General features: G+C 44.3%; 4 protein-coding genes and 1 non-coding gene across 5 annotated transcripts; 3 read left to right on the forward strand and 2 right to left on the reverse strand.

Annotated features, from left to right (window-relative positions):
• Positions 1–17023: 17023 nt before the first annotated feature.
• On the reverse strand, positions 17024–62568 carry hhipl1 (HHIP-like 1). Its single transcript, XM_041214229.1, has 9 exons — positions 62500–62568; positions 46323–46969; positions 42203–42346; positions 35756–36084; positions 28456–28582; positions 26445–26590; positions 22876–22957; positions 21472–21554; positions 17024–20052 (listed from the first exon to the last, which is right to left on the reverse strand). The coding sequence occupies exons 1-9, from the start codon at positions 62566–62568 to the stop codon at positions 19460–19462; spliced, it is 2220 nt and encodes a 739-aa protein (XP_041070163.1). The 3' UTR covers positions 17024–19459.
• Positions 62036–203368, forward strand: LOC121292845. The gene is made up of 10 exons (XM_041215316.1): positions 62036–62607; positions 65537–65748; positions 95011–95059; positions 127569–127651; positions 129218–129326; positions 150866–151015; positions 158447–158529; positions 161752–161860; positions 199723–199940; positions 203239–203368. The coding sequence occupies exons 2-9, from the start codon at positions 65674–65676 to the stop codon at positions 199905–199907; spliced, it is 843 nt and encodes a 280-aa protein (XP_041071250.1). The 5' UTR covers positions 62036–62607; positions 65537–65673; the 3' UTR covers positions 199908–199940; positions 203239–203368.
• Positions 203369–214003: 10635 nt separating this feature from the next.
• LOC121292381 (kinectin-like) lies at positions 214004–254830 on the forward strand. Its single transcript, XM_041214230.1, has 8 exons — positions 214004–214188; positions 217857–218093; positions 223881–224138; positions 226827–226902; positions 230510–230620; positions 254212–254292; positions 254413–254597; positions 254704–254830. The coding sequence occupies exons 1-8, from the start codon at positions 214004–214006 to the stop codon at positions 254828–254830; spliced, it is 1260 nt and encodes a 419-aa protein (XP_041070164.1).
• On the reverse strand, positions 226447–226550 carry LOC121292873. The gene has a single exon (XR_005946364.1). It is a non-coding gene; the product is annotated as a U6 spliceosomal RNA (small nuclear RNA).
• On the forward strand, positions 254618–266793 carry LOC121292795 (transcription factor SPT20 homolog). Its single transcript, XM_041215187.1, has 3 exons — positions 254618–255706; positions 258542–258713; positions 266610–266793. Exons 1-3 carry the CDS (start codon positions 254884–254886, stop codon positions 266614–266616), a joined length of 1002 nt encoding a protein of 333 aa, XP_041071121.1. The 5' UTR covers positions 254618–254883; the 3' UTR covers positions 266617–266793.
• The last annotated feature ends 21565 nt before the right edge of the window (positions 266794–288358 follow it).

Raw genomic sequence — 288358 nt, forward strand, 5'->3', positions numbered from 1 at the left:
TTGCCACCTGAAAGTGCAGAAAACATTAAAAAAAGTCAACTTGGTAGTATAGAACTTGAATATTGCTGAAAAAAGAAATATACTATTGAAACTTTTCATTGTGCACTCATTAGGGCACTTCTCAAGAATACCAGCTTTCAAAGTGAACAACAATTCATACTGCATGAGGCAAGGTGCTAAGAAAACATTTACTGATTTACATTCTTTTACTTTTTTCTAATATAGAAACTTTCTACAAAGTTTTCGCAGTGCCACCATCCCTCCTAACAGCAGGCAGTGTCAGGTAAGTGGAAAGGACTAGCTCATGAAAGTGTGAGGTCATGCACTTTGGTAGGAAAAATGAAAAGACAGACAATTATTTAAATGGAGAAAGACTCCAAAAAAGTGCAGCACTGAGGGATCTGGGTGTTCTTGTGCATGAAACACAAAAGTTAGCATGCAGGTGCAGCAAGTAAAATGGAATTTTACTTACAATACAGGCAAATGGAATTTTGGCCTGTATTGCTAGGGGGTTGGAATTTAAAAATAGGGAAGTCTTTTACAACTGTACAGGGTGTTGGTGAGGCTGCACCTGGAGTACTGTGTACAGTTTTGGTCCCCGTATTTAAGAAAGGATATACTGGCTTTGGAGGCAGTTCAAAAGAGATTCATTAGGCTGATTCTTGGGATGAAGGGGTTGACTTATCAAGAACAGTTAAACAGGTTTGGCCTTTATTCATTAGAGTTTGAAGAGTGAAGGGTGATCTTATTGAAACGTACAAGATCCTGAGGGGGCCTGACAGGGTAGATATTGAGAAGATGTTTCCACTAGTGGGGGAATCTCAAACTAGGGGACATAGTTACAGGATAAGGGGACACTCATTTAAAACTGAGATGCAAAGGAATTTCTTCTCTCAGAGGGTAGTGAATGTCTGGAATTTTTGACCTAAGATAGTTGTGGAGGCTAGATCACTGAAAGTATTTAAAGAGGAGGTAGATGGATGTTTGAAATATCGGGGAATTGAAGAGTATGAGGAGCTGGCACGAAAGAGGCATTGAGGCTGGGGCAGATCAGCCAAGATCTTATTGAATGGTGGGGCAGGCTTGAGGGGCCAAACGACCTGCTCCTGCTCCTATTTCTTATGCTCTTATGTTCCTAAAATTTCATTTGCTGGTGTGATTTTGATAGTTGCAGAAACTTCAGTACAGAAAGTGGCTCTATTGTGCCTATACCACATCAGAATCATTTTTTTTCCTTTCTCCATTTCATATTTTCTTCAACTGTTTAAGTAATTCCCTTTTAAACGTTTTGACTGAGTCAAAACTGAATTGAAATTCTCAAGGTATAGATTTAAATTCACATTCTCTGAATCCAGTAACATAACCAGTCACTGCATTACCATACCCCTGTGATCATGATCTTAAATCCTGGAGTTGAGCTTCAACCACCAACCCTCATGATTCAAAGATTTACAGTACAACCAACTGAGCCAAGCTGACTCTGTTTTTTATATATTAAGAATATAAGAAATGGGAGCAGGAGTTGACCATTCAGTCCTTTGAGACCGCTCCACCATTCAATGAGATCATGGCTGATCTGCTCACTCAACACCTTTTATCTGCACTATCCCCATATCCATTGATGTTTTTTATACGTAAAAACTCCATCAATCTCAGTCTTGTACATACTCAACAACTGAGCCTTCACAGCCCCCGGGGGCAGAGAATTCCAAAGATTCAACATCCTTGGCGGGGAGGAAGTGGTGGGGGGGTTACCATTAACCAGAAACTGAACTGGACCAGCCGTATAAATACTGTGGCGACAAGAGCAGGTCAGAGGCTAGGAATCCTGCGATGGGTAACTCACCTCCTGACTCCCCAAAGCCTGTCCACCAACTACAAGGCACAAGTCAGGGGTGTGATGGAATACTCTTCACTTGCCTGGATGAGTGCAGCTTCAACAACACTCTAGGAAGCTTGGCAAATACCTGAAAAAGCAGCCCCGCTTGATTGGCACCACATCCACAAACATTCACTTGCTCCTCCACCGATGCACAGTAACAGCAGTATGTACCATCTACAAGATGCACTGCAGGAACTCACCAAGACTCCTTAGACAGCACCTTCCAAACTCACGACTGCTACCTTCTAAAAGGACAAGGGCAGCAGACACATGGGAACATCACCACTTGGAAATTCTTCTCCAAGCCACTCACCATTCTGACTTGGAAATATATCACTATTTCTTGACTGTCGCTGCGTCAAAATCCTGGAACTCCCTCCATAACACCATTGTGGGTGTACCTACACCACATGGACTGCAGTGGTTCAAGAAGGCCGCTCACTACCACCTTCTCAAGGGCAACTAGGAATGTGCAATAAATGCTGGCTTAGCCAGCAACACCCACATTCCATGAATTAATAAAAAAAAAATTCACCGCCTTCTGAGTGAAGAAATTCCTCCTCATCTCAGTCCTAAATGGCTTGCCCCTCATTCTGAGACTGTATTGTCCCCTGGTTCTAAACAGCAACCCCCAGCCAGGGGGAACATCCATCCTGCATCTACCCTGTCGAGCCCCATAAGAATTTTATATTTTTGAATGAGTCAGATTTTGAATGACTCATTCTTCTAAACTCCAGAGAATAAAGGCCCAGTCTACTTAATCTTTCCTCATTGGACAATCCCTCTATCCCAGTAATTAGTGTGGTGAACCTTTGTTCACCCTGTACAGCAAATATATTTTTCCACATGCAAGGAGACCAAAACTATACACAACACTCCAGGTGTGGTCTCACCAAGGCTGTATACAATTGCAGCAAGACATCTTTACTCCAATACTCAAATCCTCTTGTCATAAAATTTGTCTTCTTAATTGCTTGCTGTACCTGCATGTTAGCTTCACTTACTCATGAACAAGAACATCCAAGTTCCTTTGAAGTTCATTGTGATTATTCATACAGGAGAATGAATTATATATACAACTTACAGTACAGAAATAGGCCATTCAGCACAATTGGTCTGTGCAGTTGTGAGCCTCCTCCCACTCTATTTACTTCATCCACCATTCTCCTATTCCTTTCTCTCCTGTATTTTCCCAGCATCCCCTTAAACTGTATCACGTTTCACAATTTTACAAATAACTATGCCCCCATCCAAGAAAATTTGTGCATTGATGTTGTTATAAAGATTACAAATCCTGGTCATGGTGTTAATTGTTAAAAGGTGTTTTTAATGTGTTTGTGTGCAATATCTCACAGCAGTGAAAACCCCTCAACAACAGCTGATTGCCAGTCTGCACTAGATTCAGCTCAGGTGGAGCAGGCACATTCACATGATGCGGATCCTAATAATCAAGAGGAGGTGTGTTTAGTTGAAAACCCGTACACAGTCCTAACTGGTTTGGCCAGTAGCAGATTAGGAAATGGGGGCAGAAGCTATCGGCCTTGCTCTGGAAAACAAGGTAATGTCTTTTCTAGGCTAGTGCTTGTTTTTTTTTCCCCTTAGGAATGTTCCTTATGCTGGTGTACACTTTTTAAGAGGCGGATTGAGAAATTTAATTTTGATTCATTAATATTAATGAATAAGAGTATTATAACATTGGTGAATTATTTATTAATTTAGGCAAATGGTGGGCATTAACTGTACTCCTGTAAATACACACAGACTGCAACTGTGGTTGTTGGGTTCGGGAGTGCTTTTTTGTAATCTGTAAATTTGTCAATAAATCTTTGTAAAATTGGTTCCATGTCCATCCTTCACCAACTAGCAAATAACATGGTGGTAGAGAATGGCTGCTTAAAGGTGAAGTTTGGAATCTAAGAAAAATTCAGACAGAAAACTTGAATCCAAGTAGCCATTGTGGAAAATATTAGAAAGTAAGTGTAAATTGTTGGGGCATGATTATCATCTGCTGTTCTTGGAGTATGAATTACATGACCAGTGGAAGTATGAAGTGGATATGTGACATGGATAATGTCCCTATTAAAGAGGAAACAGGAATGGTCTTGTTGTTGTCAATCTTACATGAAGTAAAATTATAAAGTATTTTGTGACTTAGATGCCCATCAGTTGGATAGTGAACCAGGTTTGGACCCTTGTTAAGAGTCCCTGGATAAAATTTACAGGAAAGATGATCTGTTAAATGCCTATGAGGCATTGTTAGACTTGGCCAGATTTCAGAAAACATTCCATGGAGATATATATCATGAACTTTAACAGATTACACAAGAGAATTGACAAAATTAAATTTGGGGATCTCTGGATCAGTACTAGCATTTAGATTTCTGGATTGTGCTAGGGTGTCTCACTTGGACAGGCTACTGGTTCTAACAGGTGTTCGGTTCTTGGCAAGGGAGATTCTGTTGAATTAGATGTCTGTTGCCTTGAACAAATCCTGAGTAAAGTAACTTCCTACATCCTTCATGGAATAAATGGGACATTACATATTGGCACAAAGAATAGAGGACTCTATGATTGCTAGATTTCAAAATGGTCCAGATTCTGAATGCAGGTGGCAGCACAGTGAGGATAAAAGCATCTTTAACAGATTTGGCTGTTACAGCAGAAGATAGAATTGGAATGGCAATAATTGGTAAATGAATTCCAGGAATGCTGAAGAAACTGTTAATAGATGCTCCAGGTGTGACTCCAAGTATCATTTTATGATGAACTGCCCAAAACAGAGAGGCTGGATCCTCAAAATGTCACACAATGAAGACATTTCTGAGGAAGAGGATGAAGATAATGATGAATCTGAATGAAATATCATTGGTCATAAGGAATTTTAATCCTGTGATGAACGTGTTGGTTGTTTTTGTGCTGTGCTCGATTCACTAAGTAGTGAGAGTTGATGCAAGGTTAAGCACATAAAAGTGTGACTTGTTTTAGGTTTAGTGATGACAACACATTGAGGTCACTAAAGGTAATTGTAATTCCATGTGAAATAACTGGAGCAAGCCATTTTATAATTTGATACAAAAGCAAAATACTGCAGATGCTGGCAATCTGAAATAAAAACAAAGTGCTGGAAAACCCAGGTCAGGCAGCATTTATGGAGAAAGAGTTAACATTTCAGGTCAAAGACATTTGATCAGAACTGAGGAAAGATAGAACTGTAATAAATTTGAAGTGAAAGGGAGGAAGGAGGGAGGTGAGGAAGAATGAAAGGGAAGGTCCGTAATTGGGTAGCAGGCAGAAGAGATTAAATGTCAAAAGGTTTCATGATACAAAAGCCAAAGGAAATGGTATTGGATAAAGTAAAGAAACAAAAGATGTGTCCAGATGAGGTGTGAATAGCTAGACAGCAGCTGTCCGAATGCAAATTAAAGGACAAAGAGGAAATAAGATAAAACTAACATGCAGGTACAGCATGAAACAAAATGGAGGCAAAGGTTATAATCTAAAATTGTTGAACTCAATGTTGAGTCCAGAAGGGTTTAGTGTGCTGAGCTGAAAGATGAGGTACTGTTCCTTGAGAGTATGCATGGAGCTTTATTGGAATACTATAGCAGGCCAAGGACAGGAAGGTCAGACTGCGATTAAGGTGGAGAAATGAAATGACAAGTGAAAAGAATATCAGGATGATGCTTGTGGACTGAACAGAGATATTCCGCAAGGGGACCACCCATTCTGTGTTGTGCCCAATGGAGAGTCAACCCCCATGGTACTCCAGCACCCCACCGAGTGTTTGCCCCTCTGTCCACTATCTCGAACCCAATTCTCCACCACTCTCACCGGGGCCTCCCAAACTGGCCCCAACAGAAAACACCATTTACCTTCTAATCCTGCTCCATCGACAATTGTTGTTATCAACTGCCTACAGTCCCAGCAATGGCCACTGAGTGAGTGGGACTAGAGAGCTGCTGGCTATCTGATTGGGGGACTTAAGGCAACCTGGTCCTGCGGAGGTGGGTTCACCCATGACTTTTCAGGTGGGGAATGGGGCCACACCCCTGCATAAAATTCCAGCCATATGCACTTTCTAGCAGTAATCACAAAACATTAGAAACAAGCTATTTGGTACAAGCTTGAGCTAATGTTATTCTGGGAAATTCTTGGAAACAGTGGGGACCTGACATAACCGGATGTCTGCTGTTGGAGTTTCAGCAAGAGACCAGCAAACATCCCAACACCCTTTTAGGAATTTTAGGGACTAAGTGACTGCATCAGGCAGTATCAGGACCAGAATGACATGGTGAGAAGCAAGTTAAAACTCCCATTACAGTACCCTATCAGTATGTTTCAGTGTAGAGCAAAGCATTCCCTGCTGTGTGTTCGGTGTCAAGTGAGGATGAGATTGGACTCAGCAGTGATAGCTCCCATATATGAATAGTCTGCTGACTTTTAGCTGCCTAGGTTCAAACATTAGACTCAACAGACACATTACATTGAGTCACTCTGGCTTTCAATTTCAATTTTTGTAACATTTTTTCTCTCCTTTCTCAGTTTTCAGTGAGGAGAAGGTGAATACCTCTGATGATGCAAATAAGATGTTGGCAATCACAGAGGAAGGAATAGAGAACCAGGCTGGATCAGATCAAAGGACTGCATTTACACAAATGTGGTGGGGTGTGCCTTCACACAGCAGTCTGTCTGCAAGTAATCAGCTGTCAGGGGTTGTCTCCCGCACCTTGTCAGCAAATTCCACCAGGGGTAACTTGCCAATGACACCAAAATACAGACCAGAATTAAGGACCAGCAAAGAGTCAATCACTCAAAACAGGTGAGGGAAAGATCTGGGCAGTTTCACTGATTGTCCTCGCTTATTTAACCTCTGTGATATGTGTGTACCCATTCCTAACAGTTATCCCAGGTCTTGTGTGCACAGCTAGCCACCCATTCAATCTTCACATAGGCCTTACCTGGAAATCAACATTCGCCAGTCTCCTTGCCTAGTGTAGTCCAATAGTATCAGCACATGTGGCTAATTGGGAACCCGAATATTGTGAGTATGAATACTGAATAAAAAAAACAAATCTTTTTTTGCTGAAATTGGGCATGTGATTTCAATTTGCATGACATAGGCTTCTTCCATTTTACCTTTTTGTGTGTTTGTTGGTAAAATGGTGAGATGAAGAACAGTGTATAAATGTTTTATTTATCATTGTGATTGTTTCATTTCCTAAGTTACTAAATAGTGGCAGATATTTGTTAATAAAATACCTGAAATATATTTACCTGTATTTTATGTTGGACATTTCCTACTAAAATTAATGTATGTGGTTGAAGTGTTTTTGCCATAACCACACCTGGTGCTCAATTAGCAATTTCTACTGGACAGCGCTGTCCTAGTCAGTATGTAAGCCTGAGTTTTACCTTCCCACCACTGAGGGCCATGCCTTCAGCTGCCTAGGTCCTAAACTCCAGAGTTCCTTCTCTAACCTCTCAACATTTCTCTTTCTTCCTTTTAGACATTCCTAAAACCTAACTCTTTTGACCAACTTTGATCACCTGTCCTAATATATTCTCATGCAGCTCAATGTCAATTTTCATATAATAACGCTTCTGTGAAGTACTTTACGGCATTTTACTATGTTAAAGATGCTATATAAATGCAGTTTATTATTGATAATGCATGCATAACATTAGCTGCCCAACCTTGCGTGCACCCCACTTACTGCCCTCTTCACTTGGTACACATCTTCCCTAACCTTCCTCTAACTCATGTACATATCTCTATGCATAACAAACTGGGATTATAACCACTGGAATATAACAGTTGGTGCTCTGAAGTATGGGATTATGGCTCGGCAATGGATTTTGAAAGTACTGATTGGAAGATACAGGGGTCAATGTCCTGATTGTTGATTTGTAATGGGGTTCTGCTGAATTCTAACTTAAGCTTGGAGACAGTTATTTAGAATTGAACTGAAAAAAGTGAAAGATACATCTCTTCTTCAAAGATAGCCAAGTCAGAATGAAGGTTAATGCCATGGGGCAACATGTTCCCCCGTCGGGGGGGATGTGCGGGAATGGGTGCAGGCAAGCGGGTTCCCGATCGGCACCCCCAGTTGGGGGAGTGCTGCCATTTTACGTGGGAGGGCCAATTAAGGCCTGCCCAGCGCGACGTCTGCCAGGAAGCTCCCTGCGCAGGCAGGAGGGGGTTTCCTGAGCCACGCACGCACATGAAAGAGCGCACAGATCTCCCTGAGGTAAAGGGAGATCGGCTCAGATTTGAAACATTAAATAAAAATGAGAAAAAAATTTTGCTGCCATGTCCCTTCATGTGACACTGTCACATGAGCTGGGACATGTCCATAATTTTTATTTTAAAATATTCTGAAATTTTTAAATCCCCCATGAAACGTTTTTTTCAGAAGCCCGCTGGGGCTCCCGGCCTGCCCACCAACCTTAAGGTTGGACGGGCAGGTCCATTAATGGTTTCAATTACTTTTTTAATGGCCTTAATAGGCTGTTGACAGGTTGGCGGGCACGCAGCCAACTCGACTGCACGCCCACCCACCTGAAAATGTAAGTGACACGGGGTGGACATCTGGACACCGGCCCGACGTCACCCAGCATTATTTTATGTGTTGGTGACCTCGCCGACTGGAAGATGCAGCCCCATGATGCGTAAGCTACCTGTCCTTCAATAAGATAAAAGCAAAATACTGCGGATGCTGGAAATTTGAAAAAAAAACAAAAATTGCTGGAAAAACTCAGCAGGTCTGACAGCATCTCTGGAGAGGAAGACAGAGTTAATGTTTCGAGTCCATATGACTCTTCATTAAAACAAAAGAGAAATAGAAATGTGGTAAAATATAAGCTGTTTAAGGAGAGGTGGGACAGGTGGAGCTGGGTAGTGGGCCAGTGATAGGTGGAGGCAAAGGAGAGATTGCCAAAGATGTCATAAACAAAAGGTCAAAGGGGTGTTGACAGTGGTGATATTAGCTAAAGGATGTGCTAATGGTGACATTAAGGGTAGAAAGCAGGAGGAGCAAGTGATAGATGGCCCTAGTGGGGGTGGGGAAGGGATCGAAATAGGCTAAAAGGTGGAGATAAAACAATGGATGGAAATTAATTTTAAAAATAATAATGGAAATAGGTAGGAAAAGGAAAAAAAAATATATATAAAAAAATAATTATTAGAAAAAAGGGGATCAAAAAGGGGGTGAGGATGGAGGAGAGAGTTCATGATCTGGAGTTGTTGAACTCAATGTTAAGTCCGGAAGGCTGTAAAGTGCCTAGTCGGAAGATGAGGTGCTGTTCCTCCAGTTTGCGTTGAGCTTCACTGGAACATTGCCGCAGGTCAAGGACGGACATGTGGGCATGAGAACAGGGTGGTGTGTTGAAATGGCAAGCAACAGGAAGGTCTGGGTCATGCTTGCGGACAGACCGAAGGAGTTCCACAAAGCAGACACCCAGTTTGCGTTTGGTCTCTCCAATGTAGAGGAAACCGCATTGGGAGCAACGAATGCAGTAGACTAAATTGAGGGAATTGCAAGTGAAATGCTGCTTCACTTGAAAGGAGTGTTTGGGCCCTTGGACGGTGAGGAGTGGGGAAGTAAAGGGGCAGGTGTTGCACCTTCTGCGGTTGCATGGGAAGGTGCTGTGGGAGGGGGTTGAGGTGTAGGGGGTGATGGGGGAGTGGACCAGGGTGTCCTGGAGGGAACGGTACCTACGGAATGCTGACAGGAGGGTGAAGGGAAGATGCGTTTGGTGGTGGCATCATGCTGGAATTAGCGGAAATGGCAGAGGATGATCCTTTGAATGTGGAGGCTGGTGGGGTGATAAGTGAGGACAAGGGGAACCCTATCATGGTTCTGGGAGGGAGAGGAAGTGAGGGCGGATGCGCGGGAGATGGGGTGGACACAGGTGAGGGCCCTGTCAACCACCGTGGGTGGAAAACCTCGGTTAAGGAAGAAGGAAGACATGTCAGAAGAACTGTTTTGGAATGTGGCATCATTGGAACAGATGCGACGGAATTGAGAATATGGGATGGAGTCCTTACAGGAAGCAGGGTGTGAGGAGCTGTAGTTGAGGTAGCTGTGGGAGTCAGTGAACTTGTAATGAATATTGGTGGATAGTCTATCACCAGAAATTGAGACAGAGAGGTCAAGGAAGGGAAGGGAAGTGTCAGTGATGGACCATGTGAAAATGATGGAGGGGTGGAAATTGGAAGCAAAGTTAATACATTTTTCCAGGTCCTTCAATGGTTTGGATCTCCTAGGCTATCTTTCTTTATCCCGTGTGTGAAATCCAGAACTAAGCTTTGTGCTGGGTTTGTGGCAAAAAGGAGAACTGGCTGTAAGTAGAAATGATTGCAACCTACCTTGACCCACTGCTCAGCTTGTTGGATCAGGCAATTGGTATTTATCCAGCCAGGTGTGACGCACTGGACTTCACTGCCTAGAACACTAATACCTTGATCACATTGCAAGCTGTCCTTGTAAATGTCTTTCCGCCACACTGAAACCAAACTGTAAGGTTGATGAAGAAATTCTACATTCTGCTTGTTGGCATTAACTGGCAGGAGAATGCACAGCTAAATATCCTGGGTTCAGTGTGATCATGAATGAGCTGCAGACAGGCAAGTAGCTGCTGAAGTTTTGCAGCATCTAGTGGAACCACTGCTGAGTGGCTACATGTGTGTCTGTGTTGTTGTCAGGATGATGATAATTATTTATCTGCGCATTTCTTGTAGCTGGGCTGCTCCCTTTGTCACTCGTAACAAGATCCTGGAACCTGTTGTTCGCTAGCACGGACTTGGACCTTCGCTTATTTGTTGTCCAATGGCTAACTGATGACCTCCTTCAAGAAAGGCAAGAGGGGTCTCCTTGGGGCTTAGGTGGGTTCAAGGTATAGCCAATGATGAAATATTGGAGCTGAGTCAGATTTCTGTAGTAGACTTGATATGGTGTTGAGGATGATATATTAATAAGGATGGAGGATTGACTAACTAATAAGAAACAGGGACAGGGTAAATGGGTCATTTTCAAGTTGGCAAACACTAACCAATGAAATGCCATAGGGATCACTGGGGCCTCAATATTTACAATCTATATTAATGACTTATATGAAGGGACCGACTGTACTGTAGGCAAATTTGCTGATGATACAAAGATAAGTAGGAAAATAAGTTGTGAGGAGCATACAAAGAGCCTACAAAGGGATATAGATATTTTGAGTGTGGGCAAAAATTCGGCAGAGTATAATGTGGAAAAATGTGAGGTTGTTTACTTTTACTTTATGAAGAATAGAAAAGCAGAATATTATTTCAATGGAGAGAGACCACAGAATGCTGTGGTACTAGGATCTAGGTGTCCTTGTACGTGAATCACAAAAAGTTAGCAAGCAGGTACAGCAAGCAATTAGGAAGGCAAATAGAATGTTGGCCTTTATTGCAAGAGGACTGGAGAATAAAAGTAAGGAAGTCTTGCTGCAACTGCATATTGGTGAGACCACACCTGGAGTGTACAGTTTTGGTCTCCTTACTTAAGGAGGAATGTACTTGCATTAGAAACAGTTCAGAGAAGGCTGATGCTCAGGATGAAGGAACTGTCTTATGAGAAAAGGTTGGGCTTATACTCATTGGAGTTTAGAAGAATGAGAGGTGATCTTATTGAAATGTATAAGATTCTGAGGGGACCTGACAGGGTAGATGCTGACAGAATGTTTCCCTTCATGGGGGAATCTAGAACTAGGGGTCACAGTTTAAAAATAGTCTCCCATTTAAGACTGAGATGAGAAGAGTTTCTTCTCTCAGAGGGTCGATAGACTTTGGAATTTTCTTCCCCAGAGACCAGTGGAGGCTGGATATATTCAAGGCTGAGTTGGATAGATTTTTGATCTACAAGGGAGTTAAGGGTTATAGGAAGTCAGCAAGAAAGTACAGTTAAGGCCACAATTGAATTAGCCACAATCTCACTAAATGGAAGAGCAGGCTCGAGGAGCCAAATGGCCTACTCCTGTTCCTATTTCTTATGATTTTCGAACCAGGAAGGCCTGCAATACTTAGAGGCTTTGTTAATAACTGGAAAGCCCAGGTGACTCATTAACAGAACTTGAAGGGATGGAGTTGTCACGACAGTATAGGATTCTTCCCAATTGGCTCCTGATAGCCATGCAAGCCACTGACCTAACAGGCTTGTTGGTTCTAACCAGACAAGCAGTTGCCAAGCTCACCAACATTCTGTGCTGGTAATTGGTTTGGCTTTAGCTGGTTCAATTGCAGCAATACCAATGTGTACTTTGCTAATGTGCATGAGATTGGTCCCTTTTGAGGGACCATCTGCACCCCACAGTAGGCATATAAGCACCATACTTGTATAGATTTCTCAGTAGTTTAGAGATTGGTACTGGTTTCTATGCCAGTCAGACACCCAGCCAACCAAAATTAAATAGACACAGAAGCCATCACCTAAACTCACACTAAAATGATTTCCCTGCATTCAAAGCATAAACTTCATGTAGATACACAAACTTTGCATAACACATAGTATGCATTCCACCACATCATTGTGGCCCAAGGATTGAACTTACTATGAATCTTTTTGTAGTTCTTAGCCAGTATGTAAGCTCTTTTCTTGTTATTTATAATGCAGTAAAGCTGTTATAAAGACTTATACTAAATGCAATATTGAATTCACAGAACATCATCAGCTGCCTCCAAGCCTATAATGTACAATTGTTTAGCCTTTTTGGATATCTCACGTGGGAACCAAGAGGAAACTGCAGGAAAGGGAGGTTCGCTCCTGCCTCAGCACTGGGTCACATGCCTGATGAATAAACAACAAGAACCCACAAGTTACTCTCTGCAGAATGGGAATGATGCACAGCAGCAGAGGAAAAATCTGAAAATGGGTATTAAGGAAAGTCAACATAGATTCCACATGAAGACAGAGAGTTTCTCATTGAGCCAGAAGAAGTTGAGAGTGTGGGCAGATAGGACTCCATTGCATCAAGATACTAGGATTCTGAATTACAGTGTTGAGCAAAGTCATAGTGAAGCCAACACTCTCTCAAGTATCTGCACTGAGGAAGTGGCAGTATCACCAAAATCCAATTTATCGAAATCCCTGAAATGGGGCTTAGTACGATCTCCTTACAGCACTTCAGCTGTCTTGATGGATAGGGTTGGGACCTGAGAACTTCTATCTCAAGTACTTCTCTACTGACTGGTTACTCTGACGAACCAGGCTGCAGTTCCCTAGTCAGGGAGAGGGGATTTGTATCTTAGGCTCACATCAATAAATAGTTTAGTTTAAACAATTGATTATTTAGGATCAGATTTCTTCACATACATAAATCTCACTTCAGGTGCCTTAGTTCAGTGAAAGACAGGTGTGTTAACAGAACAGCTTCATGTACACAACAGCAACATAACCAAAAAATGTAAACTCAATCAATCTGTTGTCAGCCAAGCAGGCAAGTATAGATCAACTACTACTTAGATTTATCTTGTATTGAGTTCCCAGTAAAGTAGGACAGTTTCATTGTCTGTTAGATTCTGGCTGTTAGATCTTAAATTGATTGCTTAAATGGACAGTTAACAAAAAACATTTAGAAAGAGGAAAATGGGACTGCTTTCATTCTCAACGGAGCACCGTCCCCAAGAACATCATGACCCCCATCAGAGGAAATTTTGCTTTCTGGGAGAGATTGCACTGCTCGAGATAAATAGTCTGAGGAAGAACAATCAGAAGATTCTGCTTGGTAATGAAATGAAAAGGGGAATGCCAACTTCTGAATCCAAAGTGATCTGGAATTCCATATGTGGAATAAGATTCATTAGTGAACTGGTACCAGACAACAACCATCTCAACAGGAAGTCAAAGGATTTTCATTTTAAAAGATTCATCAATGTATTTTAATTTGTTTTCAGCAATAAATGTCAACTAAAAGAAAGAAAATTACACTTTGAAAAACTGGATTGTGAGATTCATCCCTCTGTCCTCTTCCCTTGCTTTTCATAATTTATTCATATTTGTGTGGGTGTATGTGTATGTCTGTGAGACAGGTCCATTCTGGGTACCAACACATTTCTGGATCTTTCTCCCCCTTCACTTTCCAGACTCCATCCCTTCTTGTAATCTCAGCCCTTGCCATTTATTCATGATACCCTCCGACCCTCCTCTCTCTCTCTGACCCTGAACAATCTTTCCTTAGCACAGGCCTCAGCTTCATCTTCTTATGCCCCTACCAAAATGAATTTCAAGGTCAGCATGATGCTGAGCTCTTCCTCTGTGCCTTTGACTCGACGCCCTCCTCTTTGGCCAGGAGTTTTTCCCCTGTACAGCGGACCATTTTACATGTGTTCAAAATTCTTCATCCAATTGGAACTCTCCTTCTTTACACTTTCCTTTTCTATATCTTTTTTTGAGAACTGCCAGCATGACATCAGCCACCTCAATTTCTCTGCCTTCCTCATTCTCTCTAGCCTATCTCCCTATGACCTTGCAGCACTCCTTTCATTTATGGTCCAATCCAATCATCGTCATAAAAGCTGCTGACAATGGTAGTGCATTGTTGTTTGGTGTTTCTACCTCTACCTAGCAGAGGCTGAAAGCCAACTTTCATACTTCCTCCTGACTCCCCATTGATAATGACCCTGACCACTGAACATTAAACCATTGTTTCCAAGACTGTCACTGATCTCATCTCCCCTGGAGAACCTCCCTCCACGGCCTCCAATCTGATAGTTCCCCAAACCTGAGAAAACTGCCTTTATATTCTTCCCAAAATCCACAAGCAGGACTGCCCTGATATATTCATTGTTTCAGCCTGTTCCTGTCCCACTATTTTGACTCTATTTTTTACCCCCTTATCCAGTCCTTTCCCACCTATATCTGTGTCCTCTGTCATTTCATCATTTTCCAGCTTCCTGGTTCGAACTGCCTCCTTTTTTATCATGGATGTCCAATTTCCCTACACCTTCGTTCCCACAATCAGGACAGTCTATGGGTTCTCCGCTTCCTCCTTGAATGAAGCCCAACTAGTCCACATCAGTCACCACCCTCTTCCACCTACTGAACTTGTTCTCACATTAACAACTTCACCCATAACTCCACTCACTTTCTCCAGATAGATGTTGCTATGGAAACCGGCATGAAATCTAGCTATTCCTGCCTTTTTGTGGGCTATGTCAAACAGTCTTTGTTCCAGTCCTACTCAGACCCTCTTCTTCACCTCTTTTTTCAAATACACTGATGACTGTATTTCCTGTGCTTTTGCCCTGAAACTTTCATCAACTTTTTGCTTCCAATTTTAATCCTTTCCTTGTCTTCACATGGTTCATCTCCAACTCTTCCCTTCCCTTCTTCGACTTGTCTGTCTCCATTTCTTGGGATAAGCTATCAACTGATATTCACTATTAGTCCATTGACTCCTACAGCTACCTTGACTACATTTCCTCTGTTTCATCTAATGACTCTATTCCATTCTCCCAGTTTCTCTGTTTGCATTGCATCTGTTCTGATCATGCAATTTTCCATGATAACATTTTCAATATGTTTTCCTTTTTCCCAACTGAGGATTCCCCTGACATTGTGGCAGAGCCCTTGACCATGTCCATTCCATTTCCTGCACTTCTGCTCTGACCCTTTTCCTTCCCTCCCAGACCATGATAGGGATCCTCTTGTGCTCACCTTCCACCGCACCAGCCTCCATATTCAACAGATCATCCTCCGCCATTTCCACCACCTCCAATGTGATGCCACCACCAAACACATATTCCCCTCCCCTCCTCTTTCAGCATTTTGAAGTGAACATTCCATCCTCAAAACCTTGGTCTACTCCTTAATCACACCAAAAACAGCTTGCCTTCTTCCCACTATGACTTTCCATGCAAACACAGGAAATGCAAAACTCTTCAGGTGAAACAGCGATTTATTTGTACTTATTTTAATTTAGTATGCTGTGTTCACTGCTCATGATGCAGTCTTCTCTACACTGGGGTGACCAAATGCAGATTGGATGACTGTTTTGCAGAAAATCTCTGTTCAGTCCACAACTTCTGATGGGTAATTAGGGTTGGGCAATAAATGCTGGCCTTGTCAGCAAGGCCCACATCCCATGAATAAATAGAAAAAAATTATTTTACTGAAATTGCTTAATGCAATGGTTTTCCCTTTTATTTAACAAATTAGATTTCTGCATTCCATCTTTTGTCACTTGCATTTTTAGAGCAGTATATAATGGAAATGACGGGGCTCTCGCCCACCGGCTAGAGAGATGGTGATAACCCTTTTTCACCTCTTTTAGGGAAGGTCCCACCACATTAAGTCCCGCTCAGGTTGACCTTCCCCAGGATCAAGAGCCCTGAAGATGGAAGTCCCGCTTATCGAGAGCTGCCGGCTGGCAGTTCTCGGTGCTCATCAGCTCCAAGGAGGTGTAGTGGCTGCTGGTGGCACTGCCTCAGAAAGGCCTTGGATCAGCACCAGATCCCATGGGTCCCAGGCCATCAGGAGAGTGGGGCAGCAATGGGGTATGTGGGGAGGGGGATCCTGGTTGGTGGGGGGGGGAGGGTTTACAGCAAGGGCGATGGGGTGGTGCTCCACAGACCCATCCCCTTCCTGATGTCTGGTTCCTCAATCAGGCACTGAGTGCTTGACAAAGAGGTTCACCCCTCTTCCCCCAGTGTCTGAAAGCAAACTGCATTAATTGCCCACTTAAGGGCCTTAAGTGATGGCTGGTTGGGAAGGGTCAGGAAGGCTGTCCGTGAGTCTTTTGCACTGGATTTAATTTTGGTTAGGAGGGAAGGTGGTGGTGCCAACCCGCCATCTCCCTTCCGATTAAATGCCCTCCCTGCAATACACTTGCCATGGAGTAGGGTTTTAAGTTCCCCCTTAGTGTGATTAATGCAGTTTCTGAAGAAAATGCACACTTATTAATCGAAGTCAGCTGGGATGGACATGATTGGCCAACACATTTTGTGCTTATAGCCATGCTGGGGCAGTTTATTTCAGTGGTGAATCGACATTAACAGATCTAGCACCTTTTACAGCCACTGAGACCTGCCTTTTCAATGTTGCTCATGTTTCTGAGATCAACTGATAAATAAAAAAAATAATTTTATACAAGTAGGTGCCACACGCATAAGCCAGATTTTATGGGTGGCAGGGTTTCCCACCCATCATCCAAAGAGACGATGGAGGCTGGAGGTGGCGTTTTCGCCCCTCACTTGGGACGAAATTCTGCTCAGAGAGTTGCCGGCTAATTGGCCACCAGCTTTGTAGTCCCAGGAGTTCCATGGGAGCAGTGACCAGTGCTGACAATTCAAGCAGTCCCCAGATTTCTAAGTCCTGGAAGTATTTGTGCAGGCATTGTGGCAGGGACAGCAGGTGAGGTCTAGGGCTGGTGGGGACTGCAGGTTGGTGGTTGTGATGATCCAGGGGTGGGGCTGGGGGGGGATACCAATGGGGGAAGTGCCCAATCATGAAAGGGGGTTAGTATTGGAGGTCCATCCCCCCAAATTTCCTGCCCAAGGCTCAAGCAGAATGACTCATCCCTGATCCTACTCCTGCTGGCCATAAAATTGTGGTAGGGTGGCAAGTGGCCCCTCAATTGGGCTGAGGGTAGGCAGGCCAGCCTAAGCCTTGTCAGCCCCAACAAAAAGTCAGAGATGGGTGGGAAGACAACCCATGGAATCTTACAGACACCCTGCCATCAGCAAATCAGCCAACATTCTGCCCAAAGAGTTGCCAACTCTGGTTGGACATATTTCAGGAGGTTTTATCACAGGATCTCCTGCTTCCAATCATCCTGTCCAGTTAAACTGTGTTCCTAATTTAAAATATTTTAATAAATTATAAGCAAAAATGAAAACCAACACACAGTTTATTTTTAATGCTCCCCATGATTTTTGTCCTGGGATGCTCAAGGCAGTGTATAGAAGGTTAACCTTTACTTTTAGAGACCCTAGCGCAAACCTGGGCAGTTCACAACCCTACCAATACACACTACAGTGGCACATAAAATAAAACCTACTAGCCATCTTTGTTCTTCTGATGGTGATGAGGGCCCAGTTTCTCCTGAAACTCCAGATTGTGCGTCTATACATCCTTCACTGGGCATTAAAATGTGCTGAGATGGGCCAGTGTGCTAATATCATGAACCATATTGCATTGTGACACATGGAGGCTGGATTCACCTGATTAAAGGAGCAGGTGTACAGAATGGCATGGTATAGGAATCATACTTTTTCAAACTTGTGATGTCCTTCTCTTCATCTTGGTCATCCCTAATAACTGTTGTCCACATTTGCCTAGAGCACACAAGGACAGATTAACAATACACTATGTTGAAAAGAGAGACATGTTGTGGACGCTCTTCATCTTGCACTCATCAGGACAAATGCAAGAATGCCAAATTTCAAACGATCACAACAACTTATACTACAGGAAAAAAGGTTGGCGAGTCGACTCTGTTTGGCCGAGGTGTGCTATGGAGAGAGTAATGGGGAACTATAGACTCCCCAGGCTCCCGGGTAGTTCAAAAAAGGTGCAAGGTTTGAATATATTCCTTTTGTTGCAGAGAACAGGACCCTGCGTATGAATATATGTTGCTTCTAGCAAGCTTGAATAAGTCACTTTATGTGCTCTTAAATTGGCTGTTAGTGTAGCTATTAGTGCACTCAGGATTGTTGAGCAAGTGCTGCCCAATCACAGAGTCCCATCTAACACCTCGGCCAATCAGAGTCGACTTGCCAACAAATCAGCACCCTTTCCTCCTGTAGTACAAGTTGTGACCGCTTGAAATTTGGCATTGGGGTGATGGTGGTGTGGCAATAATTTCACTGGGCTAATAATCCAGAGGCCAGGCTAATATCCTAGGGACACAGGTTCAAGTCCTACTATGGCAGCTGGTAGAATTTAAATTCAGTCAATAAAATCTGGAACTGATAGCTAGTATTAGTAATGGTGATGATAAAACTATCATCGATTATCATAAAAATCCATTTGGTTCACTAATGTCCTTTATGGAAGGAAAGCTTCCATCCTTACCTGGTCTGGCCTACATGTGACTCCAGACCCATTGCAGTGTGGTTGACTTAACTGCCCTCTGAAATGGCCTAGCAAGTCACTCAGTTCAAGGGTAATTCTACCCTTCAAGGGATGGGCAAAAAAAAATGGCCTAGCCAGTGTTGCTCACTTGCCACGAAAGAATCAATTAACAAAAATTTTTGTTTGTTCTGATCAGTGCAAGACGAAAAGCTTCGGCAACACGTCTCTTTTCAACAATAAAAACACACCGTTCGATAGTTACAATGTGTTTAAAATGTATTATTCTGAAAATGATATACAGCTTCAAAAAGAATAATTTTGCTGCAATTATTTATAAGCGCCTTATGCCAATAGTTGCAATAACCTTCAGTGAGAGCTGCTGCTAGCTGCAGTAGGCACTCTTCTGCGCCAACCACCTTCCACTCACACCCAGGAAATGGGCATCTGTTTTGGAAAAATCATTCTTGATTCTTGATTATGGTTTCACAGATGGATTGCATTGCAATGTTCGCTGTGCACTAGGAGTATCCAGAGCTGCTTAAGGTTCTGTGTGTCCACACATAACGCCTGCATCTTCTTGGTGCGAACAGTTGGTTTCCCCGATTCCTGAGTGGCGACAGTGCAAAAGGTTGCTTTCATTCCCTTCACATTCCAGATCATCCAGAAGGATTGGCCCACTTCCTTGTCCAAACTCTGCTCTCTGATATGCCTTAATGGCATATGGGAATCCAAGTTGGCGACACACAACGGCAGCTGACTGGCTGTTCCACAAGTCATCGCACACTGTCCCCCATACCCCATTGATGTAAATCTCCACCCTCCCACGGTCTGTCCTGGCATGCTCATCCACTAGACGCACTGCTCCATTTGAAGGAGTATTTTGTGGTCTCCTGTTTGCTGGGTCATGACTACTCTGCTTCCTGCCAGTATTTGTATGCGCTTTAGCAGGGCTTGGTGCTGCAGTAGTTGCTGGCTGATCAGGAGCAGTATCCCATTCTGTTTGCAACATTTCCAAGGTCTTGAGGAGCTCCTGGAACCAGTCTGGGGTATTTCCGTCTTGCTGTACACTGGGTCTTTGCCTTCCTTTGGATTTGTTCTTTGTAGGCCTACTCCTAGGACGTTGTGTCAGCTCTGTATGCACAAAGAACACTTATATATAAGGATAGAATTATATTTAAAGAGCACCTTCCCAAGACTATTAGAAACATTTAAAATAATAGGTATGTGGAGTCTTTTGTTAATGTGTCATTTGGCTTACTCCAATCTCTTATAATGCAACACTCCATTCACACATCAAAAGAGGGTAAACCTAGATTGTGTGCTTAAGTCCTAGTAAGAAATCCTCAGAAGTAAAAATGATACCAAGTGACAGAGGTGATTTTAGAAAAGTATAATACATAACAGCAAATGGGACAAACACTTTTCAATGTAGGCAAATGTGAAGTCAGCCACTTAGAGCCTAAAATGAATAGAACAGGTAGTTTTTAATGGCAAAAAACTAGAAAAAGTAGCGATCCAAAGAAACTTGGGGATCAAAGTATATGGCTCATTAAACGTAGTGAACACATACAGAAAGCATACAAAAATGCTAATGGAATGCTGGCCCTGACATCTAGAAGACTATAATAAAAGAGGGTAGAAGTCGTGCTTCAGCCATACAAAGCCCTAGTTAGATCACATTTGGACTACATAAGCAGTTCTGGGCACCACATTTTTGGAAGGATATATTTGCCTTGGAGGGAGTGCGGTCTATATTTACCAAAGTGATAGCTGGACTCAAAGGGTTACATTACATGGATAAATTACACAAACTGGGGTTATATTCCCTGTAATTTGATAAAAGTTTTCAAGCTATTAAAGAGAACAGAGAGGGTAGATAGAGAGAAACAATTTCCATTGGTTGAGGAGTCTAGGACTAGAGGACATAGTTCCATAAAACAGTCACAGATCAGATACAATATTAGTTAGACACAGAGTTAATCTCCCCATTCACGGTCTTGTCAAACATTCCTAGGTCAGGTATTACTATAAAGATACAATAAAACCTTTTCTAAACTGTCTTATGAAGCAACCAAAGTCAGAAACAGCACAGATCTGATGCAGAGTACAACATCCTCCACAATCCCATCAAGTTGTCCTAGGTGAGGCACAATAGAGAGATTCAGATCAAGACATCCTACATCATACTCTATCAAATATCCCTAGATGAAAAATAGCATGGGATAAATCAAAAGTAAAGCTCTCTCTACGCAGTTGCCTATTTTAAATCAACCATTAGAGGCAACACTGGTTGCCCCAGAGTCACTGCTAGAAAACAAACTGCACAAACTGAGGAAGTACCAAAATTTATTTCAAGTGTGTTAGTTACAATATAAGGTCACTACAATAGGTAGCAACTGTATTTTCTGTTTTTGTTACAGTCTATAGTTCTTTATCTGCAAACAGCAGTCATCAGCCTGTTACAGTCAAAAGCAAATCCCATTGATGACCATAATGCATAAATTGCATTGTACTTAAGAAGAAAAACCCTGCCAAGAGTAGCACACTTACTTGGTTTAGGTACAAAATTGATGAGCTGGCTTTTCACTTTAACTGGTAAGGGTTTGTAATGACATGTTCGGGGTGGTGCTCTCCTGTGGGGGTGAGGTGCAGAACAAGAATTAGGATTTAATGGTTTCAACCTCCAAGAAAGCATCTGAAGTTTCCTTTCACTTTTAAAAATCTGAGACCAGGTTCAAAACTTGAACAAAACACCTTTATTAAACAAACACATTATCTACTTGAAACAAATATGTACCAAGACTTCAAATACAATCTTTTCCCAGGACTAAGAATCATTGATTGACTTTTATATTCAAAGGCTGGAGCTCTACCAAATGACACAATGAGTAAATGAGCCAAACAATGTGATGTGATAGGCCAATATGGCCAAAGATTCGATTCCTTGTAGGTTAGCGATGTCAACTGAAAGGACAGTAATGTTAGGCAGTAAAAAATATCAGCCAGGGTTCCCACTCCTGATTGCTATCCAGTGATTCTTGCTGGTAAGTGCACCTGTGTATATGTCACTTGTGAAGACAGAGTCAGAATTGGCTGTGATGGTTCAGGAGCTAAATATTCCATTGACACTCACTGTCTAGGTTTAACCATGAAGGATGAATAACTCAGATGAGGAATTCCACAAAGGGTCAGCACTTTCAGGAGTAAAGGGGAGAAAATTAGAAAAGAAACTGCTTTGGCTTTACTGACATCTGATTGAATTGTAACTTTGAGAGAGGTACTTGCTTATGTTTAGGTTGTAAAGAAAATTTCTGGTGGCATGCCCCATATACAGACCTTCATTTGGCATGAGCATGTATCAGGAAATCATGCACATCCCATGATTTTCTGTTCGTTAAAATAGATGGAGAATCACTTATGCAAGTGCACAGTAAATACTCCCAGCGATTGAGACTCTGCACTGGGAGCATATAATCACATATTCCCAAATGCTCATTTGGCTGTAGGATTTTCTTCAATTCATGTCCTAATTGTTTTTCCTATTGAGGTGCTTTCACATTACAGGAATGAGACTGAAGGCAATTTTTGCCTCCAAATATAGGCTCTGCAAATAGAAAGGGTGACTGACCCACAAAAAATGTACATATCAATGTTCTGTCAGATTAAGAGAGTCATTTCCTGTGGTGAGCTGGTACATGTATTTCCATTTTGGGTCATTGTGTCACACTGTTACAGATCTACAAAGGTTAGTTCCCAACACATGGACTAAGGACAGGAGAGAGGTTCGAAGATTTTGTTCTCCTGTAAAAGAGCCATGAAGCAAGCACTTTAAATTATAATGTCCTGGGTATGCAAATTATGAGTCAGGTACATTTATCTACAAGATGCACAACAATTGTTAAGGCACTCCACTTCTACTTATTTTTATCGTATGAATTTGTTACTGTGCCTTACCGTGAAGGGTCAACTATTTTGTAAACCATTCCCGTAGTCGATGTGGCTGTAGGAACCCGTGTAGACAGGAAATATAATTCTCCTGGAGAGAAAAATGTTTTGAAAGAGACAGCTGTGGATACATTCCGACTTCATTACTATATACAGATTCAGAAGTTACTGTTCATCTTGAGAAGACCAAAGTGGATTTCCACTTCATTTGTATTTCTATAGCCCAAGCTGTGTCACATTTAATGAATTATCAAAGAGCAACCATTGCTGTTATGTCGGCAAAAAGAACAGTCAATGTGCACACAAAGATCTGAAATGAAAAGCCAGTTAAACTCTTTGATGTCAAGGCACCAAGAGAAACTCCCTGCTCGTCTTCAAATAATGTCATGGGGTCAGACAGCTAAGACCTCAGTTTAACATCTCATGCAAAAGATGGCACTCCCAGCAATGGAGAGCTCCCTCTACAATCTTAAAATTAGAGCTAGGCCATTCAGCAATAAACTTAGGAAGTACATTTCCACATAATGGGTATATGGAACTTGCCCTTCAAAAGGCTTTGCGTGCTGTTCCCATTGAAATTTTCAAGACAGATCAATAGATTTTTGTTGAGTGAGGGTACCATGGGATATGGGGCAAGCAAATGGAATTGAATTACAGATCAGCCATGATCTGATTGTAGCAGGCTCAAGGGGCTTAATGATCTAGTCCTGATCCTAGGTGTCAGCCTTGGCTCTGTGACAACACTCACATGAGCATCTATCTCTAAGAGGACAGCACTCCCTCCATACTGCAGAGAAATGTCAGCCTGGATTATGTGGTCAAATCTCTAGAGTGGGATTGGACCTTCTGACTCAGGGGCAAAAGGAATATGACTGAGTCAAAGCTGACACAATCTGGGTTAGGTTTTAGAAGGCTATAGAATGTACGAGGCTGGCAACACTGACGGAGACAAACTTCAGCAGTTTTGAGGCCCTGAGGAAGATTAAGTTAAAATAGGATTTAACGTGGCCAGTCTTGATTTCAGTAATTATGTAGATGGGAGCATAGGAATCTACAATAACCTGCTTTCAAATAGCACTTTCAACAGAGTAATATGACCCAAGGAACTTCGCAGGACCTTTATCAAGAAAGATTTGTTGGTGAAGTCAGCCAGGAGAACATTGAAATAGTCAAGTCTAAAGGTAACAAAAACATGGATGGCGGCTTTAGCAGCAGATGTGCTGGGGCAGGGTGGAGACGGTAATGTTATAGAGACAAAAGTATATGGTCTTGATGATGTGGATTTGTAGTCAGAAAAGCATATCAGAGTCAAAAACACCAAGGCCTGAATCTTCACGTAAAATGACGCACGATGATATCAGGCGTGCATCCCGCGTCACCCCGCGTCATTCAGATCTTGAATTCGGTGGGCGCACACTGGAGTTGGCTGCATGCCCACTGAACTGTCATAGGCCAATTAAGGCCATTTAAATAGCAATTAAAATAATTAACAGGGCTTCCCGTCCAATCTTAAGGTTGGCGGGCAAGCGAAGAGCCCAGGAGCCCTTTGCATTTTTCATGGAACCTCATCCACAGACGGGCTGAGGTTTCATGAAGGGTTTTTAAATGTAATAAAAATTTTTATTAAAATTCATTGACATGTCCCACCTTTGCGTGCCCGCCCGCTCCCGCTCAACACCCCCGATGGGAAGAAAACTCCCCCCCCAAGACTGAAGTTTCAACTTCAGACAGTAGCCAGGGAGACGGATGGAGACCATAACTAAGAAAATGAGTTTGTGGCAGAGACTGCAAACAATAGTTTCAGTCTTCCAATATTCATTTGAAGGAAGTTTCTGCTCAATCAGGACTGGATGTTGGACAAGCAGAGTGATAAATCAGGCAGTGGAGGAATTGAGAGAGGTGGTGGTGAGGCTGAACTGGGAATCGTCAGCATATTATGGAACCTGACACTGTTTTCAGGTGATGACCGGGATTTTCTGTGCACACCAGCGTTGAACGTGTTCGGTGGTGTGAGCGGACATTATGGCACCATCGGTTTCATGATGGAGTGAAACCAGTTTGTGATTGTCTGCTCAGCCCGCCAATGGAGAGCCACGTTTCCCACGTTTGTTTGCCTACCTTGCGTTGGCTGGCACTCGCTGTCATCAGCTCCAGGCTTCCCAGACAGCACCACACCACTTTAAGGGAGGCTCACGGGTTAAGTCTCTATCTACCAGATTAGCCATATGTGGGTGGACTTTCAATGGCTTAGGATTGAGGCTTGCTTGACAAACGGGGAGAAGTGGCCTCAGGCAAGGGAAGAGGCTGCAGGATGAGGGCTGTACTGGGGAAGGAGGGTAACCCAGGGTATGTGTGGGGCCACATGTTGATCTGTGCAAGTGGCCTCAAGATGTGAGGGATGAGGAGGTAGTCTCCTGAGGAGATGAGGTGAGATGGACATGTGAGGGTATGTATGTGAGAATGGGTGGTGATGTCCCTTGAGCTGGCAGTGAGTGAGGTGGCAGTGAATGTGTGATGGTCTTCTGTGTATCAGTTTAGAGTGATGAGATGCTTGCCATACCCTGGCTGCACGGATGAGATCCTTCATCCTCTATCTGCATTGGATGGCCAGCCTCTTCTGTGCAGCATTTACACTGATCACTACTGCCATCGCCTCCTAAACCTGGCTGGTCGCACCACTGCCCATTCTGTGGCCAGAGCGGGGTGGAGGACATTGCGGCACACCTCCAAGGCGTGCAAAAGGCGTTCCAGTGACATGTCACTAAACCTGGGGGCTGCAGTCTTTTTGCCTTGTGTGGACATCTTCCCTGCAGTAGTTGTGGGCTGGTAGCACTGAGATGTGTGCGCGTGTCTGGACTTTAAATATGGCGCCCGGCATGATGGAGTGGCGAATAAAAGCCCACCCTCCATCGAAACAGCGTGTTTCTTGGGAATGCATAAATAATACGGCAGGTGAAAACCCGTCTTTGTCGCCGACGTCATTTTATCCACCTGCTACTGCACTTAGTGCAAATCTGGGACGATTCCGTCTGATGTTGCCGATGGGATGAAAAATAGGAAGAGGCCAAGGGTAGATCCTTGGGGGACTCCAGAGGTTAAAATGCAGGAGTGGGAAAAAAAGCCATTGCAGGTGATTCTCTAGCTACAACAGGACAGATAAGATTAGAACCCAATTCCACCCAGTTTGATGATAGAGGAGAAATGTTGAAGGATGATGATGTGGTCATCTGTGTAAAATGCTGCAGACAGATCAAAAAGAATGGTGAAGAATAGTTTACCATGGTCACAGTCAAATAGGATGTAATTTGTCACTTTAACAAGAGCTTTTTCATTGCTGTGGTGGGGAAGAAACTTCACTGGAGGGGTTCAAACATGATAGTTCTGGAAAGATGGGCATGGAAGGCAGAAAAGACATCTGAAAACATATGCTACATCTGGCTGATCTCAGAATCTAGAAGATATCACAAATATGGTTGAGGAGAAGTGTGTAGGATGGTCAACTCAGAATTAAATATTTAAGCTGATATTAAAAATATAATGGGTGCAAATCACAGTATATGTTGGACAGGTGAAAATACCTGCTTCATCCTCAGCAAAGGAGATGATGTACCGATAATACTTATTCATGAGTCCTGGGAAAAGACATGTCTGACCCTTTCCCATACAGATCTTATAATCATGCCACCTTCCTGTTGTAGAATCCTCAGCCAGTGCCATTAGACGTCTGTTTAGGGAGAAGAGCAATGAGTTAACAAGCGGATGAAATAACATGATTGTTACTGAAGAGCATACTTTTGCATGGAAATTTTAGGCTCAGCTAAGTGAAGGTTATGGTGAGGAAATGGAACACTTTATGTTCAACATCCAGTGTCAGTACCAAGTACTCCCATGTAATAAAGTTAAGATACTCTTCCTCAACTCTAAACCAGACAGTTATGTTTCATTGGCCCATAACTCAATTTCATTATGGATAACACAATCCCTTCTCAAAACCTATGTTATCACATTCTCCATGACTATCTAGTTGGCTGTTTCAACTTCTGCCATCTGACGGCCCTTAAATTTATACAATTTCTCTTTTTTTTCAATTTACAGCTTCTCTGGGGCCCACTGCTTGTGCTCTTAATCGCCATTTAGCTCCCAACTACCTAAATCCCTTTAACTGACATTGTTGGTCTATATGATATCCATGGTTGAGATGTTTGTTTTCACTTTTATTACATTGCTGTCCTCTGCCCTATCTCACCCTACTACTGGTTAAACTCTGAATCATGACTTTGTCACCTTCAGGCTCAACCTCTTCAATGCTTTTCTCATTGGTTCTACTTTATATAACTAACCCCACCCTAACTCCAACTGGTCCAAACCCTACTGCTTGCATCCTGTTCATACTGAGTTTGGCTCCACAATCCTCACCAGCCACCAGTTTCCAACTTTCCCAAAGTATTGAATTCAAAATCCTAGCCCTCATTTATAAATCTCTTAATAGGCTCATGCGCCTCTAACTTGGAGCTTCTTCCAGTGCTATGTCCCAATTTATTCACTTTGTAACTCTGACTCTGCATTCTCTATCCCTCCATTCCACCATAATAAGTGCAATCATATCCAATTTCTTTGCCGTCTGTTGGAATGAATACATTGTTGTTGATTTGACAACCTCACACTCCCATTAAGAATTTACATGTACGGTAGGAGAGCCAGTGAGGAGAAAAACTGAGGTAAGTTATTGTGAATGAAGGATATGCTTCTATTTAAAACAGCTGAGGAATATTGGGCATGCAGTTTCCTGGTAGCGTCCTCACCATATTCTCTGAATATACACAAGGTCTTTTACTATGGGTTGGAGTTAAGGCCTTTTTAAAATGCCATACTTTTGACTCCATCTCCACCTCTTTCTTTGTTTCTCAGCTTGAATGAGACAGTTCACAATCACATTTGAGTACAAAGTGAGCTTAAAACCCCATGTCCTATGCATCAACAGAGCTGCTTAATTCAACCCTGCAACACTGTCCTTACCTTACCACAGTCATGACTGACATCCTAACCCAGACCTGACTCCTCTAACATCTTCCTTAAAAGCTTCCTGAACACCACATAAACTGTAACTCATTAAAACTTGTTGCCTGTACCCTGTCCTGAATTAAGTCTCACTCATCACCAATCTTCTTTCGCTTCATGTTCCCAACATATTAATATTGATGATGTTAAATAAAATTAAATCAAATGAAATCCAATTCTAATACCTCATCCTCCTTCACAAATTCTTCAACGGTGTCACTCCACTCTATTTCTGAAACCTCCTCCAGCTCTATGTTCTAACCTGCCCCAAGACTCTGGCCTCCTATGCATTGACTCTCCTCTTATTCCAGCATCAGTGTCAGAGCCTTCAACCACCTTGACCTTCAGAAACTCCATCCTTGTTGCCTCTTCCCCTTCTCCATTAAAAACCTCTGCAAAACCAGAACCTAGAATATAGTTTGGGTTATGTTCTAACATTTCCACCAATGCTTGACATCAATTTCTCCTCTGTGAAGTCCATGGATTGTTTATTATGTCAATATAAATAGAAGTCGGTTGTTAATGACTTACCCACTCATAAAATCTCCGAATATGTAGAGTCCATTAAGGTTGGGAGATTCACATCCTCTGTAAATATAACCCCCAGTGACAGACTTTCCAACGCTATGTGCATAAGCAAATATAGGCAAAACATCATCTGTGAAAGACCAAAACAGTCAAAGTGTTAATGTCTCAGTCAGCCAGTGAGGAGAAAAACTGAGGTAAGTTATTGTGAATAAAGGATATGCTTCTATTTAAGACAGCTGAGGAATACTGGGCATGCAGTTTCCTGGTACCATCCTCACCATATTCTCTGAATATACACAAGGTCTTTTATTATTATAATCACATCGGCCAGTTTCTTAGATTGACCTTCAGAAACTCCATCCTTGTTGCCTCTTCCCCTTCTCGATTAAAAACCTCTGGTGGAGCTTGTGGGGAACTGGAACCTATTAGTTAGTGGAGCTTATTCTCTATAATGTGCACAAGAGCTGATGTTCTCTACGAGTGCTATTCCACTTTAAGACATTGCCCTTGAAATCAGTGGACACTGAAGTGTCCAATATGGTGGGTGGTGTGTGCACACATTCTATGCAGGATGCATGCCATCCCACTGGTAAAGGCACCTGCATAAACATCCAGCACCAGAGGTAGAAACAAGTGTTAGCCCTTTTGCATCTAAAAACAGAGGGCCTAATGTCTATTTCAGGGATTTTTACAATGTTTGTTAGCAGCTGAGTAAGTTGTGCTAATAGCAGTCAGTCTTCTCAGGTGATTGGTAGGATACTTTTTTCTACTAATCTTATTGTGGAGTCAGGAAGAGCAGAAGTGCTCCTCGAGGCTCATCAGCAATATTGTCCCCCCCTCTCTCCCCACTTGAGGAGCGTACTTGCAACAGGCAAGTTACTGCAGAAGGTCTACTTCCAACCCAAGTCTGCCCTTATTCAAAGACCTTCTCAACCTACCAGCAGTACATCTTACAGGGTTAAATCCACCATGCCGAGGAGTAACAGCTGAGGACATATGGCAGGAGGATGGGCAGGAGAAAACATCCACCAGAATCCACTCTCTCATCATGGACCCCACTGCTTGTCCGCCCCAGCTTTGATCTCCCATGGTGACAATGGGCCCTTTTAAACCGTTTCCAGACTGGCCAAGGCCTTTGTGCAGCCACCCAACATCAGTGAGATCGTCAAGATTATCAAGGCTGTGATGCAGTACAAACAATGACTCACATTGTCAAGGAATTTCCACTGACTAAACTTGAAGGTGGGCTTAAAGAACCCCATCTAGCCACTGACAAGGCTATTGCTTAGCTCTGTGATTTTGCACATGCTAAATAGATAAATCAGTAAATTCATGATCCATGAATGGCTACCACTCATACCAGGTCTTGAGTGGCAACCTTCCACCCCCAGACACTGGTTACCACCTTAGTTGGCATATGAGCCAACTGTTCTTCATGAACTAACAAGCACCCTCCAGGGCCCCAACTGACACCCAGAACTTGCTCAAATGAACCCACCTGAATAATTTCCCATGGTCTAGTCATTGGTCTCATTTGGTACATGCAGTGTGTGCTGATCCAATTTCTATGCCACCTTGTTTGTTATTCCCTAAGAAATAAATAGTGCCTGCTATTTCCTTCTTCAAATAAGGAACTTTTATTCCCTGTAATATCTATTGAGGTGCTATTATTTTAATAGATGCAACAGGAGAGATTTTACAGCCTGAAATATCAGAAAACTAGGTGGTTGAAGTGCACACCAGCAAAGAAATTTGCATGACTTCTCTTCCATTGAAGCTAATGGCATTAAATTTGGGTGGATTATTTTACAGGGCTACACTTCAACCTGCAAATTTACCAATGTTAATTGGACTCAGACATTCCAGCCTTTTGCGTGCAGGAAATTCATCATTCGGATTATTTAGCGCCTATACTAACCAAAGGATCTGCTACTTTCCCATATTATAAATGGGATTTTTAAAAAATTTATTCTTTCATGGAATGTGGGAATCACTGGCAAGGCCAACATTTGTTGCCCATCTCTTCTTGCCCTTGAACTGAGTGGCTTGCCACACCATTTCAGAGGGCCGTTAAGAGTCACCCACATTGCTGTGGGTCTGTAGGCCAGACCAGGTAAGGGCGGAAAATTTCCTTCCCTGAAGGACATTATTGAACCAGATAGGTTTTTATGACAATTGACAATGGTTTCATGGTCACCACTGAGAGGGGCTTTCCAATTTCACATCATAAATTAAATTTCAATTTCACCAGCTGCCGTGGTGGGATTTGCAACCCTCTCCCCAGAACATTAGCCTGGACCTCCGGATTACCAGTCCAGTGACAGAACCACTGTGCAACCGTCCAACCCCATATGGCATTCATTATACTGAACACAGGTCTGCCATTGATCTACCATTCCTTATGAGCCTGACATTTCATATGGGTCTGCCATTTCTTAAGGAGTTTAGCATTCATTATAATGCACGGAATATATCATTCCTATAATAAACATTTATAATAATTATGTGGTTGATAGTGAAGAAAATGCTGTAGACTGCAAGAAAATATCAACGGACCAATCAGATGTGCAGAAAAGTGGCAAATGGTGTGTAATCTTAAGAAACGTGAGTTAGTACATTTGGGTAGAGCAAACAAGGCCAAGGGTTACACAATGAATGGTAGGATACCGAGAAATATAGGGCTGAATTTTACGTGCCCCCAGTGGGTGTGTTTCCCACAGGGGAGAGCATAAAACGGAGTGGGCACCCATCCCACAATCTTCCCATCCACCCCTGAGCTCACCCCCATAATGGGGGGGTGGGGGGGGGAGGTGGTGGCTAGGCACCAAAATCAGCAGCCCACCCACCATATTAAAATGACCAATTAAAGGGTCAACGGTTAAAGGGCAGGAAGGAAGCAGGGGATGTCACTGTTTGGGGACTGCCCTTTGCCGATTGTGGGGTGGCCCCCCTTGCACTTAAACCCCCTTCCTTCCTACCCACTCCCTCTCTTAAACTACCCTCTCCCCCCTACGCTCTCCCTAATGCTCCCAAACCCTCCAGCCCCAAGACCCAGACTTACCTGCTCTAGGGATCCTAGGCCTTGGGGTTCTCCCTTCACCTGCAATCCCAGCAGCTACCATTGGTGCTTTCCTCGCACTGCTGGGACTGATGGAGCTGCTGGCCAATCGGATTGGCTGGCAGCTCCAGAAGGCGGGACGTCCGCCCCAATGAGGGGTGGGACTCCCACTCAGCCCTCGTTAATAAGTCCCGCAGCACTTTATTACTGCAGGGCTGTTGAGTGTGGAGCTGGTCGGCAACACGGCAATGTGGTTTCCAAGGGGGCATGCCGTCCATGCCCCTCCCCCTTCACCGCCTGTATTGTCTGCCCATAAAATAACAGGTGGATGTAAGGTGCATGTCCATAGATCCCTGAATGTCTCAGGACAGAAGGATTAGGTGGCATACAGGTTCCTTTCCTTGACTAGCCAAGGCATAGAATCTAAAATATGCTACAATGTTATAAAACACTAGTTAGGCCACAGCTGGATTTCTGCATATAGTTGTGGTCACTGCATTACATGAAGGATATGAACACACTTAAGACAGAGAAGATTAACAAAGATAAGGCAGAAATGGAGATTTTTAGCTATGGGAAAAGTTTGGGATTATTTTCTTTGAAACAGAGGAGGTCTGAACGGAGTTTTAATTCAGGTATACAAAATTGAGGAGTCTAGATGGAGGGATAGGAAGGACCTGTTTCCCTTAGCAGAGGGGTCAATTACCAGCAAACATAAATTTAGAATAATTAGCAGAAGAATTATTCAGGCATATAAGAGAATGTAGGGATCTGAAACCTCTTGTCTGAAACAGTGGTATGGATAGAAACCCTCTTTGCATCTAAAAATACTTAGCTATGCACTTGAAGTGCTGTAACCTACAAGACTATGGACCAAGAGCTGGAAAGTGGGATTAAGCTGGATAGCTCATTTTTTGGCTGGCAGAGACATAATGGGCCAAATGGTCTCCTCCTTTGCCATAAATCTTTACGTTTCTATGTTTGTCTTTAGATACAGAGGTGGCGCTAAAGTACCAGAAAATTGCAAATATTCCACTCGTTAAAGAAAGGAAGAAGGATAAACCTGGAAGTTCCAGACTAGTCAATTGGTGATTAGAAACAACTTTAGAAACAATAATTTGAGAGAAAATTAATAGCCACTTGGACAAGCATACATTAATAAAGGAAAGCCAGCATGAGGGAGGTGAAGAGTAAACCATGTTTAACTAACTTCATTAAATTTTTGATGCAGTAACAGAGAAGGTGGATGAGGACAATGCAAATAATGTTGTGTATGTGGACTTTCAGAATGCATTTGAAGAGTATCATAAATTAGGCTTGTTAGCAAAATTGAAGCCCACAAGATAAAAGGCTCAGTAGCAGCATGGATACAAAATACAAAACCGAAAGTCGTGAATGGTTGTTTTTCAAAGTGGAGGGGGGTATAGTGGATCTCCCAAAGTTTCAGTGTTAGGACCACTACTAACTTTGTTACATATGAATGACTTGGACTCCTAAGGGGTACAAGGCACAAATTGCAAATAAAATGAAACTGGTAAGTGTGGTGAACACTGAGGAAGATAGTAATAGTCATCAAGAAGATATAGACAGGCTGGTGAAATAGGTGTTCATATGGCAGATGAAATTCAATGAAGAAAGTATGAGGGGATACATTTAGGTAGGAAGAATGAGGAGAGACAACACATACTAAATGATACAATTCTAAAGGGAGTGTAATAAGAGAGAGACCTGGACTTGTTTGTGTATAACTGAGAGTGGCAGGACAGGTTAACAAGGCTAAGAGGAGATTTGATAGGTTTTTTAAATGATGAATGGTTTTGATCGAATAAATAAAGAAAACTGTTTCTCATGTCTGAAGTGTCAATAATGAGAGGGCACAGATTTAAGGTGACTGGCAAAAAAACCAGAGATGGATGAGAGGAATTTTCTTTTTTACTCAACAAGTGGTTAAGGTTTAATTGCACTGCCTGATAGGATCATAGATACAGATTCATTAGTAGTCTTCAAAAGGGAATTTGATAGGAACAGGAGTAAGTCATTCGACCCTTTGTTCCTGCTCTGCCATTCAATAGGATCATGGCTGATCTGATTGTGGCTTTAACCTTACTTTCCTGCCTGCCACCATTATCCTTAACTCCCTTGTAAATCAAACTCAGCCTTGAGTATATTCAATGATCTTAGCATCAACTGCTCTCTGGGGAAGAGAATTAATGACCCTCTGAAAGAAAAAAATCCTCCTCACCTCCATCTTAAATAGGAGACCCTTTATTTTGAAACTGTGGCCCCTAGTTCTAGATTTCCCCATGAGGAGAAACATCCTCTCAGCATCTAACCCTGTCAAGCCCGCTAAGAATCTTATAGGCAGAATATTATGCTCGGCATGCGGGAGCGTGCCCGACACACCCGAGCTTAAGATGGAGCACGATGACGTTGGGCGTGCGTCCTGATGTCATCGCGCACTCGCACGATATTTAGTTCAGTGGGCACGCGCTGGAGTCGGCTGTGCGCCCGCTGATAATTAAAAGGCCTATTAAGGCCATTAATGATCCAATTAAATTCAAATCTACATTGCTCGTCCAACCTAACGGTTGGCAGGCAGGCAAAAAGGCCAAGCGGCCTTCACATTTTTTAGGAAACCTCATCCATGGGTGGGGTTGGGGTTGCCTAAAGAAAATAAACATTAATGGAAATGTTACTTTGGAATTAAAAACATATCCCATCTCATGTGACAAAGTCACATGAGGGGACATTTTTTATTAAGCTTTTACTGTCTTTATTAATTTTTTAAATAGCGCTTCAATCTCCCTGAGGTAGCTCCGTGCCGCTGGGAGATTGAAGCGTTCTTTCTCGTGCATGCGAGAACTGCGTGCGAGGCCCGCTCGCCCTCCTGCCCTCGCCCACATAGGCAGCGCTCAGCGTCCGCGATCCACGCAGGGCAGGACTTAATTGGCCCGCCCACATGAAATCGCGGTGTGGAGCCGATCGCGGACAGATGTCGGCTTCCCAACCACCCCCGCCTGCTGCCGCCAAGCACCCCTGCCAAGAGCAAAATCCTGCCCTATATGTCACAATAAGATCATCTCTCACTCTTCTAAGCTCCAACGCGTATTGGCCCAACTTGCTCAATCAAGAAAACAACATTAAGAACACCACTTTTCAGCCTTCAGGCCTATAAATTCGAAACAGAAATAAACTAATTAATAAGGGAGAACTTGTATTTATGTAGCACCTTTCAGGACCTCAGAACATCCTAGAGCACTTCACAGCCAATGAAGGACCTTGGAAGTGCCATCATTGGTCTAATGTAGGGAAATATGGTACTAAATCTGTGTATGCAAAATCCCACAGCATCAGTGAGGTAAATGCCAATTAAAAGGTTGTCCCTCTATAATATATTCACGATAATTTCCTCCTGTGAAATGTAGTAGAAGGGTCTGATGTACACAGAGATGTGAGACTGAGAACAGTGCTGTTCACACGGTCATGTAAGAAGGCACATGATCTAGACCTGGAGTCAGTGTGGTGTTGGCCAGAGATGTGTTAAGACCTAAGATGGTGATAGCTCCATGCCTGTACCCTTTACTATATTACTGTGTAGTTGTATATAGTTACAAGTAGTTAATAAAGACTTGCAGTTAACATACAGAAGACTATGAAGACTTCTTTAACAGGCAAGTTCTGTAACCATCAACATCCCAACATGAAACACCTTAGTACATTCTTCTCTGTCAAAGATGCTAACTAAATGTACATTGTCCTTAGACACAGAATCCATGATTCTTTATAAATGGCCACAAAATTTGACAATTCATTATTTACTATAGAATTGTTTTCATAAATTTGCTTTTCCAATCGCTCCATCTGATAAGGTACTTAAATACCAGGCAGAAGAAGTTAGAAAGGAGGTAAGTCAAGCAAAAAGTTTTCACCCAAAGCGTAATGAAGTTATGGAATGAATCATCAACAAAGGGCAGTGAAGGAATACATTGGGAAAAGTGTTGAGATGGTGAAATCAAAACAGAAATTGCTAAAAATATAAAGCAGGTCAATCAGCGTCCTTAAAGAGAAAGGACAGTTAAACATTGGGGTTGTAGAACATTCCAGAGAACTGAAAGGACAGTAGAAATTGGATCACAAAGATTTGGATGAAGGTGTTCAGAGATCTGTCTGAAAATATACTGATGATGATAAGATTTATGTGGGTTTAAGGACCATAGATGAGCATTAAAAAAAATGGTTTCTCACTCAGGGAGGAATTTGCACAGAGCTTCTTGTCGTAGCATGAAAACCCCTCTCTCGCTTTCCAGCCATAGTTTTTTCCTTTCTCAATAATATCTACTTCCTCAAATTTGTTCTGTCCGACATCCCCACAGAAGATCCTTCCTTTTCCATCCTTTGTTTGAGGGTCACCACGATCCACAGAGCATCGCCACATATTCCGTACACCATAGGCATAAACCTCCGGCCGTGCATCTGGATCCAGGATGAATGGATTGTCTGGTGGAATCTTATAAAGGGGACCACGATTATTATTGTTGACGTCAATCCGAAGCACTTTGCCCAGTAAGGCTGACCTGGAGAGGTGTGGAGACATAGATTAAATTGCAATGATGACATTTAACTTCAGTATTTGAAACTTTACATGCTGGTTCCTTGTGTAATATTTCCTTTATGGTTGAGAAGGTTGAATCTTTTATCTATGTGCATCTATGTTCATCTAAGAGATAAAGGAAAAACAGAGAAAAAGGGTAATTTAAAGGAGAAAAATCTGGAAGTACTAAACCATTATTCAAGCAAGGAAGAAAGATTTAGACAAAAAAAAACTTGAATAAAGATGCGGTATGTCAGATTTCCTGAAATATTTTCAGTCATAGAGTTATTATAGCACAGAAGGAGGCCATTCAGCCTATTAGATCCATGCCAGCTCTCTATAAAATTCCACTCAGTCCCATTTCCACATTCTATCCCCTGAAAGTTTCTTTCCCTTAGGCTCCTATCCAATTTCCTTCTGAAATATTTCATCAACTCCACTCCTCAACCTCATACAGAGTGGGTTCATTACCAATCACTGTGTAAAGGAATTCTTCCTCACATCTCCCCCCAAATTTCTTGACAAGACCTGAAATCTGTGACCTGAATTTTTAGGATGGTGGCATCTTGTTTCCCGCCATCCGAAGATTCGGCCCCTCACTCAGGAGGAAGACATGCATTAGAGAACTGCTCACCAATCTGGTTGGCCAGCAACTCTCCAGTCCCTGCAGTGACAGCGCTGCAGGGGGTAGAAGAGGAAGTTCGAGAAGACACTAGAGACTAAGTCTGGAAACTGGATGCCCAGGTAAGTTCAAGAGGTCCTAGGGCATCGAGGATAGGGAAGGCCTGGCGGGAGGGTGGCAAGAAGGAGGTGCATGAGTGGTCTTGAGGAGAGGCTGGGGGGAGGGAGGTCCAGAGGCCACCAGACATTAAGGGGGAGGGAGCCTGACTTCAGAAGGGGGCTTCTGACGGAGGCGCCCATCCCCCACCCTGGATATAACTTTGATGTGTTTCAGGCTTCCCCAACGGCGGCTCAATCTTCCCACCAGCCTGAAAATTGAGGCTGGGTGGAAAAAGGCCCTTAAGTGGCCATTATTTGGCCAATTAAGGGCCTCAATTGGGGCAAGGGTGGGCTTCCCATCTGAGGCCTTGCCCACCCCAACATAAAATCGCTGTGTGGTCAGGGTGGGCGGAATCCCAGAGGAAATCCCGTCCCTTCAATATCACACTCTCGCCACCCCTCCTAAAATCCTGCCAATGGGGAGCGTAAACTTCAGGCCTATGTCCCCTATTCCTTTTGCATCAGCTAATGGGAGCAGCTTTTCTTTGTCAATGCTGTCTAAACCTGTCAGAATTTTGTAAACCTCTATCAAATTTCTCAATCGCCTTTGCTCTAAGTAGCACAACCCCAGAAATGTCTTCCCTCTTTGTAACATAACATCATTTTAGATGGGTCAAGGGGAATTAGGAAGAATCTGCATGTGTGGTAACCAAAGCAGCACAATGTTTAACATTTATACAGCTTAATTTGTGATCTGTGCTGAAATAACTGATCTCAAATGTGGTGTCAGTAAAGATGCCACAGTTAATTGCTCCCTATGGAGCAATGCCAAAGGAGGAATACGAGTTTGAGCTGCAGAGATGCTTTTTACATTTTGATAGTTTACAGACACTCGTAAAAGAACATTGGGGTGAAATTCAACTTTCATGGGAGTTTCAACATAACAATTTCAACAATTGCTATTTATTTGTGCGTCAACCATGACTAATAGCTGGTAGCACTCCTGCCTGAGTCACAAAGCTCTAGGTTCAAATACCACTCCAGGGCTTAAGAACAAAAATCAAAGCTGCCACTTCAGTGCAGTGCTGAGGGATTGCTGCAATGTGAGATATTAAATGTGAGTGCTGCAATGAGATATTAAATCAAGGCCCCATTTGTCTGTTCAGGAGAATGTAAAAGATCCAAAGGCACTGTTCTGGAGGACAGCAGGGGAGTGAGTCCCTTATGTCCTATCCAACATTTATCCTTCAATCAACAGCACAAAAAACAGATTATCTGATCATTATCATATTGCTGCCTGTGGGAGTTTGCTGCGCACAAATTGGCTGCTGTGTTCCCTTCATTACAACAGTATTTCATTGCCTGCAAAGTGCTTTGAAACGTCTGGTGGTCATGAAAAGTGCTATATAAAACACAAGGCTTTCTATTTTTAATTTCAAGTTCTTACTTCTCTTTCACTCACTGCACCAGTTGCATTTGCAAGGTCACTCTACTGGTTGAAAAGCTGAAGCCACGAAGTATGTACATCAAAACATTCCTCTATGACAGATGCTGGCAGAATTGCCATATATATCCAGCATTTTCCACGTCCTATTTCAGATTTCAAAGCACTTACAGCTTTTAAAAAAAACTTTTTAACCCTTGCCTGCTAAATTACCTGCATTATGAGAGTTCTGACGATGGAACTTTTCTGTGAAAATTAAATCAAGAAAGTTGGGAAAAAAGGAACTATTGGTTTCAATGACATGCAAAAACAATGTTTCATGACAAAAGGTGGTTAGATATCTGTCACCTGACTTCTACTTTACAAATGAACAAATAAACACCCAAAGATTTGCAACCTAGGTGTTATATCACTTAAATAATCAGAAGCTGTAAACTGTTAAATTATTATAAATTATAAGCTTTTATAAGTTGTTGTTTAAACTGTTAAGTTAAGCATTGGTGCCTGTATTATCCATCATGACAAATGACCCTCAAATTGAGCCACGTCCAGTGTAAGGAAATAAGTGTTTCAATTAAGAAAAAGTTAAATGTTTTTAAAATTTTTCAACAGGAACATTGTCTTTATGCCAATGTTTAAGCCTTTAAACTCACACCAAGCAAACGCTGAAATTAATATCATCATTATTAGTCACAGATGTCCAATAGAGCCAGAGCATTTAATGGAAGAGGGAAAGAAAACAAAATACGAGTTAAGTCTGGCTATGATTTTTTAAACTCCCTTTATTAATATGACCTTTGATCTACTGAGTACATTTCATGAACTGATCTTTCAGTCTGTACTCATACCAAACTAGATGCACATCAGCAGCTCTGGCAATTGAGGTCATAGCTATTAGGAAAGCTTTGACAGCCTGGGGCTCTTTTCATAGAATCATAGAATGTTTGGAGCACAAAAGGAAGTCATTTAGCTCTCACTAAGAGCTACTCAGCTAGTCCCACTCCCCTGCCTCTTCCCTGCAGCCGCACAACTTTTTTTCATCAATTATCCAATTCCCTTTTGAAAGCCATGGTTGAATCTTCCTTGACCACAGTGCCTTCCAAATCCTAACCAGTCACAGTGTAAAAAAGGTTTTCCTCATATTACCATTGCCTCTTTTGCCAATCAAATCTACTCTCAACCTTCTCTCCTCTAAAGAGATCTGACTTAGCTTCTCCAATCTATCTACATAACTGAAGTCCCTCATCCCTGGAACCATTCTTGTAAATCTGTTCTGCACCCTCTCTTGGCTTGCACATCCTTTCAAAAGTGCGATGCCCAGAATTGAACACAATACTCCAGTTGAGTCCAAACTAGTGTTTTATAAAGATTCATCATAACGTCCCAGCTTTTGTACTGTATCCTTCTATTTATAAAGCCTAAGATCCCATATGCTGTAATAACTGTTGTAAAAGTTGTTTGGTGTATCACCAAGAGGTCTGGAGGCTTGAATGGTTGAACATAAACCACTCATTGTTAACCAATAACTATTTACAAATCCAAAGTGCTGCCATGCATGGGTGCTGTTTCCATACTGGCTCTTTCCAGGTTCTACTCCAGTCTCCAATCATGTGACTCTCTACATCATATCATGGATGGTACTGTTCTCCAGCCCCACACCTTCGCCGGGATTTTCTGCACCCGCCCACCGGCGTGATCTTCCAGTCCCGCCGCAAGTCAATGGAGGCTGATGAGCCTCCTTGCCCGTGGCGGGTCCCGCCTGTGAAAGGGCCAGAAAATCCCAGCCTTTTATACTGTAATGGCATGCTGCTGCCTCATAAAGGCATATTACATCATTAACCACTTTCTCAACCATACCACCTTCAATGATTTCTGTATCTATTTCCCAGGTCCCTCAGCTCTTGCACGTCCTTTAGAATTGTACGTAAACTGTATTAGACAGTCTCTTCTTAAAAGGCAGCCCATTCAATTTGTTTTTTTGCTACTCTTTGATTCCAGTTTGCCTGGGCCAGATCCATTCTCACCCCATTGAAATTGGCTCTCCTTCAATTAATTATTGTTACTTTGGTTTGTTCTTTGCCCTTTTCCTAGCTAATCTAAAACTTATGATACTATGATCACTATCGCCTAATTGTTCCCCACTGACACTTAATCCATTTGTGCCACTTCATTCCCTAAAATCGGATCCAGCAATGCCTCCTTCCTCATTGAACTGGGAACAAGTTAATGTAGAAAATTCTCCTGACTACACTTTGGTAATTTGCTCTCTGTCCTTTACACTATTACTATCTCGCTGATATTAGGATAACTAAAGTCCCTCATTGTAACTATAGTTTAGGTACCTCTCTGTAATTTCCTTGCTAATGTTTTCATCTATATCCTTCCCACAAGGCGGAGGTCTATAGAATGCACACAGTGTGTAATGGTACCTATATTGTTTATTAGCTCTAAGTAAATAGATTCTGTACTTGACACTTCTGGGACATCATCCATCCCTCTCTCTCTACCTCTTCAGCATAATATCTTAATCAACATAATTTTACTCTTAATCAATACTGCCACCCTCCTCCTTTCTTTCCTTCCCTATCTTTCCTGAAGACCTACTATCCAGGAATTTTCCTTATTTTCCTTGGTGCAGGGGAGATTGAGGGGGGACATGATTGAGATGTATAAAATTATGAGGGGCATAGATAGAATAGACAGGAAGGTACTTTTCCCCTTGGTGGACGGATCAATAACCAGGGGGCATAGATTTAAGTAAGGGGCAGGAGGCTTAGAGGGGATGTGAGGAAGAATTTTTTCACCCGGGGGTGGTGGGAATCTGGAACTCACTGCCTGAAAGGATGGTAGAAGCAGAAGCCCTCATAACATTTAATTAGTATTTGGATGTGCACCTGTGATGCCATGGCATACAAGGCTATGGGCCTAGTGCTGGAAAATGGGATTAGAACAGTTAGGTATTTGTTTGACCTGTGCAGACTAGATGGGCTGAAGGGCCTTTTTCTGTGCTGTAGACCTCTATGACTCTAACATTTAGTACCTAGTTCTGCCCTTTTCTGATAAAGGCAAAATATTGCGGATGCTGGAAATCTGAAACAAAAACAAAAAATGCTGGAAAAACTCAGCAGGTCTGACAGTATGTGTGGAGAGAGAGAGAGCGAGAGACAGAGTTATCATTTCGAGTCCGTATGACTCTTCTTCGGATCCGTTTCTTGAGCTTGGTCTCCATTATTACCACAACATCTAACTCCTATGTGGCTACCCACAGCTCACCAACCTTATTTACAATACTCTGTGCTTTTCACATACATGCACTGAAAATGTACTTTAGACCTTATTGCATTATTTCTTACTCTGGCACAATCTAATAGCAATACCTTACCGTTTCATGCTCTACTATCTTTCTCTCCCGATTCTTTGTGCATCTTGTTTATCCTCTCTGACGTTAGCTCCTGGTTCCCATGCCCCTGCCAGATATTTCTACTTGTGGGAAGTACAAAATTAGAGTCATATATTTAGCATGCTCAATAATAAAGATATTATGGAATTGAGGATAAAATTCTTTTTCCAGCAAGTGGAACTATCCAATACATGGAGCAGTTGAGGCGAAGCCTTTAAGGGCAAGCTGGATAAATACGTGAGGGAGAAAGGAATAAAAGGATATGTTGTTGGATGAGAGGAAGCAGGGTTGAAGGAGCCTATTGTGGAACACAAACATCAGCACAGACCAATTGGACTGAAAGGCCTGATTCTGTGCTGTAACTTGTATGTATGTATGAAAATCATATCAGGGTATATAACAAATGGCTGACCCACTAGAATCTATTCTATGCTTCTGCCATATTCAACTAAATGTTTCATAAAATAATCCTGTCACGTGGCTCCTTTTAGAAAAATATTGCTGAAACTATAATGAATGCAAGAAATAATACATTACTTGTTTTGTGCATTTCCGTACTTCCCAAACGGATCACCAGCCATTCCACCATCTCCAGTGAAAATGTAGAGATAGCCATCATCCCCAAAAAGGAGTTGGCCTCCATTATGGTTTGATGCTGGTTCATCTACTTCTAAAATGATCCTGTAAAATTAGAACATTTGGTGAAAGTTGGCAATAACTTAGAAAATAATCAATTCTTTAGAAACAAAAGTTAGGCTCTTTATTGGTTTTGTTTGTGGCATTGCATAATAGGAACCACATCATGAGTTGTGAATACAGTATAATAAATTAAAAAGAGTACACCTAAGTCACTGTTTCACCTGGAAAGAGCGTTTGGGGCCCATGGACAGTGAGGCGACAGTAAGTAAAATATCAGGTATTGCATCTTCTACATTTGTATGGGAAGGGGAGGGGTTATTGGGGATGATTGAGGAAAGGACGAACGTGTTGTGGAAGGAATGGTCCCTTTGGAATGCAGAAAGGGGAAGGGAGGCAAAGGTGTGCTTGGTGATGGCATCATGCTAGAGATGGCGGAAATGGCAGAAGATAATCCATTGATATGGAGGATGGTGGGGTGGAACATGTGGACCAGGAAACCCTATCATGGTCTGGAATGAAAGGGAAGGACTGAGAATAAAATTGCAGGAAATAGGATGGATATGGTCAAGGCCTCTGCCAACTGCAGATGGGGGGAATCTTTGATTGAGGAAAAAGACATAACAACATAAGAAATAGGAGCAGGAGTAGACCACATGGCCCGGCAAGCTTCTTCTGCCATTAAATACGAATATGGCTGATCTTCAGCTTCAACTCCACTTCCCTGCCCACTCCCACATCACTTGAGAGACCAAAAATCTGTGTATTTCAGCCTTATATATATTTAACGATGGAGCATCCACAAATCTCTGGGACAGAGAATTCCAAAGATTCACAGACCTTTGAGTGAAGGAATTTCCCCTCATCTCAGTCCTAAACGACCAGCCTCTTATCTTCCGACTGTGTTTTAGGTTCCCCAGCCAGGGTGAAACAACCTCTCAGAGTTGACCCTGTCAAACCCCTTCAGAAGCTTGTATGTTTCAACAAAATCACCTCTCATTCTTCTAACCTCCAGAGAATATAGACCCAATTTACTAAGCCTCTCTTCATAGGACAATCCCTTACTCCAGGGACCAACCTAATTAAATTTCACTGTACCACCTCCAAATCAAGTATATCCTTCCTTAAATATGGAGGCCAAAACTACATTCAGTGTTCCAGGTGTGGTCTCATCAGAGACCTGTACAATTGTGTTTCAATCAGGTTTCCCTCATTCTATGAGTGACTTGTGATAGTTAATATATAGTTTTTTGAGAAACTATTCAGTCATACTATTTACAAGACTTCATAATAAGTACATGGTCCCATGGACACAATCTATCCTGTGTCTTGTTCTCTCAAAGCCTCATGATCATCTGACTCTTGATGTCATGCTTACATCATCACCAATATCATTGTCTCATTAACATAACTATTAACCCTTTACTCTATATCTCCCCAAATATAATATCAAAACTGTTTAATTCTTTTGTAAAACTATTTATATTACATAGCCACTGTCTGTAAACCTCGTGTGCTGCTTCCAGTTTCCATCCAACTCCTAGCTCCTCCCCTCTAAGTCACTGTCACCAAAGGCGTCAATATCCAACAGTGTTTTCGGCTCTCTTGGAGGATCTGTTGGACATACGTGTTCCACTATCTTCTCCATGGAAGACAAACACATTAATGGAGTGGGATAGCAGCTTCTCATGGGATAGCTGGTTCCTGGGCTTGACTCTTACAGCAACCTGACTGCAAAGGCTGTGAAAACCAATTAAGGGAAAACTGATTCAAGAGAAATCTTCAGGACTCGGATGATCACAACCCTTTGAAAAAGACAACAAACTGACATTCTTTCTGAATCAAATTCCTTTGCATTACACACTGGAGAAAAGTGAAAGCATTGGCTTGAGAAAATGAAGTATTTTCAATTTCTATGAAGAACTTCACAGCTGTATCATTCACTGCAGCTGTGAGATGAGAGGAGTATTCAAAACCTGAGACATGACTGAATTGGGTGGAAAAAAAGAAAAATGAAGAATATCCTGAAGACATTGCAGAATACCAAAAAAATAGTTCCCTACTACCTTAGAGTAGGATTTCTACTTTCTGTAGGTAGTGGTATCATTTCCACACTTGCTTCAGTGTGAGACTGCTCCTCTGCAGAAAATGGGATTGCAAGATTAGCATGAGAAAGTAGAACTGCACAATCATCAACAATGGAATAAACCCCAAGACAAGGATCCAAATGGAGTTCCTGCGTAGTATTCTTCAGCTGTGGGAGTTCTGTAGTTTGGGCCTCTGCTTCTTTATTGAACGAAGATTTGAATGTATAATAACTTTCTGGTGGGGCTCAAGTGTGAGCTGCAGCTTACATTTGCACAAATTAATAAGCTCTGAATTTTTTTTATTGGTTTGAGTTAAGGTGTTCATTCTCCCTGGATAGCTTTTTGTTGGCTCCAAGTAATTGTTTTTGCATGTCATTGGTGGATTCAGTGGAGTAAGTAGACAAATTCACCTCTTTATTACCTTCTTCAACAGAAGGATGATTCTCCTCGAGAAAGACAACAGAGACTTCAGGGGCATTGGCAGTGAAGTCAAAGAGTGCAGCAAGATCTAGGACCTCTTCTTCCAACAGATCATCTGCTTCTGCAAAAGCCTCATTCTCCTGAACGCTGTTCAGAAAAAGCTAACCAAGGTCTAGAAGATCCTCTAGCAGATGGTCATTGTCTTTTTCAGCACCTCCTATATCCACCTCTTCGAGCCTGTCTGCAAAGAAGAGGAAGTGCTGTCTATATACCCTGGGCCTAGTGAGGTGCCCACGAATGACAGCCCTCGGTGGATCTTCCTCTACGTGTGGACAAGGCCCTGCTGCCCCTTCATCTTGAAGGTTGTGTTTCTCCCTTTGCCGAGGCAGGTGCCTCCATCGCATTCTTCTCCTTCTTCTATCCTGCCTATAAACAATGAGGCAGATAGTGAGAGCACCAGGCTCCATGTTCCTGGTGGTTTCCTCACTGCAGTATCAAAGAGAGAGATGTGAGGGTCAGTATGTATCTCCTAAGGACCTCTTTTGGTTAAGTCTCTGGCTCTGGCTGTATCTTAAGGCCCCTTCACGAATGGCAGAGAATCCTAGCCACCACTTGGATCACCAGTGCTTAGTTCGCTTGATGCCTGACCAAAGCCCCACACCACATGACCGAGTGGCGATAGCTTCGGCTATTCAACTACATCCTGTGCTCTCAGCTCAGGTGCAGGGTATTATCCTAACCTGCACTCCAAGGCTGCATGGTTAGCTTGAACCATGAGGGTTACTGCTCAAAGCCTGAATAACTACAAAGCAAGGGATTTTGAGCATCTCCCTCAGTAACTCTACCATGCCCACCTCTCGCATGGCGATCTTCTAACTTGTCCAGTCACCCAACTGTTATGCAGCCCCATGAAACTTAGATTATTTTGCAGTCTGCGTCTGAGGGGTTAAAAGGAGCAATCAGTGGCACTATCAGGAATTTGTGATGCTTGAGTGGGCATAATTGTTTAAGAAGCCAGACTCCAAGCGTGTCAATGGACCTGATGCTGAGTGGTCTCGGCAGCAGAAGAATGCTCAACCTTGAAATGCTTTTCTAAATGGCTGGTCAATTTCTTACCCCCTCCTCCCTCAACCCCGGAATATGCTTGTGTACTTCCTTCGGTCTAGGTCTTGCAGATATATATGGACTCTAGGTAGAATGCTTTGGGTTGATTGAATTTTCCCAAGCACCATCGCTGCCTCCTGCCTCCTGCTGCTGGTCCAAAGGATTGTACACAATCACAGTGTGGGAAGGATTCTTTTTCTTTATTCTTTCATGGGATGTGGGCGTCTCTGACAAAGCCTGTATTTATTGCCCACCCGTAATTGTCCTTGAACTGAACATTTCAGAGGACAGTTCAGGGTCAACCACATTGCTGTGGGTCTGGAGTCAAATGTATGCCAGTGTAGACCTTTTTTTGTTTTGGATTTTATAATGTTTGCATATACAGTTTAACTGTAATTATTTGCACCTACCTCTCAGAACCATGATCCAACATATTCATGTCATTGGAAGAAATTCTAAACTCACTGATTCTGATCTTCTCTTCAAAATTCACCTCAACTGAGTAATATACGTAGACCTTTCCTGTGAATTTGAATTTAGGGTGAAATACCAGACCCAGAAAACCTCGCTCATCCCCTTCCCAGGGAGAGGTTAAGACCGCCTGAGTAATGTTCAAAAATGGCTTCTCAAGTCTGGCCCGGTTGTGCAGGTATGCCCATACAATGCCAATTTGTTCTGCAATAAAAAAACGATGAGTTCCATCATTCGCATGTACCATAGCAACAGGATTCCGCAGACCATTTGCAATTTCCTCCAGGCACAGCTGGAGACAACCATCAGAACCAGCCACCACCGCCCCAAGGTTTTTCGTCAGATTGCTGTTGGACAGCACACGGGGGTAGCAATAATCTGGGTCCTGTAGTTGTAAGACTTCACAGAATTTGTTTCTGTTGGGTACAAGGTCCAGGAGCTTTCTGTCTTCCACTAAGGAACCCACAGTTGTCTTGCATTTATTCCAGAAATCAATGCAGTATTCTCCACAAAGACCAAGCAACTGCCTCACTGGGGTTGTTGGATCTTCTGCATCATATAAATGAGCAGCATATGGAGAGCATTCCTGCAAAGGAAAACAGATCACAGTCAAGTAAATACCATGTCAGCAACAATAAATTACATTCATAAATATATTTCATGGCAGCAGTCTCCCTAGGTGCTTTGCAAAGGCAAGAAGGCATTGAGCAAGTTGGAGAAATGTTAGGAAATGTGACAGAAGACATTGTCAAAGAGGTCCATTGTAAAGAGGTTTTTTCAACTTGGGTGAAGTACAGGAAAATGATGGCTGAAGTCCTAGAATGAAGAGAATGGAGCACAATGTATATGACAAGTAGAATGTTCCCCCTTATTATATAGCATTGGAGAATATGCAGAAGTAAATTGGAGCTAGCCTATGGAGAAATTTGAAAATTTGGACAAAGAATTTTAATTCGATGCACTGGGGAATGGCAAGTCAAAAGAGGATGAGTGGGTCAAGCAATAGGTGCATGAAACATAATGCAGGATATAACACCAGTGGCAGAGACCTGATGAGTTGGGAGTTAAGAGGGTGAAGCTACATACTTGTTTCCCCCTCTTTCTAGGTTGGTGCTGGCACTGTCATGTTCTTCCCCTGGATCTCAGCTCGTGCCTTCTTCTCCTTCTTCATCCCAAATTCATACTGTTATCCATCTCTCCCTTAACCCAGAATTCATAAAGCCACACTTTTCCCAAGTACCACTGCTGTCTCCTGCCTCCTGCTGCTGGTCCAAAGGATTGAGCACAGTTACAGCGTGGGAACGAATTCCTGATCCTGTGAAGTATTCCAGCCACAGTATGGAGCGATTTTCACTCACAACATCAGAAGGTGTCCTGAGCAGTGCTGAGTGAAGGGATTTGCTGAGTGGCATTAAGCAACTATGAAGTGAGTAAACTAAAGTATGATATGTATGGGATTGTCTATTGAGTGGGTAACCACAATATAATGCATAAGGGATTATGTAGAGTGATTTACTTACAGTATGTGTATGAAATTGTGTACAGTGAGTTACCTATAATGTACTGTGTGTGGGACAGTAGCCGGATTTTACCATAAGCATAACGATCAGGCTAACAGTGCTCACCATTATAGAATCTATAGAATGGTTACAGCACAGGAGGCCATTCTGCCCATCATGTCTCTGCGAAAGCAACTTAGCTAGTCGCCCTCTTGCCTTTTCCCATAGCCCTGCAGGTTTTTCTCTTCAACAATCATCCAATTCCTTTTGAAAGCCATGATTCATTGTGCCTCCTCAAACTCTCAGGCAGTGCATTATGGATCCTAACCACTCATTGTGTAAAAAAATTATCCCTCATGTTGCCTCTGGTTCTTTTGCCAATCACTTTAAACCGGTGTCATCTGCTTATCAACCCTGCTGAAAATATGAACAGTTTCTCCCTACCTGCTTTGCCAAGAGCACTAAGGATATTGAACAGCCTGAAGTCATAGAGTAATTGCGACAGAAAAAGAGGCTATTCAGCCCATTGAGTCTAGGGCAGCTCATTGTAGAATACAGCAGTCAGTTCCATCCCCTCACTCCATCCCTGTAGCCTTCCTTCAGTGTTGGAGACTTTTTAGCAAATTTTTAAAAACTTTTTCTTCCCTATTAATCCCATCTGTATTTCCTAATTGTTAGTTTCCTTTCTGTACATGTTTTAAATCTAATTTATATTTTCTGCTTTATACTTCCTGGTTTAGTCCCTGCGTGAGGATTTTTCAATCTGATTTGTTGAAGAGTTTTGCTGTTTTGTGCCTTACAGATGTCACAGATTCTCTATCAAGGCCCTGCATTGGATCAGATGCTGGATTAAAGTAAATTCTGCTCTGAAGCTTGTGAAAACATGTTGGGTAGCTGTTAGCAAGGTTAACAGTCAGCACCATAACTGCAAAATCTGGCCAGTGAGTTACTGAGATTATTTTTTGGGATTGTGTAAAGAATACCTCACCAAAAGTATGATGTGTGTTGTAATATGGGTTCTTTAGATGTCTCAGTGAGATGCTGCAGAGTTGAATGTTTAAACATGAGGCCTTTATTGGTTGTCTTTAACTATTTACATTTCTTAGGCTACCATCTTGCAAGGAGCAGCTCACCATGCAGACTGGCTTACTTACAGAGCTTTGCTCATAGACTGTTCTCTGAGAGTATACCGTATGACCAAACAACATATCATGGGTGGTGCTATTCTCCAGTCCCACATTAACCCTTACTATGCTGAACACGTTTACATTACAATTCAAGCAGGCACAATATCACAACAATGCGCATGGGATTGTGTACAACTGGAGTTACACACAGTGTGATGTGTATGAGATTGTGCACAACTGAAGTTACACACAGTGTGATGTGTATGGGATTGTGCACAGCTGGAGTTACACACATTGTGGTGTGTATGGGATTGTGCACAGCTGGAGTTACACACATTTTGATGTGTATGGGATTGTGCACAGCTGGAGTTACACACATTGTGATGTGTATGGGATTGTGCACAGCTGGAGTTACACACAGTGTGATGTGTATGGGATTGTGCACAGCTGGAGTTACACACATTTTGATGTGCATGGGATTGTGCACAGCTGGAGTTACACACATTGTGATGTGTATGGGATTGTGCACAGCTGGAGTTACACACAGTGTGATGTGTATGGGATTGTGCACAGCTGGATGTGTATGGGATTGTGTGTGGGTACACAGTGAGACATCTACATACTCATGTGCAGTTGTTAATAAGTTACCTACAGCACTTTGTGTGTTGTAACATCTGCGTGGTAAATAAACTGCAGGCTGCCTTGAATGTTTGTTTCATCAAGACCTGGCAGAACATTTAGTTAAACGTCAACATTAAAATGGTGACTGTTAATAGGCATGACATTTATTAAGATGTAATTACAAAGGGGCAAGGTCAGTGGCAAATTAATTCATCCATCTTGAGAGGTCCAACATTTCCCCCATTGCAGATTGTAATGACTCTAAAGGGTGAATTTTACAGGATGGCGTGGGGGAGTGTATTCTTCGCCCCCTTGCCCAGTAGAAAAGTTGGGGACTTTAAAACGAGCTACCCCACAGTGATAATATGCTGGGGGAAGCCTTAACAAGCTTCAGCCCCTCAGGCAGAGGAAGCTCTGTCCTTGAAGTAGTTCCAGTAGTGTCAGAACACAGTAATGGCCGCTGCAGGTATTACAATGGAGTCTCGAGAATAGAATGCAGATTTAAAGCTAAGTCCAGGGATTTTGGTCAAGGAGGGATCAAGGACTCTAGTGAGATGGGGGAGGGGATACAGAGTTGGGTTTTAAGGGCTGGTGGGGGAGGCACAAAGTGGGGGAGTACCATCTTTGAGGATTACCCCCAATGGGCACAGGGAATCCCCCGGAAGGAGGTACCAGTCCTTCCTTCCGGCCTTAGCATGAGTTGCAAAAGTAGTGGACAGGCCTCCTTTATTCAGGCTTTCCAAGCCGCACAGATTAATTCTATTTTAGAAGTAACTTGTAACTCTTTCGAGTACAAACACGTTTCCATCTGTTCCTATTCAGATGAAGTTACATTGTTTCATAGTTTGCCATTGTGAGATTTGAACCCTTGATACTCTTTTTTTTTGAGTAAACCTGTTTCCATCTGTTTCAGATGAAGTTACATTGTTTCATAGTTTGCCATTGTGAGATTTGAACCCTTGATACTCTTTTGAGTAAACCTGTTTCCATCTGTTTCAGATGAAGTTACATTGTTTCATAGTTTGCCATTGTGAGATTTGAACCCTTGATCTTGGGTTTACAAACCCAGTACCATAACCACTTGGCTATTTAGGCCAAGCCCGCACATATTAATGTGGCAGAGGCAGAATGAGGCCCTTAATTGGTCATTAATTGGCCAGGTACGTGTCAGTAGGACTGCCTGAAGCCTTACTCACCAACGTAATATGGTGGACACAGGGGTGGGTGGGAATGCTGTGGGCTGGGCACCCATTTTATTTTATGTGCTTCCTGCCGCGGGGAGGGGGTGCACAGAAGGCCATAAAATTTCCACTACTCTATCCATTATAGGGTCAATTTTATTATTCCCCACTGCCAATGTGTGTAATAAATCATGGACTACATTCCATTATCTTATCAAAATTGTGGATTTTGTCCTTTAAATGTGCAATCTGCGAGTGGTAGTCGTGCACAACCTCCACACACAGAAATGATTGATCCAAATTGCACGTGCTGCTTAATATTTAATTATTCTATCAACAAACCACATTCCACCTCTATGGGGAGGTGCCTTTAATGAGCCTGTTGGGAGTTTGCCAATCAGGGTTTTCTGGGAATGGCTTGTCTCATGTCGTTAAGATTTGCAAGGACTTGTTCTGGAGCAGGATTTTTAAGTTTTTACTCTAACCTCAAGTTCAAAAATGTAAATGTTGTTTGTACTGCACATGGAATAACAAGCAAAATTATTTAACTGCATTTCTAAAAACCTTCAAAATGAAACTGCAGTTTCTTTCCCATTGTTTTTTCAGAAAAGATATTTTTATGAGATCTGCTGAGTACTTCCAGCATTTTCTGTTTTTATTTGAGCCAAATTCCTATGTCTGATGGGAGTATGTTAATTCATTGTTCTATTAGACATTTTATCTCTGGAAACTGGGTTAAAATCCAGCCCAGTCAGAAATAAATGAAGGCCTCATCCTCTGAGAGGCAAAGGTGGTTCCGTGCCTCCACCTCTGACACCTAGGTTCATAATGCAAACCAGACTGCTCGGGAAAAGGTATTGGAAAGTAACTAAATAACATTTAAATATCAATATAAAATCTGATTCCTACACTGACTTTAGGGTTTAATATTGAATCCTATGTAACCGCCTAGTGTGACTACCTTTTTCTGTCACACGAGGCATATGAGAAATCGTGAAGGAGAGAAACAGGGCACTCTACCTTACTCAGTTAATCTACCTTGAACTCAAGAATGGGAATTTCAAATCTGAGCATTGTTGCAGACTATGAGCCAGCGAGGATAGGGGTAAAAAGGAAGCACGGGGGTGAAAAGTTATCAAGGGTAGGTGGGAATGTAGAGCTGAAGTTGCAATCAGATCGGCAATGATCTTAATGAATGGTGGAGCAGGCTCAAGGGGCCAAGTGGCCTACTCCTGCTCCTAATTTGTACCTTGTATATATGTATGTTTGTAATAGATAAGTGCATCTTGTTACAAGTTAGGAGATGGGCAGTAAAGTTTTGGAAGAGCTCAAGTTTATGGAGGGTGGAGGATGGGAGATTGCTTGTGAGAAACTGGAGTAGTTGAGTCTGGAGGAGGCAAAATTATAGATTAGTAACATCCAATTAAAGTCACTTACCCCGCACAGAATATCCTGGATGTATACAGCACACGTGGCATACAGAGAGTAGTCAAAATTATCAACAATTCTGTAGAAACGATTCATGATTTCCCTATCTTTGGTGGAGTCACAACAACCAAACTGACTGTACATGGCACAGAATGACAGACCATTCACTGGTCGGAAGGGGGGCTTGAAATCTAAGCACTGGGGGTGACTTTTCACTAGCAGTGCAGGAAATATAATGGGAATAAGGAGGGCAAGGACTTGCCACCCCCAGTCATGCCTGTGATTACCACATGCCATACTTGCCTTTGGTTCTAGCTTAAGTAAAAGAAAACAACCAGTGACACACAGGCACGTTCAGAGCCTGAACACAGCAAACTGGACCTGTGAAAATAAAGATTCTATAACGAAGATCTTGACTGCGTACTTTGTTCTGCTCATTGGATGACCTCAGCCTCTCACAGCAGCACTAGATATTGTCAGGTCAGATAAGCTTTAAACTTTTTTTTATCAGCCAACATGTGTTGTACAAAGCAAATAGAACTCTGCAACAACAAAAACAGTGCTGAGTTCCTAACAGTTAAAATATAACTACCCTTAATTGCAGATGTCCAATAAAACACTCAGCAATGTTTGGCTCGCCTTAGTAATTCCTGTTTTGCCATTCCAGCAGTCAATCATAATCTTGTTTACTTTTACCCTTTTTTTGGACACTAGAAACATTTGAAAATTGCTATTTGTACAAGTTTAGGGATTGTTTGGACTATATTAGAAATATGTTGGATTTTTATGTTCCTGAGGTGGGATGAGGAACAGATTAATATATATGGATACTCGGCTGGGTGGATAGCACCAAAGAACCTTTTTTGCATTAGAACAGAAGTACAGGCAAAAGAGACAGAAATAAAGGGGGAAAAGCACAACAAAGATAAGCAAAAGACAGTCCGTTTATTCAAGTCATTTATATAAATTGTAAAAAGTTGAGGCCCCAGCACTGATCCCTGTGGCACATCACTTGTCACACCCTGTCAACCATAAAAATACCCATTTATGTCAACTCTCTGCTTCCTGTTAGCTAGCCAATCTTCTATCCATGCCAATATGTTACCACCGCACCATGAACCTTTATTTTTCACATTAATTTGACACTTTATCAAATGCCTTCTGGAAATCTAAGTACAGTACATCCACTGGTTCCCCTCTATCCACAGCTCATGTGACTCCTTCAAAGAACTCCAATAAATTGGTTAAACATGATTTCCCTTTTATAAAACCATGTTGACTCTGCCTGATTGCCCTGAATTTTACTAAGTGCCCTGCCATAACATCTTTAATAATAGCTTCCAACATTTTCCCTATGACAGATATTAGGCTAACTGGTCTGTAGTTTCAGTGCTTTCTGTGTCATTCCCTTTTTGAATAAAGGAGTTACATTTGCTATTGTCCAATCTAATGGAAGCTTCCCCGAATTTAGGGAATTTTGGAAAATTAAAACCAAAACTATCTCAATAGCCACTTCTTTCAAGACCTTAGGGTGAAGTCCATCTGGACCTGGGGATTTGTCAGCCCAAACCCCAACAATTTGCTTAATACCACTTTCCTGGTGATTGTAATTTTCCCAAATTCCTCCCTCCCTTCCATTTCCTGATTTACAGCTATTTACAGGATGTTACTTGTGTCCTTTATAGTGAAGACTGAAGCAAAATACCTGTTTAATTCATCTGCCATCTCCCTACTTTCCATTATTAATTCCCTAAACACACTTTCCAAAGGACCAATGCTCACTTTAACTCTTTTCTTATTTAAATATCCATAAAACCTCTTACTCTCTTTTTTTACTAGCTAGCTTTCTCTCATGCTGTAATATTTCTCTCCTTATTAATCTTTTTGTCATTCTTTGCTGTTTTTTATATTTTTTACAATCTTCTGACCTGCCTCCCGTCTTTGTGTAATTATATGCTTTTTCTTTAAGTTTGATACTGTCTTTCGCTTTTTTAGTTAACCACAGATGATGGACCCTCCCCTTGGAATTTAACTTTCTCAACGGAACATATCTATCCTGTGTTTTCTGAAATATCCCTTTAAATATCTGCCACTGAACCTCTGGCGACCTACCCCTTAACCTCATTTGCCAGTTCACTTCAGCTAGTGCCGCTTTCATGCCCTTATAATTGCCCTTATTTAAGTTTAAAATACTCGTCTTGGACGCACCAAAATTCAGTCATATTTTGATTGCTGCTACCTTGGGGTGCCTTCACTAAGAGGTTATGAAGTAATCCTATCTCGTTGCTCAATACCAGGTCTAGTGTAGCCTGCTCTCTGGTTGACTCCAGAATGTACTATTCTAAGAAACCATCCTGAAAACATTCTATGAACTCCTTATCTATGCTACCTTTGCCCATCTGATTTTTCAAATTTATATGTAGATTAAAATCCCCCATGGTTATTGATGTACCTTTCTGGCAAGCTCCCATTATCTCTTCCTTTATATCCTGTCCTACAGTGTAGTTACAAGTAGGGGACCTATAAACCACTCCCACAAGTGACTTCTTGCCTTTCTCATTCCTCATCTCTATCCAAGCCACTTCTACATCCTGGTCACCTGAACTTCGGTCATTCCTCTCTAATGTGCTAATACCATCATTAATTAACAGAGCCACCCGTCCACCTTTTCCTAACTTCCTAAATGTCATGTACCCTTCAATATTCAGGTCCCAAGCTATGTCATCCTGCAGCACGTCTCCGTAATGGCTATCAGGTTGTACTTATTTATTTCTATTTGCGCTATCAATTCATCTTTTTTTTATATTCATTCACAGGCTGTGGGCTTCTCAGGCTTGGCCAGCATTTATTGCCCATCCCTAGTTGCCTTTGAGAAGATGATGGTGAGCTGCTGTCTTGAACTGCTGCAGTCCACAGTGCTGTTAGGAAGGAAGTTCCAAGATTTTGACTCAGCGACAGTGAAGGAACGGCAATATATTTCCAAGTCAGGAGTCTGAGTGACTTGGAAGGGAACCTCCAGGTGGTGGTGTGCCATCTATCTGCTGCCCTTGTCCCTCTAGATGGTAGTGGTCATGGGTTTGGAAGGTACTGTCTAAGGAGTCTTGGTGAATTCCTGCAGTGCATCTCATAGATGGTACACACTGCCGTTACTGTGAATCGGTGGTGGAGGGAGCGAATGTTTGTAAATGTGGTGCCAATCAAGTGGACTACTTTGCCCTGGATGGTGTCGAGCATCTTGGGTGTTGTGGGAGCTGCACTCATCCAGGCAAGTGGGGAGTATTCCATTACACTCCTGACTTGTGCCTTGTAGATACGCTTTGGGGAGTCAGGAGGTGAGTTACCTGTCACAGGATTCCTAGCCTCTGACCTGCTCTTGTAGCCACAATATTTACATAGCTAGTCCAGTTCAGGTTCTGGTCAATGGTAACCCACAGGACGTTGATAGTGGGGGATTCAGTGATGGTAATACCATTGAAATTCAAGGGGTGATGGTTAGGTTCTCTCTTGTTGGAAATGGTTATTGCCTGGCACTTGTGTGGTGTGAATGTTACTTGTCACTTGTTAGCCCAAGCTTGGATATTGTTCAGGTCTTGCTGCATTTGGACATGGGCTACTTCAGTATCTGAGGATTTGCAAATGGTGCTGAACATTGTGCAGTCATTAGCGAATCTGTTTTGTTTTGAATGCTATGTGCGTTTAGATACAGAGTCTTTAGTTTTGTCCTTTTATTATTTTTGTAGCATCTAGCCTTATCTGCTGATTTACTCTTAGAATTGTACCCTCTGTTCCTTCCTGTCACAGTCTGTTTATCATTTTCCATATTAATACTTTCCTCTCTTGCCTTGTCTCTACTCTTTGGTTTATCACATCTTCCCAAATTTGATCCCTTGCCCCCACTATTCAGTTTAAAACCCTCTCTACTTCCCTAGTTATGTGTCTCGTGAGGACACCAGCTCCAGCACTGTTAAGGTGTAGACCGTCCCAATGGTACAGATTCCAATTTCCCCAATACTGGTGCCAGTGATCCATGCACTGGAATACACTTATCCAAACACCAGTCTTTGAGCCACGCATTCATTTCTCTAACCTTATTTGTCCTATGCCAATTTGCACATGGCTCAGCTAATAATCCAGAAATAATCAATCTAGAGGTGACACCAAATCATATAAGAAGATAATTTAGACAGATGACTAAAAGCTTGTTCAAAGGACTAGGTTTAAGGAATAAGTAAAAGGAAGAAAGAGATAGAAAGGTGGAGAGACTTGGGGAGGGAGCCCTAGTCCCAAGACATCTTAAGGTACAGCCGTCAATGATGGAGCAATTAAAATTGAGTATATGCAAGAGGCCAGAATTGGAGGACACCTCCGCCTCAGAACCAGTCTTCAGGCAATTTGATTCATCCCACATGGCATCAAGGAATGACTGAAGGCACTGGATACTGCAAAGGCTTTGAGCTCTGACAACATTCCAGCAATAGTACTGAAGGTGTGTGCTCCAGAAATAGCTGTGCTCTTAGCCAAGCAGTTCCAGTACAGCTCCAACACTGGCATCTACCTGGCTATGTGGAAAATTGCCCAAGTATGTCCTGTACAAATAAATCAGTACAAATCCAACCCGGCCATTTACCACCCTGTCAGTCTGTTCTTGATCATTAGCAAAGTGATGGAAAATGGTGTCAACGGTGCGATCAAGCGGCACTTACTCAGCAGTAGCTTACTCAGTTCAGTTTGGGTTCCGCCATGGGCCACTCAGCTCCTGACCTCATTACAGCCTTAGTTCAAACATGGACAAAACAGCTGAACTCAAGAGATGAGGTGAGAGTGATTGCCATTGATATCAAGGCAGCATTTGACCAAGCATGACATCAAGGAGCCCTAGCAATGTTGCAGTCAATGGGAATCAGGGGGAAAACTCTCCACTGGTTGGAGTCATACCCAACACAAAAGAAGATGGTTGTGGTTGTTGGAGGTCAATCATCTCAGTCCCAGAACATCACTGCAGGAGTTCCTGAGGCTAGTTTCATAGGCTCAAACATCTTCAATTGCTTCATCAATGACCTTCTTTCCATCATAAAGTAAGAAGTGGGGATGTTTGCTGATAATTGCACAATGTTCAGTACCATTCACAACTCCCCAGATACTGAAGCTGTCCATGAACATGAGGTTACAGATTGTGTTTGTCTACAATTCCGCTGCTGCTGATGGCCCACAGCGCCTCATGGATGCCCAGTCTTGAGTTTCCTTGTCTGTTCAAAATCTATTCCATTTAGCATGGTGGTAGTGCCACACAACATGAATGGAGGGTATCTTCAATGTGAAGGTGGTACTTCGTTTCCACAACCACTGTGCTTGGTAAAGCCCTTGAAGTACCTCGCTGATTATACATTCCAGAGAAATTCTATTTGCTCATGTTATTGTTTTACAACAGATAATTAAATTTTGAGGTCTTACCTCAGAAACAGTTAAAAAGTCCCAGGGCAGTGTGAAACAGCAGGGGATAGGGTCTTTCATGCTCCTCAGGGGGTTGAGTGCCTATCTTCAACCACTTGGTGGAATGCAAAATTCAGTGTATTGCAGCATTCTGAGCAGTTTTCCCATTGTCTGTATAGGGTGTGATGAAACTCGAACGCTCAGACATTGGAACTCCATCACCCTTCTGTGCATGCAGAAGTGGCCTCACATGCGCAGTTGGTGTCTTTTACCATCTTTAGGCTGGGAACTCGGATCTTCTGTACAAGCGCCAGCTGGGAACTGGCTGCACATGTGCAGTGCATTTGTTTTTGTGTCTTCAGGCTGGGAACCAAACCTGCGCACCTGCACAGAAAGAAAAGACAAAAGGAAGTGAAATGGTGCAACTCTGCAGGTCAGGTGACCTGGAACCACGTGCCATTAGAGAAAAGGTGTCCCAGGGAGCAGGACATGGGGAGGGTGACAGAGAGAAGATCCCGAACCAAGAAGAGGGTTCCAAACCAGGGAATGGGACAGAAAGAGGTCCCAGAAGAAAGTCCCAGGCAGGTCCAAAGACAAGTATCAGAAATAGATAAATGACAGGATCAGAGAAAAAGGTTCCAAGTTAAAGAAAGAGATGCGAGGAGCAAACTTGAAGTGAAGCAGACTTGAGAGAAGCCCTGAAGATCCAAGGAGGAAGCTGAAGGTTGGTGACTCCTTGCTGTGGCCTATTTTGTAACAGTGGTGTTCTGCTTGGCACGGATGTGCTCAGAAGGTGATGCTTGACTGTATTCAGAGATCCAGGGGAAAGGAATCTTGAAAGGTGAGATTGAAACCCTGGAGGTGGATCCTTGTTGAAGCCGCCCAAGTAGGAGCAATGTTTGAAGAAAATTTCAAGGCAACTTCTTCAAATGTGGAGATTGGAAACCCTCATAAGAAAGATAGAGTTTCAGTGAGACTGCTTGGCTCACAATGTGACAAATATCTGAGTGGGTTGTTGAGAAATCCATGGAATCTGCTCTGGTTGCATGTCATCTACTTTAGAGTGTGGTTTGTCTGACCCCAATTCACCTGTTAATTCACATGTACCTCATACTTACCCTGAATATTGGAGTATAAGATAGATATTGTAAATTGTTCTACCTTTCTGACTTTGTATGCGCCTGTAGAGATATTGCTTGGGTCAAGGAATAGTGAATATTTAAATCATCCTCTTGTGTTTGTATTGAGAGTTTTTCGAATCATTTTGTCTGGTGTCATATAGTTCATTTTTCTTGTTTAATAAATATCTTATTTTTTGTGTTAAAAGTTCATCAGCAGACTCCTGTGAATTTGTACAGCAAAATTCTTCCACGATTTCTAAAAAAAAAGTTAGGATCTATCAAGCCAGGTTTCACTCTGGAATCTGGCTTGTCCAGTATTAACATCAGTTGGGATTGTAACAAAATCCTGGTGTTTTAAAATCCAGCTACGAAAAGAAAAATTAGAAATGTTATCTTCAGAAAGCACATCCTCATGGCAAAATATGCTACAGTGGTGTGAGAAACTAATGAGGGGATTTGCAAAGTATTGGCAATTATCCTGAAGGGGTCAATGGGAACCTGGTAGTATTAATAGATTGGAAACAAACTAATGTGGATCTTAAGAAAGCCTTTGATAAGCTACCACATAAAAGGCTGGTTAACAAAACCGAGGGTCATGGAATAGGAGTGTCAATGTCAACTTGGACAAAGTATTGGCTTAAGTACAGAAAACAGCAAATTGTGGTAAATGGTTGTGTCATGGACAGGGTCGGGAGAGAACTGAAACTCTTGTACCCTTTCCCTTACTGTTCTGTAATTGGTGTAGTTTTTGGAGAGGAAGATATGCGTGCCGCAGAACGTGTGGTCAAGTATAATAACAGCAACAAGCCGTTGTGGGTTTAAATAAAGAGGATTATTTCTTCAAACATTCAACCCGAAAGTCTAAATGCTATGTCCCTTACACCCACCCACACACACATTAAATATACACTAAAGAGAATAATATAATCTTAGGAGTTGTAAACAAAAGAATGGTTGATAGTTCACATGTCTGGCTCATTTAGAAGAATAGCTGTTGCAGGCCCTGTTAGGGAAGGAGTCTTTTCCATTCTCAAATTGTAATTTAGATGAGTTCAAATAGCTGGAATCAGACATCAGGATTATTGCAGAATTCCCTCAAAGAGATGAAAGTTCAACAGGTCACAAAGTTAGGCACTTGTGGTTTTTTTTACCAGGAGGTCACATTTCTTTGCATGTGGACTTGGATTTAGGAATCAGGCTGGGAGGATTTTTTAGGTGTTGCAACCTCCAAGTTTAAAAAGAATTCGGTATTACTGCCTTGGTCTGTAGCTGATATTTTGCAATGATCTTCTTTGCAGACTGCCCAAATCTCTTTTGGTCTTTGGGTAATAAAGGATTAGTATCAGAAGCCAGTTTTGGCCACATAGTCAACTGCTATTATCAACCCCGAATGGCTTAAAACTAATGGCCATCGCTATACAATGGAGATAGATGATGGCTCTTCACACTCACTTATGGATTAATGGTTTTCTGCAGTTCTCTTTTTGTTGAATTGCAAACTTGGAGACATATAGTCCAAAATTCCATTGATTCGGAGTATAGAGTAAACTACAAACAATGGCTGGCGTGAATTTCACAGAAGAATGCTGTCTGGGCATGTCCATTCAAGGGGGACTCCGCCACCCAGGGTGATTCAATTAGGAATTTTCCAGCTGATTGATGTAGTGTGTGTTGAATTTTCAAGTCACCTTACCCTTGGCAGCCATCTTAGCCACTTTGTCAGTGCCCAGAAGCTTCCATACAAACACAATCCATGTTTAAAGTGATGACTAGGACAAGGCGTTACTTGGCATGACAGTTGTTTTTCAGACTAGAAGATGGTAGACAGTTATGTTTCCCAGACTTCAGTGTTAGTTATATATAAATAACTTGTATATTGGAATATAGAGTAAAGTTACAAAATTTTCCGATGATACAAAACTTGGAGAAGTGGCAAACAGCAAGGATAATACTAACAGACTGCAACAGGACATAGATAGGATAGCAGAATGGGCAGACAAGTAGTAGATGGTATTTAATAGAGAAGTGTGAGGTGATCTGCTTTGGCAGAAGAGAATGGGCAGAAGCAACATAAACTAAATTACATAGCTCTAAAAATTATATAGGGACAGAGGGACCTAGGCAGAGGGGGTTAGTGGTTGGGGCGCATGCACATAAATCTTTGAAGGTAGCAAGACAGAAAAAAAACCCATGTGCTGGAAATGTGAAACCTGCTGACATAAATCTGTCTGAACCGTCACACACTAATGGGGATGAGAACTGGAGTGCACTTTCTGCAATGAAGAGATGGCAAAAGCAGTTTCATAGTAACTTTCAAAAAGGTACTTCAAAAAGAAAAAAAATACAGGGCTCTGGGGAAAGAGTGGGCTAACTAGACTGCTCTTTCAAAGATCAGGCACAGGCACGATGGGCCGAACGACCTCCTTCTGTGCAGTAGGGTTCTATAACTATGGGCAGGATCTTCCGGTTGGCAAGCGGGGGTCAGGGCCCACTCACCGATGCATAAAATGACGCGAGATGACCTCGGGTGGAACACCCGACACCACTCCACGTCATTTCTATTTCCAGGTCGGCGGTGGGGGTGGGGGCGCAGCCGAATCAGCTGTGCGCCCACCCACCTGTCAACGAGGCCATTGAAAAAGTAATTAACATCATTAATGGATCTGCCCGTCCAGCCTTAAGGTTGGCGGGCAGGCCGGGAGCCCTGGCGAGCTTAAGAGAAAGCATGAAACCTCATGCACGGACGGGATGAGGTTTCATGCGGGTTTTTAAGTATTTAATGAAGGTTTCAATAAAAGTTATGGACACGTCCCAGCTCATGTGACAGTGTCACGAGAGGGGACGACAGGTCAGGGAAATCTTGCTGTCATTTTGTTTTACAATTTTTAATTTGGAGCCTATCTCCCCGAGGCAGCACTTAGCCTCAGGGAGATCAGTGCTCCAGGCTGAAGGAATCCCCCTTCCCACCCCACCCCACCCCACCCCACCGCCCGCACAGTGAACGCATAAGCGTTTCCTGGCGGACGTCACGCCGGGCGCGCCTTAATTAGCCTGCCCACGTAAAATGGCGGCGCGCCCCTGATCAGGGGCACCGATTGGAGGCGTCTTTGCGCCCCCCCCACCCCCCCCACCCCACCCCACCCCACAATAGTGGCGGGTGGGGGAATTTTCCCCTACGAATGAAGCTTTGAAGAGACCCGAGGAAACCACAGAGTTTCGTTAAACCTCTACGGCGGTTTGCGAAAGTGGGCCGAGCCAGGGATGGGTAATAAATGCCAGCTTCACCGAGTACCACAAAAACCAAACAGAAAAAAAAAAACCAAATAATCGGAACGACCATTTTTCATAAAATGGTACTTTCGTCTTGACAGTTACAGTTTAACCAGGGGGTCCTGGGTGGGGTGCAGTCCAGGGACAGCAGCCCACTGAATCGGTAACAATGATGCTCGTATGTGCGTAAAACATTTTTTTTTGAAGAAAACAGGAGGAAAGGATCAACCTGGGCGTTGGGACAAAGCTGCGGGTGTCAACAGCGTGTGACAGGGCGGAAGGTGAGCGAAAGCTTCGCTTTTAAGGTGAAGAAATGCTTCAATGGCTTGCCTCTCAACGGAATTTTAACAGGGAGTACTAAGATTTAAAACGCTGAAGTGAGGTCGACCCCCAGGTTGCCGGGACCGACCAATACAACCAGAGCTAACGAACAACTCACGTAGCGGCGTCCGACCGCAGCAGAGAAAGCGGACGACTGAGCGGTGCCCGCCAACGTCCCTGTGCGCATGCGGGGACCCGGCACTGTGCGTGCTTCCGCCGCCCGCAGGTACGCACGCGCCAGCGCGCGCTGCAGGTTGAGCGGGCTTTTTGCTGTGGGGCGCGCTGCAGGGCGCGTGCCGAGTGGGCGCGAGCTCCGTTTGAATTATAACGGCCGCAGCAGCTGGAAGGCAGGCCTGACTGGGAGGGCAGCCGTGGAGGGTGGAGGGTGGAGGGGGGAGGGGAGGGGAGTGGAGGGGGGGGGGGAGGGGGGGGGGGAGAGGGGGGGGGGGGGAGGGGAGGGGGGGGAGGGGGGGGGGAGGGGTGGTGGGGACAAGATCGCTTTACACCTTCGTGGCACAGGGAGCAGGCAGGGGACCCCCCCCTCTCTCCATCCTACCCCCCCTCTCTCCATCCTACCCCCCCTCTCTCCATCCTACCCCCCCCTCTCTCCATCCTACCCCCCCTCTCCCCATCCTACCCCCCTCTCCCCATCCTACCCCCTCTCCCATCCTACCCCCCTCTCCCATCCTACCCCCCTCTCTCCATCCTACCCCCCCTCTCTCCATCCTACCCCCCTCTCCCCATCCTACCCCCCTCTCCCCATCCTACCCCCCTCTCCCCATCCTACCCCCCTCTCTCCATCCTACCCCCCTCTCCCATCCTACCCCCCCTCTCTCCATCCTACCCCCCTCTCCCTATCCTACCCCCTCTCCCTCTCTCCATCCTACCCCCCTCTCCCTATCCTACCCCCCTCTCTCCATCCTACCCCCCTCTCTCCATCCTACCCCCCTCTCTCCATCCTACCCCCCTCTCTCCATCCTACCCCCCTCTCTCCATCCTACCCCCCTCTCTCCATCCTACCCCCCTCTCTCCATCCTACCCCCCTCTCCCTATCCTACCTCCCTCTCGTACCCCCTCTCCCCATCCTACCCCCCTCTCCCCATCCTACCCCCCTCTCCCCATCCTACCCCCCCTCTCCCCATCCTACCCCCCCTCTCCCCATCCTACCCCCCCTCTCCCCATCCTACCCCCCCCTCTCCCCATCCTACCCCCCCTCTCCCCTTCCTACCCCCCCCCTCCCCATCCTACCCCCCTCTCCCCATCCTACCCCCCCCCTCCCCATCCTACCCCCCTCTCCCCATGTTAGCCACGTCCATGCCCTGGCATGTTTCCCTCTCTCATTTGGACACTACCTGCACCAAACCCCCCCCCCCACTTTGGCCATGTTGGGAGTGGCATCAAGAACTTGGGTGGCGCCAGTTGAGGGAAGCTGGCAAGGGGCAAAAACTTTGAATGTGTGCCCGGGAGGCATATTCTTGCTTAAAAACATCTGCCCATAACTCCCCAGCGTAAGATTGGGGGGGGGGGGGGGGGTTACCCCCAAGATGCACTGGGGAATCCCTCTCGGAGGTTCCCCAGGTAAGGGTTTTGCACGGCAATTGCCCAGAAGTGCACAGACTTCCTCTGGGCAATTGTGCTGCTCTGGCAACCACCCGAAAATGTGGTTTAAATTGCAAACTGCAGATGGTTTCTCCAGGGCTACACCAATAGTTACTCAGAAAAAGCTAGAAGTAAAACCTCTTCTAACTTTGGAGTAACTGTAATAAAGACCCAGACTGACCCCATGGTGCTCCCCTCACACCCCAACACCCCCCCATGGGACTCCACCACCCCCCGACCTCCAACACCTGAATTCCCCCTGAACTCCAAACCCCCACCCCCTGCCCTCCGATACTTCCCACCCTGACCTAGGACCCCCCCCTCATACAATCCCCCAACCCCTGGCCAACATCCTGGCCTCTGACCCCCCACTCCCTCTCCTCTGATCTCCCACTCCCCCGACCTCTGACAACCCCACCCCCCCCAACCTCCGGCCTCACCTCCCCAAGACCTTGGACCCCACCCATGGACAATCCCCTGTCAACCCCATATCCCCGTATCTTTGACTGACCTCCACCCCCAACCTCGGCCCCCCACACCGGACCTCGGAACCCCCACCCCATGACCCCCCCCCCCCGGAACTCCGACCTCCCAAACAACCCTCCCCGAACCTCTGACCAAAATCTATCCCCAAACTCGGCCCACCCCACCCCACCCCTTACCTTAGACCCTCTACCATGGACTTCTGACCCCCACCCCCACCCTATCTCTGACTGACCCCCCCGGATCTCCATCTGACCCCTCCCACAACCCCCCAGATCTCCGACCCATCTCCCCCTCCCCACCACCCCCAGCACTGTTCCCCGACACCTCCACCCCCCCCCCAAATGCTATCCACTTACCTTAGACACTCAGCTTCCCTCTGGCCTGTCAATTTCCCTGGCCCTTTAAACTTACCTGCTTCACAGCGGCAAGTGCCACCAAAAAGGGGAGGGTGGCCTCCTTGAATCCACAGGAGCTACTCTTTGCTGGGTCCTGTGAAGACGCATGAAACAGCTCTGGCAAATGGAAGCGTCAGTGTGGTTTTCAAGACCAGGTAAGTTTGCATTTATTTCTTCCAATTCCTGCAGGCCAGCACTTTCCGATGGTAGTCGGAAATTACGGCCCATTTTCTTTGGCCGTTTTGTTTCTCTCTTTGAGCACGCCCTTTTAAAAGTGGCTAATTAAACCGCTCAGTCAGTTTGATGGCAGAGATAGTAGAATTTCAGACAAATGTCAGGCTCTTTTTTTAAAGTAATCCAAGGGTGAGATGTTACACCATCTGTCCTCTCAGGTAGACATTAAAGACCCCATGGCCACTATTTCAAAGTAGAGCAGGGGAGTTACACCCAGTGTGCTGGCCAATATTTATCCTGCAACCAAAACAGAATGCCTTGGCCATGATTACATTGCTGTTTGTGGGACCTTGATTTGCACACCTTTTTTGCCATTGTCCCACATTACAGCAATGACTGCATTTCAAAAGTACTTCATTAATTGTGATGCGCTTTGGGACACCCTGTGGTTGTGAAAGGCTTGATGGAAATGCAAGTCTTTCTTTTCTCTATCCAATACAGGGCAGAGTGCCTGTAATTCAGGTGCACGTAGGGCGTGGGATGTCGCTTCCGAAATTGGTTCAACCCACTCCCATTTTCCAGCTGGAAAAGAAACATAAGGAGGACCTAGTTGCTGTGCCATTTTTGCTCTGTTTGATATGTTAATGTGGAAATGCATTTTAATCGAACATGCAAAATTCTTGTCAACAATAAAGAAGGAATGGTCCCAGTTGGTGAGTACTCTACACAAGGGCTGGGTTAAATGGTTGTTATCTTGTGTTTTTGCACTAAAGTGGGATGGTTGAAGCAATAATGAGGTCTGAACTGTAGGTGGCATTGTCTGCCTTTCTATGAAGGGATGCTGATGTACAGTTAACAAATTGAGTAGTCACTTGGAAACCTGAGAAACATTAACACAGGATGACAGCTTACCAAGTGCCCTATCAGAAGACCCCTGCCATTCCTCATAGACAGTCAGAGGTTTTATAAGAATTGGGGTGCAAGATCAAGTAGTATTACCATGGAAACTGCCTTACTTATCAGCATGGAGCTGTTCCTGGGGGTATAGGAATAGTATGAAAGAGGCCAAGGATCTAACATTACTGGATTGGGGGTCGTGGGGTCATGCTGTATTCCAACAGCTTTTTTCCCAGAGTCTGGGGACATTGGGAGAGGCTCTCAGTGATCCTGTAACACAGATCCTGGAACACTTGGTTCAAATCTAAGATCACTAAGAGAAGTTACTGCATCCTGGAAAATTTTGGGAGGGAGGCTTCATGATCTGGAAACATTGGGAACTAATTTCTGCATCAGAGATGCCTGGGAATGTGGCCAAATCATTTGTGAAAAAGGAGATATTTGGCAATGGGGAGTCTTGGGATTGGCATAAGTCTAGCAGAAATGGGCAGAGATGTTTGGAGCGTTGAGAAAGCCAGAGTCTACTTGGGCAGGAGAGGGGTGTGGTGGTCTTATGAAGCAGTTGGAACCAGGAGAATGGACCCCAAACCATGCTAGACTCAAACCATCCTAGAATAAAAGCAAAATACTGTGGATGCTGGAAATCTGAAATAAAAACAGAGAATGCTGGAAAACCTCAGCAGGTCTGGCAGCATCTCTAGAGAGAGAAACAGTGTTAACATTTTGAGTCCATATGACTCTTCTTCAGAGATGAAGAAAGGTAGAAATATAATGGATTTTATAGTGTTGAAGAGAGGAGCTGGAGCAGATGGTGCAAAATAGAAGATCGGGGATAGTTGGGAGCTCAGGAGAGGTTTGACAATGATGTCATTGACACAGACAAAGGGAGTGTAATGATAGTGTTAAAGACTAAGGCAGGTGCTAATAGTGGCATAAAGGTCAGATAGCAGAATGTGTTATTAGCAGAACAAGTGTCAACGATCTCTGAAAGCAAAACATAAGAACAAGTTACACACTGGCCCTGTGCGGGGAGAGGATTGGGAAAAAAATCAAAATGGAGGAAAGAGTTCATGGTCCGAAGTTGTTGAATTCATTATTAAGCCCAGGAGGCTGTAAAGTGCCTAATCGGAAGTTGAGGTGCTGCTCTTCCAGTTTGCGTTGGGCCTCATTGGAAAATTGTAGCAGGCCAAGGACAGAAATTTATGTATGAGAGCAAAATGGTGAATTGAAATGTTATTCGGCTTCAACTCCAATATCAAACTGCTCGGAAGAAAAAGCAAGAATCAAACCAGCTGGACCACTAGAACTCTGTTTTTGTTTGAATTGGGCATCATGGATTGGATGCTTGTATCGTCAGCAGGAGTTCTCTGATGTATGGTTGGTGAAATGGCATCAATGGCTAAAAACAAACTTTTAACATTGTAATTTCTTTCGGGTTACCATTGCAATTCTGATAATGTAGTGCTAAGGAATTTCTCACCCACTGTCTTCTGTGTCTGACTCTCACCTGATGTTTTGCAGTGGTCACCAAGTTGAGTTAAGCAGAACATTCACGTGATTTGCATTTCTGGATATTTAAATAATGTTTTCCATTCAAAGGCCCAAAATCCATGGGACTGATATGCAGTGCTGGCATGAGACATGCAGTCTTCACCCTGACAAAATATGCAGGGTTGGAGGCTGACAGATCAACTAAATGTTGCCATTGGTCACCCATATCACTGAGAGAATTATTTGAGTGTCTGCCAGGAGAAGTAGAGTGGTAGGAAATATGGAACTCCACAGGTGCTTATCGCTCCATCAGCACCCTGGCCTTTGTAAGAGGGTGGATGGCGAGCTGCAAATGTTTTTAAAATCTGCTAGCCTAGCTCTGAGGAAACTATCAGCCTAGGAATTCCCTTCCAAAAAGCACACTGATGCGGGAGACCACATGGGTGTTCAACCACAAGCAGAACCCTACAGAATTTCTAGATGGTATTTGGCATGTCTGGGTTCCATCATATTTTGAGGGCATTTAGTTGCACTCTCACTTCAGACTGACTTATGACAGGAAAGTGCTAGCAGGGCCACCTATTTGGGGGTCTAAGTCCTTTAGAGAAGTGATTCTGAGTTGGAAAGTATTGTTATAGCTGTCCCTTTTGTGGGCTATACCAAAGTAAAGTAAAAATGTAGAGCTTTGGTTTCAGTTTAAGGTGAATTGGAGGTTGTTTACTTTCAGTTTGATTTAGTCTACCTGTGTGGATTTGCAAATCCTTCTTTGACTTTTGACCCAGCCGAGGAGCTTTTAGAAGCAAGAAAGCCCTTAGGTTGCTATGGAGAAAATTGCTGGGGGTGGAGCTATGCTCGAAAGTAAAACAGGTAGGATTTTTGTTTAGAAAATAAGTAAGTGCAAGAGAAGCTGACATGGAGACTGAAGACATCCAGTCTGTTGTGTTTAACTAGAAAATTCAGTTCTGTATGTTTAGAGAACAAGAGATGGCGCTGTAGAGAATTGGGTAAGATCAAATAGCCCTGTAAAGAGAGGGGAAGTCCAGCTACGGAATAGATGCCAAGGGAGTGTTTGTGTATGTCTGGTTGGTCATCGTGTGTGACTGTCAGTGCTGCTTACACTTGGGCCAGGAGGTGGTATTGGTCCAAATATACCATAGGCCTGACAATTCTTACATCACAGGAATTAACCTAGTGAAACCTTCTCTAAACTGGTTCTAATACATATATATCCCTCGTTAAGTAAGGAGACCAAAACAACACAGCATACTGTAGATTCGGTCTCACCAATGCAGTTGTAGCAAGCCTTTCCTACTCTTATACTCCATCCAATTTGCAATAGAGGCCAACATTCCATTTGGCTTTCTAATTACTTGCTGTACCTGCATAATAATTTTTTGTGATTCATGTACAAGGACATTCAGATCCCTCTGTACCAAAACATTCTGCAGTCTCTCTCCATTTAAATAATATTCTGCTTTTCTATTCTTCCTGTCAAAGTGGACAAACTGACATTTTCTCACACTCCAAATTTTTGATTTCCCTTCCTAAAAGTTCCAATTTATCGACGCTGCTTGTTACAGCCATAAAAATGCTAATGAATTTGTCAAACATGATTTCTTTTGCATAAAATTTTTTAAATGATTTTCCAAATGTCCTACATTAACAATAGATTTTAGCATTTTCCCAACAACAGATGTTAGTGTTAAAGTTACACTGAGTAGAGAACAAATCTGGAGCCAATCTTTTCTGTAACATAGGTTTATTCATAAGAGCACAGCACAGACTCCCGTTTTCCTCCCCTACACTAGTATAAACCAGTTATTTTATATACTTAAGAATAATTCCCTAAACATTCACCAATTAGTAACAGCTCTTCTCAATACAAACTAAAGCATGCACTTCATTGTAACAGGATTGCAATATTAACCGTTAGCCTAACTAGCCTTTAGTTTCCTGCTTTTTGTCTTCCTTTTTTTTTGATCAGAGGTGTTACATTTGCACTTTCCAGTTGGTTGGGACCTTCCTGAACCTAAACAAATTTGGAAGATTATAATCAATGCATCCACTCCCTTTGCAGCCACTCCTGTTAAGACCTTGGGATTCAAGATTTGTCTATCTTTAGACTCATTAGTTTGCTGGTACATTTTCCTCTGGTGATAGTTTTAAGTTCCTCCATCCCCTTTGCCAATTGATTTTCTACTATTCTTTGGGATGCCTTCTGTGCCTTTTTTTTATTCGTTCATGGGATGTGGGAATCGCTGGCTAGGCCAGTATTTATTGCCCTTGTTCAGAGAGCATTTAAGAACCACGTTGCTGTGGGTCTGGAGTCACATATAGGCCAGACTGGGTAAGGATAGCAGATTTCCTTCCCTAAAGGGAATTAGTGAACCAGATGGGTTTTTACCACAATTGGCAATGGTTTATTGTCATCACCAGACTTTTAATTCCAGATTTTTATTGAATTCAAATTTTACCATCTGTCATGGTGGGATTTGAACCCAGGCCCCCCAGAGCATTACCCTGGTTCTCTGGATTACCAGTCCAGATACTTTGAAAGAAAGGTACAAAATACTCTACCCCTCTGCATTTCCTTGTTTCCATTATTACATGCTCAGCCTCATCCCCCAATTGACCAATGCTTACTTTAGCTATTCTCTTCCTTTTGTACACCTGTAGAAGCTTTTATTGTTTGATTTTATATTTTTTGCTAGTTTCCTCTCACATTTCTAAAATGTTCGCAATCTTTTGGCCTACCCCAATTTTTGCAACATTTTACACCTTTTCTTTCAATTTGATACCTTCCTTAACTTCCTTGATTAGCAACAGATGATGCATCTGTTGTGGGGTGAAATTGACAAACACCATGGGGCAAAATTTTCCCACCATCGGGGGAGGGGAACATGTGGGGGTGGGCATGGACGGACAGCCCTCCAATCGGCACCCCCAATCGGGGGGCAGGGGGCACCGCCATATGTAGTGGTCAGGTCAATTAAGGCCTGCCCAGTGTGACGTCCATAGGGAAGCCCTATGCGCTTCCTGTGCGGGGCGGGGGAAGGGATTCCTAAAATCGGAAGTGCGCTCCTTCTCCCGCAGACTAAGTGCTGCTTCAGGGAGATCGGTTCCCAAGGTAAATAAGTTACTGCAGTGAAAATTTGATTCACCATCCATGCCCCCTCATGTGACATTGTCACAGGAGTTGAGACATGGACATAATGTTAATTAAAAGCATCTGTTAATTTTTTGATTCAGCAATGAAACCCCATCCCACCCGTGGATGAGGTTTCATACTTTTTCAGGTGGCCGCCAGCTCTCCCGACCTGCCCATCACCTTAAGGTCGCATGGGCAAGTCCACTAATGAGCTTAGTTGATTTTTGAATCTCAATAGGCCGTTGACAGGCCAGTGGGCGCACAGCTGACTCGGCTGTGCCCCCCGCCTACCTGAAAATATAAATGAAGCAGAATGACGTCAGGAATTCTGCACGATGTCATTATGTGTCATTTTACGCGTCGGTGAGCGGGCCCCGCCCCCGCTTGCCGACAGGAACTTTCTTACCTTGGAGACTCAGGTGTGGCTTTTGATCGTTTATTTAAGCGAAAGCAGGGAGAACCTGTCTTCATTAACCCAATCTAAGTCAGTACTTTGCCCTCTGAATTGTTACATTGTCTTTTATACATTTTGACCCTGTGCTTTCACGAGTGAAGATGTGACCTTGGTCATATAGACTCACAAGCTATCACATTAGGTGCAGTGTTTCTTGTTTTCTGTATACCTTAGCAATCCAGTGACTAACACCTAGTTATCTGTAATCACTGGGTTCATACCTGCTATGGGCTAGCCTGGGCTAGTTTATGCTGTGTCCTTTGTCTAAGCTAACATATGTCAAGTATCCCTGCAGCCTTTGCTTTACAGGCTCCTTCCTGATACCTTTTCATGGCTAAAATTACTACTGCTGTCATGCTATGCTACTGCAACTCTAGGTTACCTTTGCTAATAAATGACAAACACCTTGTACACTCTAACACACCCTTCTCGTAGAGATTTTCTTTCTCAATGGAATATATTTTAATTGAGAGTTAGGAAATATCTCTTTAAATATCTGCCACTGTGTCTCTTCCTTCTAACTTTTTAAACTATTTTCCCAGACCACTTTAGCCAACTCCGCATTTATACCCTTGTGCCTTTATTTAAGTTCAATACATTAGTTTCATGCCCAGATTTCTCACCCTCGTATGAATGTGTAACTCTATCACATTATGATCACTCTTGCCTGGAGGATCCTTTACTATGAGGTCATTAATTAATCTGGTCTCATTACATGTTACTAGGTCTAAAATCGCCTGTCCCCTGGATGGTTCCAGAACTTATTGTTCTGAGAAGCTGCCAAGAATACACTTTATGAATTCATCCTTCAGGATAGTTTTGCCAATTTGATTTGTCCAATCTATATGAAGATTAAATTTGCCCACATTATTGCAGTACCTTTCTTACAAGTTCCCATTAATTCTTGATTAATTCTCTGTCCTACAATGTAGCTACTGTTAGGGAGCTTATAAACTACTCCCACCAGTGTCTTCTTTACTCTGCTATTTCTCTTCTCCACCCAAACTGATTCTACAGCTTGATTTTCTGAACCAAGATTATTTCTCACTACTGCACTGATCTCATCCTTTATTAACAGAGCTACCACACCTCAATTTCCTCCTCCTTGCCCTTCCAAAATGGCAAATATCCTTGTCTATTCAGTTCCCAACCTTGGCCACCTTGCAATCACATTTCTGCAATGGCTGTCATCTAGCACACTGCTTAATTTCCTTTGCCTGGCAGTAATGCGGTGTTAGTGGTTAAAGTGGATTCCTAATCTGATACTACCTATCCTGGGTTTTTGGGTAAGTATCCCAGGCAGCAGCTTCATTAGTCTACAAAAAACTGGTCCAATGACTTATATAGAATCCCAAAGCAATTTTGTGGGTCTGTTGGTCATATCACTGGGCATGGACACTTTGCTTAATTAAACGTAGTGTTCAGGAGGACAAGAACACAAAAGATTAATTTAAACTTTCTTTTGTGTGTCATAATTTTGACACTCTCCTGCCTGCCCAACAGAAATGGGGTCGCTGTTGGCCCTGTGGTGGTCTGACCACCTTGTTCCCATTTAGTTCCCACCCAGTGGCAAATTTTAAGATTTTAAAGGCACCCCAAGCAGTCACCTGAATTATTGCTCTATTCAATTTGGCATCCTGTGGATACATAAGACTCCAATGTAGTTTTAACTGACAGCTGAATGGAGCATTCACATTGGATGTTCCATTCAGTTCTGTTGGGTGGTGAAGAGGAAGAGGTCCCAAATAGGCTAGTTTGTAATGTGCAGCATGCCTGTGGAATGCTTCCTCCAAATCTGGCCTCATGCGTACCATCATCTATGCTGCATCATTGGTGGTCATGCTTTCAACTGCCTAAGCCTTAATCTCTGCAATTCCCACCAAAAAGCTTTCCTGCTCCTCCTTGCTTCCTTCGCTCCTTTTAAGATGCGCCTTAAAACTTGCCCTTTGAGCACACTTTTGGTCACCTGTCCAATATCTCTAATATCTCCATATCAGGCTCATTGTCAAATATTATCTGATAATACTCCCATTAATGCAAACTATTGTTGCAATGAGCCTGGCCCTCAAAATTGACTGGGTGGAGTCTAGCCTCAGGCTGCTTGGGCTGCCCATCCAAAGATTAAAATTTGCCATACTATCTCTGAAGATTAATCTTCATTGTCATCACCAAGTTACTAATATCACATTTGGCAGAGTCACTGAGCAAGCAGTAGATAATGGGATCAGAGGCGCAGTTGAGGCCAGTAAGTGCAAAGGACACTTTGTAAAAGGTGTATATTTTCTGGACAAAATTGCAGTTCCCTGGCTCAACAAGACTGCGGATCAGCATTATAATTTGATACGGTCCAAAGCTGATGACATAGACCAGAAGCAGCCGAAGTAGCAATTTTGCAATCATCTTCTTCTCATTTTCCACAGTGGCAGTGCTGCCTCTGATTGCTTTGAAAATACGTTGAGAGCAAAAGAGGAGCAAGGTCAGCGGCAAGCAAAATCCAGCAGCGAATCGGCTGATAAATTCTCTAATCAAGGTTGGCTTCATCGGATAAATCTCTACATAAACCAAGGAGGAAGCAAAGGTGAAGAAGAAATCCTGCTTGTGGAGCAACAGTGCATGGAACATCAACTGAATGGCCCAGCAGACTGCACTGGCCACGATGGCTGCCTGCACTGTCCGAAGCCCAAAATACCTCAGTGGATGGGCTATAGCTAGGTAGCGATCCATGGAAATACAGCAAAGGAATGCAGGGCTTAAGTACATGGTGCTGTACTTCACGACAATGAGGATATTATACAGTGCTATGTTGGTGTTGGAGATGAAGTAGCCAATGAACCAGTAAGGCATTGTGAGTGTGTATAAGATATCAACAAAGGACAGGTTCAGCAAGTAGATACCAATCTCATTATCACGCTTCACATGTAAGCATGCCACATAGATGGATAGACAGTTTCCAGGAAGGCTGATGAGAAATGCAGCCATGTACATGATGGGGACCAAGACATCCTCCACGCTGGTATCGACAGAGCAGTTGGAATTGCTTTGTGTCACGTTGTCCATCATTTTTAACTTTACTGATGCCAGTGACTTAATGCCTTTTTGTTACCTGCGATTTGAAACAAAAGTGTATGTTTTAGATCTCAGTCATGGACTGCTTATTGCTTGTTTTGACTTGTTGCCCTTCACAAATAAAAAGTGATCAGTAGGCTGCCGAAGTATGTATTGCAGTTAATAGATGGAGAATTGCAGGCTGGGAGTGTGTATTTGTGTAATGTTGTACTCCTGGAGCAAGCAAGGTATGGTTGCATCAAAGAGATTGTTGTTCAAGAGAGCTAGAGATATAGAGAGGTTAACAGTAACATATGCAATAGTGTACCAAGGAGAGTTAAATTGTAACTTGGATGTCAGCCATGGGCTAGTGATAGCACTTGTGCTTCTGAGTCAGAAAGTTGTGGGTTTAAGGACTGGATTTTTGTTACCGAGGTGGGGAGTTTGAATTGGGAAATTTCCCGACTTGGCACCCCAGATTCAATATTAGAGGATGCCATCACATGAAATTTTCGCTCCGGTGAGGCAAGGGCGGGATCAAGTTGGGCCCACCGATCCTGAAAGCAAATCAAAGAAGGCCATGGCAGAAGGCAGGTGAGTGCTGAGGTGGGCTGGCTAGAAGGGCCCACCTCCTTCCCTGGGACTTTATCCTAGTTGTTTTAAAAGCTGTTAGGCCCTCTAGCCCTCAACCCTCCCCACCCCCCTCACCCACTCTTCCTGCCCCCTCAAAGTCCTCCATGCCCCATACCTATACCCCAATGTCACCCTCACGCTACCTCCATGCCACCTCATACCACCCCTGCCACCTCTATGCCTCCTATATACCTGCAAGGCCCCCACACCACCTCCAAAACCACTGATCCAGTATTCACTGTGGGTGGACCTCAGAGATCATGTGGAAATGGAATAAAAAAACTTCTAACAATTTATGGGGAGATGGTGATGTAGCGGTTGTATCACTGAACTAGTAATCCTGCAGTCCAGGCTAATGCTTTGGGGGACAAAAACAAAAATACCTGGAAAAACTCAGCCGATCTGACAGCACCTGTGGAGAGGAATACAGTTGACGTTTCGATTCCATATTACTCTTCATCAGAACTAAGGAAATATAGAAATGAGGTGAAATATAAGCTGGTAGAGGGGGGTGGGACAGGTAGAGCTGGATAGGGGACCAGTGATAGTGGAGGCAAAGAAGAGATTGCCAAAGATGTCATAGACAAAAGGACAAAGGGGTGTTGATGGTGGTGATATTATCTAAGGAATGTGCTAATGGGGGCATTAAGGGTAGCAAGCAAGACAAGCCAGTGGCAGATGGCCCAGGTGGAGGTGGGGTGGGGGGAAGGAATCGAAATGGGCTAAAAGGTGGAGATAAAACAATAGATCGAAATAAATTTAAAAATAGGTGGGAAAAGAAAAATATATATTTTTTTAAATTATAAATTATTGGAAAAAGGGAGATCGGAAAGTGGGTGGGGATGGAGGAGAGAGTTCATGATCTGAATTTGTTGAACTCAATATTAAGTCCAGAAGGCTGTAAGGTGCCTAGTCGGAAGATGAGGTGCTGTTCCTCCAGTTTGCATTAAGCTTCACTGGAACATTGCAGCAGGCCAAGGATGGACATTTGGGCATGAGAGCAGGGTGGTGTGTTGAAATGGCAAGCAACAGGGAGGTCTGGGTAATGCTTGCGGACAGACCAAAGGTGTTCCGCAAAGCGGTCACCCAGTCTGCGTTTGGTCTCTCCAATGTAGAGGAAACCGCATCGTGAGCGGCGAATGCAGTCAACTAAATTGAGGAAAGTGCAAGTGAAGCGCTGCTTCACTTGAAAGGAGTTGGGCCCTTGGATGGTGAAGAGGGGGGGAAGTAAAGGGGCAGGTGTTGCATCTTCTGCGGTTGCACGGGAAGGTGCTGTGGGAGGGGGTTGAGGTGTAGGGGGTGATGGAGGAGTGGACCAGGGTGTCCCGGAGGGAACGATCCCTGCGGAAAGCCTCCAGGGGCGGGGGCGGGGTGAAGGGAAGATGTGTTTGGTGGTGGCATCATGCTGGAGTTGGTGGAAATGGCAGAGGATGATCCTTTGAACGCAGAGGCTGGTGGGGTGATAAGTGAGGACAAGGGTGACCCTATCATGGTTCTGGGAGGGAGAGTAAGGTCTGAGGGTGGATGTGCAGGAGATGGGCTGGACACGGTTGAGGGCCCTGTCAACCACCGTGGGTGGAAAACTTTGGTAATGCTTTGGGGGAATGTGCAAAAATCCCACCATGGCAGATGATGGAATTTAAATTCAGTTGATAAAAACTGGAATACAAAGCTAGTCCCAGTAATAATGACCATGAAACTGTCATTGATTATTGTAAAAACCCACTGGTTCACAAATATCCTTTTGGGAAGGAAACCTGCCATCCTTATCTGGTCTGACCTACATGTGACTCCAGATCCACAGCAATGTGGTTGACTCTTTACTGCCCTCAGAAATGGCCTAGCAAGCCACTGGGTTCAAGGCAATTAGAGATAGGCAACAAATGCTGGCCTTGCCAGTAATGCCCACAACCCATGAAAAAGTAAATATAAACATACTTGATACTGAATAAAAAATTTTCATTCAGGAAACCCATTGAAAGATTTTAATTCTTCTCAAGTGATCAATTTGTTATAAAAACAAACTTCTATTCAGTAACCGCAGCAAGGCCAGCCAATCCTTTAACAGCCACTGAAAACTACCAATCAAATTGTGAACTCAGCTCCCTGCTGAGATAATACTTATACCTCATATTTAGGCCATCACTAAGATTGCCTATTTCCACCCCCATAATATCACCTGATTTTACCCCTGCCTTGACTCATCTGTTGAAACCCTCGTTCATGCATTCATTACTCCAGACTTGACAATTCCAGTGTGCTCTTGTCTGGTATCTCACATTCTATCTCTGTAAACTTGAGGCCATCTAAAGCAAAAATTTCCTTCAATTAAATATTTGAAAGACTGAAGCCATTGTTTTCAGTCTTTGCTTCAAACTCCAAAGTTCAGCTGCGGATATCTTAGCTCACAGCAAATCCTGTTCCCCTACCACCCCTGCATTTGCTGAGCTACATTGGCTCCTGGTCAAGCAATGTCTTAACTTTAAAATTCTCATCCTTGTTTGCAAACTCCTCTATGGCTTTGCCACTCCCCATCCCTTCAACCTCCTCCACCCGACATCCCTTTGAAATACTTGCACTCCTCTAATTCTGGCCTTTTGTGCATTCCCAATTATAATTGCTGCACCATTGGTGGCTGTGCATTGTCACCTAGACCTCAAGCTCTGCAATTCCTTCCTGACACCTCTCCATCTCTTAACTTCACTTTCCTCATTCAAGGCACTCCTTGAAACCTCCTTCTTTGACCAAGCTTTTTATTATCTGACCTAATATTTACATATGTGGCTGATGTCATACTTTGTTTTATAATGCTCCTGTGAAGAACCTTGGGTTTATTTTCATTAAAGATGCCATACAAATATAAGTTGTTGTTGATGCATCCTGGCCAATATTCAACAAATATTACTAAAACAGGTTATCCGGCTGTCATCTCATTGCTGTATGGGGGGTCTTGCTATTTTTCCAAATTGTAATAGCGACTACACTTCAAAAGTGCTTAATTGACTGTAAAGCTCTTTGGGATGTCCTGAGATCATGAGGTCCTTCTATCTTCTTCCTTCTAATTCCAAAAAGTATATGTAAATATTGCTTTAAAAAAAGTAGGAAAAATCATTTTAAGTAAGCGTGAATGTTTATTTGTAGTTTTTTTTGAATCAAGAATGATAAATTTAATGATAAATTTGTTGTGAGTATGAACAGTTAGAGATCTTTTCTTAAAGGGAGCAGGCTCGAGGGGCTGAATGGCCTATTCCTGCTCCTTGTTCGTAAGCATCAATGTTAAAAGTGCATGAAGTTCAATGATACTAATGACATTTTCTGTGCACTATCTCTGCTACCTGCTTTGATCTGTTTGCAGCATTTCACATGGTTGACCATACCATTGTCTTAGAGCTCCGGTCTCTGTTGTCGGCTCCAGTAAGACTGTCCTTGCTTGGTTCCTTTCTAACATTTCCAAACCTAGTAAGAGGATTTCCAGCCCAATGTTTTGTATAGCTCCTCAGATGCATGCTTCGGCAAAGCCTCAAAACCACGTTTTACACATTCCCCAGCCATATCTTACACAAACTCCTCAGTCCTTTGTTGCAAACTCCTCTGTCTCCTGATATATGGACACCCACCCCATATTATACAAACTCCATAAACCTGTCTTGTACTCCTAATCACTTAATGTACAAACTTCTCAATCCCATGTCTACTAACTCTTCAGCCCCAAACTATGTAAACTCCGCAACCTCGAGATTTACAAATCTCAACGATGTCCAGTCTCCTTAGTTCCACATTATATAAACTTGTCATGTCAATAAGACATGAAATAGATCATAAATAGCTTAATTCAAACCTTACTGTCGGCTTATTTGAAGCTGAATTTTGTTGGACCAAAAATATGGCTGCATAGGTCACATGACTTGCAAGTTGGCTGCAGTTCTGGAAACTTCCAGGACAATTACAGGACAAAGGTCAGCCCTCAGCCTCTCATACCTATCATTCTGTGGACCCATCACAATCAATGAGACAAGGGAGCAGCAGGCGGTCCATCTCTCCAGCCTGGACTTTTAACAAAGAGAGAGAGCCATAAAAACTATGGAGGTGCTAATATCTCCTAAGGTGAACAATGAATTTTGACCTGAGACATAGAAACTGATTGTTAACCTGAAACTGACTCATCGTTGGGCAACACCATATGACCTAAGCTCCTTTGGCATTTTAAAAGTTTTAATGTTACATTGTTGGACTCCCAGTGCAGTCTGCTGTTAACATCCAGCCTGTCAACACCAAAGCAGGACTCCAGGTTGACAACAAAGCCTACCTCAAGTCTAAAGCTCCTAGAAGCCTGATTCTCTGGAAGATTCCTGCCATCGGCTGCAGAGCGGATCAAATCTCTGTATACCAACCTCATCTTGCTGCGTCATCACCAACTGGGAAGGAATTCAGTAATTCTTGCTTTCAGCTAGCTGAATCCACCTGAACTTTAACGCCTACATGAGGGAACCCTCACTGGACTTTGACATTCTGGAATCTAACATTCACGTGATTTAGAAACATAGAAAATAGGAGCAGGAGTAGGTCATTTGGCCCTTCGAACCTGCTCTGACATTCAGTATGATCATGGGTGATCCACTATTTCAACACTGTACTCCCCATACCCCTTGAATTCTCTCCCCATACCCCTTGAATTTCCTTCTTAAATATATCCAGTGACTTGGCCTCTGCAGCCTTCTGTGGTAGAGAGTTCCACTTGTTGGTTCTCTCACTGCCCTCTGAGTGAAGAAGTTTCTCCCCATCTCAGTCCTACCATAAGCAGATAATGTCCCAGGCGCTGCCATCACCATCCGTGGTTATGTCCTGTTCCACCAGCAGGACAGGCCCAGCAGAGGTGGCGGCACAGTGGTATATAGTCGGGAGGGAGTTGACCTGGGAGCATCATTGAGGGAACATCAACTCCGGACCCCATGAAGTCTCATGGCATCAGGTCAAACATGGGCAAGGAAACCTGCTGATTACCACATACTGCCCTCACTCAGCTAATGAATCAGTGCTCCTTCATGTTGTACACCACTTGGAGGAAGCACCGAGGGTGGCAAGGTCACAGAATGTACCCTGGGTGAGGGACTTCAATGTCCATCACTAAGAGTGGCTCGATAGCACCACTACTGACCGAGCTGGCCGAGTCCTAAATGGCATAGCTGCCAGATTGGGTCTGCAGCAGATGGTGAGGGAACCAACAAGAGGGAAAAACACTCGACCTCATCCTCACGAAACTGCCTGCTGCAGATGCATCTGTCCATGACAGTATCAGTAGGGGTCACCACCGCACAGTCATTGTGGAGACGAAGTCCCACCTTCACATTCAGGGTACATTGTGTTGTGTGGCACTACCACCGTGCTAAATGGGATAGATTTCGAACAGATCTAGCAACTCAATACTGGGCATCCATGAGGCACTGTGGGCCATCAGCAGCAGCAGAATTGTACTCGAACACAATCTGTAACCTCACAGTCCAGCATATCCCCCATTCTACCATCATCATCAAGCCGGGGGATCGACCCTCGTTCAATGAAGAGTGCAGGAGGGCATGCCAGGAGCAGCACCAGGCATAAATGAGGTGACAACCAGGTGACGCTATAACGCATGACTACTTGTGTGCCAAACAACATAAGCAGCAAATGATAGACAGAGCTAAACGATCCCACAACCAATGGATCAGATCTAAGTTCTGCAATTTTGCCACATCTAGTCATGAATGGTGGTGGACAATTAAATGACTCACTGGGGGAAGAGGCTCCAAAAGTATCCCCATCCTCAATGATGGAGAAGCCCAGCGCATCAGTGCAAAAGATAAGGCTGAAACACTCGCTATAATCTTCAGCCAGAAGTGCTGAGTGGATGATCCATCTCAACCTCCTCCGAAGGTCCCCAGCATCACAGATGCCAGTCTTCAGCCAGTTTGATTCACTCCACGTGATATCAAGAAATGGCTGAAGGCATTGGATACTGCAAAGCCGATATGGCAATTGTACTGACAACCTGTGCTCCAGAACTTGCTGCGCCCCTAGCCCAGCTGTTCCAACACAGTTACAACACTGGCATCAACCCGGTTATGTGGAAAATTGCCCAGGAATGTCCTGCACACAAAAAACAGGACAAATCAAATCCGGCCGATTACCACCCCATCAGTCTACTCTACATGAGCAGTAGAGTAATGGAAGGGGTCATCAATAGTGCTATGAAGCAGCACTTGCTTAGCAATAAACTGCTCACTGACTCTCAGTTTGGGTTCCGCCAGGGCCACTCAGTTCCTGATCTTATTACAGCCCTGGTTCAAACATGGACAAAAGAACTGAACTCCCGAGATGAGGTGAGAGTGACTGCGCTTGACATCAAGGCTTCACTTGACAGAGTGTGGCATCAAGGAACCCTGGCAAAACTGGAGTCAATGGGAATCAAGAGGAAAACTCTCCGCTGGTTGGAGTCATACCTAGACAAAGGAAGATGGTTGTGGTTGGAGGTCAGTCATCTCATCTCCAGGACACCACCGCAGGAGTTCCTTGGGGTAGTGTCCTCAGCTCAACCATCTTCTGCTGCTTTATCAATGACCCTCCTTCCATCACTAAGTTAGAAGTGGAGATGTCTGCTGATAATTGCACAATGTTCAGCACCATTTGCAACTCCTCAGATACTGAAGCAGTCCATGTCCAAATGCAGCAAGACCTGGACAATATCCAGGCTTCGGCTGACAATTAGCAAGTAACATTCATGCCACAGAAGTGTTAGGCAATGGCCATCTCCAACAAGAGAGAATCCAACCATCATCCCTTGATGTTCAATGGCATTACCATCACTGAATCCCCCACTATCAACATCCTGGGCGTTACCATTGACCAGAAACTGAACTGGACTAGTCATCTAAATACGGTGATGACAAGAGCAGGTCAGAGGCTAGGAATTGTGCGATGAATAATCTACCTCCTGACTCCCCAAACCCTGTCCACCACCTACAAGGCACAAGTCAGGAGTGTGATGGAATACTCCCCACTTGCCTGGATGAGTGCAGCTTCCACAACACTCAAGAAGCTTGAAACTGTCTAGGACAAAGCAGCCCACTCGATTGGTGCCACATCCACAAACATTCACTCCCTCCACCACTGACGCACAGTAGCAGCAGTGTGTACCATCTACAAGATGATTGCAAGAATTTATCAAGGCCTCTTCCATAGCACCTTCCAAACCCATGACCACTTCCATCTAGAAGGACAAGGGCAGCAGATGGATGGGAACACCACCACCTGGAAGTTGCCCTCCAAGTCACTCACCTTCCTGACTTGGAAATATATCGCCGTTCCTTCACTGTCACTGAGCCAAAATGCTGGGACTCCCTAACAGCACTGTGGGTGTACCTACACCACATGGACTGCAGTGGTTCAAGAAGGCAGCTCGCCACCACCTACTCAAGGGCAGTTAGGGATGGGCACTAAATGCTGGCCCAGCTAGCGAAGCCCACATCCCATGAATGAATTAAAAAAAAAAACGAAATAGCTGCCCTGCAATGCTACCATACCCTTTTTCTCTGTAAGACTACGTATCCCTACTCTGGAACCCTCCCGGCTTCTATTTATTTTAAAGCCCTCCCTACAGCTTTAGTTATTCAATTCACCAGGACACTGGTCCCAACCCGGTTCAAGTGAAGCCTGTCTCACCAGAACAGTTCCCTTCTGCCCTTGAACGAGTCCCAGTGCCCCAGGAACTGAAACCCATCCCTACAACACCAATCTTTGAGACATGCATTTAACTTCTTGGTTTTGTTCACTGTATGCCAGTTTGCCCATGGCTCAGGTAGTAATTCTGAGGTTATTATCTTGGAAGTTCTGCTTTTTAATTTAGCCTCTAATTGTTCAAATTCTTTCAGCAGCACCTCCTTTCTAGTCCTATCAATATCATTGGTGCTATCATGGACGACAACAACTGGATCCCTCCCGCTCCAAGTTCATCTCCAACCCTGAGGAGATGTCCTTAACCCTGGCACCGGTCAGGCAACAGCCTTCGGGACTCACAGTCACAGCTGCAGAGAACTGTATCTATCCCCCTAATTATACTGCCCCCTAACATTGCTAGATTCCTTTTTCGTCCCCCCAGTTGAATGTTTCCTGTACCACGGTGCTGTGATCAGTTCACTCATCCTCCCTGCAGTCCCTGCTTGCAAGAACCTTGTAATTGTTGGACAATTGCAGGGGTTGAAGCTTGTCGAACGTTACCCCCTGGGTCCCCATACCTGCCTCACGTGCAGTCAAATCCTCTTGTTCCTGACCACAGACCAAATTTGATTAACCTAATTTGAGGGGTGTGACCACTTCTTGGAGCAAAATGTCCAGGAAACCTTCCCCCTCCCTGATGTGGCGCAATGTCTTCAGCTTGGACTCCAACTCCTCAACTCAAATCCGAAGTTCCTTGGGCTGCAAGCACTTACTACAGATGTGTTTGTTCTGGATTACCTTGGTGTCCAGCAGCCACCACATGCTGCAGCAGCAACACATCACCTTAATTTAATTTATTAAATAATTACTCTAGTATCCCAGCTCTCTACACTTGAAGAATCCCCCACTCTTTATAATCTATTGTAATTAATGTTTTTACACCAATTTCAATCTGATACTTAAGCTATTTTGAAGAAAAAGAGAAAAAAAAACTCAACCTAAACACAAACTAAAGACCTTACTTTTACTTTAAAGACCAGAAATACTCACCAATCCTACTCACCAATCAGCTGCTTTCCCTGCACTCGTATCACATTGTGCTGTGTGACGTCACTCTGCCGCTGGTTTCACTGCAGGTAGGCCTCTCGATCCCATGCCTTTTATCCTGTCCCACTCACCTCTTGCTCAAGATATACTATTTTGAGCCTTAGGAATGAAATAAACCTTAATCACTTACCAGATACTCATTAGTTAACCAGTTTCTCCTGTAGCAGAGCAAGAATCAATTCCTGGAGGCTGAAAAAGTTTAGGCAAAAGCAATGAAACACCTCTTTCCCTTCCTCCACTTAACTCCCCGAAGCGCTCAGCTCTGGCATTCCATTGTAAGTCACACTCCCTGGAGCGCACAATTCCGGCACTCTATTGTAAGTCCCACTCCCGGAAGCACATAGCTCTGGCACTCTATTGTAAGTCGCACTAAGTTGGCTACTTATTTATGCTCCTAACACAAAAGGCTTATCTGAGTCACTTAATGAGGATCCAGTTTCAGTTGATTTTTCATTCAGCTGCTCTTTCACTGGAACCCTTGAAAACAATCCCTGTCTGTAACAAACAGATTAACCTCATGTTATACAAACTCTTCAGCCCCATGCTATATAAACTTCTCAGTTTCTTGATGTATAAATACCTGAGCACCATGTTATTTGACTCCACCTTGGTGTCCAGTTATTTGTGAAATAAACTCTGTATCCTCAAGTTACACCAATTGTCACAATAATTCCTGGATCCCATTGAACACAAACTCCATAGTCCCGTTGAATACAATTGCCTTAGATTCATGTTACAGTAAGCCTGTTATCAAGTTAAGATAGTTCATCGCTGCAAAAAACAAATAATTATAAAGCAAAATTGATAAATCTTTCCAGGTCCAGACGAGAGCATGAAGCGGCACCGAAACAGTCATCAATGCACCAAAAAAAGAGTTGTGGGAGGGGGCCTAAACAGGACTGGAACAAAGAATGTTCCACATATACCATAAAGAGACAGGCATAACTGGGACCCATGCGGGTACCCATAGCCACACCTTTTATTTGGAGGAAGTGAGACAAGTTTAAGGAGAAATTGTTCAGTGAGAGAACAAGTTTAGCCAGGCGGAGGAGAGTGGTGGTGGATGGTGATTGTTTGGGCCTCTGTTCAAGGAAGAAATACCCTCAGACCATCCTGGTGGGAGATGGAGGTGTAGAAGGATTGGACGTCCATGGTGAAGAGGAGGCGGTTAGGGCCAGAGAACTGGAAATTGTTGATATGATGTAGAGCATTGGAGGAATCGCGGATATAGGTGGGAAGAGACTGGACAAGGGGAAAGAGAACAGAGCCAAGTTAGGAAGAAATGAGTTCCGCAGGGCAGGAACAGGCTGACACGATCGGTCTACTGGGACAGTCCTGTTTGTGGATTTTGGGGAAAAGGTAGAAGCGGGCTGTCCAGGGTTGGGAGACTGTGAGGTTGGAAGCTGTGGAGGGAAGATCGCTAGAGGAGATGAGGTCAGTGACAGTCCTGGAAGCAATTGCTTGACATTCGGTGGTGGGATCATTGTACAGGAGGAGGTAGAAAGGAGTGTCTGAGAATTAGCGCTCAGTCTCTGCAAGGTAGAGGTCAGTACGCTAGACAACAACAGCAACACCCTTGTCAGCAGGTTTGATAACAAAGTCAGGGTTGGGCCCGAGAGAACAAATGCAGCAAGTTCAGAAGGAGACAGGTTAGAGCAGGTTAGAGGGGTGGAGAAATTGAAAGGTCGATGTCACGCTGACGGTTCTCAAAGAAAAGATCAAGAGCAGGTAAGAGGTCAGAGGGAGGGTTCCAGGTGGAAGAGGGAGAATACTGGAGGTGGGTGAAAGTATCCGTGTAATGGGGGAAGGACTGCTGCCCAAAGAAGTGAGCACGGAGACGAAAGCGGCGGAAGAAGAGTCTGAAAAAGGGTCATATGGACTTGAAACGTGAACTCTGTTTCTCTCTCCACAGATGCTACTAGACCTGCTGAATTTTTCCAGCATTTTCTGCTTTAGTTTCAGATTTCCAGCATCCACAGTATTTTGCTTTTATTATTATAAAGCACTTGCATTGTAACAGAATGCCTCCGAGAATTTAGCAATGGTGAAGGATGGAGCTTTGACAAATGAAAAGCTGCTTTTCTCTGCTGACTGAAAACCATCTCCACTAAAACGCTATAACAGCAAACTCTGTATTTTCTTCACACCGCAGTAGTTAAATGTAAGCAAATCACATTTGGTAAAATGGAAAATGAATTATCCTCTGTGGTTAGCTGGTGCTGCATATGGAACAGATAATGACCAACTCACAGTCAGTGTGCTCTTTGTTACTGAGGAATTGGCAGTGGTAACATTATATAAGTCAAGACTTGCCTTCATATGGTACCTTGCCACATTCCTCAGACACATTTCAAAGTGTTTTCACATACAGTGGATTACTTCGAAGGGCACTGAGTATCATTAGGAAATCAAATACAGCAGACATGCCATGTAAGGTAAGATTGCACAAAAAGTAATGAAGTGAATGAGAGTTCACCTTTTTTTGGTCGTATTGATTGAGGGAGGAACATTGACTGGGACATTGATAGAATTCCCTGCTCTTCTTCAAACAGTTCTGTGAGTTCTCTGATATCCACCTGAAACAACACAATGAGCATGTTGGTTGGACACATCATGTGAAGAATGGCACCTCTACTAATGCAGCACTCCACAGGGATGATTACAGCAGCAAGATCATGGGAACACTACCATCTGCCGTGGTGGATTCAAACCCCTGGGTCCCCAAAGCATTAACCTGGGTCTCTGGAATACTAGTCCAGTGACTATGTCACCGCCTACATCTAATTTTAAAAACAATCAAAATTATCCTGGGCTTGGGAGGGTAAAAACAATCCCAGGTTCCTGCTCCTGAATTGCTATCTATTGGCAGTTGAAAAAAGAGATATGAAATATAAAGAGAAAGATGTTCGTACCTGAGTAATAAATGTAGACTGACATAAAGTATCAATAGGCCTTTTCCAGATGGACACAGCTTGATATTCCCTGATTTTCCATTTGTAATTCTATTCTCCCCAATTCTGCAGCTTTTCTCTGCTGACTGAAAACCATCTCCACTAAAATGCTATAACAGCAAACACTGTACTTTCCTCATGCCACAGTAGTTAAATGTAAGCAAATCATATTTGGTACAATGGAAAATTCAACCTGATTTGGATATATACAATTGCTCCTTTGTCATTGAGTCAAAGTTAGATCTCCAGACTTAACACCATTATGGAAATACTGTCAACACTAGGACTACAAAGGTTCAAGGAGAAGGTGCATCATCAACTAGGGCAACTAGGCATGGGCAATAGATGGACTGCAGCAGTTCAAGAATGCAGCTCACCAGCACCTTATCAGAGGCAATTAAGGATGGGCAATGAATGCTGGCCTAGCCAGTGATGCGCACATCCCATGAGCAAATTAAAAAAAGTGCCAGCATTGCCCATTTACAAAAACAAATGTAAAAAATCACGACAAACTGAAGCAATGTAAATTTCCATGGCATGACATAAAATATTCAGCTGAAGACTTGGTTACTAGTAGGATATCGGTTTGTGTCATATTAAAGTTCTTCACTCAAAAGCTGGTTTAAGTCTTTGGGCAGAATTTTCTGCCTACCGGGCGGGCAGGCCCAACCCAATCTCTGGCGGGTGGGGAGCTGAGTGGCCCTGGCAGAACCCGAACTGAGCATCAGTGAGCAGGTTATTGCTGAGTAAGTGCTGTTTGATAGCAATATCGTCGACTCTTTCCATCACTTTGTTGATGATCGAGAGTAGACTGATGGGGCTGTAGTTGGCTGGGTTGGATTTGTCCTGCTTTTTGTGGACAAGACATACCTGGGCAGTTTTTCACATTGCCAGGTAGATGTCAGTGTCATCGCTCTACTGGAACAGCTTGGCTAAGGGTGCAGCTAGCACAAGTCTTCAGTACTATTCAAAGGGGCTGAAATACAAAAAGTAAGGAAGTGATTCTTCAGTTATAAAAGCAATGTCCAAACCCCACCTAAAGTACTGCATTCAGTTTTTGCAACCGAACCTCAGGAAAGGTAAAGGCAAAAGGCTGTGGATGTGAAATTCTGAAATAAAATTATATTTAAAGAAAATTATAGAAATTTCCAGAAGATCAGGAAGTATCTGTGGCGTGAGAGAGACAGTTAACATTTCTGGCCAATGACCTTTCATTGGACTATTCAGGAGTGATATATTGGCCTTGAGATTGATACAGCCCAGAGGCTTTTATGAAAGGATATCATGGCAGCAGATGTCTAAGCTCTTCTACTACATGCATCTGTTGCTGCATTCTCCAATATCTTAGGAACTAGGGATGGTTTAAGTAAGTTATCTTTGTATTAGTGAGTGTTAGGAATGCGTTTCAGCTTTAAGTTGAAGTTTGATTTGTGTTTCTGTATTTATGTATTAAGAAAAGGGGGAGCTTGAGTTTTCGTTTCACTTTAAAAGATGCCTGCATTTTAATAAGGTTTTATGACTCTTGAAGGAAAGTTAAAACAAGCGTAAGGTAGAAAAACTGCTGTTGCGTAGCAACAGGGGTTTGGAGAGAGGCACCCATAGAGACAGAGACAAAGGTAAAAGTAGTTTTGAGTTCAGTTGAAACCAAGAACCGGGAGGGGCTGGACACAGCAGAGGGAACTGCAGAGAGAGCAGATTTCCCAAAAGAAATGAAAGGTCCCAAAGTCAAGGAGTGAGACAGAAAGGAGGGGTCCCAAGAAGACTTTTAGTCAAGGAAGAACAGGAGTCTGGAAAAGGTCCTGTTAAGTGAAGTTGAGAGTGAGGAGCACAGGAAGGCTCCAAGCTTAAAGGGAGAAAGCTGCAGAATGCAGACTTAAAGCAAAATAGGCTTGGGAGAAGCCAGAAGATCCAAGGAGACAGCCAAAGATCTGTAACCCTTTACAATGGGCATGTGAATCAGTGGTATTCTGTTGGCATGGTTAAGTATCTGCGAGACAGAGAGTGAAAGGAGTAGCTTGAATGCATGTGGCAATCCAGGGGAGAGGAACAATGGAAGGAGAGTTCGAAACCTTGGAAGTGGACCCTTGTGGATGGTCACTGAGAGAAAGCATCATTTGGGAGAAGATTCCAAAGTGAGTTCTTCGAGAGTGGAGATTGGAAACCCTCATGTGAAAGAGGGTGTTCATTGAGAATGGTTGGTTCACAGTGTGACAAATGCCTAACGGGTAGTTGATGAGGGATCCATCGTATTCTGTTTGGGGTGGCACCTGTCATTTGTTTTTAGAGTGTGGTGTACCTGACCACAGGTCGCCTGTTTGTTTACATGGGCTGTGTACTTACTGTGAACATTAGTGTATAAGATAGCTAATGTAGCTTGTGTTATCTTTATGAATCTGTATATATCTGTAAAAATATCCTTGTGGGTGAAGGAGTATTGTAAAAAGTTCATCTTTTCTTGTTTAATAAATTTTTTTTTTGTTAAAAGTTCATCAGCTAACTCCCATGACTTTGTTCAGTATCCGTCCTCCACATTTCTAAACAAAAAAATAAAAGTTAGGATCTATCAAGCCGGTTTCCACCCTGGGATCTGGCTTGTCCAGTAGTAACATTAGCTGGAATCATAACAAATATAATGACACCACCATCAATCTCAGATGTCTAAAGCAACCAGTCTCGCTCTATATAGAGCATCCAATCCTGCTCCATTTGGAATTAACAATCCTGCTATGTATGGAGAATCCAATCCTGCTCTGTAACGAACATTCAATCCTGTCTAATACAAAAAAGTCATTCCTGCCTTTATATAGAGTATTCAATATTACTCCATACAGAGCAGTCTGTTGTGATCCTTATAGTGTACTCAATCCTGTCCCTTATAACGTACTCAATCCTACTCTAGATGGAGCATGCAATACTATCCCATATAGAGCATCCAGACCTGTTCCGTATAGAGCATTCAGTGTTGCTCCATTCAAAGGATCCAGTCCTGCAACATGTTTTTTTTCTTTATTCTTTCACAGGTCGTTAGCATCAATGGCAAGGCCAGTGTTTGTTGCCCATCCCTAACAGTTAATAGTTAACCACATTACTGTGGGTTCTGAAACTCATTTTTGTTAAAGGTCACCTGTTGGTCTGGTTTATATTGTCAAACTTTGGTTCCATTTCACCTGACGAGATCTCTTCTCATCCCAGTGAAGTTAATCCTCTTCCAATTTAGAAGTTCTACTTTGGATTGTTCCTTTCTCTTCTCCCACATATTCTCCCACGTTCACTTGCTCCACTTATATAGTGTATTCAGTGATGATCCATACAGGTAATTTGGTCCTATTCCAATGTAGAATCATCAGTCCTGTCCCGTATAGACTGATCATTCAGTTTTGATCTATATAAATAATTCATTCCTGCCTGTTATAGTGTATTCCTTCTCCAAATGGATTGAGCATAGAATTTGCTTCATATAAGGTATTGATGAGTTTGTCTCAAAGCAATTGGAAAGTCCTGGTCATTCAGCAATAGGCCTTTAGGTAAGCACAAATAGAACTGTTTGCCTTTTTTCCTTCTTTAGAATTACTCCCAACCAATGCGCCCAAAGCTCATTTAGCATATGAAAATGAATGACAGGCGATGATAGAAGTATCTTCAGCCCAGTGTTGTCCCAGTTTGGTAGTGTGAGCTGCATCGATCATTATTAGGACATAACTAACTATGACAGAAGCTACAGCACTAAAGTAATTGGTCTGGTTAATAAAGAACTTTTTCCTCCTTAGTGCTGGTTGTTTATGATTTGGGATTCCTCTACCAGGTTTAGAAACACAGAACATTTACAGCACAGAAGGAGACTATTTGGCTGATAGCTGTGCAGGCCGAGAAGAGCTATCCATCCTAATCCCACTTTTCAGGTCTTGGCATATGACCCTGTAGCTACAGCATCTCAAGTGCAGGTCCAAGTGTAAATGTGATGAAAGTTTCTATCCCTACCACCCTTTCAGTGAGCTCCAAACCCCTACACTCAGAGTGATAATAATTTCTCTTCAACCTCCCTCTAATCCTTCTGCCAATTACTTTACATCTTTTCCCCCTAGTTATTGACCTCATTGCTAAGGGAATCAGGTCCTTCCTATCCACTCCATCTTGTCCCCTCATAATTTTATACCCCTTAATTAAATCTCCCATCAGCTTTTTTTGTTCCAAAGGAAACAACTCCAGCCTATCCAATATTTCCTTATCACTAAAATCCTTCATTCCTGGCAACATCCTCGTAAATCTCCTCTGTACCTTCTCTAATGTGACCATATTTACCCTGTAATGTGGTGACCAGAACTGTACGCAGTACTCTAGTTGTGGCCTAACTAATGTTTATACAGTTTTAACATAACCTCCCAGCTCTCACATTCTATACTTCAGCTAATAAAGGAAAGTTTCCCGTCAGCTGGTTCCTTTAGAAGTCAATAGGGACGGTCTAAAAGGCCATGGTATATTCATTAGCACAGTTAAAGATCAAGATACCTGATTAGTTTTGCATAAGTGGGTGAGGTTAAGCTCGAGAAATCATTAGGTAATGCAGAGTTTTGTGGTTTTAGTACAGCAAAGTCGGGAAATATGGAAAGTATTCATAGGACAAGGAACAAGAAAATAGACTGACAAAAGGAAGAGGGGACTTTAGCACTATTCAACTGGTCTATGTTGGAAACAGGAGATAGTCAAGTCTGAAAGGATTCAATTTTGCTTGCACAATATTAATGTTTTTGATGCGACAATTATATTTTAGGGAGCTCATTGTTAGAGTGATGTAACTCAGAGCTTTATACTGACAATGGGATGTAACAGACAGATCGTTATAGAAAGGATGGGGTGTATAATAGAGGGAGTGTTATAACTTAGAGCCTTATATTAAGTGTGGAGGGAACACAGAGAGTGTTGTAACTGAGAGCCTTACACTGAGGCAAGGGCGGGTAATAGAATGAGTGGTATAACTAAGAGCCTTATACTGAGGTTAGGCTGTAACAGAGAATATTATAACTCAGAGCCTAGTACTAAGGGATAAGTGTAACAGGGTGACACATAGATTTGGCTATTTGTGGACTTTAGATGATAGAATGATACAATGTAGATGGAGGCCATTGGACCCATACTGCCTGAGCAGGCTTTTTGATAGAGTAGTTTAATGAGTCCTTTCCCTTACTCTTTCACTGTAGTCCTGCAAATGTTTTGCCTTCAAGTCTTTGCCACTTTACCTTTGAAAGGAAGTATACTGTTTTGTTGGGTTGTCACTGCCTGTGGTGTATACTGCTTAGACACCAGTAAGCAGTCTTGTGGAAGTTACCAAGAAGTCTTTATTAACATTATGGAACTTTGCACATATTTACAGTAGAGGGTACAGGTATGGAGAGGGCTCCATGGCATGTCCTTACATGTTGTTACCTAGCTGTATGCTGCTGAATTAAACTCTAGGCCAGGTGCCTTTTTAAAATTCATTCACGGGATGTGGGCTTCGCTGGCTGGGCCAGCATTTATTGCCCACCCCTAATTGCCCTTGAGAAGGTGGTGGTGAGCTGCCTTCTTGAACCGTTGCAGTAGGTACATGCACAGTGCCGTTAGGAAGCAAGTTCCAGGATTTTGACCCAACAACAGTGAAGGAATGGTGATATATTTCCTAGTCAGGATAGTGAGTGACTTGGAGGAGAGCTTCCAGGTGGTGGTGTTCCCATGTGTCTGCTGCCCTTGTCTTTCTAGATGTTAGTGCTCGTGGGTTTGGAAGGTGCTATCTAAGGAGCCTTGGTGAATTCCTGCAGTGCATTTTGTAGATGGTACACACTGCTGCCACTGTGCATCAGTGGTGGAGGGAGTGAATGTTTGTGAATGTGGTACCAATCCTGCTTTGTCCTGGACGGTATTATACTCAGTCCCGGGTTAATCCTTAATGTACCGGATCCTTCCACTGCACGTCCCTTTAAGTCTTTAGCCCCTGGATATAGACTGACAATAGTTACTTACAGTTTGATTGAACTCTTGTGTTGTCAGCGTTGCAACTATAACTAACTCTAAACTGTTTTGTGATTAACATTACAACATTAACAGCATGCAGTAACAGAGTTCATACTACCTTATCTCCCCTGTCAAGTCTTTGAAATCAGGCTTTGAGGCGGGCTGGAGGTCTTGTACTCCTGCCATGACTCATTTGCTGTCCAGTCGTGAGAGTGATAGCATCTAGGGGCTATTGATCATGATTGTGATTTTCAGTTGGAGTGCATGGCTTCATGCACTTTTCGGATTGGCGAGTGTTGCACCAAACCTGTTTGGTCGGGTTGCTGTGGTGGTGATTTGGTACTGTGAGTGGTGGTCATTTCTTTCTGGGAGGATGGGAGGATCTGCCTGACTATCGGTCGCGTCCCTTCTTCTGCCTTTTCCAAAATCTGGAAGTCTTCTGGGGTTGAGGGGGAGCCGCCAGTGGATGGAAGAAGAGTGTAGAGGTGGCTCACCTTTGTTGAGTAGTGTTTGCATTGGTTCCTGTGGACTATGTGCTTTCAAACTGGTAGTTTCAGAGGCTGTGTATAGGCCGTAATCTCAACCGGCTTCACAGTCGGCGCTGGTGGAAGTAGAGGCTCTACTGGAAGTTGTTCTGGCTCTGGTGTCACTTCCACTATCGGGGCTGTGGTAATCTCCTATGCTGTGGGTTGGTTCAGTTCAGGACCTGAAAAGGAGAAGAACAGGCCTGTTTTTCAAACAGGGAAGAGAGGTTACAAACAAATTCAACATTGGGTTGTTGTCTTGTGGCTCTTGGGAGGACAAGTTTCTGGCTGCGTGGAGACCATGGCTGTCTTCACATCTTTGGCCAGTTGAAGCAGGTCAAGCGCTATGCAGGCACCTCTACTGAAGAGTGAAAAGATCTGATTTTGCACAATGTACATAACTTCTGTGATCTATTTGTCACTATACCTTGATGACTCGAATCATCCCAACGACCCTGCACCGTAGAATGGGGCATCCGTGGTTCGGAACCAGTGGCCTCAGAGCCATTGTCTGATAAGATGGTCACTCTGGCATTACAATCTAACTTGAAATTGGTTAGATGCCCATTTACTGAGATGTCCACATTCCAGAAGAAGGAGCTGTATCATCTGATGTTGCCTAAGAAGAAGGGCTGTGCATCTTCTGGGTCGATGACCCCGACTTTGTGGATGGCTCTCGGATTGTCTGCATGGTGCGGAGGGCACAACTGGCTAGTCTTCTGAAGTGATCCAGTTTGTGACAGTGGAAGCATTTAGCAGCACTGGCTCGACATTGGTCCTTCCTGTGATTGTGCTTTGCTCTGCAGCGCTGGCATGATCATTCAACAGGATGGTTGGGGGTTGGCTTACCCTGGCTCAGGCAGTCTCTGTGCTTCTGTGGCTGGATGTGGTGGACTGAAGTGTGGCTTCTGCCCCACGAATTACTCTCGCCTCTGTGAATGGTCTGATGTTGGTTTCGCAGCACCGATAGCCTGAATAGCTGGACAACCTTGTCAAAATTGAGGTCTTCCTTGGAGAATGTCGGAGAGAATTGTCTGCAACACCACCATGATTCTGTCTCGGATGAGTTCTGATTTCAGATCTCCATATTCGCATCCTTCTGCCATGCGGTAGAGGTCGTTGATAAAAGAATCACCAGGCCCCCTGGCTGCTGAACTCCCCTGTTAAATTTGACACGTTCCAAGATCTTGTTGGATCAGAGGTTGAAAAGGAGTTCAAAAGATTTTATAACATCTTCAAACTTAGCAGATGATTCATCTGTGACTTGCCTGGCGATGATATCATCTGCAGTTGGTACAATTGCTTAAAGCAATGTGCTAACTTGTTCTGCCTTTGACTTTTTATTTAGTACTGCAGCCTTGCAATATCTGAGGAACTTTTTTCTCCAATAACTTCGTTGTGAGATTGTCCCGGGCCTTAGGCAATGCATGTTGGGGATGGCAATGAAGAATTGTGATCCATGGTTGAAAAATTTTAAAGTGTGGGTGTCCCTTTAAGAAATCAGAGGGTTTCAAAATGGCGTCACTGGTATAGCCGATGAGAAGATTTTTGTGTGCTTCAGACTTTTGGGGGGACTTTTAAAATGGTGGCGATGGCCTGGGAGGAGGAAGGAGCTACAAAATGGCAGTGGGTCAGCTCATGACTATGGGTCAGTTGAAGGACGGTGGCCTACCATGTGTCGGGTCAGGAGTAGGAGGAGGGAAGTCTTGGTGGCCAGGAGGCTGTAAGTTTTGTGAGGCACAAGGGCTTTAATTTAAATGGGGGTTTCTGTGTGTTTGATGTTTTCCTTTTTGTTGTGCTCAGGACTCAGAGGCCATGTGGAGGGGGCGCCAAGTCGAAGGTCGGGCTAGCAAAGAATGTGCGACTGAATTTTCTGCCTGACTGATTTTTTAAAAAATAGTTCACAGGCCTGGCTTCCCTGGAGCTTAAAAAAGTTGTACCTCACCCTGCAGGCTGCTGCCTACTAGCCCTGCTTTGTTGAAGCTGTTTCCAGAGGGATCCAGTGGAGACTTCAGCTTGAGCTTAACTTCTGCCTTTTTTTCTGCTGCCAGGATCTTCTGTCGCTGGAGAAGATCTTCTGGATCTCCTGGAGCTTTTCAGGTGAGTTTTCTCAGCTTCTTGCTTTTTGAATTAGGTTTTTTTCCAACAGAAATTTGTTGCTGGTTTTCTTTTCTTGACTTTTTAAGCCTTTTTACAGATGATGTTAATTTTGATCTCGAGCTGCCACCATGTATTTTTGTTTTGTCACTACTTGTGGTGTGTACTGTCTAGACACCATTAAACAGCCTTGTAGAAGTTACCAAGAAGACTTTATTAACATTATTGAACTATGTACATATTTACAGTAGAGGGTACAGGTATGGAGAGGTCTCCATGGCATGTCCTTACATGTTGTTACCTAGTTCTATACTGCTGACTTAAGCTCCAGGTAATGTGCATGCTTATATCACCGCTCGGCAGTACTGTACTCAGTCCCAGATTAACCCTTAATGTATGTTAGGAAGATATAATAATTTTAATAATGTTATTGGAATTTATTGTAAGGTAGGAATAGTGGGGTCTGGGCTGTGTATGCGTGTGTGTGTGTGTGTGACTTAATTGAATTAAAGACAGCTGGTCTGAAGGCTTTGATGTGTCAGAAGAGAAGCTTGGTTTGAAATGCTAAATAGGTAAATATGGCTAGAGTTTTAGAATGTGAGGTGGAAAGGGAAAATTTGCATTTTTTGATGAAACAGAGTAGTGAATTTCAAAGAGGTGGTAAGGTGTTACACCTTGCCAACAGAAGCTAAGCCAAACGGTGTGTTTATTTTCCCCAAAGCTTACTGATAAAATTGGTGCTATGAAAGATTTTTATTATTAGAAAGGTAAAGTACAAAGACATATTGAAACAATGGGATTTACATTCAAAGGTGAAAATATGTATGAAGGAGATGAGGTTATTTGTAAGGAAGGAAGGAAGGAATTCTAAGATATAAGACTGTGAAAAGCCTCCAGCCTCTGAAACCTCAAACTGATGTCTGCAAGAACTGAAGTTAAGAAAACTCCACTTAATATTTGATTGGTCAGGGTATCCTGTTACTTTTCTTTTAAAATCCATGTATTTTATTGTTGCCTTAATGAAGGTGTTATTGGGAGGAGAATTTTCAGGTAGGGGCGTGGGCGGGCGCATAGCTGATCGCTGCCTACGATCAGCTGTGCACTGCCATTTTACATGGGCAGGCCAATTAAGGCCCACCCAGCGTGACGCGTGTCCGGAAGTACTGTGTGCTCCCTGTGTGGGCGGGGGGAGTAGGCTGAGATGGGGCCTACGCTCTTTTGTGCATGCGCGCAAAGGAGCACAGAAATCTCCCTGAGGCACAGAGCTACTGTGATCAGTTTGATATTTGAAAATTCTATTAACGAAAAGAAAACTTAAGACATGACCCCGCTCATGTGACAATGTCACGTCAGCTGGGAAATGTCAATGAATTTTATTAAAAATTTGCATTAAACTTTAAAAACCTTCATGAAACCTCATCCCGCCCGTGGTTGTGGTTTCATGATAAATGCAAAGGCCACCTGAGCTCTTCACCTGCCCGCCAAACTTAAGATTGGACGGGCAGCTTAGTTAGTTAGCTTAATTGGTGTTTAAATGGCCTTAATAGGCCTTTGACAGTTTGGCAGGCGTGCAGCCGCCTCCGGTGTGCGACCGCTGAACTCAAGATCTGAATGACGCGCGGTGATGTTGGGACACATGCCCGACGTCAACGTGCATCATTTTACATGTCGATGAGCGGGCCCTGCCCCCACATGCCGACTCGAAAAGTCTGGCTGGAAGTTAGGTTAACTAGGGGAGCTAGGAGTTATCATAGTGATTTGTAAACCTATGTATGTGCTTAAAATCATTTTTTAAATTAAAGGTTTATTTTAGTCTTGTAAGAAAGGTATAAGACTCAGTGATCTTATTACTACTGAACTCAAGGCACACATCTTGAAATAAATACAAATTGTAAAATAATTTTGGCAGCTATTTCAAATTTCCCTCTGGGATTTGAACAGCTCAGCATTTACCATCCACTGTGCCAGAACAAAACTGGGGGCTCTTTGCAGGATATATTTGATATTCCTGGATTGGTTTGGAGTTGGTGAATCTTAAGGTTATGAGTACGAGAAGCATTTTGAGTTCAGGAGTTGGTGTGAAGTATCTTTAAACTGGTGAGACTGCAATATGGCTTTGGCAGTTGCTAAGACTTGTCTCACTTGAAGTTATTACTTTGGTTGGTTTACAAGAAGCAAATAAAGTTAAATTAACGGAATTGGCAGATAAGTTACAATTAGGGTTACTTGCAGGGGTGACAAAATCAGACATAATTGAAGGTATAGCACAGCATTTGAAATTGGAAGGAATGCCTGAGAGACCAAGTTCTCCAACGGGTGTTTCATTGGGATGGGCTCAAATTCAGTTGCAAATGAAAAAGTTTGAGCTTGAGGCAACAGAAAAAGAAAAAGAAAGGGCATTTCAAAGGGAACAGGCAGAAAGGCAGGAAAGAGAAAAAGAGAGAGACTGTGAATTCCAGCTAAAATTCTAGCAGTCAAAAAAGAGACATCAGGAGGCGAAGAAGGACTTATTTCCACTTCAGAACCCAGTGGGAAGATGTTTAAATTTGTACAAGCTCTTTCAAAGTTTGAGGAAAGAGACATTGAATCATTCTTTTTTTCATTTGAGAAGATAGCTAAACAGATGAAATTGACCACAGGAAAACTGGACATTGTTGTTACAATCCAGGTTGGTGGGTACAGCAAATGAGTTTTGTGCTTCATTGTCAGAAGAAATGTCGGTGAACTATGATGTAGTAATAAAGGCTATTTTGAGTGTATATGAGTCGGTTCCTAAGGCATACAGGCAGAAATTTAGGAATATGAGAAAAAAGCCTGGGCAAACTTATATTGAGTTTGAAAGGGTAAAACAAAGTAATTTTGACTGGTGGATATGGGCATTAAAGACAGAGATTACACATACAGCTCTGTCATGATACAGCAGATGGTAAATGCTGAGCTGCTCAAATCCTAGAGGGAAACTTGAAACAACTGTCACAACTAATTTTCAATTTGTATGTTTCGAGATCTGGGCTTTGAATTCAGTAATAATAAGACCACTAAGTCTTAAGAGGTTTTTATAAAACTAAATTAAACATCTAATAAGAGATAAGATTGTAAGCACATATATATGTCTACAAATTATTGCTACAATAACTTTTAAATCCCTGAGTTAATCTGATTCCCAGTTACACTTTCATTAAAGCAACAGTAAAACACTTAGGGGAGAATTTTCTCCCCATCGTGGGAATGGGTGCACAGCTGATCGCCGCCATTTAACATGGGCGGGCCAATTAAGGCCTGCCCAGCATGACGCGCACCCAGAAGTACTGATCGCTCCCTGTGTGGGCGAGGGTAGTAGGCTGAGTTGGGGCCTGTGCTCCTTCGCGCATGCGCGTGAAAGAGCACGGAAAACTGTTTAATTTTATTATGCAAAATTGAAATAAAGGAAAAAAAAAGTCAGACACGTTCCCTCTCATGTGACAGTGTCACATAAGCTGGGACATGTCAATTAATTTTATTTAAAAATTTATTTGATTTTTAAATCCTTCATGAAACCTCATCCTGCCCGTGGGAAAGGTTTCATGATAAAGGTGAAGGCAGCCTGGGCTCTTTGCCTGCCAGCAAACCTTTAGGTTGGAGGGGCAGCCCCGTTAAGTTTCTTAATTTGTTTGACAGTTCGGCAGGTGCACAGCCAACTCCAGTGTGCACCTGCTGAGCTGAAAATCGGAATGACTTGTGATGACATCGGGATGCACGCCCGACGTCACTGTGTGTTATTTTACGTGTCAGTGAGCGGGACCTGCCCCTGCACGCTGACCCAAAGATTCTGGCCTTAGATTTCAAAAGAACTGGGTAAAGTAAATGATATCCTGAACAGTTGAATTCACAATGAGTTCTCCTAACTTCAGACCCTGAAGGCAGCAATTTGGTACATGCAGGCTAAAGGCATTTCACACTTGTTGAATCTTAAACTGCCTACCCTTACACACAGCCTTTGCTCCTTTATACACATTTTCCCCTTTGAATGCAAATACCTGTTGTTTCACCACATCTTTGGACTTTACCTTCCAGATAATAAAAATCTCTCATAGCACTAAGTTTTACTAGTAATCTTTGGGAAAAATAAACAAGCTTTCATAACTTCTCCTAGCTAGGTGTAAATATTTCACTCCCTCTTTTGAATTCAAGCTAGTCTAGTTTATTTACAAAAGCAAATGTCCTTTTACACTTTACATTCTAAACATCCCCCATGTTTACCAAATTTACATGCCTTCAGACCAGTTGCCTTTAATCCATTTAAGTCTCTCTCTCTCTCACACACACACACACACACACACACACACACACACATACATCCCACTATTACTGTACTTTACAATAAATTAAACTGGAATGCTTGTCACCCATGTGCTGAACCTCTGAAGAACTGATAGTTTTAACCTTGTGACCCTGCCTCTGTGGATCATTTATTACATCAGATGGGTGTGATAGATGTATAGTGAGATCTCCTGCAAGATAGTTGACTTTATATATCTAAGCCAGTGTTTACTTTCTGACCTGGACAGCTATTGACCATTACCTGGCCATCATCCACCCTTTGCACTCACGAGGGCTTTGAACCAAGAAATTGGCTGTTAAAAAATATCAGAGGCACGGGTTTTATGTTGGATTGCTGATGGGGCAGCCTTGGATTCGCCCTCCTGGCATGACCTCAGAGCTTCTGCAATCCAGGCGCCATATTTAAAGGCTACCCCTGCACAGAGCTATCACTCTCCAAGGGATAGGGAGCTGCTGGGAACTGATAGATGCCAAAGCTATGAAACATGCTGCCCCCAAATTTAGCTATGCCTTCCTTGAGCACCTACTGGATGCAGTGGAGGCCCACTGATGTCCTCTACCCCTGTTCTGGGCAAAGGCCAGCAATCCAGCATGGAAGGTGGTGGCAGTGGTGGTCAGCATCACCACACACCAAAAGAAGACAGCCACCCAGTGCCGAAAGAGGATGAATGATCTCCTCCATTCTGCCTGGGTAAGTTACTCTTCTCATCACTCTCAACTCATACACTCAGAAGCCCATCACACATCTACAGGGATCTCACTCATTGCCAGCTTAAGGGTCATCACCACTCACTGTCTCACGCACACCTTCATCGGCCATGTGGATTGTGTCCTCATCCCGTCCATGGCACCGCTTACCACCCACATCTTCTCATCTGGCTTGGCAGGCACCCTGCTTACACTCTCTTCAACTGTATTCATGCAGGACAAGCTGGCACACAACAAAAGGGAGTGGTCCCAGGCTGGTAGAGAAATGCCCGAACTCAAGGTTTTGACAGATTTTGAAAATAGAGCAATTCGAGGATGTGGACTGCTCAACCAGTGAGGATCCAGCACTGCAACATCCATCAGACGACCATACTGCGAGTGATGTCTCCTGTTTCACAAGCCACTGCCATGCCCTGTATCTCTCCTTTCTTTCGCAGGCACATATGGAAATCAGTTGAGAGGGTCCAGGAGCAAGGTCCTTGGCTCCAACCCCGAGAACACCACGGAAGAGGAATCCGCAGACACCGACATTGAAGACCCATCACAGAGCTCACGCACACCCTCCACCAGCGCAGAGACACACACCTCGGTGGCACCTAGTTCTAGAGCAGTCTTGTGGTCACTTCCTGGTGAGCACATCGCACTGCCTGATCCACAGCAGGCGGAGACAGGGACATCCCAGGGTGCCAGTACTTGGAGAATTGCTGAAGATCAGGAATCTGCTGAGCCCGAGTCAGATGAGGAGCCTCTGGACTTGGTCATGACACAGTTGCTGGAGCTGCAAAGACAAGCTTGGAAACATTGGGAAGAGATGTCTGCTGTCCTCCTCAGATTACACGGCAGGAAGGAGGAATCCGTGATGATAATACCGGCATGCCAACACACCTAGGTCAACACTGGTAGAGTGGCGGCTGCTGTGGAGAACTTGGTCCAGGACATAGGTCCCACACTGCTTCAGGAGCTGCACTCCATCGCTGAGGCACTTGCTGGCATCCATCAGTGTCAATGCAAGGGTGGGGGGAGGGGGGCAAAGCACCTCAAGCTCACTATAGCTGCCTCTTCCTCTCAAGGGGTCAGTCAGGGGCCCTTGGGCACCCATAGGATGGAGGTTCTGCAGGCACACATCCTGGGGCCATACACCCAGGTGACTCCGGGAGTGACTGGCCTATCAGAATCCCCTGTTCCTGTGACCCCAGCAGCTCTAGCTCCACAGGCCGAGGAGGGTGGTACTGCCACAGCGCAGGACCCCGAAAGCAGGCGGGGCCCTCCAGGTGTCGGCCTTCTAGAGGACACACACTAAAGTCATCACAGACAGCAAGGCGTAGGGGTCAGCAGGCCACCTCCACCTCCGCTGTGGTTGTCAGGGATGCACCAAGATGTGGCGGCAGGGTTAGAAAGGTCAAGAAGATGCAGTTGCACAACATAGGCATGGGTGTTAATCACTTGTACGTAATGTTGACCATTGTAAGTACACTCCCAAGAATGTCTCCTTGCCTGTGGCTCCTTGTTATGATGAGCAGTGTTCGTGTCAATCAGATGTGAAACCCTGGTTCCTGCACAAAATGAAGGCAAGTGTCATAGTCTAGGGCCTTTCCCCTGTGCAGTGTGTAACCTTTTGAACACAGTGTTTGCCCAGCTTCAAAGTCACTTGCCATTTCAACACACCACCCTGCTCTCATGCCCACATGTCCATCCTTGGCCTGCTGCAATGTTCCAGTGAAGCTCAACGCAAACTGGAGGAACAGCACTTCATCTTCTGATTAGGCACTTTACAGCCTTCTGGACTTAACATTGAGTTCAACAACTTCAGATCATGAACTCTCTCCTCCATCTTCACCCCTTTTTTGATCCCCTTTTTTCAAATATTAGTTTTTAAATTTTTTGATATATATTTTTTCCCCACCTATTTCTATTATTATTATTACTTTTTAAAATGTATTTCCATTCATTGTTTTATCCCCACCTTTTAGCCTATTTTGATCTGTTTTCCCGCAACGCCCCCTCCCCCCACACCACCCCCACTAGGGCCATCTGTCCCTTGCTCATTCTGCTTTCTACTCTTAATGTCACCTTTACCATTTTCTTTAGCCAGTATCATCACCCTCAACACCCCTTCGACCTTTTGTTTATGACATCTTTTGCAATCTCTCCTTTCCTCCATCTATAACTGGCCTTCTATCCAGCTTCACCTGTCCCACCCCCCTTAAACAGTATATATTTCACCACATTTTTACTTCTCTTTAGTTTGAAGAAGAGTCATACGGACTCGAAATGTTAACTCTGTCTTTCTCTCCACAGATGCTGTCAGACCTGTTGAGTTTTGCCAGCAATTTTTGTTTTTGTTTCAATATTTAAGGGAGATGTTTAGTTGAGCTGAGTGGCTGTTTGAGGGAGATGTCCTGAGATCGGCTCTATGCTGAGAAAAGTTGTGAATTTGAAGCAGCCATCCAGTTTCAAGCCAGAAAAGTCTTTGTTTGCGGAAAGTAGTGTGTTTCTGAACTTCCTTCGGATTTCCACAGCAGAATGGAAGAAAATGAGAATTTGTGTGTATGCTTTATTAAAGTAGCAGCAGCTTTTGCCTTGAGTAATATTACTGGATTTTTCTAGTTAAAATCTATAAGGGAGCTGTTGCTAAGTAGCTTACTTGTGTGTTCTGACAGAGTGCCAAAAGCTTTGGTTACTCGACTGCATCCTGAACTCTCATTTCACATTGTCCTAAACTGCACTCCAAGGCTTCATAGTTTGTTTGAACCATGAGGGTAACTTTTCAATGCCCACTTAAACATAAGGCAAGAGATTAGGAGTGCACCCCTCCATCAGTGTTCCATGGCCATCTTTCCCAACAGGATTCTTAGGCTTGCACAGTCGCCCAATGGTTCTGCAGCACCATGGCACTCATTTGATTTTGAAGTCTGCACATGAGGGGTTAAAAGTAGAGGAGCAATCATTGGTACTGTCAGGAATTAGTGCTGTTTGAGTGGGTGCATAGAAACATAGAAACTAGGAGCAGGAGTAGGCCATTCGGCCCTTCGAGCCTGCTCCGCCATTCATTATGATCATGGCTGATAATCCAAATCAATAGCCTGCTCCTGCTTTCTCCCCATACCCTTTGATTTCTTTCGCCCCAAGAGCAATATCTAATTCCTTCTTGAAAACATAAAATGTTTTGGTCTCAACTACTTTCTGTGGTAATGAATTCCACAGGCTCACCACTCTCTGGGTGAAGACATTTCTCCTTTCCTCTGTCCTAAATGGTCTACCCCATATCCTCAGACCGTGACCATTGGTTCTGGACCCCTGGCACAATTGCTTGACTAGCCTGACTCCACGTACGTCAATTGAGCTCAAGCTAGACAGTTTCAGCCTTGGAAGAGTGCTCGTCTTTGACATGTTCTTCCATTTGCCTGGCTATTTTCTTCCCCCCACCATTCTAAAATCACACCGACGGGGATTTAAATTTGACGTAGATGGGGAATTCCAGCATGTGGCCACAGTAATGTTATGCAAATATATTTAAATTAAATTACCAATGTCTGGTAGCGGGAAACATGGCCCGCCATTACTAGGAGGAGGGGACAATCACTTCCCGATTTACATCACCGGGAAAAGTGCTTAGGGCCTTCTCGTGAGATTTTACAATCTCGCTACGACTTGATCAGGCGTGGAAAATCCTGGCCATAGTCTCTGGTGATGATGTCTGTTGCCATGAATCTCCTTTGGCTTTCTATGTTCATATAACCTTGGCTTTAATGAATTTCAACAACACATTTGTTCCCTTGTATATATTGTTTGTGGAGTTATCCCATGGAGGCTTTTCAACTGCTGCGGACAGATTAAGCTGAGTATGGCAGACACCTGCTTCATGAGTTGCTTTGGCAAACATATTCCAACCCAACTGTTGGGCCTTCTTTGAAGCAGGGGGAACACTTCAAGTTCAGAACTGGAACTGCATCAGTATCAATCAAGTTAACCTGGAACAAGGTGATGGAAGGGGGACTTAAATTATAGCAATATTACTTAGTGCCAAGCCTCCAAAGTGACTGTGGCTTCGCTTTTTCTGAAGGTTTTAACACACTGGGATATACAACTTCATAGCCACAACTCAATCTCCAGTACCATGGCTCCAGGCAGTGACTCATACTAGGTTACATGGTTTCACAGCCACAGGCTATTCTCCAGTACCTCCAGTTGTTCTTCATATGAACGTCCAGAGATTGAAGAGAAGATTTCCCTAGTCTTGTGTGCTGAATCTCCTGTATAGACAACAGATTGAAAATCTGTCCAGTTCCTTTACAGGTCTTATTCTGGGGGCACCATGCTGTGTGTAAATTAGCTCTAGCCCACCCAATTTTCCTGTACTTACAGTCCTGAAATTTCCAGCTTTGGGTGATCCCAAGAATATAAAATTGATTGTTTTTAGTGATGCGTCTCATACAAACCTTGGTGATGGGTTTTCAAGCGCGAGATGTAATCAGTTCTACACACCCTTTCTGACTTTCCGTGGCCAGGTGACCTCTGCTATGAGGCAATCTCTGTATGCAGCTATCTCACAGACTTCAATAAAGACCTCTCACTGTGAAGACACTGAGAAGCTCTGTTCTTTAAACACAAAACATGGTGTTCAGAAGTGGAGCTAAAATAGAGATTTGAAATCCTGCAAATGCTGCAGAGAAGACACTAAGAACCCAGGCTCACAGAAATGTTCAAATCTGCTAAAAACTGCTAAAAAAAGGACAAGGAAAAGTGAACACAAACCGAAGGCTGCAAGTAAAATACTGAGTGAGTAACATTGCTGCTGTAAACTTTCCCCTCCCAGCTCCTGTTGAAATGAAAGGCAATATATGGCAGAATTGACAGTTTTTCCACTTGCAATGAGTTAATTAACAAGCCAGAACCAATAAGAGTAACACTGGGGAGGGACTGCTACCATCCTAAATTTAATCAACAAACTAAGAAAACAGATGGCAGAGGTTTTGAAAGCTTTAAACGAATGCTTTTAATCCCGAGTGAACGTTACGTATGAACATTGTCATCAACACTGGAGCTCAAGGTGAAAATGAGACCATTGAATAGTATGTGACTGCAGTAATACAGCTTGCAGAATCCTGTGAATTCGTACAGCTAAAAGATGATCTGACTAAAGATAGATTAGTCTTAGGCATATGAGACCCCTCAGTGAGAACATATCTACTGAAAAAGGAGAAACCTATGCACAAGAAAGTGATAGACGTATGTAAAAATGTGGAAGTTGTAAAACATTAGCTAGAGCATATGTATGGCAGAGCAGGCCAGAAGATGCATTATGCTGAATGACATTACAGACTGAAAGAGCAGAGCAATTGCAGACAAAGGGCAGGATGCAAATATTGTGGAGGATATCATACAAGGGAAAAGAAGGATTGCCTTGCATGGGGAAAGCAGTGTTTTAACTGCAAGAAGCCGAATCATTTTGCACACAATTGTTTGGCTAGAAAGAAGCCTATACAGCTGGCCACTGGAAAGATATCAGCAGAAGAGTCTGACAAAACACTATAGACAATACAACAGGTGGCTCCATCAGACCGATAGGTGACAAATGGTTTGTGATGATTACAATGATGACTGCAGAAGGAGAGTATCCAGCAAACGAAGACACAATGCATCATACATCATGATGACCTTCACAGACCTGTGTGAAGTAGGTCAACATGGCGATCCAAAAATGAAGCCCTCAAAAGTAATGTGAGGCTATATGATGGAAGGATACTCATACCGAGAGGACAAATTAGTATGAGAGCTCAATGCAATGGCAAGAAGGAAGATCTAGAGTTCCAGATTATAGATGAGATGCAACGGCCACTCATCTCATCTGAAGCAAGTCTGAAACTTGGATTGGTAACGTGGAATGTGCCAACAGAGAAAGGGGGACAGAGAACCCCAGAGATAGGGAAACAAATGACTGCAGAGCGAGGGAGACAGAAGACCCCAGAGGGAGGGAACAACATTCAAGTAATCCACAAGATGGTTGCCAACCACGTGAGTACCATGAAATGCAGATGCCGAAGGTAAACAAAGCAGTTCTACAGGAAAATGTTCACGTCAGAGCTGAACTGGAAGATTGAAGCACAAGATTCAAGCTGAGTATACAACATTGAAAATGCAAGATAAATTGAAGTCTTCAATGAACCAAGCTGTGCAAGATCTGAACAAACAAATTTCAAAGGTGACACAAATGTACCAGGAGGAAATAATGATGCTCAATTCCACAGTTGGCAAAGCAAAGTGGGAGTTGAAAAAACTCAACAGATAAACAGCCAGGCAACACGGCAGGCAGACAAGGCATGCAAAGAAGCTGCAATCCTGAACATCTCCTTGAAGAATCAACATGGAGCCAGGAAAAGACATGAGGAGCTATTGACGTGACCTAGAAGTCATCAACCCAGCAGAGACTGACCAGTAGAACAAACAGTTGATAATGCATGAGAACAGTGGGTGTATAGTGGGTAACTCACAGCTACACATGATTGTGCATGCATATTTATTTTTTGGTTCGCTAGGAAAAGGGGGATGTTTGTATCTTTGTTCGGTATGAAAAGGGGATGTTTGGGTTTGAAATTCAATCAGTTCTACATGTCCTATCTGACTTTCCATTGTCAGGTGACCTCTGCCATCTCTGTAAGCAGCCATCTTACAGGCAGTTCAATAAATACTTCTCCCTGAAAAGACACTGAGAATCTCTGCTGCATTTAAACATGAAACACGCTTCAAGTTCAGAACAGGAATTGCATCAGAATCCAACAAATTAACTTGGGACAAGGTATGAAAGAGGGACAACAGTCACAGCAATTTTACTTACTGCCAAGCCTCAATGTCACTGTAGCTTCACTTTCTCTAAAGGCTTTGGGGTATACAACATCACAGCCACAACTCAATCTCTAGTACCTTGGCTCTAGGCAGTGATTTATATCGGGCTACATGGTTTGACAGTCACAGGTTATTCTCCAGTGCCTCCAGTTATTCTTCATATGAATGTCCAAAGATTGAAGAGAAGATTTCCTTAGTCTTGTGTGCTAAATCTTCTGTGTAGACAACAGATTGAAAATCTGTCCAGTTCCTTTACAGGTCTTATTCAAGGAGTACGATGCTGTGTGTAAATTGGCTTTAACCCACCCAATTTTCCTGTACTTAACGGTCCTGAAATTTCCATGTTTGGGTGATCCCAGCGATGTAAAATTGATTATTTTTAGTGATGGCTATCATGCAAACCTTTGCGATGGGTTTTTGAGCACAGCTGGATTTAGAATATTTCTTATGGGAGAAAATAAGAAATGTTGGCCTTTGGCTTGGGAATCCAAGAAAATAAGGAGAGTAGTAAAAAGTACCCCGGCTGCTGAAACTCTTGCACTTGTTGAGGCACCATTTTTATTGAAGATATTAGGGAATATTCTATATCAAGGAGATGCTGAAGAAACTATACGTGTTCAGTGTTACGTAGTCAATTGATATTGCAAGTTTGAAACAAATGTTGAAGAAAATAAATCTCTAAACTTAAATGGGTAGATACAAGTCATCTAAATCTTAAAAGGAACACTTCCAGTGAGAAATTATTGGTTGTCTTAGAAAGGTGTGACCTAAGTCTTGGGATTGTAAGATTTATTTCTCTTTCTTCAGTTTATTTTGAAATCCTGTGTGTAAATATGTACTTGTCATTTTTTTCTTAAGAAAGAAAGCAATCTGTTAAATGTTGTGAATGCTGTGGCAGTTAAGTGCATGCTCTAGTTGTGATTCAGATCAGCTGACACTAATTGGGGAAAGGCTAGGGCACATACATAAGAATCCATTTCCACTTGTGTGGGGGAGAAACTGTATGGAAGGGAAAAATGATCTGCATTTATGTTATACTGAGCTTTGTGTCAAAACATATGTCGAAGACAGACTGGCTCCAGTTTCTTCCTTTGCCTGTTGAACATATTAATATGGCACCCCACACATGGTAGAGGTGCAACCGTTATCCAACACCTTGCAGTTGAATGATTCAGCAGCAAAGTGCTTATCACCGGACTCAGGCTTCCATTAATCAATACAATTCCTTCAGGCTGGTCATCCTCATAGTTCTCAACATCAGAATTGTCCGTATCATGTGTTACCTTAAAGACTTGATTTTTGTGCTGCAGATAATTCACTGCATAATAACATTTAGAATCACAATGAAAGCAAATGTTAATCAATCCCCATGCATTTCTAGAGTTCATATGCCTATGGTTTCCATTCCAGTCTGCTTTCTGTTTTGATCCATAAATCAGTTAAAGGTGCAACCTTCCTCAGACCTCCTATCATCAACTCTGTCTTTGTACTTACATTTGCACCTAGTATTCAGCTGATTTCAAAATTCAGCAACCATAACAGTTAGTGTGTTGGTCTCATGTCTTAATCTATATTGGGAAGGTTTCCTCTTACTATGAGTAACTCTGGTCTGACTCAAGTAGATTACTTCAAAATTACTTTATTTACCATAATGAGCTACTAAATAGGCACATCTCTCTTGGGTACAGATTATTTCATCTGTTTTACAGAGTCTCTAGCATATGACCGCTGATGTCACTGTTACATCATGGTACACATCACTAACTCATTACCATAACTATTAACCCATTATACTATACCTTCCCTCAAGTATAATGTCAACTTCTTTAATAACAATGTTAAACTATTTCGTAAACTATTTACAATACATTTACACTACCATTACCTCCCCCCAGAGTCCAAAGTTCACAGGTTAAGCCTTTATGGTGCTTTCACAACTATCCCTGACCTTGTTGTTGTCACTGTTGAGCAGAGGTGATGGTCTTGGCCAGTTTATTGGATGGATCAATTGATTGATGTATTCTTCAGACCTTCATCCCAAAACGTATGGTAATCAAACACATGTCTTCATGTGGGCACTAAGAAGATCAGGACTTTCCTGAATCTTTTGAAAGTGCGCAATGGTGTTTGGATGAGATAAGAACATGGTTGTTCTGCTCATTGAAGGACTGTGCCTTCAGATTTTCAATCTTGAATCCAGACCTTCTGTCCTGGTATTAAGGGGGCTAGAGTCTTGCCTCTATGCCTTGAGTTATTACCAGTTCTTCTGCTTTTCATGTAGGCTGTTCTCTAAGTTCATCGCTCTTTTAAGGTTGGCTGCTGTAATGTTGGGTTGCAGGTTCTGTTGCACCAAAGGGATTTGTGTCTCCAGCCATTGGCCCATGAGCAGTTCTGCTGGTGAAAAACCATTAGTTAATGGTGTAACTCTGTAATTCAGCAGAGCTGAATCCCAGTCAGAATTCATGGTCACTAACTTTTTGATGGTTTTCTCAGCTCTTTCAGGCTCTCCATTCACCTGTGAGTGGAGAGGAGAACTAGTAACATGAGTGACCCCACAGTTGTAATATTTTTGAAGTGTTCATTCATGAATTGTGGCCCTTTATCCAAAATGATTTCGTCCAGAAACCCATGCACGGAGAATATGTTCCATAATGCCCATATCACAGCCTCAGCCGTTGTAATGTGGAATCTGGTAGCTTAGCTTCCAGCCACCTGGAATGCTAACCAACGGTAATAAGGTATGCTTTGCCACGAAAGTCGAAGCGATCTCGTCCCAGCCATTTCCAAGGTCTACCTGGGAACTGGATGATAATAAAGGCTCTGTGGGTGATTGGTTATTGATTGCGCAAATGTGGCAGGACAAGATAAAATCTTGAATTGCTTTTGAAATGCCTGGCCACCACACAGTTTGATGTGCACATGCTCCACACTTCGCTATTCCCAAGTGACCAGCGCGGATTTTATGAAAAATCTCCTCTCTCATAGTCTTGGGTATTACCAGGCGGTGGTTGAAGACCAGAAGATCTTCCACTATCATTAAGAGCTTGTCAGCCATGCTGTTTTTTGACCAACCTGCTTGGCAAAATTCCCTGACTTGGGTACACTCCACATCTTGTGTGCTTTCCTGAATTCTTGCTGCTTTCATTTAGAAACTGGTAGGGAATTTGTTATGATTGAGACGAATGCTTCCATCTCAGAAACAAACAAGTCCTGGGTGATGGTGTGATCAACCATAGCTCTGGATAAGGCATCAGCTGTGGTCTGCGATTTCGTTGGCACATACACAGCTGTGCACTGGAAACACATCAACCTAAGTCTGGAACGTTGTATGCGTAAAAGCATTTTGAAAATGTCTGTGGAATTAAAGAGGGTGACCAATGATTTATGGTCAGTCTCAATTTGGAATGGTAATCCCATCAAGCAACCTGAGAATCTCTCTGATGCCCAGGTCACTGCCTGCTTCATTGAAACATAGAAACATAGAAAATAGGAGCAGGGGTAGGTAATTCGGCCTTTCGAGCCTGCTCCACCATTCAGTATGATCATGGCTGATCCTCTATCTCAATGCCATACTCCTGCACTCTCCCCATACCCCTTGATGCCTTTAGACTCCAGAAATCTAGCTATTTCCTTCTTAAATATATTCAGTGACTTGGCCTCCACAGCCTCTGTGGTAGAGAATTCCATAGGTTCACCACCCTCTGAGTGAAAAAGTTTCTTCTCACCTCTGTCCTAAATGGTCTACCCCATATCCTGAGATGGTGACCCCTCATTCTGGACCCCACAGCCAGAGGAAACATCATCCCTGCATCCAGTCTGTCCATCCCTGTCAGAATTTTATATGTTTCAATGAGTTCTCCTCTCATTCTTCTAAACTTCAGTGAATACAGGCCTAGTCAGCCCAATCTCTCCTCATACAACAATCCTGTCATCCCAGGAATCAGCCTGGTGAACATTTACTGCACTCCCTCAATGGCAAGTATATCCTTTTTTAGGTAAGGAGACCAAAACTGCACACAATACTCCAAGTGTGGTCCCACCAAGGCCCTGTACAGCAGGAGACCAAAACTGCACACAATACTCCAAGTGTGGTCCCACCAAGGCCCTGTACAGCTGCAATAAGACATCCTTGCTCCTGTACTTAAAACCTCTTGTAATGAAGGGCAACATACCATTTGCCTTCTTGACTGCTTGCTGCACCTGCATGCTTGCTTTCAGTATCTGGTGTATAAGGACACCCAATCTATCACCATTTAAATAATACTCTGCCCTTCTGTTTTTCTTACCAAAGTGGATTACTTCACACTTGCCAATGTTATACTGCATCTGTCATGTATTTGCCCACTTATTCAACTTGTCTAAATTGCCTTGAAGCCTCTTAACATCCTCTTCACCACTCACCTAGTTTTGTGCTGTCAGGAAACTTGGAAATATTATATTTGGTTCCATGATACAGGCTAGTGGAAACTTATTGATGGAAGAAATACAGAGGGTAAATTACCTGATCTTACACTAGTGAGTTGCCTTCTCCACACTCTTGAAAAGTTTTTTTTATCAAAAATCCATCTACTCTTTTAGAGGCAAGTATGGATCCTGCTTCCCCTACTGTTTCTAGTCAGGCATTTGCGTACCAATAACCTTCTCTACAGAGCATGTTTTCCCACAAAGAGTATGAAATTAATATTAGAGAGTGATTGTCCTAAGTTTTCTTCAGTGCAGTTTCTATAAAGTGATCCTATTAAAGAGGAATGGGTTGGACATTATTCCTAAAGATTATCATGGAATGAAACAATTATACAGCACTGAAGCTAATCATTTGGTGCATCGTGCTCCTTGATAGCAGAAGAAAAACCAGTAAAACTTGGAAATGATAGGTACTGGTCTGAACTGGAGTTCCATTTTAAGGTCCCACTCCCTCGCTCTTTCTAATTCACATATTTATCTAATTCTCTTTTGAAGGTTATAAAGAGACAGAATGCTCAACAACAATCCTACTGCTAGCTTTAACTGAATGAAGGTTGCTCTGGAAGCCCCATTTTATAGAACCCTCCCATGTGACCTCACAAAGTTACATTCTCATGACATCACCCATCCTACCCACAATCCACTGCTTCTATTCATGATGTCACACAATAAGGAGTTTTATTCAAAATGTCTGCTTGTGTGAGAACGTCAAACTACTTTTGAACAAGCACCTGAGTGACCATTGACTGAAAGGCAGCATTATGTCCACAGGTCAGTAACATATTGGGTTATAGAACATTCAGTAACACACCAGTGCAGTGCTGAGTGAGCATTGCACTGATGGGGTTGGAGGGGTTGTGGGGTCAGCATATTGAAGGAGTGCTGCACGGATGGAGGGGAGCATTGCACTGTCAGATTGGCAGTTCTGAGGGAGCTCTGCACAGTCAGAGGGTCAGTACTGAAGAAGTGCTGAGCTGTTAGAAGGGCTTCATTGAGGGGATACTGCACATTCAGAGGTACAGTATTGAGAGAGTGCAGCATTGTTGGAGGGCCAGTATTGTGGAAGTGCTGTAACTTGGAGGTACGACCTTTCAGAGAAATGTTAAAACTGAGACCCTTTTAAGTCGGCATAAAAGATCCTAGCACCCTTTTGGAAGAAGAGCAGGAAATTCTCCTTAGTGGTCAATATTTATTCACCAACCAATGTCACCTAAGGATAGATTATCTGATTATTATATCATTGTTTTCTGTGGCACCTTGCTGTGCAAATTAGCGTCTGCATTTTCCTACATTGCAACAGTGACTGCACTTCAAAACTACTTCATTATTTGTAAATGATTCAGGTTGCCCTGAGGTCATGAAAGGAGATATATAAATGCAAATCTTTTTTCTTTTAATCTGCTGCTGCTACCAGTGGAGGACATGATTGGACACCTGTGGTTTACCACGGACTGCTTAACCTTTCATCCAAAGTACGACACCTCCAACAATGTGGCACTCAGTACTGCATCGGAATGTCAGCCAAGGACAATGTACTTGAGCCCATTGTGGGAAAATTTGGCACTTCCTATTGCTTTCACTATTCTTCTCCTTGGGGTTTGGATCCACAGCTGCTAGTGGACACAACAATTCTTCATGTGTGAACTTGGACAGTAAGTGACACAGGCTGTTTGACTGGAAAGAAAGTAGAATCTTGCATTTATTCAGCTGCTTTCAACCTCAGGCTGTTCCAAAGCACTTTACAGCTAATGAAGTACAGTTATTTTTGTGACATAGGAAACACCGCATCTAAAGTGTGCACAAAAAGGTTCCACCCATCAGCAGTGAGATAAAAGTCCAGATCATCTACTCTGGTGCTGTTGTTGAGGGATAAATGTTGACCAGGGTGATAGGAGAATTCCCCTGCACTTCTTTAAATTGTGCCATGGGGTCTTTTATTTCCGCTGATGAAGGCAGATAAGCCTTCATTTTAATGTCTCATTCAAAAAATACAGCAGTACAGAAGCACTCTCTCAGCCAGCCTGGATTATGTGCTCAAGTCTCTAGAATGGACCTTTGATCATAATAATCTGATTCTGCTGGTACGTTTTTAAGGTTGTCTAGAGGGAGAGACCAGTGACCAATACAAGGCATTCTCAATCCACATTATAACTTATGATCTTTTCCACTGTTACCTGGGCCTACCACCATCTAGGAACTTCAGCATGGTGTGGTAACTGGGGCAGAAACCTGATTTTTATTTTTCTTTCATGGCTAGGCCAACATTTGTTGCCCATCCCTAATTGCGTTTGAGAAGGTGAGCCACCTTCTTGAACCTCTGCAGTTCATCTGGTGCAGGTGCACCCACAGTGCTGGAAGGAGTTCCAAGATTTTGATCCAGGCTGAAGATAAAGCTGAAGTATTTGCAACAATCTTCAGCCTGAAGTGCCGAGTGGATGGTCCATCTCAGCCTCCTCTGGAGGTCCCCAGCATCACAGTTGCCAGTCTTCAGCCAATTCGATTCACTCCACATGATATCGAGGAACAGCTGAAGGCACTGGATAGTGCAAAGGCTATGGGACATGACAATATTCTGGAAGTAGTGCTGAAGACTTGTGCTCCAGAACTTGCCATGCCCCTAGTCAAGCTGTTCCAGTACAGCTACAACACTGGCATCTAGCTGGCTACGTGAAAAATTGCCCAGCTTTGTGCTGTACACGAACATCAGGACAAATCCAACCTGGCCAATTACTCCCCCATCAGTCTACTCTCCACCATTAGTAAAGTAGTGGAAGGGGTGATCAACAGTGCTATCAGCGGCACTTGCTTAGCAATAACCTGCTCACTGATGCTCAGTTTGGGTTCCGCCAGGGCCACTCAGCTCCTGACCTCATCACAGCCTTGATTCAAACATGGACAAAAGAGCTGAACTCCTGAGGTGAGGTGAGAGTGACTGCTCTTGACAACAAGGCCACATTTAACCAAGTGTGGCATCAAGGAGCCCTAGCGAAACTGGAGTCAATGGGAATCGGGGAAAACTCTCCACTGGTTGGAGTCATACCTAGCACAAGGGATGATGGTTGTGGTCATTTGAGGTCAGTCATTCCAGCTCCAGGACATCACTGCAAGAGTCCCTCAGGGTAGTATCCTCATCCCAACCATCTTCAGCTGCTTCATCAATAACCTTCCTTTCATCATAAGGTCAGAAGTGGGGATGTTCGCTGATGATTGTACAATGTTCAGCACCATTTGTTACTCCTCAGATACCGAAGCAGTCCACGTTCAAATGCTGCAAGACCTGGACAATATCCAGGCTTGGGCTGACAAGTGGCAAGTAACATTTGCACCACACAAGTGCCATGCAATGACCATCTCCAACAAGAGACAACCTAACCATTGCAGCTTGACATTCAATGGCATTACCATCACTGAATTCCCCACTATCAACATCCTGGGGGTTACCATTGACCAGAAACTGAACTGGACTAGCCATAGAAATACTGTGGCTACAAGAGCTGGTCAGAGGCTAGAATCTGCAATAAGTAATTCACCTCCTGACTTCCCAAAGCCTGTCCACAAGGCACAAGTCAGGAGTGTGATGGAATACTCCCCACCTGCCTGGATGAGTGCTGCTCCAACAACACTCAAGAAGCTTGACACCATCCAGGACAAAGCAGCCCGCTTGATAGGCACCACATTCACAAACATTCACTTCCTCCACCACTGAGGCACAGTAGCAACAGTGTGTACCATCTACAAGATGCACTGCAGGAATTCACCAAGGCTCCTTCGAAAGCACCTTCCAAACCCACGACCGCTACCATCTAGAAGGCCAAGGGCAGCAGATAGATGGGAACACCACCACCTGGAAGTTCCCCCCCAAGTGTCTCACCATCCTGACCTGGAAATATATCACCGTTCCTTTACTGTCGCTGGGTCAAAATCCTGGAACTCCCTTCCTAACAGCACTGTGTGTACCTACACCACATGGACTGCAGCAATTCAAGAAGGCAGCTCACCACCACCTTCTCAAGGGTAATTAGGGATGGGCAATAAATGCTGGCCCAGCCAGCGAAGCCCACATTCCGTGAATGAATTAAAAAAATTGGGAAAATTGTTATTATTACAGAGGTAGTAGCAGGGTATTTAAACACAATGCAATCAAGCAGAGGCAACATGGTATTGTGAAAGGGAAATTGTGTTTGACAAATTTATTAGAGTTCTTTTACTTCTTCTGCTTAAGCTTTAATTGTGCTAGTATCACAGACTAATATCTGTATTCCTTTAGAGCGTTTATATGGGTATTGCTAGCTAAACTAAGCATGACCCTCTGGAATTGTAGTTCTGAGAATGAAAACTTATAAATCGAAATAATCTAAAAATGTCTTAAAGATTTCAAGTGATGGTTGTGGCTATTTTCTTTGTTAGCTTGTTCTATTGTGGGATTGTCCTTGGGAAGAAAGGTTGTTGATACGCTTGGAAACAAATGGTCTTTGTAGCTTGTGGATGGCTACCTTGTGTTTTTTCATTGTTGGGGGCACCAGATGCTTGTTTCTGTCAATTACCACCAGTCCATTCCATATTTTATAGACCATGGTCAGTCTATTTTTCTCCCTCCATTGCTGTAATGATTCCCATTCCAAATCTGAAATCAAAGATGTGACACTGGTATATTTCCCATATTGATTCATGCAGAATTGTGCAGTGTGTATTTGGATCACTTCAATCTTATTTATATCTCTCGCCGTAGAAGGATCCCACAAACAATTGGCATGCTCCAGAATTGGACAAACAAATGCTTGGTAAGGTATAACTCTGATATTGCAAACCGAAGATTCTTCCTCGGAAATCCAAAGACCATGTTTGCTTTGGATGTTATCTGCTGACTGTGGAATCCCTATTGAATATTGTTTTTAAGATGAACACCCAAGCATTTACTTGTTGGGGAATTTTATTACAGAAGTTAAAGCTATCTTTTGGTTGATCTTTTTTGGTGGTATAGCATTTAATGACATAGCATTTTTTTTGGCATTGAATGCCATCTCTGATTGGTCCTGCCATTTTGCAATTCCAGAAGATCATCTTGCAGCGAAATGATATGACCTTGAGCTTTCCCTGATGCGTAAACCACACAGTCATCAGCAAATAGTCACACCCTGTTTTTTAACTTGTTGGGAAGGTCATTTATGTATACCAAGAAGAGTAAAGGCCCCAACATTGTTCCCTGGAGCGCTCTGGAGAGAACATCTCTCAGAGAGGATGATTCACATATCACTCTTTGCCCTCTGTTGGTAAGGAAGCGACAGATCCAATTTAATAATATCCCCCTGATGCAATAGTAGTAAAGTTTAGGTAAGATCTTTTCATGAGGAACTTTGTCAAATGTGTTTGAGAAATCTAGTATGACCATGTGATTAGTTTCATCTTTTTTGAGACTTGAGCTAAGTCATTGACAATCTGTAAAAGCTATGTTTCAGTAGGTCTTTTTGACTGAAAACCATGCTATCTACCAGGATGTCCTGATCTTCAAATTTCCTCATGACATGAGAATGAACAATACATTCTAGTAATTTACACATGACACTGGTGAGAGATACCAGTCTGTAGTTTTCTGGCTAACTTTTATCCCTTTTTTTTAATATACCACGGAAGTTAGCTTGTCTCCACTGGTCTAGTAAGTAGCCAGTGTTGATTGACTCTTGAAAGAGATTGATCAATATTGGAGACAGTTCATCAGCTGCTAATCTTAAAATCTGGGGAGATTCTTTTTGAGGAGTAGGATGAATAAAGGGGAAACAGTAGATATAGTGTATTTGGATTTTCAAAAGGCCTCTGATAAGGTGCCACATAAAAGATTACTGCACAAGATAGGAGCTCATGGTGATATTAGCATGAAGATCGCTAACCAACAAGAATCAGACAGTTGGGATAAATGGATTATTTTCAGATTGGCAAACTGTAACTGGTGGAATGCCGCAGGGGGCAGTGCTGGGGCCTCAAATATTTATGTTCTATATTGATGACTTGGAGGAAGGAACGGATTACACTGTAGCCAAATTTGCTGAGCGTACAAAAATAGGTAGGAAAGTAAGTAGTGAGGAGGATACAAAGAATCTGCAAAGAGATATAGATATGTTAAGTGATTGGGTAAAAACTGGCAGAGTATAATGTGGGAAAATGTGAGGTTGTCCTCTTTGGCAAGAAGAACAGAAAAGCAGATTATTTAAATAGATAGATACTGCAAAATGCTGCAGTACAGAAGGGATCTCGGGGTCTTTGTACATCAAACAAAAAAGGCTAGCATGCAGCAAGTAATTAGAAAGACAAATGGAGTGTTGACCCTTATTGCAATGGGGATGGAGTATAAAAGTAAGAAAGTCTTGCTACAGCTGCTTAGGGCATTGGTGTGATCACACCTAGTGTACTGTGTACAGTTTTGGTCTCCTTGCTGGAGGGATATACTTATGTTGGAAGCAGTTCTGAGAAGTTCAGAAGACTGATTCCTGGGGATTTTCTTGAGGAGAGGTTGGGCAGGTGGGCTTGACAGGGTAAATGCTGAGAGGATGTTTCCTATCATGGGGGAATCTAGAACTAGTGGCACAGTTCAAAAATAAGGGGTCTCTCATTTGAGAAGGGGATGAGGAGGAATTTATCCTCTTGGAGGGCCATTAGTCTTTGGAATTCTCTCCATAGAGAACAGTTGAGGCTGAGTAATTGAATATATTCAAGGTTGAGCTAGAAAGATTTTTGATTGACAAGGGAGTTAAGGATTGCCCTCAAAACAATGACTGCACTTCATTCATCCATTCATACGTTGCAAAGAACTTTGCAGTTTTTCTTCTTTCATGGCCTGCTAATTTGGAACCCTTTACTGATTAAAAACAAATTGAAAAATAAAATTCATGATGTAGGCATTATTAACAGAGCTGGTCTTTATTGCCCAGCCCTAGTTACCCTTCTTGAACTGCTACAGTGCATGTAATGAAGCTACTCCCACAGTGTTGCTTGTGAGGAAGTTCCATGATTTTGACCCAGTCACAGTGAAGGAACAGCTCACATATGTTTAGCTGTTTTGGTGCTTGTGGAGGAACTTGGAAGTGATGGTGAATATTTGGCTGGGAAGAAAATACTTTTTTTTGAAAAAGTAACATTATACACCAGCAAAAAAGACCTCAATAAATGTGTTTCTTTTCTTAGCTGCATTTACTTGACTGAGAAAACACTTTCCGTGAAAAAAAATAAGGCTCGTGTCAGTTTGGCTACCAGAGACTGATGAGAAATGACCGAAGTAGACAATGGGAAGGCCAAAGGAAAGGCAAAGAAATTGTGCAAGAAAAGGCAAGCAGCAAAAGAATTTTCAGCTGATGGTGGATCCTACTCTTCTCCACAGTTGTCCGACATCGAATCTTCCTCCTCCAAATCCTATGTCATCGAGTGGCTTTGTGCTCACCCATATCCTTCAACTCCACTTGTGCTCTACTCTCCCCCTGAAGACCCACCCTCATTCCATGATCTCTACCATCACAACCTAGAGAAGGTTCCATCCATCAATTCTTCCAGGACCTCTTTTATGGTGAACAGGAGGAGGCCAGAGTCAGTGGCTGAGATGTTCTGCCACACGAGCACACCTGGCATGGAGAAAAAGGAGATGCTCTCATATGAGCAATTGGCCAAGGGAGAATCCAACCAGCCCTGGAACCTGGCTCAACCAGCCATCTCCAGCTACAAGGCCCCAGCAGGGCAAGACTATCCCTGTGACCCTCCCAATGGGCTTAATAACTATGCCCAAACTATTCATTATTGCAACTGTGGACATTCAGGAGCCTGCAAAAATGAAAAAAGAGGCTCATCTCCAGCTGCCAACCCAGTAGGCCTTCCTGAGAAGTTGTCTAACAAACCAGGGAGGAAAGAAAACAGGATCAGTTTTTACAAAGATCACGGTGACCAGGTGAAATTAGACTCAGAAAAAGCAGTTAACCACGAGAATGGAAACAATAGTAAAGCTGCTTTGGATGCTACAGGTGGTGTTAACCCTGAGGAAAGCCAATTGGCCAAGGGTGACATGTGGTCAACAGATACAGGGGAGCACAGCAAGGGGCCAACTGATTTGAAAATCAGTTCACTCCATCATAGAAGGAAGTCTCGCCAGGATCTGCATTTGAAAATATTGGGAATAACTGTTTCTGTGGGAGAAAGGAGAATTGAAGCACCAGTCACAGAGTCAAGATATAATAGTTCAATGTCTGCTGCAGTACCTAGCAAACCAATGAATGTGAATCATCTAACTGCTAAACATCAACAGCTTCCAGAGAACCAATTGAAGGAAACCTGCACCCTGCCAAAGTGTCAGGGAACTAAAATCAAAGTTAAAGCTACAACTGGGATGGGACAATGCTATAAAGGAGATGAGCAATCCAGGAAGCCTGACTCATTGCCCAGTGTCCAGGAGAGCAGTTTGGCCTCTTTAGAAAGGTTGGACTTTCATTTAGCAGAATCCAAGGAAGAAGAGCAAAGTCTTGCTCACAATATTGAAGTTGGAGAGATCATTCAGGAAGATGTGATTCAGCCCCCAGGAGGGGGAGAGAAATTCTTTGCTGATCAAAGGTCACCGCAGGCCTCTGCTTTGGCAGAACATTTGGAAGCTGGTGAAGTTTCAGGATCAGGTATTTATATAGGGAAACTCCTAATGCTAATACCGTATTGGGTCAAATGCTACAACTGTGTTTAGTGAAACACTAACAGTGAAAACTTCCATTCTAAGAATGAGACTAGCTGATGAAAAGCAAGTGACAAGTGAGCTGTTAAAGGGATGGACTGTATCTGGGAAACTCCAGCCAAAACTCTAGAAATGTGGTGCGGCAGGAACAAGTCAGAAAAGTTTCACCCAGATTGGCTGGGAATATTCATCCAGAGGCCGTCTCTAATCAAACAGCACAATACATTTAGAGATTATCGGGCTGGGGCTGGGGTGGGGGTGGGGGTAGGGGGTGGGTGTTCGGTGTGAAATCAACAGCTCATTTTACACTGCACTCTCAATTTCTTTCCCACCTAAACCATTGACATTGATGGAAAATAAGATCGGGAGCGTGATGTAAAATGTGAGTTCGATAGGCTATTGCTACTTTTGCCCAAGACCAATTTCATCCCAATTATCTTGAAAATGAACTGTAGGTTTTCCTTGGAGACAAAAATATCATGAATTCCTTTCTTCCAGAAACAAGATTAGAAGATATTTTCATGGAAAGTGTACCATTTTATAGGAACTGTTTGAATTTGGTTGACTCTTAAGTGCCCACTGAACAAGGACAATTAGAGATGGGCAATAAATTCTGGCTAGCCAGTGACACCCATATCCCAGGAACGAATAAAAAAAAATATTCTGGATTCCTCCACTAGAGAAAATAATTTCTCTCCACCATTCAATCATTCTAAACCCCCTCAATGAGATCCCCCTTAATCTTCCATATCCAAGATGGGATCTGTGTTTTAATTAACTTTACCAATTAGTAATTCCTTCAGTAGAAAGTATAAATAGCTCTGTTATGTCAGTAAATACAAGAGAGGTAACCAAGATAATAGGACTCCAAAATGACTCTTTCTTCCAAACTTTGGAGGACTATGAGAATTCAAAGAAAATTCAAATGATTCTTTCAGCAGTGTCGGGATCTTAGGTTATGCAATATTAGCGCTTTAATTGTTCTATATATGGGGGATTCTTTTGATGTGATTTCTAGTCTGAATATTTGGTCAGTATCACAAGTCGAATGCAGATTATATCACAGTGTAACACAAGATACAAGTCTAGAATCAACTGGACATTCATAAGACCTAACTGACTCACTAATGTCCTTCAGGGAAGAGAACTCTTGATGCCCCTCAGGTTAATCAGGGATGGGCATTAAATATCAACTTGTTAGGTTGCCAACAATATGAGAATGGATTTACAGAAACACCTGAAGCTACGATTAGTTGACACAAGTTGGCACTATCTTTGAGAGATTGTTTGACATACTTACATAGTATAACCAGTAAACCAGAGGCCTGGATTAATAATCCAGAGCATGGGAGTTTTAATCCCACTATAGTAGTTTGAGACATCAGGATGAATCTTCCTCTGGGCACAGAGAAGCCTGACCTACCCCCTCAGATCACAAATGCCTCCTCTATGCATTCGCATATCCTCCATAACCCCTCAGATCACCCAAGCCGCTCGTCCCCATGCCCTCAATGTATCTTCCATAGTCACACACCCAATATTCATTATGTACCAGCTTCATGTTCCATGCAATATCAATGGAAAATATTTCACATTTCTTGAAAATAAACATCTCACCATCTAATAAAAGCCTCCAAATCATTTATAGAAAAAAATGCATTCTGGCATGTGTAAAAAACCTTGTAAAACTTGTATCCTATTAGGTTGTGTAAACAAACCTGAAACCACATCAAAGACACAATTTGTTATGACAACTTCTTGAAATTCATTGGGCAGAATCTTCCCAGATTTGCACCAAGTGCAGAAGTAGAAAAAGGGCATTTTATGCACCGGCTGCAAGGGCAGCTTTTCATGCTGTATCGTCCCATTCCTGCCTCATTAATTATGCATTTCTGGGAAACACACCAGAGTGTTGGCAGGGAGGCCTCTGATTCGTCCGCTTCACCATCACCTCAGGCCTTTAGTAAACCTGGTGCCATAATTAAAAGCCACCCTTGCACAGAGCTAGCACTCTTCAAGGGATTGGAAGTTGCTGGGAACTGATGGCTGCCAAAGGGAGGAAACATGCTGCCCCCAGATTTAGCGACACCTCCCTCGAACATCTACTGGACACAGCGGAGGCCTGCCGCGAAGTCCTGTAACTCCACTCTAGGCAAAGACCAGCAAGCAAGATCATCAATCCAGCATGGGAGGCGGTAGCAGCATTGGTCAGCACCAACACCCTTCAAAATAAGACAGCCATCCAGTGCAGGAAGAGGATGAATGGTCTCATCTGTTCCATCAGGGTAAATCACTCTTCTCAACACTCTCAACTCACACGCTCACAAGCCCATCACATATCCACAGGGATCTTGCACCTCAAGGGACAACGCCATTAACTCTCACACACACACACTCACATCTCCATTAGGCTCATATCCTCTGGAGCTCATGTCCTCATCCTGTCTATGGCTCCACTCACCACATAAACATTTGATGCAGTGCCATATGTCTGCTCGCACTCGCTCCATTTGTTTTCATGTAGGAGAAGCTGGCTGACAGCAGCAGGGAACTGTCCCAGACCGGGGATGGAGTGGCCCACATTAGACCCCTCACTCAGTTTGAGTTCATGCTGATTGGCTGAGGACACGGAATGTGCCTGTGGCGATGGTCAGGTCAGTGATGAACACCCGGGTGAGGATCCTATACCACATCATCCCCCTCTTAGCGCAACTGTGAGTGCTTTCTCCTGCTTTTGACTCTGCTGCCATGCATTCATTATCTCTACTTTGGTTCACAGGGAGCTCTGTCAAGCAACTGACACCCTCAGCCAGTCCCTCAGCTCCATCCAGGTCCACACCTCCAGCGATGAGGACACTTCCTCTATTGAAGAGCTGGAAATAAGCAGCCTGGATTACCTGTCACAGCGTTTACCCACACCCTCCATCAGCACAGAGACACACACCTCGGGGGGACCTAGATCTAGAGCAGGCTTGGGGTCACAGCCTGATGGTCACTGCACGGACACGTGTCCACAGCAGGAGGGGGCCGGTTCAGTCAAGCTTCCTGGCACTCGGAGCACTGCTGAAGAAGAGGCATCTGTGAATTCCAAGTCAGATGAGGAGCCTGTGGATCCTGCCTTCCAACTCATCATGGAGAGTCAACAGAAGGTGGGGAACATCACGCAGCGCTGGCGGAAGCCCTCAACAGAGTGGCACATGAGTCAGAGGAGTGCATCCACCTGCTCTCTGCTGAAGTGGTGCCCACATGTGTGCAGACCTGCCCTCCATCGTGGCAGCTTTGGGTGAGTTCTTGCACTGGCAACGCAAGAGAGAAATGGGGCACCTCGATGTCCCTCCAGATGCTCCTTCCCCTCAATGAGTCAGACCGGGGCCATTGGGCACCCGAAGTGAGGAGTAGCGGCAGACTGACACCCCTGAGTCATCCACTCAGGAACCCCAGAGGCTGTCCCCTCCCTTCGAGTCGCCTTTACTTGTGACCCCCCTCAATCTCATCCTCTGACACTGCAGAGGAAGCAGCTGGCCCACAGGAGGATAACCAAAGCAAACTGGGACCCTCAAGGCCTTGGCTGTCCAGAGGACCCATGCCAAAGCCATCAGAAACAACAGGGCCAACCATTGCACAGGCTGTCTCCACCTCTACTGAGGATGTCAGGGCAGCACCTAGAAAAAGTGGTAGGCCTAGAATAGTTAAGAATTTCTGATCTCAAGTTGTTGCATGGGTGAACACATTTTGTCACTTTATAATCTGAAAATATATTCACTTTCACTGAATAGTGTGTAACAATGTCTTTCAGTTTCATTTACAGGCTTCGTGAGTCCTCTCCCTATATCCCCAACACCACCCCCACACCACCGCCTCCTCCCCCCCCACCCCCAGCACACAGCTGGACCAGGAGCGATTCTGGAGGGAGTGGAGGGAGAACTGTGTGTGAGGCAGGGCCTTTTGGAGCCTCATGCAAGCTTTCTCCCATCCACTCATCTCAATGTCCCTAACATTTTCAATGCTGCCTGCTGAGATTCTCTTTCAGTTGTCCATCTGAGCTGACCTGCATCCCCGGCCACACACTGCTCTCCCATGCAGCACCAGTGCCCACCCAACACTCCTCTCACTTTCGATTTCAGAAGCTTGGTGGTTGTAAAGTATGTTTTCAGCTGCCCCATCCTTTCCCCTCCCCCAGTCACCCATTTCCTTTCCACCATCATTGTTCACCCCTCGGAATCACCTTCCACCTCCCCACCATTACCTACCAACCAGAACTCTTTTCTTTCTAGGATGTCCAGATGAACATGCACGATCCCTATCTTCCCAAAAATCCAATCCCATCCATGTTGACCTCCCCGACCACCTCCTTCTTATCCCCAGGGTCTGTGTATGCTTCTGAGTCCCCACCAACCACCCTCGCTGTCCCTTCTGCTGCTACCATCGCACCCTCACACTCCCACCCTACCGGCTCACTCTGCCCTCTCTCATACTCGCCTTTCCCTCCTACCACACCTATCCTCATTTCGCTCCCCAGGAGGCAGTCATTGACTTCACATACCACTCCCTTGTACATTCATCTGGACATCCTCCACCCTTATTCCTTCCTCCACCTTTACTTCTTCTACCCCCGGACTCCTTCCCCCCCCGGACTCCTTCCTCCCCCTGGACTCCTTCCCCCCTCCGAATTCCTCCCTCCCCCCGACTCCTTCTGCCTCTGAATTCCTTCCTCCCCCGCTAGACTCCTTCCGCCCCTGGGCTCCTTCTCCGCTCTGGACTCCTTCCTCCCCCCGAACTCCTTCCTCCTCTGAACTCCCTCCTCCTCTGAACTCCCTCCTTTCCCTGGATTCCTTCCTCTCTCTGGATTCCTTCCTTCTCCTGGGCTCCTGCCATCCTCCAAACTCCTTCCTTACGCCTTCCTCCCTCCTTACACTTACCTCCTCAGTTGCTGCATTCTCCCCCGTTACACCCTTCTCCTCCCCCATACTCTTTCCACCCCACCCCCACCAACTTCACTCCCCTGCCGACACCACTGTTGCCCCCCGCTCCCAACCTCATTCCGCGGTACACCTTCCTCTCCCAGTCAAACCTAGACCTTCCTCCCCACCCTCTGGACTATCATCTGTAGCAGCCCATGGCCAAGACCCTGGTGTCCCAAAGCAGACCCCTGACATCAACGGTGACTTTCCACCTTCCGTGTTCTCGAAAATCCATGTTCTCGAAAATCCACTCAGATGCAATGCACATGTTCCAGGGTCCGGTAGCTGTAGGGCTCCAGCATCTTCTGTTCAATGTGAGCAAGGGCCTAATGGTAAATCCCAAATTCTGCACTTCGCACTTGTCAAGATGTGTTTTGGGCTGGCGTGAGAGCCCAGAAATCCATTAGAGTACTGAATCACCTCAGCCCCAGGGAAAGCATTGCTTGATTAACATCTCTGGCTCCCTGATCTCACCTGTCAATTGCACAGTGTTTACTTACACACGATAAAGAGGTTTCAAGCACTTGCAGTTTCAGCTGTTGATACTTTAAGGGGTCTAAATGATTGACACTTTTATTGACCTACAGTAAAAAGGGTTTTTTATTTTTAAGGAAGTGGAATGCTATTAATGAATAACTTTTCAAATAGCTTTTTTGCTATTGTCACTATAAGGTTCATTGCTTCTAATCAGTGTGTAGTGGGTGACTGGGCATGGAGGACATGAGGGACCATAGGTGGTGATTGGGGGCATACCTTGGCACATGGGGCTAGAGGGGCCATGGAGGTCATTTGGCGGGGGGCGGGGGATACTTTGGCATAGGGGGCATGAAGAGGACCTTTCCAATTTACCTTTCAAAAGGTTGCTTCTCCCAAACTTTGGTTTGCGACACCTCTCAGGTGCTGTGGATCACAACTCTCAGAAAAACTGGCTGTTGCAGAGGACTAGAACGTGCCTGTCCACTCAATACACTCGGCAAGGTTGGGAATGCAGAATGCGGGCTCATGACCTGACCCAGCCTGCACTCTTAAAAGGCACTCCTGAAAATCAGAAACCCTAGGAATAGGAATTGGGTTCTGAGCTGCTATTTTCATCCCTCCACAGAGCCTCCCTGACACCATGAAAACCCAGCCCTAAGTGTGGCCATTCACACTCCAACCATGACAAAAATTCAACCCTTTAAATTCAGTTTAAACAGATCTGCAAAATAACAGCTGGTTTCAGTGAAAGTGACCCAGAAGCTGTCACATTGTTGTTAATGCTGGTTTATTAATGTCCTTTAGAGAATGAAATCTTCCATCCTTACTCATTTTGAGCCTATGGGCCAAATTTTACAGGAAGTTGTATTGCTCACCCCAATCCCCACCGTTACGAAAGTCGATTCTGAACCAACTGACATTAAAAAAAAGGCCAACCCACAGCAATAACATGCTGAGAGGAAGTTCTGCCCTTGAGAGCTGCTGGCCAATCAGATTGGCGTGAGCTGCGTAATATTCAGGTCGATTGGCTTATTAACAAGCTCAAATGCCTATTATTTATTCATTTATTTTAAGATGCTGGCTGGCTGCTGATTTTGGTGCCCACCTGCCTGCTGCACTGTGGGGACTGCATTGGGGATGGGTGGGAAGGCGCTAGGCTCGCCACCCTTCAAATTTTACATTTCCCCTTCCAAAAGCACACCCGGTGAGGGGCCATAAAATCCAGCCCTATATGTGTCTCCAGTCCCTTCTAAAGTGGCACAGCAACACCATGACCTTCTCAGGGCAACTGGGGATGACCAATAAATTAGTACTTTGCCAGTAACACCCAGATTCTGAGAATGGATTTTTAGAATCTGTTTTAAAATCTGAAAACGTTGCCAGAATATTTTTGCTTTGATATGTGACAGGAAAATGCCAATTAATACTTTCGTAGGTACAAGAGCTATCAGGTACTAGATAGAAGGCTGATTAAGACTGGTTAAGGCCAGGTTACTCAATGTAGCCAAGCATTGCATTAATTACAAAGCAGATGAACAAAGACTTATAGAAACATAGCTTCTCCAGCCTGTTCTGTCATTCGGTGAAATCATGGTTGACCTGTATTTGAACTCCATCTATCTGTATGTGTTCCATAACCTTTAATACCCTTTCCCATTAAAAAGTTATAAAATACTCTTGCAATTTTCAATTGATCCCTCGCTTCACCTGTTTTTTGGGTGAAGAGAGTTCCAGATTTCCACTATCCTTCATGTGAAGAAGTGCTTCCTGACATTGAGTGGCACAGTTCTTATTTTCAGATTATGATTCCCCCTTGTTCTGAATGGAGATAACTAATTTGGTGATCAGACTTGTGCACAAAGAGAAAGTACTTAATAGTTCAACCTCAATGTCTCAAAGAGGAAAATTATCTTCACTTGGGAGAGACCATGGCCTGTGGAGTCATGGCATTTTTACAGAGTACGTATTGATTCTGATACTAAAGGAACATGTATGTCAAATAGCCCATTAAACATAGTGGATGTTTAATATATTTATTGTGCAGGCAACGAAAGCCAGGATATGGGAGAGGAAGATTTGGAGAATCAGAAACTAAGCAAAAGGCTCAGTGCATCAGGAGCCGATAAGGTGACTGACTCTAGAATGGAACTATGGTGAAATAGTAAGAGAATTGCACTTAGCTGTAGCTGACCCTCAATGTGACCAAAGGCGATGTTTTGGGCAATTTTCTTTTGTAGAATCAAACAGTACGGAAAGGGAATTAGCCTATGGTGTCTATGCCAGCTCTTTGAAAGAATATCCGATTACTCCCATCCCCATCCAGTTCTTTACTCTCAATCCCCTCATTTTTTTCTTTCCCAATTTCCTACTGAACGTTACTATGAAATTTGCTTCCACCACCCTTTCAAACAGTGCATTCTTGATTATAACAATTTGTGCCATCTCTTAAGATTGCCTAATTCCACCTGAGTGACATCATTTGGCTTGACCTCTGTCTCAGCATCTGCTGCTGAAACCCTCACTCATATCTTTGTTACCTCTAGACATGACTTTTCCAACACACCCCTAGCTGGTCTTCCATATTCTACCTTTGGTAAACTTGAGGACATCCAACATTCTGTTGCCCCTGTCCTAACTCACACCAAGTCCTGTTCACCCATTACCTGATCTACATTGTCTCCTGGTTAAGCAAAGGCTTGATTTTAAAATTCTCATATTTATTTTCAAACCACTCCATAGCATCGCCTCACCCTACCTCTGTAATCTCATATAGCCCCACAACTTTCCAGGGAATCTGCACTTAACTAATTCTGACCTCTTGATCTTTCCCATGCTGTGGGTAGCTGTGCCTTCAGATGCCTGGATCCTTGGCTCTGGAATTCCCTCCCTGAACATCTCCAACTGTTTATCTCTCTTTTATTCTTTAAGAAGCTCCTTAGAACCTACCTTTTTAACCAGCATCTGTCCTAAAATAATCTTTTGTGGGTCAGTGTCTAATTTCGCTTTATAACGCTCTTGTGAAGTGTCTTTGGAGGTTTTATTACATTAAAGACATTATATAAAATAAGTTGTTGCTGCATTAAAAAAAAATCCTCATCCAACGATTGCCAACCAAGCTCTGGCTGCTTTCTGTCTGCAATCTAGATGAGTCAGTATAAGAAATTGACCAGCCTTGAAGGGCATCACAGCAAAGCCTGATCATGGCCTCATCAGAATGGCCACATATGCTCACTTTCTAGCAAGAATATCATGGCAGCATGAGCTGTGCCTTATTGAGAAAGGCAGCATCTTAGTTCCTGCAACATGGTCCTGGCCTTGTCTCAGGTCAACTAACTGGGATTAGTACTACAATGAGCAATGTCTTTTAATTAGTGTATCATCAGGAAGCTCTGTGTTGAATCTGTTAATATATTAAAAATATTATGAGTGTCAATTTTTGCTACTTGATATTTTTATACCCACACTTATAAGGGAAATTTCCAATGTCAACCTGCAATGCTGCAATAATCAGAGGTGGTGCAACAACACCTCCATTTTGTACACTCAGACTCCTCAGCCTCAGTACTAAAGATAAACTTTTGTGCTTCATTGGTTGTTTAACATTTTGGGACATTCTGAGGTTGGGAAAGGTATATATGTAAATTCTTTTTTTCCCAACTTCCTGCAATTCTGACTGTCCAAAACCTGTTCCAGGACATTCATGTCTCAGGTGTGTCTGTGTCATTGGAGAAAATGACGACGGAGGAGGTCTGTGAATGGCTGATTGACTCCGGCTTCCAATCATGTGTCCGGCGTGTCAAAGGTGAGGAGATCGATACCCGTGTGCACACTTTATTTAGTCATGAACTTTGTGTAAATATGATCTGTCTTAGGAGACATCGAAATCCAGAAGGGAAAAACCAGTAAAACTTGGAAATGCCTAATACTGACTGCGCTAGCCTTGTAAAGCTGAACATGGAACTCCAGTAGTGTTGGTGCCAATGGTACTGGTTTTTGACTATTTTGAACATTATTTTATAGGCCAGAATTTCACACCCCACCCCTTCCGTTGTCTCCCCAGAGCTGCTCTCACCCTGCCATGGGTAAATGGGGGGTGGTATGAGGACCTTCATTCACAATTCTGCAGCTTAAAGTAATAGATTGGGAACAGCCCCAGAAAAATTCCTGACTCCATGCCATGGGGGCTGAGTTTGCCAACTGTCCAGGAATGCCCTGGAATCTCCAGGAATTAAAACTTAATCCCCCAAAAAGCAACAGTGAGCAACGCCTGGGAGAAAAACCATTAGGATATTAAAAATTTGGTGATTTTTAAAAACATTTTCTTCAAACATTTTTGCTTATTATAAAAATGTCCGAGATGGCAAAAAAGGCCTGTTTGACGGTTAAGAATCACCTACTTGGGTAATGAAGAGCCTGTTGGCGGTCCAATTAGCCATTGGAAGATGGGGCAGCATGAGGATGGGCGACCAAAAGAGCAGACATGGGATGGGGTGGTTGGATACAAGAGATCATGTGATATCATCTTCAGGAATATGTCCATCCAGAGTTGGCACCATTAACCATAACCTGACTGCAATTTTAACTTGAGGGCCTGTACAGTGCAACCATATTTCCTTCAATGCTTACCGAGCAGAGCTTGGTAGAAACCCATGAGATCCTCATTTTATTATATTTTTCTTTCTTTTAGCCAGCTGGGAGGAGTAGGAGGTGCTCCTTTGGACCCCATAAGAAAATTCTCTTCTCTCAATGGCAATCACTCTCCTGGACCTCCCACCAAGATAATTGCCCATCAACTGCATTCCTTCAGATCCACAATGATGCCTTCTCTTTCAAGGTCCCTGATCCACACCCTGTCCCCTTTGTGTAACTGTGGCAGATTTCTAGTGCGGTACTTTCTATTGTAGGTGGAAGCCTGCCAATGTCTATAGGACTGTCTTGGCCTGGAATGTTTCGGTAGTCCTTGACTGCCAACCTTGGGATTAGTTTCTTTGGCAGCAATTGCAGTTGGGTGCAGTTTTCTGCCCATCAGGAGCTCTGATGGGGCTAACCCACATTGCAGCTGGGTGGATCTATAAGTTAAAAGTGCTGTAGGAAAGTCGTCGTCCTTTGTCAGAAGAGTTTTAATGGTGTAGATGCCCCTTTCCACCTCACCATTCAATTATGGATACCTTGGGGAGCTGGTACAGTGTTGAAAACTGTGCTCCTGAAGAGGTCAGGTACTGAGGGCGGACAAAGGATCAGGTGCTTTTAAAGTTTCATGGCTGCGTCTCCATGATATAACACTGATCACAGAGCACAAGCGAGTTGCCCTCAGCCAGACAGGAGTCAGATGTTCTCAGAGTCTATGTGAAGATCTGTGGAGTGTCCTCACTGCATGTCGTCATCATTCTCCTGCAGTTGAGCAGCCATTAGGGCCTCCATTTCATCTCCATGACAGGAGCATTATCACAGAGGGTATGTGCACTGCCATAAGCCAGACCAGAGTCAAACGTTCGAGGATGCAATGTGAGGATCAATGGTGTCTCCTCACTGCATTTTGTCATCATCCTCCACAAATCTAGCAGTTATGAGGGCCTCCCGAGCATGCCTGCCTCATCTGGCCAGTGTGAGGGCCTCATCGCCATCATCATCACCTTCGAGGACCTCGTCATCCTCATCCCCGTCGACATCCTCCTCATCGGAGGAGACCTCCAGCTCCTCCATCTCCTCTTCGGCCAGCTCTTCCCAGCCCTTCTCCCTGTTGCAGCACCAGGTTGTAAAGGGCGCAGCAGGCAATGACAATGCGTGACACCCTCTGTGGACTATGTTGCAGGGCTCCACCAGACCGGTCCAGGCACCAGAACCTCATTTTCATCATCCCAATGGTCTGCTCTATCAAGTTGCGAGTTGCAGCATGGGCCTCATTATACCTTCAATTTGTTGCAGCCTGAGGCCGCTGGTAGGTGTCATCAGTCACATCCTCTGCGGGTAGCCCTTGTCCCCGAGGAACCATCCCTGCAGCCTCTGTGGATCCTTGAGGACATCAGGGATCTGTGACCGACTGAGAATGAAGGAGTCATGGACACTTCCTGGAAACCATGCACAGACCTGCAGGATGGTTTGTAGTGGTCGCACATCAGTTGTACACTCAGCAAATGGAAGCCCTAGTTGACCGCTTGTTGCAACAGAGATTTGAGCACTATATAAGTGCAGTTGATTGCACCCTGCACCTGTGGAAAACTCAAGATCTGGGCAAATCCAATCACTTTTGCATCCTGGCTCTCCCGGTCCTGGACAAAGTGCACTCAGTTGTATGCCCTTGCGAAGATGGCCTCTGTGACCTCATGGATGCATTTGTGGGTGGAGGCTTTTGATATCCCACTGAGGTCACCTGTGGATCCCTGAAATGTAGAAATTGAGTGCTGTGGTCACTTTCATGGCAACTGGCAGTGGATGCCCTCCATGTCCCCGTGGCACCAAATCCTGCAGTAGCTGGCAGATGTAACCGACCAATTCTCTATACACGCGCAGTCTTCAGCGACACTGGTTCTTGGTCATCTTCAGGAATGAAAGGCAGCGTCTGTAGACCCTGGGTCTAGATAGGCACTGACCAACGACGGCTCCCTGTGGCTCTTTGGTGGTGTGTGCGGGGGTACCAGCCACCCCTGCTTCCTGAGCTGCTCCACCCTCTGCTCAGCCAGGCACTAGTTGCTCTGTTCTCCATCATCTTTGCTCTCTATACGCCATGAGGCATACAGCTAGTTCACCAGGCTCCATGCTCCTTATGTACTCCTCCTGCAGGATGTAAAAGAGAGACGCGTGGGTTAGCTAGGGTGTTCTAAGAACCTCCCCTGGTTAAGTCTGAAGACCCCTTAATGCATCCCAGAGAGTGCTAGCAACCACTTGGATAGCCAGAGTTTAGTGCGCTGCATGGCTGCCCGAACTCCACCCACCTGCAGCCTGGCCTGAACCCCATTCACTTGCCTGGACTGCAGTGGTTCTAGAAGCTAGCTCACCACTGCCTTCTCAAGGGCAACTAGGAATAGGCAATAAATGCTGGCCCAGCCAGTGAAGTCCACATCCCTTGAATGAATAAAAAGAAATCTCCACCTCATTCCACCTAACTGATTGGGGGCAGCTTTGCCCATTGGACTGCATGCTGTGCTCTCAGCTCAGGTGCAGGCATTCTCCTAACCCACACTGCAAGGCTGCACTGTTAGCTTGAACCATGGGGGAGACTGGTCCAAACCAGGATGATGACATTGCAAGGGACTGTTAGCACCTCCACCAGTGACTGCTCCATGGCCAGCTTTAGCAAGGAGATGGTACAATATGCCCAGTTGTCCAACTGTTCTGCAGTCCACTAAAAGATTGCAGTCTGTGCCCGAAGGGTGAAAAGCTCGGGAGCACTCGGTGGCACTTTCATGCCTCTGCATTGCTTGAGTGGGCAGATAAAGCTAGAGACCCGACTCCACACACATCAATGTGCCTGCATCTGAACTGTCTCAGCTGCAGAGGAATGGTCACTTTATACAAGGTTTCCTTAATGTGTGGCCGATTCCCTCCCCCCCACCCCGCACGTGCTTGGGCACTACCTTCAACCGCAGGTCAGCCCTTGCATCACCCTCTCAACGTGCCTGAACTGCAGGACAGCCCTTGCCCTCCCCCTGCAACGCACCTCAATCGCAGGAGGCCCTTGCCCCAATCCCCCATACCCAAGTTGCCTCAACCGCAAGGCAACCCTTGCCCCCCCACCACCAAAGTCATCTAAGCCTTGAAGTCCAACAGGCGACCCTCATGAGCGCTGCGCAACATTACTGTGCACTCACCCCCGAGTTCCTCTGAAAGCGTAGTCTGCCAAGTGCACGCTTTATATATGCTGTTGTGAAAAACGTCGGTGTGCAATCATGCCGACATGGGCAGACGAACCAGTAGGGGTGGATGATTCCAGAGGGCTGGCCTTACAATGAGGTTCCTGACATCTGATGGCGGGAAACACGGCCACCATCAATAGGCTGAGCGGACGATCACAAACTGGTTTCACAATGTCATGAAATCAATTTTTGGCTTTCATGCCATATTGTCCGCTCATGCCGCCAAACATTCCCGATGCCACCGGGCATGGAAAATTCCGCCCTCTGTGTCTGACAGTCCTCTAGATGTGTAATATACTGGTCAGCAACATCCATCCAGTTGTTCCTGAAATAAAGCTGCCCCTCGGCCTGTGGACAAGGTATCCTCTGCTATAGTGGTGGGCAGGGATGGGTCATAATGAGTCAGGAAATCGGGTGAGCGGCTTTGATGGGGCCAAACGTGTAGTCCTGGTGTGCATCCCAGCACCATGCCTGGCCTTTTTTGAGAAAGTATCACAGGGGTTCTGTGAGCTACATCAGATTGGGTAGGAATTTTGCCAACTGGTTCACCATGCCCAGGAATTTCTGGAGGTCTGGAATAGATGATGAGGTTGGGAGCTCACTGACAGTCTTTGTTTTCTGTGAGTCGGCTGTAATGCTTTTGCTGCTGCCAATGTTTCCTAAGAACCGAAAAGAAATCTTGGCGAATTAGCATTCTTGGCCTGAAGTCTCCCTGCTTCCTGCAAGCATTCTAGCACAGCTGTGAGCCTCCTATCATGTTCCTCCATAGTTGTGCCGTGGACCAAACCATCACCCATATGGCAGATGGCACCTGCCAGGCCTTGCAAAATGGCTGACATCATGCGTTGAAAAATCTCGGGTCCCAAGGTAATGCTGAGTGGCAAGTGGTTGAAACAGAATTTGCAAAACGGGGTGATAAACGTAGTCAGCAACCTGGATTTCTCATCTAGTGGAAGTTGCCAGAAACCACTGTTAACTTTGAAAATACTATACTTTTGGAGAGCTTGGTCAGCTTATCTTCAACCGAGGACATTGGGTTGACTTCTCTTGCCACTGCTATGTTTTGCTGTGTTAGGTCGACATAGATACAGATGGACCCATTTGGCTTCAGAACTGGGACTATCCCGGAACACCATTCACGGAATCACACAGTGCAGATGAGGCCCTTTGGCCCATCGAGTCTGCACCAACATGTGAGAAACACCTGACCTACCTACCTAATCCCATTTACCAGCACTTGGCCCATAGTCTTGAATGTTATGACGTGCCAAGTGCTCATCCAGGTACTTTTTAAAGGATGTGAGGCAACCTACCTCCACCACCCTCCCAGGCAGTGCATTCCAGAGGGTCACCACCCTCTGGGTAAAAAAGTTTTTCCTCACATCCCCCCTAAACCTCCTACCCCTCACCTTGAACTTATGCCCCCTTGTGACTGACCCTTCAACTAAGGGGAACAGCTGCTCCCTATCCACCCTGTCCATGCCCTTCATAATCTTGTACACCTTGATCAGGTCGCCCCTCAGTCTTCTGTGCTCCAACAAAAACAACCCAAGTCTATCCAACCTCTCTTCATAACTTAAATGTTTCATCCCAGGCAACATCCTGGTGAATCTCCTCTGCACCCCATCCAGTGCAATCACATCCTTCCGATAATATGGCGACCAGAACTGCACACAGTACTCCAGTTGTGGCCTCACCAAGGTTCTATACAACTCCAACATGACCTCCCTACTTTTGTATTCTAAGCCTCGATTGATAAAGGCAAGTGTCCCATATGCCTTTTTCACCACCCCACTAACATGCCCCTCTGCCTTCATCGATCTATGGACACACATGCCAAGGTCCCTTTGTTCCTTAGAACTTTCTGGTGCCATGCTGTTCATTGAATACTTCCTTGTCAAATTACTCCTTCCAAAGTGTATCACTTTACACTTTTCAGGATTAAATTCCATCTGCCACTTATCTACCCATTTGACCATCCCAGCTATATCTTCCTGTAGGTCAAGGCACTCAACCTCACTGTTAACCACCCGGCCAGTCTTTGTTTCATCTGCAAACTTACTAATCCTACTCCCGACATAGTCATCTACGTCGTTTATATAAATGATGAATAATAGGGGACCCAGCACTGATCCCTGTGGTATGCCACTGGACACTGGCTTCCAGTCACTAAAGCATCCTTCTGTCATCACCCTCTGCCTCCTACAACTAAGCCAATTTTGAACCCATTTATCAAATTACCCTGTATCCCATGTGCCTTTGCCTTCTGTATAAGTCTCCAATGTGGGACCTTGTCAAAGGCTTTGCTGAAACCTATATAAACTACATCAGCTACACTACCCTCATCTACACACCTGGTCACTTCCTCAAAAAATTCAGTCAAATTTATTAGGCATGTCTTCCCTCTGACAAAGCCATGCTGACTATCCCTGATCAAACCTTGCCTCTCCAAGTGGAGATAGATACTCTTCTTCAGAAATTTCTCCACTACTTTCCCTCCCACTGATGTGAGACTCACTGGCCTTTAGTTCCCTGGCTTATCTCTACAACCCTTCTTAAATAGTGAAACCACATTAGCTGTTCTCCAGTCCTTTGGCACCTCTCCTGCAGCCAAAGAGGAATTAAGCATTTGGGTCAGAGCCCCTGCGATCTCCTCCCTTGCCTCCCTCAGCGGTCTGGGATGTTTGGCTGAGGGACAGGGGAAGTGACCGATTTTGGTAATCTTGTCCAGTTGTTGCTGCACATGCTTCGTGAGCCAGTGTGGTATTTTCAGTGGAATGAACAGGCACACAGGCTTGGCATCCTCCCTTAATACTGTATGTGGTCCACGGTTGCCCCAATCCGGTGAAGAGTTTGGGAAACTTGTTTTTAAATTTGGAACCAGTTCCTTGCTGGTTGACCTTGTCAATTTTCTGAAGCAGGCTGAGGTAGACACAAACCTTTCAGCTTAAAAGGGAAAATTCTTAACATGGACTACAAATAATGTCTCCTTTATGCGTTTATCTTTGTATTGGAATGTTGCCCGCAATGTACCATTAACTGGGATCTTGATGCCGCCTGCTCTGTACAGCTGTGTTGTGGGTGGCATCAGGCATTATATCACCAGCCATAGTTCCTTGCCCAAGAGGACTGTAACAGTGGCTCACTTGTCCAATTTGGAGTTGGTGAGGTAACTCTTTACTGAGATATCAGCATTCCAAAAAGAGAATACAGGATCCTTGACCTCACTCAAGAAGCAGAGTTGGGTCTTTTCCGGGAGTGGTACCTCAATCTCATAATTATCTTTGGATCCTCCGCAGGTTTGTGCGTCTTAGCTTTGCATAGCTTTCCGAAGTGTCCCAGATGGGTTGCAGTTGAAACACTGCACTGAGGTTGCTGAGCATCTCTTGTCTGTGATATTGTTTGGCTCCGCAATGCTGATGTGGCTGCCCACCCTCTTGTGGTCTGTTTGGATATTGCCTTCCTTGGCCTGAGGTCTCTCTGCCCCTTTGTTGTTTCACTAGCTGGACAGTTGGGGTTGCTCTGTACCATGGCTTGCTTTTGCCACATAAAATAGATGGTGCTGATGGCCGATTTCATACTGTCTGACTCTATGGATAGCCTTTTCTAGAGTCAGATCTTCCTTGGCTTCTAGTATGTCGGAAAGGGCATCATTAGCCACTCTGACAACAATTCAGTCCCTTATTTTTTTATTCTTCATGGATTGTGGACATCGCTGGCTAGACCAGCGTTTACTGCCCATCCCTAGTTGCCCTTGAGAAGGTGGTGGTGAGCTGCCTTCTTGAACCGCTGCAGTTCATGTGGTGTAGGTACACCCACAGTGTTGTTAAGGAGGGAGTTCTAGGATTTTGACCTAGCGACTGTGAAGGAACAGCGATATATTTCCAAGTCAGGATGGTGTGTGGCTTGGGGGGGGAAATTATGAGTTCTGACTTAATGTCACCATGATCACAGCCTTCAGCCAATCTGTATAATTTGTTTATAAAAGAGCCAACTGGTTCTCCAGGCTATTGGACACGTTTGTTGAATTTCATGCTCTCTAAAATTTTATTGCTTCTTAGATTAAAATATATATCAAATGATTTTTGAACTTCATCAAATTTATCTGAGGATTTGTTTATTCCTTCCTCACAATAATATCTTCGGTTCTCAGACCTTCTGAATAAAGTAGTGTATTCAGTTGTTCAGCTTCCGTCTTTTTAACTAATCCTAAAGCGATCAAGTATCTTAAGAATTTTTTCCACCAAAGTCACAGAATCATGGAATCACAGTGCAGAAGAGGCCCTTAGGCCCATCGAGTCTGCACCAACACGTGAGAAACACCTGACCTACCTACCTAATCCCATTTACCAGCACTTGGCCCATAACCTTGAATGTTATGTCATGCCAAATGCTCATCCAGGTACTTTTTAAAGGATGTGCGGCAACCTGCCTCCACCACCCTCCCAGGCAGCGCATTCCAGACTGTCACCACCCTCTGGGTAAAAAAGTTTTCCCTCATATCCCCCCTAAACCTCCTGCCCCTCACCTTGAACTTATGCCCCCTTGTGACTGACCCTTCAACTAAGGGGAACAGCTGCTCCCTATCCACCCTGTCCATGCCCCTTATAATCTTGTACACCTCGATCAGGTCACTGCTCAGTCTTCTCTGCTCCAACGAAAACAATCCAAGTCCATCCAACCTCTCTTCATAACTTAAATGTTTCACCCCAGGCAACATCCTGGTGACTCTCCTCTGCACCCCCTCCAGTGCAATCACATCCTTCTGATAATGTGGTGACCAGAACTGCACACAGTACTCCAGCTGTGGCCTCACTAAGGTTCTATACAACTCCAACATGACCTCCCTACTTTTGTATTCTAAGCCTTGATTGATAAAGGCAACTGTCCCATATGCCTTTTTCACCACCCCACCAACGTGCCCCTCTGCCTTCAGAGATCTATGGACACATATGCCAAGGTCCCTTTGTTCCTAAGAACTTCCTAGTTTCATGCTGTTCATTGTATACTTCCTTGTCAAATTACTCTTTCCAAAGTGTATCACCTTACACTTTTCAGGGTTAAATCCCATCTGCCACTTACCCGCCCATTTGACCATTCCATCTATATCTTCCTGCAGCCCAAGGCACTCAACCTCACTGTTAACCACCGGCCAATCTTTGTGTCATCTGCAAACTTACTAATCCAACCCTCCACATAGTCATCTATGTCGTCTATATAAATCATAAATAATAGGGGAGCCAGCACAGATCCCTGTGATACGCCACTGGACACTGGCTTCCAGTCACTAAAGCATCCTTCTGTCATCACCCTCTGCCTCCTACAACTAAACCAATTTTGAATCCACCTTATCAAATTACCCTGTATCCCATGTGCATTTGCCTTCCTTATAAGTCTCCCATGTGGGACCTTGTCAAAGGCTTTGCTGAAATCCATATAAACTACATCAACTGCACTACCCTCATCTATACACCTGGTCACCTCCTCAAAAAATTCAATCAAATTTGTTAGGCATGACCTCCCTCTGACAAAGCCATGCTGACTATCCCTGATCAAACCTTGCCTCTCCAAGTGGAGATAGATACTCTTCTTCAGAACTTTCTCCCTTAGACATGAGACTCACAGGCTGTAGTTCCCTGGCTTATCTCTACAACTCTTCTTAAATAGCGAAACCACATTAGCTGTTCTCCAGTCCTCTGGCACCTCCCCTGTGGCCGGAGAAGAATTAAAAATTTGGGTCAGAGCCTCTGCGATCTCCTTCCTTGCCTCCCTCAGCAGTCTGGGACACAAATCATCCGGACCTGGATATTTGTCCACTTTTAAGCCTGCCAACACCTCCAATACCTTGTCACTCCCTATATCAATTTGCTTAAGAACCTCAAAGTCTCTCTCCCTGAGGTCGATACCTTCAGCCTCATTCTCTTGGGTGAAGACAGACGTGAAGCATTCATTCAACACTCTAGTGATGTCCGCCGGCTCCACCCTTAGATTGCCTCTTTGGTCCCTTATGGGCCCTACTCTTTCCCTGGTTATCCTCTTCCCATTGATATACTAATAGAATATCTTGGGATTTTCCCTACTTTTACCAGCCAGAGCTTTCTTATATCCCCTCATTGCTCTCCTAATTGCTTTCTTAAGCTCCACCCTGCACAATCTGTACTCCACTAATGCCTCTGCTGATTTGCTTCCCTTGTACCTGCTAAAAGCTTCTCTTTTCCTTCTCACTGTAACCTGAATATCTCTGGTCATCCATGGTTCTCTGGGCTTATTACTCCTTCCTATCACCCTAGAGGGTACATGTTGAGCCTGTACCCTCCCCATTTCCTTTTTTAACACCCCCCACTCTTCCTCTGTAGATTTCCCCACAAGTAACTGTTCCCAGTCTACCTTAGCCAGATCCTGCCTTATTTTACTAAAATCCACTCTCCCCCAATCCAAAACATTTTTTTGCAACTTGGCGATTTCTTTGTCCATAGCAAACTTAAACTGTCCCATGTTGTGCTCACTATCACTAAAATGCTCGCCCACCACCACCTCAGCCACCTGTCCGGCTTCATTCCCCAGGATCAGGTCCAGCAATGCACCGTCCCTTGTTGGACTCTCTACATATTGTCCTAAAAAGTTCTCCTGTACACATTTCAAGAAATCCACTCCATCCAAGCCCTTAACACTATGTCTATTCCAATTAATGTTGGGAAAGTTGAAATCACCTAATATAATTACCCTATTATTGTTTTCACACACCTCCACAAATTGTGCACATATTTGCTCCTCAATTTCCCACCGACTATCTGGGGGTCTATAATAAACACCTAATAATGTGGTTGCCCCTTTTTTATTCCTAAGCTCTACCCACAAAGCTTCATTTGATGCCCCCTTCAAGATATCATCTCTCCTTACTGCAGTAACTGACTCCTTAACTAATAATGCAATGCCTCCTCCTCTTTTACCCCCTCCCCTGTCTCGTCTGAAGATTTTATAATCCCAGAATGTTGAGCTGCCAATCCTGCCCTTCCCTCAATCACATCTCAGTGATTGCTACTATATCACAATTCCACGTGTCAATCCTCACCCTTAACTCATCCGTTTTACCTGTAATACTCCTGGCATTAAAGTAGAGGCCATCCAGCCTTGCCTTACTGCCTTGAAGCTTATTGTAGCTGCACTCCCTCTGACTTCATTGTTTTACTGTATTATGATGTGTCCCTATTCTGCTAACATTCTGTGTCCCCTCTCCCTGCCGAATTAGTTTAAAGTCCTCCCAACAGCACTAGCAAACCTGCCCGCAAGGATGTTAGTCCCACTCTGGTTCAGATGTAGACCGTCCCACTTGTACAGGTCCCACTTTCCCCAGAAACGGTCGCAGTGATCCAGGAATCTAAAAGCCTCCCTCCTGCACCAACTCTTAAACCACGTATTCATCTGCGCTATTCTCCTATTTCTGAGCTCACTAGCACGTGGCACTGGGAGTAATCCAGAGATTACAACCCGAGAGGTCTTGCTTTTTATTCTACTTCCTAACTCCCTGAATTCTTGATGCAAGACCTCATCATTCTTTCTACCTATGTCATTGGTACCAACATGTACCATGATCTCTGCCTTATCACCCTCCCCATTCAGGGTGCCCTGCAGCTGTTCAGTGACATCCTAGACCCTAGCACCAGGGAGGTAACATACCATCCTGGAGTCACGTTAACAGCCACAGTAGTGCCTATCTGTTCCCCTGACTATAGAATCCCCTATTACTATTACTTTTCCTCCCTTCCTCCCCTCCTGTACAGACAGGCCGCTCACTCCCTGGAGGAACCAGCGTCCTCATCAGCCTCCAAAACGGGATACCGATTTGTGAGTGGGACCCCAGGGGACTCCTGAACTACCTGCCTGTTTCTCTTGGACTGCCTAGTGGTCACCTATTCCCTTCCTTCCTCAAGTCCCTTCATCTGCGGTGTGACCACCTCTCTAAACCTATTCACAATGCTCTCAGTGTCCCCAGCCGCTGTTCCAGCTCCAAAACCCGAGCTTCTAGGAATTGCAGCTGGACACACTTCCTGCACACATGCTGGTCCCGGGCACTGGAAATATCCCTGGCTTCCCACATGGAGCACAAGGAGCACACCATGGCTTTGAGCACTCCTGCCATGACTTATCCCTTTAAATTATACCTTTTAAGTCAATTACTCTAGGGCCCTTCTTTCCTGATCCTTACAGCTGTAGAATATACAAACTGTAAATCACAAGACGACCTTTCAACTATAAGCGATTAAAGTAGTAAATACCTTACCCGCTACTTACCAGTGATTCCCTTCCCTTGTAGCCTCTCCTGCTGCAGCACGCTCTGAAGATTTAAGAAGTTGGGTAGCAAGAAAAAAATGCAAAGAGCACCTCGTCCCCTATGCACTGAATTCCCGCTTTGCACCAAATTCTGAATACCCACAGTGGCTGTGCCCAACTCAGGATGTGCTCTCTCTCCTCTTCGTGTGCAAGTCCCCAATTATGCGTTTCGTCTGGCCCCTGGGTCAGTCCAAATTGGCCTGGTAATGGTGATTTGTTGTCCATGGTTGCTTTAAAGTTCATACAGACGAATGAACAAGGAGCAGGAGTAGGCCATTCAGCGCCTCGAGCTTCCTCCACATTTAATAAGATCATGGCTGATCTGATAGTAATCTGAAATCTGCATCCCACCTACCCCCGATAACCTATCACTCCCTTGCTTACCAAGAATCTATCCAGCCCTGCCTCAAAAATATTCAAAGATTCTGCTTCCACCGCTTTTTCAGGAAGAGTTCCAAAGACTCACAACCCTCTGAGTGAAAAAAAACTTCGCCTCATCCCTGCTTTAAGTAGGCGACCCCTTATTTTTAAACAGTGACCCCTAGTTCTAGATTCATCCACAAGAGGAAACATCCTCTCCACATTCACTCTGTCAAGACCCTTCAGGATCTTATATGTTCAATCAAGTCGCCTTACTCTTCTCAACTACAGCAGATACAAGCCTAGTCTGTCCGACCTTTCCTCATAAGCCAACCCACCCATTCCAGGTATTAATCTGGTGAACGTTCTCTGAACTGCTTCCAATGCATTTACATCCTTCCTTAAATAAGGTGACCAATACTGTACACAGTACTCCAAATGTGGTCTTACTAGTGCCCTGTACAACTGAAGCATAAACTCCCTATTTATGTATTCAATTCCCCTCACAATAAATGATAACATTCTATTCGCTTTCCTAATTAATTACATGCTGTATCTGCATACCAGCCTTTTGTGATTCATGCACTAGGATACCCAGATCCCTCTGCACCTCAGAGCTCTGCAATCTCTCGCCGTTTAGATAATATGCTTCTCTTTTATTCTTCTTGACAAAATGGACAATTTCACATTTTCCCACATTATACTCCATTTGCCAGATCTTTGCCCACTCATTTAACCTATCTATATCTTTTTGTAGCCTCCTTATGTTCTCTTCACAACTTACTTTCCTACCTATCCTTGTGTCATCAGCAAATTTGGCAACCATCCCTTCAATCCTTTAATCCAAGTCATTTATATAAATTGTAAACAGTTGAGGTCCCAGCACTGATCCGTGTGGCACACCACTTGTTACATCTTGCCAACCTGAAAGCGACCCATTTATGTCTACTCTCTGCTTCCTGTTAGCCAGCCAATCTTCCATCCATGCCAATATGTTACCCCCTGTACCATGAGCTTTCATTTTTTGCAACAACCTTTGATGTGGCACCTTATCAAATGCCTTTTGGAAATCTAAGTACAGTACATCCACCGGTTCCCCTTTATCCATAGCACATGTTACTTCCTCAAAGAACTCCAAAAAGTTCGTTAAACACAATTTCCCTTTCACGAAACCATGTTGATACTGTCTGATGGCCTTGAGTTCATCAATTGCCCTGCTATAACTTCTTTAATAAAAGCTGCTAACATTTTCCCTACAACAGATGTTAAGCTCACTGGCCTGTAGTTTCCCGCTTTCTGTCTCCTTCCCTCTTTGAATAATGGAGTTACATTTGCTATTTTCCAATCTAATGGGACCTTCCTTGAATCTAGGGAGTTTTGGAAAATTAAAACCAGTGCACCAACTATCTCACTAGACACTTCTTTTAAGACCCTAGGATGAAGTCCTTCAGGATCCAGGCTCTTGTCAGCCCACAGCTCCAACAATTTACTCAGTACCACTTCTCTGGTGACTGTAATTTTGCTGACTTCCTTCCCCACTTCCATTTCCTGATTTATAGCTGCTTCTGGGATGTAACTTGTATCCTCTATAGTGAAAACTGATGCAAAATACCAGTCCAATTCATCTGCCATCTCCTTAGACTCACTTTCTATAGGACCAACGTTCACTCTTTTCTGTTTTAAATATTTACAAAAACTCTTACTATTTGTTTTTATATTTCTGGCTATCTTTCTCTCATACTCTAATTTTTTCCTCCTTGTTAGTCTTTTAATCATTCTTTGCTGTTCCTTATATTCTGTCCAATCTTCTGACCTAACACCTAAGTTTGCACAATGATATGCTTTTTCTTTAAGTTTAATACTACCTTTAACCTTTCTAGTTAATCACGGATGGTGTGTCCATCGTCCCTTGGACTTTTTCTTACTTGTTGGAATATATCTATTCTGTGCATTCTGAAATATCCCCTTAAACATTAGCCACAGCATCTCTAATGACCTATCCCTTAACTTAATTTATCAATTCACTTTAGCCAGCTCAGCTCTTATGCCTCATAATTGCCCTCATTTAAGTTTAAAAACATAGTCTCAGACTCATTCCTCTCTCCCTCAATTGAATGTAAATTCAATTGTATTATGGTTGCTGCTACCTAGGGGCGTCTTCACTATGAGATCATTAATTACTCCCATCTCATTGCACAATACCAGGTCTAGTATAGCCTTCTCTCTGGTTGGCTCCAGAACATACTGTTCTAAGAGATTATCCCAAAAACATTCAATGTACTCCTCATCTAGGCTATCTTTGTCCATCTGACTACTCCGGTCTATGCGTAAATCAAAATCTCCCATGATTATCGCCATGCCTCCTGACAAGCTCCAATTATTCCTTCTTCTAAGCTCAACCCTACCATGTGGTTACTGTTAGGGAGCCTGTACACAACTCCCACAAGTGACTTCTTACCTTTACCATTTCTCATCCCTACCCAAACTGTTTCCATATTCTGGTTTCCTGACCTTAGGTCATTATTGTGCTAATACCATCATTAACTAACAGAGCCACCCCTCCACCTTTTCCTCGCTTCCTGTCTTTCCTATGTATCCTGTACCCTTCAATATTCAGGTCCCAATCCATGTCCTCCTGCAGCCATGTCTCCATAATGGCTGTCAGATCATAATTATTTCTATGTGCACTCTCAGTTCATCTGTCTTGTTTCGAATGCTATGTGCATTCAGATACAGAGCTTTTAGTTTTATCCTTTTACTCTTTTTATAACCTCTAGTTTAATCTGTTGATTTACTGTTAGATTTGTACTCTCTATCCTTTCCTGTCATGGTCTGTTTTTCATTTCCCGTAATAATGCCTTTTTCTTTTGTCTTGTGTCTGCTCTTTGATTTGTCACATCTTTCCAAATTTGATCCCTTGCCCCCACTATTTAGTTTAAAACCCTCTACCCTTCCCTAGTTATGCAGCTCGCAAGAACACCAGTCCCAGCATGGTTCAGGTGTTGACCATACCAATGATACAGATCCCACTTCCCCCAGTACTGGTGCCAATGCCCCACACACCGGAAGCCACTTCTCCCAACCCAGTCTTTGAGCCACACATTCATCTTCCTAATCTGATTTGTCCTGTGCCAATTTGCACATGGCTCAGCTAATGGGGGAGGCAATGGCATAGTGATGTTGTTGCTGGACTAGTAATCCAGAGATCCAGGGTACTCTGGGGACCCGGGTTTGAATCCCACCACGGCAAATGGTGGAATTTGAATTCAATAAAAATCTGGAATTAAAAGTCCAATGATGACCATGAAACCATTGTCGATTCTTGTAAAAATCCATCTTGTTCACTAATGCCCTTTAGGGAAGGAAATCAGTCGTCCTTACCTGGTCTGGCCTACATGTGACTCTAGACCCACAGCAATGTGTTTGACTCTTAAATGCCCTCTAAAATGGCCTAGCAAGCCAGCCCGTTGCAACAAACCACTACAAAGACACAAAAAAGAAATGAAATCGGACGGAACACCCAGCATCGACCTAGGCACCAGAAATGACAATGGCAATCTGTCGACCCTACAAAGTCCTCCTTACTAAAATCTGTCAAGCGAGTGCCAAAATTGGGAGAGCTGTCTCAGAGACTAGTCAAGCAACAGCCTGACACAGTCATCCTCATGGAATCATATCTTACAGATAATGTTCCAGACTCCACCATCACAATCCCTGCATATGTCCTGCCCTACCGGCAAGACAGACCCAACAGGGGTGGCGGCACAACCCTCCATGTTGAACATCACTTGAACATCACTTGGAGGAAGCACTTGGTGGCAAAGTCGCAGAATGTTCTCTGGGTGGGGGACTTCAATGTCCATCACCAAGAGTGGCTTGGTAGCACCACTACTGACCAAGCTGGCCGCGTCCTAAATGACATAGCTGCTAGACTGGGTCTATGAGGGAACCAACAAGAGGGAAAAACGTACTTGACCCCATCTTCACCAACCTGCCTGCCGCAAATGCACCTGTCCGTGACAGTATCGGTAGGAGTAACCATCGCACAATCACTTTGGAGACAATGTCCCGCCCTCACATTGAGGATACCCTCCATCGTGTTGTGTGGCATGACCACCGTGCTAAATGGGTTAGATTTTGAACATATCTAGCAACTCCAGACTGGGCATCCATGAGGCACTGTAGGCCATCAGCAGCAGCAGAATTGTACTCAAACACAATCTGTAACCTCATGGCCCAGCATATTCCCCACTCTACCATTACCATCAAGCCAGGGGATCAATCCTGGTTCAATGAAGAGTGCAGGAGGGAATGCCAGAAGCAGCACCAGGCATACCTAAAAATGAGGTGTCAACCTGGTGAAGCTATAAAACAGGACTACTTGCATGCCAAACAGCATAAACAGCAAATGACAGACAGAGCTAAGTGATCCCACAACCAACGGATCAGACCTTAGCTCTGCAATCCTGCCACATCCAATCGTGAATGGTGGTGGACAATTAAACAACTGATTCGAGGAGGTGGCTCCACAAATATCCGCATCCCCAATGATGGAGGAGCCCAGCACAGCAGTGCAAAATATAAGACTGAAGGATTCGCAACAATCTTCAGCCAGAAGTGCTGAGTGGATGATCTATCTCGGCCTGCTCTGGAGGACCCCAGCATCACAGATATCAGTCTTCAACCAATTCGATTCACTCCCCGTGATATCAAGAAACGGCTGAAGGCATTGGATACTGCAAAGGCTATAGGCCCTGACAACATTCCAGCAATAGTACTGAAGACTTGTGCTCCAGAACTTGCTGCGCCCCTAGCCAAGCTGTTCCAGTACAGCTACAGCATAGGCATCTACCTGGCTATGTGGAAAATTGACCAGGTATGTCCTAGACACAAAAAGAAGGACAAATGCAACCGTCCAATTACCGCCCTATCAGTCTACTCTCGTTTATCAGTAAAGTAATGGAAGGGGTCATCAACAGTGCTATCAAGCGGCACTTGCTTAGCAATAACCTGCTCACTGATGCCCAGTTTGGGTTCCGCCAGGGCCACTCAGCTCCTGACCTCATTACAGCCTTGGTTCAAACATGGACAAGAGAGTTGAACTCCCGAGGCGAGGTAAGAGTGTCTGCTTTTGACATCAAGGCAGCATTTGACTGATTGTGACATCAAGAAGCCCTAGCAAAACTGGAGTCAATGGGAATCAGGGAGAAAGGAAGATGGTTATGGTTGTTGGAGGTCAGTCATCTCAGCTCCAGGACATCACTGCAGGAATTCCTTAGGGTAGTATCCTAGGCCCAACCATCTTCAGCTGCTTCATCAATGACCTTTCTTCCTTCGTAAAGTCAGAAGTGGGATTGTTTGCTGATGATTGCACAATGTTCAGCAACATACGCCACTCCTCAAATACTGAAACAGTCCATGCCCAAATGCAGCAAGACCTGGACAATATCCGGGCTTGGGCTGACAAGTGGCAACATTCGTGCCACACAAGTGTCAGGCAATGACCATCTCCAACAAGAGAGAATCCAACCATTGCCCCTTGATGTTCAGTGTCATTACCATCACCGAATTCCCCCACTATCAACATCCTGGGGTTATGATTGACCAGAAACTGAACTGGACTAGCCACATAAATACTGTGGCTACAAGAGCAGGTGAGAGGCTAGGAATCGTGCGACGAGGTAACTCATCTCCTGACTCCCCAAAGCCTGTCTACCATCTACAAGGCACAAGTCAGGAATGTGATGGAATACTCCCCACTTGCCTGGATGAGCGCAGCTTCTACAATACTGAAGAAGCTGGACACTGTCCAGGACAAAGCAGTTCGCTTGACTGGCACCACATCAGCAAACATTCACCCCCTCCACCACCGACGAGCAGTAGCAACAGTGTGTACCATCTACACTCCAGATGCACTGCAGAAATTCACCAAGGCTCCTTTGACAGCATCTTCCAAACCCACGACCACTACCACCTAGAAGGACAAGGGCAGCAGATAGATGGGAACACCACCACCTGGAAATTTCCCTCCAAGCCACACACCATCCTGACTTGGAAATATAGCGCCGTTGCTTCACTGTTGCTGGGCCAAAATCCTGGACCTCCCTAACAGCACTGTAGATGTACCTACACCACATGAACTGCAGCGGTTCAAGAAGGCAGCTCACCACCACCTTCTCAAGGGCATTTAGGGATGGGCAATAAATGCTGGCCCAGCCACCGAAGCTCACATCCCATGAATGAAATTTTAGAAAATAATCCAGAGATTATGACCTTTGAGGTTCTGCTTCTTAATTTGGTGCCCAGGTCTTCATAATGACTATGCAGAGCCTCCTTCTTTGTCCTGCCTATGTCATTGGTACCTACGTTGACCACGATGACTGGGTCCTCCCCCTCGCACTGCAAACTCGTCTCCAGCCTTGAGCACCATCACTGTGGGAGCCTGCCAAAATGTGTCAAGCGCAGGAAGACTCTGAAAAAATGTTTCCTGCAGCACCATCTTTAAAGCTTGCACAGCATTTACAGCTTTACTCACCTGTAGGACGAGGGGGAAAGTTACCTGGATTCTTTGTACCAGGAGGCAGTCACACGTCCGAAACCCTGGCACCAGGCAGGCAACACAGTCATCTGTACTCACGTTCTTTGCTAAAGAGAACAGTGTCAATCCCTCTGATTATACTATCTCGTATTACCACTACATTCCTTTTTTCTTCCCTCACTTGAATGGCTTCCTGTACCATGGTGCCATGGCCAGTTAGCTTATCCACCCTGCAACCCCCATTCTCATCCAAACAAGCTGAAAAACCATCAAACCTGTTGGACAATTGTAAAAGCTGGGGCTCCTGCCCTTTGAGTCCCCTTACCTGCCTCACTCGCAGTCACACTCTCCTGCCCCTGACCACTGACCAAATCAGAAGACCCTGTCCTAAGGCGTGTGACTGCCTCCTGGTACAAAGAATCCAGGTAATTTCCCCCTCACCCTACAGGTGAGTAAAGCTGTAAATGCTGTGCAAGCTTTAAAGATCGTGCTGCAGGAAACATTTTTTCAGAGTCTTCCTGCATTCGTCACATTTTGGCAGGCTCCCGCAGTGATGGTGATCCCGACCTCTTTGTCTTTAGTTTTGTGTAGTGATTTACTCAGTTATCCATTTTGGGCCTTCCTTGTGACATCAGAGGATTTTCGGGCATTTTACAATCGATTTCCAGCTTCGGCTGAGGTTTTCAAACTTTCCGCTTTTTTTTCTTTTCACTTGGCCACTGGGTGGTATGGCGCTGATTCTGAACCTGACTAGCCACAGTGCTTTCGGAAACAGGTGGCTCGGACATTCTTTTACATCACTGAAATTTTTTTTTAGACAAATTCTGGCTTAGAACTGAATATTCTGCTTGCCCTTGCTTAGGTCTTTGACACTGCACGCTGGGGGCTTTCACAGTGGACCTCCGTGAGATCTTGTGGAGTGCTCAGCTGCACAATAGAGATTTTTCTTCAGCCTTTCTGTTTCCAATTCTGCAATGGAGCTTCTTTCAAGTAATCTTCCTCTGTGTCTTCACTTCAGGTGCTTTCAGTCAGGTCAGAATGCTGTTTCTTTAATTTTCTAGCTTCTGAATTTCTGCTCCAGTTTATTTGAGGTTCTGGGTTTTTCCATTAGCTATCACCATGTTGTATGTTTAGTAGGTCTCAGGAAGAGGTTCTGAGACATGTATGGTTGAACATTAACTGCTTATTGATAATACATAGTGATGTACATATATATACAGGAATAACCCAAGCTATGAGCTAAGTCCATTCTTGCTTCTACACAGGTCTCTATCCAGTCCTTAACTAACCCTAGTATCAAATCATGTGTCCCTTTACATCAGACTGTGGACGGTACTGGTTCCCAGTCCCACATTAACCCTTGCTATGCCAGATACCCTTATACTACATCGACCAACATCATTAAAACTGGGTTGTTGTGTAGGAAAATGCTGGGTAAGTCACAGTGTGGGGCTTAGCAACTGTAAGTGTTATGCCACTCACCTATCTTTCACTCCTGAGCTCCTTAATCACTTATGCACACTTCTCTAAATTGGAAGGAGCATGCATCTGCTGTTGACTTCCTTGACCATTCTCATCCATGCCTGTCTGGTTGTAGATGTTGGCTTTCCTCCCATCTTTTGGAGAGTCACCTCATTGAAGCTCCTCAGATTCCACAGCATAACCTCCAGGTACCAGTGAGTGATCCAGGGTGGGGGGGGGGGTGGGGGGGGTTGGTGGGGAGGTGGGGGGGGGTTGGGGGGTGGGGTTGCTATAGCTTCAAAAATCCAGGTGCTGGTGAGCTATTGTTACCATACCATGATCTCATAGAGCCATAGAGACCTACAGCACAGAAAAAGTCCCTTCATCCCATCGAGTCTGCGCTGATCAAGCAAGTACCTAACTATTCTAATTCCATTTTCCAGCAATAGAGTCATAGAGGATCTCTTTAATTAGAAATCTGTTCTTTGACAGAATGGATGCATCACTCTGACCACCCTCCCCATTTGGCCAGGGAAACTGGAAGCAGCTGATTATTGGATTGCTCTGAGAAAGAACAATGGCTGGGCATGCAGATCAGTGAGTCAGGTTCCCAACCCAAAAATAATCCCTCTGTGTTACCAGATACTAAAGTGAGAAGATTGTACCCTACCTTCCTGAGAGTGTTCCTGGATCTTCTTCAGCTGATTCATTCATTAACCAACAGTCTTCTTCGCAGATGGCATTGGGAAGTGCCAGGGCGTACTCCTCGTAATGTTGACCTGTCTCCTTTCTCTTTAGAACTTGGGATTACTGGTCAGCATTTAGCCAACATTGACCCGGAGCTGGTTGACCAGTTGAAGTTACAAGTTGCAGAGGACAGACAACATTTGCTGGTCGCCCTCTACCAGCAACTCAATCCTTCAGATATGAATGTCAAGCAGATACTGGGTAAGGAATGGAGAAACCCAAGCTCAGTAAGGAATGGACACTTAATACATTGAACAGACAACCATTGCAGTGGATCAAAGATTAAGGGAAGGATTTCCCCCCCATTGGGGGGGATGTGCAGGAGCGGGAGTGTGCAGGGTCACCTCTGATCGCCGATTGGGGGCGCACCGCCATTTTACGTTGGCGGGCCAATTAAGGCCCGCCCAGCATGACATCCGCCAGGGAGCGCTTCGGTGTGTGGGCGGGGGGGATTCCCTCAGCTGAGAATGCGCTCTTTCGCGCATGCGTGCAAAAGAGCACACTCATATCCCTGAGGCTAAGTGCTGCCTCAGGGAGGTTGGCGCCAAATTTAAAAATGGTCAAGGAGCAGAAACAAAATTTCCCTGACATGTCCCTTCATGTGACACTGTCAGATGAGTTGGGACATGTCCATCACTTTAACTCTAACCTTTATTAAATTTTTAAAAACCCTCATCCCGCGCATGGATGAGGTTTCATGCTTTTTTCAAGCCTGTCGGGGCTCCCGGCCTGCCCGCCAACCTTAAGGTTGGATGGGCAGGTCCATTAATTAAGTAAATTACTTTCTAAATGGCCTCAATAGGCTGTTGACAGGCCGGCAGGCGCATAACTGATTCGGCTGTGCCCCCACTGACCTGAAAATTGAAATGATGCAGGGTGACATTGGGAGTTCCGCCCGATGTCATCCTGTATTACTTTATGTGTTGGCGAGCGGGCCCTGCCCCCCCCCCCTCACCAACCTAAAGATCCTGGCCTATGAGTTCAAATCCCACTATGCCAAGTTAATGCAGTAAGACTAACCATTTGTGCCTTAGCTCCAGTGACTACAGGGGCTGTCAGATTGTCATCAAAATCCAACAATCTAACTAATACCTTCAGGGAAGGGAGCCTGCCACTCTTATCTAGTCGGCTGTATGCTTGACTCCAATCTCACTATACAGTTGACAAAATGATAAAATGTAATACTGATAAGATACTGGAATAGGAGACTTTAAGATCACTCTTTTTATGGGTGTATCATTGTTGTGTACCATTGTAATGTTCTTGGACTGGATATCAACTCAGCTGCAAGTCTTGACACACTCATTGTCTTAAGCAATATTTATAGAGAGAAATAAACAATCATACTTCTTTCCACATAAAGAACATTATCTTCAACAATTATTTGGTTTTGCCTCTCTCTATGAAGTTAGGTTTAAGATCTTTATAAGGCTCTAGTCATGCAAAGCCATTCTTTCAAAGTAATTTTTTTTCAGCTTCCTAACTGATATGTTGATCATTGACTTCTTTGTTTATGATATAGACTACCTACTTATCTGGCAAACCACTGACTTGTTTATTCATCAGTCCTTGCTAACAAAAGACTCTCGTTGCTGATAAGCTTTATCTTGTTAAATGGCAACCCAACCTGGAAGAAGGCTTGGAATAAGGCTTCCCTAAACATTATTTTTTATTCATTTATGGGATGTGGGCTTCACAGGCCAGGCCAGCATTTATTGCCCATCACCAATTGCCCTTGAGAAAGTGGTAGTGAGCTGCCTTCTTGAACCACTGCAGTCCATATGATGTAGGTACACCACCAGTGCTGTTACGAAGGGAGTTCCAGGATTTTGACCCAGCGACAGTGAAGGAGCAGCGATATATTTCCAAGTCAGGATGGTGAATGACTTGGAGGGGAACTTCCAGATGGTGGTGTTCCCATCTCTCTGCTGCCTTTCTCCTTCTAGATTGTAGTGGTCGTGGGTTTGGAAGGTGCTGTTTAAGAGCTTTGGTGAATTTCTGCAGTGCATCTTGCAGATAATACATGCTGCTGCTGCTGTGCGTCGGTGGTGGAGGGAGTGAATGTTTGTGGATGTGGTGCCAATCAAGCGGACTGCTTTGTCCTTGACAATGTCCAGCTTCTTGAGTGTTGTTGGAGCAGCATTCATCCAGGCAGGTGGGGAGTATTCCATCACACTCCTGATTTGTGCCTTGTGGACAGGCTTTGGGGAGTCAGGAGGTGAGTTACTCACCGCAGGATCCCTAGCCTTTGACCTGTTTTGTAACTACAGTATTTATATGGCTAGTCCAGTTCAGTTTTTGGTCAATAGTAACCCCCAAGATGTTGATAGTATTAGGAAATAGAGATAGTTTAAGTAAGTTTGTTCTGGCACAGCTGATGGTAAATTTTTAAAAATTTATTCACGGGATGTGGGCTTCGCTGGCTAGGCCAGCATTTATTGCCCAGCCCTGGTTGTCTTTGAGAAGGTGGTGGTGAGCTGCCTTCTTGAACTACTGCAGTCCATGTGGTGTAGGTACACCCACAGTGCTGTTAGGGAGAGAGTTCCAGGGTTTTGACCCAGCGACTGTGGAGGAATGGCGATATATTTTCAAGTCAGGATGGTGAGTGGCTTGGAGGGGAACTTCCAGGTGGTGGTGTTCCTATGTGTCTGCTGCCCTGGTTCTTCTAGATGGTAGTGGTCATGGGTTTGGAAGGTGCTGCTGAAGGAGCCTTGGTGAATTCCTGCAGTGCATCTTGTAGATGGTACACACTGCTGCTACTGTGCGTCGGTGATGGAGAGAGTGAATGTTTGTGGATGTGGTGTCAATCAAGCGGGCTACTTTGTCCTGGACAGTGTCAAGCTTCTTGAGTGTTGTTGGAGCTGCACTCATCCAAGCAAGTGGAGAGTATTCCATCACATTCCTGACTTTTGCCTTGTAGATGGTGGTCAGGTTTTGGGGAGTCAGGAGGTGGATTACTTGTTGCAGGATTCCTAGCCTCTGACCTGCTCTTGTAGCCACAGTATTTATATGGCTAGTCCAGTTCAGGTTCTGGTCAATCGTAACCCCCAGGATGTTGATATTGGGGGATTCAGTGATGGTAATGCCATTGAACATCAATGCTGAGCTGCTCAAACCCCAAAGGGAAACTTGAAACAACTGCCACAACTGTTTTGCAATTTGTATAAATTTCGAGGTGTGTGCCTTGAACTCAGTCATAATAAGTCCCCCGAGTTATAGGTTTCTCACAAAACTAAATTAAACCTTTATTAATAGAATAAATTATTTTAAGTACACACGTAGATCTACAAATTACTACTATGATAATTTCTACATCCCCTACTTAATGTAACTCCTGGTTACACTTTTGTTAAGGCAACAGTAAGGCACAAAGGGCAGAAAAACACGCTTGGTGGGTGTGTGCGCAAATGACCCAGCCAAGCATGAAATGACACACGTTAACGCTGACGAGCATGCCAACATCAATGCGCAGTTGCACGCTAGTTCAATCGGCGGGTGCACACTGGAGCTGGCAGCGCACCCTCCAACAATTAAAAGGCCAGTGTGTAATCAATTGAGTTTAATTTATCACTGCCCATTCAACTTAATGGTTGGCGGGCAGGTGAAAAGGCCATGTGACCTTTGCATTTTTTGGAAACCTCATCCATGGTTGGGATGAGGTTTCCAAAAGCAAATACAAAAAAAAACTTTATTTTTTATTTAATAACACGTCCCTGCTCATGTGACAGAGTCACACGAGGGGACATGCTTTATTAAATTTTTCTGATGTTCAATTTATTCTTCATCTCCCTGAGGCAGCTCCATGCCACAGGGAGATTATTCAGTGCTCTTTCACGTGCCTGTGCGAACTGCGCACTAGGCCTGTTCGTCCTCCTCCCCCCCCATCCACACAGGCAGCACTCAGTGCTGCCGCTCGAGTATTATGCTGGGTGGGCCTTAATTGGCTCGCCCACCCAAAATCGCGGTGCACTGCCAATCGCGGGCGGCAGGCAGCATCCTGACCGCCCCTGCCGATCCTGCATGCCAAGGGCAAAATTCTGCCCATAGACTTTAAAAGTCTCAGGCACAGAAACATGACACCCTTAACAATCCAATTCAAAGTGAGTTTTCTTGACTTCAGTTCTTTGTAGACAGCAGATTGAGGCTTATATGCTGGAGGCTTTCCACAATTGTTTTAGATCTTAGAATGCCTAGTCTTATACACAGCCTTCTCTTTTTTATACATATTTTCCCCTTTGAGTGCAAATCCCCATTGTTTCATTACGTCTTTGAACTTTACCCCTCTAACAATAAAATCTATCATAGTACCAATTTTACCAGTAATCTTTGGCTAAAATAAATACGCTGTTTCTTAACTTCTGGCTAGGTGTGGTATTTAACTTCCTCTTTTGAATTCAATCTAGTCTGGTTTATTTAAAAATGCACTTGTTCCCTTTACACCTTGCATCCTAAAACTTCCCCCATGCTTACCTACTTAACATTTCAAACCTAGTTAATCTTCTGTTACATCAAAACCTTCAGACCAGCTGCCTTTAATTCAACTTAACGGTTGGCGGGCAGGCGAAAAGGCCATACGGCTTTTGCATTTTTTTGGAAACCTCATCCACAGTCAGGATGAGGTTTCCAAAAGCAAATATAAAAAAAACTTTATTTTTTATTTAATAACACCCTCCCCCCCCCCGCCAACACACAGACCCCACTATCACTCTACAATAAATTTCAATAACATTATGAAAATTATTATGTCTTCCTGACAAAGTTATATTGGTATTTGTGGGTGTTAGGAATGAGTATTAACTTTAATGTTTAAGTTTTATTTGTATTTCTGAATTTGTGTGTTAAAAAAAGTCAAATTGAGTTTTAGTTTCACCTTAAAATCTGCGCATTTCTAATGAGAGTTTTACAGCTATAAGCTAAGTTAAGCAAACAGGAGTAGAATGAAACAGTGCTGTTGGCTGGCAACAAGGGTCTAGAGAGGCAGGCCACTGCCACAGAGACACACACAAGAAGAAAAACTGCAGTTTGAATTTGGAATAAACACAAAAAATGCTGGAAAAACTCAGCAGGTCTGACAGCATCTGTGGAGAGAAAGACAGAGTTAACGTTTTGAGTCCGTATGACTCTGCTTCAGAGCTTAAGGGAAATAGAAAGGTGGTGAAATATATACTGTTTAAGAGGAGTGGAACAGGTGAAGCTGGATAGAAGGCCAGTGATAGGTGGAGGCAAAGGAGAGATTGCAAAAGATGTCATAAACAAAAGGCCAAAGGGGTGTTAATGGTGGCAGTACTGGCTAAAGGAGGTGCTAATGGTTACATTAAGAGTAGAAAGCAGAATGTGATAATGTCCGGACCAGGGTAAGTGCTCTGGAAAGAACAACATGAGCAAGTGACAGATGGCCCCAGTGGGGGTGGGGTAGGGGGAGGGGACGGTGGTGAGGAAAAATTGAAAATAGGCTAAAAGCTGGGGATAAAACAATGGATAAAAATTGAAATAATTTAAAAAAAATAATAAAAATAAGTGGAAAAAATAAATTAAAATTAAAAAATAAAAATGAATATTGAACAAAGTGGAGTTTGATTTTGGAAGCTGTTTTGAGTTCAGTTTGTTTTGAAAGTAGCTGCTGGGAGAGACTGGAGAAAGGGGACAGATAGCCAGTCCCAAGCTAAAGAAAAGACCCCAAAATCCAGCAGAGTGGAACAGGGGAAAGTCCCAAGCAGATCTTCTAGTCAAAGGGAAGAACTTGGAAAAGGTCCTGATAAATAAAGTTAAAGTGAGGAGCAGAGAGAAAGGCTCTAAGCATTAGATTTAAAGAGAAAAAAGCTGCATAAAGCAGATTTAAAGCGAGAACAGCTTGCAAGAGGCAAGAAGGCCCAAAGAGACAACTGAAGATCTGTTACTCTTTGCTATGTGCATGTGAAGCAGTGGTACTGTTGTCGGCTGAGCTGGTGAGAGAGAGTGCATGGAAGCCAGCTTGAATGCATGTGATGACCCAGGGAAGAGGAACATCGGAAGGAGAGTTCGAAACTCTGATGGTGAACCCTTGCAGAAGGTGTCTGAGAGAAAGTGTTGCTTTGGCAGAAGATTCCAAAGCAAATTCTTTGAGAGTGGAGACCCTTGTGTGAAAGACGTTGTTCAGTGAGACTGACTGGCTCATAGTGTGACAATTATCTAGGGGGAGTTGAGGAGAGATCCATAGCATCTGGTTGAGGTGGCATCTGTCATTTGGTTTCAGAGTGTGGCGTATCTGACCACAGGGCGCCAATTGGGTTACCTGGACTGTGTACTTACTGTGAACATTAAAGTATAAGATAGCTTTTGTAACTTGTGTTATCCTTAAAAATCTGTAGAAATCTTTAAAGGTATAGTTAGGGTTGAAGGAGTATTGTAATATAATTAATCTTTTCTTGTTGAATAAATGTTTTATTCTTTTGTTAAAAGTTCATCAGCTGACTCCTATGATTCTGTTCAGTAGCTATTTTCCACGTATCTAAATAAACAAGTAAAAGTTAGGATCTATCAAGTTGGGTTCCACCCTGGGATCAGACTTGTCCAGGGGTAAGGTCAGCTGGGGATCATTAGCGCTGTTAATGCCATTGAACGTCAAGGGGCGATGATTAGGTTCTCTCTTGTTGGAGATAGTCATTGCCTGGCATATAGAAACATAGAAAATTGAAGCAGGAGTAGGTTATTCGGCCCTTTGAGCCTGCTCTGCCATTCAGTATGATCATGGCTGGTCCTCTATCTCAACACCTTACCCTCTCCCTATACCCCTTGACGCACTTGTGTGGCATGAATGTTACTTGCCACTTGTCTTGCTGCATTTGAACATGGACTGCTTCAGTATCTGAAAAGCTGTGAATGGTGCTGAGCATTGTGCAATCATCAGTGAACATCCCCACTTATGACCTTATGATGGAAGCAGCTGAAGTTGGTTGGGCCTAGGATGCTACCCTGAGGAATTCCTGCAGTGATGTCCTGGAGCTGAGATGATTGACCTCCAGCAACCTTCTTCCTTTGTGCTAGGCGTAACTCCAACCAGCAGAGAGTTGCCCCCCGATTCCCATTGACTCCAATTTTATTAGGGCTCCTTGATGCCACAACCAGTCAAATGCTACCTTGACATCAAGGGCAGTCATTCTTACCTCACCTCGGGAGTTCAGCTCTTTTGTCCATATTTTAACAAAGGCTGTAATGAGGTCAGAAGTTGAGCAGGATCATAAAATTCAAACAAGCAAAATCAACAAGCAAGAAATATAAATCCAAATGAGACTTAATGGGTGATGATTAGCCTTCAGAAATAGCACAAAAATAGATATCTGTTTGAATCAACACTTTGATTTTATGTATTTATGTATTTCTTACTGAAGTCAAGAAAATAGGACAAGTGCTGCTGGTTCTTTACTAACCCATCACAACTACGTATAAGGACCAACTAACAGCGCCCCCCCAAACCCCTGCTTACAACCCAGTGTCTAGGTGGGAGCTAGACCATGAGGAGTTAATTGCAATAGATTAGACCCACCCAGAGTAGAGTGCCCATATAAAAACTCTGCTGCATGACAGGCTTACAGTTAATCTTATTCTTAACTTTACGTGAAACTAAAATTTAATCCTATTAATGCACTGATGCAGGTGATCAGAACAAGACAAATGAACAGCAAGTTGAGGAGCCTTGGACCATGAAGGAGAGATGTAACACCTCTGGATCTGACAAGGTGATTTGTGCAGTGGGAATGAATATTAGTGTGTGTATTTTAATGACAAAGGTACATTTAACCTGAGATGAATGTCAACTGTCGTTACAAATATAAAATGTGATGTTCAGGATCTCAAACTTACTGCTAAATAGAGTTCAGGACAGTAAAGAGAGGCTCAGGCCCTCTCATCTTGAGATATTGTTCCATACTTTGGTAAGTATGTTTAGAAACATCAAAACCTTTATTTGAGGGAAATCATTCACCCTTATTGCCTTCTTGGCATTACAGCCCCTCTTGGGAGCTGGTTTTGTACTGTTCTAACCCGAACTCCCCTTTATCTTTCATTAATTATCCAGCACCTTTCTCAATATTATACGAGCGATAATCTTGATCATTACTTGTGACAAAGCATCTAGCTCCATCTTTAAATCGACAGTTCCCAACTCGGCCTGTGGAGCTGCTGGTCAGTGAGTGCTGGAGAGCCTTTAATTGGTTTTGCAGCCTTGGGACCTCTCTCGTTGTCCCAGATTGGACGGCGAGCCCACTCGCTGGCCTTCATTTGGCTCCCCATTGCAAAATAGTAGTGGACGTGCCTATGACATGCTGTGCAGAGTTGGGAGCCAGAACCAGCCCTCAAGTTGGGTTCTCACTCCTGGTTGAAAATTCAGCTCAAATATATTTGTTTAATGACTGCCATCTCTATATTTCCTATTATAATTTTTCCTGTCTCTGCCTGTAAGGGATTCATGTTTACTTTCACTGCTGCCTTCCTTTTTACAGAAGCTATTACAAATTGTTTTATTTTTCTTGTTCATTTGCTGTTTATGAATTTATTGGTTATGCTTTGCTGATTTCTAAAACCTTTCCAATCCTCATGCTCGCTGCTCTTTTTTAACAACATTGCAAGCCTCTTCTTTTAATCTAAACTGTACTTAACTTCTTTAATCAGCCTCAGTTGGACACTTTTCCCATGGAGCTTTTAATACCTCAAGGGAATGTATGCTTGTAGAGACTTAAGAATCATCCAACGGAACTGCCACAGACTCAATGGGTCAAATGGCTTCTGTGTTGTGCTATTCCATGATTCTAAATTTTTCATTGCTTGTCTACAATCATTTCTTTTAATCTAATTTACCAATCAACTTTAACCAACTCATAATTGGCATTGTTTAAATTTAAGATCCTAATTTTGGACTTTGCCACATCAGCCTCAAACTCAACATGCAATTCTATCATATTATGCTCACTCTTCCAAGAGGATCCTTTACAGTAAGATTACTAATAAATACTGTCTCATTGCATAACACTAGATCTAAAATAACCTAAGACAAAAGCAAAATACTGTGTAGGCTTGATGGCTGAAATAAAAACAAAAAATGCTGAAATATTCAACATGCCTGCCAGCATCTGTAGAGAGCAAAACAGTTTTTCTTTTAGGTCAGTACCCTAATGAAAGCTCATTCACCTAAAATGTTAACTCTGTTTTTCTATCTCCACAGATCTTGCCAGACCAGCAGAATATTTCTAGCATTTTCTGTTTTTATCTAAAATAGCCTGTTTCCTAGTTGATTCCTTGACATATTCTTCTAGTCTTAAAAGCATTCCATTAACTCGTCCTCCAAACTACTTTTGCCAATTTGGTTTGCTCCATCTGTGTGCAGATTAAAGTTCCCCACAATTATAACCCTTGTTGCGTACTATTCTAATTTGCTGATATATACTCTGTCCAACACTGTAGCTACTGTGAGAGGGCTTATAACCTAGTCCCATCAATTTTTTCTGTCCTTTGCTATTTCTGCTAGGTTACTTTTACAAGGATGATAGCAGAACTGAGAAGTTATTACTATTAGGACAGATGAACAGCTTGATGCTCTTTTCTCTATAAAGAAGAAAGCTGATGGGATGAGAGGTGTTTAAAATGATGAAGGCTTCGATAAATAACATGATAAGTAACATTGGATAAATAACAAAGGCCAGGCAATGACCATCTCCAACTAGAAAGAATCTAACCACCTCCCCTTGACATTCAGTTGAGATTTGTATTGCTGAATCCCCCACCATCAACCTTCTAAGAATCACCATTGATCAGAAACTTAACTGGATCAGGCACATATTGATTGGGTACTCTGTGGCACCTCCTGTATCCTTATAGCCCTTCCATCTACAAGACACAAATCAGCAATGTGATGGATTGCTTACCATTTGCCTGAATGAGTGAAGCTCCAACAAAACTCAAGAAGCTCGCCACCATCCAGGACAAAGCAGCCTGCTTAATTGGTACCCCACATGCCACCTTAGACATTCACTCCCTCCATCACTGGCACTCTATGGCTATAGTGTGTATCATCCAGGTGAAGCACTGCAGCACCTCGCCAAGGCTTGCTTGATTACACTTTTCAAATCCATTACCTCTATTGCCTAAAAGAATAAAGGCACCATATACATGCTAGATCTACCACCTGCAAAGTTCCCCTCCAAGTAACATATCAAATTAACTTTATTGTCCCTTTATCGTTTAAACTCTGGAATTCCCACCCTAACAGCTCTGTGGGTGCACCACATGGACCAAAGCAGTTCAAGAAGGTGGCTCATCATCACCTACCAAAAGCCAATTAAGGATGGGCAATAAATGCTACTTTTTCCCACACCCTATGAATAAATTAAAAAGGCATGTAATGAAGATGTTTTCACTTGTAAGGGAGACCAAAACTAGAGATCAAGGAAGTCACCCATTAGGAAATTTTACAAGAAATATCTTTACCCAGAAAGTGTTGAGAAGACGGAATTCGCTACACAAGGGTAGGAATTTTATGACAGCGGGCTTTTACAGTCCCACCGAAGTCATTAGAATTTAGAGTGGCTCACCACATTTTATGGCCCTGTCCCTGCCGCAACCAGCCCTTAAAATTCCGGCTAAGGAGTAGTTGAAGGGCATAGTATTGTCACATTCAAGGAGAAACTAGATGAATACAAGAGGGAAAAATGAATAACAGAACAGGATTAGATGAAGTTAATGAAAGGAAGTTACATAAGCATCCATATGTAATCAATGTAACTGATCAGATTAGGGTGTCAAGGAATATTGATCAAATATGGGTCTATGGAGTTGAGATACAGATCAGCCCCAATCTGATTATATGGCTAAATAGGTTTGAAGGACTGAATGGCCTCCCCCTTTCCCTATGTGCCTATGAAATGTTTCTTTCCCTTTCCAATTCTAATGCCAAATTATTTTTGTAGGGAACTGACACATCCGGTGCAGCAATACCACTAGAGCGAATGACAACAGATGAGGTTTGCAAGTGGCTGACTGACTCTGGATTCGAGGCGTATGTGCCGCATATCAGAGGTAAACACAGTGTTAATCTATATCCATAGGAACATTTCCTCCATTAATGGAGCCTCCAAAGAATGTGTCCTCTCTGAGACAAACTCTTTCCTGCTACCCTCTTTTATTTGAAACATGACCTGCTCAGTCGGATGGCCATTTCAAAGGTAACCTTGTCCAATAATTTAATAGTAGCCTTGATCACCATTTTAAGGGAAATGTCACACACCATTTTAACCATTCACCATTCACCATTTTAACTCCCTCCTACTGCCAACCCCATCACCCCACTTTGGTGTAAATGTGAATGCAGAGGTCCACAAATTATGCCAATGATTGGATTGTTTATGCTGGAACTCTTGATACTGTCATTTGGGTAGGATCTTATGATGGGTGGCTGCAGTATCAACTTTCAGATGGAGTCATCGCCTGCAGTGTACAAATTGAAGTGCTATGGCAGGTGGTGATGTCTTATGGCTGTTTGTACCGGGTGCCAAATGATCGAAGTAGTGGTCTTTAAAGGGAATCAGGGAATCCTCCATCCACTGGCTGTTCTGAGAACACATTTCCCCAAAATCCTGTCCCCCACCACCCCTCCCCTCCCCTAACTTTGGAGTCTCCAACTGTCAGTCAGCTGTGTACTGAAGTCAGCCAATTATCTGATGTTTCACCTCCCAGCTCACCATTGGCTATATAAATGAGGTCAGGCCCTCGAAACTTCTCGCAATAACTCCACTGACCATCTGCCTATCATCCACCTCAAGTGAAAACTGCTCTCCATGACTGACACCTACAAGATTCTGAGAAAGCTTGACATTGAGAGTCTGTTTCCCCTGTCTGGAGCACAGGATAAGGGGTGGATTATTTTGTGCTAAGATGAGGAGAAATTTCTTCACTCAGAGGGTTGTATATCTTTTAAATTATCTATCTCAGAAAGCTCTGGGTACTCAGTTGTTAAGTATATTCATATATTAAGAAACAATATAGGTACATTGTTCTACTGAGTGTATTCTATAGGCCATCAACTAGTATGAAAGATATTGAAGAGCAAATGTGCAGGAAAATAACAGAGACGTGCAAAACAGTAATGATAACGCGAGACTAATTATCGTAGTATAAACTGTATAGCATAATGTAAAGGGGAGAGAGGGAGAAGAGTTTTTGAAATATGTTTAGGAACATTTTCAGGATCAGTATGTTTCTGATCCGATGGGGAGGAGGCATTGCTGGATTTGGTTCTGAGAATGAATGGATCAAGAAGAGCAAGTATCAGTAGGGGACATTTAGGGAACAGTTTTCATAGTGTCATAAGATTTAGGTTAGCCTAGAAAAGGATAAGCAGTAAGCTGGAGTAAAACTGCTTAACTAGAGGAAAGCCAATTTCAGTGAGGCAAGAACAGATTTGGACCCAGGAAAAACGGAGCAATTGGCTGCTTTAAAGAGGAGATAAACCGGATAAATTCCCATAAAGGAAAAAGATAGGGCAAGCAAAACCAGAGTTCCCTGGTCCCTGGATGTTGAAAGAGATAGAGAGTAAGATGAAGAAAGGGGTGTGTATGGCAGATAATACAAGTGAGAACCAGCCTGAGTAAAAGGGGTGGAGGAACAGAGAGACCTATGGGTATATGTAGAGGAATTTCTTCTCTCAAAGAGTCACTAATCTTTGGAATTCTCTACCTCAGAGAGCAGTGGATGATGCCTCATTGAATACGTCCCTGAATGAAGGAGCAGGCGTGAGGAGTGATATAACCTACTCCTGTTCCTAGTTCCTGTTCTTTTGTTCTGTGCCGCAATTGAGACTTACTAAATTCTTGGACCCATCTAAGGCCATTTTAGGAAAAGGTTCTGCAAAGCCCTTTGACCACTGAAGACAATCTTGCAACTTCCAGAAGGCAAGAACAACTCATGGCTACCACGAACCCCATCTACCAATCTTCTATAACTCCAAATGTCCTTACACCATTCAGGTTTGAACCTCCGTGGAGCATCAGGCCATTCTGGTGTCAAATCTGGACTCACTGAGTATTGGTTAAAGACCTATACTTGACCTATTTGTTCAGAGTGTGAACACTCTTCTCACACTGCTGTTTAAACATTTGAAATCCTAACTGTTGGCAATTAGTATCTGCCTGCACCCATGTCTCCCATGCAGCTTAAAGCTAGCTCCAGGACATGACCATGAGACCAGCTAAGGAGGATCCAGGTATGCAATTAGACCTCATTTTGGCTGGAGCTTGAGAAACAGCAGCTGGTGCCTCAACTTTTATTTTTTATTCTTTTCCCAGGACATTGGGGGGTTATTGTCCATCCCTAATTGCGCTTGAGAAGGTGGTGGTGAGCCAACTTCTTGAACTGCTGCTGTCTAGGTGCTATAGGAACACCCACAGTGCTGTTAGGGAGGGAGTTCCAGGATTTTGACCCATCGACAGAGAAGGCTTAGAGGGAACTTGCAGGTGTTGGTGTTCCCATACATCTGCTGCCTTTGTCCTTCTAGGCGGTAGAGGTCACAGGTTTGGAAGGTGCTGTCAAAGGAGCCTTGGGGAGTTGCTGCAGTGCATCTTATAGATGGTACACACTACTGCCACTGTGTGTCAGTGGTGAAGGGAGTGGATGTTGAAAGTGGTGAATGAGGTGCCAGTCAAGTGAGCTGATTTGTCCCAGATGGTGTTGAGCTTCTTGAGTGTTGTTGGAGCTGCACTCATCAGGCAAGTGGGGCATATTCCATCACACTCCTGATTTTTGCCTTGTAGATGGTGGACAGGCTTTGGGGAGTCAGGAGATGAGTTACTCTCCACATAATTCCCAGCCTCTGACCTGCACTTGTAACCTTAGCATTTATATGCCTGGTCCAGTTCAATTTCTGGTCAATGGTAAACCCAGGATTTTGATAGTGGGCCGTTAAGAAATGGTAATTCCATTGAAGGTCAAGGGGAGATGGTTGCATTCTCTCTTGATCAAGATGGCCATTGCCTGGCACTTGAGTGGCGTGAATGCTGCTTGCCACTTATTAGCCCAAGTCTGGATATTGTCCTGGTCTTGCTGCATATGGGCATGGACTGCTTCAGTATTGAGGAATTGCAAATAGTGCTGCACATTGTGCAATCATCAGCAGACATCCCCACTTCTGGCCTTAGGATGGAGGGAAGGTCATTGATGAAGCAGGCTTCGGACCCCATCCTGAGGAACACCTGCAGTGTTGTCCTGGGACTGAGATGATTGACCTCCAACAACCACAACCATCTTCCTTTGTGATAGGTATGAATCCAACAAGTGGCGAGTTTTCCCCCTGTTTTCCATTGACTTAAGTTTTGCTAGGGCTCCTTGTTGCCACAGTCAAATGCTGCCTTGATGTCAAGGGCAGTCACTTTCACCTCACCTCTGGCGTTCAGCTCTTTTGTCCATGCTTGGGCTGAGGTTTTAATGAGATCAGGAGCTGAGTGGATCATGTGGAACTGAGTGTCAGTAAGCATGTTATTGCTGAGCAAATAGCACATGATAGCACTGTCATTGATCCCTTCCGTCACTTTGCTAAAGATCGAAAGTAGACTGATGGGCCGTTAATTGGCCAGGTTGGATTTGACCTGCTGTATGTGGACAGGACATAGCTGGGCAGTCTTCCTTATTGCCAGGTAGATGCCAGTATTGTAGCTATACTGGAACAGTTTGGCTAAGGGCACAGCTACTCCTGGAATGGAAGTCTTCAGTTCTGTTGCCAGAATGTTGTCAGGGCCCATAGCCTTTGCAGCCTCTAATGTCTTCAGCCATTTCTTGATATCACATGGGGTGAATCAAATTGGCTGAAGACTGGCGTCTGTGATGCTGGGGACCTCAGGAGGTGGCCAAGGTGGATCATCCACTCAGCACTTCAGGCTGAATATGCTGGGCCATGAGGTTACGGATTGTGGTTGTATGCAATTTTGCTGCTGCTGATGGCCCACAGCACCTCATGGATGCCCATTTTTGAGTTGCTGGATCTGTTTGGAATCTATCCCATTTGGCATGGTGGTAGTGCCATACAACAGGATGGAGGGTATCCTCAATGTGAAGATGGGACTTTGTCTCCACAAGGTGTGTGTGGTAGTCACTCCTGCCAGTACTGTCAAGGACATATGCTCTGTGACAGGTAGATTGGTGAGGACGAGGTTTTTCCCTCTTCTTGGTTCTCTCACCACGCGCTTTTGACCCAGTTTATCAGCTATTTCCTTTAGGACTCGGGCAGCTCGGTCACTAGTGGTGCTACCGAGCCACTCTTGGTGATGGAGATTGAAGTCCGCCACCCAGATTACATTCTGTGCCCTTGCTACCCTCAGTGCTTCTTCCAAGTGATGTTCAACATGGAGGAGCACTGATTCATCAGCTGAGGGGGTGCAGTTGGTGGTAATCATCAAGAGGTTTCCTTGCCCATGTAGGACCTGATGCTGTGAAACTTACTGAGGCTCAGAGTCTATGTTGAGAACTCCCAGGGCAACTCCCTCCTGACTGTATAACACTGCATTGCCACTTCTGGTAGGTATGCCCTGTCCCACTGGCAGGGATGTTGATATTGGTGTCTGGGACATTGTAAGGTTTGATTCCATGAATATGACTATGTCAGACTATGGGTGCAGTTTTACGAACCCGCTGGTGGTGTGCATGGAAAATATGGCGGAACCCACTACATGACGGCTTGAAGGCAGGTTGTGATCTTCTGCTCAGCCCCCCCGATGGCAGGCTGCGTTTCCCGCCATCGGTCAGTGGGGAGCTAATTGTAATACATCAGCATGTAATTAAAAGGCCATCCCACCAGGCTCTTCGAACCCTGCCATATCATCCGCCCATGTCAGCGATAAAGCACGCTGATGTGTTTCACAACAGCATGCAGGCGACATGCATTTGGCAGCCTTCACTTTGGGGGCACTGAGGTGAGTGAGCAGCAGTGCTCTCCACAGCCTGCCTGTTGTTTACAGGCCTTCGGGGTGCCGGGAGCGGGGGAAATTGATGCCTGGCCCTGCTGAGGAGTGGGGAGTGTCTAGGGGCAGGTGCTGGCCAGCCTTGGAGGTGACTGCTGAGCTGGGGGGGGGGGGGCAGGGGGGTTGGGGGGGGGGGGGGTGAGTCAAGGGTTGCCCTGGCACTGTATCCTGCGCACTGGCAATCGAGGTGGGGGGGCAGGGTAAGTGAGGGAAGTGGCCACGCATTAGGGACACCTATGTAAACTGACCATGCCTCTGCAACTGAGACAGATCAGGCTCAGTGATATGATTGGGGCGAAGCTCCTAGCTTGCCCGCCCAATGCAAGCATTGGGGAGGCACCATAGGGGCACCTAGCACTCCATATCTTACCCCGCCACCCCCCCCCCCCCCAAAACCCCCGGCACAGATTTTGAGTCCGCCACCACCTTATTGGACCGCAGAGCAGTTGAACTGCACACGTTGTACAATCTCCTCGCCAATGCTGGCCACGTAGCAGTCACTGCTGGAGGCGCTCACGGCCCCTTGCAATATCAGCATCCTGGTTTGGACCAGTGTCCCCCAAATCACAGGTTAACAGGGCAGCCAATCAACGCACTCATCACTGGCCATCTGAGGGGTGACCAGCGCTCTCTAGGAAGCATTAAGGGGCGGTCACACAGGGCCAGCAAAGGTACTAAGTACAGCCATGATAGCCATGTCTCTCTCTCTTTCATGCTGCAGAATGACCACGTCAGGATCTTCGATCCTGGTGACCTAGCTGTGTGCCTGATGCCTTCTACAGAGATGGCAGAAGATGGAGGAGAGGGCGACAGAGGCTCCTGGCCGCGCAAAGGCAGGAGCAGCAACTTCATAAAGAAGGGGCAGCAGGGGCTCCTGCACACGCTGCCCAGGAGCGACAGCGAGCAGTGGCTGGTCGGCGCCAAGTGACACCCAGGGTCTATAGATGCCGTCTGCCATTCCTGTGGATGACTGAGAACCGATGTCGTAGACAACTGCACATGTTTAGGGACCTGATGGCTCACATCTGCCACTTACTGCAGGACTTGGCGCTAAGGGGACATGGCGGGCATCCACTGTCAGTGACTGTGAAAGTGACTGTGGCGCACAATTTCTATGCCAGTGGCTCCTTTCAGAGCTCCACAGGTGACCTCTGTGGGATTTCACAATCCATCACCCACAAATGCATCCATGAGGTCATGGATGACATCTTCTCCATGACACACAACTTTGTGCATTTGTCTGGGACCAGGACAGCCTGGATGCAAGGGCCATTTGATTCGCCCAGATCTAGGGATTCCCACAGGTGCAGGCTATGATTGACTGCACTCATGGGGAGCTCAGGTCTCCATCGCTACACTCAGAGGACTTCATCAATTGTAAGGACTTCCACTCACTGAACGTGCAGCTTGTATGCGACCCACCAGTAACGCATCCTGCAGGTATGCGCACGGTTTCCAGGGAGTGAGAACGATGCCTATATCCTGAGTCGCTCATAGATCCCTGCAATCTTCCAGGGTCCACAAAGGCTACAGGGTTGGCTCCTTAGCGAAAAGGGCTACCCACAGAGGCTTAGGCTGATGGCACCCGTGTGGCGGCCTCAGACTGCAGCAGAGCGATGCTATGATGAGGCTCATGCAGCAGCTCACAACCTTGTGGAGCAGACCATTGGGGTGCTGAAGATGCAGTTCTGGTGCCTGGACCAGTCTGGTGGAGCCCTGCAATACAGTCCACAGAAGGTGTCATCTGCTGCGCCCTTTACAACTTGGCGCTGCAACCTGTGGGAATATGCTGCCTGGGAGGGTGGTGGAGGCAGGTTGCCTCTCATCCTTTAAAAAGAACCTGGATGAGCACTTGGCATGTCATAACATTCAAGACTGTGAGCCAAGGGCTAGTAAATGGGATTAGGTAGGTCGGTTGGTCAGGTGTTTCTCATGTGTTGGTGCAGACTCGATGGGCCGAAGGGCCTGTTCTGCACTGTGTGATTCCGTGATTCTGTGAACAGGGAGATGAGCTGGCTGAGGAGGAGATGGAGGAACTGCATGTCTCCTCCAATGAGGAGGACGCCAACGGGGATGAGGGTGAGGGGGTCCTCGGTGGTGATGACAATGGGGATGAGGCTCTTGCACTGGCTCACTCGGGAGGCCTTCATAACTGCCAGATTTCTGGAGGATGATGATGACATGCAGTGACTTGTCCCCGTAGTTCCTCACATCGCAATTGTGAACGTTTGACTCCAATCTCGTTTATCTTAGTGCCAATACCCTCTGAGAGAATGCTCCTGTAATAGAAGTGCAGTGGAGGCCCTACTAGTTGCTTGATCACAGGAGGATGATGACAACATGCAGTGAGGACACTCCATAGATCTTCACATGGCCTCTGAGAATGTCTGACTCCTGACTGGCCGAGTGCAGCTTGCTAGCGCCCCATGATCAGGGCCGCAGGCATGAAACTTTAGATGCATCTGATGCTGTATCCACCTTCAGCACCTCAGCCCTTCAGGAGCTGGTGCACAGCATCACTGGTTACAGATGCTGGTGTGATGGGGGCCAGCCCCACCTTAAAGGCACTGAGAGCACACAGAGAGTATGAGAAACTCTGTGGCGCCTGCCCACTACATTCTGACAGCAATGGCCATCACTGCCAAGGTGCAGATATCAGTAATGTTTCCAGGGAGTGTGAGGCTGGACCATCACTGTGGTCTGAAGGCTGCACAGAGCACAGGGAGGAGTCCCTGGACTGAGACACCTTTTTATCTTGTGCAGAAACGTTTCACATCTGAGTGACAAGAACACTGCTCATCACAGCAAGGAGCTAAAGGCATGGAGACATTCTTAGGAGTTTATTGACAATAGTGAACATTATGTACAAGTGATCAACACCCATGCCCAGGCTGTGCAACTAATTCTCCTTAACTTTCCTAACTCTGCCACTACGTCTTGATGCTTTCCAACATCCACAGCGGAGGTGGAGGCAGCCTGCTGACTGTGATGCCCTGTCAGTGATGACTTTGGCGGGTGTGCTCTGGAGGGCCGAGACTTGGAGGGTTCTGCTTGTTTTCAGGGTTCAGCTGTGTGGCAATGGCACCCCCCTCAACCTGTCAAACTGGATCTGCGGTAGTCACAGGAAGAGGGGAGTCAGATGGGCCAGACACTCTTGGAGTCACCTGAGTGGATGGTCCTGGAGGGTGCCCCGAGGGCCCCTGGCTGACTCCACGAGCAGAAGATGTAGCTGGAGTGAAATCGAGCTGCCCAGCACCCCTCTTGCGTACACACTATTGGAGGCCAACTATAGCATCAGTGATGGAGTTAAGCCCACGCAGCAGTGCAGGAGTGACATCCTGCACCAAGGTCTCCATGGCGGCCACCATCCTGCCAGTGTTGACTTTGGTGCGTTGCATCACCAGCGCTATCACCACAGCCTGAAGACGGACCGACTCCTTCATCGTGACTTGCAAGCTGAGGAGTGCAGTGGCTGTCTCTTCCTGATGTTCCCAAGCTTCCCTTTACAGCTATAGCAACTGTGCCATGACCAAGTCCAGAGGCTCGTCATCTGACTCGGACTCAGCAACGTTCTGGCCTCCAACAGTCCTCCAAGTGCTGGGGACCTGGAAAGTTCCTGCCTCTGCCTGCTGTGGATCGGATGGTGCAATGTGCTCACCAGATTGTGATCCCGAGGCTATTCTAAAGCTAGATCCCACTAAGGTGTGTGTCTCTGCACTGGTAGAGGGTGTGGGTGAGTGCTGTGGTGGGACTTCAGGGAAGGTGCCTTCAGATTCCTTTCGGAGGTTTCTTCGGAACTCGCTTGGAGTCTCTAGGCTGTGGACTCTGTCTGCTGCTTCCCAGATGTGCCTGCGAAAGCAAGGGGAGATAATTAGTGCATAGCAGTGGCCTGTGAAAGAGGACACATCACTCACTGCATGGTTACCTGATGGATGTTGCACTGCTGGATCCTCATTTGGTAGAGCAGTGCCGACCTCACCGTCAGCACAGGACTGAACCCTGCCATTGCTGGCCAGCTGGATGGCTCCGTTTTCAAATTCTCTCAGAACTTTGAATTTTGGTATCCCTCCACCAGTCTGCAACCTTTCCCTCCTGTTTTGAGCCAGTTTGTCTTGCATGGATAGAGATAGGGAGAGTGTATCAAGACGCTTGCCGGGCCAGCTGATAAGTATGCCTGGCCTGTGTGGGTGGTGGGTGGTCCCATGGACGGGAGGAAGACAATGATGGTGTGTTAAAGAGTAAATGGTGATGTCCCTTGCATTGGCAGTGAGTGAGGGCTCTATGGGTGTGTGATGCGTTTGTGAGTGTGTGAGTTGGGGGTGATGAAAAGAGTGACTTACCCTGGTGGAACAGAGGAAACCATTCATCCTTTTGCAGCAATGGGTGGCTGTCCTCTTCTGAAGGGCATTGGCACTGACCACCACTGCCACAACTCCCAAGCCGGGTTGGTGACATTGCTAAAAACAAAAACACTGCGGATGCTGGAAATCCAAAACAAAAACAGAATTACCTGGAAAAACTCAGCAGGTCTGGCAGCATCGGCGGAGAAGAAAAGAGTTGACGTTTCGAGTCCTCATGACCCTTCGACAGAACTTGAGTTTGAGTCCAAGAAAGAGCTGAAATATAAGCTGGTTTAAGGTGTGTGTGTGGGGGGCGGAGAGATAGAGAGACAGAGAGGTGGAGGGGGGGGGACGGTGTGGTTGTAGGGACAAACAAGTAGTGATAGAAGCAGATCATCAAAAAATGTCAACGACAATAGTACAATAGAACACATAGGTGTTAAAGTTAAAGTTGGTGATATTATCTAAACAAATGTGCTAATTAAGAATGGATGGTAGGGCACTCAAGGTATAGCTCTAGTGGGGTTTTTTTTATAATGGAAATAGGTGGGAAAAGGAAAATCTTTATAATTTATTGGAAAAAAAAAGGAAGGGGGAAACAGAAAGGGGGTGGGGATGGGGGAGGGAGCTCACGACCTAAAGTTGTTGAATTCAATATTCAGTCCGGAAGGCTGTAAAGTCCCTAGTCGGAAGATGAGGTGTTGTTCCTCCAGTTTGCGTTGGGCTTCACTGGAACAATGCAGCAAGCCAAGGACAGACATGTGGGCAAGAGAGCAGGGTGGAGTGTTAAAATGGCAAGCGACAGGGAGGTTTGGGTCATTCTTGCGGACAGACCGCAGGTGTTCTGCAAAGCGGTCGCCCAGTTTACGTTTGGTCTCTCCAATGTAGAGGAGACCACATTGGGAGCAACGAATGCAGTAGACTAAGTTGGGGGAAATGCAAGTGAAATGCTGCTTCACCTGAAAGGAGTGTTTGGGTCCTTGGACGGTGAGGAGAGAGGAAGTGAAGGGGCAGGTGTTGCATCTTTTGCGTGGGCATGGGGTTGTGCCATAGGAGGGGGTTTAGGAGTAGGGGGTGATGGAGGAGTGGACCAGGGTGTCCCGGAGGGAGCGATCCCTACGGAATGCCGATAAGGGGGGTGAAGGGAAGATGTGTTTGGTGGTGGCATCATGCTGGAGTTGGCGGAAATGGCGGAGGATGATCCTTTGAATGCGGAGGCTGGTGGGGTGATAAGTGAGGACAAGGGGGACCCTATCATGTTTCTGGGAGGGAGGAGAAGGCGTGAGGGCGGATGCGCGGGAGATGAGCCGGACATGGTTGAGGGCCCTGTCAACGACCGTGGGTCGACAGGGCCCTCAACCATGTCCAGCCCATCTCCCGCGCATCCGCCCTCACGCCTTCTCCTCCCTCCCAGAAACATGATAGGGTCCCCCTTGTCCTCACTTATCACCCCACCAGCCTCCGCATTCAAAGGATCATCCTCCGCCATTTCCGCCAACTCCAGCATGATGCCACCACCAAACACATCTTCCCTTCACCCCCCTTATCGGCATTCCGTAGGGATCGCTCCCTCCGGGACACCCTGGTCCACTCCTCCATCACCCCCTACTCCTCAACCCCCTCCTATGGCACAACCCCATGCCCACGCAAAAGATGCAACACCTGCCCCTTCACTTCCTCTCTCCTCACCATCCAAGGACCCAAACACTCCTTTCAAGTGAAGCAGCATTTCACTTGCATTTCCCCCAACTTAGTCTACTGCATTCGTTGCTCCCAATGTGGTCTCCTCTACATTGGAGAGACCAAACGTAAACTGGGCGACCGCTTTGCAGAACACCTGCGGTCTGTCCACAAGAATGACCCAAACCTCCCTGTCGCTTGCTATTTTAACACTCCACCCTGCTCTCTTGCCCACATGTCTGTCCTTGGCTTGCTGCATTGTTCCAGTGAAGCCCAACGCAAACTGGAGGAACAACACCTCATCTTCCGACTAGGGACTTTACAGCCTTCCGGACTGAATATTGAATTCAACAACTTTAGGTCGTGAGCTCCCTCCCCCATCCCCACCCCCTTTCTGTTTCCCCCTTCCTTTTTTTTTCCAATAAATTATAAAGATTTTCCTTTTCACACCTATTTCCATTATAAAAAAAACCCCACTAGAGCTATACCTTGAGTGCCCTACCATCCATTCTTAATTAGCACATTTGTTTAGATAATATCACCAACTTTAACTTTAACACCTATGTGTTCTATTGTACTATTGTCGTTGACATTTTTTGATGATCTGCTTCTATCACTGCTTGTTTGTCCCTACAACCACACCGTCCCCCACCCTCCACCTCTCTGTCTCTCTATCTCTCCGCCCCCCACACACACACCTTAAACCAGCTTATATTTCAACTCTTTCTTGGACTCAAACTCAAGTTCTGTCGAAGGGTCATGAGGACTCGAAACGTCAACTCTTTTCTTCTCCGCCGATGCTGCCAGACCTGCTGAGTTTTTCCAGGTAATTCTGTTTTTGTTTTGGTGACATTGCTACCCATCCTGCGGCCAGAGTGGGAGTAGAGCACAATCCGGCAAGCCTCCACGGCATCCAGCAGTTGCTTGAGAGGCCCATCATTGAAGCAGGGGCCCCAGTCTTTTTGCCTTTACTGGCCATGTCTCCCAGGCAGCAGTGGTGAGATGGTGGTGATGAGCGCTTTACTGACAGCTGCCTTTTAAAGATGGTGGCCAGCATGATGCAACAGCAGGGTGATGGTGAGCAGGCAAATGAGACCCCGCCTGCCATGGAAATGGCGTGTTTCATAGGAGTGAATATATAATGAGGCTGGTTCGGGAAGATATAGCGTGAAAACCCGCCATTTTCATCAGTGGGTAGGACTCCATTTTACCCGCCCACTACTGCACTTAGTGCAATTCTGGGAAAATTCAGCCCGATGTCACAGACTATGACTAGTCTGTGGCACAGTTCTCTGAATTTTAGCACAAGCCCCCAGATGTTAGTAAGGGAGCATTTGCACAGTTAACAGCGCTGGATTTGCTGTTGACGTTCCTGTGCCTAGGTCAATACTGGGTGATCTGCCCAGTTTGTTATGATACGGCAGGTGGTAATTACTGGGCTGACCAAATCCCAAGGGGAAACTTGGCCACGCTATCACAATGATTTGCAATTTGTATTTTATAATGAAAAGGTATGTGCACGGAAGTCAGAAGTAAAGATGCGACTATCACTTTTGGAGATTTTAAATAATAAATTAAAACATTTATTAACCAAAGAAAAGAAAACTTAAACACACAAGATGACAGTTACACAGTTAAATTTAGCCTTAAAACATTTCCCAAAAGATTCCTACTTAGCTAGACTCACAAATAAACACTTTTCCTGGCAACAGTCCAAATAGATTCTAAATCTATAAAACATCCAGTAATATTACTGCAAGGCACCCACTGTTGCTATAAGGGAGCTATTTCCCAGATCTTCTCTCCCCCTCTCTCTCAACAATGGAAATACAAGGCTTGTAACAAAACCTTGCTTTCTGGAACAAACGAGCGCTTCTCTGGGGTGGCTAGAGGCTGCTTTTCACAATTCTGTCTTTGCACAGCCCACCTTTCAAGATCTCACATGGCCACTCACCATACAGCTTTAAATTTTTCTTAAATATATTTTTCCTCTTTTATCTCTAAACCCATCGTTCTAAACTCTCTTTGAAACTCAAACTCTTCCAAATTTAATATCTTTCATGTTTCCATCTTGTCTTTGCTTTTGGGTCAATAAAAATATGATATGCCCACTATTTGTATACCTATGAACTCCTGCAAGATGCAAACATTTGAAATTCAAACAGCCTCTCAACTTATCTACAAATGGAAACGTTAGCTCGTCCATTTCCATTTTAAAATGCCTGCTTTTACACCTAACCCCTCTGATGACTTAAACTTTGAAGTCTGACTATCTTCAGTTTAATTAAATTAGTCACACACACAAAACACACACACAGCCCCCACAGTAATATTAGGAAAAATGATATTCCCTTTACAGGTTTCATTCCTTTATGCAGGCTTTGTGGTGGTTTGATACAACTAAGGGCATTAAGAGCCAATCACATTGCGCTGGGTCTGGAGCCACATAGGCCAGACCAGGGAAGGACAGCAGATCTTCTTCCCTAAAGGCTATTAGTGAACCAGATGAGTTTTTACAACAATGGTTCTTGGCCACAAGACCAAGACTAACTTTTTAATTCCAGATTTGTTAGTTGAATTTAAATTCCACCAGCTCACTTGGAGGGATACAAATCCATGCCCCCAGAGCATTAGCCTGGGCCTCTGGATTACTGGTTCGGTGGCTTTACCACTATGCCACCACCTCCCCTTGGACTGATGCCTTTTGTGTAAACACTTCCCAGAGAAAGAGAGCTCTGAAGAAGAGTCATATGGACTCAGAATGTTTCTCTCCCTACAGATGGTGCCAGAACTGTTGTGCTTTTCCAGCATTTTCTGTTTTTATTTCAGATATCCAGCATCAGCAGCATTTTGCTTTTGTTAAAAAACCCAGTTTTTGCAAATCCCTCATGAACGCCCTTAGTCGATTTATTGAATTAGTCATATTCAGAAGTGCACAATTATAATCAGACTTCTAACTGTGTATTGTTTCTCTTCAGAGTGTGGGATTACTGGGAGACAGCTAGCCAATACTGATTCAGAGTTGTTTGACCAGCTGCAATTGCGAGATGCTGAAGACAGGGAGAGGTTGCTATTTGCCCTGTACCAGGAACTTAATCCATCAGACATGAATGTCGAGGAAATACTGGGTATGGAAAGCAGAACTTTAATCTCAAGGGCTGAAATACATAGTGCTCCCACCTTACACAAAAATTACAAAACATTTACAGCACAGAAACAGGCCATTCAGTCTAATTGGTCTACATGTTTGCCATATGTCAGCTGTGGCTCAGTGAGTAGTACTTTAACTTCTGATCAAGCCCTGCTCCAGAGACTTAAGCACAAAAATCTAGGCTGCAGCTCCATTGCTGCGCTGTTGGCTGTGCTGACTTTAAATGTTAAAGTGAGATCCTGTCCATTCTGTCAGGTGGACATCAAATATCTCTTGGCACTATTTTGAGGAAGAATTTGATTTATACATGGTCAATATATATCCCTCAATCAACGTCCCACAAAGCAAATGCCATTTGCTGTTTTTAGGATCTTGCTGTGTAGAATATGGCAGCTGCATTTACTTGCATAACAACAGTGACTGGGCACTAGCAGTAATTTATTGGATGTGAAGTGTCTTAGGATGTCCTGAAGTGCTATGATGTAATATAAATAAATGTCTTTTTCTGTAGTACCAATCTGACTCAAAATGTTGGGAGTTCATATCATATTTCAAAGACTTAGAGTTACTGGTACTCCGATGTAGTCCTGAGGGAGTGCTGCATTGTCTTTTGGATGAAATTTAAAACTGAGACCCTATCTGTCCTCTTAGATGGAAATAAAAGATCCCACAGCCAATATTTTCAATAAGGGAAGTTCTCCCTGGTGTCCTAGGGCCAATATTTATCCCTCAATCTGTGTGAAAATTGGATGCTGCACTTCCTGAATTACAGCAGTGACTCATACACTTCAAAAGATACTTCCTCGGTTGTAACATGCTTTAAGAAGTCCTGGGGTCATTAAAGGCATTATAAAAATGCAAGACTTTCTTTCTTTAATACCCTGTAGGTAGCACTAATATTGACAACGTGTTCTCCAGCGTGGAATTACCAATCGGCAGTTCAAGCTCAGAGGCCTGGATATCCGAAGGTTTGTCCAAGGGAGGAGGCTTGCTCCAGGAGAATTCCAGGTAGACAGTAAGGAGCTCTGCTTTTTCAGCTCAAACTAGGTGGCCTAGAATTATCCCAATCTTCCCCAAAAACCCCCATCTCTCCATTGTTCACTGCAATATACTTAGCTGGAATATTTAAAGAAACAGAGTGAGCCCTGTGTATATCCAAGTCCTTGAAGGTTATGGGACAAGTCAAAAAGGCTGTTCAAAAAAGCAGACAGAATAAGGACACAAGAAATAGGAACAGGAGTAGGCCATATGGAATTGTTCCACTATTCAATAAAATAACAGATCTTCCATGGTACACCTGAACTCTACTTTCCCATCCAAACCTCATATCCCTTGATTCTTTTGGCTGTACTAATAGAAGCATTGGATACAAAAGCAAGGAAGCTTTGCTAAACTTTTATAAATAAAAAAACCTGTTTTGCCCCAACTAGAGTTTTGGGCTGGTTTTAAGCTTAGGGCGGGCCCCCCGCACCATAGTGTAAATTTTGGGGGCGAGCCTGCCTAGCTTAGGCAGCTCACCATGCTTTAAATTTTAAGGCCATGGCGTTTAATTAGTATGTCCAACTCCAGGAGAATGTCCCGCCTCATGGACGTGCTGACCAATTAGAGTCCAGCAGTGCCAGGCAGGAGTGGTGGCCACTGGGTTCAGCAACAAACGCAGTAAGTCTGAGATCTGGTGGGGCCAGGCTGACATGTCCCAGTGAGAGGTAGGTAGGGGCATGTTGGACAGGGTCAGGGGGGAGGGGGGGAGGGTGCGGGGAAGGATGGTCATGGGAGGTAAAACTGAGAAAGAAATCTCCGATTGACACAGGGCCTTGGAAGGAGGCTTCCTACCTTTCACTGACCAGCTGTCTGCAGGGTTAAACTTGCCAGAATACATGTTGATTGCAAGCCTCTCCTGCTGCCTGTATTGTCGTAGCGGCAGCAGGATGAGGCCCTTAATCGGGCATGAACTGCCCACTTAATTGCCTCAATTAAGCCACGGACAGGTGACCCAGCCGACGTCTCTCCAGCTGCCCGTAAAATCATAGAAAGGGCAGGGTTGGATAGACGGCGGCATAGCACCCTAATATGCAGGTTTACCTGTTTGTTTTCCTGCCTGTAGGTGGCCTGCAAGATTCAGTCTATTTTGTCTAATTCTGGGCACTTCACTCTAGGAAGGATGTCAAAGCCTTGGAGAGAGTACCAGAATGGTACCCTGGAGAGACTGGAGAAACTTGGCCTACTCTACTTGGAACAGAAATGTTAGGAGAGATTTAACTGAGGTGTTCACAATCAAATGAAGGGCTTTGTTAGACTAAATAAAGTTTTCAGTTGCCAGTGGCAGAAGTTTTGGTAACCAGAGGATGTAGAATGACAGTAATTGGCAAAAGAGCTAAAGAGATAATAAGAATTGTTTTTACTCGGTGAGTTGTTATCATTTGGAATGCACTGCTTGAAAAGGGATGGAGGCAACATTCAGAAGGAAAATTGGATAAATATTTGAAAATAAATTTACAAGGTCATATGGAAGGATCAGTTGGAAGTTGATAAGTCACCAGGTCTGAACCAGATGCATCCAAACATAGTGAGGGAATTAAGGGTGAATATCATGGAAACACTGGCCAAAATTTTCCAATCCTCCTTCGGTATGAGAATAGTGCCAGAGGACTGGAGAATTATAAATGTTCAAAAAGGGTGTGAACCCAGAAACTGCAAGCCTTTCAGTTTAACCTCAGTAGTAAGAAAGCATTTAGAAAAGATAATCTGGGACAAAATTAACAATCACATGGACAAATGTGGATTAATTAAGGAAAGACAGCATGATTTTGTTAGGGCAAATTGTGTTTAACTAACTTGATTTAGTTCTTCAATAAGGTAACAGAGAGGGTTGGTGGGAGTAATGCAGTTCTTGTGACGTACACACACTTCCAAAAGTCATTTGATATAGTGCCACATATCAGGCTTTTTAGCAAAGTTGAAACCCATGGAATAAAAATATCGGCAATATGGATATGGGTGATAGAAAACAGAGTACAGGTTGGATGGTTGGTTTTTTGGATGAGAGACATTTCCCAAGGGTCAGTATTAGGACCACTACTTTTCTTGATATATATTAATGACCAAGACTTCAGTGTGCAGGGCACAATTTCAAAACTTGCAGATACAAAACTTGGAAGTATTATGAATTATGAGGAGGATAGTGTTAGACTTCAAGAGGACATGGGTAGAATGGGCGGACACATAGTAGATGAAATTTAATGCAGAAAAGAGTGAAGCGATACATTTTGGGAGGAAGAATCAGGGGAGGTGATATAAAATAAAGGGTACAATTCTAAAAGGAGTGCAGGAGAAGAAGGACCTGAGGGTATATGTGAACAAATCACTGAAAGCCATAAGGCAGGTTAAGAAAGCAGTTAATAATACAAATGGCCTTCTGGGCTTTATAAATAGAGGTATTGAATACAAAAGCAAGGAAGTTATGGTGAACCTTTGTAATTCACTGTTTCAGCCTGAACTGGTTTTTAATTGAGGGATGGGAGTAGCTGGACAGCTGGCAAGAGCCCCATGTCACCTCCTTTGGGGAAGGCCCATCCTAATTAAGTTCTGAACAGTAGTTAGATGGTCAGCAGTGGGTGTTCCCCAGGAATAAGGAGCCCGGAGATGAAAGTCACTGCTCCCTACCCACCCCACAGTGAGAGCTATCGGCTAATCAGGAACCGGCAGCTGTTCGTTGCAGGCAGCGCTAGCAAGAGAGGTGGCAACTTCCAGAAATGTGCCCAGGGAGAGGCCTAAGATCATCGATGGACACAGACCAGTGAGAGTGGGATGGGGTCATGAGGTGGGGTCATGGAAGGGTGGGAAAGGGGTCAGCAGCAAAGGCAGGGCTTGACTCTTTGCTGGTTCCCTGCCTTCCTGATGCCAGGTCCTTCAGTCAGGCATTGAGTGCTTTTGAACGAGGGATTCCCCTGGGAGCCCTCACGCAACTCCAATCATATGAACATACAAACTGGAGCAGGGGTAGGCCATTCAGCCGCTGGAGCCTGCTCCACCATTTAATAAGATCATGACTGATCTGATTATAACCTCAACTCCACAAACTCTAAGGGGTATGACATTGAGATAGAGGATCAGCTATGATCACATTGAATGCCGGAGCAGGCTCAAAGGGCCGAATGACCTAGTCCTGCTCCTAGTTTTTATGTTTCCTGCCTTTTTGGGTTTTCTGCATGGTAACTTTTCCTCTAGTTGAATGTCAGCAGTCCTGGGACGAGGCCCTTAAGTGGGCATTTAAGGGCTTTAATTTGTGGCGAAGGGGCCTCCCACCCAGACTTAGTTGGAGAAGAGGCGGTGAGGTGGCATGGTCCCACCCGGCACCCTTCTGCCCAATTGTGTCCCCCCACCTCTAAACCCATTTTGTGAGAGGGCATTAAATTCCATCCATTGTGTCCAATTCTGGCCACTATACTTTAGAAAGACTGACAGCATTGGCGAGGCTACAGAAAAGATTCATAAGAATGGTTCCAGGGATGAGAGATTTCTGTTACATTGATAGAATAGGGAAACTGGAGCTGTTTTCCTTGAGAAGAGCAGATTGAGAGGAGAATTGATGGAGATATTCAAAGCCTTGGAGGATCTGGACAGAGTAGATAGGGAGATACTGTTCCCGTTGGTGGAATTTTTGAGAACAAGAGAACACTAATTTATGGTGATTGGAAAATGGACCAGAGGCAACGTGAAGACCAACTTTTTTTTTAAGCAGCAAGTAGTTAGAATCCAGAATACAATGTCTGAGAGATAGTGGATGCAGGTTCAATCATGGCTTTCAAAAAGAAATTGAATAATTTAATTGAAATTTAATAATTATCTGAAGAACAAAGATTTACAGGGCTAAAGTAGCTGAAATGCTCTTGCAGAGAGCCTGCACAGACACAATGGACCAAATGATCTCCTTCTGTGCTATAACCATTTTATGATTTTACAGTTCTATGAGTGTAACTAATTAGGTAGTTCTTTGCAAGAGCCTACATAGGCACAATGGTCTGAATGGCCTCCTTCTGAGATTCAAAGAGAGGACATGCTGGGGTTGATTTTTAACACTGGCTGTCTGGTAGAACTGAATGGCTGGGCAGGTTAAAATCCAGTTGCAGATTCCTTCGCTACTTGGCCCTTGACCACTCCACTTAATCTACAACATGTAGACGGATAAGGTGGCCAACTAATGCAGGCTGGTGGATGTAAGAAATATGGGCCAAGACTTGTGGTTGATATAGTATTAGGGTTTCTAAGGCTTAATGTGTGGGACTATGTAAATAGCACCTCCCATAATGATGATGTAAGAGAATACATGACTAAGAGTCGAAGAGGAAAATGTTCATGGCTTCAGCCGTGTGACATCTAGTCATGAGTAGCTGTAGAAAGTTTAGTTATATATAATAAACCAGTTATTGTTTGGACTGACCAATATCTCAGCAATCATTTCTCAGATAGACTAACCAACATACAACAATGCTCATTGAACTCTCACTGCTTTTCATTCCCCTCTGCTCACTGAACTCTTGCCACTTTCCCCCCTCTGCTCACTGAATTCTCACTGCTTTCTTCCAATCTCCTCAGTGAACTCCCACTGCATTCCCCCCTCAGCTCATCGAACTCTCACCGCTTTTCAACCCCCTGTTCACTTAACTCTCACCACTTTCCCCCCTTCTGCTCACTGAACTTTCACCACTTTCCCCCCCTCTGCTCACTGAACTCTCACCATTTTCTCCTGCTCTGCTCACTGAACTCTCACCATTTTTCCCCCTCTACTCACTGAACTCTCGCTGCTTCCCCCCTCTGCTCATTTAACTCTCACCGCTTTCCCCCACTCTGCTTACATGAACTCTTGCCGCTTGCCCCCCCACTTACTGAATCTCACTGATTTTCATTCCCCTCTGCTCACTGAACTCTTCACACTATTCTGCCCCTCTCCACCCCTCCCCCTACTCTAGGACTCTATGATTGTATTTTTCTGTTTACATTCAAAACTCTGCTGCCCAGACCCTACTCTAGAGCTAATAACGGGGCGTATTCACATATGACTCCTGTGCTCACTGACCGACATTGATCCTCGATTCAGCAAAACTTCAATTTAATGGAAACATAGAAAATAGGAGCAGGAGTAGGTCATTTGGCCCTTCAAGCCTGCTCCGCCATTCAATATGTTCATGGCTGATCCTCTATCTCAACGCCATTCTCCTGCTCTCTCTCCATACTCCTTGATGCTTTTAGAGTCTAGAAATCTATCTGTTTCCTTCTTAAATATATTCAGTGAATTAGCCTCCACAGCCTTCTGTGGTAGAGAATTCCACAGGTTCACCACCTTCTGAGTGAAGAAATTTCTCCTCATCTCTGTCCTATACGGTCTACCCCGTATCCTGAGACTGTGACCCCTTGTTCTAGACTCCCCAGCTAGAGGAAACATCATCCCTGCATCCAATCTGTCCAGCCCTGTCAGAATTTTATACATTTCAATGAGCTCCCCTTTCATTCTTCTAAACTTCAGTGAATGCAGGTCTAGTCGACCCAGTCCCTCCTCATACGACAATTATGCCATCCCAGGAATCAGTCTGGTGAACCTTCACTGCACTCCCTCTATGGCAAGTATATCCTTTCTTAGGTAAGGAGACCAAAACTGGACACAATACTCTGGGTGTGGTTTCACCAAGGCCCTGCACACCTGCAATAAGACATCCTTGATCCTGTACTCCAGTCCGCTACCAATGAAGGCCAACATATAATTTGCCTTCTTAACTGTTTGCTGCACCTGCATGCTTGCTTGCAGTGATTGGTGTACAAGGACACCCAGGTCCCTTTGCACATCAACATCTCCCAAGCTATCACCATTTAAATAGAACTCTGCCATTCTGTTTTTCCTACTGAATTGGATAACTTCACACTTACCCATTTTGTACTGCATCTGCCATGTATTTACCCACTCACTCAACCTGTCTAAATCACCTTGAAACCTCTTAACATCTCCTCACTACTCAAATTCCCACCTGGTTTTGTGTCGTCAGAAAACTTGGAAATATTACTTTTGGTTCCCTCAGCCAAATCATTGATATATATTGTGAATAGCTGTAGCCTAAGCACTGATCCCTGCAGTGCCCCACTAATCCCTGCCTGTCACTCCGAAAAAGATACGTTTATTCCTACTCTCTGTTTCTTTCCTGTCTGTTAACCAATTCTCAATCCATGCCAATATGTTAACCCCAATCCAATATGCTTTAATTTTGCACACTAACCTCTTCTGTGGGACTTTATCAAAAGCTTTCTGAAAATCCAAATACCCACGTCTGCTTATTCTCCCTTATCTATTGTGCTAGTTACATCCTCAAAAAACTCCAGTAGATTTGTCAAAGAGGATTTCCCTTTTATAAATCCATGTTGACTTTGTCTAATCTTGTTGATATTTTCTGTCCTGTTATCACATCCTTTATAATAGACACTAGCATTTTTCCTACCATTGATGTTAGGCTAACCAGTTTGTAAATCATTGTTTTTCCCTCCCTCCTTTTTTAAACAATGGGATCACATTTGCCACCCTCCAATCTAGAACATAACAACATAAGAACTAGGAGCAGGAGTAGGCAAATCAGCCCTTCGAGCCCCTCCCGTCATTCAATACAGTCATGACTGATCTCATTTCGGCCTCAACTCCAATTTCCTGCCCTCTCCCCATAACCTTTCAACCCATTACTAATTAAAAATCTGTCTACCTCCTCCTTAAATTTATTCAGCGTCCCGGCATCTACTGCACTCTGAGGTAGTGAATTTTACAGATTCACCACCCTTTGAGAAAAGTAATTCCTCTCATCTCTGATTTAAATCTACCACCCCTTAGCCTAAAACTATGGCTTCTTGTTCTTGAATGCCCCACGTGGGGAAACATCTATTGCACATCTACTTTGTCTGTCCCCTTTAGCATCTTATATACCTCAATTAGATCTCCCCTCATCCTTCTAAACTCTAGGGAGTATCGGCCTAAACTGCTCAATCTCTCCTCATAAGACAAAGCCCACATCTCTGGAATCAATCTAGTGAACCGCCTCTAATGCAACTACATCCTTCCTCAAGTAAAGGGACCAAAACTGTGCGGTCTCACCAATGCCTTGTTAAGTTGCAACAACACTTCCCTATCATTATACTCAATTTCTTTAGCAATAAATGCCAAAATTCCATTTGCCTTCCTTATTACCTGCTGTACCTGCATATTAACTTTCAGCGATTCATGCACGAGGACACCCAGATCCCTCTGCACTGAAGCATTCTGAACTTTCTCTCCATTTAAATAATAAGTCGCCTTTTTATTCTTCCGACCAAAATGGATAACCTCACACTTATCCACGTTAAACTCCATCTGCCAAATTTTGGCCCATTCACCTAACCTGTCTATATTCATTTGTAAATTTCTTATTTCTTCATTGCAACTTACTTTACCACCTATTTTGGTGTCATCTGCAAATTTAGCTATAGTACCTTCTATCCCTGAATCCAAGTCATTAATATAGATTGTAAATAGTTGGGGCCCAAGGACCAAACCCTGTGGCACACCACTAGTTACAGCTTGCCATTCAGAAAAAGACCCATTTATCCCAACTATCTGCTTCCTGTTGATTAGCCAATCCTCTATGCAAGCTAATATATTACCCCTAACTCCGTGTGATCTTATCTTGTGTATTAATCTTTTGTGCGGCACCTTATCAAAGGCCTTCTGGAAGTCCAGATATACTACATCTACAGGATCCCATTATTACTTTGCTTGTCACAGCTTCAAAGAACCCTAGCAAATTAATTAAACACGACTTACTCTTCCTAAAACCATGCTGACTCTGATGGATTGCATTTTGACTTTCCAAATACCCCATTACTACTTTCTTAATAATGGATTCCAACAATTTCCCAACGACAGATGTTAAACTAACTGGTCTATAGTTTCCCACTTTCTGCCTCCCCCCTTTTTTGAATAAGGGCATTATATTAGCATTTTTCCAATCCACTGGAACCTTTCCAGAATCCAGGGAATTTTGGAATATTATATCCAATGCATCTACTATCTCAGCTGCCACTTCCTTTAAGACCCTGGGATGTAGGCCATCAGTTCCTGGAGGCTTATCACCCTTTAATCCCAATAGTTTGCTCAGTACCTTTTTCTTTAGTGATGGTGATTGTTCTAAGTTCCTCCTTCTTTATACCCTCTGCACTACCTCTTACTATTGGGGTGGTACTAATGTCCTTGAGGCAAAATATTGATTAAACGTCTTTGCCATTTCTGCATTCACACTATTAACTCCCCAGTCTCATCCTTCAAGTGACCAACATTCACTTTAGTTACTCTCTTTCCTTTTATATACTTATAGAAGCTTTTGCTATCAGTTTTTACATTTTGCGCTAGTTTTCTTTCATAATTTACCTTTGATCTTTTTATTATTTTTTGTTGATCTTTAAAAGTTTCCCAGTCTTCCAGCCTGCCACTGACCTTTGCAATTTGGTATGCCTTAGTTTTTGCCTTTATGCTGTCTTTAACTTCCTTGCTTAGCCATGAATGCTTTTTCCCCCTCTTAGCATCTTTCTTCCTCTTTGGAATATAATTTACTTGGGAGGAATTGAATCTCTCCTTAAATATCTGCCACTGTTCATCAACTGTCCTACCTTGGTAGTCTTCCTGCCCAGTCCACCAGGGCCAAATCTGCCCTCTTACGTATGTAGTTACTTTTGTTTAATTCCAGAACACTAGTGTGGGACTCACGTTTCTCGCTCTCAAACTGAACTTGAAATTCTAGCATGCTATGATCACTCTTCCCTAGAGGATCCTTTACTATGAGATCATTAATTAATCCCATCTCATTACACAAAACCAAATCCAGAATAGCCTGCTGCCTGGTTGGTTCCGCAACATATTGCTCCAAGAAACAATCTCTAATACACTCTGTGAACTCTCCCTCGAGGCTACCCTTGCCAATTTGATTAATCCAGTCTATGTGCATATTAAAATCACCCATGATTATTGCCGTGCCTTTCTTACATGCTCCCAGTATTTCCTGGTTTATACTGTTCCCCACTGCTGAACTACTGTTTGGGGCCCTATAGATTACTCCCACCAGGGACTTCTTTCTCTTGCTATTTCTTATTTCTACCCAGACTGACTCTACGTCTTGCTCTCCAGTGCCTATATCATTCCTCAATTTAGAGCTGATCTCTTCCTTTACTAACAAAGCTACACCACCTCCTTTTCCTTCCTGTCTATCCTTCCGAAACACTGAGTACCCTTGGATATTCAACTCCCAAACCTGTTCTCCCTGTAACCACGTCTCAGTAATCGCCACCAAATCATACCTATTTATCTCTATTTGCGCTGTTAACTCATTAGTTTTATTCCGAATACTACACGCATTCAGATACAGAGCCTTTAAGTTTGCCCTATTATCAATTTTCCCTACACTTATATGATTCTTTGGTGCAATATGGCATTCACACACTCTGTCCCTTCCTTTCACTTTTTGGTAACAATCAGCCTTGTTACTAAACTGTACTCTTACCCTCTCCTTAAACTTTGATTTTTTTCATATTTCCATGCAACTGAACCCTCCCCCCAACTATTTAGTTTAAAGACCTATCTACAGCCCGAGTTAGGCGATTCACCAGGACACTGGTCCCAGCATAATTCAAGTGGAGCCCGTCCAAACGGAATAGCTCCCTCTTTCCCCAGTACTGGTGCCAATGTCCCATGAACTCGAACCCATTTCTCCCACATCAATCTTTGAGCCACGCAATTACCTCTTTAATCTTATTGACCTTGTGCCAATTAGCTCATGGCTCAGGTAGTAATCCGGAGATTATTACATTTTTTGGTTTTGCTTTTTAATTTAGCCCCAAGCTGCTCATATTCCCTCAGCAGAATCTCTTTCCTCGTTCTACCTATATCGTTGGTACCTACGTGGACCATGACAACTGGATCTTTCCCCTCCCACTCCCAAGTTCCTCTGCACCCCAGATGAAATATCCTTAACCCTGGCACCAGGTAGGCAATACAGCCTTCGGGATTCTTGTTCTTGGCTACAGAGAACAGTATTTATTTCCCTAACTATATTATTCCTGATTACAACTACATTTCTCTTTTCTCCCCCCACTTGAATGGTTCCCTGTACCATGGTGCTATGGTCAGTTTGCTCATCCTCCCTATAGTCCCCACAGGGAGCAAGAATCTCGAACCTGTTTAATAAAGGGCAAGGGCTGAGGCTCCTGCAATGCTACTTCCTGGATCCCTCTACCTGCCTCACTCATAGTCACACCCTCCTGTCCCTGAACACTGGCTGAATGTAAAGTAGTTAATCTAAGGGGTGTGACTGTCTCCTGAAACACAGCGTTCAGGTAACGCTCCCCCTCCCTGATGTGTTGCAATGTCCGAAGCTCAGACTCCAGCTCACCAACTCTGAGCTGAAGTTCCTCGAGAACCAACATTTGCTACAGATGTGGTCACTCGGAACCACACTGGGTCCACCAGCTCCCACATCATGCAGCTACAACGCATCGCCTGGCTCTGCATCTCTATTTCATTTGATTAGTTTTTCAATTTTTAAAAAAATTTCCTACTGGTCTTTAGTTTATCAATCTATAAAATATTTCTCCTATTTACCTTTAATCTGAAAGCAAGTTAGAATAGAGACTCAAAATATAGTTTTTTAAATCAACTAGAACTCGCTCCCTCTGCTGTGTTGAAGCTGAAGTGTTAGGCCTCCAATCCTTGGCCCCAGTAGTCACCTTTAATCTGAAATCAACTTAGAATAGGTTGCTGGAACTGTTCCAGAATCTACAGAATTTTGGAAGATGACAACCAACACATCCACTATATCCATGGCCATCCCCGTTAATACCCTGCAATGCAGATTATCAGGCCCTGGGGATTTGTCATCTTTCAGTCCCATTAATTTCGCCAGCACTATTTTTTTAGTAATACTAATTTCCTTCAATTCCTCCTTCTCACTAGATTCTTGGTTCCCTAGCATTCCTGGGAAGTCATTTGTGTCTTCCTCTGTGAAGACAGAACTAAAATAGTTGTTTAATTGCTGAGCCATTTCCTTGTTCTTGATTATAAATTCTCCCATTCAAACTCTAAGGGATTTACATTTGTCTTCACTAATCTTTTTCATTTTACATAAATATAGAAGCTTTTACAGTCTGCTTTTAAGTTCCTGCAAAATTGTTCTAATATCATGGCCTTGCCCCGTCCACATCTCCGTACTTTCCTTCTATCCTACAACCTTACAAGATCAATATGTTCCTCTAATTCTGCTCCCATGTGCATCCCTAATTTCCATCGTTCCACCATTGGTGCCCATGCCTTCAGCTGCCAAGCCCCTAGGCTCTGGACTTCCCTCCCTAATCTTCTGCACTGTTCTCTCCTCTTCTAAGACATTATTTAAAATCTACCTCTGAGCAAACTTTTGGGCACCTGTGACGCAGTGGTTTCACATTTTGTGAAGAACCTTGGGGCATTTTACTAAGGTAAAGATACAAAAGCAAGTTGTTGGTGTAACGAGGGGTGCATTTGAGGCCAATCCTCTCATCCCCTTCATCCTACTTGACCCTAACTTGGGTGGTGTGGAAGGGTAAAGCATAGTTTCGCAAAAACTAAGCAAACCAGCCTTATTTCCTGGTTCAGATCATTACCATGATCTTAGCAATCTCTCACCTGCCTTCCATCTGGCCTAGGAATGCCCCTTGGAACAGGTACACGCCGCCAGATGTAAGCTTGGGGGGCTGGAGGGGGGAAGGAGGGTACAGAATTCTGCTTCTTCTGAAAACACAAGGCCCAACCTGTATGGAGGTGGGAAGAAGTTGAGGGCCAGAACTTTCCTTGTGTCTCTCTGCGCCGACAGACCTCCAGCCTACCCCATGCCCCTGCTTTCACCAGTCTTGCTAGTCCCTGGTCATCTGTCAGCTGGGATGTCATGTTACAGAAACATAGAAAGATACAGCATGGAAGTAGTCCATTTGTCCCATCCTGCCTGAGCCTGTGTATCTTGGGTTTGATCACACCTGAACTTATTGGTGCATCCTTCCAATGAACAATGCAGCACTTCCATCTATAAGGAAAGACCAATTGAATTGAGCTTGCCAGATGGTAAAGGAGTATGAGGAGCAAGAGAATGGTCAAGCTGTGGTTGATACCCACATCTAGCAAGCAGCTGATGAGCCACAGGCACTAAAACATTGGTACTTGGTGCATCTTCAGCTCACAGCAACAGTCATTCCCAGTTAAAATTATGACAAAAATGAACACTCTGGGTGGCACTGGGCAGGGGGGCTGTGGTTTCAAAACACAGACGTGTATTCTGAATAGAATATTATCTGCATTGTCATCACTTTATATTCCTGTACAATTTTGGTTTAGCAGTATTTTTAATCCTTTTCAGTTACATTATTCTTGAAGATTCAACAATGGAGTCAATAATGAAGAATCCACCAGGTATAAATTACTTTGGGCTACTTTATATTCAAACACTTGGGGCAGATGTGGTTAATATTCAGACTGTTAGGGGAGTGAGTGCTTTATATTCAGCCTATTGTGTCAGTGAAGTTATATATTCATACAAACATAAGACATTGGAGCAGGAATGAGCCATTTAGCCTTTTGAGCCTGGGGGTGTGCAAAATTGATACCATTGTTGGCAGAGTGAGACCTTTACATTCAGACTGTGGAGGGTATGGTGGTGGTGGTTGGGGGGGTGAGGCTTCTATATTCATGCTCTTTATGGAGTGAGAGTTTTATATTCAGATTATTGGAGGAGTGAGGTTTGGAGCAATGCATGGGCTTTATACTGAGAGTTTGGGAAGTGAGGATGTTGTATTCAAACTGTTGTGAAGTGAGGGTTTTATATTCAGGTTGTTGGGAAATTGTGAGTTTTTAAATCGATTTTTCAGACTATTAGGGGAAGTGAGGGTTTTATATTCAAATTATTGGGGAAGTGAGGATTTTAAATTCAGTCTTTTGGGGAATTAAATCTTTATATTTAGTCTGTTGTGTGTGTCAGATGTCTTTACATTGAGACTGTTGTGCTAATGAGAGTTTTATATTCAGACAATTGGGGCTAGATCTTCAATTGCTGGTGGGGGCGGGAATGAGTGCAATTTGAAAATTGTGTTCTTGGAGGGCAGCGCGGATTCAGGACCCAGAACTCATCCAAGTGTCAGGTTCGTGACCCCCACTCCCCCTCAAAAATCTGACCCTTGGGCCTCAGAGCTATATACTTAGACTTTTGGGGAGTGAGGTTATATATTCATATATGTTGGGGAGTCAGGGTTTTAGACTCAGACTGTTGGGGCAGTGAAGGTTTTAACTGAGCATTTTGTGGGGCTGAGGCTTTGATATTCAAACTGTAGTGATGGTTTTATATTCTGACTCTTGGGACTTTTGGGGGAGCAAGGAATTTATATTCAGACTGTTGAAAGAGTGAGGGTTTTATATTCAGGCCCTTGGGGAGTAAGGGCTTTATATCCTAACAGTTGAAAGCATGTTTGCTTCATATTGACACTTTTGGGTGAGGGCTTTATGTTTAGCCTGTTATGAAGTAGGAACTTATATTCGGATTGATGGCATTGCATGGGCTTTATGTTGAGAGTTTAGGGAGTGTGGACATTATATTCAGACAGTTGTGAAGTGAGGATTTTATAATCAGACTGTTAGGAGAATGCGGGCTTTATGTCGATCTATTGAATGAGGGTCTCTTATTCAGGCCTCAGTTGCTTTCAAAATTTCTCTGGGCTAGGATTTCTGAAGCTTATTGTATCAGTTGCCTAATGCTGAGGGAGCACAATGCCACAAAGAAATCACTGCCTCACGGGAGTGTTAAAATGATGCTGACCCCAACTAGGCATATAAATAGTAACAGGATGGTAAAAGGAGGGGTGGACTGATTAGAGAGCAAAAAGAGGATCAATGCATGGAGAGAGAGGATATGGCTGAAACACTAGATGAGCACTTTACATCTGTCCTTACCAAAGAAGAGCATATTGCCACCTTCTGGATTTACAGGCACATATTTTTGGCAATGTGACCAAGGCTCAAATTGGTGCCACACATTGGGCTGAATTTTGCCATCAGCAAACAGGGGGCAGGGCCTGCTCGCCGACGCAAAAAATGATGCGGGATGACGTCGGGGGAACCCTCGATGTCATCCCGCCCCATTTAAATCTTCAGGAAGGCGGGCAGACAGCGAAATCAGCTGTGGGCCCGCCAACCTGTCAATGGCCAACTGAGGCCATTGACAGGATCATTAAAACAATTAAAGGTCCTGCCTGTCCAACCTTAAGGTTGGCGGGCAGGCTAGGAGCCCTGGCGGGGAATAGAAAAAACATGAAACCTCATCCACCAGCAGGATGAGGTTTCATGTAGGGATTTAAAAAGTTTAATAAAGTTTTAGTGTAAATTATGAACATGTCCCATCTCATGAGGGGGATATGTTAAGGATTTTTTTCTCTATTTTTAATGTTCTTAGAACTGTCAGCGATCTCCCTGAGGCAGCACTTTTCCTCGGAGATGTGCGCTGTTTCGTGTGCACGTGCGAAAGAGCACTCTCTTGCTTTTGGGGAATTCCCCCTCCCCACCTGCACAGGGAGCGCATAGCGCTTCCCGCCGGACGTCACATTGGGTGGGCCTTAATTGGCCCGCCCATGTAAAATGGCGGCGGGGCCCGCTTCTCTGGCGGGGATCTGTTCCCCGCCCGCTGGAGATTGGGTCAGTCAGGCCCGCCTGCCCAGAAGGCAGAAAATTCTGCCCATTATCTTTGTCTTTTTGCACCTTTTGGAATGCTATGAAGTGGTCAAAATTGACCTTTTCCTCTTTGCAGTTGACAAACAGCATACTAACCAGCCTCAATGGACAGCTCAGGAGACAACCACTGAATTGCTGCAAACTCCTCCTACTGACTCTGATAACAGCCAGGTAACGTTCCCTGTTCCTCGAAAATGTTAGAGAGTAAGGTGAAGCAGAAAATGGTTGCGTATGACGAATGTCAGGATGAAAAGTAAAGTGAGAACCAAGCTGAATATGCAAAATGAAAAAGGAATTAAGAGAAAGAAAGAAAGAATATGATAAGGGATTGGCAGCTAACGTAAAAGGAATTCCAAAAATCATCTGTAGGCATAACAGGGTAGTAAACAGGGTAGTAAAAGGAGGGGTGGGCTGATTAGAGAGCAAAAAGGGGATCAATACATGGAGACAGAGGATATGGCTGAAATACTAGATGACCACTTTACATCTGTACTTACCAAAGAAGAACATATTGCCACAGTCATGGTGGAAGAGGAGGTAGTTGAGGCTGAATGGGCTAAAAATTCATAAGGAGGAGGTATTAGAGGATGCTGTATTTCAAGTTGATAAATCATCAGGACCAGATGGGATGCATCCAAGGATGCTGAGGGAGTAAGGGTAGAAATCGCAGAGATACTGCCATAATCTTCCAATCCTCCTTAGATACTGGGGGTGGTGCCAGAGAACTGGAGAATTGCAAATATTACACCTTTGTTCAACAAATTGTGTAAGGATAAACAGGTCAGTCAATTTAACCTCGGTGGTGGGAAAACTTTTAGAGATGATAATCTGGGAGAAAGTTTACAGTTACTTGGACAAGAGTGGATTAATTAAGGGAAGCCAGCCTGGATTTGTAAAAGGTAACTTGTGTTTAACAAACTTGATTTGAGTTTTTTGATGGGGTAACAGAGAGGGTTGATTAGGGTAATTCAGTTAATGTGATGTTTATGGATTTCCAAAAGGCATTTGATAAAGTGCCACATGACTGTGAGGTGAGAAAGAGAGACTGAAAGAGTGAGAGCATGAGTGAGTCAGAGCATGAATGAGAGAGAGCGCATGAGGAGAGAGAGCGCATGAGTGAGATAATTGGTTTATTGAGAAATCATCATGGTGGCACTTGTTGAATTATGATGGCAAATAAAAATAAAGTATTAAATAATAAAAGAATGACATATTGCAGGCGAAATGTGAGGTCGTACATTTTGGTTAGATACAGGGTAAGAGACAATATAACATAAAGTGTATAATTCTAAAAAGGGGATACATGAACAGAAAAAACAGGGATATATGTGCACAAATCATTGAAGGTGGCAGGGCAAGTTGAGAAAGTGGTTCGAAAGTAAACCATATCCTAGGCTTTATATACAGAGACATAAAACACAAAAGCAAGGATGTTATGACAAACCTTTTATAAAACTGGAATATCCTGTACAATTCTGGGCACCACACTTTAGGAAGGATGTGAAGACTTGCGAGAAGGAGCTGGAAAGATTTACAAGAATTGTACCAGGGGTGAGGGACTTCAGTTAGGTGCACAGCTTTGAGAAGCTTGAGTTGTTCTCTTTTGAAATGAAAAGGTTGAGAGGAGATTTGATAGAAGTGTTCAAAATCATGAGGGATTTAGATAGAGTGGATGGAGAGAAACTTCCTATTGGCGGAAGGTTCAAGAAACAAAGTTTTAATGTGATTCAACAGTAGAAATGGCAACATAGAGAGAAACATTTTTTTAATGCAGTGAATGGTTAAAATAAGGAATGCATGGTCTGAGAGTGTGGTAGAGGCAGATTCAATCATGGCTTTCAAAATACACTTGGATAAGCACCTGAACAGAAAAAGTTGGGAGGGCTAAGGGGAAAGGGCAGAGAGTGGGACTAGCTGACTGCTCTTGTGGAGAGCCAGCATGGACATGATGGGTTGAAAAGCCTCCTGTGCTGCAACTATTCTTCATTCTATGATACCTCCTCATCCAGTAAATCAGTAGGACATGTAGCTGTGTGAGGCATAACCAAGAGCTATGCTTAGGAATAAAGGTTGAAGCTCCATTAGCTGTCTTGGTTAGTATTTCCAACTTTGGAAGAACTCTTCATATTCCTGGAGCTTCTATCACGTGACCTCCACCTGTTCACACTTGGTCAGCCTATGTTCTGTCCTCTTTTAAATTAATAAATGAATGTTTTAAAAATTGCATAATTTAGTTTAATTTTCCTCATGATGGCTACACTGTGTACAACGTGCTCTGTTTACGACTACCCTGTGCTACCACTCCTATGTAACAGGCTGTGTGTTTTTTTTATTCATTCATGGGGTGGGTGTGCTGTCAAAGCCAGCATTGCCTTTCCTTATTTGTTCTTGAGAAGGTGGTGGTGAGCTGCATTCTTCAACTGCTGAAAGACATGGAGTGGAATCATCCCAGATTTGCACTAAGTGTGGTAATGGGTGGAAAATAGGATGTTTTACACGCCAGTCGCAATGGTGGCTTTTCACGCCATATCATCCCAACCCTGCCTCATTAATAATGCATTCCTGGGAAACACGCCATTTTGATGGCAGGCAGGCTCTCATTTGCCCTCTACCAAGCCATCATTTTGCTGCTTCATCACGCCGGACGCCATATTTAAAGTGCAGCTGTGCACACACTTCTCAGTGCTTCCAGCCCAGGACTGCTGCACAGAAGACATGGCCGCAAAAGGCAGGAACACTGCAGCCCTAGGTTTAATGACGCATCCCTTGAGTGCCTTTTGGACACAATGGAGGCCCGCCGTGATGTTCTCTATCCCTGCTCTAGCTGCAGGATGGGCAGCAGCACCATTAATCTGGCATGGGAGGTGGTGGCAGCAATGGTCAGCACCAATGTCCCACTAAAGAAGACAGCCACCCAGTGCCAAAAAGGGATAAATGATCTCCTCTGTTCTGCCAGGTAAGTCATTCTTCTCATCACTCTCAACTCACACACTCATAAACCCATCACACATCCATAAGGATCTCACTCACTGCCAGTTCAAGGGACATCACCATTCACTCTCTCATACACACCTTCATTGTCTTCATCCCATCATGGGACCACCCACACATGCCAAGCATACTTATCATCTGGCCTGGCAGGCATCCTGGTCACACCCTCTCCATCTCAAATCATGCAGGACAAGCTGGCACACAAGAAGAGGGAGAGATCACAGACTGGTGGAGGAATGCCTGAAATTAAGGTCCTCACGGACTTAGAAAACAGAGCCATCCAGCTGGCTGGTGACGATCTGGACTGTTCCTGTGCAGACGGTGAGGTTGGTGGTGCTCTACCAAGTGAGGATCCATCAGGCAACCATGCTGTGAATGACGTATCCTGTTTCACAGGTCACTGCGATGCACTAATTATCTCTCCTTGCTTTCGTAGGCACATCTCAGAAATAGCTGATAGAGTCCACGACCCTGGGCCTTCAGTCAAACCCTGAAGAAACCTCTGAAGAGGAATCTGAAAGCACCATCATTGAAGACCCATCACAGCACTTGCCCACACCCTCCACCAGCACAGAGACACACATCTAAATGGACTTAGCTTTAGCATAGCATCGGGATCACAATCTGGTGAGCATATCACACTTTCTGGTCCACAGCAGGCAGCGGCAGGGACTTCCCAGATCCCCAGCACTCGGACGACTGCTGGAGGTCAGAAATCAGCTGATCCCAAGTCAGATGACGAGCCTCTGGACTCGGTCGTGCCTCAGTTGCTGGAGCTGCAAATGCAAGCACAGGAACATTGGGAAGGGACGCCTGCTGCACTCCTCAGGTTGCAAGGTACGATGGAGGAGTCCGTCCGCCTTCAGGTGGACGTGATAGCGCTGGCATGCCAATGCACCAAGGTCAACACTGATAGGAAAGCAGCCGTCATGGAGACCTTGGTCCAGGACATGGCTTCTGCGCTACTGTGCAGGCTGAATTCCATTGTTGATGCTATAGTTAGCTTCCAACACTGTGTACGCAAGAGGAGCGCACGGCAGTTCGATCTCACTCCAGCTACCTCTTCTCCTGAAGGAGTCAGTCAGGGGCCCTAGGCATCCATAGGGAGGAGGGTCAGCAGGTGCACACCCTGGGGCCACTCACCCAGGTGACTCTGGGAGTGTCTGGCCCATCCGAATCCCCTCTTCCTATGATCCCAGCAACTCCAGCTCCGCAGGCTGAGGAGGGTGCCGCTGCTGTACAGCAGGACTCCAAAAGTAGGCCAGGGCTTTCCCGGTCTCAGCTCTCCAGAGGTTGCCCACCAAGATCATCAGAGACAGGACGTAGCAGTCAGCAGACTGCTACCACCTCTGCTGTGGAAGTCTGGGCAGCGCCAAGAAGTAGCAGCAGGGTTAGGAAAGTTAAGAAGATATAGTTACACAGTCTGGGCTTGGGTGTTAATCGCTTGTACATAATGTTCACTATCGTAAATAAACTCCCAAGAATGTCTGAAACAGAAAATGTTGGAAAAACTCAGCAGGTCTAACAGCATCTGTGGAGGAATAAAACAGAGTTAACGTTTCGAGTCCTTATGACTCTTCTTCAGAGCTAAAGAGAAGTAAAATGTAATAAAATTTATACTGTTTAAGGGGGGAGGAGTGGGTGAAGCTGGATAAAAGGCCAGTGGTAGGTGGAGGCACAGGACAGATTACCAGAGATGTCATGGACAAAAGGACAAAGGGGTGTTAAAGATAATGATACTGGCTAAAGGAGGTGCTAGTGGTGGCACTAAGGTCGGAGAGCAGAATGTGATAATGGCAGGACAAGGGTAAGCACTCTAGAAAGGACAACATGAACAAGTGACAGATGGCCCTAGTGGGATTGGAGTGGGGGAGGGGATATTGGTGGGAAAAAAGATTGAAATTAAGATAAAACAATGAATAAAAATTAATTTAAATAAAAATAGAAACAAAAATAAGTGGATAAAAAATAAAAATGAAAAAATGAAAAAATAAAATTTAAGAAATGAGAATGAATAGTGCAAAAAGGGCATATAAAGGGGGCGAGGATGGAGGACAGAGTTCATGGTCTGAAGTTGTTGAACTCAATGTTAAGTCCGGAAGGCTGTAAAGTACCTAATCGGAAGATGAGGTGCTGTTCCTTCAGTTTGCATTGGGCTTCACTGGAACATTACAGCTGGCCAAGGACAGACATGTGGGCACGAGAGCAGGATGGGGTGTTGAAATGGCAAGCGACAGGGAGGTCTGGGTCATGCAAAGCTATCACCCTGTCTGCATTTGGTCTCTCCAATGTAGGCCAAACTGAGAACTTTAAAATCTGCAAAAGAAGTAGTGGCAGCTACTTGACAATATTATGTAACTGATTGCCTAAATAGTGGCTAATTACCATGAGTAGGAAGCTGAGTAAGCACTTATAACTTGGTGTGCCTCAAAAAGATGCTTAAAGGTGATCTGCTGATGCAAGAGGGGTTACAAGCAATGGTCTGAAAAGGAGTATATTGTAAGCAACGTGTAAAAGTTGGAAATTTAGGGACAGTATGAATTTGATGTAGAGGGGGAAAGAGATAATAATTTTTGTCAACAAAATTAATGAGTGGTTTGTGTAAGCTTTAGACTATACTTAAATTTTTTGTTCTGGGTCTTAGAGCTTAGTGTTTGTGTTTAGGAAAAGAAAAATAACCTTATGGAATTCAAATTTCACCATCTGCCCTGATGGGATTCAAATGCAGGACCCCAGAGCATTACCCTGAATCTCTGGTTTATTAGTCCAGTGACAATACCGCTACTCCACTACCTCCCCCTCCCCATGCTTTATATCATGCTGAGTGTAATAGTCAGGCCCTTTCTAAACACTTGCATAGATAAGGGGTTACACAAGATGCCATCCTACCAACTTAGAAATGTCAACATGGCAGCCTGAACCAAGTGACCTTGCCATTTCCAGGGTCTGTTTAGAAGTTAAAGTGTTTAGAAATTGCCTTTCCAGAGAGAGAGAATCAATGCTGAATAGCTAATCTCATAAAAGTTCTATACTGTCCAGAAAATACAAGTTTATTTTGGAGTCAGAAGGAGAGTGGGATTTGACTGGGTGAGATATTAAAGGCTTTCAAGAATGAACACAAGAGTTGGATTTGACTGGGATATTAAAGGGTTTTGGGATGTGGCAGGAGTTTAGGATTCAACTGGTTGAAAGGGGACAGGAAGTGGACAGCAGAGTGACTTTGAACTGGGTCTAATATTAAAAGGTTTGAAGAGTAGCAGGAGAGTGGATTTAAACAGTGTGGAATAATAAAACCAATGGAGAGTGAGCAGCAGAGTGGGATTTGACTGGGTAAGATATAACAGTGCATGAAGATTGAGCAAGAGAGTGGGTTTTGACGGTGAGATATTTAAATATATTCATGGGATATTAAAGGTTATCAGGTGTGAGCAAAAGAGTGGAAGTGAACAGGGTAGGATTTTAAAGAGTGCACGAAAGTAAGCAGGAGAGTGGGATTGGAGAACATGGGCAGAATTTTCCCCCCGTTGGGGGGGATGTTCAGGAGTGGGCGTGTGCAGGCGTGCCACTGATCAGCGCCCCCAAACGGGGGTGCGCCGCCATTTTACATGGGTGGGCCAATTAAGGCCTGCCCAGTATGATGTCCGCCAGGAAGCGCTGTGCGCTCCCTGTGCGGGTGGGGTGGGGTCGGGGGTTGTGGATTCCCTAAGCCGAGAGTGCGCTCTTTCGCGCATGCGCAGGAAAGAATGCATTCATCTCCCTGAGGCTAAATGCTGCCTCAGGGAGATTGGCGCCAAATTCAAAAATGTTAAAAATAGAAAAATAAAATTTACCTGACATGTCCCCTCATGTGACACTGTCACATGAATTGGGACATATCTATCACTTTTAATTAAACTTTCATTAAATTTTTAAAAACCTACCTGAAACCTCATCCCGTCCATGGATGAGGTTTCATGCTTTTTCTGAAGCCTGCCAAGGATCCCAGCCTGCCCGCCAACCTTAAGGTTGGACAGACAGGTCCTTTAACTAGTGAAATTACTTTTTAAATGGCCTCAATTTGCCACTGACAGGTCGGCGGGCGCACAGCTAATTCGGCTGCCCCCCCACCGACCTGAAAATTGAAATGACATGGGGTGATGTCGGGAGTTCCACCTGACGTCATCCCTTGTCAATTTACGCATTGGCGAGCGGGTCCCACCCTTGTACGCCGACCAGGAAATCCTGCCCCATGTGTTATTAAAGGGTATAGGGAGTGAACAGGAGACTGGAATTAGAGTCGTTGGAATATTAAAATGTTTGGGGCTTGAACAGAAGTTTGGGATTAGAGTTGGCGGGAGAATAATAGGTGTGGAAATTGAGCAGAAGGGTAGAAACAAACCTGGTATCTGTTATGAAGTAAAACACTGGCATAGATGATGGGCTAAATGCAGGGTTTTAAGAATGAATGATGAAAAACTGCTTCCACTGGTCAGTTTAGCTAGAGGGAATGGAAATGGGGATATTTCCATGAGGATTCCTCTGATCATCTGCTTTAAATCAATCAGGAAGAGCTTCAGAAATCCTAGAAAAAAGGAGTAAGGCTTTTCCACTGAAGGTATGGCAAGTGGTCAGGAGAGCTCACGTGGAAGTTCACTCTTCCATAAATTTGTCAATTTCAAAGGATTATTAGCACATGAGATGCCTGACCATAAACAGTGGGGTTAGCAGAACCAAAAGTCTTTTCCTTGATGTTGGTTGAGTGATGAATCTCTGGACACCAAGGAGAACACCCCTATTCTTCTTCAAGTAGCACCATGTATCTTTTTATCCATCTGAAAGGGCAGTTGGGGCCTCAGTTTAACATCTCATCTCATCTCAAAAATAGCAATAATCCAATACTTGGGTTATATTCTCAAGTCTCTAGAGTGGAATCTGAATCCTCATTTTCTGGCACAATGTGATTGGGCTCACACGTAACACAGCTGTCTTTTTCTTTTTAGATACATTTGTTGTCTCGGAGGGTGTTGGAACTGGCACAAGCTGTGGAAACCAGGCTGCAAGAAGCAGGTCGTCAGATTCGAGACCTGGAATTGCGGAAACCAGTAGATGCTGTATTGTTGGAAGGCAAATTGAACTGCATCCAAAGGATGATGGAAGAAATGGAAGGAAGTATCCAGCAGACTGAGAAAAGGAAACAGGCATGCATTAGGGACAATAGGTGAGCATATATTAAACTAACCAAAAAGATAATGAATATGGAACCTTGAGCTTGTCTCTTTAATTCTCCAGCTCACCTACATCTTTAACTTCACTAATGCATTTAGACATTTACAGCACAGAAGGAGCCATTCAGCCCATCATCTTACTTCTTTACTAGCACATTCCAAAACTAACTCTGTAACTTTCTGCTTCAAATATTTATTTACTGTCCTCTAAAACGATGCAATATTCTACCCAATGGATTATTAGAATCTTACAGCACAGAAGATTATTCAGCCCATTGTACCTGTATTTTGAAAGAATGATTGATATAGTCCTATCCACCCGCTCTTTCTTCCACAGCCTGCAATGGTTTTCCTTTTCAAGTACATATCCAATTCCCTTTTGAAAGTAACTATTGAAACTTCTTCTAACACCCTTCAGGCAGGGCATTCCAGATCATAAAAAAACTTGCTGCGTAAAAGATTTTCCTTGATCTCCCTCCTCATTTTCTTTTAACAGTTACCATAAATCTTTGTCTTTTGGTTACTGGTTCTTCTGCCATTGGAAATAGTTGCTCCTTATTTGCTCTAACAAAAGCTTTCATGATTTTTTTTCTTCATTTATGGGATTTTGGCAGTCCTGTTAGGAAGGGAGTTCCAGGATTTTGACCCAGTGACAGTGAAGGAACGGCGATATACCTCCAAGTCAGGATGGCGAGTGGCCTGGAGGGGAACTTGCAGGTGGTGGTGTTCCATGTGTCTGCTGCCTTTGTCCTTCTAGATGGTAGTGGCTGTGCATTTGGAAGGTGGTGTCAAAGAGCCTTGGTGAGTTTCTTCAGTGCATCTTGTAAATGGTACACACTGCTGCCAATGTTTGTCAGTGGTGAGGGAGTGAATGTTTGTGGAAAGGGTGCCAATCAAGCAGGCTGCTTTGTCCTGGATGGTGTCGACCTTCTTGAGTGTTGTTGGAGCTGCACTTATCTAGGCAAACAGAGAGTATTCCATCACACTCCTGACTTGTGCCTTGTAGATGTTGGACAGGCTTTGGGGAGACAGACGGTGAGTTACTTGCCACAGGATTCCTAGCTTCTGACCTGCTCTTGTAGCCACAGTATTTACATGGCTAGTCCAGTTTAGTTTCTCGTCAATGGTAAACCCCAGGATGTTGATAATGGGGGTTTCAGCAATGGTAATGCCATTGAATGTCATGGGGCAATGGTTAGATTCTCTCTTGTTGGAGATGATCATTTCTTGGCACTTGTGTGGCGTGAATGTTACTTGCCACTTGTCATTTCAAGCCTGGATATTGTCCAGGTCTGGCTGCATTTGGACATGGACTGCTTCAGTACCTGAGGAGTTGTGAATGGTACTGAACGTTGTGCAATCATCAGCAAATATCCCCATTTCTGACCTTATGATGGAAGGAAGGTCATTGATGAAGCAGCTGAAGATGGTTGGGCCGAGGACACAGCCCCGAGGAACTCCTGTAGTGATGTCCTGGAACTGAGATGATTCACCTCCAACAACCACAACCATCTTCCTTTGTGCTAGGTATGACTCCAACCAGTGGAGAGTTTCCCCCCTGATTCCCATTGACTCCAGTTTTGCTAGGGCTCCTTGATGCCACACTTGGTCAAATGCTGCCTTAATGTCAAGGGCAGTCACTCACCACCTCAGGAGTTCAGCTCTTTTGACCATGTTTGAACCAAGGCTGTAATGAAGTCAGAAGCTGAGTGACCCTGGGGGAACCCAAACTGAGCGTCAGTGACGTCATTACTAAGCAAATGCTGTTTGATAGCACTGTTGAAGACCCCTTCCGTCACTTTACTGATGATGGAGAGTGGACTGATGGGGCAGTAATTGGCTAGGTTGGATTTGTCCTGTTTTTTGTATACAGGACATACCTGGGCAATTTTCCACATTGCGGCTAGATGCCTGTGTTGTAGTGCACCGGAACAGCTTGGCTAGAGCTGCGGCAAGTTCTGGAGCACAAGTTTTCAGTACTATTGCCGCAATATTGTCAGGGCCCATTGCTTTTGCACTATTTACTGCCTTCAGCCATTTCTTGATATCACGTGGAGTGAATTGAATTGTCTGAAGACTGGCATCTGTGATGTTGGGGACCTCTGGAGGAGGCCGAGATGGATCATCCACTTGGCACTTGTGGCTGAAGATTGTTGCAACTGCTTCAGCCTTATCTTTTTTGCACTGATGTACTGGGCTCCTCCATCATTGAGAATGGTGTCATTTGCGGAGCCTCCTCCTCCAGTGAGTTGTTTAATTGTCCACCACCATTCACACTGGATGTGGCAGGACGTCAGAGCTTAGATCTTAGCCGTTGGTTGTGGAATCGCTTAGCTTTGTCTATTACTTACTGCTTATGATGTTTGGCATGCAAGTTGTCCTGAGTTGTAGCTTCACCAGGTTGATACCTCACTTTGAACACCTTACTTAAATATTGCCTTAACATTCTCGGCTCTAAGAAAAATAATGCTAACCTCTCTAATCCCTCAACACTCTGAGCAAAGACATTTGTTTTGGATATACTTTTTGCTAATTCAAATATACATTTTCAGGTGTATGGAGCTAGCCACCCTCTTCTTCTCCTGCGCCTGACTAAGTGGTCACAAACTGCTGTTCACTGATCCTTGAACTGATCTGTGTGATCCAGTAAAATATCCCAAGAGGGTCCCAGCCCTGTTCCTAGGCAATAGGAATATGGCAACCATTGGAACATTCTGTGCCTTGAAGGTTACCATCTCCAGTAATCAACTGTCACTCTCCACAGGTGCTAACTTACAAGAACACAGAGACAAAGAAAAAATACACCCAAAAAATTCCTCATCTCAGAGTTGTTGGAAGTACAATCTTTGAGGTGTGACATTAAACTGAAGTCCCTTCTACTATGATTCCATGCCAATATTTTGAAGAAAAGCGGGGGCTCCTTGAGGTCCTGGCCAATATTTATCTCTGAACCAACATCACTGATAAACAGATGATCTGGTCATTATCACATTACTGTTTATGGGAGCTTGCTACGCACTAATTGGCTGCTAAGTTTCCTATATTACAAAGTGTTACAATTCAAAAAATACTTCAATTTTAGTATAGCACTTTGCTGAGTGCTGAGGTCATATAAGGTGCTACATAAATGCAAATTCTTTTTTAACAGTTTACAAGCTGGGATTGTTGCCTTGCACATTAATCAGCTTCCCATCATACAGTGTGAGGAAAATCAGCAAGAAAACTGAGCTGAGTTATATATTTTGAACAATGAAAGCTTCCATGATGCATGTTAACTTTCATTGTGTTTAGGAATCTGACTAAAGCATCTGTCGAAGGAGCCATTCTGGAGCTGCATTTCATTCAACAGAAGCTGGCCTTAATTCAGCTGAAGGAACAGTATTCCCGAGTAAAAATGCTCCTCTTTGTGAATAAACTCCAGGTATTCATAATTCTGTTATTTGTTCAGTAACTTTAATGGGGTCTTTATATTATTCATTCTTGGTATGTTACAGCCACTGGCAGCATTGTCATTTATTGCCCATTCTTATCAAGTGAACATTTCAAAACTGAGAATGATGGAGTTTTGTTGGGTAAGGGTATTAAAGGATAAGAAATTAGACATGTTAATGGAGTTGAGGTACAAATCAGCCTTGATATCGTTGAATGGCAGAATCAGATCAAGAGCTTGAATAGACTATTCCTGTTTTTATCTTACCCTGAGAAGGTGGAGGAAGTCTTTTTTTAAACTGTTGCAGTCCCTTATTATTCTTTATAGCAAATTAATACAAGTAACTTGCTGAGCCACTTCAGAAGGCAATTAAATGGCAACTATGAAGGTTTGGGACTGGAGTCACATATAGGGTCGTATACCAATGAAACAGTTGTGTTTTTCCGATGATCCAACAGATTCATGGTCACTTTCACTAACACCAGCTTTTTATATCCAGGTTTTGTTAAAACTAACTTCAAATTCTCATAATCTTTTACGCTTATTTCAAAATCTCCCCTCAACCTCCTTCACTCGAAGAGAACAACCCTGCCTTCCCCAATCTTACTTTGTAGCTAAAATTCCTTATTCCATTCTGATAAATCTCCTCTGCACACTTTCAAGGACGCTTGCATCCTTGCAATAGTCTAGTAACCAGAACAGAACCCAATATCATAGTTTTGGCCTTGCTGAGTGCTTTAAAAAATGTTCAGAAAAACTTCCCTACTTGTTCTCAATACCTTTATTTATGAAACCCAAGATGCTTACGCTTTGCTAATATATGCTGCACCTTCAAAGAACTATGCACATGCATGACCCCCAGGGTCACTGTCACTGAACATTCGTTAGAACTGTGCTATTTAGTCAATGTAGCCTTTACCTATCCCTTTTGCCAAAATGCATCACCTCACAATTTTTTCTATTAAATTCCAATTGCCACTTCTCTGTCCATTCTGCTAACCTATCTAAGTCCTGTTGCAATTGATTGATATCATTCTCACTGTCTGCCAAATCTTTAAGATTGGTATCATCAGCATATCTTGAAATTTTACTCTGTGGTCGGAATTTTCCGCTCCTGTTGGTAGTGGGCATGTTTGGCGGTGTAAGCAGGCAATATGGCGAGAAGGCCAAAAATTGATTTTACGCCATCTTGAAACGAGCTTGTGATTGTCAGCACGACCTGTCAGTGGCGGACCACATTACCCCCCGCCGCACATTGGAAATCTATTTTCAGTCCTTTAACATCTCATTATAAGCCCTGCTCGCCGGAATTATACCCCCATGCTGGATCATCCAGGCATGCCGATGTGTTTCACAACTGTACATAAGTGAGGGAATTGATAGCATCTTTTGTAAGCAGGATCAAGAGTCCCGCTTGGTATGTTGCCTTCCTGGTGTCAGGGCGAGGGACATTTCTGACCGGCTTGAAAGGATATTGCAGAGGGAGGGGGAGGATCCAGTTATTGTGGTCCACGTTGAGACAAATAACAAAGGTAAGACTAGGAAAGAGGACCTATTTGGGGATTATCAGGAACTAGGAACTAAATTAAAGAACAGGTCCTCAAGGGTTATAATCTCCGGATTACTACCCGAACCATGTGCAAATTGGCATAGGGACGCGAGGATAAGAGAAGTAAACATGTGGCTAAAGGAGTGGTGCGGGAAAGAGGAGGTCCATTTCATGGGGCATTGGCATCAGTATTGGAACAGAAGGGATCTGTACCGTTGGGACGGATTCCACCAGAACCAATCTGGGACCAATGTTCTAGCGAAAAGGGTAAATTGGATGGTCAATAGGACTTTAAACTAGAATTTGTGGGGGAAGGGAAGGGTAAAACTCCAAGAAGTATGACTAATGGGAAACAAAGCAGCAGGTTAGCGTGTGTGTTGGGGGCGGGGGGGGGTGGATTCAACTTCATGGAAAATTATGAAAAAACTGAAAAGAAAGGAGAGCCCAGGAGAGGCTATTAAAGTCCCCAGAACACAAAATAGGACAGAGTGTTTGGAAAGGGCTAGGAATCTAACTTCAAGCACATCAGATAAAGGGACGACAATGAGATAGGGTTTGGGAAATACAGGACTGAAGGTGTTGTATCTGAATGCACGCAGTAAACAAAATAAGGTAAATGAGCTTGTGGCGCAGATTGAAATTGGCAAGTATGATGTGTTGGGCATCATGGAGACATGGCTGCAAGGGGATCAGGACTGGGAGCTAAATATCCAAGGACATACATCCAATCGAAAAGATAGGTAGGTTGGCAGAGGGTGTGGAGTTGCTTTGTTAGTAAGAAATGGAATTAAATCAATAGTAAGAAATGATGTAGGGTCAGATGGTGTAGAATCTGTGTGGGTAGAGTTGAGGAACCACAAAGGTAAACAAACCATAACGGGAGTTATGTACAGGCCTCCGAAGAGCAGTCAGGATGTGGGGCACAAGATACACCAGGAGATGGAAAAGGCATGTAAGAAAGGCAAGATTACAGTGATCATGGGAGATTTCAGTATGCAGGTAGACTGGGAAAATCAGGTTGGTAGTGGATCCCAGGAAAAGGAATTTGTGGAATGTCTACAACATGGCTTTTTGGACTAGCTTGTGGTGGAGCCCACTAGGGAACAGGCAATTCTAGACTTAGTGATGTGTAATGAGGCAGATTTGATAAGGGAGCTTAAGGTGAAGGAACCCTTAGGAGGAAGTGACCATAATATGATAGAATTTACCCTGCAATTTGAGAGGAAAAGGCTGGAATCAGATGTAACGGTATTACAGCTGAATAAAGGCAACTACAGAGGCATGAGGGAGGAGTTGGCCAGAATTGACTGGGAGATGAGCCTAGCAGGAAAGACAGTGGAACAGCAATGGCAGGAGTTTCTGGGAGTAATTTGGGAGACACAGCAAAAATTCATCCCTAGGAAGAAGAAGCATACTAAAGGGAGGACGAGGCAACCATGGCTGACAAGGGAAGTCAGGGACAGCATAAAAGCTAAAGAGAAAGCATACAATGCGGCGAAGAGCAGTGGGAAACCAAGGGATTGGGAAGCCTACAAAGACCAACAGAGGACAACTAAAAAAGAAATAAGGAGGGAGAAGATTAAATATGAGGGTAAACTAGCCAGTAATATAAAAGAAGATTGCAAGAGTTTTTTTAGATATATAAAGGGTAAGAGAGAGGCAAAAGTGGACATTGGGCTGCTGGAAAATGACGCTGGAGAAGTAGTAGTGGGAAACAAAGAATTGGCAGAGGAACTGAATAGGTACTTTGCATCAGTCTTCACGGTGGAAGACATGAGTGACATCCCCAAAGTTCAAGAGAGTCGGGGGACAGAGGTGAGTATGGTGCCCATTACCAAGGAGAAGGTGCTAGGAAAACTGAAAGGTCTGAAGGTGGATAAATCACCTGGACCAGATGGATTACACCCCAGAGTTCTGAAGGAGATAGCTGAAGAGATAGTGAAGGCGTTAGTGGTGATCTTTCAGGAATCACTCGAGTCAGGGAGGGTCCCAGAGGACTGGAAAATCGCTAATGTAACCCCCCTGTTTAAGAAGGGAATGAGGCAAAAGATGAGAAATTACAGGCCGATTAGCCTGACCTCGGTCGTTGGTAAGATTTTAGAGTCCATTATTAAGGATGAGATTTCAGAATACTTGGAAGTGCATGGTAAAATCAGGCAAAGTCAGCATGGTTTCATCAAGAGGAGGTCATGCTTGACAAATCTGTTAGAATTCTTTGAGGAGGTAATGAGTAGGTTAGGCAAAGGAGAGCCAATGGATGTTATCTACTTGGACTTCCAGAAGGCCTTTGACAAGGTGCCGCACAAGAGGCTGCTCAGTAAGATAAGAGCGCATGGTGTTGGAAGCAAGGTACTAGCATGGATAGAAGATTGACTGTCTGGCAGGAGGCAGAGATTGGGGATAAGGGGGTCCTTCTCAGGATGGCAGCTGGTGACTAGTGGAGTTCCACAGGGGTCAGTGTTGGGACCACAACTTTTCACTTTATACATTAATGATCTAGATGAAGGAACTGAAGGCATCCTGGCTAACTTTGCAGATGATACAAAGATAGGTGGAGGGACAGGTGGTATTGAGGAGGCAGGGAGGCTGCAGAAGGATTTGGACAGGTTAGGAGAATGGGCAAAGAAGTGGCAGATGGAATACAACGTGGGGAGGTGTGAGGTCATGCACTTTGGTAGGAAGAATAGAGGCATAGACTATTTTCTAAATGGGGAGAGAATTCAGAAATCTGAAGTGCAAAGGGACTTGGGAGTATTGTGAGCAATTTTGGGCCCCGTATCTCAGTAAGGATACTCTGGCCCTGGAGAGTGTCCAGAGGACGTTCACGAGAACAATCTCAGGAATGAAAGGCTTAACATATAAGGAATGTTTGAGGATTCTGGGTCTATACTCGATGGAGTTTAGAAGGATAAGAGGGGATCTGATTGAAACTTACAGAATACGGAAAGGCCTTGATAGAGTGGATTTGGGGAAGATGTTTCCATTAGGAGAGACTAGGACCTGAGGGCACAGCCTCAGAGTGAAGGGAAGACCTTTTAGAACAAAGATGAGGAGAAACTTCTTTAGCCAGACATTGGTGAATCTATGGAATTCATTGCCACAGAAGGCTGTGGAGGCCAGGTCATTGAGTGCATTTAAGACCGAGATAAATAGATTCTTGATTGGTAAGAGGATCAAAGGTTACGGGGAGAAGGTGGGAGAATGGGGTTGAGAAACCTATCAGCCATGCTTGAATGGCGGAGCATACTCGATGGGCCGAATGGCCTAATTTCTGCTCCTATGTCTTATGGTCTTATGGTCATAAATGGGATAGATTTCGAACAGATCTAGTAACTCAAGACTGGGCATCCCTAAGGTGCTGTTGGCCTTCAGCAGCGCAGAATTGTACTCAACCACAATCTGTAACCCAGAGATAAAAACAAAAAACTGCAGATGCTGGAAATCCAAAACAGAAACAGAATTACTTACCAGAATTACGTCAACTCTTTTCTTCTCCGCCGATGCTGCCAGACCTGCTGAGTTTTTCCAGGTAATTCTGTTTTTGTTTCACAATCTGTAACCTCTTGGCCCGGCATATGCCCCGCGCTACCATTATCATCAAGCCAGGGGATCAACCCTGGTTCATTGAAGAGTGCAGGAGGGCATGACAGAAGCAGCACAGGCATACCTAAAAATGAGTTGTCAACCTGGTGAAGCTACAACGCAGGACTACTTGCATGCCAAACAGCACAAGCAGCAAGTGATAGACAGAGCTAAGCGATCCCACAACCAATGGATCAGATCTAAGCTCTGCAGTCCTGCCACATTCAGTCGTGAATGGTGGTGGAGAATTAAACAACTCACTGGAGGAGGAGGCTCCACAAATACCCCCATCCTCAATGATGGAGGAGCCCAGCACATCAGTGCAAAAGATAAGACTGAAGCATTTGCAACAAACTTCAACCAGAAGTGCCGAGTGGATGATCCATCTCAGCCTCCTCTGGAGGTCCCCAGCATCACAGATGCCAGTCTTCAGCCAATTCAATTCACTCCATGTGAGATCAAGAAACGGCTTAAGGCACTAGATACTGCAAAGGCAATGGGTCCTGACATCATTCCAGCAATAGCACTGAAGACTTGTGCTCCAGAACTTGCCGTGCCCCTAGCTAAGCTGTCCCAATATAGCTACAACACTGGCATCTACCTGGCTATGTGGAAAATTGCCCAGCTATGTCCTATACCCAAAAAGCAGGACAAATCCAATTTGGCCAATTACTGCCCCATCAGTCTACCCTCGATCATCAGTAAATATTAGCTGAAATAGTCTTAGTGTGAAATGCTTAGAGGGGGCAAAATTCTTAAAGTGCATCCAGGAGAGCTTTTTGAGCTAGCATGTAGAAAGTCCTATAAGAGAAGGGGCGGTACTGGACCTAATCTTAAGGAATGAAGCCGGGCAAGTGGTAGAAGTGTCAGTGAGGGAGCATTTCGGTGATAGTGACCATAACCCTGTAAGATTTAAGGTAGTTATGGAAAAGGACAAAGGTGGACTGGAAATAAAGGTCCTGAATTGGAGGAAGGCCGATTTCAATATGATAAGACAGGATCTGGCCAAATTGGACTTGGAGCAGCTACTTGTAGGAAAGTCTACATCAGACCAGTTGGAGTCATTCAAAAAGAAAATAATGAAAGTTCAGGGCCAACATGTCTCCATAAAGGTGAAGGGTAGGGCTAACAAGTCCAGGGAACCCTGGATGTCAAGGGATATAGAGGATTAGATGAGGGGAAAAAAAGGAGGCTTATGGCAGATACAGAGGGCTGAAAACAGCAGAAGCCCTTCAGGGGTATAGAAAGTGAAGGGAGGTACTTAAAAAAAATAATTAGGAGAGTGAAAAGGGGGCATGAAAAAGTACTGGCGGGCAAGATAAAGGAAAATCCCAAGGAATTTTATAAATATATTAAGGGCAAGAGGATAACCAGGGAAAGAGTAGGGCCCATTAGAGACCAAAGTGGCAACCTGTGCATGGAGCCAGAGGACATGGTGAGGTTTTAAATGATTACTTTTCATCTTTGTTCATGATGGCGAAGGACGATGTAGGTGTAGAAATCAGGGAGGGGGACTGTGATATACTTGGACAAATTAGCATTGAAAGGGAGGAGGTATTAGCGGTTTTAGCAGGATTAAAAGTGGATAAATCCCCAGGCCCAGGTGAAGTGTATCCCAGGCTGCTATGTGTGGCAAGGGAGGAGATTGCAGGGGCTCTGACACTAATTTTCAAATCCTCTCTGGCCACAGGAGAGGTGCCGGAGGACTGGAGGACAGCAAATGTGGTACCATTATTCAAGAAGGCGAGTAGGGATAAACCAGGTAATTACAGGCCAATGAATCTAACATCAGTGATAGGGAAACTATTGAAAAAATTTCTGAGGGACAGGATTAATCTCCACTTGGAGAGGCAGCTATTAATCAGGGGTAGTCAGCATGCCTTTGTCAGAGGAAGATCATATCTAACAAATTTGATTGAATTTTTCGAGGAGCTGACTAGTTGTGTAGATGAGGATAGTGCAGTTGATGTAGTCTACATGGATTTCAGTCAGGCTTTTGACAAGGTCTCGCATGGGAGAATGGTCAAGAAGGTAAGAGCCCATGGGATCCAAGGCAATTTGGCAAATTGGATCCAAAATTGGCTAATTGGCAGGAGGCAGAGAGTGATGGTCAAAGGTTGATTTTGTGATTGGAAGCCTTTGACGAGTGGTGTACCACAGGGATCAATGCTGGGACCCTTGCTGTTTGTAGTGTACATTAATGATTTAGACGTGAATATAGGAGGTCTGATCAGTAAGTTCGCAGATGACACAAAAATTGGTGGTGTTGTAAATAGTGAGGAGGAAAGCCTTAGATTACAGGATGATATCGATGGGCTGGTAAGATGGGCTGAGCAGTGGCAAATGGAATTTAATCCTGAGAAGTGTGATGTGATGCATTTTGGGAAGACTAACACGGCAAGAATATACACAAAATCACAGAATCACACAGTGCAGAAGAGGCCCTTCGGCCCATCGAATTTGTACCGACACGTGAGGAACACCTGACCTACCTACCTAATCCCATTTACCAGCACTTGGTCCATAGCCTTGAATGTTATGATGTATCAAGTGCAAGGTACCTTTTAAAGGATGTGAAGCAACCCACCTCCACCATCCTCCCAGGCAGTGCATTCCAGACCGTTACCACCCTCTGGATAAAAAGGTTTTTCCTCACATCCCCCCTAAAACTTCCAGAACTGCACACAGTACTCCAGCCGTGGCCTCACTAAGGCTCTATGCAACTCCAACATGACCTCCCTACTTTTGTAATCTATGCCTCGATTGATAAAGGCAAGTGTTCCAACTGCCTTTTTCACCACCCCACTAATGTGCCCCTCTGCCTTCAGAGATCTATGGACACACACGCCAAGGTCCCTTTGTTCCTCAGAACTTATTAGTGCCATGCCATTCATTGAATACTTCCTTGTCAAATTACTCCTTCCAAAGTGTATCACCTCACACTTTTCAGGGTTAAATTCCATTTGCCACTTATCTACCCATTTGACCATCTCATCTATATCTTCCTGTAGCCCAAGACACTCAACGTCACTGCTAACCACCCGGCCAATCTTTGTGTCATCCGCAAACGTACTAATCCTATCCCCCACATAGTCATCTATGTCGTTTATATAAATGAAAAATTATAGGGGAGCCAGCACAGATCCCTGTGGTACGCCACTGGACACTGGCTCCTAGTCACTAAAGCATCCTTCTGTCATCACCCTCTGCCTCCTACAACTAAGCCAATTTTGAATCCACCTTATCAAATTACCCCATATCCCATGTGCATTTGCCTTCTTTATAAGTCTCCCATGTGGGACCTTGTCAAAGGCTTTGCTGAAATCGATATAAACTATATCAACTACACTACCCTCATCTACACACCTGGTCACCTCCTCAAAAAATTCAATCAAATTTGTTAGGCATGACCTCCCTCTGACAAAGCCATACTGACTATCCCTTATCAAACCTTGCCTCTCCAAGTGGAGATAGATTCCTAGGGTCCTACAATGAATGGTAGAACCCAAGGAAGTACAGAGGATCAGAGGGACCTTGATGTACATGTCCATAGATCCCTGAAGGCAGCAGCACAGGAAGATAAGGTGGTTAAGAAGGCATATGGGATATTTACCTTTATTAGGCGAGGCATAGAATATAAGAGCAGGGAGGTTTTGTTGGAACTGTATAAAACGCTAGTTAGGCCACAGCTGGAGTACTGTGTGCAGTTCTGGTCGCTACACCATAGGAAGGATGTGATTGCACTGGAGAAGGTGCAGAGGAGATTCATCAAGATGTTGCCTAGGCTGGAGCGTTTCAGCTATGAAGAGAGACTGGATAGGTTAGGGTTGTTTTCCTTAGAGCGGAGAAGGCTGAGGGGGGACTTGATAGAGGTATACAAAATTATGAGGGGCATAGATAGGGTAGATAGGAATACACTTTCTCCCTTAGTAGAGGTGTCAATAACCAGGGGCATAGATTTAAGGTAAGGGGCGGAAGGTTTAGAGGAGATTTGAGGAATAAGTTTTTCACCCAGAGGGTGGCTGGAATCTGGAACACACTGCCTGAGGGGGTGGTAGAGGCAGGAGCCCTCACAACATTTAAGAAGCATTTAGATGAGCACTTGAAACACCATAGCATACAGGGCTACAGGCCAAGCGCTGGAAAATAGGATTAGAATAGATAGGTGCTTGATGGCCGGTACAGACACGATGGGCCGTAGGGCTTGTTTCTGTGCAGTATAACTCTATGATTCTAAAGTAATGGAAGGGGTCATCAACAGTGCTATCAAGCAGCACTTGCTTAGCAATAACTTGCTCACTGACACCTAGTTTGGGCTCCGCCAAAGTCTCTCAGCTCCTGACCTCATTATAGCCTTGGTTCAAACATGGACAAAAGGGCTGAACTCCTGAGGTGAGGTGAGAGTGACTCCCTTGACATCAAGGCAGCATTTGACCAAGTGTGGCATCAAAGAGTCCTAGCAAAACTAAAGTCAATGGGAATCGGGGGAAAATTCTCCACTGGTTAGAGTCATACCTAGCACAAAGGAAGATGGTTGTAGTTGTTGGAGGTCAGTCATCTCAGCCTCAGGACATCACTGTAGGAGTTCCTCAGTGTCCTGGGCCCAACCAGCTTCAGCTACTTCATCAATGACCTTCCTTCCATCATAAAGTCAGAAGTGGGAATGTTTGCTGATCATTGCAAAATGTTCAGCGCAATGCTTGACTCAGATACTGAAGCAGTCCAAATGCAGCAAGATCTGGGCAATATCCAGGCTTGGACTGACAAGTGACAAGCAACATTCACGCCACACAAGTGTCAGGCAATGATCATCTCCAAAAAGAGATAATCCAGCCATCGCCCTTTGATGTTCAATGGCATTACCATCACTGACTCCCCACCAACAACATCCTGGTGGTTACCATTGACCAGAAACTGAACTGGACTAGCCATATAAATACTGTGGCTACAAGAGCAGGTCAGAGACTAGAAGTCGTGCAATGAATAACTCACCTCCTGATTCCCCAAAGCCTGTCCACCATCTACAAGGCACAAGTCAGGAGTGCGATGGAATACTCCCCACTTGCCTGGATGAGTGAAGCTCCCACAACACTCAAGAAGTTTGACACCATTCAGGACAAAGCAGCCTGCTTGATTGGCACCACATCCACAAACATTCACTCCCTCCACCACTGACACACAGTAGCAGCAGTGTGTACCATCTACAATATGCATTGCAGGAATTCACCAAAGTTCCTTCGACAGCACTTTCCAAACCCATGACCACTACCATCCAGAAGGACAAGGGCAGCAGATAGATGGGAACATCACCAATTGGAAGTTTCCCTCCTAGTCACTCACCATCCTGACTTGGAAATATATCGCCGTTCCTTCACTGTCGCTGGGTCAAAATCCTGGAACTCCCTTCCTAACAGCACTGTGGGTGTACCTACACCACATGGACTGCAGCGGTTCAAGAAGGCAGCTCATCACCACCTTCTCAAGTGCAACTAGGGATGGGGAATAAAAGCTGGCCCCGCCAGCGAAGCCCACATCCTGTGAATGAATATAACAAAAAACATGCAGCTGGTGAGCTGCGCTTAGCTCAGGACTTAGAGGTTTGTTTGCCAACCTTGCTTCAGGTGGTCATCAGGCCAGGCTTCACAGGCGGCACATCACTTTTCGGGAAGCTCACGGGCAGGTCTGTACCTACCAGACCAGCCATAAAATGGGAGTGGCTTTTCAACTGCTGCAGGGCTATGGCATGCTTGGGGAAGGGGGAGGATAACCTCAGGCAAGGGCAAAGGCTGTAACGGGGAAGGGGGGTATCTCAGGGTGTGTGTGGGGGCACATGTTGATCTGTGAAAGTGGCCTCAATATGTTGAGGGCTGAGGAGGTCAGAGGAGATGAGGCCAGATGGAGATATGAATGGTGATCACCCTTGAGCTGGCAGTGAGTGAGATGCCAGCGAATGTGTGATGGCCTTGTGCGTGTGTGAATTCAGCGTGGTAAGATGGTTGCCTTACCTTGGTGGCATGGATGAGATTATTCATCCTCTTTCTGCACTGGATGGCCAACCACTGACCACCACTGCCCCACTTTCCAAACCAGAGCGGTGAGATTGCTGGACCTTCTGCGGCCAGAGCTGGGGTGGAGGACATCACAGCAGGCCTCCAAAAGGCATTCCAGTGATGGGTCACTGAATTCTTCTTGGCTTTCAGGGCCATGTTTTTACTGGAGCAGTCCTGAGCTGCAAGCATTGAGCTGCTGCAGTTTAGATATGGCACCCAGAGTAAGGAAATGGGGAGGTACTGGCGTGGCGAGCAATTCAGAGACCGTTCACCAGCGAGACAGCGTGTTTCCTGTGCCTGCATAATTAATGAAGCGGGAAGCAGACAATACACACACCATCGTGGCTGATGTGTAAAACGTCATTTTACACACCCGCTACTGCACTTAGTGCAAATCTGGGACAATTCCACCCTGTATTCTAATATCCAAGTTTTATCTATTGCAAAACAGCAGTAGTCCAGTGGACTGAACCATGGGGAACATCATTGTCTCCCATCCTCCAATCTGAAAAACAACCTTCACTGTTTTCTGTCCTTAAACGAATTTTTTAATCCAAGCTGACATCAATCTTCCCATTCCATGAAGTTCAATTTTGTTAACCAGTCTTTCATGCAGTACTTTGCAAAATACTTTCTTAAAATCCATGTAGACAACATCCAGTGCTTTCCCTTCACCCCTTCTCTGTTACCTCACCAAAAAAAAAATCAATCAAGCACAATTTGCCTTTTACTAATCCATACTGACTCTCCTTAACTAACTTAAACCTCTCCATGTGCCTGTTGATTTTTCCCCCGATTATTGTTTCTAAAACCTTATCCACAACAGGTGTTACACACTTTCTGGATAAGGATGTCACACTTGTCACTCTTGAATCCTTTGCATCTCCTCTGTATGTAGGGAAGAGTGGAATAATATGCCAAACCCTTCAGCTATTTCCTCCTACTTCTTTAGCAACCTGGAATGCGAGCCATTCAAACTAGATGACTTATCCACTATAAGCATAAACCTTTCCAGTACCACCTTCCCATCAATTTTTAACTCATCCATTACCTCCACCTCTACCAATATCTTGTAAACGCCCTTTTCTTCAGTAAAAACTAATACGAAGTAGTGTTGTGAATATTTAATTTATGGTTCATGTTGATATCTTAGAGGTAATTTTTAGTTTTGGGAAGATTGTAGTTGTAAAAGTAAGGTAAGTAAAATGCTGGGCTTTAGAGATTGCCAAAACACTTCAAGAAATTGCAGGTCAAAATCAAGTCAGAATAGAAGAGTTAGAAAACAGCAGGTGGGATTACTTAGCTGTGGAGCTGGAGATATGATATCTGCAATCCTTGCTTTGATGGCTGTCCATAGAGATATTTTGTTTTGGGCGCTAGAGTTAGATTAGTTTAAAAGCATTCAGTAAACCCTAAAAGGTTGTAAAGCCCATTTACGTCATCAGATCAATAAGAAATTGTAAATGAGCGATAATTAATCTAAAGGTCAATTTGAGGACAGCCTACCATGCTACATTGTCATGGATATGCGTGGAGCTTAGAGAGGTTCTCTGATTTCAATTTCAGGGTGCTTGCTAAGAGAGCTAGTTGCAGTTAGGACCTTGAATTGTTTGCAGCACGCAGAGAAGATAGTCAAAGTAAATGATAGCTAGATAGTCCTGCACTGTAAACAGTGTAAAGAACTAACATTGTCATTGACTGTGTAGATTGCAGGTGAGGTTCAATCTCAGTTTGAATTTTGTGAAGGAACAGAAGCTGGAAGATTACCTAGTTTGAAATAGGGAGAGAATCTACAATGGTCCCCACAGGCTTATGGCAAAGAAAGCTACAAGCAGATTAGCTCGGAAGTTTTAGAAAAGTAACCAGAACAAGAATCTGAGGCGTCCACAGTGAAGAGATGGTAGATTAAAGTTTTACCAATGAAAATAGCTGGAGCTGAGGAGAAATCTCCAGTGGACAGTGGTATACTTATGGGTGGTTCCTACAGAAAAGAATAACTTTAAGGTTGATGTGTCTTATAAAAGAATTCTTGGGGGAAGTAAGAAGTAAACCCAAATGCAGAACAGTTATAAACCATCCTGCTAAGTTATTGGTGCTTGTTTTATTTACTTCTTTTATATATATATACATATGATAAAGTTTGTGTTTTGTTAAAAAATCTTGCGGCATAGTTCCAATAGTTAAACCAAGGTGTTCAGATTTCTCTTTGAATGTTAACTGTCCTGAACTGGATTGTAACAGTACTCATTAATTATTCTAGCCTTATCCTGTGTTTCTAAGCATATATCACCATGTTTGTCCTTAATAGGCCCCTTACTATTTACATGCTTGTAGAGGATCTTTGGGTTCCCTTTGTTAGTTGCCAGTCTATTGTCATATTGTCTCCTTGCCAGTCTTACTTTCTTCTTCAGCAATGTTCTCAATTTTTATTGTATTTGGCCTAGGTCTCGCATGAAGAATTCACCTGACATGCTCATACACCATTTTTGTTTCATCATATTCTCTATCTCCTTTATTATCCAAGGAGCCCTAGGTTTGGTTCCCTTACCTTTTACCCATGTTGGAATGTACCTATCCTGTCCCTGAAACAACACCTCCTTAAAGTTCACCCATTGTTCCATAACAATTTTTCCTGTTAATCTTTGCTTCCATTTTACCCTGGCTAGATCCCCTTTCATCCCATTGAAGTTAGCCCTCTTCCAATTTAGAAATTCTACTGTAGATTATTCCTTGCTCTTCTCCATTACTAACTTTATGATGAACACTCTTACCCAAATGTTCTCCCACATTTAATTGATCCGTTTGGCCTGCCTCATTTTCCAGCACCAAATCCAGCAATTATTATTTTTTAGTTGTACTGAGAACATACTTGTTGAGGAAGTTCTCCTGAACACATTTCAGAAATTCATCCCCCTCCTTATCCTTTACTTTAACATTATCCCAATCGATATTTGGGTAACTAAATTCCCCTAATATCACCACTCCATAGTTCTTGCCCATTTGATTTCTCTGCAGATTTTCTCTTCTCTTTATCCATCCCCTGCTATTTAAAGACCTATAGAATACCCCCAGTAATGTGATCTTTTTTTTTTGTTTTCTAAACAAATAGATTCAGGAAAGGTGCTTTAAAAACCCAAGTTCTACCTAACTATGAATTTTTCCACCCAAACCTTCTTTTTGCCTCCTGATCACCGTCAGCACCTGTCCCTGTAAAATGCTTTGCGGTGCCTATCTCAAAACAAGAAGCTCTATAGAACAGAGAACTACCGATGTTGGTCAATTGATTTCTCACCCAAAGATCGGCTTTCACTCTTGGGCAGACAAAAGCACCAGGTTCTAATTTCAGTTTTAATCAACAGAGCTTGCTACAACAGGGAAAGAAGCCTCTATCATCAGTTGTTCCCCCATCAGGCCAATTGCTACAGATAGATATTGACATGGATTTCAGAGAGTGGGGCTTCACTGTGAACATTGACTCAACGGGTGTTCCGATGGTGACATCATCTGCGATACCAACACTCACAACAGGGGATCTGTAAGTACAATAATAACCCAGATACTTAAGGAAGATCTTGCGTGAAAGTCGGCTGATTCACGCTCTGTTTCTACATTTGTGTGGTTGTTTATATAGCCCTGATTCACTCAGTGACCGTCGGCCCAGTGATAGCATTTCCTCTGAGAACCTCCCTCTACATTTTGTAAGTCCCTATTCCTGTGTAGGATTTTCTGCCTATCCCTACACCTTCAACTAGCCCTGATGCATTCTAGCCATCTAGTCCACCATGTCTAAACTCCACAGCTCTCTCTATCCCTGAAATAGCCTATTCCTATGCCTTTCTAACTTCACAACTCTCTCTATCCCTGTGCCTAACCCTACACCCACTCTACTCTTGAAACAGTCTATCATTGTTAGTCTTTGGAATTGTCTTCCACAGAGAACAGTGAGGACTGGGTCATTGAGTACATTCAAGGCTGAGTTAGACAGAATTTTGATCAACAAAGGTTTATGGAGGGCAGACAGGAAAGTGGAGATAAGGCCACAGTCTGAAATTCCCTGATCTTATTGAATGATAGAGCAGGCTCGTAGGGGCAAATGGTCTACTCCTGCTCCTATTTCTTATGTTCTTATCTCTCTCTACCCCGATACACTTTATCTGTATCTGCACTTCTATAAATCTCTGAATCTAACCCTACACCTCTCCCTAATGTTGATGCGCTCCATCCCTATGTCCAAACCTACTTGTGTCCCTGATGCACCTTATTTATGTCTAGTTTTACACCTCTCTGTCCCTGATATACTGTATCATTGTGCCTAACCCCACACCTCTATCTATCCCTGAAACATTGATTTGATCTTGGTTATAGCCCACCTAGGAGAAGGTACTCTGAAGATTAAAACCATAAGACAGTCAAAGGGAAAATGCTTGAGCTCTTCCTCGTCCAATTTTTTTTTTGTTTCATTCATTCATGGGATGTGAGTGTCGCTGGCAAGGCCAACATTTATTGGCCATCCCTAATTGCCCTTGTTTAGAGGGTGTTTTAAAAGTCAACCACATTGCCCTGGGCCTGCAGGCCAGACTAGGTAAGGACAGCAGATTTCCTTCCCTAAAGGACATTAGTGAACCAGATGGGTTTTCATGACAATCGGCAATGGTTTCATGGTCATCATCATCAGATGGGGGCATACTGACAATATTGAACAGTATGTAGAAGTGATCAACATCCATTCCCAGGCTGTGCAACTACTTTTACCTAACTTATTCCAGAGATCCAGAGTAATGCTCCGGGGACCCGGGTTCAAATCCTACCATGGCAGATGGTGAAATTTGAATTCAGTAAATATCTGGAATTAAAAATCTGATGATGACTGTGAAACCATTGCTGATTGTTGGTTAAAAAAAATCCATCTGGTTCACTAACGTCCTTTAGGGAAGGAAATCTGCTGTCCTTACCTGGTCTGGCCTACATGTGACTCCAGACCCAAGCAATATGGTTGACTCTTAAATGCCCTCTGAAGGGCAATTAGGGATGGGCAATAAATGCTGGCTTAGTCAGCGATGCTCACATGAATAGGATTCCATCAAATTCTTATCTTCCTGTGACCTCTGCAGCTCCAGCTTCACAGGCCAAGGAGGGTGCCACTGCCACACAGCAGGACCCTTAAAACTGGCTGGGGTCCACCAAGTCTCAGCCTTCCAGTGGACACCCGCCAAAGCAGTCACAGTCAGCAAGCTGCCACATCTCTGCTGTGGATGTCCGGGGAGCGCCAAAATGTAGCAGCAGGGTTAGGAAAGTTAGGTAAAAGTAGTTGCACAGCCTGGGAATGGATGTTGATCACTTCTACATACTGTTCACTATTGTCAATAAACTCCTGAAAAAGTCTCCCTGCCTATGGCTCCTTGTTCTGATGAGCAGTGTTCACAATCAGATGTGAAAGCTTTCTGCACAAAATAAAAGGCAGATGTTTCATTGCAGGGCCTCTTCCCTGTGATCTGTGTAGCCTTCAGACCACAGTGATGGTCCAGCCTCACACTCCCTGGAAACATTACTGATGCCTGCACCTTGGCAGTGATGGTCATTGCTGCCAGATTGTAGCGGGCAGGCGCCACAGAGTTCTCTCATTCTCTATGTATTCTCTCACCACCTTTAAGGTGGGGCTGGCCCCCATCACACCAGCATCTGCGACCAGTGATGCTGTGCACCAGCTCCTGAAAGGCTGAGGTGCTGAAGGCAGACACAGCATCAGATGTGTCTAAACTTTCATGGCTGCATCTCTGAGATGGCCCTGATCAGGGAGCGCAAGCCAGACAGGAGTCGGATGCTATGTGAAGGTCTATGCAGTGTCCTCAATGCATGTTGTCATCACCCTCCTGCGATCGAGTGACTATCAGGGCCTCCACTGCATTTGTATGACAGGAGCATCCTCACAGAGGGCATTGGCGCTGCCATAAGCCAGACAGGAGTCAAACATTCACAACTGCAATGTGAAGATCTATGGGGACACCTCACTGCATGTCGTCATCATCCTCCACAAATCTGATTGCTATGAGGGCCTCCCGAATGTGCCTGCCTCGTCTAGCCAGTGCGAGAGCCTCATCCCTGTCATAGTCACCACCGAGGATCCCCTCACCCTCATCCCCATCGGCGTCCTCCTCATCCAAGGGTATCTCCAGCTCCTCCATCTCCTCCTCAGCCAGCTCGTCTCCCTATTGGAGTTCCAGGTTGTAAACAGTGCAGCAGACAACAATGATGCATGAAACCTTCTGCGGACTGTATTACAGGGCTCCACCAGTCCAGGCACTGGAACAGCATCTTCAGCATCCTGATAGTCTGCTCCACCAGGCTGCGAGCTGCTGCATGAGCCTCATTAGAGCATTGCTTTGCTGCAGTCTGAGGCTGCTGCGGCCTCTCTGGGTAGCCCTTATTCCCAAGGAGCCAACCCTGCAGTCTCTGTGGACCCTGGAAGACTGCAGGGATCTGCGAGCAACTCAGGATATAGGCACCATTCTCACTCCCTGGAAACCATGCGCACACCTGCAGGATGCATTTCTGGTGTTGCACACCAGCTGCATGTTCAGTGAGTGGAAGCCCTTGTGGTTGATGAAGTCCATCCAGTGTAGTGACGGAGACCTGAGAGCCACATGAGTGCAGTCAATTGCACCCTGCACCTGTGGGAATCCTGAGATCAGGGCAAATCCAGTGGTTCTTGCATCCTGGCTGTATCGGTCCTTGGCGAAATGCACAAAGTTGTGTGCCATGGAGAAGATGACATCCGTGACCTCATGGATTCTTTTGTGGATTTGATGGATTGTGAAATCCCACAGAGGTCACCTGTGGCACCCTCAAAGGAGCCACTGGCATAGAAATTGAGCGCCACGGTCACTTTCACAGCCACTGGCAGTGGATGTCCTCTATGTCCCGTTGGTGCCAAGTCCTGCAGTAAGTGGCAGATGTGAGCCACCAGGTCCCTAGACATGTGCAGTCACCGGCAACACTGTTTCACAGTCAACTGCAGGAATGATGGTGTCTATAGACCCTGGGTATCACTAGGCACCGACCAGCCATGGCTGTTGTCGCTCCTGGGCAACTTGTGCGAGAGCACCTACTGCCCCTTCTTCATGAGGTTGCTGTTCCAGCCTTTGCACAGCCAGGAGCTTCAGTCGCTCTCTCCTCAGTCTTCTATGGTCTCTGTAGGCCATCAGGCATACAGCTAGGTCACCAGGATCCATAATCCTGACATGGTCCTCCTGCAGCATGAAAGAGAGAGAGACATGGCTGTACTTAGCACCTTTCCTGGCCCTGTGTGACCACCCCTTAACCTTTCCCAGAGACTGCTGGTCACACCTCAAATGATCAGAGGTGAGTGCGCAGCATGGCTGCCCTGTTAACCTGCGACATGGGGGACACTGGTCCCAACCGGGATGCTGAGGTTGCAAGCGACTGTGAGCGCCTCCAGCAGTGATTGCTACATGGCCAGTGTTGGCGATGAGATTGTACAACATGTGCAGTCCAACTGTTCCGTGGTCTAATTAAAGTGGTGGCAGACTCAAAGTCTGTGCCGGGGGGTTGGGCGTAAGTTATGGTCCGCTTGGTAGCTCTTTGGTGCCTCTGCGTTGCTTGTGTTGTGGTCACTTTGACAAACAGACCACAGGAGGCTCAGGTACAGGTTACGATCGTTTATTCGACCAATTGCAAGGGAGAACCATCTCAATGCAGCTTGAGATAGCATTCTACTAAAATACAAGTGTTCGACATATTTATACATTATTGGTCACGTACAAGAACAGTTTCCAGATTCCGATCTCGTCAACATATAGGTTTACATTAAACAGACATCTCTGGTAACAAGTATATGCACTGTATGTCCCTATTTATTTTCACCCAGGCAGAGACCTTCCCTCCTACCTAAACTAGGACCATCTGTTCTTCCCCTATCTATTGAAGAGCACACTTAATCTTAGTTGTTATTGCCATCCTCTGACTACAGTCCAGCTCCCAAGGCCTTTCTGTTGTTTGCAGGCCCTAAGGCTGTGCAAGGTTCATCTGGTAACCTTTAATTGCCAATGTGCCTGGAGATTTTAAGTAATTCATTCCCTTTCAATAAGTTCTTATTGTACCCCTTTATTCCCCCCTAACACTTGCATTGGGCGGGCTAGGAGCCTGTCCTCAATTATATCACTGTGGCTGAGCCTGATCTGTCTCAGTTGCAGATACATGGTCAGTTTATACAGGTGTCCCTAATGCATGGCCACTTTCCTTGCTTACTCTGAACCCCATCTCGATTCCCTGTGCGCAGGATGCAGCAGTTGAGGCCCCACCGCCCCCCCCCCCCCCCACTGACAACGCTGACATTGGTCACCAGCACTTATCCCCCGACACTCCACTACCACCCCCCCTTCAGCATTCATCTCTGGGGCCAGGCATCAGTTGCCCCTGCCCTTCAGCACCCCTGAGGCCTGTAACAACAGGTAAGCTGTGGAGAACGCTGCTGCTCACTCACCTCGGTTCCCCCAAAGTTGCCAAGTGCACGCCACCTGCGTGCTGTTGTGAAACACGTCAGTGTGTTTTCCCGCTGACGTGGACAGACGATACGGCGGGGTTCCAAGAGCCTGGTGGGATGGCCTTTTAATTATATGCTGATGTATTACAATTAGCTCCCCACTGACTGATGGCGGGAAATGCTGTTGGTGGGCTGAGCAGACGATTGCGACCTGCCTTCACGCTGTCATGAAGCAAGTCGCACCATATTTTCCATGCACGCCACCTATCACGGCCGCCACCAGCAGGCTTGGAAAATTCTGCTCTAAGTAAACAAAATTCTCTTCTCTTCTGGATTTTTTTTGTCAACTATTTTAAATCTGTGTCATCTGGTTACTGGCAACAGTTTCACCCTATCTATCAAAACCTCTCAGCATCTTGATGAAATCTCCCCTTCACCTTCTCTTCTGTCAGAAGAACTATCCCAGCTTCTATAATCTTTCCACATTACTGAAACTCTTCATCCCTGGTACCATTCCAGAAAACCTCTGTATCCCTTCCAAGGTCTTTTCTAAATCTGGAGCTGGAATTGGATGTACCACTCCAGCTTGCGCATAACAAATATTTTATAATGTTTAGCACAACTTCCTTGCTTTCAATTCTGAATATTTGCACTTATAGTTTCAAAGTTGTATGTTGACCAAACAACCTAAAAAGGAGACATTGAATAAAAAGTGTTTGCATGCACAGTAATTTTAATACTATATTGATTTTGTTGGCTGGTTAGCTATGTCTGAATGTCTTTTAACATATGAGAATCGTAATTGCACTGCTTTGTTTCCAGGTTAATTGAGATCAATGGAATAAGTATGCTGGATTGCTCTATCGAAGAGCTGGAGCAGGCATTTGGTGAAGTGAGCACTGCCCAAATTCTGGTCTTGCGGAGTAGGGGAAAAGAGTGCACCCAGTCAATGGAAGAGGCCTGTTCTTTGGAAAATGCTCTTACAGAGCTGACAAACCTGCAATCAGAGTTCATAGCTGCCACTGTGGAGCTGTCAGCCCTCAGGAATGAGAAGGGTGTGATGTGGGCTGAGATCGAAAAGTAAGTGCTACTTCTTTTGCTTGTGTTTCAAGGCAGTTTCATACCCATACAGTTACTGCCTCTATAGTCCATGGGCTTCAATTTTGTTAGCATTATCTTCTGCATTAGCCGTCTTTGTTAGTTAAAGAACTTAGTCAAGTTTGTCAGACTTGTGGAACTTCAATGTCGATCACCATGAATGACTTGGAGATGAAGTCCTGTCTTCACACATAGGATATTCTCCATCATTAGTACCACCATCCTAACTGGGATAGATTTAGAACAGTCTTTTAGCAGGTCAAAATTTGGAATCCTTGAGACACTATAAGCCATTATCAGCTGCAGAATTGTATTCAACCACAATCTCTAATCTCATGGCTGGACACAACCTCCTACTATTACCACCAAGCCAGGGGATCATCCTGGTTCAATAAGATTGCGGAGACCTATCAGACATACCTAAAAATTAGGTGTCAACCTAGTGAAGTTAAACAATGCAAGCAGCATGTGATTGCAGAGCTAAGCTATCCCACAACTAACAGATCAGATCAAAGCTCTGCAGTCCAGCCACATCCAGTCATGAATTGTGGTAGACAACTAAACAACTAACCAGAGGATGAAACTCTATAAACATTCCCATTCTCAATGATGGGAGAGCTTAGAATCTCAGTTCAAAAGACAAGGCTGTTGTTTTTGCAACCAGAGTGCCAACTGGATGATCAACCTCAGCCTCCTACAAGGTTCCCAGCATCATAGGTGCCAGTCTTCAGCAAACTGGATTCACTCCACATGATATCAAGAAACGGGTGAAGGCACTGGATACAGCTGACTGTTTTACTAAAGCCTTGCAGTCTAGACCTGGCTGCATCCTTAACCAACCTGTTTCAGTACAGGCATCTACCCAACAATGAGGAAATGTTCCCAGGTGCATCCTGTCCACATAACCCTACCCAAACTGGCCAATTGCTGCCCTGTCAATTTCCTCTCAATCATCAGCAAAGTTATAAAAGGTGTCACTGACAGTGCTACCAAGCAGCACTTACTCAGCAATGACCTGCTCACTGATGTTGATTTTTGGTTCTGCCAGGATCACCTGACTCCGAACCTCATTACAGCCTTGGTTCAAACGTGGATAAAATCATGAGATTATAAGAAATAGGAGGAGGACTAGGCTATTCAGCCCTCAAACTTGCTCCGCCATTCAATAAAATCATGGCTGATCTGATTGTTGCCTTAACTCCACTTTTCCTGCCTGCTCCCATAATCCTTGACCCCCTTTTAGATCAAAAATCTGTCCAACTCGGCCTTGAGTATATTCAATGTCCCTGCCTCCACTGCTTTCTGTGGAAGAGAATTCCAAAGACCAACGACCTTCTGAGAAACAGAAATTTCTCCTCATTTCCATCGTAAATGGGAGAGCCCTTATTTTTAAACAATTCCCCCAGGAAAGGGAGCATCCTCTCAGCATCAAGCCACCTCAGAATCTTATATATTTCAATAAGATCACACTGCATTATTCTAAACTCCAATAAACACGGGCCAACTTGTTGAATCTTTCCTCGTAAGACATTCCTTTCACCCCAGGAATCAACCTAGTGAACCTTCTCTGAACTGCTTCCAAAGAGCTGAATTTCAGAGTGAGGTGAGTGTGTCTGACCCTGACATCAAGGCAGCATTTGACCAAGTGTGACACCAAGGAGCCTCATTAAAATTGAAGTCAATGGGAACCTAGAAGAAATCACTGCACTGGCTGGAGTCATACCTAGCACAAAGGAAGATGTTTGTGGTTGTTGGAGGCTGAACATCTCAGTCCTAGGACATTTCTGCATGTGTTCCTCGGGATAGTGTTATAAGTCCCACATCAGCTGCTTCATCAATTACTTTACTTCACCATAAGGTCAGAAGTGTGACGTTCAGTGATGCAGCCAGGCCTGGACAACATTCAGGAATGCCTGTGGCTTTGCTATATTGTTCTCAAACACTTGAAAGTGATTTACATGTGTGCAAGATACATGTCCCAATTGGGACATTTTTTGGGATGCAATATATTAATCTGTAAATTCTGTACAGTTCACACTGCACATTGCATAAAAAATCTGATTAGGAGCCAGTAATTTGCTCCCAAGGTTCGACTAACATTCAAAATCCATGTAATCTCCACTGACATGATCTACAATATCCATACAGTCTCAAGAGTATGTATTATTAACTTCTAACTTTTAAACTAACTGTCAGACATCTCTCCCTTTAAGTGGTGGGATTTGGCCTCTTGACTCTACCGTTTTTAGTCTAGTATCAAAGCTACTTTACCCTTATTTCCTCTTGGATCCCCTTTTTTTAGCGCTTCACGAATTTGCCTGTCGTCCTTGCGCAGGGGCTATGCTAATCTTCTCTGTATCATTCCAATTTTATTATATGTGCTGCCTAACGAACAGAAGTGAAAAGCCACAAGTATTTTGGACTATGGATGACCTGAAGTTCATCTTTGGTTATGAAACTACCTCCATGATTAATTCATGTCTTATTGACATTATGACTCAGAGTTCAACTTTCTATTCAGATGATTCCAGTCAATAAGTTTTATCCTAAATAGGCCATGACATAGTTAGTGCACTGCACTGCCAAATTACCCGCACCAAACCAGTTTTGAATTATAAACTATATTGTATACTATCTCTCTAATCACTGATACTTTCTTCTTTTCAACAGACTTCGAGCAAGAGAATCCCTCCTCCTGCAGGAGAATAAACGGGTTCTTCAATCAGCTGACTCTCTCAAACAGCTGGTCAGTGAGCAGCTTTAGATTGGGAAAGAATCGGTATCACGTGGTGCACTTGGTACATCTGGTTCCCATGTCCTGTTGGTTTCAACATGCCCTTTAGAAACTGACTTTTTTTAAGCATTGTCATTTTCTATTTTACACCTTTGTGGTCTCTCCATTATTATGAATTACTTCCAGAGGTAATTTCTTGAGTATAGGCTGGTGACATGGAACTGTGCTCTCCATCAATATTAGAAATGATTTCCTGGATTTCATTATCACACCCTATTATGTTTCACGTACTGGCCCTGAGTATATGTACCCAACTTGCCATTAATTGAAGGCACAAAGTTAGAAGGGATTTTGTTCTTGTTGTTGACCCAGTGGGTTTTAGAATATGGAATTTTTTACCACAAATTAATGCTGAACCAATTACAACACATGATAGAGAAATGAGTGAGCATATGAGGAAAAAGATTATGAATGGAAAAGGCCAAATTGCCTCCTCTGTATTAAAATATTATGTGTACAATGGCTTAATTTGTGCACAACCATATGAAGTTGCTGGATACAGCACCAGCACTTTGTCTTCATCCAAACCTCATGTATTAATAAACTCTGCTACTCTATTACAAGCTAAAGGCTGATACAAATTGCACAATAATTTTGCAATTGGTATGCTGAGCATACTTGCAAATTCTGGGGTTTGGTCCCAGTAACTCACCCAAGTGTCATACTTCATAAGCATCTACCAGTTACTTGATTGTGGGCCCACCTCAGCCAAGTCTAATCATAGCCTCATCCATTGCCCAAGCACTCCCTTCCAGAGAAGAGAGGTACTGCAGCAATCAGACGCAGCAACGTTGATTATTCTTCAACACCCACCTGATTCCAGGACCAGGAGGCTTAATTGTGTGTCCACTGGTGTTACATCTGCTGACTCTGCATTAATTGGACATTGAATCTGACCTCCTCCTACCTTCAGCTGACTAGGCCCTCAGGTTTGGAAGTCCCTCCCTAAATCTCATCACCTTTCTCTCTCCTTGTTTAGAAGCTACCTCATTGACCAAGTTTTTTCTCACCTGTCCTAAAGTTTTCTTCTTTGGCCAGGTATTAATATTTGTCTGAGTAGACTCTTGTGAAGTGCTTTAAGTTGTTTTATTATGGTAAAGCCATTATATAAATGCAAGCTATTATTGTTGGTCTATGCAGCAGTATAAATGTTAGTCTTTTTATTCTTCCTGGTTCAGCAACATCTCAATTTTAAAATTTTCATCCCTGTTTTCAAATTCTTCCATGGCCTTACCCCTCCATATCTTGTAATCTCCTTCAGCCCTACAGCCCTCTAAAATATTGGCCTAGATTTAATGGAGTCGTTAATATTCTGTGCCTCATCCAAAATGGGACTGGGACCCTGGATCCATAAGTCCTGTCCCCATTTCTGACAAATCCAATTTTCGCCATTAGGGGAAAGGGGTCAGGATGTGATTCTTGCATGACAGGATCCTGAACCCAGCAGGACCATTTGAACTGAGTTTATACAAATCACATTTTCACTGGATCGAGGTCCATTTCCCACAATGTGTGACTTAGGATTTTTAAGAGGAGACATGAATGTCCCGTGGAACTGTCAAGTTAATTAAATCCCCTGACATTTAAATTTTCAAAATAAAAAGTAGCCTGTTGTGTCTGAGTTGAAAAGAAATGGGCAGAATGTTCTCTTCGGCAAGCAGGACGAGCCCTGCACACTGACGCATAAAATGACGTGCAGTGACGTCAGGCATGTGTCCTGACATCACCGTGCGTCATTTCAATCTTCTGTTCAGAGCACGCCGAACTGTCAAAGGCTTGCTAAGGCCAATAATGAACCAAAATAGGCAATTGACAGGATTGAGCCCAAGTGGCCTTCGCGTTTTCCATGAAACCTCATCCATGGGCGGATGAGGTTTCATGAAGGTTTTATTAAATAAATAAATAAAAATTTGACAATTCATAAACATATCCCAGCTCATGTGACATTGTCACATGAGGGGATATGTCTAAACAACTTTGTTTTTTGTTCAAACTTTAAAACTGAACTTAATCTCCCTGAGGCAGCTCTATGCCCAGGGAGATTTCTGCCCGCAAAAGAGCGCAGGCCCCGATTCTTCCTCCCCCACTCGCCCACACAGGTAACGCTGAGTGCTACCAGACACGCGTCACACTGGGCGGGCCTTAAAATAACATAAAATGACAGCACGCAGCTGATCGCGGGTGGCAATTGGCTCCACGCCTACCCACGCCTGTTCCCGACCAGCCCGTCCGACAAGCAGAAGATTCTGCCCATAGCATTTTCAGTTTCAATAGCTGTTTGTCACATAAGCCTGAGGACTATTATTATAGTATTAATACTCCTTGACTGCTTCCATAACCAATCATTATCACAGTCGGGGGCTGTAAGTTCACAGTTTGAATGACAACTCCAAGAGGTTAGAAAGGGATTAGCTGTCTTTGATGTGGGCTTATGAATACAAATGTTTGTTTTAAATGGGATTATGTACATGAGGGAATGTAAATGTATTGAATGGGTTTTAATCAATGAGTGTTCTTTTAATATATGTAATGAAGCCTGTAATAGATACTTAGAACTTTATTTCATCTCAGCATGGCTCCTGAGGTCTGTCAAGGGTGAATGGTGTGTTGGTGTGGAGAGTATAAGGGCTATGGGGGTGAGTGGGGTGTCATGTATTGGCATGAGCTGGCATTAAGTTGACATACGGGCTATAAGGGGCCATTATGATGAGTGAGGAGATCAGGAGTTGGCACTAAGTTGATATAAGGACTATAGGGCCCAGGGGGATGAATGGAGGAATATATTGGTATGGAGGGTATGAGGGGCCATGGGGAGTGGTGAGGGGCATGCATTCAGATGCATTGGCATGGAAGCAGTATAGGGAGTGTATGGGGGAATGAGGGGGTGTAGGAATGAGAGGTTTAGAGGGCCTAATTTTTAACCACACAACTGGGCGAAGTCTCAAAGCACCGAGGCAGGCCTTTTAAACAGCCTGCCTCAACATTGAACAGTCCCTGTGGCTACCTCAGAACTGTTCCCGGGGACAGTGGGCCTGACTCCGTCATGTACCTGCACCCCCCCTCCCCCCAAACCCTCCCCCGTGGCCTTGTGCCCCCTCCCCCCACAGAACAAAGACCCTGTTATTCAGGGCACTTTTTCATGAGGCAGGTGCAATGAACTATGTGACCTCCCAACTCTGAACACCTGTCTCAGGAGTGAAAATCTGAGCTATTGTCTCTCCTCTGACACTGAATCCTTGCACGTTACCTTCGGGCCTTAATTTCTGGAGTTCCTTTCCTAAACCTCTCTGATGCTTTTCTCTTTTAAGATATTCCTTAAAAACTAACTCTTAGATTAAGACTTTGGTCAGCTGCCTGAATATCTCTTTTTTTGGCTTAGTGTCAAATTTTATTTGATAATATTCACTTAAAACTTGATGTGTGTAAATTGTCTGCCATGTTTCCTACATTACAACAGTAACTGTGCTTTATGAAGTATTTCATTGGTTGTAAATCACTTGCTGACATTCAGATTTCATGGAAAATGCTTTATAAATGCAAGTTCTTCCTTTTTTTCAAGCTGGAGAGATCAGAATACCGATGGATGTTCTTGAAAGAACAGCTGGAGACAATGAAAGGAGCATTTCAACTGGAGAAAAGAAAGCTTGATACAGTAGAGGCAAAGCTGAAAGTAAGTAACATGCAACACCAAGAGGAAAACACCAAGTAGTCTGACACTGTTGTGCTCCACTGTCAAATACAGCTCATAACAATCATAAATAAGACGCATTCCTTGTAGTCAATGACATAACTAGCACTGATCATCATTACATTGGAAGTCTTGTTAGGATCCACTAGGGACTTTTGTTTTAGGTCTGTAGTGAGAAATTTCAGCAGTAGTGCAGGAAGGAAAAGAGAGAAAGAGAATGGGTGAAGAACCTGGCTGGAGACAACAGCATCGGACCTGACTGGAGACCAGATCAAACAGGAGAAATCGAGTGACATCATAGTGACATCACAATCAACAGAAAGCATGGAGAAACAGAAAGAAGCTGGGACGGGTTTAAAAAAAATCAGACTGATAAGGAGACCTGGAACAGCAAGGGTTCAGGGAATGGAGATGGCAACCTGGAAGGAGGAAGCAGCGCCATGGAACTGCTCTCTTCGCACACCTGATGGACAAGATCACACCTACATCTGTGGTGTTCTGGGCCTGACAGTTGGTGCCTTTCAACATTAACAACACCTTCAATTGAGCTGAGTGAAGACTTGGAGTTTGGTAAGAGGGGGAGCTTTAAGCGTTAGTTTTGTTCTTAAATTTTCCTCTTAAAATCTAATCTAGTCTGTAATTAGCAATAACTGGAAAGTACTTTGTAAGCAGGCTAAGCTCTTTCTTTCTTGCAGTTTGGACAAGGTAAACTCACTCTCAGCTATAGGAGCTGAGGAGTTAACTGGCTAACTGGTTGAATCTGGTTACTGTAGCCCTAATTCAGTTTACTATAAATTAAGGGCTCTTTAGTGCAGTCAAGGCAAACAAAGCACAGCTGAGCCATCCGAGTGAAGATTTGGAGTTTGGTGAGAGGGGGAGTTCGGGGAAGGATGTGTTCGTTTCTTTTTTCTATCTTTTTGCCCCATAGGAATTGGTTCTTGCTCTACTACAGGGAAAGAAGCTAGCTGCTTGGTGAGTATCTGGTTAAGTGGGTAAGTTCTATTCTATCTCTAAGGTTTAAAATAGTACACAAATTGGGGGTAAAGTTAATAAAATATAAAAAAGAAACATAAGTAAGTGATTAATATAATTAAATAATCATTTAATTACATTAAGGATGACAGGACAGATGATGTATCAAGGCTGCAGCATGTAGGAGCTACTGGATCACCAATGATATTGTGATCCAGGGCAAACATGTCTGCAGTGTTTGCAGCTTGAAGAACGTTGGCTCAGAGTCATTGAGGTGTAGGCTGAGCTAAAGACTCTGTGACACATTGGGGAGGGGCTAAGTTACCTGGATGCTTTGTACCAGGAGGTGGTCACACCACTTAGGATAGGGTCCTCTGATTTGGTCAGTGGTCAGGGACAGGAAGGTGTCACACTGCGAGTGAGGCTGGTAAGGGGACCCAGAGGGCAGGAGTGCAGGAGACTGAGCCATTGCAATTGTCCAATAGGTTTGAAGTTCTTTCAGGATGCGAGCAGGGGCTGCAGAGTGGATGAGCAAACTGGCCATGACATCATGGTACAGGAAGCCATTCAAGTGGGGGGAGCAAAAAGGAAGGTAGTGGTAGTGGGGGACAGTATAGTGAGAGAGATTGACACTGTTCTCTGTAGCAAAGGGTGAAAGTCCAGATGGCTGTGTTGCCTGCTTGGTGCCAGGGTTCAGGACACCTGCTCAGGGCTGGAGAAGAACTTGCTGGTGGAGGGGGAGGATCAGGTTGTCATGGTCCATGTAGGTATCAATGACATTGGTAGAACCAGGGAAGAGATTCTGCATAGAGAGTATGAAGAGCTAGACACTAAATTGAAAAGAAGAACCTCAAAGGTTATAATCTCTGGATTATAGAGAAGCAGTGGCAGACATTTGAGGGGATATTTCAGAATAGTCCGAATCTTACTACAAATAAAACTTCTAAAGGGAGGACCCGCCATTTGTGGTTAACTAAAGAAGTTAGGGAAAGTGTCTAACTTAAGGAAAAAACATATAACTGCGCAAAGGTGAGTAGCAGGTCTGATGATTGGTCAGAATATAAGGAGCAACAGAGAATGACTAAAAGGTTAATCAGGAGAAAGAAATTAGAGTATGAGAGAAAGCTAGCTAGAAAAATAAAAACAGATAGAAAGAGTTTCTTCAGGTTTTTAAACATGAAGAGCAGGTAAAGTGAGTGTTGGTCCTCTAGAGAGTAAGAATAGGGAGTTAATAATAGATAATAAGGAAATGGCAGATAAAATAAGCAAATATTTTGTTTCTGTCTTCACGAAAGAGGCTACTAAAAGCATTCAGTAATAGCTGTAATCAGGAGGTGAAGGGGAGAGACGAACTTAGTGAAATTACAATCACTAGGGAAGCAGTACCGAGCAAACTGATGGAGCTGCAGGCTGACAAGCCTCCGGATCCAGATGGACTTAATCCTAGAGCCTTAAAAAAGGTGCCTAATGAGGTAGTAAATGCTTTAGTGCTAATTTTCCAAAATTCCCTAGATTCTGGAAAGGTTCCATCAGACTCCAAAGTAGCAATATAACCCCACTGTTCAAGAAGGAATGGAGGTAGAAAACAGGAAACTCTAGGCCAGTTGGCTTGATGTCTGTCATGGGGAAGGTTTTAGAGTTGATCATTAAGGACTAGGCACTTAGCTGGGCACTTAAAGCTCAAAGTAATTGGGAAGAGTCAGCATAGTTTATGAAAGGAAAATCATGTTTCACCAATTTATTAGAGTTCTTTGAAGGGGTAACATGTGCAGTGGATAGAGGGGAGCCTGTAGATGCACTGTATTTGGATTCCCAAAAAACATTTGATAAGGTGCCAGATCAAAGGTTATTGTGGAATATAAAAGCTCATACTGTAGGGAGTAACATTAGCCTGGACAGAAGATTGGCCGGCTGGCAGAAAATAGGGTATGCATCAATTAGTCTTTGTCTGATTAGCAGGATATAACAAGTGGAGTCCCAAACAGGAGGGATCTGTACCGTTGGGACGGTCTCCACCTGAACCGATCTGGGACCAATGTTCTAGTGAAAAGGGTAAATAGGGTGGTCAACAGGACTTTGAACTAGAAAGTGGGTGGGGGGGGGAGGGAAGGGTAAAACTCCAAGAAGTATGACTAATGGGAAACAAAGCAGCAGGTTAGCATGTGAGGGGGTGGATTCAACTTCATGGAAAATTATGAAAAAACTGAAAAGAAAGGAGAGCCCAGGAGAGGCTATTAAAGTCTCCAGAGCACAAAATAGGCCAGAGTGTTTGGAAAGGGCTAGGAATCTAACTTCAAGCACATCAGATAAAGGGATGACAATGAGAAAGGGGACGGGAAATACAGGACTGAAGGTGTTGTATCTGAATGCACGCAGTATACGAAATAAGGTAAAAGAGCTTGTGACACATATTGAAATTGGTAGGTATGATGTGGTGGGCATCACGGAGACATGGCTGCAAGGGGGTCAGGACTGGGAGCTAAATATCCAAGGGTATACATCCTATCGAAAAGATAGGCAGGTTGGTAGAGGGGGTGGGGTTGCTTTGTTAGTAAGAAATGAAATTAAATCGATAGCAAGAAATGACGTAGGGTCAGATGATGTAGAATCTGTGTGGGTAGAGTTGAGGAACTGCAAAGGTAAACAAACCATAATGGGAGTTATGTACAGGCCTCCAAACAGTAGTCAGGATGTGGGGCACAAGATGCACCAGGAATTAGAAAAGGCGTGGAAGAAAGGCAAGGTTACAATGATCATGGGGGATTTCAAAACAAAAACAGAATTACCTGGAAAAACTCAGCAGGTCTGGCAGCATCGCCGGAGAAGAAAAGAGTTGACGTTTCGCGTCCTCATGACCCTTCGACAGAACTGATTGAATGTTAGAAGAGGGGTGAAATATATGCTGGTTTAAGTGGGGGGGGGGGGAAGAGAAGTGGGGGGGGGGTGGTGTGGTTGTAGGGACAAGCAAGCAGTGATAGGAGCAGATATCAAAAGATGTCACAGACAATGGAACAAAGAAGTGTTGAAGGTGGTGATATTATCTAAACGAATGTGCTAGTTAAGAATGGATGGCAAGGCACTCAAGGTACAGCTCTAGTGGGGATGGGGTGGAAAGACTAGCCCGGCATACAAGATTTAAAAATAATGGAAATAGGTGGGAAAAGAAAAATTTATATAAATTATTGGAAAAAACAAAAGGAAGGGGGAAGAAATGGAAAGGGGGTGGGGATGGAGGAGGGAGTTCAGGACCTAAAGTTGTTGAATTCAATATTCAGTCCGGTAGGCTGTAACGTGCCTAGTTGGAAGATGAGGTGCTGTTCCTCCTGTTTGCGTTGGGCTTCACTGGAACAATGCAGCAAGCCAAGGACAGACATGTGGGCAAGAGAGCAGGGTGGAGTGTTAAAATAGCAAGCGACGTGGAGGTTTGGGTCTTTCTTGCGGACAGACCGTAGGTGTTCTGCAAAGCGGTTGCCCAGTTTACGTTTGGTCTCTCCAAGGTAGAGGAGACCGCATTGAGAGCAGCGAATGCAGTAGACTAAGTTGGGGGAAATACAAGTGATTTCAATATGCAGGTAGACTGGGAAAATCAGGTTGGTAGTGGATCCCAAGAAAAGGAATTTGTGGAATGTTTATGAGATGGCTTTTTGGAGCAGCTTGTGGTGGAGCCCACTAGGGAACAGGCAATTCTAGATTTAGTGATGTGTAATGAGGCAGATTTGATAAGGGAGCTTAAGGTGAAGGAATTGTTAGGAGAAAGTGACCATAATATGATAAAATTTACCCTGCAACTTGAGAGGAAAAAGCTGGAATCAGATGTAACGGTATTACAGTTGAATAAAGGCAACTACAGAGGCATGAGAGAGGAGCTGGCCAGAATTGACTGGGAGATGAGCCTAGCAGGAAAGACAGTGGAACAGCAATGGCAGGAGTTTCTGGGAGTAATTTGGGAGACACAGCAAAAATTCATCCCTAGGAAGAAGAAGCAGACTAAAGGGAGGACGAGGCAACCATGGCTGGCAAGGAAAGTCAGGGACAGCATAAAAGCTAAACAGAAAGCATACAATGCGGCGAAGAGCAGTGGGAAACCTGGGGATTGGGAAGCCTACAAAGACCAACAGAGGACAACTAAAAAAGAAATAAGGAGGGAGAAGATTAAATATGAGGGTAAACTAGCCAGTAATATAAAAGAAGATTGCAAGAGTTTTTTAGATATATAAAGGGTAAGAGAGGCAAAAGTGGACATTGGGCCGCTGGAAAATGACACTAGAGATGTAGCAGTAGGGAACAAGAAAGTGGCAGAGGAACTGAATAGGTACTTTGCGTCAGTCTTCACGGTGGAAGACACGAGCAACATCCCCAAAGTTCAAGAGAGTCGGGGGACGGAGGTGAGTATGGTGGCCATTACCAAGGAGAAGGTGCGAGGAAAACTGAAAGGTCTGAGGGTGGATAAATCACCTGGACTAGATGGATTACACCCCAGAGTTCTGAAGGAGATAGTGGAGGCGTTAGTGGTGATCTTTCAGGAATCACTCGAGTCAGGGAGGGTCCCAGAGGACTGGAAAATCGCTAATGTAACCCCCTGTTTAAGAAGGGAATGAGGCAAAAGATGAGAAATTACAGGCCGATTAGCCTGACCTCGGTCGTTGGTAAGAGTTTAAAGTCCATTATTAAGGATGAGATTTCAGAATACTTGGAATTGCATAGTAAAATAGAGCAAAGTCAGCATGGTTTCATCAAGGGGAAGTCATGCCTGACACATCTGTTAGAATTCTTTGAGGAGGTAATGAGTAGCTTAGACAAAGGAGAGCCAATGGATGTTATCTACTTGGACTTCCAGAAGGCCTTTGACTAGGTGCCGCACAAGAGGCTGCTCAGTAAGATAAGCCCATGGTCTTAGAGGCAAGGTACTAGCATGGATAGAAGATTGACTGTCTGGCAGGAGGCAGAGAGTGGGGATAAGGGGGTCCTTCTCAGGATGGCAGCCGGTGACTAGTGGAGTTCCACAGAGGTCAGTGTTGGGACCACAACTTTTCACTTTATACATTAATGATCTAGATGAAGGAACTGAGGGCATCCTGGCTAAGTTTGCAGATGAAGCAAAGATAGGTGGAGGGACAGGTGGTATTGAGGAAGTGGGGAGTCTGCAGAAGGATTTAGACAGGTTAGGAGAATAGGCAAAGAAGTGGCAGATGGGATACAACGTGGGGAAGTGTGAGGTTATGCACTTTAGTAGGAAGAATAGAGGCATAGACTATTTTCTAAATGGGGAGAGAATTCAGAAATCTGGAGTGCAAAGGGATTTGGGAGTCCTAGTCCAGGATTCTCTTAAGGTTAACTTGCAGGTTGAGTCGGTAGTTAGGAAGGCAAATGCAATGTTGGCATTTATTTCGAGAGGACTAGAATATAAAAGCAGGGATGTGCTGCTGAGGCTCAATAAGGCTTCGGTCAGACCACATTTACAACATTGTGAGCAATTTTGGACCCCGTATCTCAGGAAGGATGTGCTGGCCCTGGAGTGGGCCCAGAGAAGATTCATGAGAATGATCCCAGGAATGAAAGGCTTAACATATGAGGAATGCTTGACTCTGGGTCTATACTCGATGGAGTTTAGAAGGATGAGGGGATCTGATTGAAACTTACAGAATACTAAAAGGCCTGGATAGAGTGGACGTGGGGAAGATATTTCCATTAGTAGGAGAGACTAGGACCCAAGGGCACAGCCTCAGAGTAAAGGGAAGACTATTTAGAACAGAGATGAGGAGAAACTTCTTTAGCCAGAGAGTGGTGAATCTATGGAATTCATTGCCACAGAAGGATGTGGAGGCCAGGTCATTGAGTGTATTTAAGAACCGAGATAGATAGGTTCTTGATTGGTAAAGGGATCAAAGGTTACGGGGAGAAGGTGGGAGAATGGGGCTGATAAACCTATCAGCCATGATTGAATGGCAGAGCAGACTCGATGGGCCAAATGGCCTAATTTCTGCTCCTATGTCTTATGGTCTTAAAGGGGTCTGTGCTGGGGCCTCAACATTTTACAATTTATATCAATGACTTAGATGAAAAGAGCGAAGGCATGGTAGCTAAATTTGCAGACGACGCAAAGATTGGTAGGAAAGTAAGTTGTGAAGATGACGAGGAGTTTGCAGATGGATAGAGATAATTGAGTGAGTGGGCAAAAATCTGGCAGATTGAGTATAATATAAGAAAAGCAAAGTTGTTCACTTTGGCAGGAAGAATATAAAAGCCGAGTACTGCTTAAACGGAGAACGATTGCAGAATTCCGAGGTGCAGAGGAATCTAGGTGTTCTCGTGCATGAGTCACAACAAGTTAGTATGCAGGTACAGCATGTACTAAGAAGGCTAATGGAATGCTATCCTTTATTACAAGAAGAATTGAACATAAAAGTAAAGATGTTATGCTTCAGTTATACAGGACATTGGTGAGACTGCATCTTGAATACAGTGTGTCATTTTAGGCTCCTTATTTAAGGAAGGATATCAATGCATTGGAGACAGTTCAGAAGAGGCTTACTAGATTGATACCTGGAATGAGTGGGTTGTCTTATGAGGGTAGGCTGGACTTGTTTCCACTGGAGTTTGGACGAGTGAGGGGTGACTTGATTGAAGCATGCAAGATCCTTAATGGTCGTGACACGGTGAACATGGAAAGGATGTTTCCTCTTGTAGATGAGGCCAGAACTAGGGGGAACTGTTTTAAAATTAGGTGCGGCCCTTATAGGACAGAGATTAGGAGAAAATTTTTCTCTGAGGGTTGTGCAACTTTGGAACTCTCTGTCTCAGAAAGCAGTGGAAGCAGTGTCACTGAATATTTTTAAGGCAGAGGTAGACAGATTCTTGTTAGACAAGGGAATCAAAGATTACCAGGGTTAAGTAGGAAAATGGAACTTGAAACACGAACAGATCAGCCATGATCTTATTGAATGGCAAAGCAGGCTCGAGGATCCAAATGACCTATGTTATGACCACAGCTGATGTTAATTGCTGCAAAAACTAAATCTCAGAGGGAAACTTGGCTTATCGGCCATACCTTTGTTTTTGTACTCTGAAAACGAGAAGAAAACATACTGACCTCAGCAGCAAGAAGCCCAGTAACAGTTCTGGGATTTTAAAAGCTAAAAGTAAAAGTTTTATTAACAAGAATAAAAGAAAGCACAAAGGATTACAGCTGCACAATTAAGGTTAGTCTTCCAAAATATTCCCCCAAAAAGATTCTCTACTCGGTCAGATCCACAAGTAAACACCCACCACGCAACACTCCCTTATAGATGTTTAACTATAAAAATTCAGCAATATTACGTAAGGCAAACTGCTGTGGCTTTAACAGAGGCATACCACATGACCTCTTAACTCTTTCCCAACTCTGCTGTGGAAATCCAAACTTCAGAACAAAACTGCTATGGCAGCCCAAGAATTTTCTGGCTTGACTGGATGGCTGACTCAAACTGCATCTTTCCCCAGTCCAGAGCTAATCACTTCCAGGTCAGCTACCTCAGCTCAAACAACTAATATTGACTCTAAAATACAGTTTTTCCCATTCCATCTCAGGTTCCATTATTCTCACATCTCTTTGAAACTCAAATCCTTCCCAATATGAAATCTTTCATGTCTCTATTTTGTCTTTGCTTTTAGGTCAATAAAATCTCTAATATCCCCTCTTCTGTTTACCTGTGGAACTCCTGCAAGATGCAAACATGTTTCTTGACACCTCTGACTTTCCTTTGATATTCAGAAATACTCTCAACTTATCTAAAAATGCAGATGTTAGATCTAACCTATTTACTTGTACCTAAAACCTAATACCTCTATCATTTTTTATGTTTTAAACCACCCCCCCCCCCCACTGCAGTCAAGCTGTTTCCTATTAATCTCTGCCCAGCTTAATTAAATCACACACACACACACACACACACACACACACAGCCTTCTTCACAGCATAACACAATATTCCCCAAAAATATATAAAAACTAACCCATTTCTCACAACTGCTTCTGCTCCTTTTTCATGTGTTCATATGTAATAGGTAAGGCAGTAAACGCAACAAAATCTGTATGGAGTCCAGTTAGGCAGTTGGTATTTTCCTCATGTTAGCACCTTCTGGCAACTCCAACAACTCTTGCAACTGACTAAGCATCAAACATATCGGCTTTGTTCTTTCCTATACCTTTGTATGAGGCTGAGAGAGGGCTACAGATACTGGGCAAGTTTGCACCTCCTAAAACCATGCCTTGCTATACAATAAACAAAGGAAGGTAACATTTCACTGTGTGCCCTGGCATGAACAATGACCAACACTCCAGTGCAAGTGTACATAAGGTAGCCCTGATCAACCATGAGCTATAAAAGCTTAGTGCCGCCATTGCTGCTCTGCAAAAAACCAGATTAGCCAACACAGGCTCTATTTGACAGGCTAATTACGCCTTCTACTGGCATGGAAAAACACCGAAGACCACTGTGAGTATGGTGTAAGTTTCGCTGTGAACAACCACTGACAGTCAGTTGAGCTGCCAGTATCAACCTTGGAGTGCCTCATTACCTTGCGGCTATCATCTGATGGAGGTGCAGTCAACATCATATGCAAATACACCCCAGTTCTGTTTGCCAGAAGATTAAACAAAGAGCATTTTTTATGACTCCCTAGGTGACGTTGTGAGGAACAAGCCATATGGCGAGAGGCTATTCATTCTGGATGAGTTCAATGCATGTGTTGGGGCAGACAGTGATTCATGGCCAGTGTGCCCTGGTTACCATTGGGTGGGCAGGATCAACGATAATTGAGCATTGTTCCCTGAATGAACTCTGCACCTCCAACACCTTCCTCCAGGCCAGACATCGCCACAAGATATTAAGGGTTCACCCATAGCTTGGACACAGGCACCAGCAAGAGCTGGTTATCACAAGAAGGCACAATCTGTCCAGCGTTCTCCACGCTCGCACCTACCTTAGCGCAGATTGCAACACCGACCACTGTCTTGTCACCAGCCGAGTGAAGGTGCATCCCCGAAATTAAACATCAAGGGGCAATGGTTGGATTCTCTCTCGTTGGAGATGGTCACTGCCTGACACTTATGTGGCGCAAATGTTACTTGTCACTTGTCAGCCCAGGCCTGGATATTGTCCAGGTCTTGCTGCATTTGGACATGAGAGGAGTCGCGCATGGTACTGAACATTGTGCAATTAACAGCGAACATCCCCAGTTCTGACCTTATGTTGGAAGAAAGGTCAATGACAAAGCAGCTGAAGACATTTGGGCTAAGGACACCATCCTGAGGAACTCCTGCAGTGATGTCTTGGAGCTGAGATGACTGACCTCCAACAACCATGACCATCTTCCTTTGTGACATCTGCATGATGCACAACATAAAACCATCAGCTAAATCACTTCATGGCCTGTAAGTAACCAAGGTAGCCATGCAAAAGAAAGGGAGATATTGTGCAAATAAACACTGGATAAATGTATGTCAAGAAATCCAAAATGCTTGTGACAATGGAAATCTTTAAGCTAGGAAGGGATCAAGATCAAGTGAAGGGATCAAGATCACCAAATTTACTTCCCTGAAGTTGGCAGGTGGTGAAGTACTCAGTGACAGAAGTAAACAGATGTCCTAAACAATATTTTGAGCTTTACTCCTGTGAGTTGGACATTTCCCAGTCCACACTTGACACTCTCCCACAGCTTCCTGCCATGGATGAGTTAAACGAAGACCCCTAAACACTTGAGCCTGAGAAGGCCCTAGAAGGGATGATGGAATCCCAGCTGAACTGCTCAAGCACTAAGTCCCATCTATTACTACACATTTATGACCTTCTCCTGCTCTGCTGGAAGGTCCATTCCATAGGAAATGCTAATTTTAAAGAATTCTTTCATGAGATGTGGGGGTCACTGCAAGGCCAGCATTTGTTGCCCATCCCTGAATACATTTGAACTGAGGGCTGTTAAGAGTCAACCACATTGCTGTGGGTCTGGTATCATGTGTAGACCAGATCAGGTAAGGATGGCCAATTTCCTTCTTTAAATGCTGTTAGTGGACCAGATGTGTTTTTACAACAATTGATGATAGGTGTCATGGCCACCATTACTGAGACTATTGCAAATTTTTAATTGAATTTAAATTCCACCAGCTGTCATGGTGGGACTTGAATCCATGGCCTCAAAGCATTAACCTGAGCCTCTGAATTACTAGCCCAGTAACATTACCACTACACCACCATCTCCTCATCTCTTCAATGAGTTTTGTGTTCTCATCATCAACCACCCCTGCTTTCTTTAGTTATTTTTTTTTTGCAAAAATATACTTTATTCTTAAATCTTCAAGAACATTTCAAACCATTTCAAAATCACCATTACAAAAATACAATCAGTTTCAACTTTTACAACATGAATCACAAGGTGTATCAGTACAAACAATGAATATTACAATCATTGGCAGACATTCATTTTAAGCTGTACAGCCTGAGGGGCTCTTTATAGTTCCCAGTCCCTCAGTGCACTGTGGCAGAAAGGTCTTAGGCAGCGACCCTTCCCCATTGCGCCTTTGCGGCGGCTGCCCCAAGCTTAACTGTGTCCCTCAGCACGTAGTCCTGGACCTTGGAATGTGCCAGTCTGCAACACTCGGTCGGGGACAACTCTTTGCAATGGAAAACCATCAAGTTTTGGGCTGACCAAAGAGCATCTTTCACCGAGTTGATGATCCTCCAGCTACAGTTGATGTTTGTCTCGGTGTGTGTCTCTGGGAACAGCCCGTAGAGCACAGAGTCCTGTGTCACAGAACTGCTCGGGATGAACCTCGACAGAAACTACTGCATCTCTCTCCAGACCTTCTTCGCAAAGACACAATCTACAAGGAGGTGAACAACGTCTCTTCCCCACCACAGCCACCTCGAGGGCAACGTGCAGAGGGGGTGAGACTCCTGGCATGTAGGAAGGATCTTACAGGGAGGGCCTTTCTCACACCAGCCAAGCTACGTCTTGGTGCTTGTTGGAAAGTTCTGGCGATGAGGCATTCTGCCAAATGACTTTGTCAGTCTGCTCAGGGAACTATCCCACAGGATCCACCCTCTCCTTTTCCCTCAGGGCCTTTAAGACGTTACGTGCCGACCACTGCCTGATGGACTTGTGGTCAAAGGTGTTTCTCTGCATAAATTTTCCCACGAGGGACAGGTGGTACGGCACGGTCCAACTACTTGGAGCGTTCCGTGGCAGCGTGGCCAGACCCATCCTTCGTAACACTGAGGACAGGTAGAACCTCAGCATGTAGTGACACTTGGTGTTTGCATACTAAGGGTCTACGCACCGCTTGATGCAGCCACACACAAAGGTGTGGACACGATCCATTTTCGACCTCCAGGTAAAGCGGAAGATGGCTCGGGTGATCGCCACCACACAGGAGTGTGGAATGGGCCAGACCTGCGCCACGTACAGCAACAGCGAGAGTGCCTCACACCTGATGACCAGGTTCTTACCCGCAATGGAGAGGGAGCGTCGCTCCCACATGCCCAGTTTCCTTTCCACCATAGACACTCGCTCCTTCCAGTTTCTAACGCATGCCCTGGTCCCTCCGAACCATATCCCCAGCACCTTCAGGCCGTCAGCCCTGACAGTGAAGGGGACAAAGGATCGGTCAGCCCAGTTCCCAAAGAACATGGCCTCGCTCTTCCCACGATTTATCTTGGCTCCCAAGGCCAGTTCGAACTGGTCGCAGATGTGGATCAGTCTGTGCACCGACAGGGGATCCGAGCAGAAGACGGCGATATTGTCCATGTACAGGGAGACTTTGACCTGAGTGCCTCCACTGCCTGGGATTGTCACTCCTCTTATGCCTGGATCCTTCCTGATGGACTCAGCAAAGGGTTCTATGCAACACGCGAAAAGAATAGGCGAGAGAGGGCAGCCCTGCCTGACTCCAGATTTAATATCAAAGCTATCTGATTCCCACCCATTGATAGAGACTGCACTACTGATGTTAGTGTAGAACAGTTGGATCCAGTTGCGAATTCCCTCCCCAAACCCCATTTTGGAGAGCACATCCACCATGTAGGTGTGCGATATTCTGTCAAAGGCCTTCTCCTGATCCAGGCTGATGAGGCAGGTATCCACACCCCTGTCCTGTACATAGGCAATCGTATCCCTGAGCAGCGCGAGGCTGTCAGAGATCTTCCTGCCCGGCACAGTGCAGGTCTGGTCAGGGTGGATCACCAATTCCAGAGTGGATTTGACCCGATTGGCGATGACCTTGGACATAATCTTATAGTCCACATTCAATAGTGAAATGGGTCGCCAATTTCTAATTTCCTCCCTTTCCCCCTTGTGCTTGTAGATGAGGGTGATAATGCCTTTCCTCATGGATTCTGACATACTGCCGGCCAGGAGCATACTCTCGTACACTTCTAGCAGGTCCGGGCTGATCCAGTCCCACAGAGCCGAATACAACTCCGCCGGCAAGCCGTCGCTTCTGGGAGTTTTACTCTTCTCGAAGGACTCAAGGGCCTCAGTCAGGTCATCAGGAGTTAGCACTTTGTCCAGACTCTCCCGTGTACTGTCATCCAAGACCTCCGTGATAGAGGACAGGAAGAACTGGGAGGCCGTGCTGTCTGTGGGCTTCACGTCATACAATGCGGCATAAAAGGATTTGCTGATCCTCAAAATGTTGGACTGTGATGACTTTACTGAGCCATCTTCTTCCTTCAGGCTGCTGATCACAGAGCTCTCTCTGTGTACCTTTTGGAAGAAGAAACGTGAGCATGTCTCGTCCTGCTCCATGGAGCGGACTCTGGAACGGAAGATGATCTTGGAGGCCTCCTAGGCAAAGAGCGAGGCCTGCTGGCTCTTCACCTCTTGGAGTTTCTCCTTGACATTGACCCCCATCGACTGCAGCCGGAGCAGATTCTGCATGTTTTTCTGGAGTCGGGACATTTCCCTCTGTTCCTTTCTAGCTTTCTGGGTGCATGCAAGGATGAAAAACCTCTTGATGTTTCCCTTGATCACTTCCCACCAGTGTGTCAGGGACTCAAAGTGGGGTTTCATGGTTCTCCAACCTTTGTAATCCCTCTTGAGCTCCTCAATGTTCTCTGGGGTCAGCAGTTGCACGTTTAGCTTCCATGCCCCCCTGCCAACCCTCTGGTCTTCCTCTAAGTGACAGTCAGCCAGTAGGAGGCAGTGGTCAGAGAAGAACACCGGCTTGACGTCGGTGGATCTGACTGCAAATGCACGGGACACAAACAGGAAATCTATCCTGGAATAGACGGACTCGCGACCAGGTGTATCTACGCTGCGCTGTGTCTGCAGGGTTGCTGAAGACAACATGCAGCTTGGCATCCTTTACTGTTTCCATCAGGGATCTGGACGTAGCGTCCAATCTGCTTTCGGCCCTGCCAGATCGTCCAGCCGCATCGATGATGCAGTTGAAGTCACCGCCCAGAATGACCGGCCTGGAGGTTGCCAGCAGCAGTGGGAGCTGCTGAAAAACCTCCAGCCGCTCAGCCCCTTGTGACGGGGCATAGACATTAATTAACCGGAGTGGAGCATTCTTGTACATTACGTCTGCTACGAGGAGGCGCCCGCCCACCACCTCCTTAACCTGGGAGATGGTGAAGCTGCCTCCCCGCAGCAGAATACCCAGGCCGGAGGAACGAGAGTCGTTTCCTCCTGACCAGATCGATGGCCCATGGGACCACCGTCATGACCATTGCCTGTAGGAACTGAGGTGCGGTATTGCACACTCCTGCAGAAACAACAGGTCAGCTTTGACCTTGGCAAGGTAATCCAAGGTCGCAACACATCGCGTAGTAGATTTAATGCTACGCACATTTATGGATACAATCTTTACACCCATTTTAAAGCATTTAGTCTCTTATCAAACCTGTTGTCTCTGAGAGTTCCAGACCTTTGGTCTGCTCCTTCATGCCCATAGTGTGCTCAAATTGCTTCACTTTGGACGGGCTGAGGAAAGCGTCCTGAACCTCCCCATTGGCGGTGTTCTGCTCGGGTGGCATCTGGGGGTCCGTGCAGAGAGCGGGGTTTGAAATGTCCTCTGTTAGAGAAGCTTCTCCAATCCTCTCCCCCTCTAGGGCGTTGCTGCTCCTGGTTTCCCGGAGCTGGGGTGCGCTGAGCGCCTCACTGTTCCCAGATTCCTGGGGTTGTGGTGCACTGGCCTCTTCGGGTTGTGGGCAAAGTTGGGGTGCGCTGGTCTCCTCATTGTCTCCAATGTTCTGGAGCTCAGGTGTCTCATCCTCCAACTCCCTAGCATTTTGCCGCTTCTTCTGTTGGCGCCGCCCTGGCCCTTCTTCGTCCGAATAGCTGCTGCTCTTGTTATCCGTGTCGGATAGGAGACGCCTCTTGCCTCTTGTCTGGGAAGTGGCTTGGTTTCTTCTTAGCCCCTTCTTCCTTTTGGCTCTCTTCACCAGCTGCCACTCCCCCTGCTGCTTTCCCACTGCTGCCTCCTCCTCCTCCGTTGATTCGCTCTCCTGAGGAGTGGGAGGTTCAGGGGGCAGTGCTGTTGATTGGCCGTCTGTTGCCCCAATCTTTTTCTCCACCTTGTCTCTCTCTGTGTCCTCCTTTGTCCCGTTGTTCTCCCTGGGGGCCTTGGTGGTTGGAGTGACATGAGGCATTTCTTCTGCTTCCCCCTCGTTGGCTTTGGCTGCCTGTGCATAAGTACGGCAACGTTTGGGGCAGGTCTTGTAGAGATGACTTGCCTCGCCACACAGGTTGCAGCGCTTAGCCTGTTTACAGCCTTTTGTCTGGTGCCCTTCCTGTTTGCAGTTCTTGCACAGGACAGCGCTGCAGTTGGCCGCCACATGACCAGACTTGCCGCATGAGCGACAAAGTTTAGGTTGCCCAGCGTAGACAAGGTAGCCACGGCTTCCCCCAATAGCGAAGCTGGAAGGGGGTTGGAAGATGGTTCCCTTACCGTTGGTCTTGAGCGTTACCTTAACCTGGCGTTTACATGTCCAGATCCCCAAATCATCTCTAACCGCGGTGCGGCTCCCAACCTTATCGAAGTACCTGGTAAGGAAGGTGAGCACATCAGCAACAGAGACGTAGGGGTTGTACAGATGTATCATCGCAACCCGTTCTCGTTGCAACGGCAGAGCAAAGAGCGGCTCCGCCGTCAGGATCTTCATTTCTGGCAGGTCTTTCTTTTCCTCAAACACCTTCAGGAGTTTGACACAAGCTGCCACTTGCTTGAAAGTCACATCAAAAAATCCAGCGCTGGGGAAATCCTGTAGGCAGTAGATCTCCACAGCCTCGAAACCACACAGCTTGAATAGGATCCGCTTGGTGAAGAAGGTCCTTTCCATTCCTGTTCCTTGCTCACTGCCCTTCACCATGACTCGGATGGTGTTAGGTATCCCATAGTAAGGAATTCGACTGGTTATAGCCATTGCTCGTTGATCTTTCCCTGGCAGAAACGCGATGAAGGTCTCCCCCCTGCCAGGTAAGTATCTGCTTTCTTTAGTTAGATCTATAATCTGTAACAAGAGGGATTGTCTGTGTCACTTTAAAATAGCTTGCTTTTTTTCTCTCAAATTCCTATTGCCTAATGCCATTTACACTTCTTTAATGTTCTGATTAGAAATGCCAGATTTTATTAAAGGCGTGCAATGATGTCCTGATTGGGTAAATTGCAAATCTTCTGTCTTTGCAAAGGCAATTGATTTGTTATGTTCCATGTCCAGTTTCATTTGTGCATTTTTCACAGAAGGCTTGCTCAGCATTATGGGTATCTCTCTAGATACTATATCTATACTAATGAAGTAGTTACTCCAGCTATTCTGTATGGAATCACTATTCATTGTAGTGACCTCAATGTGTCAACATCCCCAAACCTGAAGCAAGTAGAACTTTCATATTCCCTGACCTTACTTCAATCCTTACTGCTGAGTGAATTTACATAACATTTTAACTGCCGAGCTGCAATCACTATCCAACATGGCACAATTAAATGAATCTGTGACCATTACAGTCATAACCCTGACTGAAGCTTCTTGTGACCAGTACAATTCCCTCAGACTAATCATCATCTTCAACTCCCGAATTTTCTGTGTCATGCATTGCTTTGAAAGCCATGCTGTGTTGATTTGAGCAATTTATTACATAATGATATTTTGAGTCACATCTGAGGCAACTATTAACAGTTTTTCTGGAATTTCTGGGGTGCATTCATCTATTATTACTATTCCAATCCTGTTGTCCTTCAGATCTGCCAAAAATGCCTTCATCCTCATTTGTTTGTGATTCTTCTGTTGTACTGATGTATCTGAATGATCATGAAAGGCCATTGTCATTGACTTCTCCTTCCTCTGTAAGACGCCAGAATGTCCAATTTGTGTCATCAAGGCTGCTGGAAATGACTGCTTTCCCAGGCTTTTTTTTAAAGCATCAGACATCTGATTCAAAAGTGTATTTCTAAGAATCTAACTACAGTTAAGACTAGGAGCCTATCCATGTGTGATACCTTAGCAAATCCAACAATTTGAATGCAAGCACTGAACAAGGAATTTACAAATTGAATTTCTGCAATCTTTTATATACTGTGTTAAAACCCATGATATTCCTTGATAGAATAACCATCCACCTTTCAAAATCTATCAAAGTCTGACCATCCCTTATAGGGATCTATTAGATCACCTTTCTTGACATTTTATCCATAAAACATAATGGAAGCTTCAAACCTTCCTCATTATCCAACTGACAGGCTGCTAACTTACAAAATGCTTTGTTTCTATTTTGCTTTTGTTAGGAAGTGTCAGTTCTTGTTACTCTTCTGAAAGACATAACCCATGTCCACATATCCACTTTATTTTTTCATTGATCATAAGGCTCAGATTCAGAGAACATCGGTGGGAAAACACATCCTGACAATTTACATTTGGTTTCAGCCATTCTTCACAAAAGTAACTCAGAATATAAACTTCTGTCTCAAAAAACTTTCTTAGTTTACAATCTTCACCTTTAGGCAACCATCCTCTGCTACCATGTTAAGTGTATCCCAAGGTAGATGATGAGGTATGAAACTAAATGACAATCCTTTTCTTGAGAGCAGGTTTAATTACAGAATGTGGCATTATATGTGTCTGCCTTCTACCTACCATCACCCAATCATGGTGTCCCAGCAGTGCTCCAAGTGTTTAATTAAACAATTCCCTTCACCTGCATATCTTAACAATATAATTAACATACCATTTACAAGCCGGAGCCAGACAACCAGCGGGGTGCTCAAAGCTCCACATCAAGGATACGTGCAAGTGTGACATGAAGGCCCTGAACATCAACAATCGCACCTGGGAGTCACAGAGGGAAATAGCAATACCTCCTGTGGGCTGGCATGCATTCTCACGATGCCCAGCGGCTACAGCAACTTGACTACAGGCACCAATGCTGAAAATAAGAACCCACAACATCACTTGGCAGCTTCATGGGCAGTGCCTGTGGCAGAACCTGCCTCTCATGGATTGGCTTTCACAGCCATTAGCAAAGGTGCACCAAATGAATAGCCTGCGCCTAAATGGATTGTTTACTGCATGCTCATCTTCTCTCCTAGATGGAGGAATGCTGACATTTTTGTGGTGAGAATTACTGTTTTCCAAAATGTTTCATGTCATTGTGTCAAAGAGAATTATGAACATTCTCCAGTTAAATCAGGTTAAGGGAACAGCATGGTACAGTAGATTTCCGGGCTAGATTGATGGATTGTGAACCTCCATTATCTATTGTCTATAAATACTTGCATAAAATGAACTTAGACAGGCTCAGCCCAAGCAGCCATGTGTTTACTAGTGGCTATGTGGAATCCAGATAGTATCACTGAGGTAACACAAAAGCAAAATATGGAGGAGACTGGAATATGGCAGCATCTATAGAGAGAGAAACAGAGTCTGTGATCTTTCATCAGAACTGACTGACTGCTTGTATCAGAGAGGCCAAGGTGACTGATTATTTTATCACCAATGATGGTGAAAAATAGAAATCATAGAATTATTACAGCACAGAAGGCCATTCAGCCGATTGTATCCACGCTGCCCCTCCTAAGGAGCAATTCACATAATGTCACATCCCCCGCATCCCTACACATTTTTCCCTTTCAGATATTTAGAAAATTCTGAAAATGTAGAAACATTTATGACGCAGAAGGAGGCCACTGTTCCCAGCGTGTCTGCATAGCTGAAAAATGAGCCATCCAGTCTAATCCCATTTTCCAACACTCGGGACTTAACATGCACATCCAAACACTTTTTAAATGAGTTAAGTGTTTCCATCCCTACTAGCCTGTGACAAAAGGATAATAATTTTCATAATATTTTCTGGTTTATTATGAAGCAGGTTTATGGGTGAAAGTATAGGTGGTTTTGTCTCTGTGATTTAATTACATTTGGATTCAAATAGACTGCAAACTTGAAATCATCAAAAGAAGCTAGGGCCAGGATTTCCCGGTCGGTGAGTGAGGGCGGGGCCCGCTCACCGACACGTAAAATGACGTGGGGTGACGTTGACCGCAACTCCCAATATCACCCCACCCCATTTAAATTTTCAGGTAGGCGCTGCGCCCACTGACCTGTCAATTGAGGCCATTGACAAAGCCAGTAAACTAATTAATGGACCTGCCCGTCCAACCTTAAGGTTGGCGGGCAGGCCAGGAGCCCTGGCAGGCATTAGAAAAAGCATGAAACCTCAACCATGGGCAGAATGAGGTTTCAGGTAGGTTTTAAAAAATGTAATTAAAGTGTATTTATAAGTTATGGATATGTCCCAAATCATGTGAGAGTGTCACATGAGGGGATATGTCAGGGAATTTTTTTTCTCTATTTTTCAGATTTTTTTTATTGTAGAGCCGGTCTCCCTGAGGCAGCACTTAGTCTCAGGGAGATGAGTGCGCTCTTTCATGCGCATGCGTGAAAGAGCGCACTCTTGGCTCAGGGAATCCTCCCCCCTACCTGCACAGGGAGCACATAGCGCTTCCTTGCGGACATCATGCTGGGTGGGCCTTAATTGGCCCGCCCACGTAAAATGGTGGCACGTCCCCAATTGGGGGCACCAATCAGAGGCACGCTTCCACTCTTAAACATCCCCCCCCAACGGGGGGATAATTCTGCCCTAGGTGTAGAAATGTGCTTGAAATGCCAATGAGTAAACATGGATGCTGGCTTAGCATGTAAGGTGTAAAGGGAATTTGCATTTTTAGATAAATAAAGGGACTGTTTGGATTTCAAAGGCATATTAATCCGTTTACATCTAGCTAGCCAGCAAGACTAGGGAGAGTGTTTATTTTCCCCAAAGATTACTGATAATATTGGCAACATGTAAGTTTTTATATTAAGAGGAAGATACAGCTTCAAAGACAAATGGGACAATAGAATGTACATATTAAAGAGAAAGAAACACACATAAAGGAGAGTGAAAGGCTATGTGAGGAGAGAGTCAGGTAAGATCTGACAGGAGTGTATGAAACAGCCTTAAAGAAGCCTCTAGCCATTTGTGTATAAGTCTGCTATGTAAAGTGACTGAAGTTGAGGAAGCCATTTGGAATTCTACTGTCAACTGGGTACAATGTTAACTTGCTGATTTTGTTTTAAATTTAAAATCTATTTTAGATTGTTTCTTTAAAGGGGGTATTTAACTAGGAGTCAGGTTAATTAGGGGCTGAATCTTCAGCTGGGTGAATGGGGGCGAGGCCCACTTGCCGAGGCGTAAAATGATGCGGGGTGACATCAGGTGTGTATCCCGACTTCACCACATGTCATTTAGATTTTCAATTCAGCGGGCACGCAGCCGAGCTGTAAAAGGCCTGTTAAGGCCATCAATGAACTAATTAAGCCTATTGAGAAAGCTGCCCGTCCAACCTTAAGGTTGATGGGCTGGCCAAGAGCCCAGGTGGCCTTCCTGTTTTTCATGGAACTTCAACCATTGGCGGGATGAGGTTTCATGAAGGGTTTATAAATTAAATACATTTTTTCATTAAAGTTCATTGAAATGGGACATGTCTTAAATTTTTTTTTCTTTATTAAAATTTTTGGAACTTAAACTAATCTCCCTGAGGCAGCTCTGTGGAAAATTGGAGCTATGAGGACAGCTTGGATAGCCTGGGGTTGTTTTCCTTGGAACAGAGGAGGCTGAGGGGAGATTTGATAGAGATGCATAACATTGTGAGGAGCCTGGATAGAGAGGTTGGGAAGGACCTGCTTCCCTTAGAGAAGTCACTGACTAGTGGGCATAGATTTAAAGTGATTGGCAGAGGAATTAGATGGGAGATGAGGAAAAGTTTTCTGACCCAGAGGGTGGTAGGGATCTGGAACTCACTGCCTGAAAGTATATGTTATGACATGGCGGATGATCTGTGCCAGGCAGACCAAAACCACAAAGGAAACTTGGTCATGCTATCACAAAAATTTTGCAATTTGTATTTTTTTATGAGAAGATATGTGCATTTAATTCAGAAGTAATGAGTCCACCAAGATCTTTAGAGATTTTAAAAATTAAGCTAAAATATTTATTAACAAAATAAAAGGTTTCAAGCACATACATAATACTACAATTACTTACTACTATAACAACTCCTAAATTTCCTAGGGTAGAATTTTCCCCCTGTCCTGGGGGTTGTGCGGGGCGAGGGCAGGGACAGACACGGGCCAGCGCAGATCCGATCGGTGCCCCCGATCAGGTTTACACCACCATTTTACGAGGGCCGGCCAATTAAGGCCCGCCCAGCGTGACACGCACCCGGAAGCGCTGAGCGCTCCTTGTGCAGGCGGGGGGGTCCCTGAGTCCTCCTAAATCCACTCTGTACCCTCTCCAGTGCAATTACATCCTTTCTGTAATAAGGTGACCAGAACTGCATGCTGTACTCAAGTTGTGGCCTAACCAACGTTTTATATAGCTGCAGCATAACCTCCCTGCTCTTATATTGCATACCTCTACTAATAAAGGATAAGAAATGAACTGAAGGTAGGAGTCAGGTGGGGCTAGTTTGGCCAAATTTATGTTAAGTTTCTGGTCAATAAAAATTATAATTGAACCGGTCACATAAATATTTTGTCTATAACAGCAAGTCAAAAGCTGTGTATTCTGTGGGTGAATCACCTCCTGACTCAGAGCTTTTCCACCATCTACAAGACATAAGTCAAAAATGTGATTGAATCACATATATGAGTGCAACACTCAAGAAGCTTTACATCATCCAGGACAAAGCATCCAACTCGATTCGCACCCTATTCACCACCTTAAATGGCACTTCCACCATCGACTTACCATTGCTACAGTGTGTGTGTGTATCACTACAAGATGTGCATTGCAGCAATTCACTAAGGCATCTTCAACAGCACTGCTCAAACCCATGACCTCTATCACTAGAACGGTGTTGTCTATTCCGGTCATCACTCACCACATGTGACAAATCGGCCACAGACATGTGGCAAATTGATGATGTTCATGTTTAGAGCCACACAACGCTGAGTTGTGTTAAAAGTTGTGTTAAAGTGAGTATGAGTAGACCATTATTTGTCATAGGCCCCTAAGTGAAGAAGGAAGAATCAATCACATTGCTGTTGGACAGGAGTCACATATTTGTCACCACAATATGTTTATCAGAGTATAGTTCAGTTGTCGGATTACTAGTTTCCTGAAATCAATTTTTTTGTCCTGTGTGTTCTGCAAGCTAGCACCTGTGGAGATTGTAACATTGGAGCACAGTTTGTTCCCATATTTGCTACATTTGATCCTGCCTAGTAAAAAGGACAAGACTCTCTTAGAGTGTTTTGATAGGTCATCCAGATCAATTCAAGGGCCAATGAAGAGCAGGTCAAGGATCAGTCAGCTTTAGGCAAACATAGGAATCCTATTGGACACTGCTGCAGCAGTGGCATGGGACCACCTCCAAGTTCCCTTCCAAATCAGATACCATCCTGACTTCCTTCATCGTCACTGCGTCAAAATCCTGTACCTCTCTCTCTTACATCATTCTGGCAATTCGTTCACCACAAGGACTACGGCAGTTCAAGAAAATGGCTCACCACTACCTTCTCAGGAGCAATTAAGGATGAACAATAAATGTTGGCCTTGCCACATCATGCGAATGAATAAAAAAAAAATTTGTGCATAAAATATGTATAAATACAATATTAGCAGGTCCAGTATCTGCATGTAAAATCTACAAGTACAATATATATATGTACAGTATCTACAGTGATACAGCAGTGAACAGAAATTCCGGCAGGATCAGTCCTTTGGCCATTTTGATCAGCAAGAGGGAAATCTTCATCGATAGGTAAAATATCAACATGTCATTGGACTGATATATACAGACACAATATTTAATGATATAGTATCTGGAGGTAAAGTGTCCAAATATATGGTGTCTACAAGTACATTACGCAATGCCTACATTATATATAAAAATACAGTATCTATAATATTTACATGTACCATTTTTATGACTTCAATTGCATGTACAATATATACTTGCGTCTTACCTATTGTAGAATAATCAGTTGCATATTATCCAAAGTACAGATGCCATATATTGGGTTTGATTACACATCCTACTTCCACATTTCTAATCCAGTAAAACTGATGATTTTTGTTCCCTCTTAGGAAGAAATAGATACCCTGAAATCAAAATCCTGCCAGGATGACAAGAAAATCAAAGATCTAGCAACAGCACTTAAGGAAAAGGTCCAACAGAACAAACATTTATTTTCCTATCATAGTAGGGAATATTTTGGGTTCTATGTTAAAATGGTTTTTATTTCTGACAGAACAAGATAATGTTTATTTATTGTTTGCTTTGTTCAGAATGCTAAATCGGAGCAGATGAAAATTACACAGAGGCATAAATACCAGGTGGACATAACTGAGAGAAACTGGCTGCCAGAACAGCTGGAGGAGTTACAGATGTTTGGGAAGCAGTGCCAGCATCTTCAGCATTCTCACAATCAGGCACAGCATCCAGACCAGGAGTGGACATACCCACAAGGACAGTGGGCCAATTATCAAGTTACTCATCCAGAGCCAAAGCGTCAGAGCACACAGAGCCAATGGCTTGACCATCAGGCATGTGGAGACCAACAATTGCAGTGTTCACAGGTTCAACACCATGAAGATCCAGTTTACAGCACAAATGATGATTGGCCCTGCCCACAAGCTGAATGGTTCAGGATTCAGGCACATCATCCAGATCAAAAGCTTCATTGTCTGCAGGGCCAATGGCTGAACCATCAGCCACATTGCTCGCATCAAGAACTTCACCCTCATCAAGGCCAATGGATGGACTGTCTTGCACATTACCCAGACCAAGAACTTCAGTGTCAGCAGGGTCAGTGGCTTCACTACCAAAGAGATCATCTGGGCCAACATTGGCCACACCCAAAGGACAAACAGCCTGGCTTTAAGTCACACCATTCTGATCAAGAACTGCAGGTTCAACAGAGACAATCCGCTAACTGTCTCCAAGGCAGTGAGCAGCAGCTTCGGCAGGTTCAGTCCCTTGATCATGTAGACCAGCAAGAGGTTGATCAGCCTGATCATCAGGTCCATTTTTCAGATCAACAAGGTCAGGAGCCTACTATTCCATCAGATCTAGATGAAGAAGAGCAAAGCCATCAAGCCAGCCAGCAGCAGCAGAGTCAACAAGCTGACCATCAAAGTCACCTCGATCAAACATGCCAGGGCCAAAAGCCTGACCCTCAGACAGATCAACAAAACCAAGAGCAGCAGGGCCAATGCCTCAACCACCAGAAGTGTAATGCAGAGAAAAGCACACAGCTATCTAAGCTCAGCTCGCAAAACTTGAATCACCAGAAGGATCAACCTTGTAGCAAAACCCAACAGCAAACAAAATTGCCACCACGGACACACGTGTGCCGACGATCGCGGCACCACCAAACACGTGGCCATTGCTCGCATTCAAAGCTACCGAAAGAGCATCTTTTACAGTTAAGTGTGAAGTTAGGGGAGCATTTGCCAGGCATGCTACAGAACAAACAGAAGCCAGCTTCTGAAAAGGAGCTACCCTCACCTGTGCAAACCAGACAACACAGAAGGAAACGGGTCTCGCACAATTCAGCCAATGAGAAACACCTCTTTTCAGGTAATATAGCTCACTATTGTATCAGTGTGAAGTTAATACAAACCTTTCAGCTCTAGGGTGCAACAACAACAAGTTGCATTTAAATAGTGCCTTTAACATAGTATAACAGCCCAAGGTCCTTCATAAGAGCGACACTGAGCCATATAAGATGCTCTTAGCTCAGATGACCAAAAGCTTGGCAAAGAAGTAAGTTCAAATCATTTTAGGGTGAGAATTCCAAAACTTAGGGCCTGGAGGCACAGCTACCAATGGAGGCATGAAGGCCAATCCAGCAGCTTCATGGTCATTTTTACTGATACCAGCTTTATATTTCCAGATTTTTCTTTAAATTGTAAGGTGGGATTGTGAACTCATGTTCTCTGGATTATCATGGCACCCGGTTACCATACTCTCTGCTAATGTATTCCTGAGGCATCCTTTAGCAAGTGTGCAAGAATAGTACAGATTGATTGTTATTTAAATGTTTTCATCTCTATCAATTTAGTGATTCCCTGAGTTTCATTTGATGTTTATTCTCCCAGCCCTTTCCAAGACTATGCTCGTGCCTAATCATATACAAGGTTAAAAAGGGGGGAATTTGTGCCTTTCTTCCAGGTAAATAACCTAGTCATTCCTCAGTTATAATTGATACTATTCCTACATAACAGCAGTTTCTCCTAACATAGATCTTGTCAATAGGAGGTTGAATTATTGAGCAAATAAGTCAATTTCCAGTGTATTAAGAACAAGCACAGTGATCAGGTCAAGCAGGTTTGGGATATATTGATAATTGGACTAAGGTTGGGAAAAGGGAAGGGAAGGAGGCAGATTGGAAGGGAATGAATAGAAGGAGATGAGTAACTGGAGAGAAGGAGGAGGAGCAAAATGGATGAGAGAGAAAAAGAGTGGAGGGGAAGGAGAAGATAGGTAAAATGAGGAAGAGTGGAGTGGGTAAGCGGGAGAGCAATGCGGGAGAGGGGCAAGATGGGGAGGGGAGGGATATGGAGGAGAACTTTGGGTGGAGGGATTGAAGCCAGTAAACTATGTCAATGACATGAGATTGGGCGCTGAACAGATTCAGTGAGGTTGCCACAATGTAAATAGCTCACACCTAACTCACTGCAACCTGCTTGGACCTGTGCCATTGCTCAGTTAGAATGGCTATTGATCACAGCCAAGAGAGGGGTGGGCTGCAAGAAGATAATTTGACTGCAGTACTTCTGTGAGGGTGTTGTGCAGACTTGTTTGAGGGGTTGAGTAGCCTACTCCTGTTCCTAAGTTCATATGACTACAACACAAAATATCACAGTTGGGTCAGTAAAGAGAGATTTACAGGATTTGCAGGGTGGAGGAATGTTGGCAAACGAGGGTGGGGGGGATCTGCAAGACTATGGGTGAGGGTTGGAGAACCCTGGATAATCTCTTTAAAACATGGAACGGGGATGGAAACCTCTGTGTGGGGTTGATGCAGCCTGGGCTAGGGCCAGCAATTCTGTGCCATTATTGATTATGTCACAGAGATTCTTGCAAGGTTCCCCATAAGTTATATTTCCGAAGATGTGCGGCCAAAACACTACAGAGGAGAGTAACTCTTGGCCTCACTGGAGGTAAACAAGTCAAGTGTCAGAGGTCAGAAGAGATCATCAGTGAACAATATAAATGGTGGATATTTGGGTTACTGGAAGTCAATGGGGAAATGGGGATGGAGGTTTGGAGAAGGATTCATTTTAATTTTTGTCCCTGAGAGACAAATAGAAGATAGCAAATCGGCTACCCATTTTACATCTCATCTGCTTTAAGAAAATCACTCAGGGTAAAATGTAAAATACTCCTAATAATTTTAATAAATATGATTTTTGATATTTAATATACTTTCTAAAGGTTCAAATACTCATGCTGCACTTCAGTGAACATAGTTTCATCCTAGCAAGTGCTGCAGATAGCCCAGTGCCTTGAATGTGGAAATTCACCCTGTGTCACCAAGCTAATTGGATGGCTGTAACCTTGCATTACTATTTCAAAAACTTGTGGATGAGGAACTTCAGTTATGTAAGGTTCAATGAAGCATATAAAGGATTGACAGGCTGACCAGGAACAAGAGAATAATCCTTGAGGTATTGAAGGTGTGGATTAGAGCTAGAGGCACAAGTGGATGGACAGATATAGTCTTGGCATTTGACCTGGGTATTGACATAAATGCCACCGGCAGTTGAGCAGGACAAAGACATTTTCATTCAGTAAATATGTGAACCTACTTCACAAAGTCAAACTCGGGTGGATCTAGCTAATTTTAACAGAAAGCTTAACATCAGTGGTAATTGGTCTAATTTTAAAATTCTAATCCTTGTCTTCAATTTCCTCCATAGCCTAGCTCCTCCCTATATCTGTAACCTCCTCCAGCCCTACAAACCTCTGAGATTTCTCCACTTTCTAATTCTGGCCTGTTGCGCATCCCCAATTTTAGTTGCTCCATCATTAGCATGCCTTCAGCTGGTTAGGCCTGGAATTCTTTCCCTTAACCTCTCTGCCTTTCTACATCTCTCTTCTCTTTCAGACATTCCTTAAAATCTAAAAACCTTTGCCCAAACCTTTGGTTACCTGTCCTAATTTCTCCTTATCCAGCTTGCCTTTGAATTTCTGTTGGATAAAGCTTCGGTGAAGTGCCTTGGGATGTTTTATGTTATATGGTGCTATCTAAATGCAACCTTTTCTTGTTCATTTGGTTTGATAGCACAGACGTTAGGAGTGGGCCTTCAATAGCTATATGAGAAAGGTGAGCATCAAGAGAAAAGACATCTGGGATGTAAGTCTTCAGCCAATTGCCCCAAACTTGATCTTCCTCTTGTTCTTTCACAGATAACGTTTTTGGTCCAGACATTAAGCTCCACAAAGAGCAAAGGACAGAGGTCATCTTGACCTCCCAAGATACTTCAAAGGAAACGGCTGCAAAGAAAAAGCAGTTGGCCCAATTATTGCAAATGGTAGCAAGCCATACTTCTCATCTCCTGAAGGGACACGTGGCCCAAAAGTAGGTTGCTACTGGTTCGTTTTGTGTGCTGCATTCTTAATTTTAAATGTTTTTGTTCATGTGTCTTCAGAAGACAGAAATATCTCTTCTGTGTAACGGAGCTTCTCATTTTGATACTCAGTTTCCAGGGCTCCCAAGGAAGGAATACCACTGCCCCATCAACACATGTTTCAGATGGAGTTTGGAAATAAGTGCAGAGTAAAGCTCCTCCACATTGTCCCATTAAACACTCCCTTATGGGTTACATATAGAATGAACCTCTCTTTATTCTGTCCAATCAAATACCTCCAGGGGAGGAGCGGCACAGGTTAAATACAGATTCACTCTCCACTACACTGTCACATCAAACACTCCTAGAGCAGGTACAGCAGGTCAAATACAGAGTAAAACTTCCCGTACACTGTCCCATCAAACACTCCTAGAGCAGGTACAGCACAGCTAAGATACATAGTAAAGTTCTCTCTAAAATGTGCCATCAAATATTCCAAGTGCAGGTACAGAATGGGTTAGAAACAGAGTAAAGTACCTTCTACCCTATCACCATCAAACACTCCCAGGACAGGTACAGCATGGGGTTAGATATAGAGTAAAGTTCCCTCTACACTGTCGTCATCAAAAACTCCCAGGACAGGTGCAGCATGGGGTTAGATATAGAGTAAAGTTCCCTCTACACTGTCGTCATCAAACACTCCCAGGACAGGTACAGCACGGGGTTAGATACAGAGTAAAGTTCCCTCTACACTGTCGTCATCAAAAACTCCCAGGACAGGTGCAGCATGGGGTTAGATACGGAATAAAACTCCCTCTACACTGTCCCCATCAAACACTCCCAGGACAGGTACAGCATGGGATTAGATATAGAGTAAAGCTCCCTCTACATTGTCATAAGAACATAACACATAGGAGCAGGAGTAGGCCATTTGGCCCTTCAGGCCTGGCCCAACATTCAATAAGATCATGGCTGATCTGCCCCAGGCCTCAGCTCCTCTTTCGTGTCAGCTCCACATAGCCCTCAGCTCCCCAAAGTTTCAAAAATCTATCTACTTCCTTTTTAAATACTTTCAGTGATCTAGGCTCCAGAACTGTCTGGGGTAGAGAATTCCAGATATTCAATACCTTCTGAGAATAAATTCCTTCACATTAAATGAGTGTCCCCTTATCCTGTAACTATGTCCCCTAGTTCGAGATTCCCCCACTAGTGGAAACATCTTCTCAACATCTACCCTGTCAAGCCCCCTCAGAATCTTGTACATTTCAATAAGATCACCCCTCATTCTTCTAAACTCTAATGAATAAAGGCCTAATCTGTTTAGCCGTTCTCGATAATTCAGCCCCTTCATCCCAGGAATCAGTATAGTGAATCTCTTTTGAACTGCCTCCAATGCCAGTATATCCTTTCTTAAATACAGGGACCAAAACTGTACGCAGTACTCCAGGTGTGGCCTCACCAACACCCTGTAGAGTTGTAACAAGACTTCCCTATTTTTAAACTCCAACCCCCTAGCAATACAGGCCAAAATTCCATTTGCCTTCTTAATTACTTGCTGCACCTGCATGCTGGCTTTTTGTGTTTCATGCACAAGAACACCCAGATCCCTCTGTGCTGCACTTTTTTGGAGTCTCTCTCCACTTAAATACTAGTCTGCCTTTTGGTTTTTCCTACCAAAGTGCATGACCTCATACTTTCTTACATTAAACTCCATCTGCCAAGTTTTATGCCCACTCACTCAACCTGTCTATATCCCCTTGTAGATTCCTTATGTCCTCATCACAACATGCCCTCCCACCTATTTTTGTATTGTCAGCAAATTTGGATACTTTACACCCTGCCCCCTTCCTCCCAGTCATTAATATAGATAGTAAATAATTGAGGCCCTAGGACTGATCCTTGGGCACCCCACTAGTTATGTCTTTCCAACCTGAAGAAGATCCATTAATCCCTACTCTCTGTCTTCTGTGTGTTAACCAATCCTCAATTCATGCTAATACATTATCCCCAATACCATGAGCTCCTACCTTGTGCAATAAGCTTTTATGTGGCGTCTTATCGAATGCCTTCTGGAAATCCAAATACACTACATATACCGGTTCCCCTTTGTCAACTCTGCTTGTTATATCCTCAAAGAACTCTAGCAAATTTATCAAACATAATTTCCTCATCAAACACTCTCAGGGCAGGTGCTGCACAGAGTTAACTACAGAGTAAAGCTCCCTCTACATTGTCCCCATCAAACATACTTCTTAGTTCAGGACAGCATGGGAACATGTGCTGCATTTACACTGTGCCTATAAAAATAACACATAAGATTGTAATAATATAAGAAATAGGAACAGGAGAAGGCCATATGGCCCATCAAGACTGCTGCACCATTCAGTGAGATCATGGTTGATTTGATTGTCGCCTTAACCCTCAACTCCCTTGTAAATCAAAAATCTGCCTAACTCAGCCTTGAGTATATTCAATGACTCAGCCTCCACTGCTCTCTCGCAAAGAGAATTCCTAAGACTAATGACCCTCTAAGAAATGAAATTCCTCCTCATCTCCACCTTAAATGGGATCTCCTTATTTTTAAATTGTTCTCCCTAGTTCTAGATTCCCCCACAAGGGGAATCATGCTCTGAGCATCTACCCTGTTAAGCTCCCTCAGAATCTTATGTTTAAATAAGATCACCTCTCATTTTGCTAAACTCCAATGAGTATAGGCCCATCCTGTTCAATCTTTCCTCATTAGAAAACCCCTTCATCCCAAAAACCTTCTCTGAACTGCCTCCGATGCAAGCACATTCCTCCTTATGTAAGGAGATCAAAACAGCAGTACTGAAGGTGAGGTCTTAACAATGTCCTGTACAAGACTTCCCTACTTTTATATGCCATCCCCCTTGCAATAAAGGCCAACATTCCACTTGCCTTCCTGATTGCTTGCTGTACTTGCTAACATTTTGTGATTTTTGTACAATGATACCTGAATTCCTCTGTACTGTGGCATTCTGCAGTCTCTCTCCATTTAAATAATATTCTGCTTTTCTATTTGTCCTCTCAAAGTGAACAACTTCACATATTCCCACATTATATTCCAACTGCCAAATTTTTGCCCACTCATTTAATCTATCTACATCCCTTTGCAGACTTTGTATTTGCTTTTCTACCTATCTTTTTATTGTCAGCACATTGGCCTCCTGTTTTACGCTCATTCCTCGCAATTCTCTACTTTATTGACTTTATTAGAAAATAATATCAAGCCGACTGTAAAGCAGGTGATTCGCTATCATCAGCTTTGTCCAGCCAATTTTATTTGTCTCCAGTTGCTCCAAGCTCCTCTTCATCAGGCAAGATCAGCAATTATAAGCAAGGAAGCACCGCTTAACATGAAATTTGGCACCACACATTGGCATTGCATGTCCTGGCTCAATCCAGGCCCAGCTGTCCCAAGACCGAATTCAAGGATGTGGCCATGGTAGACTGGACTCAGCCACATGCTGGTGATACTGCCCTTCCCTGTCTCCCAACGGTAACTCTCCCATTCACCCTCCCCCATACAGGGTAAGAGAGCAAAACCGAGAGAGATGAGAAGAGGCTCAGGGACATATTAACAAAGAAAGTCAGAGAACCAATAGAGAGAATGAGAATAAGGTGATAATAGGCAAATCTAAAAAGTAACAGAGACTGAGGAAGAGAGTAACAAAGAGGGAGCAGGAAGATAATAGACACAAAGAAGAGAGTAATAGTGAAAAGGTGGAGTAATAAAAGGGCAAGAGTTACAGGGAGAAAGGAGGTTGGTAATAGAATCAGAAGAAGAAATAAAGGCAGTAGGGTGGGGTGGTAATAGAGAACAGAGAAAGTGAGAGACAGAATGGAAGAAGTAATAAAGACACAGGAATATCAAGTGAAAGCAGCACCAAACTGGGCTGTGATGTTCCCAACAGTAGAATAGCCAGCTGGCATACAGGAAAGATTTTCAACGGCGTCCAAAATGTAATGACCACACTGCCTGACTTTTGGCCTCAGTAAGATCATGAGCAATGAGAACTTCTGGGGCTCCCTAAATCTGGGAGGTTGGGAAAATCAGTTGGCTACTGCTGTAAGCCAACCTGATGAGAGGAAAGGTGGGGAGGGAGAAAGAGGCTATCCAATGGGGTTGGTACCTTGTGGGGCATGGACCTGTCCTTTGTGGGGCGGTGGGGGGGGGGGGGGATTATCCTGTAGATGGATCACATGATGGGGATTCCATTCCATGTTGGACGGTATCTATCTTGTGGGGTGGGCTATCCTGTAGTGGGGGTCTATCTCTTGGTGCATGAGTGTCTAGGCTGTGGTGTGGGAGTCTGTTGGGTTCTATCACATGGTAGTGAAGGCTATCTTGGGGAAGTAGGGATTCTATCTGGTGCAAAGGGTCTACCCCATTGGAGAGAGAGTGTTTCCCATGGAGCGGGTGAATACTATGAAGGCAGGCTATACCATGGAGGTGGGGGGGGTGCTGAGTTTTTCTTGTAGGGACATGCTTTTTTTGGTGAGGGAGTGGGTGGTGGGGGTGTCAGTACAGTTGGGCAATTGGGGATAAGGAGGGTTGACTCCATGATGGTATACCTATCCCATGTGGGGCTTTATCCCATTGGGCCCTATCTCGTGGGGGAAGGATGGTCCATCCCATGGGTTTGGGCCTATTCCATTGAGAGGAAATGTCTATCCAACATGGGGGAAAATGGGGTCTATTCCTTGAGGCTTCAATGGGCAGGAGAATGTCTTGGGAGGCGAAGGAGGAACTGTCCTAATACAACTGGGTGGATGTGGCATGGACTCCCATCAGTTTGTGCTGTTGGGTGCCTAGATTTGCATATACGAACATACATACGTCTGAACTTACAAAATAGGAGCAGAAGTAGGCCATTCAACCCCTCGAGCCTGCTCCACATTCAATAAGATCATGGCTGATCTGTTTGTGTTTCGAGTTCCACATTCCCATCTACCCCTGGTAATCTTTGATTCCCTTGCCTAACAGGAATCTTTCTACTTCTGCTTAAAAATATTCAGTGACCCGCTTCCGCCACCTTCTGAGGCAGAGAGTTCCAAATTCACACAACCCTCTGAGAGAAAAAATTCTCCTCATCTCTGTCCTATAAGGGCGACCCCTAATTTTAAAACAGTGACCCCTGGTTCTGGACTCCCCCCACCAGAAGAAACATCCTTTCCACTTCCACCATGTCAAGACCATTCAGGATTTTATATACTTCAATCAAGTTACCCCTCACTCTTCTAGACTCCAGGAAACAAGCCCAGCCTGTCCAACCTTTCTTCATAAGACACCCTGCTCATTCCAGGTATCAATCTAGTAAACCTCCTTTGAACCGCCTCCAATGCATTTACATCCTTCCTTAAGTAAGTAGACCAAAACTGCACACAGTATTTGAGATGCGGTCTCACTAATGTCCTGTATATTGAAGCATAACATCCTTACTTTTATGTTCAATTCTTCTTGTAATAAAGGATAGCATTCCATTAGCCTTCTTGAATACGTGCTGTACCTGCATACTAACTTCTTGTAAAACAAAAATAAAAATATCTGGACAAACTCAGCAGGTCTGACATCATCTGCGGAGAGGAACACAGTTAACGTTTCGAGTCCGTATGACTCTTCAACAGAACTAAGAAAAAATAGAAAAGAGGTGAAATATACGCTGGTTTAAGGGGTGCGGGAGGGAGGGGGGGTGGGGGGCAGCGGGGGGGCGGTGCGGGGGTTGGACAGGTAGAGCTGGATAGAGGGCCAGTGATAGGCGGAAATAGCCAAAAGATGTCATGGACAAAAGGACAAAGGTGTTGAAGGTGGTGATATTATCAAAGGAATGAACTACTTAAGGGTAGAAAGCAGGACGAGCAAGTTACATATAGCCATAGTGGGGGTGGGGTGGGGGAAGGGATCGAAATAGGCTAAAAGGTAGAGATAAAACAATGGATGGAAATACATTTAAAATTAATAGAAATAGGTGGGAAAAGAAAAATCTGTATAAATTATTGGAGAAAAGGGGGATCGGAAAGGAGGTGGGGATGGAGGAGAGAGTTCATGATCTAAAATTGTTAAACTCAACATTCAGTCCAGAAGGCTGTAAAGTGCCTAGTCGGAAGATGAGGTGCTGTTCCTCCAGTTTGCGTTGAGCTTCACTGAAACAATGCAGCAGGCTAAGGACGGACATGTGGGCATGAGAGCAGGGTAGAGTGTTGAAATGGCAAGCAACAGGGAGGTTTAGGTAATGCTTGCAGACAGACCAAAGGTGTTCTAACTTTTTGTGATGCGAACACCTAGATCCCTCTGCACCTTAGAATCCTGCAGTCATTCTCCATTTAAGTAACATTCTCTATTATTCTTCCTGCCAAAATGAACAACTTCATCTTTTCCCATATTATACTCCATATGCCAGATTTTTGCCCATTCACTCAACGTATCTATATCCGTCGGCAAACTCCTTGTGTCTTCTTCACAAGATACTTCCCTACTTATCTTGGTGTCATTTGTAAATTTAGCTACCATGCCTTCAATCCCCTCATCTAAGTCATTTACGTAAATTATAAAAAGCTGAGGTACCAGCTAAGACTCCTGTGGGACTCCACTCATCAGATCCAGCCAATCAGACAAAGACCAATTTATGCATACTCTTGTCTTCTGCCAGCTAGCTAATCTTCTATACAGGCTAATATGTTGCCCCCTAACACCATGAGCTTTTATTTTCTGCAATAACTTTTGATGTGACACCTTATCAAATATTTAAAGGACCAGATAGACAGGCAAGCCTCGGGGCCTTAATGGGATGAGATATGGGTGGCTAATGGTTGATAGTTGTCCCCTTGGTTTCTAGACAAACACATAAGGAGTGATTAAAGAATCTTATGGCACAGAGGCCATTCAGACCATTGTGTCCTTGCTGTCTCTTTGAAAAAAACTGTCCAATCAGTACCATTCTGCTGTTTTCCCCCGTAGACTTGTATGTATGTGTTCAGTTCTCTTTTGAAAGTTGCTATTGAATCTGCTTCCACAGCCAATTAAGGGATATGGGGAGCAGGTGGGAAAGTGGAGTTGAGGCAGAAGATCAGCCATGATCAGACCGGGTCATTGAGTCACAGGGTCATTATGGCATAGATGGAGGCCATTTGGCCCATGAAGTCCATTTCGGCTCTCTGTAGAGCATTCCAATCAGTCCCATTCCTCAAATCTGTGACTGGAGCCCTGTAAGTTTATTTCCCTCAGGTGCCCACCCAATTTCCTTTTGAAATCATTCATCGTGTCGTTTTCCACCACCCTCATATGTAATGAATTCCAGGCCATTACCACTCTCTATGTAAAAAAGTTCTTCCTCATATTCCCTTGTATCCCTTGCCCAAAACATTAGCTCTTTGTCCCCTACTCCTTGTACAATCTGTGACTGGGAACAGCTTTTCCTTGTCTACCTTATCTAAACCTGTCATAATCTTATACATCTCTATCAAATATCACCTGAATGTTTTGCTTCAAGGAGAGCAAGCCTAGCTTCTCCAACCTAACCTTGTAGCTAAAATCCCTTAGCCCTGGAACCATTCTGGTAAATCTCATGTGCACCCTCTCAAGGTCCCTCACATTCCCCCTAACATGCAGTAACCAGAAATGGATGCAATACTCTAGTTGTGGCCTGACCAGGACTTTATACAGGTTCAGCTTAACTTCCCTGCTGTGCTCAATACCTCTATTTATGAAGCCTGAGATCCCATATGCTTTGCTAACTATTCCGTTAATATGCTGTCACCTCCAAAGAACCAGGTACATTAATTCCCAGGTCCCCCTGTCCCTGTATACTGCTTAGAACTGTGCCATTTAGCCAAATTCTTCTGCCCGGTTGTAAGCATTGCTCTGACAGACTATTTTCTCGCTTTAGCAACTAATGAAGAAGAATATATCACCAATGGGCAAACAACAGGAATGACTCAAAGCCCAGACCAGCCTGAAGCCCAAACTATTTACAGACTGAAGGCTCAACTCCCAGCATTTGGTTACTGTTCACACAAGTTAGACTCCCAAAAATCCTGTTTCTCAGTATACAACAACAATATACAACTACATAAAAGCAAATTAAAGATGTTCATATTCAAAATGAAGCGCCTTGTTAATGCTTTGTATTCCTTTGCTCTCAGTCATGGAGTCCTACGCGATTGGGAATGCACATTGCAGATTTGATGGTTTTATCTCAAAGTCATTTGGTGTACAGGAGGGGAGGAAATGATGCTTCTATCGTATAAGGCCTTTGTCAGACTCCATCTGGAGTACCACATTCAGTTCTTGATGCTGTACCTCAGTAACAATAGATTGGCCTTACTTAAAGGTTTAAATTATGACGACAGGTTGCATAAACATGGCTTGTTCTTATGTACAGAAGGTAGAGAATTGACCTGATCAAGATGTTTAAAATAATAAAGGTACTTGACATGATCAATATGGAGAAACTATTTCCTCTGTTGGGTCAGGCTTTGGAGAGTCAGGAGGTGAGTTACTCACTGCAGAATTCCCATCTTTTGACCTGCTGTCATAGCCACAGTATTTACATGGCAGGTCCAGTGCAGTTTCTGCTCAATGATAACCACCAGGACGCTTCTGACCCATACCCTCTCACCAAGACCACCTACTTCCACCTCTGTAATACTATCTGACTGTACCCCTGCCTCAGCCATCTGCTTTAATCTATGACAAAAACAGAATTATCCGGAAAAACTCAGCAGGTCCGGCAGCATCGGCGGAGAAGAACAAAGTTGACGTTTTGAATCCTCATGACCCTTCAACAGAACTAAGTAAAAATAGGAGAGGGTGAAATGTAAGCTTATATTTCACCCCTCTCCTATTTTTACTTAGTTCTGCTAAAGGGTCATGAGGACTCGAAATGTCAACTTTGTTCTTCTCCGCCGATGCTGCCGGACCTGCTGAGTTTTTCCAGGTAATTCTGTTTTTGTTTTGGATTTCCAGCATCTGCAGTTTTTTGTTTTTATCTCTGTGCTTTAAACTATGCTTTTGTTACCTCTAGTAACGACTACACCAATGCTCTTTGAGCCAGCTTCCCACCTTTCACCCTCTGTAAACTTGAGCTCAGGTAATACTCTGTTGCCTGTGTCCAAATTCACACCAACTCCCGTTCACCCATTATATATTTTCCTACATACATACATACGTACATTAATATGAACATACGTATTAGGAGCAGGAGTAGGCTACTTGGCCCCTCGAGCCTGCTCCGCCACTCAATAAGATCATGGCTGATCTGAATGTAATCTCAATCCCACATTCCTGCCCACCCCTGATAACCTTTCACCCCCTTGTTAATCAAGAATCTATCTAGCTCTGCCTTAAAACTATTTAGACTTTGCTTCAACCACATTTTGAGGAAGAGAGTTCCAAAACCTCCTAACCCTATGAGAGAAAAAATTCTCCTCATTTCTGTCTTAAATGACCAACCCCTTATTTTTAAACAGTGACCCCTAGTTCTAGATTCTCCCACAAGAGGAAACATCCTCTCCACATCCACCCTGTCAAGACCCCTCATGATCTTAAAGGTTTCAATTAAGTCGCCTCTTAATTGCCTCTTACTCTTGTAAATTCTATTGGATAGAACCTTAACCTGTCCAGCCTTTCCTCATAAGACAACCCACCCATTCCTGGTGTTAGTCTAGTAAACCTTCCCTGAACTGCTTCTAACACGTTTACATCTTCCTTTAAATAAGGAGACCATACTGTATACAAGTCTCGCTCGCCGACTTGTAAAATGACACTCTCAATTTTGGGAATCCCCTCCCCCCGCCCACACAGGGAACTCCCGACGTCACTGCACCTAATTTAGATTTTCAGGAAGGCAGGAGTGCAGCAAAATTATCTGAGCGCCCGCCGACCTGTCAATGGCCAATTGAGGCCATTGACAGGGTCAATTAAGTAATTAAAAGACCTGCCCATCCAACCCTAAGGTTGGTGGGTAGACCAGGAGCCCGGGGGGCAACAAGAAAAAACATGAAACCTCATTCACGGACAGGATGAGGTTTCATGTAGGCTTTAAAAAATTTTAATGAAGAATTTATAAAAATTATGGACATGTCCCACATTGTCACATGAGGGGACACATAAGAGAAATTTTATTTTTCTATTTTTATCTTTTTTACATGTACAGCAGATCTCCCTGAGGCTGCACTTAGCCTCAGGGAGAAGAGTATGCTCTTTCGTGTGCATGCGTGAAAGAATGCACTTTCAATTTTGGGAATCCCCTCCCCCTGCCCACACAGGAAGCGTATAGCGCTTCTGTGCGGACGTCACACTGGGCAGGCCTTAATTGGCCTGCCCACGTAAAATGGCACCATGCCTCCGATCGGGGGCGCCAATCAGAAGTGCGCCCGTACGAACCCACCCATCAACTTCCCCCCCAACGGGGGGAAAATTCAGCCCCTGATGTGGCCTTACCAATGTCCTGTACAACTGAAGCACAATCTCTCTACTTTTGTAATCAACTCCCCTCACAATAAATGATTACCTGCTGTACCTGCACACTAACCTTTTGTGATTCATGCACTAGGACACTCAGACCCCTCTGAATCTCAGAGCTCTGCAATCTTACCATTTAGATAATAAGCTTTTTGTTATTCTTCCTGCCAAAATGAACGATTTCACATTCGCCCACCTTATACTTCATTTGCCAGATCTTTGCCCACTCATTTAACCTATCAATTTCACTTTGTAACCTTGTTACTCCCTCTTCACAATTTACTTTACTACTTATCTTTGTGTCGTCAGCAAATTTAGCAACCATTCCTTCGGCTGCTTCATTCAAGCCATTTATATAAATTGACTTACATTGGGTCTCAGTCAACAAGGTGTTTACTAAAACTCGCTTTCACAGCCATTTTTCATTCCTCAGTGACTGTCTCCATCTTCGACTTACCCCACGTGGCTTTCAACTGAAGTTCCGCCTCTCATGTTTCGAACCCACCCAGGATTACAGTTATCTCCGGGACAGACAACGCTTCTCGGACTGCTGTTCTCATCGCATCCTGAGATCCACACTCAGTGCCATGCACTGCCAAATGAACACACTCAACCTCTCCCTCCAGCAGCACCATTGCACCCTATTTCTAAGCTGTCCTTGCCCCCAGTTTCATTTTATTCTTCGTCTCATCCGTCGCCCCAACAAGAAACTTTGTCCCTTTCTTTCAGATGCAAAGGAACGCAAGCTCCAACAATTCATCGACACCAACGCCCACCCGGACCCACCACCCCTGCCCGCCCCTCTGTCCCCATTCTGTCTTCCAATCCCAACCCCAGCTGTGTATTCACCATACCCTCTGACCTTCCCCTCTCTGATGCTGAACGTTCAGTGCTCAGCAAAGGACTCAGTTTCATACCCTTACGCCCTCACCTCAATGAATTTCGGGCTTGGCTCGATGCTGAACTCTTCTTCCGCCGCCTTCATCTCCGTGCTCACTCCTTTGGGCAGGAGTCCTCTCTCTGTTCAACGGATCCTTTTACCCGCCTCCAATATTGTCCCTTCACCTGGACCCCTCCCTCTGGAGTTTTACCTGCTCTTGATCTTTTCATTGAGAACTATCGGATGACATCAGTCGTCTCAATTTCTCTGCTCCTCTCACCCACTCTAACCTGTCTCTTTCTGAACTTATCGCACTCCGTTCTGTCAAGTCCAACCCTGACTTTGTCATCAAACACACTGACAAGGGTGGTGATGTTGTTATCTGGCGCACTGACCTCTACCTCGCGGAGGCTGAGCGTCAACTCGCAGACACTTCCTCCTACCTCCCCCGGACCATGACCCCACTACTGAACATCAAGCCATTGTTTCCAGGACTGTCACTGACCTCATCTCTGGAGATCTTCCCTTCACAGCTTCCAACCTCGTAGTCTCCCAACCTCGGACGGCCCGCTTCTACCTCCTACCCAAAATCCACAAACAGGACTGTCCCGGCAGACCGATCGTGTCAGCCTGTTCCTGCCCCACGGAACTCTTTTCTTGCTATCTTGACTCTATTCTCTCTCCCCTTGTCCAGCCTCTCCCCACCTACATCCACAATTCCTCTCACGGCCCACATCATATCAACAAGTTCCATTTCCCTGGCCCCAACCGCCTCCTCTTCACCATGGACGTCCAATCCCTCTACACCTCCATCCCCCACCAGGATGGTCTGACGGCTCTCCGCTTCTTCCTCAAACAGAGGCCCGAACAATCCCCATCCACCACTACTCTCTTCCATCTGGCTGAACTTGTTCTCTCACTAAACAATTTCTCCTTAAACTTGTCTCACTTCCTCCAAATAAAAGGTGTGGCTATGGGTACCCGCATGGGCCCCAGTTGTGCCTGTCTCTTTACGGGGTATGTGGAACATTCCTTGTTCCAGTCCCACTCAGGGCCCTCCCACAAGTCAATGACTGATTCGGCGCTGCTCCATGCTCTCATCTGGATCTGGAAAAATTTATTAATTTTGCTTCCAATTTCCACCCCTCCATCATTTTCACATGGTCCGTCACTGACACTTCCCTTCCCTTCCTTGACCTCTCTGTCTCAGTTTCTGGTGATGGACTGTCCACCAATATTCATTACAAGCCTACCGACTCCCACAGCATCCTTGACCACAGCTCCTCACACCCCGCTTCCTGTAAGGACTCCATCCCATTCTCTCAGTTCCTTCACCTCCGTCACATCTGGTCTGATGATGCTACTTTCCAAAACAGTTCCTCTGACATGTCTTCCTTCTTCCTTAACCAAGGTTTTCCACCCACGGTGGTTGACAGGTCCCTCAACCGTGTCCGGCCCATCTCCCGTGCATCCCCCTTACACCTTCCTCTCCCTCCCAGAACCATGATAGGGTCCCCCTTGTCCCTACTTATCACCCCACCAGCCTCCGTGTTCAAAAGATCATCCTCCGCCATTTCCACCAACTCCAGCAATTTGCCACTACCAATCACGTCTTCCCTTCATCACCACCACCCCACCACCTCCCCCCACCCCCACCCCCCACCCCACCCGGCAGCTTTCCACAGGGATCGTTCCCTCCGGGACTCCCTGGTCCACTCCTCCATCACCCCATCACCCCCTACACCTCAACTCCCTCCCACGGCACCTTTCCGTGCAACACCTGCCCCTTTACTTCCCCTCTCCTCACCGTCTAAGGGCCCAAACACTTCTTTCAAGTGAAGCTGCACTTCACTTGCACCTCCCTCAATTTAGTCTATTGCATTTGCCGCTCCCAATGCGGTGTCCTCTGCATTCGAGAGACCAAACGCAGACTGGGTGACTGCTTTGCGGAACACCTTAGGTCTGTCTGCAAGCATGATCCAGACCTCCCTGTTGCTTGCCATTTCAACACACCACCCTGCTCTCATGCCACATGTCCGTCCTTGGCCTGCTGGTTCCAGTGAAGCTCAACGCAAACTGGAGGAACAACACCTCACCTTCTGACTAGGCACTTTGCAGCCTTCCGGACTTAATACTGAGTTCAACAATTTCAGATCATAAACTCTCTCCTCCATCCCCACCCCCTGTCCGATCCCTCTTTTCCCAATAATTTATAATTTTTTTTTACACAATATTTTTTTCCCCTCCTATTTTTAATTTTATTTCAATCTATTGTTTCATCTCCACCTTTTAGCCCATTTAGATCCCTTTCCCCCCACCCCACCCGCACTAGGGCCATCTGCTACTAGCTTGCTTCCCTTAATGTCCCCATTAGCACATCTTTTAGATAATATCACCACCGTCAACACCCCTTTGTCCTTTTCTCTATGACATCTTTGGCAGTCTCTTCTTGGCCTCCATCTATCAAATCACTGGCCCTCTATCGAGCTCTCCTGTCCCACCCCCTTATTCCTATATGTCTTAGTTCTGATGAAGGGTCATACGGACTCGAAATGTCAACTGTATCCCTCTCCCCAGATGCTGTCGGACCTGCTGAGTTTTTCCAGGTATATTGTATTTGTTTTAATATTCTAATCCTGAGTTCTCTGTAACATGTTGCAGCCCTCCAATCCTTCAAGATCTCTGTAGCCTCTTCCAGCCCTACAGCTTTGGAAGTGAGCTGCAGAGTGGACCTTCACCCTTTTCATTAATTTCTCATTCTGAAGAAAGACTTCACGTTGTTTTGAACCTGTTTTCCTTTAAATGGCAGACAGTTCATTTTTAATTTAAAAGACTGGTTTCAATCTGTGAATAAATCACTTCAGCAAGTCATGTCCTGAACAGACCTTGAAAACAGATTTTAGCCTGTGATTTGTTACTATTTGGACGATTAGCCTCTGAACAAAATAACATATTCTGGCAGAATGAAATCTGATTTAAAAAGGAGAGGAAGGAAGCATCTGGCAGGAAGCAAAGATAATGAAGCAATTTTCTCCATCACAAAATAATGTTATTGTCGGCTGTGATTTAAAGATACAGACGTCAACTTTGCAGGTCTAACAGCATCTGTGGAGAGAAAGATAGAGTTAACGTTTCAAGTTCGAATGACTTCTTCAGAGCTAAAGAGAAGTAAAAATGTGATGAAATTTATACTGCTAAAGCGGGGTGGAGCAGGTGAAGCTGGATAGAGGGCCAGGAGAGATGTCATGGAGGCAAAGGAGAGATGTCATGAACAGAAGGACAAAGGGGTGTTAATGGTGGTGATACTGGCTAAAGAAGGTGCTGATGATGGCATTAAGGATAGAAAGCAGAATGTGGTAATAGCGGGACAAGGGTAAGCACTCTGGAAAGAACAACATGAGCAAGTGACAGATGGCCCTGGTGGGGTGGAGTGGGGGGAGGGGATGGTGGTGGGAAAACAGATTGAAAATAGGATAAAAGATGGGGATAAAATAATGAATAGAAATGAAAATAAATAAAAATAAAAAGTGTATAAAAAATTTAAAAATAAAAATGAATATTGAAAAAAGGGATAAAAAAGGCGTGAGGATGGAGGAGATAGTTCATGGTCTGAAGTTATTGAACTCAATGTTAAGTCTGGAAGGCTGTAAAGTGCCTAATCAGAAGATGAGGTGCTGTTCCCCCAGTTTGCGTTGAGCTTCACTGGAACATTGCAGCAGGCCAAGGATGGATATGTGGGCATGAGAGCAGGGTGGTGTGTTGAAATGGCAACCGACAGGGAGGTCTGGGTCATGCTTGCAGACAAACCAAAGGCTTTCCACAAAATGGTCACCCAGTCTGCATTTTGGTATCTCCAATGTAGAGGAAACTGCATTGGGAGCAGCAAGTGCAGTAGACTAAATTGAAGGAGGTGCAAGTGAAGTACTGCTTTACCTGAATGGAGTGTTTGGGCCCTTGGAAGGTGAGGAGGGAGGGGCAGATGTTGTACCTTCTGCAATTGCATGGGAAGGTGCTGTGGGAAGGGGGTGAGGTGTTGGGGGTGATGGAGGAATGGACCAGGGTGTCCCAGAGGGAACAATCCTGACAGAATGTTGATAGTGTGGATGAAGGGAAGATGTGTTTGGTGGTGGCGTCATGCTGGAGTTGAAATGGCGGAGGGTGATCCTTTGAATACGGAGGCTGGTGGGGTGAAAAGTGAGAACAAGGGGGACCCTATCATGGTTCTGGGAGGGAGAGGAAGGTGTGAGGGCGGAGGCACGGGAAATGGGCCGGACACGGTTGAGGGCCCTGTCAATCCCAGTGTGTGGGAAACCTCGGTTGAGGAAGAAGGAAGAAATGTCAGAAGCACTGTTTTGGAAAGTGGCATCATTGGAACAGATGCAATGGAGGTGAAGGAACTAAGAGAATGGGCTGGAGTTCTTACTGGAAGCAGGTTGTGAGGAGCTGTAGTCTAGGTAGCTGTGGGAGTTGGTAGGCTTCTAATGAATATTGGTGGACAGTATATCACTAGAAATTGAGACAGAGAGATCAAGGAAGGGAAGGGAAGTGTCAGAGATGGACCATGTGAAGGTGATGGAGGGGTGGAAATTGGAAGCAAAATTGATAAATTTTTCCAGGTCCAGACGAGAACATGATGCGGCACCGAAACAATCATTGATGTAGCGGAGAAAAGAGTTGTGGGAGGGGGCCTGAGTAGGACTGGAACAAGGAGTGTTCCACATACCCCATAAAGAGACAGACATAACTGGGGCCCATGCCAGTACCCAGATCCACACCTTTTAGTTGGGGGAAGTGAGACAAGTTTAAGGAGAGAACAAGTTCAGCCAGACGGAGGAGAGTGGTGGTGGATGGGGATTGTTCGGGCCTCTGTTCAAGGGAGAAGTGGAAAGCCCTCAGACCATCCTGGTGAGGGATGGAGGTGTAGAGTGATTGGATGTTCATGATGAAGAGGAGGCGGTTAGGACCAGGGAACTGGAAATTGTTGATATGATGTAGGGCATCAGAGGAATCGCGGATGTAGGTGGGAAGAGACTGGATCAGGGGAGACAGAACAGTGTCAAGATAGGAAGAAATTAGTTTAGCAGGTCAGGAACAGGCTGACACGATCGGTCTACTGGGACAGTCCTGTTTGTGGATTTTGGGGAGGAAGGTAGAAGTAGGCTGTCTGGGGCTGGGAGACTATGAGGTTGGAAGCTGTGGATGGAAAATCTCCAGAGGAGATGAGGTCAGTGATAGTCCTGGAAACAATGGCTTGATGTTCGGTGGTGGGGTTATGGTCCGGGGGAGGTAGGAGGAAGTGTCTGAGATTTGGCGCTCAGGCTCTGTGAGGTAGATGTCGGTGCGCCAAGACAACAACAGCACCACCCTTGTCGGCTGGTTTGATAACAAAGTTAAAGTTGGATCTGAGTGAATGGAGTGTGGCAAGTTCAGAAGGAGACAGGTTAGATTGGGTGAGAGAAGCAGAGAAATTGAGATGGCCAATGTCACGTTGACAGTTTTCAATGAAAAGATCAAGAGCAGGTAAGAGGCCAGAGGGAGGGGTCCAGGTGAAGGGAGAATACTGGAGGCAGGGAATCCTGGAGGGGATTATTCAGTTGGTGGTGTTCTCATGCATCTGCTGCCCTTGTCCTTCTAGGTAGTAGAGGTCACGGGTTTAGAAGGTGCTGTCGAAGGAGCGAGCCTTGGTGAGTCGCTGCAGTGCATCTTGTATATGGTACACACTGCTGCCATTATGCGTTGGTGGTTGAGGGAGTGAATGTTGAAGGTGATGGATGGGGCGCCAATCAAAGGGGCTGCTTTGTCCTGGATGGTGTCGAGCTTCTTGGGTATGTTGGAGTTGCATTCAACCAGGCAAGTGGAGAGTATTCCATTACATTCCTGACTTGTGCCTTGTAGAATGTTACAGGCTTTGGGGAATCAGGAGGTGAGTTACCCGCCACAGAATTCCCAGCATCTGATCTGCTCTTGAAAGCACTGCATTTATATGGCTGGTCCAGTTCAGTTACTGGTCAATGGTAACACCCAGGATTTTGATAGGGGGTTCAGCAATGGTAATGCCATTGAATGTCAAGGGGAAATGGTTGGATTCTCTTTTGTTGGAGATGCCTGGCACTCGTGGCGTGAATGTTTCTTGTGACTTATCAGCCCAAAACTGAGTGTTGTCCAGATCTTGCTGCATATGGGCACGAACTGCTTCAATATATGAGGAGCCGAAAATGATGCTGAGTATTGTGCAATCATAAGTGAACATTCCCACTTCTGACCTTATGATGGAGAGAAGGCCATCGATGAAGCAGCTGAAGGTGGTAGGGCATAGGACATTACCCTGAGGAACTCCTGCAGTGATGTCCTGGCACTGAGATGGTTGACCACTCCAACCACCACAGCCATCTTCCTTTGTGCTAGGTATGACTCCAACCAGTGGAGAATTTTTCCCCTTCTACCCATTGACTCCTGTTTTGCTAGGGCTCCTTGATGCCACACTCGGTCAAATGCTACCTTGATGGCAAGGGCAATAACCCTCACTTTATCTCTTAAGTTCAGCCCTTTTGTTCATGTTTGGACCAAGGCTGTAATGACCTCAGGAGCTGAATGGCCCTGGTGGAACCCAAACTGAGCGTCAGTGAGCAGGTTATTGCTGAGTAAGTGCCACTTGATAGCACTGTCAACACCACCTTCCATCTCTTGCTGAAGATTGCTAGTAGACTAATGGGGCAGTAATTGGCCAGGTTTGATTTAAGATTTTAAAAAGATTTAAACAAAAATTGGGAATTGTTTAGAATTTTGAGGATTGAGAGCTAACAGGTTTTGCTTTCCTTTAATTCGTTCTCCCGACATGGGCAGGGAAAAAGCAGCAATTATTTCCATCCCTAATTGTCCTTGTACTACTGAGTGTCTTGCTAGACCACTTTGAAGGGTAGTTGAGAGGCAACCAGGTTGATGTGGGGAATGGAGTCACAAACAGGCCCAGGCTAGGTAAGATTGGCAAGCTTTCTCCCCTAAAGCAGTGACTCTCAAACCTTTTTGGATTAGTCATCACAGACCCCTGTCCAAATTATAATACTGAACTATAATACTCAGAACACATGAGTGAACTTATATATTGGAGCTGTTCCTTTGTGTTCACATAATATGTAGTTCTTATTCAGGAGAGGAACATTTTTTTAAATATTTGAGAAAGATATACTTCTAAGCTATTACATTTGAAAATAGTATTCCTGGACTTCTTGCAGCCTTGTCCTTCCAGAACAGCCAAAGTAGAGTTGAGGTAGATCTGCCTGTGGGCTTTATCTGTCTCTGTAGCCCATGATATTCCTTCTGCTTATGCCACCTATTTCTGTTTCCCAAATAGGCAACCTTGCACATTCTTGCAGTTTTTTGGATCAACCGTGTCTCTCTCTATTTCTAAAGACTTAGAGTCATGGAATAATGGAATCTTACAGCACCAGAAGGGGGCCATTTGGCCACTCATGCCTATGCCTACTTTTTGAAATGGCCATACAATTTATTTCCACACCTTAATTTGATCCTCAAAACCCTGCAAATTAGTCTTTTTCAATTGCTTTTGTAAATTCAGAGAGAATCTGATTCCACTAAACTAGCAGGAAGTGTGTTCCAAGTCTTAACATGCCGTCGTGTGAAAATATTTTCTTAATTTCCCCTCTAGTTCATTTTCAAATCATTTTAAATCTATGGGCAAAATTTTTACCTCGGCAGGTGGGCACCCGCCTGAGCGTAAAATGACGTGCATTGACATTGGGCGAGTGTCCCGATGTCAATGCGCAGTCGCGCGGTATTTCGGTCGGCGGGTACATGCCCGAGTCAGCAGTGCGCCATCCAACAATTAAAAGGCTCATTCAGGACATTCAAAACGTAATTAAAATAAATTTTTCGCTGCCCGTCCAACCTTACGATTGGCAGGCAGGCAAAAAGGCCAAGAGGCCTTTGCAGTTTATAGGAAACCTCATCCACGAGTGGGATGAAGTTTCCAACAGCAAATAAAAATAAAATTTAAAGATTTACATTTTACTTATAACATATCCCCGCTCATCTGACAAAGTCACATAAAGGGACATGTTTTATTACATTTTTGAAACCTTATTTTATATTTGGGAAAATGTTTATCTCCCTGAAGTAGCTCTGTGCCTCAGGGAGATTTACAAGTGAGCATTCACGTGCATGCATGAAGTTCGCACTTGCACTCCTCATTCCGCCACACAGGCAGCGCTGGGCACCGCAGCTCACATTTCACACTGGGCGACTTTAATTGGCTCACAAGTGTGAAATCGTGGGCCGGCTCCAATCGCGGGCAGTGATCGGCTTCCTGACTGCCCCTGTGCAACCCTGCTGAGCCCGCTCGACAAGGGCTAAATTCTGCCCTATGACTTTTAGTTACTCATCCAGTTGCCAGAGGAAACCGCTTCTCCATACTCGCACTATCAAAAAAACTTCACAATTTTTCATATCTCTAATAGAACTCCCCTAACCTTCTCCACTCACAGAACCATCCAACTTCTCCAATCTCTCCACTAAGATTCATGGCCTAAGATTGTCATGTAACAGAATTTTTAAAAATTGAAACTTTTAACCTTTTTCTGACTGAGCTTCCTAACCAGTTTATACAATGAGCATATTCTTGGCTTAGTGGAGCTCATCCACTATAATCTTCCTACTGAATATTGATCTCCTTCCAGTGGAGACTTACAAAGAGAGATGAAATTAATGAAGAAGAAGGGATACAATGGGGGCGGGATGGGAGTGGGGTGGAGTTTTAGGCATGTTGGAGCTTTCACAAAGTGGAACTTGGAATTTAAATGGATGGGTCTGGTCCATGGTGTACATGGGTTATGCAAGGGAATTAAACAGGTGAGTGCAATCTATGATATGGTAGAGTGTACATAGGCTGGGGAAGGAATTAATTGAATGGTCAGAGTCAATGATAGGGTAGAATGTACATGGACTGTGGGAAGAGATTACGTGGGTGGGTAGAATGCATTTAAACCATTTAAAAGCTAATTGCCATTTATTATGATACATGCCAGGGAGGTCGTGATGTCATCAATGTTACGAATCACACCTCCAAGTGCATCCCAGCAGTATGTTTGTGAAAGGGCATCCAGCAAATGACGAAGACCAAGAGAACAATGAGGACCAAATAGGTGGCCTTGCTTTCTTTACACACTTGCTTGAAGTGTTGTATTCGGTTGCTTCTTAGAACTTTAAGGATTTAGAAGGTGCCGAAACTGATGATGGCAGCAGGCACTAGGAAGATGGTAACTATTAGTGTAATGCCCATCTGCAGCATCCAGGCTAATTGGGGAAACACGAGTAGGCGGTCGGAAATATCCAAACCTTGGCCATAGATCACTGCATGAAATATGATGATGGGGCTGCTCATTAACAAGTTAAACATCCAGATGATGCAGCAGTTGATCTTGGCGCATGAGATAGTCAGTAATCTGCCATGACCCAGGACTTTAAGTGGAGCTAAGCAGTGGTCGATGTTGACCATCACCAGGAAGAAGACACCACTGTAAACATTCATGTAAACTACTAAGTGAACGTAACAGCAGAGGAACTCTCCAATGGGCCAATTGAAGCATAGGGGCAACGTTGACGGCTCAGAGGGGAGGCCAGCCAGGGAGAGCAGGTCAGCACCAGCTGGATTTCCCGGATAGATCACTGTCACTGTGCAATGGCTTTTGTGTAAACACATGACGATCAGGACAAAGCTGCTTTCTACAAGACTGGTAACACACACCATCGCTATTTAAACTGGTTGAAAAATTTAGACCCATTCCCAGTAAACATGTATAGGGCAAGAGCTTGAACCATTGAAGATGTCAACAGTGCTGAGATTGTGAGATGCCATCAGGGATTGGTTCTGTGTTGCGTTGATGATCATTAGGACATTTTTCCAGTGGGCAGAATTTTTTGCTGAATGGGCGGGTGTGCACCCAACCCGCTCCAGCGTGAAATAAGGGCGAGCGTCCCAACGTCATCGTGCACTCGCGCGATATTTCGGTCGGCAGGCACACACTAAACTTGGAAGTGCGTCCGCCGACAAATAAGAGGGCAATTAAGCCCATAGAAGGCGCAATTAACAGAGATTTTTCATTGCCCGTCCAACATTACATTTGGCGGGCAGGCAAATCAGCCAGGCGGCCTTTGCATTTTTCAGGAAATCTCATCCTCAGTCGGGATGAGGTTTCCGTGATAAATTAAAATAAAAATCAATTTCTGTGGACAGCATTTTCATTACCTACATTTTCAGGCGACTGATTATGAAGGTTGAACACTTTTTTCCGGTTTCTGTGACCTTTATTTCAGGTTTTTCAAGTCTTCAGCTTCCTGAGGCAGCTTTCTGATTCAGGGAGCTTTCTGACTGAGAGCTCACCCGCGCCTGTGCTGATTTCATCGTTGGCCCTCCTCCTGCCCCCCCACCCCGGCAGCACTGAGCCTTCCAACGTGTCCTTCACGCTGGCTGGCTGTTAGTTGGCCAGCCAGCTTGAATTCGCGGTCGGGAGCCAATTGCAGTCGGCAGTCCATTCCCTGTCCAATCCCGGACCTGACAGCTGCACCCATCCGCCAAATTGAAAATTCTGCCCAGTCGATCAGTTAGATTTTCTGTCAAGGACGCACAATTGTGACAAGTGCATGGGAGCATTCGTACATAGAAACCTAAACTAGAGGGACATAATTGCCAACTGTGACTACTTTCCTCTAGTTAGGGAGGGTTTTATTTTTATATTCATTCATGGGATGTGGGTACTGGCTAGGCCAGAATTCTTTGCCCATCCCTAATTGCCTTTGAGAAGATAGTGGTGAGCTGCCTTCTTGAACCGCCTCAGTTCATGTGGTGTAAGTGTGCCCACAGTGCTGTCAGGAAGGAGTTCCAGGATTTCGACCCAGCAACAGTGAAGGAACAATATAGTTCCAAGTCAGGATGGTGTGTGGCTTGGAGGCAGCTTCCAGGTGGTGTTCCCATGTGTTTGCTGCCCTTGTCCGATGGTAAACGTCATGGGTTTGGAAGGTGCTGTCTGAGGAGTCGGTGAGTTCCTGGAGTGCATCTTGTAGATGGTATGTACTGCTGCTAATGTTCATTGGTGGTGGAGGAAGTGAATGTTTGTAGATGTGATGGAAAGCAAGCGGCTGTTTGTTCCTGGATGGTGTGGATTCAAGCTCTACTCCAGAGACTTAAGTACAAAAGGTGAACTGACAATCCAGTGCAGCACATCTTGCTGTGCCTACATTATAAGTTGTAAAAGGACTTTGAATGTAAATGCTTTGTGATGTCCTGAGATGATGAAAAGGCTATTGAAAGGCAATTTTTTTCTTTCTTTCCCAATCTTTTATTGCAGGACAGTTTCCTAATTGAGGGCTGGATGTTAGTCAGATTATCGGACAACATCGTAATCCTAAACCTCCCAAATGAGTTGGATGGTTATCTCCGGTGGTTAGAATATGGTGGTAATGCCAAAGCCACAGGTTTTGGCCAATATGGCTGTTCACCCTCAATGCATGTGCATTGTCTTACCTTAATTTTGAGAGGGATTGGATAAAAGAACAACAGCACCAAGAGGGAGAGTACAGCAGGAGGATAAAATGGCAGCAGCAGCAGCACTGAGAGCACAGTGAGATCAGCAAGAGGATAAAAAGCTGTGTGGTGGCTGTGTGGGCTCAAAGCTGACTGTGCGTGAAAGAAATTCAAAATGCGATATCACAGGGAAGCAGATAAGTGATTGGTGGGAGAATGCTTTTCTCTCTAAACTAGGGTATTCACTCAAATTAGGAGTTGGGTAATTAAAAATTTCAATTGGAGTCAGTATAAAGGTTAGTGGATTAAATATGAGTATAAGCACATAACCGGTCTAGAGTTTAATAATTTAAACAAGGTAAAAAATTGTTAAAGAGGGAATAAAGGTGTTTTTTAGGTCATGGATGTACATCTGAGACCCGTTGCTTGCAAATTCTGCACCATGAGGGAACTTCAGGACACTTTGTTTGTCTTGGGGACCAGCTGTGTAGGGAGTGTCTCCAGCTGCTTCGGCTCGAACTCAGGATTCCCGAGCTTGAGGGTCAGCTGGAGTCCCTGTGGAACATCAGGGAGGATGAGAGTTTCCTGGATGGTACATTCCAGTAGGTGGCCCTCACAGGCAATAAGAGTTCAGGATAGTAGAGCCATCAGAAAAACTTGGAAGAGGCAGGAAGTGCAGGAATCTTTGGGGTGTGTGCCATTCTGAAACAGGGGTACTAAGTATTGGAGACTACTGGGAGTAATGACAACTTGAAGGTGTGCAGTCCAGACCATGGCACCAATGAGCAAGGGACTACACAGGAGGGAAAAGCAAAATGTAGAACTGCAGTCAGAAGAAGAGATTCCATAGTCAGGCATTTTCGTAATCATCATCGTGAATCTTGCATGATCTGTTGCCTCCCTGGTGCCAGGGTAAAGAACATCATGGAGAAGGTGTAGAATATCTGCAGGAGGAAAGGAGTGAGCCCGAGGTTGTGGTACACATTGGAAATCTGCAGCTTCCAGGGAGCATCTCTTACACTAATTTATTTTCGAAAAAAAAAACCAAACCCATCAGTTTTCCTTTTAAAGCATAGCTCCACCCTCAGCAATTTTCTCCCTAGCAGCCTTCTAAAAGCCTCTCAGCTGGATCAAAAGTTAAAGCATGGTTTGTAAACACACACAGGCAGACTAATCCAAATTGGGGAACAATCCCCAATTCACCTTAAACTGAAACCAAATCTACATTCTTAACCCACAATATAACCCACAATAGAGACAGTTACAATACAAAATGTGCAAAAAAGATAGGGAAGAATGAAAAGGAGGTGGGGTGGCAGTACTGACTGGGGAAGACATTGCATAGTTGGAAAGAGGGCCTGCCCTTGAGGGGGCAAAGACAGAATCACAGAATTGTTACAGCGCAGAAGGAGGCCATTCAGCCCATCGTGTCTGCACCAGCTTTCCAAATGAGCATTATGACTTGGTGCCATTCTCCTGCCTTTTCCCTGTATCTTTGCACATTGTTTCTATTCAAATAATCATCAAATGCCCTCTTGAATGCCTCAATTGAACCTGCCTCCACCACACTTCCAAGCAGTGCATTCCAGACTCAAACCACTCGCTGAGTGAAAAGGTTTTTTCTCACATCACCTTTGCTTCTTTTGCAAATCTCTAAATCCATGCCCTCTCGTTCTTGATCCTTTTATGAGTGGGAACAGTTTCTGCCTATCTACTCTATCCAGCCCCATCATTATCTTGAATACCTCTATCAAATCTCCGCTTAGCTTTCTCTTCTCCAAGGAGAACAGTCCCAACCTCTCCAATCTATCTTTATAACAGAAGTTTCTCATCTGCGGATCCATTCTCGTAAACCTCTTCTGCACTTTCTTCAATCTGTTCACATCCTTCTTATAGCGTGGTGCCCAGAACTGTACACAATACTCTAGCTGAGGTCTAACTAGTGTCTTATATAAGCTCAACATAACCTCCCTACTGTTGTACTCTGTGCCCCTATTAATAAAGCCCTGGATACTTTATTATCGGGTCATTTACCCCATTGCTACTAATGGGAGCTTGCTGTGAACAAATTGACTGCCACATTTCCTATATTACAACAGGAACTCTAATTCTAGACTTTAGTCACTCACTTCTCACATCACATTTGCTTCTTTTGCAAACCACTTTAAATCTGTGTTCTCTCATTCTTGATTCTTTCACAAGCAGCAACAATTTCTCCAAATCTACTCTATACAACCCGCTCATGGTTTTGAACACAGAATCCATTTGGCTAGAACTGAGAAACAATGAGAGTATGAGCATGCTACTGGGGGTATTCTATACACCTCCAAATAGTGAGAGAGATTTTGAAGAGCAAACCTACAGGGAAATCACAGTCATGTGCAAGAGCAAGTAGTGACATTGAGTGAGTTTGATTACCTAAATATTGATTGGAATAGTATTAGCAGAGAAAAGGTAAGGAGGGGGAGGAATTTCTGAAATGTGTTCAGGAGAATTTCATTCATCAGTATGTTCTCGGCCCAACTAGAAAGGAGGCATTGCTGGAACCAATGCTGGGAAATGAGGTGAGCCTTGTGGACCAAAATTCTGTGGGGAAACACTTGGGTAAGATTACTCATCATATCCTCAGGTTTAGACTAGTAATGCAGAAGCGCAAGAAACAATCTAAAATAGAACGTCTAACTTGGAAAAGGGCTAACATTAATGGGATGGAAAAGGATCTAGCCAGGGTGATGATGTCAGCCTTCCATATCGTAAGACCGTGATTTGCGCCGTGATGGTCAACTCTGTATTAAAAGCTGCATGGTGGGGTTCAGGAGCCCCACTCTGGCATGACAGTCTCTACTGCATTTGCAGCAGAAGAAGGTAGTGGGCTGAAAAGGTGCACGATTTGCTGCCTCTGTTTTCTCTGGGCCCTTTTCTCAGCCAGCCAAGCTTTTAATTTCTGCTCACCTCTTCCAATGGCCTTCCAAAAAGTCAGCCTCCAGAGGTCAAAGACCTGAGAAACCGTCTCCCAGTTGTCAGTGTCAATATCCACCATCTTCACACTTTGCTTGCAAGTGTTCTTGCAGTTGAGGTATGAATGCCAAGGAGGTGATGACCCAGTGGGCAATTCACTACACAGAACAACTTTGAGTATATGCCCATCATCCATCTGAGGGACGTGAACTACCCAGCTCAGACATTGTTAGTTTAGCAAGGATTGTGTGCTGATGGAATTAGCCATGACCCAGGACCTCTGAGTTGGTGACTTTGTCCTGCCAAGAGATGCCGAGGGTATTTCTGAGACAGTGCAGGTGGCAACTGTTCAGCCTTTTCTCCTGCCTAACATATATTGTCCAGGTCTCACCACTGTAGAAGAGTGCACTGAGGATGCGGGCTTGGTAGACTTGCTGTTTGGTTTTCTCATTCAAATTGGTGTTGTTCCACACTCTTTCACTCAGCTTGGATACACCAGCTGCAACTTTTGTGAAGCAAGTGTTCATTTCAGCATCAAGTGACAGATTGCTAGTGATTGTGCAGCCCAGATATGTGAAGCTATCAGCGATCTGCAGGGTCACTTTGTCAATGCTGATCGATGGTGGTATGGCAACAGCCTGGACCATGACATCTGTCTTTCTGATGCTGATGGTCAAACCAAACTCTTTGCAGGTGTAAGAGAGTCTGCCCATTTACCTCTCCAGTTGTTGCTCAGTATGAAATGTTAGTAATATTGTCAGTGTAGAGCAACTCTCTGAGGACTTGGCACACCTTCGTCTTGGATCTCAGGCAAGCAAGGCTGAACAGTTTTCCATTCTGGTATGTCTTCCTCTGTGAAGACAGAAGCTCTAGACACCATAGAAAGCCTGCCTGTTATGGCAGCGCTGGATATTGTAGAAGAGCTTAGCAAAGCTATTGACTAGCTTGTCATATTCAAAGCTCTAGGTACTAATGGTGTGCTGCTTGAACTCATCAAGCATGGGAAACCAACATGCCTTCACGATCGTCTCTGTCTCTGCTGGATATGATATGAAGGCATATGACAGCAGCAAAGAGAAGAATATGCCAAAAAATGTCAGTGCCTGACACGACCCTGGTTGACCCCACTTAGGATCTCAGAGGGTTCCAATGTTGCCCTGACATAACTGACCTTACCCATCATGTTGTCATGGAGGAGATCACTTTTAGGCAACAAATTTTCTCCTGCAGATTAAATAGACCATCCCTGTTGATACGGTCGAATGCCTTGGTGAGATCAGTGAAGGCAGTATACAGTGGTCTCCTTTGTTCACAGCATTTCTCTTGCAGCTGCCAGACTGAGAAAATCAAGTCCATTCTAGATCTTTCAGTTCTGGAACCACACTGGGATTTGGGGTCAATGCATTCAGTCAATATCCGTGTCTGACATGGGAAACATGGGCAAATACTTTTCAAACGATGCTCAGCAGGGCGATGCCTTGATAATTGTCGCAATTGCTGCACTCACTCTTGTTTTTGTACATAGTCACAATCTTTGCATCGCACATATACTGGGGCATTCCTTGCTCCCTCCAGCAGAGACAGAGACGCTTGTGCAGGTGTGTTGGTTACCCATGCTTGATGAGTTCAGGCAGCACACCATTAGTACCTAGAGCTTTGAATATGACAAGCAAGTCAATAGCTTTGCTAAGCTCCTCCACAATATCCAGCTCTGCCATAACAGGCAGGTGTCTAGAGCTTCTGTCTTCATGGAGGAAGACACAAATAACTTCCCAGAAATACTAGGGAATCAAGGGTCTAGTGAAAAGGAGGAATTGAAGGAAATTAGTATTACTAAAAAAACAGAGCTGGAGAAATTAATGGAACTGAAAGCCGATAAATCCCCAGGGCCTGATAATCTACATCCCAGGTTACTAAAGGAGCTGGCTATGGAAATAGTGGATGCATTGGTTGTCACCTTCCAAATTTCTGTAAATTCTGTAACAGCCCTGGCAGACTGAAGGGTGGCAAATGTAACCCCACTATTTAAAAAAGGAGGGAGGGAAAAACAGACCCGTTAGCCTAACATCAGTGGTAGGGAAAATGCTAGAGTCTATTATAAAGGATGTGAAAACAGGACAGAAAATATCGGTGGAATTAGACAAAGTCAACATGGATTTATGAAAGGGAAATAGTGTTTGACAAACCGACTGGAGTTTTTTGAGGATGTAACTAGCACAATAGATAAGGGAGAACCAGTGGATGTGGTGTATTTGGATTTTCAGAAAGCTTTTTATAAAGTCCCATATAAGAGGTTAATGTGTAAAATTAAAGCACATGGGATTGGGGGTAATATATTGGCATGGATTGAGAATTGATTAGCAGATAGGAAACAGTAGGAATAAATGGGTCTTTTTTGGAATGGTGGGAGGTGACTAGTGGGGTACCGCAAGAATCAGTGCTTGGGCCCCAGCTATTCACAATATATATATCAATGATTTGGTTGAAGGAACCAAATGTAATATTTCCAAGTTTGCTCATGACACAAAACTGAGTGGGAATGTGAGTAGTGAGGAGGATATTAAGAGGCTTCAAGGTGATTTAGACAAGTTGAATAAGTGGGCAAATACATGGCAGATGCAGTATAACTTCGGTAAGTGTGAAGTTATCCACTTTGGTAGGAAAAACAGAATGGCAGAGTATTATTTAAATTGTGATAGATAGAGAAAAGTTGATATACAAAGGGACCTGGGTGTCCTTGTACACCAATCACTGAAATCAAGCATGCAGGTGCAGCAAGCAGTTCAGAAGGCAAATGGTATGTTGGCCTTCATTACAAGAGGACTTGAGTACAGGAGCAAAGATGTCTTACTACAGCTGTACAGAGCCTTGGTGAGACCACACCTGGAGTATGGTGTGCATTTTGGTCTCTTTACCTGAGAAAGAATATACTTGCCATAGAGGGAGTGCAGTGAAGGTTCACCAGACATATGAGGAGTATTGGGCTGACTAGGCTTGTATTCACTGGAGTTTAGAAGAATGAGAGGAGATCTTATTGAAACATTTAAAATTCTGACAGGGCTGGACAGACTGGATGCAGGGATGATGTTCCCTTGGCTGGGGGTGTCTAGAACGAGGGGCCACAATCTCAGGATACAGGATAGGTTATTTAGGACTGAGATGAGGAGAAACTTCTTCACTCATAGGGTGATGAACATGTGGAATTCTCTGCCTCAGAAGACCATGGAGTCCAAGTCACTGAATATATTTAAAAAGGAAATAGCTAGATTTCTGGACTCTAAGGGCATCAAGGGGTATCAGGAGAAAGCTGAGTGACTACTCCTGCTTCTATTTTTTGTTTCTTTTTCTGTGTTTCTATGTTTCTTCAGTGAGGGGGCAAGTGTTCTCCTTATAGTACAACACAAGGTAGTGTTCCACCCACCTGTCCAAATGTTTATTGCAGTTGGTGAAGACCACCCCTGCCTTTGTTTTCGATGGAGCCATTTTCTTTGCTGATGGCCCTTTTAATCCTTTCATACATGTCCCTGTGTTGAAGGGCATCTGTATATTCTGGCAGAGTTTATTCAGAGTTTCCTCACTCAGATCTCTCGTAATTAATGAGAGCGGGTCGCTCGACTTCAATGACAGGTTCCATCATAGTGATTTTAGCCTCGAACCAGTCAGCATTTTTCTGCTCTTGCTTGTGTTGGGAGTGTGGTATTGTAGGTGGGGCCTTGAAATAAGTTCTAATTTGCTTATGCACTCTGGTGTGAATGCTAGACCACATTTTGAATTGAATCATGGAGCTGTTTGTTTTTAT

The sequence above is a fragment of the Carcharodon carcharias genome, chromosome 20 (assembly GCF_017639515.1).
Source record: "Carcharodon carcharias isolate sCarCar2 chromosome 20, sCarCar2.pri, whole genome shotgun sequence".
Classification (NCBI taxonomy): domain Eukaryota; kingdom Metazoa; phylum Chordata; class Chondrichthyes; order Lamniformes; family Lamnidae; genus Carcharodon; species Carcharodon carcharias.

Bases quoted from the DNA above. Each gene is read 5' to 3' on its own strand.
- LOC121292845 (XM_041215316.1), top strand. From the start codon at position 65,674: ATGTTAATGTGGAAATGCATTTTAATCGAACATGCAAAATTCTTGTCA. The intron at 65,749-95,010 runs GTGAGTACTCTA...TTCTGCTGCCAG, and splicing joins AGAAGGAATGGTCCCAGTTG to GATCTTCTGTCGCTGGAGAA. The intron at 129,327-150,865 runs GTGAGGAGATCG...CTTTCTCTTTAG, and splicing joins ATGTGTCCGGCGTGTCAAAG to AACTTGGGATTACTGGTCAG.
- LOC121292795 (XM_041215187.1), top strand. From the start codon at position 254,884: ATGGACTGTCTTGCACATTACCCAGACCAAGAACTTCAGTGTCAGCAG. The intron at 255,707-258,541 runs GTAATATAGCTC...GTTCTTTCACAG, and splicing joins TGAGAAACACCTCTTTTCAG to ATAACGTTTTTGGTCCAGAC.
- LOC121292381 (XM_041214230.1), top strand. From the start codon at position 214,004: ATGGGGAATAAAAGCTGGCCCCGCCAGCGAAGCCCACATCCTGTGAAT. The intron at 218,094-223,880 runs GTAAGTACAATA...CTTTGTTTCCAG, and splicing joins ACACTCACAACAGGGGATCT to GTTAATTGAGATCAATGGAA. The intron at 230,621-254,211 runs GTAAGTAACATG...GTTCCCTCTTAG, and splicing joins CAGTAGAGGCAAAGCTGAAA to GAAGAAATAGATACCCTGAA.
- hhipl1 (XM_041214229.1), bottom strand. From the start codon at position 62,568: ATGCGCACAGGGACGTTGGCGGGCACCGCTCAGTCGTCCGCTTTCTCT. The intron at 28,583-35,755 runs GTGAGAAACCAT...GGTCTTTCACAG, and splicing joins CTGTGCAAATTCCTCCCTGA to ATGATGTTTTGCCTATATTT. The intron at 21,555-22,875 runs GTAAGGCACAGT...TCACCCCCACAG, and splicing joins AAAATAGTTGACCCTTCACG to GAGAGCACCACCCCGAACAT.